This window comes from Balaenoptera acutorostrata, chromosome 2 (assembly GCF_949987535.1).
Source record: "Balaenoptera acutorostrata chromosome 2, mBalAcu1.1, whole genome shotgun sequence".
NCBI classification, from domain to species: domain Eukaryota; kingdom Metazoa; phylum Chordata; class Mammalia; order Artiodactyla; family Balaenopteridae; genus Balaenoptera; species Balaenoptera acutorostrata.
The window spans coordinates 175,481,416-175,723,104 of NC_080065.1; the positions used below are offsets into that span (position 1 = coordinate 175,481,416).

The following is a 241,689-nucleotide window of genomic DNA, read 5'->3' on the forward strand; positions in this document are numbered from 1 at the left end:
GTATTCTGTTGTTTTGGATGGAATGTCCTATAAATATCAATTAATTTCATCTTGTTTAATGTGTCATTTAAAGCTTGTGTTTCCTTATTTATTTTCATTTTGGATGATCTGTCCATTGGTGAAAGTGGGATGTTAAAGTCCCCTACTATGATTGTGTTACTGTCAATTTCCCTTTTTATGGCTGTTAGCAGTTGCCTTATGTATTTTTTAATAGGTTGTAATTTTAATTTAAAAAATTTTACTAATTATGAAAAAACACATATTAATCATAGAAAACAAAATACAGAAGTGAAAAAATTCATCTTATATGTAATAAGCACCATGAACATCTTGGATGTGTTCTCTAGCAAACTTCCTTCCATCTTTTTCTTTCTTTTTGATTACTGCATTTCTCTTATTTTATAGTGGTAATTGTTGCTGGTGTTCCATTTCAAACATAGCTATCTCTTCCACATGATACATACCTGCTACTGAAAAAAAAATCTTTGTTTAAACAATTATAAAAATAATACATTTTCATTGTAAAAAAAAGAAAATGAAAATTCAAAGTCAAGCAGCACAAAAGTAAATAGAGTCAAACGTATACATTTCCCCTCCTTTCCCTGGTCTCATTCCTGGAGGTACTTCAAGCAACCAGTTGCCTTATGTATTGAGGTGCTCCTATGTTGGGTACATAAATATTTACAATTGTTATATCTTCTTCTTGGATTGATCCCTTGATCGTTATGTAGTGTTCTTCCCTATCTCTTGTAACAGTCTTTATTTTAAACTCTATTTTATCAGATATGAGTATTGCTACTCCAGCTTTCTTTTGATTTCTATTTACATGGAATATCTTTTTCCATCCCCTCCCTTTCAGTCTATATGTGTCCCTAGGTCTGAAGTGGGTTTCTTGTACACAGCATATATAGGGGTCTTGTTTTTGTATCTATTCAGCCAGTCTATGTCTTTTGGTGGGAGCATTTAATCCATTTACATTTAAGGTAGTTATTGATATGTATGTTCCTATTACCATTTTCGTAACTGTTTTGGGTTTGTTATTGTTGGTCTTTTCCTTCTCTTGTGTTTCCTGCCTAGAGAAGTTCCTTTAGCATTTGTTGTAAAGCTGGTTTGGTGGTGCTGAATTCTATTAGTTTTTGCTTCTCTGTAAAGTTTTTAATTTCTCCATCAAATCTGAATGAGATCCTTGCTGGGTAGAGTAATCTTTTTTTTTTTTTTTTTTTTTTTTTTATGAAATTAGCCTAAGGGTCATGAACCAGAGATTTCCTGCCCTTATACTGATAGCCTCAAATTCCTAATGTTGTAGGCTTTAGGCTCTTTTTTTTTTTTTTAATTTTATAGCTACTTTATTTATTTATTTATTTATTTTTGGCTGTGTTGGGTCTTCGGTTCGTGCGAGGGCTTTCTCTAGTTGCGGCAAGTGGGGGCCACTCTTCATCGCGGTGCAGGGACCGCTCTTCATCGCGGTGCGCGGGCCTTTCACTATCGCGGCCCCTCCCGTTGCGGGGCACAGGCTCCAGACGCGCAGGCTCAGTAGTTGTGGCTCACGGGCCCAGCTGCTCCGTGGCATGTGGGATCTTCCCAGACCAGGGCTCGAACCCGTGTCCCCTGCATTAGCAGGCAGATTCTCAACCACTGCGCCACCAGGGAAGCCCAGGGTAGAGTAATCTTGGTTGTAGGTTTTTCCCTTTCATCACTTTAAATATGCCCTGCCACTCCCTTCTGGCTTGCAGAGTTTCTGCTGAAAGATCAGCTGTTAACCTTATAGGGATTCCCTTGTATGTTATTTGTTGCTTTTCCCTTACTTCTTTTAATATTTTTTCTTTTTATTTAATTTTTGATAGTTTGATTAATATGTGTCGTGGCGTGTTTATCCTTGGATTTATCCTGTATGGGACTCTCTGCGCTTCCTGGACTTGGTTGACTATTTCCTTTCCCATATTAGGGAAGTTTTCAACTATAATCTCTTCAAATATTTTCTTAGACACTTTCTTTTTCTCTTCTTCTTCTGGGACCCTTATAATTCGAATGTTGGTGCATTTAATGTTGTTCCAGAGGTCTCTGAGACTATCATCAGTTCTTTTCATCCTTTTTTCTTTATTCTGCTCTGTGCTAGTTATTTCCACTATTTTATCTTCCAGGTCACTTATCCGTTCTTCTGCCTCAGTTATTCTGCTATTGATTCCTTCTAGAGAATTTTTCATTTCATTTATTGTGTTGTTCATCATTGTTTGTTTGCTCTTTAGTTCTTTTATGTCCTTGGTAAACGTTTCTTGTATTTTCTCCTTTGTATTTCCAAGATTTTGGATATCTTTTCTATCATTACTCTGAATTCTTTTTCAGGTAGACTGCCTATTTCCTCTTCATATGTTTGGTCTGGTGGGTTTTTACCTTGCTCCTTCATCTGCTGCGTATTTCTCTGTCTTCTCATTTTGCTTAAGTTACTGTGTTTGGCGTCTCCTTTTCGCAAGCTGCAGGTTCATAGTTCCCATTGTTTTTGGTGTCTGCCCCCAGTGGATGAGGTTGGTTCAGTGGCTTGTGTAGGCTTCCTATTGGAGGGGACTGGTGCCTGTGTTCTGGGGAGTGGGGCTGGATCTTTTCTTTCTGGTGGGCAGGGCCACGTCCAGTGGTGTGTTTAGGGATGTCTGTGAATTTAGTATGATTTTAGGCAGCCTCTCTGCTAATGGGTGCAGTTGTGTTCCTGTCTTGCTAGTTGTTTGGCATGGGGCATCCAGCACTGGAGCTTGCTGGCCATTGGGTGGAGCTGGGTCTTAGTGTTGAGATGGAGATGTCTGGGAGAACTCTCTCCGGTTGATATTACATGGGACTGGGAGGTCTTTCGTGGTCCAATGTCCTTAACTTGGCTTTCCCACCTCAGAGGCTCAGGCCTGACACAAGGCTGGAGCACCAAGACCCTGTCTGCCACATGGCTCAGAAGAAAAGGGAGAAAAAAAGAAAGAAAAAAAATTTTAATAAAATGAAATTAATTATTAAAATAAAAATAATAATAATAAAGGGAGAAAAAGAAAAGAAAAAAAGAAAGAAGAGAGCAACCAAACCAATAAACAAATCCACCAATGATAACAAGCTCTAAAAACTACACTAAGATAAACATAAATATCAGAAACAAATCAGTCACAGACAGCAAACCCCAAATCTATAGTTGTTCCCAAAGTCCACCACCTCAATTTTGGGATGATTTGTTGTCTGTCCAGATATTCCACAGATGCAGGGTACATCACGTTGATTGTGGGGATTTAATTTGCTGCTCCTGAGGCTGCACGGAGAAATTTCCCTTTCTCTTCTTTGTTCACACAGCTCCTGGGGTTCAGTTTTTGTTTTGGCCCCACCTCTGCATGTAGGTTGCCCTCAGGCTTCTGTTCCCACTCAGACAGGATGGGATTAAAGCAGCGGCTGATTAGGGGGCTCTGGCTCATTCAGGCCAGGGGAGAAGGAGGGGTACAGTAGCTATAATTGGAATGCAGGGTGAGCCTGTGGCGGCAGAGGCTGGTGTGACTTTGCAACAGCTTGAGGCCCAACGTGTGTTCTCCCAGGGAACTTGTCCTTGGATCATGGGGCCCTGGCAGTAGCGTGCGGCACAGGCTCCCGAGGGGGTGGTGATAATAGTGACCTGTGCTTGCACACAGGATTTTTGGTGGCTGCAGCAGCATTAGCATTTCATGCCCGTCTCTGGGGTCCGAGATGATAGCTGCTGCTCGTGCCTGTCTCTGGAGCTCATTTAGGTGGTGCTCTGCCTTCTGTGGGCAGACAGGGAAGGAGTTCCCTCTCCTCACGCACCCCAAAACAATGGTCTCTTGCCTCTTAGGCAGTTCCAGACATTTTCCTGGACTCCCTCTCGTCTAGCTGTGGTGCACTAGCCCCCTTCAGGCTGTGTTCACACAGCCAACCCCAGTCCCCTCCCTGGGATCTGACCTCTGAAGCCCAAGCCTCAGCTCCCAGCCCCCATCCACCCCGGCGGGTGAGCAGACAAGCCTCTCGGGCTGGTGAGTGCTGCTCGGCACCGATCCTCTGTGTGGGAATCTCTCCGCTTTGCCCTCCGCACCCCTGTGGCTGCGCTCTCCTCCGTGGCTCTGAAGCTTCCCCCCACCACCCCTGTCTCCGCCAGTGAAGGGACTTCCTAGTGTGTGGAAACTTTTCCTCCTTCACAGCTCCCTCCCAGAGGTGCAGGTCTCATCCCTTTTCTTTTGCCTCTGTTTTTTCTTTTTTCTTTTGCCTTACCCAAGTACGTGGGGATTTTCTTGCCTTTTGGGAAGTCTGAGGTCTTCTGCCAGCATTCAGTAAGTGTTCTGTAGGAGCTGTTCCACATGTAGATGTATTTTTGATGTATTTGTGGGGAGGAAGGTGATCTCCACGTCTTACTCCTCCACCATCTTGAAGGTCCCCCCTTTTCAAATAGTTTTGATCTGCAGTTGGTTGAATCTGCAAATGCAGACTCTGTGGAGGGCCAACTGTAATTTCAAATGGTCTACCTTGGAGCTTACAAATTCTTTCCTCTGCTTGATCAAGTCTGTTGTTGATATTCTACTGCATTTTCCATTTTAGCTCCAGAATTTCTCTTTGGTTCTTTTTCATGATTTCTTATCTCTCTGTTAAACTTCTCATTTTGTGCATATATTGTTTTCCTGATTTCACTGCACTGTCTTTTGGTGTTTTCTTGTAGCTCATTGAGCTTCCTTAAAGCAACGTTTTGAATTCTCTACCAGGCAGATCACAGATCTTCATTTCTTTGGGGTCAGTTACAGGAAAATTATTGTGTTCCTTTGGTTATGTCATGTTTCCCTGATTTTTCATGTTCCCTGAAATCTTGCATTGATGTTTTCACATTTGAAGAAGGAATTACTTCCTCCAGTCTTTTCTGACTGATTTTGGGAGCAAAATATCTTCTGTCAGCCCTGTAGGGATTCTTAGACTTTCTCAGACTTTTTCTATAGATACATCTTCTCGACATTTCTTGTTCCTTCTTGGGGAAAGGGAGGATTCTTAAGATCACGTACCTTCTCTTGATCCTGAGGAGTCAAGCCAGGTCCTAGCAGTCTCCTGTTTGCTTTCCCTAGAGTGGTGCTTTGAAACAATCAAGAGTGTGTGTTTTCTCCCAGTCCCTCAGAGTCAGGCTGACTTTCTGTACATGTTCACTAGCCATCTGCAAATGCTTGCGTTTGCTGCCCATGGTGGCACACACAGGGAGCTAACCACAGGGCATGTATGTGTTTGGTGGGGGGGGGGGTGAGTTGTGTGGAGTGTTAGGTGTGCTCTTGAGCCAGTTGGTGGTCCAGAGGTGAGGAATCCCCAGCAGCATGTGGGTGGCCTTCCTGATGGAATCTGTGAAGCAGTTCATAAGATCTACATCCCTTTGATGCATTTTGAGCTTGCCTGCTGTGCTCCCAGCCTCTCTCTGCCCTCAGTCATACAGTTCACCTTAGTATTCTGGATGGGATAAGAAAGAAGTGAGCCTCTTTGACAGCATTCCACACAGCTGGGGGAGACAGACACTCATTCACGCACTCTCACTTTTCCCTAAGGGACAAATCAAGTGCTGAGGGTGTCTCTCTTGGCACTGAGCTGTGCTGCCTTGGGGGAGGGCTGATGTGAGCAAAGTGAAACTGTTCCTCTTACTCTCTTCAAAGTTTTCAATCTCAGATTTTTTTTGCTCCAGTTGTGTGCTGGAACCTCTCCACTGAACCCTAGACTCCCACAAAGGTGCTCTTGTCTATTGGTGATGGACAAACGTGTGGGGAGGATGGTAGAAAACTCTTATTCCACCATCTTGCTGACATCACCAGTAAATGTTCTTTAAAGGAAGAAAGTATTCTGAACTGAGCAATTATGAAAATATAATATGTCCATTTATTTAAGTTTTCTCAGACTTTCAATAGTTTTGTAGGTTTCAAACTTTCTTTCCTAAATTATGCATATAAGAATATGAATTTACCTCTGAATACTGATTTAGCTGCATCTCCTTTGCTAGTTAGGGTTTTTTTTTTAATTATAAATATTACCTGATTTCAATGATGATGTCTTCTTTGATGCATACATTAAGTGTGCTTTTAGTATTTCCAAACATATAGGAAGAGACTGATTATCTTTTTATTATTGATTTCTAATTTGATTACATTATGAGCAGAGAACATGCTCTGTTTGATATGTATTCTTTGGTGCTAAGATTTGCTTTGTGGCCTAATTTTTGCAGATATACATATGTATATACATACAGATATACATATATCCTTAAAAAGAAAGTGGATTTTCTAATAATTTAGTGTAGTGCTCAAATCAAGCTGATTGTGTTATCAAATTTTCTATACCCTGACCAAAATTTTGTCCCCTTGATCTACCAATTACTAAAAAAGATATCATAAGTTTCCTATTATGATATGGTTTATAATTTTTTACTTACAGTTCTGTTGGTTTTTTTCTTTATATATTGTAAGCCTATGTTGTTAAGTGCATATTAGTAGCTTTTTTTCTCTTTCTGGTGAATCATTCCCTTCATTATTGCATAATGACTTTCCTTATTCTTTTTAATGCCTTTGCCTTAAGTATGTTTTGTCTGATATTAATAAGCTATCCAACTTCCCTTTGGTTAGTATTTCTTGGTATATTTTTAGCATTACTTTTCTTCAACCCTTCTATGTCATTATAGTTTAGGTGTATCTCTTGCATACATGATGTAATAGGGTTTTGTTTCTTTGTCCAACCTGAATCTGTTTTTTAATGATCAGTTTAAGCCATTTAAAATTTTGTTGTAATTATGCATGTGTTTTGTAATTTTTATTTTCTTCTTTATATCTCCTTTCCTGACTTAAAGTGGTTTGATCAAAATCTCTATTTCTGTTGTACCCTTACTGTAATTTAGAAGTTATATATTCTATAATTAGTTTAGTGGTTACACCTAAAGTTTAATTACATATACTTTATGTAGGAAGTCCAAAATGTTCAATATATCTATTCTCCTGCAACTGAATACAAAAACATTACAACAATTTTATTTTAATTCCCCCTTTTGTCTCATATAATTTTTGCATTGTGTTTTAATCCACTTTACTTACATACACATTCTCATTATTATTATTATTTTAAAACAGTGTTTTGTTCACTCCTTCTACATTTATACCAATTTCTTGACTGATCATTGCTTCTTGGATAATGCTTTTTTCTGGATTCAACTTGTTTTATCCTGAAGTAAATCCTTTAGTAGTTTTATTAGCAAAGGTTCATACATGGTATACTCTCTCAATCTTTGTCTGAAACAGGAATATTCAGCCTTGAGCCAAGGCTTGACATATGCGTTGCTATAAACAGTTTATCAAAGGTTCAATATGCAATACGTATATAAGTTGATAACATAATTAGTCCAGATTGGAAATTGAGTGTAATCTCTTCTAATCTTCCAGAATCATCTCTATAGCATTCATGTAACTTCCCCCTTTCAGTGTTTCTAGAGGAATCATGCCGATGGAACCAAACAACCAAACAAGTGAATACAAGTTTATCCTCCTGGGACTTTCAGAAAATCCAGAACAGGAAACTCTCCTCTTTGCTCTGTTTCTCTGCATGTATGTGGTCACAGTAGTGGGGAACCTGTTGATCATACTGGCCATCAGCTCAGACTCCCACCTGCACACTCCCATGTACTTCTTCTTAGCCAATCTCTCCTTGGTTGATTTCTGCCTGGCCACCAACACTGTCCCCAAGATGCTAGTGAACATACAAATCAGGAGCAAATCCATCTCATATCCTTGCTGCCTGACCCAAATGTACTTTCTTCATTTCTTTGGCATCATGGACAGTATCTTAATAGCCGTGATGGCTTATGACAGGTTTGTAGCTATATGTCACCCCTTATACTATACCACCATCATGAGCCCACGTCTCTGTGGCCTGCTGGCTGGTGGCCCATGGGTGTTTTCCTGCTTCATCTCCCTCGCCCACATTCTCCTGATGGCCCGTCTGGTTTTCTGTGGCAACAATAGGTTGCCTCACTACTTCTGTGACCTCACTCCCCTCCTGAGACTTTCATGCACTGACACCTCTGTGAACAAGATCTTTGTGTTCATTGTGGCAGGAATGGTGATAGCCACACCTTTCATCTGCATCCTGGCCTCCTATGTTCACATAATTGTGGCCATCTTGAAGTTGCCCTCTGCAGGTGGCAGGAAGAAAGGCTTTTTCACCTGCAGCTCCCACCTCTCTGTGGTTGTACTCTTCTATGGGACCACAATTGGGGTTTACCTTTGTCCTTCATCTGTCCACACAGCCGTGAAGGAGAAAGCATCTGCTGTAATGTACACTGTGGTCACGCCCATGCTGAACCCCTTTATTTACAGCCTGAGGAACAGAGACCTGAAGGGGGCCCTGCTGAAACTCATCAACAGAAAAATCACCTCATCTTCCTGACCACCAGGGCGCCTGGAACCTTCCAGGGGGTTAAGATGTAAACATCTGAGTTCTTGGGCAAAAATCTGGAATTGCATGGGTTGGGAGAGTAACCACTTTAGATTTTGAATTGCTGAAGCTTGAAAGGTAACCTCAAGATAGCCCTGTAACTATTTTCTCAATTACTGAGACCACTAGGGGTCCACTGGGATATGACTCATGCTGTATTTCTACCAGGATCAGTCTAGTTCTAGCAGATTGGATTTATCCATTCAGATTCATTGAGCACTCAACAAATATATATTAAGTATGTATTCTGGGTTTGATGTTAGATGCTGGACATAGAGTCATGAACAGGAGTAGCAAAAATCCCTATAGTCTGAATTATAGTTGAGAATGAGAGAAGATATCGTACACTTCGTTATAGTAGAATGGAACATAAACATGAGAGGGAGGATAGGATATAGTAAGAACACCCAACAGAGTCTGGAAGGGAGAATCAGGGAAGGTCTCCTGGGAGAAGTGACCCCCAAACCCAAAGGATACGATGGTGTTGTTCAGGCAAAACGAGAAGAAAGAGTATCTCAGAAAAACAAAACAACATGTGAAAAGGTGAGAGAACTAGAGAAGCATGCATTTGTGAAGTGAAAAGTCCAGTTATGGAGAATGATGCCAGGTCCTAAGGGCTTTTAGGATCAACCTAAGAGTGCGGCCTTTTTCCAAGGAACCAGCCAGCTAACTTGACTTCCAGGGACCAAAGTCAGGGAGCATGTGGATGAGTTGTACAGCCCCTACCCCTTTCCTGTCACTTATATCTTCTGAGGGAGCAAGATGGCTTGTGCTAGACAAAAGTTGTGTGAGGCACAAGGGAGAAAGAGATTCAGACCATGCATTAAGAAAGTGAGGAACTGGGACTTCCCTGGTGGCGCAGTGCTTAAGAATCTGCCTGCCAATGCAGGGGTCATGGGTTCAAACCCTGGTCAGGGAAGATCTCACATGACGCAGAGCAACTAAGCCCGTGTGCCACAACTACTGAGTCTGCGCTCTAGAGACCATGAGCCACAACTACTGAGCCTGCATGCCACAACTACTGAAGCCCGTGTGCCACAACTACTGAAGCCCACACTCCTAGAGCCCATGCTCTGCAACAAGAGAAGCCACCGCAGTGAGAAGCCCACACACCGCAACGAAGAGTAGCCCCTGCTCTCTGCAACTAGAGAAAGCCCCCGCGCAGCAACAAAGACCCAATGCAGCAAAAACTAAATAAATAAAATTTATTTTAAAAGAGAAAAAAGAAAGTGAGGAACCAATCTTATAATACAATTGGAAATGAAAAATAAGTGAGGGACAATCATTTGATGGCATATATCTTCATAGACAAAGAGGAAGATATCAGTCAACTGAATCATGAACCTCTAAACCAGAGGAAAGCTGAGGCATGTCTCATTCTCAATATATACCTATGGAATGCATGTAAGTAGTAACACTGTTGATACCAGAAATGAGAGCTATTCATTGAGCATTTTCCTTGTGCCACCTTACCACGTTTCTTTGTGCTGTCTCATTTCATCATTCTAAAGTCCCTATGAAGGCCATTCATTATATCTATGTCTATAGTGGAGTAGTCCTAATACTCATATGGAGATTTACAACTAAAATGGAATGAGCAGTGACTTCAAATGGGGCCAGAAATTTTCAAATGGCGCTAAGGAGCTGACATCATCTTAAGCAGAATGGCTTCGAATAATCGTACATCTAATTTGCTTTTGTTGCTTTCCCTTCTTTCTTTCTTTTTTTTCTTTTTGACACTATTTCAATTATTTATTTAAACTTTTTTTTAACAGAAATTTTTAACACACAAAATATTGACATAATTGCTTAATAAACTCCTGTATACCTCTTTCCCCGGCCACATAACTACCAACCTCTGGTCAACCCTACCTCATCTACAACCTTATCTTCTTCTCCCACTCTTGTAGTCAATGTAATTTTTAAAAATAAATTACCATTTGAGGGTTTCCCTGGTGGCGCAGTGGTTAAGAATCTGCCTGACAATGCAGGGGACACGGTTCAAGCCCTGGTCTGGGAAGATCCCACATACTGCGGAGCAACTAAGCCCGTGCGCCACAACTACTGAGCCTACGCTCTAGAGCCCGCAAGCCACAACTACTGAAGCCCGCACGCCTAGAGCCTATGCTCCGCAACAAGAGAAACCACCACAATGAGAAGCCCACGCACTGCAATGAAGAGGAGCCCCCGCTCGCTACAACTAGAGAAAGCCCGCAAGTGGCAACAAAGACCCAAAGCAGCCAAAAATAAGTAAAAATAAAATAAATAAACTTATTTTTTTTAAGTGTAAAAAAATTAAATAAATAAATAAATTACCATTTGAGAAGGGCATATTAGCTTGAAACAACCTCATTCAAAGCAGGATTGCTTATATAGGTCACTTGATGGAACTGGTTTTTTAAAAAGGAGGCAAACTGAATGCACATGTATTGTTATTCCGGGGGATATGACCTCACTGTTATAAGCATTGAGTATCACCATAAACAATCTTTAAGGATCATCACTGTTGCTTTCTTTTCAAGAGTATTAGACTTTTTCAGTTGAAACCACAGACCTTCAGACCTGGCCCTGTTATATATTGGAAAGACGATGAAAATCCACTTTCTGGTGAATAAAACCCAGAAGCTAAGACTATTAGAGTTTGCCAGGGGGGAACCCATGAGTCTGGTCGGGTCCTTTTTAGAATAACCAAAAATCTGGTGAAAGTTGGTCCACAGCTCTCCTTGTAAGTTCCCTCTGTTCTCCTGTCATATGAATGCAAGTAGTTATGGTGCTGGTTGGGAGAGGATTGGAATGGCCAGAGATTTGGGAAATTATTAGAACTGGGGGGCTCATAGAATTTTGTGAAAACCTCTCTCTCTCTATCCAGTTTGAGTTGAAGCACGCTTTTACCTTTCTCCCTCTCCTGTGCAATGAGGGATGCCTCGCACCAAAAAAACTGTTAAGATTCTGTCAGCCAGACTATCTCTGTCTTGTTTTGTGTTAAGAAGTTAAGACCACAAATCTAAAAAAAAAAAAAAAAAAAGGATGCAGATGAACTTATTTGCAAAACAGAAATAGACCCACGGACATCGAAAAAAAACTTATGGTTACCAAAGAGGAAAGGGTGGGGGAGGGATAAATTAGGAGTTTGGGGTTAACATATACACACTACTGTATATAAAATAGATAACCAACAAACACCTACTGTATAGCACAGGGAACTATACTCAATATTTTGTAATAACCTATAAGAGAAAAGAATCTGAAAAAGTATACATGTATATGTATAATAACTGAATCACCCTGCTGTACACCTGCAACTAACACAACATTGTAAATCAACTATACTTCAATAAAATACATATAGATATAAAATTTTAAAAAGAGGGAGAAAAAAAGAAGACCACAACTGCAGGAGAGAGTTATCCTGATAGCCCTTACAATATCAACTTCCAACATTTGTTGGCATTGATATATGTTTTATTCATTCATTCAACACATGAGCAGTGACAATAGAGCAGTAAGCAAGAGAGAGAGAAAAAAAGCCCTTTCCTGTGACAACAAAAGTTTAGTACAAGGGAGTTTCTTCAGGGTGGGTGAGGGGGGGAGTGATGGAACTGTTCGGTATCTTGATATCAGAGCAGTGACTCTGAAGGTGCTAAAAAATTTAAATGGTACTCTACCTCCCCAAATCCCACAAATCTATACATAGGATAAAATGCCAAGAATGGTGCACCAGAAAAAATTTAATTTCACTGATATTTAAAAATAAAATCAAACAATAGAAACCAAAGCAACCATTCCCAGTTCAGCAGGGAAAACAATAACTAAAGAGATAATCATGGGCTTCCCTGGTGGCGCAGTGGTTGAGAATCTGCCTGCTAATGCAGGGGACACGGGTTCGAGCCCTGGTCTGGGAAGATCCCACATGCCACGGAGCAGCTGGGCCCGTGAGCCACAATTGCTGAGCCTGCGCGTCTGGAGCCTGTGCCCCGCGACGGGAGGGGCCGCGATAGAGAAAGGCCCGCGCACCGCGATGAAGAGCGGTCCCCGCACCGCGATGAAGAGTGGCCCCCGCTTGCCGCAACTGGAGAAAGCCCTCGCACGAACCGAAGACCCAACACAGCCAAAAATAAATAAATAAATAAATAAATAAATAAGAAAATCCTTTAAAAAAAAAAAAAAAGAGATAATCAATGTGCCAGATAATTATCAATGTTGAGAAGGACTTCAAAGGCATAACGAAGGGTATGTGACAGAGACAGATGGGGGTGGTATTTTAGTCTTGGGATTTCTGAGAGCAATCGGTCTCTATTAAGGTGGCTTCTGATCTGAGCTCTGAATCAGGCCAAGAGAGAACTATTGCTATGAAGGAGGTGGAAACAGTGTGCCAGAAGAAGGGAATTGTACATGCAAAGTCAGGCACAAGTCAGTATCTAAATAAGTTTTAAGGAGCTGTCCATGCTTTTTTATATATATTTAGATTTGTTCTCATCTTAATCCTTGAACAAAGTCCTGCCAGCATTATAAACCCAACATAGAACTCAGCTTAAAACAACTAACAGTTATTATCTTATAGTCTCTGTAGGTCAGGAAACTGGGCATGGCTTAGCTGGGTAACTTGCTCAGGGTCTCTGATAAGGCTGCAGTCAAAATGCTAGTAAGGGGATTTCTCTTTCTGATCTTTTGTTGTTAGTGTATAGAAATGCAACAGATTTCTGTGTATTACTTTTGTAGCCTGCAACTTTACCAAATTCACTGATGAGCTCTAGTAGTTTTCTGGTAGCATCTTTAGGATTTTCCATGTATAGTATCATGTCATCTGCAAACAGTGACAGTTTAACTCCTTCTTTTCCAATTTGGATTCCCTTTATTTCTTTTTCTTCTCTGATTGCCATAGCTAGGACTTCCAAAACTATGTTGAAAAAAAGTGGTTATAGTGAACATCCTTGCCTTGTTCCTGATCTTAGAGGAAATGCTTTCAGCTTTTCACCATTAAGTATGATGTTGGCTATAGGTTTGTCTCATGTGGCCTTTGTTATGTTGACGTATGTTCCCTCTATGCCCACTTTCTGGAGAGTTTTTATCATAAATGGTGTTGAATTTTGTTCAGAACCTTTTTCTGCATCTATTGAGATGGTCATATGGTTTTTATTATTCAATTTGTTGATGTGGTGTATCACACTGATAGATTTGCAGATATTGAAAATCCTTGAATCCCTGGGATAAATCCCACTTGATCATGGTATATGATCCTTTTAATGTATTGTTGGATTCTAATTGCTAGTATTTTGTTGAGGATTTTTGTGTCTATGTTTATCAGTGATATTGGCCTGTAATTTTCTTTTTTTGTCAAACGTGTATTGCACTGCTTAACATGCAAAATTAAAGTCATTTCCATGGGTAAACACACTAATATCCTCAGGATATATCTTAACATGGATAGAATTTAAGTATCTAGATAGCAGGACATCCCTTTCAAGATAAGGACTATAACGTGATAGCTTTGTAGAGATGTATAAAATGCCAAAAGAAGGGATAAAGATTGGTTATGTAACTGTTTTCATGCAGTTTGCTACTGTTTCAATTCTGCCTTCTATAGATTATGTCAACATAACTTTGGAAGCAATAATTTTACTATATTTTATTTTCAGATAGCTTTTAAAAATCAGCATTGTAAATGCAGCTATGCTCATTTAATGTTCAGAATTTTCATTAAACTCAAAAATTTGGCATTGACACTTCGGTTTTTTAAATGGTGTTTAAGGACTTATGGATGTGTATTTTTTATTTGTAATCATAGAGGCTGTCCCAGAACAAGTATATTATAATATGCCTGTTAAAATTCAGCAAAGACAGTAGGAAAATAAGTGTTATGGGGAAATTAAAGGAAAACTGAGCCAGAATCTTTATATTCCTGACTTTAATTTGATTAAAGTTTATCACTGTTCTTTCTAAAAATAAAAAATATATATGTATATATATATTTATACACACATATATAAAATATATACGTGTATATATATGTATGTATGTATGTATGTATATATATATATATATATATCTGGTTAAGATCAGAAAGAGAAATTCAAGAAACAATCCTATTTACCATCACATCAAAAAGAACAAAATACCTAGGAATAAACCTACCTAAGGAGACAAAAGACCTGTATGCGAAAACTATAAGACACTGATGAAAGAAATGGAAAGAAATTGAAGACAGATGGATTATATCATGTTCTTGGATTGGAAGAATCAATATTGTCAAAATGACTATACTACCCAAAGCCACCTACAGATTCAATGCAATCCCTATCAAACTACCAATGGCATTTTTCACAGAACAAGAACAAAAAATTTCACAATTTGTATGGAAACACAAAAGACCCCAAATAGCCAAAGCAATATTGAGAAAGAGAAATGGAGCTGGAAGAATCAGGCTCCCTGACTTCAGACTATACTACAAAGTTATAGTCATCAAAACACTATGGTAGGTCTTCCCTGGTGGCGCAGTGGTTAAGAATCCGCCTGCCAATGCAGGGGACACGGGTTCGTGCTCCGGTCCGGGAAGATCCCACATGCCGCGGAGCAGCTAGGCCCGTGAGCCACAACTACTGAGCCTGCGCGTCTGGAGCCTGTGCTCTGCAACAAGAGAGGCCGCTACAGTGAGAGGCCCGCACACTGCAATGAAGAGTGGCCCCCGCTCACTGCAACTGGACAAAGCTCTCGCATAGAAACGAAGACACAACACAGTCAAAAATAAATAAATAAATAGGAGATCGTGCATTAAAAAAAAAAAAAAAAAAACCACTATGGTATTTCTCTATTTCTATAGAAATATAGACCAATGGAACAGGATAGAAAGCTCAGAAATAAACCCACACACCTATTGTCAATTAATCTATGACAAAGGAGGCAAGACTATACAATGGTGGAAAGACAGTCTCGTCAACAAATGGTGCTGGGAAAACTGGACAGCTACATGTAAAAAAAAAAAATGAAATTAGATAATTCTTTAACACCATACACAAAAATAAGCTCAAAATGGATTAAAGAACTAAATGTGAGACCAGACACTATAAAACTCCTAGAGCAAAACATAGGCAGAACACACTCTGACATAAATCACAGCCATATCTTTTTTGATCCATCTCCCAGAGTAATGGAAATAAAAACAAAAATAGACAAATGGGATCTAATTAAACTCAAAAGCTTTTGCACAGCAAAGGAAGCCATAAACAAAATGAAAAGACAACCCACGGATTGGGAGAAAATATTTGCAAATGATGTGACTGACAAAGGATTAGTCTCCAAAATTTACAAACAGCCTATGCAGCTCAATGTAATCAAAACAAACAACCCAATCAAAAAATGGGCAGAAGACCTAAATAGTCATTTCTCCAAAGAAGACATATAGATGGCAAAGAGGCACATGAAAAGATGTTCAACATCACTAATTATTAGAGAAATGCAAGTCAAAACTACAATGAGATACCCCCGCACACCAGTCAGAATGGCCATCATCAAAAAATCCACAAACAACAAATGCTGGAGACAGTGTGGAGAGAAGGGAACCCTCCTACACTGTTGGTGGGAATGTAAACTGGTACAGCCACTGTGGAGAACAGTATGGAGGTTCCCTAAAAAACTAAAAATAGAGCTACCATATGACCCAGCAATCCCGTTCCTGGGCATATATCCAGAGAAAAACATGGTCCAAAAGGATACATGCACCCCAATGTTCATTGCAGCACTGTTTACAATAGCCAAGACATGGAAGCAACCTAAATGTCCATCAACAGAGAAATGGATAAAGATGTGGTGCGTATATACAATGGATTATTACTCAGCCATTAAAAAGAATGAAATAATTCCATCTGCAGCAACATGGATGGACCTAACGTTTGTCATACTGAGTGAAGTAAGTCAGACAGAGAAAGAGAAATATCCTATGATATCACTTATATGCGGAATCTAAAAAGAAATGATACAAAGGAACTTATTTACAAACAGAAACAGACTCACAGACTTAGAGAACAAACTTATGGCTACCAGGGAGAAAGGCCGGGGAGAAGGGATAGTTAGGGAGTTTGGGATTGACATGTACACACTGCTATATTTAAAATGGATAACCAACAAGGACCTACTGTATAGCACAGGGAACTCTGCTCAATGTTATGTGACAGCCTAGATGGGAAGGGAGTTTGGGGGAGAATGGATACATGTATATGTATGGCTGAGTTGCTTTGCTGTGCACCTGAAAAAATCACAACATTGTTAATCGGCTATACTCCAATATAAAATAAAAAGTTAAAAAAAAAAAAAGATGCTAGCAAGGGGGATTCCCTGGCGGTCCAGTGGTTAGGACTTCGGCTTTCACTGCCCAAGGGCGTGGGTTCAATCCCTGGTCAGGGAACTAAAATCCCAAAAGCCACTTGACAAGGCCAAAAAAAGATGCTAGCAGAGACTGTGGTCATCTAATGTCTTGACCAACGATAGGGGATCTGTTTCCAACCTCAGATCTCAGTTCTCTGCTGATTGGTGACAGTTCCTGGACATATGGACCTTCTTATAGGGCAGAAAGACAGAGACAGAAAGGGAGAGAGACCGAGACAGAGAGAGAGAGAGAGGCAGGGAGGGAGGGAAAAAGGGAGGAGGGGGAGGGAGGAAGGGATGAGTGAAGATGAGAAGGAGGAGGGTACAACAAGATGAAATCACAATCTTTATAATCCAATATCAGAATGAGTTTTTATCATTTTTGCTGTATTCCATTTGTTGGAAGCAAGTCACATGTCCCGCCCATATTCAAGGAGATGGCGTTACACACAGAGTAAATACCAGCGGGCAGGGATCTTTGGGATCTTAGCCACCTTAGAGGCTGCCTGATGCACCGACATCCTCCTAGAGCCATCTTTTCAGGCGGATTGACCCTCGGTGTCATGGGAGATTGAGGGCGGCATTCTCAAAGCTGGGCTTAGGTGCTGGTATTGACACTCTGAATTCATGCAGTTCCACGTTGAGACACACGGGGACAGCAGAAACACATAGCTAGGATGTCTCATGCCCCTCAAGTCCTTGGAACCGAAGTTTCCAGGAAGGGTCTCGGTGGTACCAGGCACAGACTTGCTGATCTCGATTCCTTACCCCACCCCCACCTCAGCCCGATCACCACAGGGGAGCAACAGACTCAGCTTCCCAAAGGCTTCCCAAACTGGGGCCCATTAGGAAAGTGGCCTTAGGTGTTCTGAGTTTCCCAAGCATCCCATCCTCAGGATTCGCCAAATCTCTGCCCCCTCTTCCCACCGCACCCAGGACCAGAGGGTTCTTGTTCTTTCCGAGGTAGGGAGAGAGAGAGAGAGAGAGAAGATACTGCGATCCTGATAAAAAATACAACAACAAACGTGTATGGAGCCCAGAGGCCAAGTTGGAACAAGATAGGTTGTTGTGTCCACTTCATCTGAGCGGTGGGGATCAAGGCAGGATTTGGAGAAGGAGGCCAAGGTGAAGGTGGAGAGACAAGACTGACAGAGTAATTAGACTTTTGGGACACTCAGCATTCCCATAGCAGATATTCATTGGGCGCCTACGATGTTCCTAAGTCTTACGCCTGGGAATACAGTGGACTAATTGGTGAATCAACCCCAAAAAATCTGTCCTCCAGGAGCTAACATTCTAGTGTCAGAGCCCATGAATATAATCAGTAAGCAAAAAATTTTTTTCTTTTTTGGCTGCGCTGCGGGGCATGTGGGATCTTAGTTCCCCGACAGTGCCCTCAGCAGTGAAAGCTCGGAGTACTAACCACGAGACCATCAGGAATTCCCTCAATAAGCAAATTAAGAAAGATATAAGATCCCACTTTTGAGGAACAAAGTAGGGATGAAGGTGGAGGGGTATATTCTAGTTTTCTTTTTAACAGCTTTATTGAGATATAATTCATATATCATACATTCACTCATTTAAAGTATACAATTCAGTGGTTTTTAATCTATTCACAGAGCTGTGCAACCATCACCACAATCAAATTTAAAGCATTTCCATTACCCCAAAAAGAAACCCCATACTCAATGACAGTCCTTAGACCCCATTTCACCCAAACTCCACAACCCCCTGCCCTGGGTAACCACTAATCTATTTTCTGTCTCTATAGATTTGCTGATTCTGGGCATTTTTCATAAGTGGAATACACAATACATGGTCTTTGTGACTGGCCTTTTTCACCTAGCATAATGTTTTCAAGGTTTATACTTCATTCCTTTATATAACCAAATAATACTCCATTATATTTTGGATATATGTGTCGAGATACCACATTTTGTTTATCCATTCATCAGTTGATGGAGATTTGGATTGTTTCCACTTTCTGGATGTCATGAATAATGCCGCTATGAACATTTACATGCAAGTTTTTGTACAAACAAGATTTTCGGGTTTTATTATTATTATCTTTATTGAGGTATAATTGACTATAACATTATATTAGTTTCAAGGATACAACATGATTCAATGTTTGTATGTACTGCAAAAGGATCATAGTAAGTCTAGTTCACATCTGTCACCATACATAGTTACAAAATTTTTTTTCTTGTGATAAGAACTAAGCAACTTTCAAATATGCAATACTGTATGATTAACTATAGTCACTGTACTGTATATAGGATGGCAGTTTTAAATTAAGTAGTTAGGGAAGATCTCTCTGAGAAGGGGGCATTTGGTTTAAGGACCTTAAAAAGTGAAGGAGGTGTATATGTTAATCCCAGTCTCCCAATTTATCCCTCCCCCTCCCTTTCCCCCCTGGTAACCATAAGTTTTTTTTTTACATCTGTGACTCTCTGTTTTGTAAATAAGTTCATTTGTACCATTTTTTTAGATTTCACATATAAGCAATATCATATTTGTCTTTCTGTGTCTCACTTACTTCACTCATTATGACAAGCTCTAGGTCCATCCATGTTGCTGCAAATGGCATTATTTTGTTCTTTTCTTTTTTATGGCTGAGTAATATTCCATTGTGTCTATGTACTACATCTTCTTTATCCATTCCTATATAAAATAGATAACTAATAAGGACCTATCGTATAGTACAGGGAACTCTAGTCAATACTCTGTAATGACCTATATGGGAAAAGAATCTAAAAAAGAGTGGATATATGTATATGTATAACTGACTCACTTTGCTGTACAGCAGAAACTAACACAGCATTGTAATTCAACTATACTCCAATAAAAAATTTTTTTAAATTAAATTAGGTTATGAAGAATCTAGGGACAGGACAGGAATAAAGATGTAGATGTAGAGAATGGACTTGAGGACACGGGGAGGTGGAAGAGTAAGCTGGGACAAAGTGAGAGAGTGGCATGGACTAATAATACTACCAGATGTAAAATAGGTAGCTAGTGGGAAGCAGCCGCTTAGCACAGGGAGATCAGCTCGGTGCTTTGTGACCGCCTAGAGGGGTGGGATAGGGAGGGTGGGAGGGAGACGCAAGAGGGAGGAGATGTGGGGATATGTGTATATGTATAGCTGATTCACTTTGTTATAAAGCAGAAACTAACATACCATTGTAAAGCAACTATACTCCAATAAAGATGTTTAAAAAAAATTTTAATTTAATTAAAAAAAAAAAGTGAAGGAGGATACAGAGGACACAGAGGACAACCAGTGCAAAGGCCCTGAGGTGAGAGTGAGCACACCGGCATGTACAAGGACTCACTCTGAGAATAAGATTGGGTCGTATTAATAGAGCTAAATAATGAGCAGGGGTCTTTTGTCTTTTTTTTTAATTAATTTTTATTGGAGTATAGTTGCTTTACAATGCTGTGTTAATTTTAGTTTCAAAGTGAATCAGCTATACGTATATATATATCCCCTCTTTTTTGTATTTCCTTCCCATTTAGGTCACCACAGAGCATTGAGTAGAGTTCCCTATGCTATACAGTAGGTTCTCATTAGTTATCTATTTTATACATAGTAGTGTATATATGTCAATCCCAATCTCCCAATTCGTCCCACCCCACCTCTTCCCCACCTGTCCCTGTATCCATACGGCCATTCCCTATGTCTGTGTCTCTATTTCACGAACACTTGTTTTTGTTTTTGTTTTTTTTACTGTAAGACAATTAGAGCAGTTCCCAGAGATGACGAAGAAAAAGTGCAGGGGAGGGTGTGGAGAGCAGAGGGATGGAGAAAAATGAAAGGGGGTGGAGGTGAAGTGTGAGTCTTCAGCAATCGGAGGGTAAATGGCCAGGTGGAGGTGTTACCCTGGGGTCAGAGCCCTTTAAAGGGGCAGACCTGGGCTTTAGAAACTGACACCAGTGCTGCAAAGGCCTGGAACTCCCCGTGGGGAGTTGGAATCCCACCCACCCTCCTCCTCAAAGTCTCTAGCAACTCAGACCTGAGCTGAAAAGTCCTGTATCCCTGACAATGCCCTCTCCCGCTCCGGGCAGAAGGCAGGTCTCAGGTGTCATTAACAAACCCCCTGAGGATGTCCTGAAAGATGTCAGATTTCCCTGCTAGACCCAACATCCTTGAGACATGAACCCCACAGTCTGTCCTGCTCATTTCTTTGTTCCCAGTGCCCACAAGAACTAGAGAACAGTCAGGGTTTACGATGGACAGGCTTTCTTTCTCAGCACCGTGGGGCAGGGAAGGAACTGGGAAAGTACAAAGAGTCCAGGAATAAGTCTGAACTATCAGGTTTGAGCAAATCTAAGGACTATCCTCCAGGGAGTACCCAAACCAAAGTGAGGGGAAAGCATTTCCCTTTAGGATAGAGAGGGTGTAACCGAGCAGGACCCCGTGGGGCCTTCCTGGGACAGGCCCTTCCCCTATATCCTCCGCTTTAGCTCCTCTCTGAACTACCTGGATAGCAGTATGTGATGTACATTTCCTGAGTTGCTTTACAGATGTAAAAATCCCCCACCAAGTGGAAGATGTTAACTACTTGATGACCAAGAGCACATGGTCCCCAAGGCCTCTCGGAGCCTAAGGACTGATCATGTTAACCCCTGTGACACCGCCCTGTTACCTCACCATCAGCCAATCAGAGAATTGTGCACGAGCTGATCACACACCCTGTGAACCCCCTCCCTCACCTGGCTTTTAAAAATGCTTTGCTGGGCTTCCCTGGTGGCGCAGTGGTTGAGAATCTGCCTGACAATGCAGGGGACACGGGTTCGAGCCCTGGTCTGGGAAGATCCCACATGCCGCGGAGCAACTAGACCCGTGAGCCACAACTACTGAGCCTGTGCGTCTGGAGCCTGTGCTCCCAACAAGAGAGCCCGCGATAGTGAGAGGCCCGCACACCGCGATGAAGAGTGGCCCCTGCTTGCCACAACTAGAGAAAGCCCTCGCACAGAAACGAAGACCCAACACAGCCAAAAATTAATTAATTAATTAATTAATTAATTAATTAATTAAAAAAAAAAAAGCTGCCCAGGTGAGGGAGTTCAAGTTCCAACTTGAACGACAGTTCTCAAGTTCTAACCGCTGAAAGTCAACTTACTTTTGAAAAAAAAAACAAAAAAATGCTTTGCTGGGGACTTCCCTAGTGGTGCAGTGCTTGAGACTCTGTGCTCCTAACGCAGGGGGCCCGGGTTCGATCCCTGGCCAGAGAACTAGATCCCACATGCATCCGTCAGCTAAAGAGCCCACCTGCCACAACTAAGACCCAGTGCAACCAAATAAATAAGTAAGCAGTTTTTTAAAAATGCTTTGCTGGGCTTCCCTGGTGGCGCAGTGGTTAAGAATCCGCCTGACAATGCAGGGGACACGGGTTCGAGCCCTGGTCCGGGAAGATCCCACAAGCTGCGGAGCAACTAAGCCAGTGCGCCACAACTACTGATCCTGCGCTCTAGAGCCTGCGAGCCACAACTACTGAACCACAATTACTGAAGCCCGCACACCTGGAGCCCGTGCTCCGCAACAAGAGAAGCCACTGCAATGAGAAGCCCGCGCACCGCAACAAAGAGTAGCCCCCGCTCGCCGCAACTAGAGAAAGCCTGCACGCAGCACCGAAGACCCAATGCAGCCAAAAATAAAATAAATAAATTTAAAAAAAAAAGCTTTGCTGAAACCCTTCAGGGAGCTTGGGGTTTTCTGGGGCATGAGCCACCTGGCTCCTGCAGTAAAACTTTCTCTGCTCCAAACTCTGACTTTTTGGCTTGTTTGACCTCGCTGTGCATCGGGTACACGAACTTGCATTAACAAGGGGGGTCCCTAGGACACAGTGCAGAGGTGCCAGCTGAGTTGACTAGCAGTAAGACGTGTAGCCCCCTCCCCAGTCTTTGAGAGAGAAGGACATGGAAGGTCCTCTTGAGAAATAAGACATCTTAAAGCAGCTGCCCATACCCTCTTGGGGGGTACCACACCCTACTGAGAATCAGGAGCTGGGAGCCTCCTCCCTGGAGAAATGCACATTCGTGGCCACTCCCATAATTGCAGTGGTTTTAGGGGTTCAGAGCACAGACTCTGGGGTTAGGCTGCCTGGTCTGAAGTCCTGGATCTACCACTAACCAGCTGGGTCAGCTTAGGCAGAGCCCTAATCTCCTCTATGCCTCAGTTTTCTCTCTGTAAAATGGGGGCAATTGTAATAATAAACCTCACCTTCCAATGCAGAGGGTGCGGGTTCGATCCCTGGTCGGGGAGCTAAGGCATCCCACATGCCTCGTGGCCAAAAAACCAAAATATAAAACAGAAGCAGTATTGTAACAAATTCAATGAAGACTTTAAAATAAAATGGTCCACATCAAAAACATCTTTAAATAATAATAATAATAATAATCATACCCACTTGGTTAGATTATTGGATGATTAAACATGATAAGGTGGTGGAGAGTTTTGGACCACATGCAGCAAATAATAACTATTTTTATTATTGATGAACCTCATTGTTGGTTTCCTAGGGGCACATGGAGCTGTTTATATCCTGTTTTAGGGTCAGGAGGAAGAGGCACAAGTTTGCAGTGTGGACCTAAAAAATTATTCACAACCTAAAAGTTGAGAGTTATGTTTTATTTGGTGGGAATTTTTAGGACTTCAAGCCCAGGAGGCAGCATCTCAAGTAACCCTGAGAGAATTGCTCCAAGGAGGCAAGCGGGGGAAGCCAGGTTATGTAGGCGTTTTGTAACAAACGGCAGGTGGTCGGGAACATCAAAAGATTATCGTTAATTAAAGAAAACCAGATATCTCAAGTTAAGGAATTTAGCACTTTTCTGTGTATGGGAAGGTGCAAGAGTCTGGGCTCATTGAAATCATTCCTTTGATATGCACCTCAGCTATCTGGGGCCAGTATACTGTATTTTCACATCCTGGGTTTCCTCAGGGCTCACCAGCTCACCATCTGTGGTAGCTGCATTCGTTGACAACTGTGACATCCTTTATTTCCTGATATGGCAGGAAATATTCCATTTCTCAGCAGCCAGGGCTGGATGGTAAGTAGAAGGGGAAGGCAATCCTGAGAATCTGTGTTTTTTCCCTCCTTCAGTCTCAAGGCTGATTCCCACAGAGACCAGAGGTAAATCCAAAAGGTGCTGCTTTAAATGTCTCAAAGCAGGAAGTTAAGGACACCAGATGTCTGAGCCTTGGTGGCGGCAGGAAAGGTGATCTGTGGGCTTTGGGAACCAAGGCAGGGGGTTATTGGGGAAGGAGGAGACCTCTGAACAACTCATTGGTGGGGGAAGCAGTTCTGGAGGCCCCTTGGTCAAAGGGCTTTGGAGGCCTGAAGTCCCCAGCAAATACCATGTGGTTAATGAACTTTCTCCTCCTGTGGGAATAAAATCAGCAAGATTGATTGGTGATGTCTGCCTGGGCCAGAGCAAACGGAGAGTATGGTGTATATGCTGGTAACTGCCTTCCCTGTCATAGGCCTCATTCATTCTTTTATGGAGCATCTTTGAGGTCCCAGAGAAAGTACCAAAGATGAATAAGGCCCTGATTGGAGTTGTGCTCAGGGCAGGTCCTGCACAGTAGGGCCTCTCAGCCCAGCCCAGATGTGGGGGTGGGGGAAACAGAGAAGGTTTTCTGGAAGATTATCCCCTGAGCTGAATTAGCCAGGTGAAGTGGGGAGGGGTGGGTAAGCAAAAAGAGCATTCCAGGTAGAAGTGCATATGGAGGCCAGAAATTACAATTGTATTGTCTGGGAAGTTGGTTAAAAGCACCAACAGGGTCTACAAGGCAGATGACTTAAAGTTTTCTTAGAAAAATTAAGTGTTTAGCTTAAAAAGTATAAAGAATATAATTATTGGTGTGTTTTAAGCTCTCCCCAAATTTCACAAGGGCAGGATCTTGTGTGTCTTGTTTTCTACTGTGACACCAACATCTACAGAAGGACAGAGGCCAGGTGTGTTGGTAAATGTTTAACAATCAGCTCTTGGGGTGGGAGTGGGGATCCTGATTTGTAGCATTTGCCAATTCCTGTGGTGTAAACATTTCCATCATTGGCTGATTTCAAGAACCAGTGGGACATCATTGAGCTTGAAGTTGGGAAGGGATTGGTAGTAGCCCAGAATTCTCATCATAAACATACAATAGACTTAACATCAAGACCCTGTAATGGTAAAACGCAGCACATAATTAGGAAGCGATGAGTTTTGCATATTTATTTATTCCCTTTGTTTGTAATATAATATATTTAATCCTAAGTTTATATAATTTAATTTTTAATGAGGCCTATGTTTAAAAACTTGCTCACAGAACTCCTGACAATTTGATAACTGGCTCTTGTGAGATGGGATGAGCCATCTGCAGCACAGCAGTGACCTTGCTCACAGCAGACATTCAATGAATATTTGTTGAATGGATGAATTAATTTATCAAATAGCACATGCTTGCTGAAAGCATCCAGACAATATTGAAGTATTTTTAGGAAGATGTGAAAGCCCTCCTTTTATTTCCTCACATACTGGGGTAACCACACTTTTCTGTGTATCTTTCTGAATATTTTCTGTACACACACATATAAATAAAGGTCAGAGGAAGATGTTTTTCTTTTGTTTCGAAGGAATCTTATCAAACGTGTTGGTCTCCTCTCCCTTTCTAATTCTATTTTTATTTTTTGTTCTATTTTTAATTTTTTATTTTAAATTTTTACTTATTTATTCAGCAATGCACTCTGGAAATTAGTTCTCTTGGCCCATCAAGAGCTACCCTGTCTTCTAATTGGCTCCTTCCAAAATCTTCCCTGAATGGATCAGAGTTCTGTTGTCCAGGACAGCAGCCAGTAGCTACATGTGGCCACTGGGCCCTTGAAATGTGGATACTAGGCCTGCATAACTAAATTTATAGTTTTGTTTCATTTAAACTTAAATTTGAAAACTGAGTCTCCATTCCGTGATTGGAAGACGCGTAAGCACATTTGGAAACAACGTGGGTATAGGAATCTACATTTTTAAACTGTAAATTTTATGAAATTTAAATACAAATCGAGTGACTCTTGTCAACTGAAAAAAAAAATGCACAACTTAAAAGTTGAGAATTATATTTTATTCAGCAGGCATTCTGAGGACTTCAAGCCCGGGACATAGCATCTCAGATAACTCTGAGGGACTGCTCCGAAGAGGCAAGGGAGTGCCAGGAAATATAGGATTTTTTGCAACAAAGACCAGGTATTTAGAGCATCAAAATATTACTGTTAATTAAAGAAAACTAGATATCTCAAGTTAAGGAATGTAGCATTTTTCTATGTATGGGAACATGCAAGAGTCTGGGCTCACTGAAATCATTCCTTTGAAATGCACCTCAGCTATCTGGGGCCAGTATCCTGCTTTTCTCCATCCTGAATCCCCTCAGGGTGCACAGTTACAGGGACTGCAATGGCTGAGGGCTTGGCAGTGGGCAGCCCGTTTGTCTCCATCCTGAGTCCCCTCAGGGCTCAGCATCTGGGCAGCTGTGTTGTGATGGCTTGATGGCTACAACATCCTTTGACTACTGACATGGCAGACAATATTTTTCACTCACACTCTGATGAAAATCTAGCATCTGAATTAAGATGTGTTGAACATGTAAAATACACACTGGAGTTTGAAGAACTTAGTACGAAAAAATGTAAAATATCTCATTAATAATTTGTTGATTATGTGTTGACACAACCATATTTTTCGATAGATTGAGTTCCATAAAATTCATGATCCAAATGAATTTTACCTGTTCCTTTTTACTTTTCAAAGTGTAGCCACTGGAGAATTTTAAATTGCATATATGGTTCACATTATATTTCTACTGGAAGGGAATTCCCTGGCAGTCCAGTGGTTAGGACTCCATGCTTCACTGCCAAGGGCGCAGGTTCAATCCCTGGTCAGGGAACTAAGATCCTGCAAGCTATGTGGTCAAAAAAATAATATTTCTATTGGACAGCACTGGGTCAGATGTTCCAGATCTGTTTGGTGAAGAAGGTTTGTTGTTCTGGAAATACAGGGGTCGATTTGTCATGAACATATAAAATGTACTACACATCAGGAAAAATACTTTTATTTATTAATAATAGTAATAAGAGTATGCACTGAGTCGTTAATTACTCTGCCTCAACACTCTTGACATTTGAGGCCAGATCATCCTTGGTTGTGGGGTCATCCTGTGCCCTATAGGATGTTGACCAGTGTCCCATGCCAGTGACACTCTCTCCTCCAGCTGTGACAACCAGAAATGTCTACAGACATTGCAAAATATCCCCTCTAGACATTGCCAAATGTCTCCTGACATTGCCAAGAATCACATACCCCCCATTGAGAACCATTACGCTAGGCTAAGCTGAGTGCCTTATCTCATTGAAGTCTTGACTTCTGGGGTAGGAATTATCTCCACCTTGCAGATAGGGAACAGGCTCAGAGGGGTTAAGTGACTTACCCAAGGTCACAAAGGAGGGTTGCCCTGGGTGCTGCACCCCACTGTGCTTTGGCTAGAGCAACTCACCAGGGTGAGTGTCATACACCAAGTTCTCCTCTGGGCTCCAAGCCTGGCCCCGTGAGGCACCAGCGTTCACTGGCCATGTGCCCATGACCTCCGAGCATTAGTTTCCTTATGTGCAAAATGAGGTTGCACTAGACCCTGAATTCCTTTGGGTGTGATGAGAATCAAACTGTATTCCCAGGAATAAGAACAGGAAGGGCAGGTTCAAGTTTCTCGTTTACTGATTTTATTTATTAAAACTCACTCACAGAGCAGGCCTACTGTGCATCAGGCAGTCCTAACCTCTTTACACAGCTCCCCTAGGAGGTGGTTTCTTTATATCCATGGACAAGTGAAGAGACTGGAGGCTCAGAGAGGTTGAGTAACTTGCACAAAGTCGCACAGCTAGCAGGGAGACAGGTCAAAATTTGAACTTTGGCATCAAGCTCCAGAACCCGTACACTTAACCACTATGCTTATTTGGGGTTGATGTGTGTGGCAAATAAACCATAATTTGGGGAGACAGACCCAAACCCAGGGAATCCATTCTTTCTTAGCCTGACCTTGGGGAGCTGGTTTTTCTTGGACCTAAACCCAGATCCTGCATTTATATCTTGAGGAGCTGAGCAGTGTCAGGCCCCATCCCCCATCCTCCTGGGCATTTTCCTTAGTCACCTGGGAGGAGACAATGGAGCTGCCTCTCAAGGAAAATGGGACAGCTCAGTTACTAATTCCACTTCTGGGCAGGGTTTCTGCATTTCCAAGGCGGGGAGAAGGATGTACAGCTTCCTGGTGGGCTCAGGGGAGTTGGAGGACCCAGGAGCCATAACCTCTGCTCAGACCCTCTGGGCTCTGGGTCTGCTTTAGCTAAAAAAAGTCATCCATGTTAAGGAACACCAGTCACCCCTGCCCCAAGTACTGTATTTGAAAAGAGGAGCCTCTGGGGCAATTTGTAACCAAAAGGAATCAAGTGCCTCCTCTGGGTGGCCCTCTCTGATTTCCCCCCACTCATGCCAACTCCATTTTTAGCAAATATTTTCATTCATTCATCCATTCATTCACCCATCTATCCATTAATTCATTCGTGTATTTATTCATTCAGCAAGCATATTCTAAACTACTAGGTGAGGTGCTGCAATAGCCAAGACATGGAAACAACCTAAATGTCCATCAACAGATAAATGGATAAAGAAGATGTGGTACAAATATACAATGGAATACTACTCAGCCATAAAAAAAAAGAATGAAATAATGCCATTTGCAGCAACATGGATGCAACTAGAGATTATCATACTAAGTGAAGTAAGTCAGAAAGAGAAAGACAAATACCATATGATATCACTTGTATGTGGAATCTAAAATATGACACAAATCAAGTTATCTATGAAACAGAAACAGACTCACAGATATAGAGAACAGACTGGTGGTTGTCAAGGGGGAGGGGGTTGGGGGAGGGACGGGTTGGGAGTTTGGGATTGGCAGATGCAAGCTATTATTTATAGAGTGGATAAACAACAAGGTCCTACTGTATAGCACAGGGGACTATATTCAACATCCTGGGATAAACCGTAATGGAAAAGAATATGAAAAAGAATGTATATATATGTATAGCTGAATCACTTTGCTGTACAGCAGTAATTAACACAATATTGTAATTCAAGTATACTTCAATAAAAACAAACAAACAAACAAATGGATAAATAAATAGGTGCTGGACATAAGCAATAGGACTGAGCCCTGTCTGTTAGATCTTACTCCCCCCCATCCATTTCTCTGTGTCTCTCCCCCTTACTCCCTGTTCTATACCCACACTTGCCTCAGGAACATTCCCACCTCAGGGCCTTTGCACTTGCTGTTGCAAACAGTGCTCTTCCCCAGGCATTCTGGATCTTTGTCATGTGTACATATCACATCCTCAGTATCCCCTCTGCAACCTCCTGCTTTGATTAATCACTGTCTTCTCCTCCTTTCCCCACCCCCCCCCCCCCGCCTTCCTAAGAGTTATTGATATCTGAAATGACCTTACTTAAATTTATTTGCCCACGAGGCAGGGATGTCTGTCTGTTTTGTCCATTGGTTGCTGTGTCTTTTGTACCTGGAACAATGCCCCCCACACAGTAGGCGCTCAATACTTACATGTTACATGGATGGATGGATGGATGGGTAGATGGAACTCATAGGCTTGAAACAGAGCAGTCTTAAGAACACATCAGTGGCAAAAATGAGCTCAGGTGGTCAGAGAGGGAAGTAGCAGCGAGGTGTTGACACAAGAGACAGTCTGAGCAACTTCCTCAGAGGGTCAAAGGAGTATCCTAGGATCTTGTAGGACAAGCAGCCAGTTACTTAGTGGGTGGAGGGAACAGCATGTGAGGCAGAAGGAAGAGAAAGGATCAGTATGTTGAGCTTTGGGGAAGACAAGAGGTTCAGAACTGTAGGAACATAAGCTGTGTGTGAAAAGAGAGAGAGAGAGAAATAGTCCTGGGAGGGGGACTTTGGGCTGCCAAGGTAGCAGAGACCACCTCTTGCAGACACCAGATACATAATACACAGGGCCCAGTGCAAAATGAAAACCTGGACCCCTTGTTCAAAAATGATGAAGAATTACAAGACAGTGACAGCAGAACATTAAACCATGCCTGCATGGTCTTTTTTGCCAATTAAAGAATCAGACTCTGTCCTGGGGTCATGAGAAATCACTGAAAGTTTTTAAGTTGGGCTAAGTGACCAGATCCAAGGTTGTGGGGGGATGGATCCAGGAGAAGCAGGGGGCTACCACCAGCCATCGGCCCAACAGAACTCCCATCCTGGAGCCCTGCTCCGCCCCTGTCTCCTCCTCATCCATCACTCTCCAAGCCCACTCTCTTCCACCCACCAAGTGGCTGTTCCCGTCCCTCTGCCCCACCACTATGACTCAAATTGCGCTTCCCTGACTCACTCTAGCAGCCCGCTGCCCCCATTGGCCCCTTTTGCCTCCAGGATCTCTCCTTCCAAACCTGGGGCCCTGAGATCACACAGGATGCCCACACTCTTCTGCTCTGCTCCAGCCAGAAGGTAGTGGCACAGGACAGTGATGAAGTACATGTTCTGCGGCACCCAACGGACCTATGTTCAAACTGGCTGTGTGACTTTGGCAACTTACTCAACCTCTCTGTTCTTAAAACCGGTCTTTGGTCAAACAGGTTTGGCAAGTGCTGGATTTAAGGAGTCCACTCCTTTGTGAGCTGTTAATGTATGTTCTGAGCCTCTAAGAAGAGGCCATGGGATTTCTCAAAGGTATCCAACCTCTTTCTTTCCTCTGAGGAAGCATTTCTCAGGACTGATGTTCTGGGCAGAGCTGACTCATCCTTTAGGGACAGAAAGTGCAGTGCCTGGGGCCCATGATCCTTTCAGGGGCTCACAAAAATGTTTCACTTCTTCTAAAATCAGAAGGGGAAAAAAATGAATAAACTCCACTGTGAATTATATTTACCTTTATACCAAAGCTATTGTAAAATATTTTTTTTTTTTTAAATTTTTAATGGATGAGGGGGCTCAATAAGGCAGCAAAAGTGCCTGGAGCTCATGAAAATTGTGAGGTGGCCCTGGGTTTGGGGAACAGTCAGAGGAAGTACCGCCTACATGCCAGGGAGTCTTTCCCAGACACCCATGGCCAAGCCTGGCAGGCAACCCCCAAGCCCATGAGTCCCTGTCTTCCTGAGAACACAGGTAGGCTGAACCAAGGGCCCAGGGAGACAATCGGGGCCTGGGAACAGGCGAGGGGCCCTTTCCCAGCCCTGCCTGGCCTCACAGGGATTAGGACGACTGGGTACATTTGATACCTGCCAGATCTCAGCCACCTGGCCTCCTGGCCCTGGAGAGGAGGTGCCGGATACGTCTGTGGGCTCAGCCGGGGGGCTGTACCAAGGGCCAAGAGTGGCCCCCCCATCTTCCTGATACGTTGAATGGCCGCCCCATGGCAGGCCACCCCTGGAAGCCGGCAGTGGCTCCTGGTGCTGCTGGCGCTGAGATACCTGCTGCCCATAGGTAAGGGCCTTTGGTGCTGGTCCTCTGGTGGGGGAGGTGATATAGGTGCCCAAAGGCCTAGGCTCATTCTTGGATGGCCTTGAGTGTCAACTGCACTGGATTTCCCTTTCCAGCTTGGTCTCCACCCAATTATCCCTTCTTCCATGTTTCCAAACATCTTACCAACAAAGACCACTCTCTCTCCCCTTCTCCCCTTTACTTTCCTTCTCTCCACCTGACTTTACATTCCACTGTTATTGATTCACTTGTTTGTCTATATCCCCCTCTAGCTCATGAGCCCCATGAGGACAGTGAACTGTTTTGAACTGTTCACTGATTTGTCCTCAGCGCCCGTCACAGTGCTTGGCACACCGTAGGCCTTCCGTAAATATTCATCTTGTAACCTAGGTCCAGTCTGCCTGGGGGTGGAAAACACAGCAACCAAAGGCTTGAGTTTGGAGGTTGAATCCCACCTTCACCAGTCACTCGCTGTGACTCCTGAAGCCACTTGACTTGGCCTTCTGAGGCTCAGTTTTCCCTATCTGCAAAATGGACATGATGATGACAGCAGCACTTGGCTTGCAGGGCAGGTTGGGAGGATTTGTTGGGGTCATGGAGATGATGACTGGCATGCTGAAAGGTCAGTGCGCAGTGACTGTTACTGTTATGAAGTGGGAAGGGCACACACAAGTGGGGTGAGGGTCGTGGATAGGACCATCTCTGCATGGCACCCAGAAGAAACCACATGTTCCATGCAGGCTTCAGGGGAGGCAGCAAGTAGGATATATGATCACACAGGGAGCTTAGAGATACCAGCTTATCTGATGGACCCTATTTTTTTTTTTTAATTTTATTTATTTATTTATTTATTTTTGGCTGTGTTGGGTCTTTGTTTCTGTGCGAGGGCTTTCTCTAGTTGTGGCAAGCGGGGGCCACTCATCATCGCGGTGCGCAGGCCTCTCACTATCACGGCCTCTCTCGTTGCGGAGCACAGGCTCCAGACGCTAGGGCTCAGTAGTTGTGGCTCACGGGCCTAGTTGCTCCGCGGCATGTGGGATCTTCCCAGACCAGGGCTCGAACCCGTGTCGCCTGCATTAGCAGGCAGATTCTCAACCACTGAGCCACCAGGGAAGCCCTTTTCTTTTTTAATTTTTATCGGCGTATAGTTGATGTACAATATTGTGTTAGTTTCAGGTATACAACAAAGTAAATCAGTTATACATATACATATATCCACTGTTTTTTTAGATTCTATTCCCGTATAGGTCATTACAGAGTATTGAGTAGAGTTCCCTGTGCTATACAGTAGGTCCTTATTAGCTATCTATTTTATGTATAGTAGTGTGTATATGTCAATCCCAATCTCCCAATTTATCCCTCCCCCGCTTATCCCCTGGTAACCATAACTTTGTTTTCTACATCCGTGACTCTACTTCTGTTTTGTAAATAAGTTCATTTGTACCCTTTTTTTTAGATTCCGCATATAAGTGATATCATATGATATTTGTCTTTCTGTGTCTGACTTACTTCACTCAGTATGACAATCTCTAGGTCCATCCATGTCGCTGCAAATGGCATTATTTTGTTCTTTTCTTTTTTATGGCTGAGTAATATTCCATTGTATATATGTACCACATCTTCTTCTTCCATTCCTCTGTCAGTGGACACTTAGGTTGTTTCCATGTCCTGGCTATTGTGAATAATGCTGCAATGAACATTGGGGTGCATGTATCTTTTCAAATTACGGTTTTCTCCTGGTATGCCCAGGAGTGGGATTGCTGGGTCATGTGGTAGTTCTACTTTTAGTTTTTTAAGGAACCTCCATACTGTTCTCCATAGTGGCTGTACCATCTTACATTCCCACCAACAGTGTAGGAGGGCCCCCTTTTCTCCACACCCCTTCCAGCATTTATTTTTGTAGATTTTTTGATGATGGCCATTCTGACCAGTGTGAGGTGATACCTCATTGTAGTTCTGATTTGCATTTCTCTAGTAATTAGTGATGTTGAGCACCTTTTCATGTGCTTTTTGGCCATCTGTATGTCTTCTTTGGAGAAATGTTTGTTTAGATCTTCAGCCCTTTTTTCGATTGGGTCATTATTTATTTTTTTGATATTGAGCTGCATGAGCTGTTTGTAGGCCCCATTTTATTGAGCAGAAAACTGAGGTTCAGAGGGGGTGAGGATTTTCCCAGAGCCACGCAGCAGGAGAGGTGGGTCCAGGTCCAAGATTCCTCTTCCTTAACACAGTCCTACCTTCTTTCTGCCTCCCCTGGGAGGGTCACTCAGTCACTCATTGGGCATTTATTTGTTGAATTCCTGCCATGTACCCCTGCAGGCTTTGAGGACACAGCAGGCCCATGGCACAGGGAAAGTAGAAGCACAGTATAGAGAGATGAGAGGTTTGTATTCTTTTCCTGGGGCTGCCATAACAAAGTACCGCTGACTGGAGGCTTAAATGACAGAAATGTAGTCTCACAGTTCCGGAGGCCAGAAGTCTGAGAGCAAGGTATCTGCAAGGTTGGTTTCTTCTGAGTGCTATGAAGAAGAATGTTCCATGCCTCTCTCTTAGCTTCTGGTGATTTGCTGGCAACCTTTGGCATTCCCTGGCTTCTGGTAGCCTCACTCCATCTCTGCCTTCATCTTCATTTGGTTTTCTGTATGTGCCTGTCTGTGTCCAAATTTCTCTTTTCTATAAGGACACCAGTCATACCGGATTAGAGACCCACGTTGCCAAAATTTGGCCTCTGTACACAGGTGCCGGATTAAATCTTGGAGACAGAGTTTTGGGTGAAGTAGAAAGAAATCGCTTTATTGCTCTGCCAAGCAAAGGGGGCCACATTCGGCTAATGCCCTCAAGACTGTGTGTCCCACCCTGGAGGGGGTAGTGAGGAGTCTTATAGTGTTCTGGGAGCAGGGCGTGGTCAGCTCGTGGACATTCTTCTGATTGGTTGGTGGTGAGGTAATTGGGATTCAACATCATCAACTTTCTGGTTCCAACCGGTCTATGTGCTGTGGGCAACATACAGTAAACCTCTTCCACCTGGTGGGAGTTTCAATATCTGCAAAAGAGCTCAAAGGATATGGACAGAATATTATCTATAGCCCTGGAGGAGGAAATAAAGGTCCTTGACTTTGATGGCTAAAATATTGTTATTTTGTCTTGCTTGACTGTTTTCCTTTCTTTTTGCGTTTTCTCTCTTCTCTGATTAAATTTACTTTTTTTTTTTAATTTACTCTTTGACTAAAGTTTTTCTACAGACAAAAGGAAGGCGGAGGACATGGGTGGGGGTCTATGCTGGGAAGGCTTCATAGGGTCCTACTCGGTTACACCCACCCTACCCCAGTATGACCTCATTGTGACTTAACTAATTACATCAGCACCAACCTTATTTCCAAACAAGGTCACGTTGTGAGAGGTCCTAAGGGTTAGGACTTCAATGTATGAAATTGACATATGTCAAAGGGGAGACAATTAAACTCATAACAGAGGCATTAGGAGAGTAAAGGTAGCTGAGCTAGGGGTGTGGGGTGGGAGGGAACCTTCTCCAAGAAGGTGGGGTTACATTTGAGCCCTGTTGTCAGAGAGGGTCTTGCACTAGCTTGGCTTGAGACAAAGGGTGGGAATCCCAGCCGCAGGTGGTGAGGTTTAAGTCAAAGGACAACTGAGGGAGGTTGGGGTCTGCCCACTCTTGGTCCCCATGACCCACATTGCAGAGGGATGTGAGGTGAGAGAAAGAAGGAACTTTCACTCCAGTGGTTCTCAGATGGAGGGCAGATCAGCATCAGCTACAGGGCTTATTAAAACACAGCCTCTGGGAGTAAGTCTGGAATGGGGTCCAGGAATTTGCATTTCTAGCACGTTATCAGGTGATGCTGATATGGCTGGTCAGACTCATCCAGGGAACCACACTTCAAGAATCACTGTTTTGCAGCCTGGGTCCATGTCTGCTTTATAAACAGAAGCAATCTTAACTCTGCAAACAAAACAGAAAATGAAAACCAATACCTGTATGAATCTGTGCCAGCCAGAAAGCTCATAGAGGCCTTCCTCTGAGACATGGGGCCCCCAGTCTTGCCCACATAAGAATCACCCCTGTGTACGAGGGGGTGGAGAATAGGAAAAGGTGTTGAAATCCAGATTCTTGGTTCCCACTTGTTGAACTCAAATTTCCAGGGAGAAGGGAGGGATAAATTAGGAGTTTGGGATTAACATATACACACAGCTACATATAAAACAGATAACCAACAAGGACCTACTGTATAACACAGGGAACTATACTCAATATTTTGTAATAACCTACAAGGGAAAAGAATCTGAAAAAGAATACATATATTATATATGTACATATAACTGAAACACTTTGCTGTATACCTAAAACTAACACAACATTGTGCATCAACTACACTTCAATAAAAAAATAAAAAAGTAAATCTATCAGTTAAAAAACATTTCCAGGGAAGGAGCCTTGGGCAAGTTCTTTTACCATCTATGCAAGCCTCAGTCTTCTCACCCTTAAAATGGGTTTGTCTGGGAGATTTGATGAACTAACAAAGAGTAGATTTCAAATGGTAGGGTGCGTCACCTGCGGGGCAGGGGTTTATAATACAGAGGGCTGAGCCCCACCACCAACATTTCTGATTCAGTAGGTCTGGGGTGGGGTTGGAGAACTGACATTTCTAACAGCATCTCTAGTGATGCTGATGGTCTGGAGACCACTTAGAAAAGCACTGAGCTAAGGCTCTGAAAGGCTGGCAGAACAATGCCTGGTATTCTGTGAGTTTCATAATGGAAGCATCCCCAGGGGATTCTAAAGGTCAAGCAGGCTTAAAGATGCAGCTCTGGGGAACTGTTGGACTAAATTGGCTAAGAGTAAAAAGCAGTCTGTGTTGGAAGGAAGATCAAGTTCAGGACTCAAACGGTAGAATCCAGGGCACCTTTATTCAAAATGACATGATATAAAAAGAATTAGCCCCCCCACTTCATACCCATTAAGATGCCTACTATAAAAATAAATACATAAATAAAATACAAAAAAAAAACCAAACAAGTATGCATGAGGATGTAGAGAAATTGGAATCTTTGTGCACTGTTGGTGGGGATGTAAAATATGGAAAATGGTATGGCAGTTCCTCAAAAATTTAAAAATAGAATTACCGTAAGATCCTGCAATTCTGCTTCTGGATATATACCCAGAAGAATTGAAAACAGGGTCATGAACAGATATTTGTACACCCATGTTCATAGCAGCATTATTCGTAAGAGGCAAAATGTGGAAGCAACCCAAATGTCTGTTAACAGATGAGATGAATGGATGTATATAAAATGTATATAAAATACAGAATGGAATATTAGTCAGTCCTGAAAAAGGAGGGAATTTCTGACACCTGTTTCAACATGAGGACATTATGCTGAGTGAAATAAGCCAGACACAAACGGACAAATATTGTACAATTCCATTTATAGGAGGTCCCTAGAGGAGTCAAATTCACAGAGACAAAAATAGGCTGGTGGGTTGCCAGGGGCTGGGGGAGGGGGATGGGGAATTAGTGTTTAATGGGGACAGAGTTTCAGTTCGGGAAGATGAAAAGCGTTTTGGAGATGGACGGTGGTGATGGGTGCATGACAGTGTGAACGTACTTAATGCCACTGAACTGTGTACTTAAAAATGATTAAGATAGCAAATTTTATGTTGTGTGTATTTTACCACAACTTTTAAAAAATAAATAAAAAGGAATGAACCCAATGCCTGCCATCCAATCAAAACTAAATATTAGCTTTTATTGAGAATGCAGATATCATTCCATTGTCATTAATATTGGGGTTTGACATGGTGCTGATCCGATGAGCGTGAGCGATCCTAAAAGCATGGTGGTTATTATTATTGACTATAATGGTTTGATTTGTGCTGGGATTTGTGCTAAGTCTTTTGCCCCTTAAGTCCTGGTAAAAACACTCTGAAATAAGCGGTGTTATACATAATTCCAATTTACCTAAAGGGAAACTCAGGCACAGAGAGGTTGAATGCTTTGTCCAGGCCACACAGGATTCGAACCCAGAATTAATGACAGAGTCCATTATGTCACTATAAAATTATAACAACAAACTGGGTCATCTCTGGCTTCCTGGGACTCATAGACTGGCTGTGTAGATTAGCAAAAAATAAGAAGTGACGTGCACTTGTTGGGGAAATATAATTGAAAACCATGAAACCACAAGCGTTAATGTGATGCACTTCACAGGCAATTTGCTAAGAGATTGCGAGACAGAAAGACATCTCACCTTTTTCCACAGCCATGCTGATACAACCTATGACATACACGTTTGCAAGATAAAAGATAATCCTCAAGTCAGAGAACTTGATAACACCATTTGTCACACCCAGGTCGTCCGAGATTCACCCTGGTAATTGGAGTGACCATTTGTGTTAGCTAATTGGCTTTATCCACAGCAAAACCAAATTTCTCATCTCTTGGTGACAGGAGGTAATTTTGCAACTTGGAGCAAGGCACCAGCTAAAGTTAGCCTCCTATGCTCCCACAGAAACGGGGAGACGGGGAAATTTAAGCTTCTTATTTTTAATGTTTATTTGTCCTTCCACAGACAAGTCCAGCATATAAAGTGAAAGGGAGCAGAGAGAGGAGGATTGGGGGTGGTTTGCCTTGTTTTTGTTATTCAGGGGGCTGCAAAGAATTCACAAGAATTGGGTCTTAGAGGAGCAAGAGTGAGAAGGGTCTGAGGTGAGGGCAACTGAAGCATGAATAGAGACCCAGCGAGATTGAAAAACCACCTCCCACTCCCCTGTTTATGCTCCCAGGCTCCTGTCCTCGGGATAAAACCTTTACTCCTCATGTAGCCTAAAACCCCTGCTTTCTTTTTCTTTTTTTTTAATGCATGCTTTTTTTTTTTTTTTTAATTTATTTTTGGCTGCGTTGGGTCTTCGTTGCTGTTGCTGCGCATGGACTTTTCTCTAGTTGCTGTTGTCTTCGTTGTGGTACACTGACTTCTCATTGCGGTGGCTTCTCTTGTAGTGGAGCATGGGCTCTAGGCACGTGGGCTTCAGTAGTTGTGGCACACGGGCTTAGTTGCTCCACGGCATGTGGGATCTTCCCGGACCAGGGCTCGAACCCATGTCCCCTGCACTGGCAGGCGGATTCTTTTTTTTTTTTTTTTTTAAACAATTGGTTTTTTGTTTTTGTTTTTTTTTTAATTTTATTTATTTATTTATGGCTGTGTTGGGTCTTCGTTTCTGTGCGAGGGCTTTCTCCAGTCGCGGCAAGCGGGGGCCACTCCTCATCGCGGCGCGCGGGCCTCTCACCATCGCGGCCTCTCTTGTTGCAGAGCACAGGCTCCAGACGCGCAGGCTCAGCAACTGTGGCTCACGGGCCTAGTTGCTCCGCGGCATGTGGGATCCTCCCAGACCAGGGCTCGAACCCGTGTCCCCTGCACCGGCAGGCAGACTCTCAACCACTGCGCCACCAGGGAAGCCCCTACAGGCGGATTCTTAACCACTGCGCCACCAGGGAAGCCCAACCCCTGCTTTCTGCTCTCCCGCCTCTTAGCCCTTTCCTCCAGCTACACTGGCCTTTGCTGTTTCTGGAGAGGTTTGGACCACAGGGCCTTTGCACTTGCTATTTTGCTCTGCCTGAGTGTTCTCTCTCTCTCCCCAGGGCTGGCTCCTTCTCATCATTCAAGGTGTGACTGGCTTCTTCTACAAAAATAAATCAGGAAATACTCTGTTTTAGAATCCTCAGAACACCAAAATACTTAAAATTACCTTGTTTGTTTAATGATTATGCTTCCCTCACTAGGCTATATGTTCCATGACAGTGGCACCCATCTGAGGCCCCACAGCCTAGACTGGAATCCCAGCTCAGATGTGTGACATGGGGAGTCTCTGAACCTCTGTTTCTTCCTCCATAAGAAGAGGAACATAGAGTTTCAATAAGGATTAAATAAACAACTTTTAGAACATGTAGGGGACACAGAATAGGGACTATACATTTAAGCGTTTGCTGTTTTTGCTGTTATGATAGTAATAATGATATAATCCTTAGGTTCTAGCGTAGAATTTAGCCTATGTGAGACACTCAGTACATATTTATTGGATGGATACACAGATGGGTAGCAGATTTTTGAGCAGAGAAGGGCAGTACTGAGCCCTTTCCGAGCTCTGGACATGGCTTATAACAAAACAGAAAGCCTGGCTGGGGGTGGCCAGGGGCTTCTCAGCTTATACCCCCAGCCTTCAAGCTCCCACTTCAGAGCTCAAATATCAGATAAAACCAATGGGAGAGAAATTATCTAAGCAAATGTGGTCATGTCTGCCTTTGAAGAGTTGGAATCTTTAAAACCAAGTTTCATTTTAAAGGAGTCCCAGCTGACTCAGCTCTAAGCAGACCAAGGGGAGCACAGCCCTTGGCTCAAAGCCAGAAAATTTCTATCTTCAAGTTTCTATTTGTTCCAACTCACAATTTTTTTTTTTTTTTTTTTTTTTTTGCTCCTCTGCAATCTTTGAAAGAAAAAATGAATGCTCCCAGCATGCAAAGGAGGGGGAACCTCCCCACACCCCAGTCCATACTGCTTTATTGTTTTGCCCCCAGGGCTCCTTTTGTGGTCTCACAGCAGGAAGTTATCTGGAGGCTTTCTTCAGTGTTGTAAGCCTCTTGACCAATCCTGTTTGATGAGGATTAAAGAATGCCAGAACTGCTCAAGTCTTCCCAAGGCGTGCCAGGAAGTCATTCATATACTCCAGGCCTCCGGCTGGTTTCAGGGCTCAAATGTCAGTGAAAATGAAGAGAGAAAAGGATGGGAGTAAACGAGAGCTTGTCCTCTTTGCCTTCCTCCTCCCACTTTCCACTCAGGGTGACAGACGTGAGGAGGGGAAGATTTAAAAGAAGAGAGAGATGGAGAAAGAAAGGGGGAGAGAGAGAGAGAGATGGAAGGGAGAGGGAGAGAGGCAGGAGGTGGGGAGAGAGAGAGAAAGTGAGGTGCCTATTTTTCTACATTTCTATCCCATCTATCAAGCGCCGACTTTGTCCCTGTCACAAAATACAGAACACGGACGTGCAACAAATGTTTATTGGATGAAGAGTCCGAGGCATTTAAATCAGGGGCTCTCAAGCATACCTGAATGCCTGGAAGCTTTGAAAACAGTTCTACGTCAGCACTCCACCCCAGACTGGTATTTTTCTTTTAAAAAAGCTTTCGCAGGAGATTTTAATGCACAGCCAGGATGCAGAACCATCGATTAATATCAAAAGCCGTTCCACATGGCTTGTGGAATTTTAGTTCCCCAACCAGGGATTGAACCCAGGCCCTTGGCAGTGAGAGCGCGGAGTCCTAACCACTAGACCGCCAAGGAATTAAAATCAAAAGTTTTGAAATGATGGCCTAGGCCTTGATTCAGGCCTAAACATGATGTGTTTGTTTCGCTGCACAGTGTCTTAAAAATATTTGCATCCCTCAATATTTCAAACTCTGGTAGTCCATAAACTCTCCAGGTTTCCAACTTTGTTTTAAAAAGTTTGAAGTTCCAGCCATCATAGGTGTACCTCCCAGCAGAAGCAGAGCAGCACCTGTTCCTTTAGATGGAGCAGGACGAGCTTTTCAATTTGCCACCGTTCCCACCACTCCCTGTTGCCCCCTGGATGCTGAGTTGGAGGACCCAATTTCCCTCCTCTTTACAGCTGCACTGCTGGTTCTTCTTTGGAATAAAGTTTAGGAGAAGGTGAAATATTTGTCTAAAGTTAGCATCTCCAAGTCAAGTGGGAAATGGGAGCCTCATATTCCCAGGAACACAAGAAGTATTTCTTTATAGAAGTCAAGTTTATTCCTCCACATTTGTTATACAAAGTTGCCTTTTCTTACAGCTTGTTCAATCACGGACACTATATGTCAGGAGGTGAAGTGTGGTGGTTCAGAGAAATGGTCCCAAAGTCTGCTTCTCAATACGACAGCCTCTAGTCACATGTGGTTGTTTTTATTTAAATTAATAAAAATTAGATAAAAATAAAAATTACATTCCTCAGCCATAGTAGACACTTTTCAAGAGCTCAGTAGCTGTGTGGGGGCCGGTGGTTACTATATCGATGGTACAAAACATGTCTATTGCTGCTGAAATGTCCAGTGGTCTATTGGCGAGCAATGCTCTGGAGTGAGACTTCCAGGGTTTAAAACCCTGCTTTGCTACTTCTTAGTTGTGTGACCTTGGGCTAGGTACTCTACCTCTCCTTGCCTTAGTTTCCTCATCTGTAAAATGGCTTGGTTTAACAATAGTACTGACATCAAAGGGTTGTTGTGAGAATTCCATGACAATACACATAGAGCTTTTGGAACAGTGCCTGGCACATGGTAAATGCTTATTAACATTGTAAAAGCATTTAATATCTATATGTTATTAATACAAATAATTATTAATATTATAATACTATTATATATTTATATAATAGTATATTATATAATTTAATAATTACATAATTATATTATATAATATTTATATTATATAATTAAATATATACAATAAATATCTAGTATATATAATAAATATAATATATTATATTATTATATATTATAAATGTTATGTAATTGTATAATTATTATGTATTATTATATATAATTATAATAACCTATTATAATTATATGGTAACATAATATAACATTAATTAACATCTATTATTAACATTAACATTTTATGTATTTTACTATAATAATTATTTACTATTATATATTACTTTTATATATTATATATAATTATATGCTATAATAATTATAATACTCTATTATATACTTATATGTAATAACACTAATTAGCATCTAATATTGTTATTTATTTTACACTAATAATAATAATTAGTAATAGACATCCCTGGTCCAGATGAGCTTCCCATCCCCTTTTAACCCTCATTCGTAATCTGTAAAGTTTACAAATTTAGATTCATATAGAGTGTAAATTATCCACTCTATACTACATATGAAGAAACTGAAGATCAGAGAGGTTTTGTCACTTGCTAAAGATCAACAGCATCTGCAAGGTGTAACTGGGATACAGTCCAAGATTGTTAAATTCTGATGCCCTTGCCTATTCATTCTACCATGAGGTCTCTTGAGGTGAAAGGATAAGCAAAGGTCCTGGGGTAGACATCACCAGATGTGTCTGGCCTGTGGTGCACTGGCCAATTTTGCTGGAATGTAGGGTATGTGAAAGGGGGGTGGCGCTGAATGGAGGGGTAAAAGTTTAGCTATAAGGAGGGATTGGAACCAGCCAGAAATTGAGCAACAGCCTGAGGATTTGAAGGCTTCATTTAGGGAGCAATATAGTTCTTTAAAAAGCATCTGATCTGAGATAGCCTGCCCTTTGGCTTATGCCAGTCAAAAGAGCAGCCCACAACTATTGAGCAAAAACCATTTGCTGGGACCAATGCCCATGGTCCTTCTCACAAAGCCCTTATGAGAACCTTTTGAGGAAGGTTTTATTATTGTCGTTCCCACTTTACAGATGAGAAAACTGAGGCTCAGAGAAGCCCACGCAGCTGGCCAAGGGTGGAATCAGGATTGCACCTCAGTGCCTTCTTTCTGACCTCGTTGCAGCACTGTTGGGCCAGGGACTTGCTTAAACTCTTACTTCAAGGAAGGTCTTACCATGGGTGCCAATTTCTGGTGCTGACAATGCATTTTCTCCAGAAGAATTTGCATAACAAGGATGTTGGGATGCCTTTGGCCTCTGAGAGCTTCCAAAGGTGTGTGACATCACCAAAGTCAGACCATGGCCCTATGTGAACTGGTCCCTCTCCCCTAAGTGGACTGGCTCCTCCTGTTCTCCCTCTGCCTCCCTCCTCCTCCTCTTCTTCTCCCTTCTCCTCCTGAACATTCACTTAGAGAAATCCTTAGGGCTTGTTCGAGGTGTGAATGCATTGCTATGATTAGAAGTGCTCAGAACAGGGACTATCACATCCAAGTGCTCAATAAAATCTGTTGTTGATGATAATAATACTGTTGGATTATTACCATTGCCCACACAGAGATAACAAGACCAACTCCAATTTCAGGAGACTAGATGAGGAGAGAGTGGCAAAAATTGCCTTAGGTTATGAAGAAGCTGTGACATGCAAGTTTTGAGGGAGGTATGGACCCTGGTGCCTAAGAAATCTTTGAGATGCTTGAGAAAATAGAAACAATTTCCCATGGTGAGAAAAACCTTTTGGCAAAGAGTTTTGGGTGGAATTATGAAAGGAAACTGAAATCTTTTGAATTGTGTGTAATGTTATGTGTGTACCTGTTAGTTCTCACTGGGGTCCACAATCTCCCCCCACAAAAGTTCAATAACCATTCATTCATTCATTCATTCAATAAATGTTTATTGATTATCTATAATATGTTAAGAACAGATTCAGAGGTCAATATAAGAGGTGGTACAACTATTATGATTAATGATTATGTAAATCTTTATAATTATTAGTCATATTTAGGTAAGAAATATTATTGCAACTGCTCACTTGTGTATGTTTGGTAGTCAAAGAAACTGAGGCTCAGAAGGATTAAACAACTTGCCAAGAAACATAACCAATAGGTGATAAAGGTGGGGTTTGAAGGTCTAGGTCTGCGGGGCGGGTCCAGGTCCACATCTGTCTTCAGCAGGGGAGGAAAGGTAAGGGAGGACATTTGGGGGTGGCTAAGAGGAGGAGAAAGATCTGGGGTGAAGGGGAGAAAGAGGACAGGAGAGAAGACTTTGAGTAGAAGCCCTTTTCCATCATTTATTCATTCCACAAACATTCATTGACCATACTGTGTGCTAGGCACTGCACTGGGGATACAGTGGTGAGCAAAATGGACATCACCTTTGCTGTCCTGGAGTTGAAGCTCCAGAGGAGAAGGGGTCGACAAACGAGCGAGGAAAAGTATCATGTCTGGTGGTACTAATGCTTTGGGAAAAAGAGAAGAGAGATAGTGGGTAACAGGGGTGTAGGGATGGTTCTTGAAGAGGTGACATCTAAGCTGAGGATTGACTGGGGTGAGAATGGACTCATGTAGATATTTGGCAAAAGGATGTTTCAGGCAGTGGGAACAGCAGGTGCAAGGGCCCTGAGGCAGGACTGAGTTTAAGAAACAGTAACGAGGGGCTTCCCTGGTGGCGCAGTGGTTGAGAATCCGCCTGCCAATGCAGGGGACACGGGTTCGAGCCCTGGTCTGGGAGGATCCCACATGCCGCGGAGCAACTAGGCCCGTGAGCCACAATTACTGAGCCTGCGCATCTGGAGCCTGTGCTCCGCAACGAGAGAGCCCGCGATAGTGAGAGGCCCGCGCACCGCGATGAAGAGTGGCCCCCGCTTGCCACAACTAGAGAAAGCCCTCGCACAGAAACGAAGACCCAACACAGCCATAAATAAATAAATAAATAAATATTTAAAAAAAAATCTATTAAAAAAAAAAAAAAAAAAGAAACAGTAACGAGATCAGAGTAAGGCACAGTGAATGAGTGGGAGAGAAGGAATTAGGGGAGGGACACAGGCTGGGGGTTGGGGATGGGGAGATAAATCAATAGGTCCTCATAGGTCATTGTAAGGAATTTGGCGTTTACGCTGACCTAAATGCAGGGCCATAAAGCTTGGCCCATTGTACTCTTATTCTTATTTTTTAACAATATTCTTCTGGCTGCTGCCTGGAGAATAGATTGGTGGGGGCAAGGGTAGAAGGCAGAGAGGCCGTTAGGAGGCTACTGTGATCATCCAGGAGAAAGAGGGTGATGACTGAGCTTGGGAGGTAGTGAGAAGCAGTCGACTTGTGAATAGATTTTAAAGACCTTGAAGGATTTGCTGAGGGACAGGTCACTGGAAATGGGATGCATGCATGCAGGGAATTCAGGTGGTTGAGAAGAGAAATTAAGCAGTGCCCCAAATTAGTATTTTCTGAAGGGTCTGTGGGGTGAAAACCCTCAGTAGATAAAACGAACAAGCATAGGCTTTTTATTACGTTCATGGAAGCAGGGAAAAGGTGGCTTTGCTCTTGAGTGATGGGAAATGTCCTCCATCCTTGTCAGATGGTCCAAGAGGCTTGTGAGAGGAAGCTCTGGGGCCAGGCAGGTATGGTAGGTGAAGAATTGGGAGATCCTAGATCCGTTGAGATATGTGAGGTTGGGGAAGGGGAAAGTAAGAAAGATAACTACAGATCCCTTTTACTGAGCACTCATTATGGTTGGGGCATGCACAGAGGAATTTTAAGAAGATATTAACTCATTTAATGACCTGTACAGCCCTCCAGGTGGCAGCCATGCTCATCCCCATTTTCCAGATGAGTAAAACTGAGTCAGAGCACATAGGAAATATACCCAAATTAATAGCCTCTTTCTGGTTCAACAAAACAGACACAGTCTTCCATGTTCCTGGAGCTGAAATTCTGGAAGCAGGGACGGACATTAAACAAAGACGCAAATACATAACAACAGATGGAACTAAAGGGATAGTGGGTGACAGAAGGAAAGTGGAATGACATCAGCCAGGAGTTTACCTGAGGCGGGTGTGTTGGAAGTAGAATCACAGAGTCATTGGATTTCTGACATCTGCTGCCTACAAGTCTTCTGTTGGTGGGTGCAAGCTCCTGGAGGGAGGTAATAACAGATCTGGTCCTCAGCGTGAGGGCTGTTCTCCACCTGGTACCTTCGTTGAGGTCTCTAGAGTTGAAATATCCTTTCTTTCCATCCCTGGCCCAGCGTTCTCAGCTTGGTGGGAGCAGCTCCCTCTCTTTCCAGCTTGCCTGGCACCCCTGGCTTGCCTCTGACAGCTCTTGTGTTCTTTCTAGGCTGCATCTGCAGTCTGAGTCCATTTGCCAGAGCTGTGCAGTCCACTAAGATAGCCACTAGCTTCCCGTGGCTACTGAGCACTTGAGATGTGGCTGGTCCAAACTGAGCATGAGACAAAGGCTTAGTTAAAAAAATTAAACAGAGTAAAGGAATGCAAAATTTCTCATTGACACTTTATTTGACATTGATATTAAGTCAAAATGGTACTACTTTGGAAATGTCAGGTTCAATAAAACACATCATTAGAACTAATATCATAATAGTGACAAAAACCCTCTTCTTTTTTTTTTTTTTTTAATTGATTGATTGATTGATTGATTGATTGCTATGTTGGGTCTTCGTTTCTGTGCACGGGCTTTCTCTAGTTGCGGCAAGCGGGGGCCACTCTTCATCGCGGTGCACGGGCCTCTCACTATTGCGGCCTTTCTTGTTGCCGAGCACAGGCTCCAGACGCGCAGGCTCAGTAGTTGTGGCTCACGGGCCTAGTTGCTCCGCGGCATGTGGGATCTTCACAGACCAGGGCTCGAACCCGTGTCCCCTGCATTAGCAGGCAGATTCTCAACCACTGCGCCACCAGGGAAGCCCAAAAACCCTCTTCTTAATCAAACTTTAGTCAGGCTCTTCTGAGTCCTCTTCTTGAGTAGACCTTGACCTTGGCTTTCTGTTTCCATTTTATCCTTGTCAAGGCTGCCTAGCCCAGTCTTAGCAAGAATCTGGCTAAGGCAGTTTATCAAGAATCCCCCCATCCTTGATATCTGATCATCCCTGACATCTGATCAGTTTCCTCATCCCTCACCTTTGCTGTACAAATCTTTGACCTACCTTTAGCAAGAATCCTGGTAGGTCAGTTAAGCAAGAATCCCCCTCCCCTTGAAGTCTCCTCAGTGATTTTTCCGTGCATGGACCCCCCGACCCTGTTCCTTGGCTATAAATCCCCTCTTGTCCTATTGTATTCTGAGTTAACCTTGATCTCTCTCTCTACTGTAATTCTTCTATTAAATAAAGTAGTCCTCACCATTTTAACAAGTGTTAGAATATTTTTTCTTTTAACAGTAGAAAATTTAAAATTATCTTTGTGGCTTGCATTTGTGGCTCGTATTTCTAAGGAACAGCACTGCATTGGAAGGTGGCATAGTATCCTCCCTTCCTACCCTGGGGCAGATTTTCCCAGACCTACTTTCATTGCTGACTATGAGCTTTAGTTTCTTCTTTCCATTCATCAATCTATCTCTCCAGTCTGCTTAGCATCCCTAGGTAAAGGTAATGGCTGGCACACCTTTTTTTTAAAAAATTTTTGGCTGTGTTGGGTCTTCGTTTCTGTGCGAGGGCTTTCTCTAGTTGCGGCAAGCAGGGGCCACTCTTCATCGCGGTGCACGGGCCTTTCACTATCGCGGCCTCTCCCGTTGCGGAGCACGGGCTCCAGACGCGCAGGCTCAGTAGTTGTGGCTCGTGGGCTCTATAGCGCAGGCTCAGTAGTTGTGGCGCACGGGCCCAGCCGCTCCGCGGCATGTGGGATCTTCCCAGACCAGAGCTCGAACCCGTGTCCCCTGCATTGGCAGGCAGACTCCCAACCACTGCGCCACCAGGGAAGCTCTGGCACACCTATTTTTGAAAGGTTGCTCATTCCTTCCTTCCTTCCTTCCTTCCTCCCTTCCTTCCTTCCTTCCTTCCTTCCTTCATATATTCTGCCAGTGTTAAAGAAAAATATACTCAATGACATTTTTAAAACATTGTAAAAAAGACTTTACACAAGGGGAAGACTATCAGGTATAGGGCCCACTGTGATGGAATTTTCCACTGGGGGAGTGAGATTGGGCTTAACTCCATAAACAACATGGGCCAGTGGAAAGTTGTAGCTAAAGAGCAGGATGGCAGGTTGGGGGTGGGGCAGGGTCAATGGATAAAAAATTACTAAGAGGAAACATCAGGGGTAAGGAGGATTTTGGTAAAACCAACTAGATAATAGATATTATTATATTATATTACTATATCAGGCATTAGATATTGAAAGTGATCAGGGTGGAGAGGTTCTTACTAAAATTTAATTTTACAAGGAAGTGCACACATGCGGCTATGAGAGGTTTCTGAAGTCTGATTAAAGTTTGGTCAAGCAAAGAATCTTTGTCACCAGCCAACCACCCAGCTAGCCTTCTGTGATATCGTAATTTATAATAAGAAGTATATATTTGGTCTTCATCCAGTTTCTGGCACAGAGCTCCTAAAACCCTTGGAAGTGTTGAAAGTGATCAAGTTGTCTTTTGTTACGTTAATGAGGTGACTTTTGGTCCTCACCTAAGGATGGGGGCTGGTTGCCAAGGACACCTAACTGTGTGATTAGAGGGGGAGAGGTAAGGGGCTGGAGGTTGAATCAGTCTCCAATGGCCAATGATTTAGTCAGTCAGGCCTGTGTAATGAAGTGTCCATAAACACCCAAAAGGACAGGGTTTGGAGAGTTTCTGGGTCAGAGGAGATTTGGGGAAAATGGCAAGCCTGGAGAGAGCGTAGAAGTTGCATCCTTTCGCAATACATTGGCCTGTGCCTCTCTTCCATCTGGCTGTTCCTAAGTTTTATCTTTTTATAATAAACTGGTGATCTAGTAAGTAAACTATTTCTTTGAGTTTTGTGTGCCATCATTTCTAGCAAATTAATCAAACCCCAAAAAGGGGTCATGGGAACCTCTGATTTATAGCCCGTTGGCTGGAAGCACAGGTAGCGATTGTGCTTCTGAAGGGGGTGGGGGCGTGGAGGCGGGCAGTCTTGTAGAACTGAACTCTTTTTTTTTTTTTTTTTTTTAAACATCTTTATTGAAGTATAATTGCCTTACAATAGTGTGTTAGCTTCTGCTTTATAACAAAGTGAATCAGTTATACATATACAATATGTTCCCATTTCTCTTCCCTCTTGCATCTCCCTCCCTCCCACCCTCCCCATCCCACCCCTCTAGGTGGTCACAAAGCACCGAGCTGATCTCCCTGTGCTGTGCGACTGCTTCCCACTAGTTATCTATTTTACATTTGGTAGTGTATATATGTCCATGACACTCTCTTACCCTGTCACATCTCACGGGAATAAAGACACAGACCTACTAGAGAATGGACTTGAGGAACTGAACTCTTAACCTGTGTAATCTGATGCTACCCCTGGGGAGATAGTGTCAGAATTGAGTTGAATTGAGTTGAAATCTGCTGGTGTCTGAGAACTGCTTGTTGGTGTGGGCGGAAACCGCCACATACCCTCACCACATTGGAATTTGAGTCTCAGAGCACCAAAAGACCTTCTATATGCCAGGCTTTATGCTGAGCCCTGGGATTACCACTCCTTGGAGGAAGGACTTCACGGTGTTGCAGGACAGCTTCAGATGCTAAGGACACAGTGATGAATTTGGCTGAGAGGGGAGACAATTTTCGGCAGCAATGGAGAACCTGAATGTCTTAGTCTTCTCAGACTGCCAGAACAAAATGGACTGGGTAGCTTAAACAATCAAAATTTATTTTCTAATAGTTCTGGAGGTTGGAAGTCCAAGATCAAGGTGCCAGCAGGGCTGGTGTCCGGTGTCTGGTCGCTCCTTGGGTTGCAGGTGGCTGTCTTCTTAGCTTCTCACTGTGTTGTCATATGGCCTTTCCTCTGTGCCTTCGTGGAGAAAAGAGAGAGAATCTTTTCCTATAAGACCATTAATCCCATCATGAGGACCCCACCCGCATGACCTAATCTAATCCTAATTGGATCCCAAAGGTCTCATCTCCAAATACCACCACAGTGGGGGTTAGAGCTTCAATATATGAATTTTAGGTGGAAGCAAACATTCAACTGAAGCTTTGTTCTACACATCCAGGGTTGGAGATGCTTCGTAGGTATCCACACAGAGACGTCAAGCAGTTTGGTACAGGAGAATAGAGCTCAGTGGAGAGAGAGAGAATGAGAGAGAGATTTTAATTTTAAGTAATTGACTCACACAGTTATTGAAGCTGACAAGTCCCAAAATCTGTAGGGTGAGTCAGCAAGCTGGAGACCCAGGAGAACAGATGGTGTAAGTTCCAGTCTGAGTCTGAAGGCCTGAGCACCAGGAGAGCCAATGATGTGGTTCCCGTAAGAAAGCCTTGAGACCCAGGAAGAGCCAATGTTTCAGTTTGAGTCCAAAGGCTGGAAAAAGCTCATGTCTCGCTCCAAAGCTAGTTAGGCAGGAGGAATTCTGTCTTAGTTGGGGGAAGGTCAGGCTTTTGATCTCTTTAGTCTTTCAACTGATTCGATGAGGCCCACCCGCTTTAGGGAGGGCAATCTGCTTCACTTGGTCTACCATTTCAAGTGTTAATCTCATCCAAAAACACCCTAACAGAAATATCCAGAATAACGTTGACCAAACATGTGGGCATTCGTGGCTAAGTCAAACTGACACATACGCTTAACCATCACAGAAGACATTGATGATTCTTGTCGAATCTGTTATTCTTATGATGGTTGCAAAATGTTGGTTTTCTAGCTCTCCCATTTCTTCTGCATTTATTGGCTGGCATTCTACTGTGAGGAAAGCTTTCTCTTTTCCTTCATTTAGGTAAATATTATTCATTATTAATTTATGTTACCATAAACTCTTGATTCTTAGTGCATTCAATGGAGTATCATTGGTTACTATCATTATTTATGCTGATGCTCAAATGATCTCAGCTTTAGCCAATAGGAGCTCTTCCAGGATGCCTCCTTTGTCCTATCAACATGTCCCCGTTAATATATGAGCACTTCCTTTCTTTCTGGTACAAGGTATCCCAGGACTTTCTACTTTTGACACCCTCCAAGACAGGAATCTTTGTTTTGCTTGTCGATGTTTCCTAAATGTCTAAAACAGTGCCTGGCACACAGTAGGCACTCAATATGTATTTGTTGAAAGGATAAATAAATGAATGAGTGAAGTGTCCCTGGCTAGAGTTTGAGAGGGATCAGAACACTCCCTGCTTGTCTGTCAATGCCCTTGGTCTCATGGACATTTGTCTCCTCACTAAGATCTTGGCGTACATATGTATGGGTAGTTAAGGGAGTGTGGGTATGTCCGTGAATTGGTATATGTCAATATACACACTTCTGTCCTCTTTGTGGTTAAATCTGTGTGCTGATCAGTTGGTGAGTGAAGCTACTGTTTGCCTGGGGGTCATTCAGTATCTGGGCGTCAGTTCCTGGTGTTGCTTACTTGTGGGTGTGCATTCAGGGAGCTGGGGGTTCCTGTGTAGAGTATCTGTTAGAAAAGTGTGTTTTGGTTGAGGAGACTGAATGTCTGTGAATATATTTGAGAGTAAGAATTTATTTTTTTTTAAGTTTTAATTGCAGCATAATTAACATGTTATATTAGTTTCAGGTGTACAACATAAAGGTTCAATATTTGTATATATTGCAAAGGATCACCACAGTAAGTCTAGTTAACACCCATAACCACACATAATTACAATTTTTTTTTCTTGTGAAGAGAACTTTTAGGATCTAGTCTCTTAGCAACTTTCAAATATACAATCCATTATTATAAACTATCGTCACCATGCTGTACATTACATTCCCAGGACTTGTTTATTTAAAAACTGGAAGTTTGTATCTTTTGATCCCCTTCACCCATTTTGCCCATCTCTTACCCCCTGCCTCTGGCAATTATCAATCTGTTCTCTGTATCTGAGTTATTGTTTTGCTTTTAGATTCCACATACAAGTGAGATCATATGATATTTGTCTTTCTCTGTCTGACTTATTTCACTTAGCATAATGCCCTCAAGATCCATCCATATTGTTGCAAATGGCAAGATTTCCTTCTTTTTACAGCTGAATAATATTCCATTTTATATATATGTGTATATATACGTATATATATATATGTACACACACACACACACACACACACATATATATATATATATATATATCACATTTTCTTTATCCATTCATCCATCGATGGACACTTAGGTTGCTTCCATATCTTGGTTATTGTAAATAATGCTACAGTGAACATGGGTGTGCAGATATCTTTTTTTTTAAACAAAATTTGCACTTTATTTATTTATTTTATTTTGTGTGTGTGTGTGGCTGTGTTGGGTCTTCATTGCTGTGTGGGCTTTCTCTAGTTGCAGTGAGTGGGGGCTACTCTTCATTGCAGTGCACGGGCATCTCATTGCGGTGGCTTCTCTTTGTTGCAGAGCAGGGCTGTAAGCACGTGAGCTTCAGTCGTTGTGGCACGTGGGCTCAGCAGTTGTGGCCTGCGGGCTCTAGAGCACAGGCTCAGTAGTTGTGGCGCATGGGCTTAGTTGCTCAGCGGCATGTGGGATTTTCCCAGACCAGGGCTCGAACCCATTCCCCTGCATTGGCAGGCAGATTCTTAACCACTGCACCACCAGGGAAGTCCCGCAGATATCTTTTTGATTTAGTGTTTTCATTTCCTTCAGATAAATACCCAGGAGTGGAATTGCTGGATCATATGGTAGTGCTATTTTTAATTTTTTGAGAAACTTCCATACTGTTTTCCATAGTGGCTGTACCAATTTACATTCCTACCAGCAGTGCACAAGGAGAACTTGTTTATTTTTGCTTGTTAACATTATTACTGCTGTCAACTGCTATGTAAAAAACAAGCAAGCAAACAAAAAACTCCAAAATGTGGCAGCTTGAAACAACAACCATCCGACATCTCATGGTTCCATGATTTGTCTGGGCTGAGGCGGGAAGTTCTTCTGGCCACAAAGTGTTAGCTGAGGTTACAGTCATGTGAAGCATTGACTGGACTGGACCTTCCAGATGGTTCCCTCCCGTGGGTAGGAGCTTGGTGCTGGTTGTCAGTGGGGCTATTGACGAGAGCATCTTGACTCTCCTCCACTTGGCTTGGGCTTCTCACAGTATGGTTGATGGATTCCTAGAGGGAGCATTCCAAGCCCGCAAAAATGGAAGCTACAGATGTCCTAAGGCTCAGCTTCAGAAGTCTCACAGTGCCACTTCTGCCATGTTCTAAGTTGGCTAAAACAAGTCACGCAGCTGAGCCCACCTCTTGATGGGAGGAAGGATTTGGGGCCATCTTGAGCCCACTGCAGCTCTTGCCATCATCACACATCACAAAATTAATGATGCTTCCTAAACATCATCAAACACCAAGTCCATGTTGGAAGGCTCCTGTTATCTTGATATGGCTTTTACAATTGGTTTCTTTGAATACAAGAACACAAGGTCCACATATTTGGTTGTTGTTTTCTTCTTGACTCTTTTTTAAAATTTATTTTATTGAAGAATAGTTGATTTACAGTGTTGTGTTCATTTCTACTGTACAGCAAAGTGATTCAGTTTTACATATATATATTCTTTTCATATTCTTTCCATTAGGGTTTAATCACAGGATATTGAATATAGTTCCCTGCACTATACAGTAGGGCCTTGTTGTTTATCCATCCTATATATAATACTTTGCATCTACTAATCCCAAACTCCCAATGCACCCCTCCCCCACCGCCCCTTCCCCCTGGGCAACCACAAGTCTGTTCTCTATGTCTGTGAGTCTGTTTCTGTTTTGTAGATAGGTTCATTTGCGTCATGTTTTAGATTCCACATATAAGTGATATCATAGGGTATTTGCATTTCTCTTTCCAACTTATTTCACTTGGTATGATAATCTCTAGGTCCATCCATGTTGCTGCCAATGGCATTATTTCATTCTTTTTTATGGCTGAGTAATATTCCATTGTATATATGTACCACATCTTCTTTATCCATTCATCTGTCAATGGACATTTAGGTTGTTTGCATGTCTTGGCTATTGCAGATAGTGCTGCAATGAACATTGGGGTGCATGTATCTTTTCGAATTAGAGTTTTCTGTAACAGACATGGGGTAACTTGTGATCTGGCAGGGTAGATTTAATAATTATAGAGGACTCCTACTGGTCTGTTTCTGGTTGTATACTTCTTTGAAATGTGCAGTTGTAGAGAGAAATAACAGTGTAGTATGTTTCTAAGGGGATGGGTTTGTGTGAAAATCCTTTGGAGCTATGTTTCTGAGTCTACATGTCCCTGAGGGAGCATACCTGTGGGGGGTGAGGACCTGTGAGCAGCTAGGTGTGTAGTGCAGGTTTGGGACGAGTGAGTCTGGGTGTGAATATCTCTGACCGCACATCAATTTGGCTTTAGTGATAGGTGAGTGTGGCTTTAAATAGGAGGACTCCACAGGCAAGGAAAAGAGGTGACATTCCTCTTTATCTTTTTCCTGAGAGGCTGGCCCCTGAAGTCCCAGGAAAGGTATTCACTCTGACCAGCTGATGACCTTTCTGCCGATAACAGGTGTCCCTGGAAGCTGGATGGTACCCTTAGCTCTGTCTCTAGGGCCAACCACATTCAGAGAGAGAGAGAGAGAGAGAGAGAGAGAGAGAGAGAATTTCGTTTACTTTAAACCCAATCATCCAGAAACACAATTGTGTTTTGTTCCACACGTCACTTTTTCTTCCACTTGATGTTGGCAAATATTTCCCTCTTGCTATGGGGCTGGGCTCCACCGGAGGAAGCTGAAGATTCGCCCTGGATGTGAATCTGTCGGGGAGAGACAGACAAGTCCAAACGTGTTGTTCAACTCTTGACTTTCCCTGTCCAGTGCAGACAATCTTGGTGCAAGGTCTCCCTCCTGGTGTGAGGGGGTGGGGTCTCTGATCCTCAGATATCCCTCCCTAGACTTCCCCCACTGATGTATGAGGAATTTGGGGGCCATGACAGTGGCTAAGTACACTGGCTTTGGAGCCACCTGTTCTTTTTTTTTTTTTTTCTTTAATTTTTTTTGGAGTATAGTTGATTTACAATGTTGTGTTAGTTCCTGCTGTACAGCAAAGTGAATCAGTTATACATATACATATATCCACCCACTCTTTTTTAGATTCTTTTCCCATATAGATCATTACAGAGTATTGACTAGAGTTCCCTGTACTATACAGTAGGTCCTTATTAGTTATCTATTGTATATACAGTAGTGTGTATATGTCAATCCCAATCTCCCAATTTATCCCTCCCCCCTACCCCAGCTGCTTCCCCCACTGGTAACCATAAGTTTGTTTTCTACATCTGTGACTCTATTTCTGTTTTGTAAATAAGTTCATTTGTACCATTTTTTTTTAGATTCCATATATAAGCTATATCATGATATTTGTCTTTCTCTGTCTGGCTTACCTTACTCAGTATGACAATCTCTAGGTCCATCTATGTGGCCGCAAATGGCATTATGTCGTTCTTTTTTATGGCTGAGTAGTATTCCATTGTACATATGTACCACATCTTCTTTATCCATTCCTCTGTTGATGGACATTTAGGTTGCTTCCATGTCTTGGCTATTGTAAATCGTGCTGCATTGGGGTGCATGTATCGTTTCGAATTACGGTTTTCTCTGGATATATGCCCAGGAGTGGGATTGCTGAATCATATGGTAGTGGAGACACCTGTGCTTGATTCAGATCTCAACTCTGCTACTCACCAGCTGGAGGACGCTGGGCATGTTACTTAACCTCTCTGTGTCTCAATTTGCTCCTCTGAGAAATGAGGGTAATTATTACACAGCACAGCCCAACAGAAATATAATGTGAGCCACGTGTGTAATTTAAATTTTTCGTATAGCTGTATTCTTTTAAAGTAAAAATAAAGAGGTTCTATGGCCTGAATGGCTGTGTTCCCCTCACCCCCACCCACCCAGGCTTAAATTCATACGTTGAAATCCTAAATCCTAACGTCCAATGTGATCATATTAGGAGGCAGGGGCCTTTGGCAGGTGATTAGATCATGAGGGCTGAGCCCTCATGAATGAGATTAACGGTCTTATAGAAGAGACCCCAGAGACCTTCCTGGCCCCTTGTGCCATTTGAGGATATAAGAAATCTGTGGACTAGAAACAGAAATAGACTCACAGACAGAGAAAACAAATTTATGGTTACAAAAGGGGAAAGTGGGAGGGAGGGATAAATTAGGAGTTTCGGATTAACATATACACACTACTAAGTATAAAATAGATAACCAACAAGGACCCACTGTATAGCACAGGGAACTATAGTCAATATCTTCTAATAATCTAATAGGGAAAATAATCTGAAATAAAACTGAATCACTTTGCAGTACATCTGAAACTAAAACTAACATTGTAAACCAACTATACTTCAATTTTTTTTAAAAAAAGGAAAATAACGAGACTTCCCTGGCAGTCCAGTGGGTAAGAGTCTGCGCTTCCAATGCAGGGGGCATGGGTTCGATCCCTGATTGGGAACTAAGATCCCACATGCTGCACGGCGCAGCCAAAAAAGTTTTTTTTAAATTATTTTTAAAAAAGAAAAAGAAGAAGAAGAAATCTATGAACTGGAAGAGGGCCCTCACCTGGCCATGCTGGCACTGTGATCTCAGACTTACAACCCCTAGAAATATGGGGAAAAAATTTCTGTTGTCTATAAGCCACCCATTCTTATAGCAACCAGAATAGACTAACACTCAAGTAGAATTAACTTTAATATATTTTATTCAACCAAATTTAGCCAAAATATTGTCATTTCAATCTGTAATAAAAAAATATTCCTGAGGGGGACTTCCCTGGTGGTCCAGTGGGTAAGCGTCTGCACTCCCAATGCAGGGGGCCAGGGTTCGATCCCTGGTCAGGGAACTAGATCCCGCATGCATGCCGCAACTAAAAGATCCCACATGCCTCAGCTAAAGACTAAAGACCTGGCGCAGCCTAAATAAATAAATAAATATTTTAAAAAAGCTTTTAAAAAATATTAATGAGGCAGTTTACTGTTTTCTTTTTTCGGCACCAAGTCTTGAAAATCAGGTGCATATTTTATACTTACAGCACATCTCAATTTGGACTAGCCACATTTTTGTTGGAAATACTTGATCTCATAGTTGAAAGTGTAGATTCCCATACCCAAGTTGTCCCAAACAAACTTAAAAGTTTTCTAATAACTGAATTAAGGATCAGTTTTTAAATCTAAATGAACTAAAATTAAACAAAATTAAAAGTTCAGTTTTTTTGTCACACTGGCCACATTTCAAGTGGTCACGTGGGGCTATGGGCTGCCATACTGATCTAGTATGGAATTTGTGGAATTGCTTTATGGAATTGTTTTCAGTATTAAATGAGTTAGTACCTTTAAAGCACTTAGTTAATCCCTGGTGAGTGCTACGTAAGTGTCTATTGCATAACAAATACATGCAATTAATATTTATTGAGCACCTACTTTGTGCCCAAGTACTGTGTGGGATGTTAGGCTTGGGTAAGTAAGTCAGATAAGTCAGACCCAGTTTGGCCGTCATGGAGCTTGTATTCTGGTGGCGAAGGTCATAATCAGACCATCACAAGCTTTGTGTGTGGTTATGCATTGCACTGAGACCTACAGAAAAGACAGAATCAGTACTAAGGAATCGCTTGCAACGGGTGGATAAGGAAGGGGCCGCCTGAGTCCCATCATCCACAGGCTGAATCTGAAAGATACACAGGCAGGAAGAATGCTCCAAACAGAGAGAGTAGATGGTGGGAGGCATGACACTGCAGGAGAATCTGATAAATGGTCGGTGTGTCTGAAGTAGAGACAGCCAGGCAGTAGAGATGGGATGTGAGACTGGAGTCAACATTTGCACAACCTTGGAAGATGGAGAACAGCATTTGGTCTAGACTGTGAGGGTCACAGGTTTGAATCCTGATTACAGCTCTGTGACCTTGGGCAAGTTATTGAACCTCTGTGAGCCTCAGAAGGAAGGACCTAGCATGTCAGAAGTGCTTGAAAGTGCTGGGTGCAGTCATTCTAGCAAAGATGGCCCAGCCCCTTCATGCACTTCTGCAGGGCCTCCTGGGGTCTTCTAATCAGTCCCAAGACTGTGTCATTTTTTTTTTTTTTTGAATGTCACTAGACAATGAATTAAGCAAACCTTTATTGAAGCTTAAATTGTGGTACAGAAATACATTTCAACTGATTTAAGTCCAACACCATGAAGAGAGAAATTATGGCAGCAAAATTTTCCCTCCTCTATCATATATTCTAGGGCTAATTTAGATTACTATTCAATCTGTATTTTTCATTTTTCTAGGCTTTGTTCCGTACAAATTTGTGCAGTTTTTCAACACTAAAGGAAACCTTAAATCTATTAGGGAAAGAAAAAACATCAAACCTCAAGCCAATAAATGTCGTCAAATCTACAGGGACACTGTTCAAGAACAAAATCCACTTTGAGCATTGGTCCTCATAATAGCACCGAAACGTTAGGTACTGTGTGCTAATTAAGACTGTCTCTTCTTAATGTGGCCCTCCATTTCTCCCTGTATCTCTTCCAAGGCTGAAGCCAAGGCTCAGAGAGGTAGATTTGACCAAGCCCCACACCCTTGGGTTGCAGAGCCCTGATGTGAGACAACTCAGGTCCATGGGTTCCAGTGCGGGCATATTTCACCTCTTTGCAGTATGAATTCCTGTATCTTTTAGTCTATTCACCTGTGTGACCACAGCCTGCCCCAGCACCTAGAAGGAAATTCTCTCCCCCCTGCCAGGCTGTCACTCTTTACTCATTCAGCCTCCATCCATCACCAGCAGACCAGATCTCTTCCATCTTCTCCAGGGTTATTCCATAGGCATTAAAAATTTTTTCTCCTTCTGTACAGTAAGTGTTCTATTCAAAGTCCTTTCCAGCCATATTCAAGACCTTACAATTCTGTGCAGTGCATAAATGAACTTATGACTATTATGCCTTCTGGAAGTTTCTACTTTGACATGAAGCTCCAAAGCCAGTGTTCTTAACCTTTTGTGTTTGTCATGGACCCTGTTGGCAATCTAGAGACAATCTGGTCAAGCTAGGGATCCCTTTCAGAATAATGTTTTTTAATGCAAAAAATAAAATACACATAATTACAAGAGAAACCAATTACACTGAAACATGGTTGTCAAAATAGTTCTGAAAAATAAATGTGTAATATAATACTACGTGTTTTTATTAAGGTATTAAAATTTAAAATACATTAAAATACAAACAAATTAAAAATAAATTTATCTTTAAAGACTTAAAAAATTAAAAATTAACTTATCTTAAGAAACATGGGTGACTTTTTTTTCCACACAATGATCCCACCTACCAAGAAAAGAACCAAGACATAAAATTTCAGGACTCAGGGCACAGCTCGGGAACCAAACTTCTCAGGTTTGAATCCCAGCTGTGCCACTCACCAGCTGTGTGACCCTGGGGGAAGTTGCTTGAATAGGGTTTAGATGTAGGAGGTGGGAGCACTGAACACTGTACATTGACCCTGACATCTGAGGGCTCACTGGACTGCAAACTTCTCCAGAAGAAAAGTTGTGTTTTCTGCCTTATCATTTCCTGGTGCATAGTGCCTGAAAAACAGCAGGTGTTCAATAAAGGCTTTTGGATGGATTGAATGCATAGTTAAACACATTTAAGTTTGGTACTTTGGTAGGCATTGGGATACAAAGATTAAAAAATAAACAACTCAGTCTCTTTTTTTTTACAAGTCTAAAGGTATAAGGGGGGACATGGGGCTCCAACAAGCGGTTGAAATAAACAGCAATGGATGTTATATTGGGGGAAGTACAGTGTAGGGAAGAAGATAAGGTGGTTTCTGGGTCTTTGGGATGAAGGAGTGGTTGTTAGAATCATTAAAGAAGAAGAAGGAAGAGCAGTATTGGGGCACAAGGGATAATCATCTCTGTTGGACCCCTATAGGATTTGAGGTCAGTGATGTATCTCAAAAGGTTCAACTGGGTAATTGGTTCTGGAAATACCCTCAGAAAAAGAAAGAGGTGGGCTGCCATTAGAGTGTAGAGATGCTGAGTGTGTGAGAGGCAATTGAAAGCATGCCATGGCCTTTAAGGGAAAAGAATCTAAAAAAGAGTGGATACATGTATATGTATAACTGATTCACTTTGCTGTACACCTGAAACTAACACAACATTGTAAATCAACTATACTCCAATACAAAATTTTTTTAAAAAAAACTAGATAATTGTGAAAAGGTAACCCACTGAATGGGTGAAAAATTCAAAAATCCCATATCTGATAAGGAACTTGTATCCAAAATATATGAAGAGTTCTTACAACTCAATAATAAAAATAGGGACTTCCCTGGTGGCGCAGTGGTTAAGAATCCACCTGCCAATGCAGGGGTTCAATCCCTGGTCTGAGAAGATCCCACATGCTGCGGAGCAAATGAGCCTGTGTGCCACAACTACTGAAGCCCGCGTGCTGCAACTACTGAAGCCCTTGTGCCTAGAGCCCATGCTCTGCAACAAGAGAAGCCACCGCAATGAGAAGCCCGCGCACCGTAACGAAGAGTAGCCCACGCGCGCCGCAACTAGAGAAAGCTCACGTGCAGCAACGAAGACCCAATGCAGCCAAAAATAAATAAAATTAAAAAATAAAAAATAAAAATAACCCAATATAAAAATGGTCAAGATATCTGAATGGATATTTCTCCCAAAAAGATATACAAATGGCCAATAAGCACTTGAAAAAATGCTCAACATCATTATTCATCAGAGAAATGCAAATCAAAACCACAGTGAGATACCACTTCATAACCACTAGGATAGCTAGAATCAAAAAGTCAGATAATAAGTGTTGGTGATAATGTGAAGGAATTGGAACCCTTATATGTTGCTGAGGAATATTATCTGGTGCAGCTGCTTTGGAAAACAAGTTGGCAGTTCCTCAAAAGTTAAACAGAGTTACCATATAACATAGCAATTTCACTCTAAGTATATATATCCAAGAGAAATAAAAGCATATGTCCACACAAAAACTTATTCTAAAATGTTTATACCAGCACCATTCATAACAACCAAAAAGTGGAAACAACCCAAACGTCCATCAACTGATGAATGGATAAATAAAGTGTGGTATATGCATACAGTGGGATATTATTTGACCATAAAAAAAAAGAAATACTGATACATGTGACAACATGTATGAACCTTGAAAACATTATTCTAAGTGAAAGAAGTTAGTCAAGAAAGACCACACATTGTATGATTCTGTTCATATGAAAATGTTCAGAACAGGGCCATGTATAGAGACAGAAAGTAGATTAGTAGTTTCTTAGGGGTGGGAGTTGATGGTGGGGTTGGAGGTGATAGTTAAAGTACAGGGTTTCTTTCTGAGCTGACAAAAATGTTCTAAAACTGGTGATGGTTTTGAACATTGTCAGACTGTGCACTTCAGATGGGTGAATTGTATCATATGTAAGTTGTATCTCAATAAAGCTGTTAAAGAAAAGAAACAGAAGGCTAGGGAAAAAATAAAATAATAAGAAGAAGGCATGCCATGACCTGGCAGAGTGTTTGGCGAGACACAATCAGGGTCTCGGAGAGACAGCAGTGAGCAGTCTTGAAGAGAGATATTAGTTCCCTGCCCAGGAATTGAGCCTGGGTAGCCTGGATGAAAACCAGGAATCCTAGCTGCTAGACCACCAGGGGCTAGAGGCTAGAAGCAAAGTTGCCCAGGCTCTTGCTCGATTTGAAAGCAAGAATGTTTCAAGGAGGCAAAAACTGTTAAAACAGGTACAAAGTTTATTATTATTAGCACAGCACAATATGTGGGAGAGCACACAGAGAAGTAGTTTATTTATTTAAGACAGAAGAAAGGCAAGGGTGTGGTGTCCTCCCTAATGAGGAGGAGTGCAGTAAAGAGGCAATTACATCAATTACACAGGGCAGTTCTCAGGGTCTTTGTTCTCCTCTGGCACTTATCTTGTTTCTTTTCCCACACCTGATGGGTCCAAGGCCTTCCCCAATATGCATGCACATCTTTTTACCAAGACGGATTCCAGCGCAGAGGCTAATGGGAGGTTTGACATCACCTATTATGGGGTGGCGCCCCCTCCTTTTATGACCCCCAAGGAGCCTTCCTGCACATGTGGTCGTCCTATCTCTTTACTCCAGCAGAGCTCAGTTCCTGCCACTAACTTTGTCCTTGGCGTGCCTAAGGAAGACAAAGCTCCAAATTACTCTGCTTGACAAATTCCAGCTGCTCAGCCCAGGGACCCATTTATCTCCTACCTCAATCAGAAGGGGTGAGATTAAAATTCTTGCATTGTTTGTACCAGCTAGCAAGAGACGGTTGTGAAATTCTCCATAACCTTGCAAGCAAGTTGATACACACAACCATTATTAAAAATGATATAAAGTTATAGTTGTTACATTAAAATAAAAGTAATCAATACTCAAAACTCATCACTTTCTAATTACTTTACAACAGTTTCACTCTTCTAAAGTCACACAGGTTAGGGGACCCAAGACTCTCAGATAAGGGGCTTTTTCATTCCACACAAATGGTCACCATCATAGTTCAGAGGAGGAAGAAAAGTTTTCTGGGTCAATTACACAGGCTCATTTTGACTATTTTTCTTCACCTGTTGAATAGAGGTCTACATTCAAATGCACAACACTAAAAGTATCTTCACTTATTCACTCAGCAAACGGGTACTGAATACCGAGTGGACTGATTCATTTATTCATTCAGCAAACAGGTATTGCACCAGGCACTCAGCTCCACCTGGGGTAAGCTCGCCTTCAAGGAGTTTATGGAATTGAAAATCTAACCACTAAGAGAGAGGGAAAAAATCATAACCACACCATACAAAAGCAAATGACTGCTATTACCTTTTGATATTGTTCTTTTGTGGGTATTTACATCTTTTGGGTATTTGAGAGTGTCTTATTTTTACAATTTTTAACCAAAACATTTACATATTTGTAATGACATTATAGAAATCATTCTGCATTTTTTCCTTTTACACTGATGACACAACTTTTCAAATTTCTCATTAGAGTTGTAAGGTACCTCTTTCCAATTAAAAATTAAACAGCTGTGGTTGCCAAGGGGGAGGAGAGGTGGGGGAGGGATGGTATATATATATATATATATATATATATATATATATATATATATATATATATGTATAACTGAATCACTTTGCTGTTCAGCAGAAATTAACACAACATTGTAAATCAACTATACTTCAATTTTAAAATTAATTAATTAAAAAAATTTAAAAAGCAACTTTGAGCTTTTCCCCTGCTCCTCCCAAATGCATGAGGGTGAGCCTTCAATTACTCTGATTGCCAATCATCCCCTTTCTTCTGAATGAAGGAAAATTCAGTCTCTCGTGATCTGAAAACGATACTGATAATTGATCAAAAGTGACTTTATTTCTTTTGGATGTATACCCGAAATGGGATTGCTAGGTCATATGGTAGTTCTATTTTTTAATTTTTTTGAGGAACCACCAGACCATTTACCATAGTAGCTGCATCAATTTACATTCCCACCAATAGTGCAACAGGGCTCCCTTTTCTCCACATCCTCACCAACACTTGTCATCTCTTGCCTTTTTGAGAATAGCCATCTAACAGGCTTGAGGCTCATATGTGGTTTTGATTTGCATTTCTCTGGTGATTAGTGATGTAGAGCACCTTTTCATATACCTGTTAGCCATTTGTATATCTTCTTTGAAAAAATGTCTATTCAGGTCCTCTGCCCATTTTTCAATTGGATTACTTGGTTTTCTTGCTACTGAGTTGTGGAATCTTTTTTTTTTTTTTTTCCGCACCATGCGGCTTGCAGGATCTTAGTTCCCTGACCAGGCACTGGAAGTTTGGAGTCCTAACCACTGGACTGCCAGGGAATTCCCTGAGTTGTGCAATCTTAAAAAACAAAACAACAACAACAAAAAGCTGAACTCATAGCAACAGAGAATAGACTGGTGGTTTACCAGAAGCTGGGGTATGGGGAAAAGAAGATTAAAAAAAAAAAAGTAGCATGGAGGTTACAAGGGGCTTAGGGGAGGGGGTCATGGGGAGTTAGCATTTAATGGGGACAGAGTTTCAGTTTTGCAAAATGAAAAGAGTTCTGGAGATGAATGGTGGTGATGGTTGCACGATAATATAAATGTGCTTAGTATCAATAAACTGTACACTTAAAAAAGGCTAAGATAGCAAATTTGTTACATACATTTTTAAATAAATACAATCAATAAAAACATTGAAAAATAATTAACAAAATATTTTTAATATTTTGTTGTATTGAGCAGTGACTACACACCATGTGAATGATCTCTCTCAATCCCCACAGACACCTCAGGTGATAAGCATTACGTGGAATCACAGGAAATTGTCGATATTGGTTTTCAGCCACAAAAATGACAATTTAATAAGGTTCCACCTATTACTATCTTCATTTTAAAGATAAGGAAAGTGAGTCGTAGAGGCATTAGGTGACCTGGTAAAAATTGCAGACTTTAGGCAAGGAGAGAGGCCAGGGTTTCAGCCCAGATTTGACTGATTTTAAAGCCCAAACTTGACCATCTCCATGGCCTTTCTGCCAACAGCTGCTAGGAGGAAAAAAGGCAGATTTTTTTCCACAGAAGGGACAACCCCAAGGGCCTCCTACGTAACTAAGGGGTTTCACTGTCACATGTGACCCCAGCCTGGGGCTTGCTAGCTGCCCGTGAAGAAAGGCTTGGGCTCTTCATTGCTCTGAGTGTCCTTCTCAGTTTGCTCTGGACAAAATACCCACCCAGGAGTTTCCCATTTCTCAGTTGCATGCTTGAGATCTTTTTTTTTCTCTAGGTTTCTTGAGCTACAATGGACATATAACATTGTGTAAGTTTAAGATGTGCAATGTAGGGCTTCCCTGGTGGTGCTGTGGTTAAGAATCTGCCTGCCAATGCAGGGGTCACGGGTTCGAGCCCTGGTCCGGGAAGATCCCACATGCCCCGGAGCAACTAAGCCCGTGTGCCACAACTACTGAGCCTGTGCTCTAGAGCCCGCGAGCCACAACTACTGAGCCTGTGTGCCACAATTACTGAAGCCCATGCGCCTACAGCTCGTGCTCTGCAACAAGAGAAGCCACTGCAATGAGAGGCCCGTGCACCACAATGAAGTGGCCCCTGCTCACAGCAACTAGAGAAAGCCCGTGCACAGCAACGAAGACCCAACACAGCCAAAAATAAATAAATAAATAAAATAAAAGGCTATTTGAAAAAAAAAAAAAAAGATGTGCAATGTAGTGATTTGATACATTGCAAAATTATCACCACCAGAGTTCAGCTAACTCCTCTATCACATCATATAATTACCATTTCTTTTTTTGTGTGTTGAAAGCATTTAAGATCTTCTATAAGCAAAAAAAAAAAAAAAAAAGGAGAGGAACTGAATATACGTTTTTCCAAAGACATACAAATGGCCGACAGGTGCTGGGCATCAGTAATCATGGGGGAAATGCCAATCAAAACCACAGTGAGATGTCCCTTCACACTTTATTTTATTTTTATTTATTTTTTAAACTTACTTTTGTCTTTATTTCATTTATTTATTTATTTATTTGGCCAGCAAAGCATGGCATGCAGGACCTTATTTCCCTGACCAGGGATCGAACCAGTGCCCCCAGGAGTGGAAGCCTGATTGTTAACCACTGGACCACCAGGAAAGTCTCCCTTCACACTTTAGAATGGCTGATATCAGAGACCACAAGTGTTGGCCAGGATATATGTTTGAGATCTTATCCTTTAGGGAACATTATCTGCCCCATTCCTGTGGCTTTCTCAAGGGCCTGCGCGGGCGTGGCATTGTATTCCTGGAACTGTTCATTCAATGTTTAATTTTTTAAAAGCTTTCCACTTCAAATCAGGCTTCTCAGTGTCTGCTGAGCCCATTAACCTCCCAGGTGTGTGTGCGTGACCCTGGTCACTCATCTGAAGAGGAAAGTGCTGAGTTAGCCCCAAGTCAGGAGGGGCCCAGCCCTCTGGGGATGATTTGTCCTAGAATAGGTTCTTTTCTCTGGGCGCTCACACCTGCTGTTTCCTCCCCCTCAGGTGTCATCCCAGCACTTGGCAAGGTGTGTGATGACCTGTCTGGGAAACACCTTTCCTCTGGTTGCAGGGAAATGAATCTTGCTGGCTTTGAGAGATGGGCACTGTATCTATTCCCCACATATTTCTATATCATCAGCTTGGAGTCTGTCCTATTTCCCAGAATATGCCAGGCTGATCTGCAACTGTGATGCTTTTCTTGGAATGTTACTATGTTACAAACAGCACCCTGACATTTGCTAGCTCTGTGACGTTGCCACACCTTCTCCCTGAGCCTCGGTTTCCCTACCTGTAAGGTGTCTCTGGGTAACACCCACCTTGCTGGGTGGTTATGACAATTATTATAATTAAATAACAAGAATGACCTTTACCCAGATCCTGCTAGGCAGCAGGCACCAGGCCAGAAGGCTTTTCAAAGTCATGCTGGCATTTAATAACTGGCATTTAGGGATTCCTGTATTAAAAATTTTTTTTTGAGTAGGCTGAAACTGAGACAGGCTGGGACCTGAAACCTGGGACCTGGAACCCTTTCCTGCAGTGCTTGCACCTGGACACACATCTCCTCTCCTCAGGCAACAAAATACAAAGAAACTATAAGGAACTAAAAATAACTGCGTGCATGTGCAGCTGGGGCAATTTCTGGACAAAAGATACAAAAAGACCAAAAAACCCAACTGCCACTTCTGAGGAGTTGGGAGCAAAAGCAGGGTACTGTGCATGCACACTGCACACAGCACCACCAAAGGGTGGGCAGACCACCCCTCTGGTCTGACCCCTGGACCCACCTCTACCCTCACCCCATAAAAGGGATCAGCTTGCCCCCCCCTCAGGGAGCAAGGGAACCTGTTACCTGTTTTCGCTCCAAGCCTTGCCTGAATTTCCTGTCTGGCCTCTTGTCAATTTCTATTGATTAAGAAGTGTAAGAACCCTGGTCGGTAACAAAACCATTTCAATAAATTCCCTATGGACTCAAATGTTTTGTCCTTGGTGAGCCTAAAATTGCACTATGAGGAAATTACTGAAGAAAAAATGGGGAAGGGGAGAGAGAAAGAAAAATAGAGGGAAAATATTGGCCTCATCTTGGGGTATTCCCTTAGGACAATGGAACATATAAACTGGTTACATTTCTCCCTTTACATTGGCTCAGAGTCAGTTATACCCAATGTTGACTTAATATAAGGCGCTTTGTTAACATGAAAAATAGGCATCAAAGTTTTTAGACATTGCTTCATTTTTTCCCTCTGATCTCCTCATTTAAGTTTTAGCTTGCTGTGTGTAACTCTATATTCCTTTTTCACTTTGAATGAGGAGGGGTCTACATGCATAAATACTATATTAATGAGAAAAATGCCTCAAAGATGCACAGACCATCCAATTTTTTTTAATTAGGGGTTTTTAGACTGAAGTCCATAAACTCCTGCGTAGGGTATAAATAGACTACAGATGGTCAGTAATCTTCCTGAATATTTAGGGAAGTGGCTTGGGTATCTGTGCATCCCCTCTCTGCACCCAGAGAATTAATAGATTTCATCAGATTCTCCAATGGATCCACGACTCCCTAGATATTATGCACCTCTGCATAATATCTGCTGTAGATAGTATAAATGTAATTCTTGGATCAAGCCAGACCACCAGAAAGTAACCTGTATCCCTCATTGGTATAGCCACCACCAGCAAGCTTTAATCCATTGGGTCCAAACTGGGCTGATTCTGCCCCCAGGGGACATTTGGCAATGGCTGGAGACATTTGTTTGTCACACCTGGAGAGAGGGGCAGACGCTATGGCATCTAGTAGGGAGAGGCCAGGGATGCTGCTGAACACCTTACAATATACAGAACAACCCTGACAACAAAGAATTATCCAGTAAGTTCCAAATATCCATAGGGCAAGGTTGAGAAACCCAGCTTGAACAAAATCTTCTGTTGAAACCTCAATCCTGGCTTGCGGCCAGGGGCGTTACAGAAACTAATGGTTTGAAAGGCAACATTGCATTTATAGTACCAATGTCTCGGTGCACACGATCTGTTGGGCATCACTCAGCACCCCATTTGGCCCAATTGCAATGATCCATCGGAGAAATTTCTTTCAGAATCGGCGTCAGCCAAAGCTTGGGCTCCCTTGAGCAAGAAGTGTTACTGAACGCAATTTCATGTGCCTGATGCATGGTGAGGCCAAACAAACCTAAACGTCAGAGTTTGGAGCAGAGAAAGGTTTATTGAAGGACCAAGCAAGGAGAAAGGCGGGGAGGAGGGGTGTTGGGCGGGGTGGGGGGGGGTGCTTATGTTCCAAAAACACTCCTGAACTCCCCGAAGGATTTCAGCAAAGCATTTTTAAACATGTTTATTGGTGTATAATTGCTTTACAATCGTGTGTTAGTTTCTGCTGTATAACAAAGTGAATCAGCTATACATATACATACATCCCCATATCTCCTCCCTCTTGCATCTCCCTCCCACCCTCCCTATCCCACCCCTCTAGGTGGACACAAAGCACCGAGCTGATCTCCCTGTGCTATGGGGCTGCTTCCCACTAACTATCTATTTTACATTTGGTAGTGTATATATAAGGCAAGGTGAGAGAGAAGTGTGGTTGATTGTTGCAAACTTCTTGGTTCAGGAATCCTTTGTTCTTGCAGCTGCCCATGTAGGTCAGGTCATGATGTTCCTGTAAACCTCCCACAAAACAAATGCTATTCTCTGTTCTGCAACTTTTTGTCTCTATGTGAGTGGGAAAGTGTTATACCCTTGATGGTCAGAGCCTTGAGAATGAGCTATCCTGTATATTTCAGGCTATAGGCACCATTCTTAACTCAGAGCAAAAGCCATGGAATACTAAGGTTAAAGTAAAAGAAACAGATCTAATATGGAGTCAGATTTGTTCTTCCCTATGACAGAAGTGTGACTGTAATTTCTAGATACAGGGCATTTGTTCATTCAATAAGTATTTACTGCCTTGCCTGTCCATTGCCAGCCACTGTTTGGGCTCTGGGGAAAAGCAGTGAGCAAAACGGATACAATCCCAGCCTTCCTGAAGCTTTCACTCCAGTGAGAAGACAGACGCTAAATGAGCTACACAATGTATGATATAATTACTGGCTACAAGGGAGAAGGAGTTACCTGGGTACAGAGAGACCAGTCTGTGCAAAGACCCTGGGGTATGAAGGAGCACTGCAGTTTTAAAGAATCACTGGCTGGCAAAGTTGTGGGAGCCCTGAGAGCAAGAAAGTAAATAGTACAAAAAGCTAAGAAAATAGACGGCAGCCAGACCATGCAGCCTGGACCTGGCTGGCTGAGGCAGGCTTTGATCTTTGTCCTGGAAATGGAAAATTAAGAAACACCTTAAGCTATAAGGAGGATGCACTGTAGAGGGAAAAGTAGATATAGAGAAAAAGGAGACTTTGCAGTTTTTTAGAGCTAATGATTGCTTTGGCATCCATCTGTCCATCCATCAAAATCACTGAATGTCAATTTTGCCTAAATACTCATGCTTTAAATCTCTGCAAGAACCGTGGAGAAGGAATAGCATACGGGGGCTTGTTAGACATGCAGAATCTCAGCAGGACCTACTGTATTCGAATTTGCATTTAAACAAGTGATTTCCATGTGGATTAAAGTTCAAACAGCCCCACCATTAATATTACCAATACTGACAAGAGTCGTCATGAGGCGTGGGATTTAGCATGGCCAGTACCTGGCATAAGCTGGCAGCTCAATAAATGGTAGTGCTACCGTTTTAAAATTTGTAATATTGCAGCTTCAAGAATTGGGCTGCAACTCTGGCTGCTTCTGGGTAGTTGTTTGCCAGCCTCACTTGTAATGATGGGTATTTGTTATTCAGGGAATGTTTACAGAGGAGTGCCTCAGTTTTAAAAATTTTTATTGAAGTTAGTTGATTTACAATGTTGTGCTCATTTCTGCTGTACAACAAAGTGACTCAGTTATACACATATATACATTCTTTTTTTATATTCTTTTCCGTTAAGTTTTATCACAGGAGACTGGATATAGTTCCCTGTGCTATACAATAGGACTTTGTTGTTTATCCATTCTATATATAACAGTTGGCATCCACTAACCCCAAACTCCTACTCCATCCCTCTCCCTCCCCTACCCCCTTGGCAACCACAAGACTGTTCTCTATGTCTGTGAGTCTGTTTCTGTTTTGTAGGTAGGTTCATTTGTGCCATATTTTAGATTCCACGTATAAGTGATATCATATGGTATTTGTCTTTCTCTTTCTGATTTACTTCACTTAGTATGATCATCTCTAGTTGCATCCATGTTGCTGCAAATGGCATTATTTCATTCTTTTTTATGGCTGAGTAGTATTCCATTGTAGATATACACCACATCTTCTTTATCCATTCATCTGCCAGTGGACATTTAGGTTGTTTCCATGTCTTGGCTATTGTGAATACTGCTGCTATGAGCATAGGGGGTGCATGTATCTTTTTGAATTAGAGTTTTGTCCGGGTGTATGCCCAGGAGTGGGATTGCTGGATCATAGGGTAATTCTATTTTGAGTTTTCTGAGGAACCTCCATACTATTCTCCATAGTGGCTGCACCAACTTACACTCCCACCAACAATGTAGGAGGGTTCCCTTTTCTCCACACCCTCGAGGAGTGTCTCTTTTAAAGTACATTTGTGGTTCAGGATTTTCTAAATTACCAGAGAGGTAACACTTGTCCTCTCTCCTCTCTCTCCTCTCTCCAGGAGGAATTACTCACCTGGACACCAGAGTTCTGCTTAGCCTGGATGCAACCACAGAGATTCTGGGTGATCGTCATGTGCCCACATCTCAGCCTTCTGTTGAGGGGGCTGTGCACAGATGTACCCATCTCCCCTGGGAGACCTCCAGGGACACACTCACTGTCCAGAGTCAGGAACATGAGTGATTCTTCTGTGGATACCAAGAGGCAGCCAAACAAGAGAAAGCTGATCAGAAGGGCAGCAGCCAGCCCAGTCTCCTCGGGCCCTCTGAGTTCCCAGAGTCCAGGCACCAGAAGCCAGGGATGGGACCCAGGAGGCACCAAGGTCCTGTTGCATCCAGTGCCCCCTGCCCAGCCACACCCTCCTCGCTCAGAGCTGAGGCACCCACCAACCTCCCATTCCCGGATCAGAGACAGTAAGTCCTTGCTGTTTTAATCTTCCAAGTTGACATTGCTCATTCAAGTGTTTTACCGTCTTTGGTTCTGACCTGATTGGTTTAACAGATGTTGAGGTTGTGCCTGATACCGCCGGTCAAGGTCACTGCGGCCAAATCCTTCCCGGCATCACACAGCTCAGAGGCAAACAGTGAAGGTAGACTTCAAACAAGTTGTCCCAATAGATTGCGATGATGTGGAGGCGAGGAGAAGGACCCGGGGTCCTGGCAGGGGGCCTAACCTGGGTTAGAGAATCTGGGTTTCTTCCATTAGGCACTGAAATTGAAGCTGGAGGAGAAGGAGTTCACCAGCAAAGGCGGGGAGGTGGGAAAGACACAGAGACCTAATTGATGTTTTTTTCTCCTTCCTCCCAGCTGCCTCTTTCTTTCTTCCCCTCTCCACTTTCTCCTTCTCTGCTAACCTTAATTGCCTTCTTCTCCTTCTCCCTCCTCTTCCTCCTTCAAGTGTTTCAAAACCGATTACCATTCATTTCTTGAGTCCTTTGGGTCATGGGCAAAGGCCCTGTGGCTCTTTTTTTGTGCAGACCTCAAGCTCAGAATGGTTTTCACATGTTTAAAGGGTTAGGGCAAAAACAAACAAACCAACCCTAAATAAACTAACCAAAAACAAAACAAACAAAAAAAGAGCAAAAAGGAATATGCAACAGAAACCACATAAGCACATAAGCACAGCTTATGGAACCTAAAATACTTTCTCTTACAGAGAGTGTTTGCTGGGCCTTGGAGTATATGATTCATTTTATTTTCACTGTTTCTTTTTACTTTTGTTGTGTGTGGCTGCTAGAAAATTTTAAATTATATTGTATTTTAAATTGCATTGTATTTCCACCGGAAGAACTGCTGCAGGGGGTTTCCAGCATCTGCTAGAGGGGCACACGTCCCCTCTCGGTTCTTGCTCATCTCTGCCCCCCAGTGCTGTCTGGTGAGTGTAGGTCAAGGTAGAGAGGGACAGGGGAAGCCAGTCATTATTCTTGTTGGTTTCTGGCCTCAGACTTCCTGGGTTTGAATTCCTGCTCTTCTGCTCTCTGATTGTGGACACATTTCTTTCTTTTTTAAAAAATTTTATTGAAGTACAGTTGACTTACAATGTTGTGTTAATTTCTGCTGTACAGCAAAGTGACTCAGTTATACATGTATATATTCTTTTTCATATTCTTTTCCATTATGGTTTATCACAGGATATTGAATACAGCTCCCTGTGCTATGCAGTAGGACTTTGTCGTTTATCCATCCTATACATAATAGTTTGCATCTGCTAATCCCAAACTCTTAATACTTCCCGCCCACATCCCCCTCCCCCTTGGCAACCACAAGTCTGTTCTCTATGTCTGTGAGTCTGTTTCTGTTTTGTAGATAGGTTCATTTGTGTTGTATTTTAGATTCCACATATAAGTGGTATCGTGGTATTTCTCGTCCTCTTTCTGACTTACTTCACTTAGTATGATAAGCCTCTAGGTCCATCCATGTTGCTGCCAATGGCATTATTTCATTTTTTTTATTGGCTGAGTAATATTCCATTCTATATATATACCACATCTTCTTTATTCATTCATCTGATGGACACATTTCTTAACCTGTTGACCCTCAGCATCTTCATCTATAAAATGTGGTCGTAAGAGCAATGCCTCTCCTCCGGGTTTCTGTGAACATGTAATGAGATAACATATGGCAAAAGCTTAGCACAGTGCCTGGCTCACAGAAATCACTAGCAGGAGGACGGCTCCCTAAAGCCATTGGCTGGGGACCCTCTAAGTCACCACCTCCCCGAGACTGAATGTGTTCTTCGTATATTTCAGGAGAGCCAGCGCACTTTTGCCTAGGCTCTCCTGGTCTGGCCCCACCTGAACACTTCCCTACAGCCCTGCCCAGCTGCTTCTGCGGCCACTTGGGATCAGCAGCCCGTCACGGTGTTACCTGAGCTGGCTGACACCCACAGGTGTGGCCGGGAGACCACGGAGGCCAGTGGGGCATGACAGTCACTAGACCAATTTTGCAGCAGGAGGGAGTCCTCCTTGCAGCTGAGAAATGCCACACAGCCTCTGCTAGGGGTGAAGGAAGGGCACGCTGACCCCTGCCTGGCCAGCCAGCAAGAGCTGGGCACAGGGCGGTGCTGGACATTTGGGGATGAATGGGGCACCAGCTCCTGCCTTTGCTTTGTTTTCCAGCTCAAAGCACCAAGCAGACGTGTCTCGTTGGCACCAGCTTCATTCACTCATTCACTCTTCTGGCAAATATTTATTGAGCGCCTGCTTTGTGGCCACACTGGTGCCGAGCACAAGCGATGCACAGCAAGCAAAACGATCAAGGCCTCTGCTCTCATAGAGGCAGAGAAAAGTGAACATAGAACTGGGTGAGCAAGGGGCTGGGTGAGACTTCAGACAAGGTAGTCAGGGAAAGCCTCTCTGAAGAGGTGGCATTTGAGCCAAGACTCAACGGTGAGAGAGATCCTGCAAAGGGAAAGGGATTTCAGGCAGATGGAACAGCCTTTGTGAAAGCTCTAAGCAGAAAATGTGTGTGGCATGGCTGTGGGGGCTTTAAGAAGGCTGGAGTGGCTGGGATGTTGTGAACAAGAAGGGAGTCCTGTGAGATGAGGTCAACAGGGTGGGCAGGCGCTAGCTTGTGTGGGGCATTTGTATCAGTCATCTATTGCTGCGTAACAAATTATCCCCCAAAATGTAAAGGTTTAAAACAACATTTGATATGTCACAGCTTCTGTGGGTGAAGCATCTGGGTGCAGCTTAGCTGGGTCCTCTGCCTCAAGGTCCCTCACAAGCTGCAGTCAAGGTATCATTTGTGGCTTCAGTCATCTCAAGGCTCAACTGGGGAAGGACTTGCCTCCAAGTTCACTGTTGGCAGGATTCGGTTCCCAGTGGCTGTTGGATTAAGGACCCTCAGTTTCTTGCTGGCTTTTGGCCAGAGACCACCCACACTTCCTTGTCACGTGATCCTCTCCCACGTGGCCATTTGCTTCATCAAAGCATGCAAGCCCAGAAGGCAATAGAGTCCGACAAGATGAAAGCATCAATCTTTTGTAACCTAATCATGAAAGTGACATATCATCACTCTTGCCATATTCTGTTCATTTGAACTGATTAATTAAGTCTAGCCCACACCCGAGGGGAGGGGGTTCCACAAGGGTGTGATTATCAGAAATTGGGGGTCACTGAGGACCATCTTTGAAAGCTACCTAACAAGAGCTGGCTGAGCCAGTGTGTGATGTTGGGTCTTAATATGAGTGCAGGGAACTAAGTAGGCGTTTACATACGTTATTTTGCCAGTCTGCCTCTGACAAGAAAAAGCCAAGGGATCTCGCAGTGGAAGAGAGAAGAAGACTTTGTAGCTCTAGAGGTCAGAATTTGGACCAATAGAGGGATGTTATCATGATTAATCATAAGAGTTTTGATATATCATGATTAATCATGAGTTGAATAAGGTAGTGAGCTCCCCATTGCTAGAGGCATGCAAGTAGAGGCTGAAAGACTCCACATGGGGAATGTTGTAGCAGGTCCTTATAGGCTGGGCAAGACCTGAGCATTTTCATGTAATTAAAATCTGTCACTGTGGCACCATTGTAAAGACCACTCTTGGGAAGTTCTTCCTTGAAAGAAAATGGGTGAATAGTCCTGAATACCTAGGTGATAGTCTGAGCGGCTTCAGCCTCTCAGATGTGGATTCTTTGTCCCCATCCCTGCATGCCCAGGCTCAAGGACTCCTCAAAGATTCCTTCCCAGAGATGTCAGTGCCACCCCCTCCTTGGAGGAGGGTCCCTGGGGAAGGACATCTCAGCTGCAGGGTTGTGGATGCCTTTGTGAGTACATTCATCTGTTTAACAAATGCACACTGGAGTACACGCATGCAGGCTCTGGACTCAGACCTGTCTGGGTTCAAATCCTGCCTTTGCCTGTCCTCCACTGAATGATTGATCAAGTCAGACGATTCCTCTGAGCCATGGTTTCCACGTCTGTACAAAGGGGGAAATATTGCGTAACTGTTAAGTTTGTTGTGAGGCTTAAAGAAATAAAACAAGTTCCTGCCAGTAAGTGCCTTTGTATACTGTAAGTGCTCAAAAAAAAAAAAAAGTGGTGACGATGGTGATGAGGGTTGCCGACTTGTTTGTTGACTCATCTATTCACATGGTCGTCTGGCAAACATTTCTTGGAGGCTGGGCGTTCACATCCCTCTGTAGTGCCTGTGGGGAGCTGGCATCAGTTCTCTGAACCTCCCCCGTGAAGTCCCTCCTGACTGGTCAGTCTCCTGGTGTATCAGTTTCCTATGGCTGCTGTCCCAAATCACCACAAACATAACGCCTTCAAACAAAACCAGTTTATTTTTTTCTTGGAGTATAATTGCTTTGCAATGTTGTGTTAGTTTCTGCTGCAGAACAAAGTGAATCAGCTATATGTATACATATATCCCCTCCCCCCTGAGCCTCCCTCTGACCCCCGCCCCATCCCACCCCTTTAGGACATCACAGAGCACCGAGCTGAGCTCCCTGTGCTATACTGCAGCTTCCCACTAGCTACGTATTTTAAATGTGGTAGTATATATATGTCAGTGCTACTCTCTCAATTCGTCCCACCCTCCCATTCCCACCCTGTGTCCACAAGTCCATTCTCTACATCTGTGTCTCTTTTCCTACCCTGCAAATAGGTTCATAAGTACCATTTTTCTAGATTCCATATATATGTGTTAATATACAATATTTGTTTTTCTCTTTCTGACTTACTTCACTCTGTATGACAGGCTCTAAGTTCATCCACATCACTACAAATGCCCCAGTTTTGTTCCTTTTTATGACTGACTAATATTCCATTGTATATATGTACCACATCTTCTTTATCTATTCATCATCTGTCGATGAACATTTAGGTTGCTTCCATGACCTGGCTATTGTAAATAGTGCTGCAAAGAACATTGTGGTACGTGTATCTTTTTGAATTATGGTTTTCTCCGGGTATATGCCCAGTAGTGGGATCGCTGTGTCATATGGTAGTTCTATTTTCAGTTTTTTAAGGAACCTCCATACTGTTCTCCAAAGTGGCTGTATGAATTTACATTCCCACCAACAGTGCAAGAGGGTTCCCTTTTCTCCACACCCTCTCCTTGTAGATTTTTTGATGATGGCCATTCTGACAGTTGTGAGGTGATACCTCATTGTCGTTTTGATTTGCATTTCTCTAATAATTAGTGATATTCAGCATCTTTTCATGTGTTTGTTGGCCATCTGTATGTCTTCTTTGGAGAAATGTCTATTTAGGTCTTCCACCCATTTTTTGATTGAAACAAAACCATTTTATTTTCTTACAGTTTGGGAAGTCAGATGTCTGAAAATGGGTCTCCCTGGGTTAACATCAAGGTGTCAGCAGGGCTGCATTCCTTCTGGAGACCCTCAGCGAGAACCTGTTCCTTGCTTTTTCCAGCTTCAAGAAAGTTGTTCACATTCCTTGGCTCATGGCTCCTACCTCTATCTTCAAAACCAGCAGTGTAGGGACTTTCCTGGTGGTCCAGTGGTTAACACTTCGTCTTCCAATGCAGGGGGTGTGGGTTTGATCCCTGGTTGGGGAACTGGGATCCTACATGCCTCAAGGCCAAAAAACCCAAAACATAAAAAAAAAAAACCCAGAAGCAATATTGTAACAAATTCAATAAAGACTTTAAAAATGGTCCACATTAAAAAAAAAAAATCTTAAAAAAAAAAAAGCAGTGTATCATCTTCAAATCTCTCTCTGACTCTCCGACCTCTGCTTCCCTCCTCACATCTCCTTCTCTGACTCTGACCCTCACGCTTCCCTCTTACAAGGACCCTCGTGATGACTTTGAGCCACCTGGGTAATCCAAGATAATCTCTCCATCTCGAGATCCTTAACTCAATCACATCTTCAAAGTCCCTTTTGCCATGTAGAGTCACATTTGCACGTTCTGCGGGTGTGGACGTGGACATGGACATCTCTGAGAGACCATGATTTTGCCAACCACATCCGGGTCCACTGCCTTGGCCCCCGCCACCTGGCTCTCTAGATTCTTTCTAGGTCTCTCTTCCCATGAAAGGAAACTTCTGCCCCAGGTCACTCAAGTCTTTGGGCTTTGGTATGTCATCCCATCTGTCTAAATGCTCCTCTGCTCTCCCTTTGTCTGGTATTACTCACCCTTCACGTCTCCACACCACCCCCTCCTTCCCCCCACCCCACCCCCAGTTTCACCAAGTCCCCAGATTAGATTAAATCCCCACCTTGTAAATCACCTGAAGTCACAATGGCATGCGTGCTATTCCTTACTGCCTGCCTCCTTCGGGTCACTCTAAAGCCCCCTAAGGGCAGGGGCTGTGACTCTTGCTCACTGCTACATCCTCATACCTAGCACAGCACCAGGCGTGTGGCAGCCCCTGGAAACAACTTGTTAGTTTGAATTGAGTCGTTGCCCTTTCTCGTCCTGCCCCATGGCTGGCTTCCTTGTTGCTATATACAGGGGTATTCATTTCCTAGGGATGCTGTCACAAAACATCACAAGCTGGGTAGCTTCAATGACAGAAATGGATTATCTCAGAGTTCTGGAAGATAGAAGTCCACGATCAATGTGTTGTCAGGGTTGGTTCTATTTGAAGGCTGTGGTGGAGACAGAGTCTGTTTCACTCCTCTCTCCCTGCTTATGGTGGTTTGCTGGCAATCTTTGGCAACCCTTGTGTTATAGATGTGTCACCCTGATCTCTGCCTTCATCTTCACATGGCCTTCTCCCTGTGCATGTCAGTCTCTGTGTCCAAATTTCCCCCTTTTATAAGGACACAGTCATATTGGATTAGGGCCCACCCTCATGACCTCATTTTAACTTGATCATCTGGAAAGAACCTATTTCCAAATAAAATCCAAAATCCCATGCACAGGTACTGGGGGTTAGGACTTTAGCATCTTTGGAGGGGGGGACACAATTTAACCCATAACACGAGGCTTCTGCCCTCAGAGTCACCCACACTCGAAACTTCAATCATCTTTGCCTCCACTTTCACATAATTCAGAAAATATGGGTAAAGGGACTTACTAAGTAAAATAGACCGTTAAGCTGAGGGCTGGAGACCCCATGGCAAGTCCTAGAAGGTGTCTTTTTTTTTTTTTTTTTTGGTCACGCTGCACAGCATGCGGGATCTTAGTTCCCCAACCAGGGATCGAACTCATGCCCCCTGCAATGGAAGCCTGGAGTCCTAACCACTGAACCACCAAGGAATTCCCTGGAAGACATCTTAATCCTGCTTTCAAGATCTGCAAGTGAGGAAGAGCAGATGTGCCTTTGGAATTCCTATTTCTCAGGCTGTATCACCTGGAGGAATGAAAATGAAGAGATTTTATTATTTATTTATTGCAAATAATTGCAAGAAAATATTTCCTTGGCTTGGCCCTGCCCTACCATCCTCTTCCATTTTTCTGAAGTCTCTCAAGTTCTCCCCCAGGTCGATTGCAGGAGGTGTCTCACAGAAACTCCCAGATAAGCATGCTTATTGCCACCTCTTGTCACCACTAGCTTTGCTACATGGGTACGAGGTTTTTCATTTCAGCCCCCATGGCAATGTTGCAAAACAGGTACTTCCAATGTCCAGTTTTTTTTTCCTCCCCCATGATTCTTCGTTTTTATTGAAGTATAGTTGATTTACAATGTCATGTTAGTCTCAGGTGTACAGCACAGTGATCCAGATATATATATCTTCTTTTCCAGATTCTTTTCCCTTACAGGTTATTACAAATATAATATAGGTTATTATATTGAGTATAGTTCCCTGTACTATACAGCAGGTCCTTGTTGATTATTTTATATATAGTAGTGTATATATGTTAATCCCAAACTCCTAATTTATCCCTCCCCCCTTTCCCCTTTGGTCACCATAAATTCATTTTCTATGTCTATGAGTCTCTTTCTGTTTTGTAAATAAGCTCATTTGTATCTTTTTCTTTTTTTAGATTCCATATAATCGATATCATGTGATATTTGTCTTTGTCTGGCTTCCTTCACTTAGTATGATAAATCTTTAGGTCCATCCATGTCGTTGCAAACGCCACTGTCCAGTTTGAGATGCACAGAACGTAAGGTCATTGTCCAAGGCTGCACGCTTGCAAAGTGGTGGAGCCATGATTGAGCCCTGTGTGTCTGACTCCAGGACTTGCGCCTATAACCCTGCCTTAATAAATCACAGCCCCAAGCTGATGGGAGGAAAAGCAGGTCCAGAGGAAGAAAGGGCACAGCCTGGTCAGAGGTGAATCTGACCCCAAATCCATATAGACTATTATCTTTTCCTTTTTTTAAGGAATTAGAACTTAGGCGCAAAAACATGCATGGCCCAAGGCATTGTTTTCCAATACCTTCTTATGAAAAATTTCAAACATACAGCAAAGTTGAAAGAATGTTGCTGTGGACTCTCATGTACCCACCACCTAGATTCTACTTTCATATTTTGCCGTACTTGCTTTATCACACATCTGTCTATCCATCCATCCATCCATCATCCACTCATCAATCGATCGATCCATCCATCCCTTCATCCCTCTATCTGTCGTATCTAAGCATCTTAATTTTGATGCTTCCAAAGAAGTTGCATTATCAGTACCATCCCCCTCTAAGTAGTTCATCACGCAGAGAGTTAACTAGAATTCAATATTTGTATATAGATTTTTATCTTTTGAGAACAAATTTAGGTTAAGTGAAATGCACAGATCTCAGGTGTAATTTGCTAACTTTGGACAAACGCCTACTTCGGTGTAACCCAAATTTCTCTTGAGCTGTAAAATATCACCAACCTCACCCCACAGAGATATAACATATTACCCTCCCTTTTATTCTTTTATATGGAAGTATAATGTATACCCAGTAAAGTCCACAAATCCTAAGTGGATAGCTCAATGAATTTTCATATGAATTCTAAGCTTTTAACCACTGGGCTGCACTTGGAGCCACTTTTCTTCTTGCTAACTGGATTTTGTCTTTGGGGTAGATTCTTTGATATTAATATAAATCAATTAGGTTTTTCAATTAAGAGTGATTTTGCTCCCAGATGACAGTTGGCAATATCTGGTGGCATTTAGGTTGTCACCACTTGGGAGGTGCTACTGGCATTTTGTAGGTAGAGGTCAGGGATTCTGCTAAACACCCTACAATGCACAGGATGGCCTCTTCCCCGCCCCCACCCCGGCCCCCAGCAAAGGATTATCTGGCTCCAAACATCAATAGTGTCAAAATGAAGAAACCCTGATATCAATAGACCTCAAATCTTCCAATCCATCCATCCTCCAGCATTACCCAGATGTGTCTGGATTTGAGACTGAATCAGCTTGGGCTCCATCAAGGGGTCCTGCACACCATATATAAATAACTACACACCAAGATCAGAAGGGGGATGAAGTATCAAAGAGGCACAGAAACCACAGAGGAGGTGCAGTGTGTCTGTTTCATTCACCTCTTTATGCACAGAGCTTGGTGCCTGGTGACTGGTAAGTAAGTAAATGAATCGGTCAGGAAACTCCTTTATTATTATTTTTTTGCACACCTCCTGCGTGTCAGGTACCCTCTGTGGTATTCACAAATCTAGGGACTGTAAGAGATCCAAACCCAGATGTGTGATCGTGTGGTCAAGCTCTTTCACGGAGGAAGTTACAGAGTACTCTGGAAACCGGGACGGGAGGTAAGCATGCTGTCTGTGGGAGGCGGAGGTGAGGGCGAGGGCCCTTCATGAGTCACAGGACCTGTAAACAAAGCCTTTGAAGGAATGTGTCAGGTGAAGAGAGGGAGAGCAGTCCTGACAGAGGGAACAGCCCGGGCAAAGGCTTGGAGGGGAGAGATCATGCCCAGTGTTGTGGGCGTGGCAAGATGCTCTGGCGGTGCTGAATCCCTGGTTTACGGGGAAACTGCGCTCAGGCGAATGCGCGGGGGCGGGGGCGGGGGCGGGGCTGGTCCCATATCAAGATGAGCCTTAAGAGCCAGGCTGGGGACTTTTGGACTTGATCGTGAGGGCAATGAGAAGGCACAGAAGAATTCAGACCAGGGGCGGGGCATGGACAGTTTTGCATTTTTGGAAGGTCATTCTGGGTGGGTGGAGGCAGAGGATGCGTAAAGAGGCCGTTTCAAAAAGTCAGAGATGACGAAGGCTTGAACTCAGGTGGGGTTGGGGGCAGAGGGTCAAGAATGACGTAGAAGTTTCCGAGGACGGAAAGGAAGGGTCCAGGACAGGGTTTCACATAGCGCACCCCCAGAAGGCTGATTTCCCAAGGCTGCTAAGCCCTCATAGAGCTAAAGTAAATAGAACAGGGTGCCCTTCTCAACTCCACTGAGGAAATCCTAGGACTTTATTTTTTTATTCAACAAGTATTTGAGGGCGCATTGTGTGTCATTCATGGGGGATAGAGCCATGACTAAGACCCAGACCTGCCCCCCAGGGGGAAATGGAGACAATAAGCAAGTGAACAAATAGATGATACAATTTAGAAAATTGGCTTGGGCAGGAGGGTCATATAAAAAGAGGATGATGAAGTGGCACATGATGGATAAGGCAGGACAGTTTGGGGGGGTGGTGAAGGCAGACTTCTCTGGCGAGGTGATATCTCAATGGAGGCTTGAGGGATGGGAAGGTGCCAGTTGTGTAGAGTCAGGCAGAGGTAAGAGCAGGTGCAAAGGCCCTGAGGTGGGCCTGAAGCGTGAAAAGAAATTGTCGTGAGGCGAGTCAGGCACAGAGGGAACAGCATGTGCAAAGGCCCTGAGGTTGCAAAGCCCTCACATGTGCAACTTCCAGCAAAGAGACCAGTGTGGTAGATCAGAGAGAGAGGGGAGAGGAGAAGGAATAAAAGACTGAGAGGTGGCTGGAGCCAGACCCGAGGGCTGTGGAGGTCTTGGTGAGGAATTTAGATTTTATTCCATGTGTGGTATGAGGAGGACATTGGAGAGTCTGAACAGATGCGCTGTGGAGAATGATTCAGAGCAGAGCAAGAAGGGAGGCAGGGAGCCAATGAGCAACGTGTCCTCATTGTTCAGGTGAAAAACTATAGGCTGGCCCAAAAGTTCGTTCAGGTTTTTCCATGCGATGTAATGGAAAAACCTGAACAAACTTTTTGGCTAGCCCAATATTATTCAGACAGGCCTCAGTTCAGCACGGCCCTCTGCCAATTACATTTAAAAATTTCTAAATATTATATGATATCACTTATATGGGAAATCTAAAAAAAAAAATGATACAAATGAACTTATTTACAAAACAGAGACAGACTCACAGACTTCGAAACACACTTATGGTTATCAAAGGGGAGAAAGGTCCGGGGGAGGGATAAATTAGGAATTTGGGATTAACGTATACACACTACTATATATAAAACAGATGATCAACAAGGACCTACTGTATAGCACAGGGAACTCTACTCAAGATTCTGTAATACCCTATAAGGGAAAAGAATCTGAAAAAGAATAGGTATAGGTATAACTGAATCATTTCGCTGTACACTTGAAACTAACACAGCATTGTAAATCAACTGTACTCCAATATAAAATAAAAATTAAATTAAAAAAAAATTTAATTAAAAAAAACTTTTTGTTGAGGTATAACATCTACCCACTAAAGTGTACAATGCCCTGGTCATAAGTGGATGACTCAATGAATTTTTACTTACATGTAACCTCCACACCGCCCAAGGTATAGAACATTCCTTTCCTCTAGAACATGGTTTCTCAAGCCATCACAGTACTGATGTTTGGCGTGGGATGATCCTTTGTTGGGAGGGGCTGTCTTGTGTATTGTAGGATGTTGACCTCGACCCCAGCCAACACCCACTAGATGCCAGTAGCACCCACACCACACCTCTTACTTGTTTTTTTGTTCCCTGGAAGTTTTTGCGTTTTGACTACCTTCACCCATTTCCTGCACCCCTCCCTCCCCCACTCCCCACCTCTGGCAACCACCAATCTGTTCTCTGTATTACTGAGTATGGTTTGTTTAGATTCCACATGTGAAATCATACAGTACTTGTATTTCTCTGCCTGGCTTATTTCACTTAGCATAATACCCTTCAGGTGCATCCTTGTTGTTGCAAATGACAAGATTTTCTCCTATTTATGGCTAAATGATATTCCAGTGTGTGTGTGTGTGTGTGTGTGTGTGAGATGCTTTCTTTATCCATTCATCCATTGATAGACACTTAGGTTGTTTCCATGTCTTGGCTATTATAAATAATGCTGCAATGACGTGGAGGTGCAGATATCTCTTTGAGATCAAGATTTTATTTCCTTTGGATAAATACCCAGAAGTGGGATTGCTGGATCATATGGTAGTTCTATTTAAAAATTTTTAACTGTAGGGGCTGCACCAATTTACATTTCACCAACAGTGCATGAGGATTCCCTTTTCTCCACATCCTCACTAGCATTTGTTATCTCGTCTTTTCTTTTTTTATAGCAATTTATATGTACATATATATGTGTGTGTATATGATTATTTTAAGGTGCTAAATAATCATATATATATGATTATTTTAAGGTGCTAAACACTGTTTTTCTTTACTTTTTTTATTGAAGTATAGTTGATTTACAATATCATGTTAGTTTCAGATATACAGAACAGTGATTCAGTTGTGCATATATATATATATATATATTCTTTTTCAGAGTCTTTTCCCTTATAGGTTATTACAAATATTGAGTATAGTTCCCTGTGCTATACAGTAGGTCCTTGTTGGTTATCTGTTTTACATATAGTAGTGTATATGTTAATCAACCTCCTAATTTATCCCTCCCCCCCTCCTTTCCCCCTTGGTAACTATAAGTTTGTTTTCTATGTCTGTGAGTCTCTTTCTGTTTTGTAAATAAGTTCATTTGTATCTTTTTTATTAGATTCCACACATAAGCGATGTCATATGATATTTGCCTTTGTCTGGTTTACTTCACTTAGTCTGATAATCTCTAGGTCCATCCATGTTGCTGCAAATGGCATTATTTCATTCTTTTTATGGCTGAGTAATATCCATTGTATATATGTACCACATCTTCTTTATGCATTCATCTGTCGATGGACATCTAGGTTGTTTCCATGTCTTGGCTATCGTGAATAGTGCTGCTATGAACTATCTCTTGTCTTTTCGGTGATACCCATCCTAAGAGGTTGAAGCAACATCTCCTTATGGTTTTGATTTGCATTTCCTGATGATTAGTGACGTTCAGCACCTTTTCATGTACCTGTTGGCTGTCTGTATGTCTTCTTTGAGGGCACTTCTCAGTTTGTACAGCTCAGAATGTCCCCAGACAGTGCCAAATGTCCCCGGGGAGCATAACTGTCCCTGATTGAGAACTGCTGCTCTAGAAGTTTCCCTCATGCTCCTTTTCCAATGTCCCCATCCCCAGCACATCATTGGCTTTCATTCCCATCTGTTAGTCTTGCCTGTTCTTGAACATATTATGAATGGAAACATAAGCTGCCTCACTGCAGTCTTGTGTGATTATAGAGCTTCTTTGCACCTCAGTTTCTTTCTCTGTGAAATGGGTTGATGAATGCACCACCTCATAGAACCAAATGAGCCATTAAAGCCTGTAAAGGAAGGAGCTCAGAGAAAACATTGAATAAATGCTGCTTGTTAATGCTGTGATTAAATGTCAGTGCCCTTAGCTCCTGGCACACTTCTTCCTGTTTCCGTAATGGCTGGCATACAGTAGGTGGTCAGTAAACATTATTATTATTGTAGTCATTATCACTGCTGTGGAGTGACAAGGATTTGAACCCAGGCTACCCCTAGCACCAGTCTCATACCCTCTGGACTTCTAAGCCTGACAACCTGGCCTTGCCCATTTTCCTGCATGGAAACAACTGTCTCAAGAATCTCTGATAGCTTCTCCTGAGCTTCTTCTACCTCTGCTTTTTTTTTTTTTTTTTTGGTTGCGCGCATGCAGGATCTTAGTTCCCCAACCAGGGATCGAACTCGTGCCACCTGTAGTGGAAGCGTGGAGTCTTCACCACTGAACCACCAGGGGAGTCCCTACCTCTGCCTTTTATATGACATGTGTATGGTAGTCTCTCCCTTGCCCTCAACACCCACTCCTCCTGCAGGTTCAGTGACGACCGACTGTGTGGGTTACTCCTCCTGTTTCTCTGATTGTGCCTCTACCGCTAGCTTCTCTCTCCCTTTCTGCCCAGGCAGTATCCTCAGCCTTCTGTCTTGCTCAGGCAACAGCCCTGCCCTGACCTTTCCCTTCTTCCCCCAGCAATGCCATCGGAAAGCAAGGCTGGCTCAGGCCACAGGGTCATTCTGGGTCCAGCAGAAGCCAGAGGTTGCTTTGCTCCTTCTCTGACCCTGCTGTTCGCTCCATGTCCCCACAGAAGGGCAGGCAGACCTCTGAGAGAAGAGCATCCAGAGACCTGCCCTCATCTTCCCCCGTTCCCAAGTGGTCCTGCTGACGTAGCTCAGCATCGTCAAGGGTAGAGAAGGGAATATGGATCCCACCCCATCCTTGTCATCGGTGCAGGAACTGCCAAGCTGGGGGAGACAGAACAAAGAGAGGCAAAGGTATTTATAGTTAAGATGACTAAGATTAAATAATTAAATAATAATAATAATATCTTAAATAATTAACATTATTTATAGTGGGGAGCACTCAGATCCCAGACCAGTGTTATCCAGTAGAAAGAGAACCCAAGAACCCAAGTCACATACGTAATTGGAGATTTTCCAGTAGCCACATTAAAAGAGTAAAAAGACACTGGTGCTGTTCATTTTCATCATCTATTTTATTTAACCAGTATATCCAAATAGTTATCATTTCAATAAGTAACTAGTATAAAATGACTAAGGAGATATTTTACATTATTTTCTCATACTACATCTTCTAAATCCGGTATGCATTTTAAACTTTATAGAGCATCTCATTTCAGACGCTAGATTTTTAATCTGAACTCTTGATCTGTATTTAGATTTCATAAAACTCCAGTAGAAAAAGTACATCTGCTAATTATTAGACAAATGCAAATCAAAACTACAATGAGGTACCACCTCACACTGGTTAGAATGGCCATCATTAAAATGTCTACAAATAACAAATGCTGGAGAGGGTGTGGAGAAAAGGGAACCCTCCTACACTGTTGGTGGGAATGTATATTGGTGCAGCCCCTATGGAGAACAGTACTGAGGTTCCTTTAAAAACTAAAAATAAAGCTAACACATGATCCAGCAACCCCACTCCTGGGCATATATCTGTAGAAAACCATACTTTGAAAAGATACATGCACCCCAATATTCATTGCAGCACTATTCACAATAGCCAAGACATGGAAACAACCTAAATGTCCATTGACAGATGAATGGATAAAGAAGATGTGGTACATATATACAATGGAATATTACTCAGCTGTAAAAAAGAATGAAATAATGTTATTTGCAGCAACATGGGTAGACCTAGAGATAGATTATCATACTAAGTGAAGTTAAGCCAGAAAAAGACAAGTATCATATGATATCGCTTATATGTGGAATCTAAAGTATGACACAAATGAACTTATCTACCAAAAAACAACAGACTCACAGATATAGAGAACAGACTTGTGGTTACCAAGTGGGAAGGGGAGTGGGGGAGGGAAGGATCGGGAGTTTGGGATTAGCAGATGCAAACTATTATTTATAGAGTGGATAAACAACAAGGTCCTACTGTTTAGCACAGGGGACTATATTCAACATCCTGGGATAAACCGTAATGGAAAAGAATATGAAAAAGAATGTATATATATGTATAGCTGAATCACTTTGCTGTACAGTAGATATTAACACAACATTGTAAATCAACTATACTTCAATAAAATAAATTTAAAAAAAGAAAAAGTACATTCACATGCTTAAGCTGTTCCAAGCCTACTCATAAATTTTCTAATAACTGAACTGAGGATTGTTTTTTTTTAAAATTCAGATTAAACAAAATAAAAAATTCAGTTCCTCAGTCACACCAGCCACATTTCAAGTGCTCAGTGGCCACGTGTGGCTCATGGTGGGTGGCCCTGTTGGATGGCACAGATATAGAACATGAACATTATCCAGAAAGTTCCACTGGACAACAGTGTGGCTTTAGACCAGTTTGGTTTTTTTGGGGGGGGGTTGTTTGTTTGTTTTTGTTTTTTATCAGTGTCAGTATTGACATTTGGGGCTGGATAATTCATTGTCAAGTGGGTTTGTCTTTTGCACTGTAGGATATTCACCAACATCCCTGTTCTCTATCCACTAGATGCCAGTAGCAGCACCCCTTCCCCTCATGACAACCAAAAATGACTCTAGACACTGCCAAATGTCCTCTGGGGGGTGGGGGAAATAACCCTTAGGTGAGAAACACTGTTCTCGATCAAAACAGAGTTCAAATCCTAGTTCTGCTATGTGCTAGATGAGTGACTTTGGGCAAATCCCTAAGCCTCGGCATTCTCATCTGTGCAATGGGGCAATGAGTAGCAACCACCTTATAGAACCACTGTGAGGGTAAAACCTAGCTTCAGGGTCATGGGGATGACTGGAAGCCATGCCCAGCGCATAGTAGGTGTTCAATAAACAGTAGTTGTTATTACCTATTGTGAACCTAAACCCATAAACCCCTGTGCACCTGTTGTAAGAGCAGGGCAGCTCCTGGACGCTGAGGCCTCTCTGATGGTGTTCGGGGGTGCTCGTTGTCCTGTCCTGGAGAGACAGAGGATTTAAATCGCTTAAACAGGCAGAGTTCGGAGAGTCCAAGGATCTGGGGTCTGGTCCCAGCTCTGTCACTGATCTTGCTGGTCCTGGTACTTTTTGGGTGCCCAATTTTCCCCTCTGTGAGGTGCGGGGAGCTGACCACCGTGATCTCCCACTGGACCCTCTAGCTTGGCCTCTGTTTCTGATTGTTTCCTTAAGGAAGGGAGGAGGTGCCCGGGTAGACAACCAAGGGAGGGGGTTTGGACAAAAGCCAGACTCTACTTCCTGCTTCCTGCTGCCTCCAGTCTTTGCTAACACTGTGTCTTTTCCCTGGAACACTCCTTTCTCCACTCCCCACCTCCCCTGGCCCAGCTGGCTTCAGCTTATCCTTCAGGACTTGGTGTACGTGGCACCTCCTCCAGGAAGCCTTTCCTGATCCCCTGCCCGTTCCCAGTCTGGGACTGGTGTCTCCCACCGACTTCTACGCTTCTGCCACCCCACCTTGATCATTTGTCCATCTTGGCCAGGCTGCATTCCTGAAGTGTAGCAGGGGCTCAGCAGAGTGTGTCTATGCTGAGAGCGAGTGAATGGCATCCGGGCAAGAAGGGTGGAGAGCAGGTTAGCAGGACATCACATTGAGCATGAAGGACCGGGGGGCAGGAGGGTGGGTGGGTGTTCTGATAAGCTCAGCTTGGCTACAGGTCCATGGAGTTTGGCTCTGGGTACCAGATGCAGGAGAGATGTGAGGTTTCGTGGGGTGGCCACTGCCTGCCACCTTCACACCTGCGTGTGCCGTCCCCTGGATGAAAAGATAAACCCACCTGTCTGGCTGTTAGAGGCTTGAGAGGTGGACCAGGAGGGAGGGTGAGGGTCTCCTGAGCGCCTGGATGAGGGAGGAGCATGGGGGACACTGGGGATCACGTACCTAAGGAGGATCGCCCTGGCAAAATCTGTTTGGCAGACGGTGGGGGAGAAGGGCAGCTGTTGTAACAGCCCAGGCCTGGGGTGACGAGAATCCCTGGAGGCTGCAGCCTTGTCAAGGAGGAGGCAGAATCCCATGCCAGCCCCTCCTGCTCTTCTCTGCCCCTGGGGCCGCCGAAGGGCTCGGCTGGGGAGTGAGCACTGCAGCCCCCATGCTGGCCACGTGGGGCCTGGAGGGGTACAGGGGGGGCACAGGGGGGCCCTGAGGGGCTCCCCAAGCGGACAACAACCCCGGCCCTCTGCTTCCCTGGCAGCCAGGGAGTTCCCACGTGGGAATGCAGTCTCCCACTCCCGCACATTCCAAAACCCTGGGAGCCAGCCGCGCCTCCCCCAGGGAGGGTCCACCCAGCTCGGCCTGGTGGTGCCAGGCCCTGAGCAGGAAGTTGTCAGGTAGAACCCAGGGGACTTGAAAGATTAGGACAGATCTATGGTCAGCCTCCTGTTCACCTGTAAGGCCAGCCGGACCCTTGGGTGGGGGGCAGGGGGTGGGGTGGGGTAGGGGGGCGTCTCTTGGTCTGGCAACAGGCTTTTCGGGAGCCAGGCTGAGTCTGGTGGGTGGGCATCCCCTGTGCCCCTCTTCACAAAGGGTATCAGTTGGCAGGCGTTAGTCGCCACGAGGGCACTGAATAATGCCAGCTGACCTTTGCCAGCCACCGAGCCACTGCTTCCCCCTAGGGCAGGCCCTGCCCCTCTCGGGAAGCTCAGCAAGGCGTGTCCTCAACGCCCTCCCAGGAGCCCGGCTGGCTCGACTGGGCTGGGTTCAGTCACTGGGACTCGTTCGGGGTGTGAGGAGCACTCCCCGGGTGGGTGGGCAGGAGCATGGGCAGGGAAAGCCCTGCACACCTGGGGCGCCCTCGGCGAGGGCAGCTGGTGGCTCTGACCGTGACCCTCCTCCTCACCTGCGGGCCAGGTAAGCCGGGCTGAGCTGGGGCCAGCGGAGGAGTCGGACAGATTCCTGGAAAAGAGGGGCAGATGTGACAGGCGCGTCAGCTTCCCAAGGCCCCCACAGGGGCAGCCACAAGGGCTTTTGCTTTTCAGCAAAGGCTTCCATCACAGCCAGCCAGGTGAGGCTACGTTTTCCAAACTGACTGGGGAGACTTCACACAGTGGCTGCATCGTGAATTAAATATTGCTGGATCAGAGATACCCAGGCACCTCTTCTTTCGCTGGCTCACTTACACCTTCATTCCCTAGGGTTTGGGTGGGTTGTTTTTTGTTTTTTATTGGAGTATAGTTGATTTACAATGTTGTGTTAGTTCAGGTGTACAGCAAAGTGATTCAGTTATACATATACATTCATTCGTTTTTAGATTCTTTTCTCATATAGTTTATCACAGAATATTGAGTAGAGTTCCCTGTGCTATACAGTAGGTCCTTATTGGTTATCTATCTGGGTTTGTTTGTTTTTTTTCTGTTTTTTATTGACACCTCTGATCCCAGTACCTGTGCTCAGCTCTCAGGTGGGAAATGAGCAAGTCACAGCCCCAGGCTTGCAGGAGCTCCAGGCTGGTGGGCGAGGCAGAGTGGTGCCCAGGCTCTCTTGGTACAAGGCTGAGCAGGAGCTTTGCCACCTTAGGGGTTCTGGAGGTGAGGGTTTGCCTAAACTGCAGGGTGGTGTTCGGTTGGCAGGGATTTCTACAGGTGCAATTAGCGGAAGAAGAAAAAGGGCACTCCTGGCAGGGAGAACTGGGTGGGCAGAGGCCAGGAGGCAGGAAGGTGCAAGGTGTGTTTGGGTCGTTCAATGTGATGTGAGCGCATTTGGGCTGCTTGAAGGGGGGGATGCTGAGGGGAGGGGTGGGAGCAGAAAGGCAGACTGTGAGGGTTCGGGGAGGTATGTTCTTGGCTCTCAAGGGGGACTTTGCAGGCCTGTTGGTCATCTGGGGGATCAGCTTGGGTCTGGCTAACCAGAGAAACCCACTGGCCTCAGGAAAAGCTGGGAGTCCAGCTTGGTGTTGGGCTCTCTCCCCTATGGAAAGAAGGTCCAAGATCCTCCACGTGGGGCTCCAGGGCTGCCTAGACTCCCGGACCGTTTTACTCCAGCTGCCTCCTTGGGCAGGAAGTCAGGGCTTTCCAGCCAAACCACTCTGGTGTCCAAGATAACCTGAGAACGGGCATCTACTCTGTGCCAGGTGCTTAAATATCTGTTCGTTTACTCCTCCCAGGAGAAAGGACTGTCCTCAATGCTTGTCTGGGAAACGGAAGCCACTAAGGCCTGAAGGAGAGTGATGGTGGGGTCATCCTGCTTCCCCATCCTGAGGACCTCAGGCCCTGGACACTGGCAGCCCAGGAGCCACCCGGAGTAGGGGGGCCGCCTCCTCACCCACTCAGGCCTCGCTGCAGCTCCTGAAGCAGGTGGAGAGGGCACCCCAGCCCCCCAGCCCTGAGTCACCCAGGCCAGCTCTTGCCCCTGGAAGAGCTTTGCGGTTGGACGCCGTTGTAAGGCACCCACACAATGGCCTGAATTGTGGGCGGGTGTGTATCAGACAATTCCACCACCTCTGATGGGGCGTGTCCCCCTGAGCTGTCCCCAAAGCACGTCACCATAAACAGAGGCTGTTTAACTGCTTTTGACCCCAAGGCTCCCTCAGAGTCTGATGCTGAGGGCTGTTTGAACTGAGCAGACTCTTGCTCCTGCCCCAGTGAGAGCTGGTTGCCTGGACTAAGGGTTGACACTCCTCCCCAATACCCCATCAATTCCACAGTAAACAGGACACCTGTCAGGGCAGGGATCCCCCTGGAATATCAATTCAGACACCCTGCAGGACTCTTGACTTTAACGCTGGGAAAGACTCCCTTAATCCCTGGGCAGAGATGAAAAGAAATCTAAATCCAGTGCTGACAGGCTGTGTGTCCTTGGGCTTGACACCTAACCTCTCTGAGCTGCTATCTCCCCAAAGAGTAATTTAAAAAATGCCAGAGCTGGGGGCGATCCATTCCCCACTCACCTTTCCCTCCACCGTGGACCCCATCTGGTGCATCTTCATCCACATCTGCATCCTGTGCTTTTTCCCTCTTTGCCCCTGCGGCTGAAACACCCCAAGATCCCAGAGGACTGCAATAATCATCATTTTGTATTGCGTGCCTACTATGTGCCAGGGCTTTTTTTTTTTTTAACATTGTTATTAGACTATAATTGCTTTACAATGTTCTGTTAGTTTCTGCTGTGTAACAAAGTGAATCAGCTATATATATATATATATATATATATATATATATATACACACTACCAAATGTAAAATAGATAGCTAGTGGGAAGCAGCTGCATAGCACAAGGAGATCAGCTTGGTGCTTTGTGACCACCTAGAGCGGTGGGATAGGGAAAGTGGGAGGGAGACGCAAGGGGGAGGGGATATGGAGATGTATGTGCCAGGGCTTTTACCTGCGTTATCTGGATTGAGCTTGTGTGGGTGAGAATACGGGCATATTGCCTCCCATTTTACAGAAGAGGAAACTGAGGCTCAGAGAGGTTGAGCCTTTTGTTTAAAGTCACACAGCAGGGATCTGAACACCCATTTTTAGATGATTCCTAAGTCCTGACCTTTACCCTCTGCCTGGGAAGAGACTGAGGGTTGAGGAGGATTTCTCCTCTCCTGGCTGTTTCCTGGCCCTTGAGTACCTCGCCCAGGGGAGATAGCTGTTCTCCATTGCCCCTCCCAGCAGGGCCCTGACAGCATGAAGATCTTGCTGTGCTGTTGAGCCCCTTCCTGGGTCCCTGGACAACAGTCATCGCCCCAGTCCAGGCTTGGCTGAGATATCCGAGGTCCAGGGAGGGAGATTATCAAGGGACAGGGCATTGCAGGGAGTAGGTGTGTGCGTGGAGGGTATCTGGAGCTGAGAGGTGGGTTCCAGAGTGTAACCTGCTCTGGCCAATATTCCAGAATCATTCACCACCTGTGACTCAGCTCCAGGAAAAGAGGAAAGATTTGCTCATGTTTTCTCCCGATCACAAGCAATAGAGTCGCCTTCCTTTCCAGTTACTGTGTAGCCTCCCCCAAAAGGGAGGTGCTGGACCCAGGCAGGCAGGGCAGCCCTGGGCTTCTTTATACCTAGGTTGTCCTTCTGGTCACTTGATGCTCCCAAGGTTGCCCCAGGTGAGCAGGTAAATGAGCCCCTCCCGCCTTCAGGGGGACCCAAAGTTCCAGAGTGATGTGAATGGCCATCCCCATTTCAGAGGTGAGGGGACAGAAGCTCAAAGAAGAAGGTTCCTCGTGTGACCAGGGTAGATCTGGGCTTCAAACCCAGTGTGTCTGACTCCAAACACCACATTCTGCATCCCACTATCCAGGTCTGGCTTCTGGGCACAGGTACCAGCCCGCTTCCTCATCTTCCTGCTCCTGCTCAGGGCTCAGAGCTGTGCCCAGGGGCCTTAATGCATCATAAGCCCAGAGCTGCGGGAGGCAAATGCCAGGCCAGCTGTGAGCAAGAGAAAGACCCTTGCTGAGCTGATATTCTAGCAGGGGGAGACAGACCATAACCCATAACAATAGTAAGTAAATTAGGTATTTAAGTATTAAGAAGGTGATAAGGAGAAAAATTTGGGACAGAGAATCTGGGGTGCTGGAGTGTGTTAGGGGACGGGTTGCTCTTTTCAGTGGGGCGGGGTTGGGGGAAGCCTCCCTGAGAAGCAAAGACTTGAAGGGGGAGGATGCTGTTGCTGTGGGTCCATGACTAACACATCCCAGTGAAACCCAGTGCAACACGGGGATAGATGTGCTCTGATGTTATTTCTGCTTTAAAGATGGGGAAACTGAGGATCCATGAAGTGAGCTGGGGCAGAACCAGGATGAAATCCAGGACTCCAGGACTTGAGTTCCAGCTGTGTGTGTGCGTGCATTTGTGTGTGTGTGTGTGTGTGTGTGTGTGTGTTACTGAATTTGTATGTGTGCACAAGTATGTGGGAGAGTGCATGCGTGTGTGTGTGTGTCTGTGTGTGTGTGTGAGAAAGAGAGAGAGAGAGAGCGAGCTCTATTTTTCTTGCAGGGGGTCCTCCTCTTTCTCTCCTGGCAGCATGCCCTCACTTTTCTCAGGTGGGAAGAAGAGCCCTTAAGTCTTTCCTTCCAGGGCAGATAGGACTTCTGCCCTGGGGAACGGTTGGTGCTGAAACCCCCAAAGGACCACCCCCACCAGCAGTCCCTTGTGGGTGCAGGATGGGCCAGCAGGGCAGGGTAGGAACAGTGGACTATGCCCATTATCGGAGGCCCCTCCTGCAGGTGGGGATGGGCTTGGCATTTCCCCTGCTGTCCTGGGCTGGGCGCCCCCTCCCTGCACCCCCCTGCTGGGTCCCTGCCTGGGAGGAGATGCCCAAGGAGCTGCCCCAGCTCGTCTGACCCCATACCTGCGTGGAGCCGGGCCTCACAACAGTCAAGGGAACAGACATTGCAGTGGGGCATCCTGCCTGGCTGTCCCCCACCCTCTCTGGACCTCTCATCCCACACTGCCCAGTCTCATCTGCCTCCATTGGACCACGCTGCCCCTTACAAGGGCTGTTCTGGGACAGCTGTCCTTTGGGCGTCCAGCTTTGTGACTCTCCAACATACAGTGAATCTGACCCCTGCTCCCCGTCATTGATTCTTATCCTGGTCCCCACTTTCTCTGATTCTGACCCACTCCCTAAGAGTAACTCTGATCCAAGTTACCTCCTCCCTCTAGTAGTAATAATAATAATAATAATAATAATAATAATAATAATAATAATAATAATATTGTGCTAAGTGCTATGCTAAAATGAGTTGTAATAATATTATTTTTATTTTATTTTATTTTATTTTGTATTTTTAAATTTTAATTCACATAAAGTTCAGTCTTTGGTGAATTTTGACAAATCATATTCATACAACAATCGAGAACACTGTCGTGTGCCGGACACTGTTTTAAGCCCTTTGCATAGATTAATTCATTTAATAGTCTTAGCGACCTGATGAAGTACATACCATTATCATTTCCACGTTGCAGATAAGGAAACCGAAACCGAGGCGCTGTTAGTTATGTGACTTGCCTAAGGTCAAGTCACTGGTCCGTGGTAGAGCTGGGCTTCTATTCCAGGCAGCCTGGCTCTGTAAATCCCCAGTGATACTGACACCAGCTCCCTTGTGAACTCAGACCCCGCCACCTTCCCAGTGACCCCAGTGATGAGAGAAGAGATGGGATTGGGAAGGAAGCCAGGCAGAGCTGGATAGCAGAGGAGGAGCTGAGGCAGGAGCATCTAGCAGACTTTTTAGACTGGGATCCATAATGAGAAATACATTGTACCCTATGACCAGTTATGTGTAAGGCAGCCTGTCCCAGTACCTGGAACATAGTAGGTATGCAGTAAATATTCATTGCGTGAATAAAGGAGGAGGAGACTACTGGTCTGCAGCCTCATTCCCCAGTCATGACAGATGCCCTGATAACCTGAGGGGATGCTAGTTCATCTGAACTGTCCAAAGTAAAACCCAAGCTCAGGTGGCCAGCACTGGCATGAAGACAAGCAAAACATCTTTTCTGACAGCTGCAACCTCCTCTGAGAGCCCCAGGACGAACTCAGTCCTCAACCCTCCTGAGGCTCTTAGAGAAGCATCCAGCTTTGCCCCCTCTCCCTCTGTACCCCACTCCATCCTCACAGGGCCCTCTGGAAGAGCCCTTGGGTTTGTGTCAAGTGGTACCCACATGCCCCCCCACTTCAGCCAGGGCTCTGTCCCCAATCCTGTCATGGGTCCAGCTTCTCCTTTTGGGGACATTCTTGGGGACAATGTCCAGCCTATTTTTTGAGTCCCTGTCTTCTTCACAGCCTGTCTCTGAGAATATGGCTCATCTGGGGCATGAACCTTGGAGGATGCTTCAGGGACAAAGAACTGTCTTTTTTAAAATTTTTATTGGAGTATAGTTGATTTAAAATGTTGTGTTAGTTTCAGGTGTACAGCAAAGTGAGTCAGTTATACATATACATATATCCACTCTATTGTAGATTCTTTTCCCATATAGGTCATTACAGAGTATTGAGTAGAGTTTCCTGTGCTATACAGTAGGTCTTTATTAGTTATCTATTTTATATATAGTAGTGTGTATATGTCAATCCCAATCTCCCAATTTATCCCTCCCCCCCTTTCCCCCTTGGTAACCATAAGTTTGTTTACTACACCTATGACTCTATTTCTGTTTTGTAAATAAGTTTATTTGTACCATTTTTTTTAGATTCCATGTACAAGCGATATCATATGATATTTGTCTTTCTCTGTCTCACTTATTCACTCAGTATGACAATCTCTAGGTCCATCCATGTTGCTGCAAATGGCATTATTTCATTCTTTTCATGGCTGAGTAATATTCCATAGTATATATGTACCACATCTTTTTTTTTTTAAATAAATAAATTTATTTATTTATTTATTTTTGGCTGTGTTGGGTCTTCGTTTCTATGCGAGGGCTTTCTCTAGTTGCGGCGAGCGGGGGCCACTCTTCATCGCGGTGCACGGGCCTCTCACTATCGCGGCCTCTCTTGTTGCAGAGCACAGGCTCCGGATGCGCAGGCTCAGTAGTTGTGGCTCACGGGCCTAGTTGCTCTGCGGCATGTGGGATCTTCCCAGACCAGGGCTCGAACCCGTGTCCCCTGCATTGGCAGGCGGATTCTCAACCACTGCACCACCAGGGAAGCCCCACATCTTTATCCATTCCTCTGTCGATGGACATTTAGGTTGTTTCCATGTCCTGGCTATTGTGTCAATAAATAGTGCTGCAGTCAACATTGGGGCGCAGGTATCTTTCTGAAGTATGGTTTTCTCTGGATATATGCCCAGGAGTGGGATTGCTGGATCACATAGTAGCTCTATTTTCAGTTGTTTAAGGAACCTCCATACTGTTCTCCATAGTGGCTGTACCCATTTATATTCCCACCGACAGTGTAGGAACTGTCTCTTAGAAACACAATTGCCAGCAGCAACCATGCCTGAGCCTACAACCCAGGCCGTTCACAGCCCCCCATGCTGGGGAGAAACCCAGCTGGATGAAGGAAAAGCCCTGGGCTTTGTCTCCTTCCAGCATCACTCAGTTTACAAGGAATGAGCCTCTGCCTTCCGTGGTGTGCTGGGCCGTGAGGGTGGGCAGCTTTCCCCTGGGTGGATGAGCAGGAATTCTGAATTCTGGCTGCATTCCTGTTTCAGGATCTGTTCTGAGTTGTCTGAGACTCCCTGCTTCCTAGATTTATTACCCTCATCGTCACAGTCAGTTTCATTTTTGCTTTTTATTTTTTTATTCCATCCTCCTCATCCTTTTTTTTGATAAAAGTATGTTAGAAATTTAATAGAAATATAAATGTATTAATCTTACAAAAATAAGAATTGACATTTAAAATGTGTAACAAAACTCCATGTTTTTTTCTGGTTAAATATTCAGAATCCTAAGAACATATTTCCATACATGTGTTTATTTAATGAATATTGTGATAGGGTAATCACAATAGATGTATTTACCTAATATTTTAGGTTTGCTGAATGAAACAAATGAAAGAAGAACAAGAAAAAGCCAGATTGACAGACTCTAGAAGAAAGAGATCAAACCTATCATTATTGTTAAGAAGCAGTGTAGCTCTAGGGTCGTTTCTTTTTTTTTAAACCTTGAGTCCCTAAGCTTTGTAGGCTAGTCATCATCCCCTGAGTTATCAAGAGCAAACTCCTGCAAGATCCCCCGGAGTCTGGAGGTCCTGCCCTCAACCACCACCTCAAAGGAAGCCATTTATGTCTGATTGCACCCCTGCTACTTATAAGCAAGGCTGGCTCCTCAGCTCTAGGGGTGAGAGAGCCTGCAATTTGCCTGCTGGGGAGGAAGGACCAGGCCTCTGGTATCTGGGACCTGGCAGGGTGGATGCAACCAAACGAAGAGGTACTCCCGGCAGCAACCGGCAGTGGGATGGGGAGTCCAAAAAACATAGACCCAGTCATCAGCGTTGCCCTTCATTAGCTACATTACCTTGGAAAGTGTTGCCACTCTGTGCCTCAGTTTGTCCATCTGTAAAATGGAAATAATTTCACTGACTAACAAAGAAGGCATATGGAAAGCACCCAGCACAGGCCTGTGACCCTCTGGAGCCATTCAGAACCAGTGACTAAAGATAATAACACCAAGAAGCCCCAGGAGACAATAAATTCTGGACCTGCAGGTCGCTGCATCCCTATTGCACTTTCCTTGTATTCATTTTCGAGTGCTAAGTTTGCATGTTTGAGCGCTTAGCTCAGTGGGACCTGATAGCAGATGAGTGCTACCTGCATCTGAGAGGTCCCCTCCCCTCTACTGAGCTCTAAGTGCAGAAAGCACCTTAACCTGGACCCTGAGAAAGAAGCAGCCTGCTTAGGATAGAACAGAAGGCCCCAGAGAAGTCGGGTCACAACAGAACTGGATGTGGACCCTCACTCAGAGCCCTTGCCGCTATGGAGCTGAATCCCTGCTCACCCTTGGGGCAAGAGGAGGAGGCAACTTCTTGCTTCTTCTAGTTGAAGTCCCCAAAGGATTCAGGCTGTGCGTAAGGCCACCTCTCTTTAGGATATGTGCCTTCTTATTAGGGGTTCAGCCAGTCAGTATGAGGGGGGCTGGGATGGCCCTATCTTATCACAGACTCTTCTCCTCCCCTGGGTTCTAGGAAGCTAGCTCCTTCCAACCCAGAAGCTTATAGGGTGGAAATAATGATAATGAATTATTATATTATGTGGATAACTTAGTGCCATTCAGCAGGGGTGTGTGTGTGTGTGCTGGGGTTCTTGGCATTGGCAGCTGTGTGTCCTTGGGAGTAATGGCCCCAATGTTCTCCTTCCATTTGCTTATCTCTGTCAGGGCTTCTGGGAGCATTTACACAGAAATCAATCCAACTCGATCATGGTGTATTATTCTGCCATTTGCAGCAACGTGGGTGGACCTAGAGAATATTATGCTTAGTGAAATAAGACAGAGAAAGACAAATACTGTATGATATCACTTATATGTGAAATCATATCACTTATATGTAAAATCTAAACAAATATATAAATGAATGTATATGCGAAAGAGAAACAGACTCAACGATATGGAAAACAAAAGAGTGGTTACCAAAGGTGAGAGGGAAGGGGGGAGGGGCAGGTTAGGAGTAGGGGGTTAAGAGATACAAACCACTGTGTATTGGGTTGGCCAAAAAGTTCGTTCGGTTAATGAATACGTTCTTCAATAAAGTTCTTGGTGAAAATGAAAAATGTGTCTTTTATTTTTGCTTAAAACCAAACGAACTTTTTGGCCAACCCAATATAAAATAGATAAACAACAAGGATAGCACAGGGAAGTATAGCTGTTATCTTGTAATAATTTTTAATGGAGTATATATAAGCTGTAGAAATGCTGAATCACTAGGCTATACATCTGAAACTAATATAATATTGTAAATCAACTATACATCAATTTTAAAAGTCACCTCATTAACATGACAAAAGGCACCTTTATTGCTCTCATCATGCAGGAAATTCCAAGGGTATTAGGAGCTCTTTGCCAGAAATGGGGACAAAGACCAAATACATATTTCTTATTGTAAATTACAATATCACAGCTTTAAAGAAGACTTTCCAGAGGAGGAGATGCTTGAACTGTGTGGGGTTTTTTTTTTCATTTATTGAGGTAACATTGGTTTATAACATTATATAAGTTTCATGTGTACAACATTATATTTCGACTTCTATATACACTACAGCATGCTCACCACCAAAAGCTTAGTTTCCTCCATCACCATAGGGTTGATCTTCTTAACTCATTTCGTCCTCCACCCATTCCATTTTTTCCCTTCTGATAACATGTACTATGTTCTCTGTACCTATGTGTTTGTTTTTGTTTGGTTTGGTTTGTTCACTTATTTCTTTTTTTTAATTCAGTTTTATTTATGCAGTATTTTATTTATATGTTTGTTTTTTATATTCCACAACTAAGTGAGATCATATGGTATTTGACTTTCTCTGTCTGACTTATTCCACTTAGCATAATACCCTCTAGATCCACCCATGTTGTCACAAATGGCAAGATTTCACATTTTTCATGACTGAGTAGTAGTCCAGTGTGTGTGTGTCACACACATTCTTTATCCTTTCATTCATTGATGGGCATTTAGGTTGTTTCAATATCTTGGCTATTGTAAATAATGCTGCAATGAACAGAGGGGTGCATATATTTTTTTCAGATTAGTGTTTTGATATTCTCTGGATAAATGCCCAGAAGTGAAATAGCTGAATCATACGGTAGTTCTATTATTAATTTTTTGAGGAATCTTTAGACTGTTTTCATAGTGACTGCACCAATTTACCTTAACACCAACAGTTTATGAGTGTTCAGTGCAATCCCTATCAAAATTTCAATGACATTTTTCACAGAAATAGAATTTTAAAATCCTAAAATTTATATGGAACCACAAAAGACCCCAAATAGCCACAGCAATCAGAGAGGAAAAAGAAATAAAAGGAATCCAAATTGGAAAATAAGAAGTAAAACTGCTAGAGCTAATCAATGAATTTGGTAGAGTTGCAGGATACAAAATTAATGCACAGATATCTCTTGCATTCCTATACACTAATGATGAAAAATCAGAAAGAGAAATTAAAGAAATAATCCCATTCACCATTGCAACAAAAAGAATAAAATACCTAGGAATAAACCTACCTAAGAAGGTAAAAGAAATGTATGCAGAAAACTATAAGACACTGATGAAAGAAATCAAAGATGACATAAACAGATGGAGAGGTATACCATGTTCTTGGATTGGAAGAAGCAATATTGTGAAAATGACTATACTACCCAAAGCAATTTACAGATTCAATGCAATCCCTATCAAACTACCAATGGCATTTTTTACAGAACTAGAACCAAAAATCTTAAAATTTGTATGGAGACACAAAGGACCCCAAATAGCCAAAGCAGTGTTGAGGGGAGAAAAATAGAGCGGGAGGAATTAGACTCCCTGACTTCAGACTATACTACAAAGCTACAGACATCAAGACTATATGGTACTGGCACAAAACCAGAAATATAGATCAATGGAACAGGATGAAAATCCCAGACATAAACCCATGCACCTATGGTCAACTAATCTATGACAATGGAGGCAAGGATACACAATAGAGAAAAGACAGTCTCTTCAATAAGTGGTGCTGGGAAAACTGGACAGCTACATGTAAAAGAATGAAATTAGAACACTCCCTAACACCATACATAAAAATAAACTCAAAATGGATTAGAGACCTAAATGTAAGACTGAACACTATAAAACTCTTAGAGGAAAACATAGGAAGAACACTCTTTGACATAAATCACAGCAAGATCTTTTTTGATCCACCTCCTAGAGTAATGGAAATAAAAACAAAAATAAACAAATGGGACCTAATGAAACTTAAAAGCTTTTGCAAAGCAAAGGAAACTACAAACAAGACAAAAAGACAACCCTCAGAATGGCAGAAAATATTTGCAAACGAATCAACGGACAAAGGATTAAACTCCAAAATATATAAACAGCTCATGCAGCTCAATATCAAAAAAACAAACAACCCAATCCAAAAATGAGAAGAAGACCTAAATAGACATTTCTCCAAAGAAGACATACAGATGGCCAAGACGCACATGAAAAGAAAGGCTGCTCAACATCACTAATTATTAGAGAAATGCAAATCAAAACTACAATGAGGTATCACCTCACACCAGTTAGGATGGGCATCATCAGAAAATCTACAAACAACAAATGCTGGAGAGGGTGTAGAGAAAAGGGAACCCTTTTACACTGTTGGTGGGAATGTAAATTGATACAGCCACTATGGAGAACAGTATGGAGGTTCCTTAAAAAAATTAAAAATAGAACTACCATATGACCCAGCAATCCCACTACAGGGCATATACCCTGAGAAAACCATAATTCAAAAAGACAATGCACCCCAATGTTCACTGCAGCACTATTTACAACAGCCAGGTCATGGAAGCAACCTAAATGTCCATTGACAGACGAATGGATAAAGAAGATGTGGTACATATATACAATGAAATATTACTCAGCCATAAAAAGGAATGAAATTGGGTCACTTGTAGAGACGTGGATGGACTAGAGACTGTCATACAGAGTGAAGTAAGTCAGAAAGAGAAGAACAAATATTGTATATTAATGCATATTTGTGGAACCTAGAAAAATGGTACAGATGAACTGGTTTGCAGAGCAGAAATAGAGACAGAGATGTAGAGAATAAACGTATGGACACCAAGGGGGGAAAGTGGTGGTGGTGGGGTGGTGGTGGTGTGATTAATTGGGAGATTGGGATTGACATATATACACTAATATGTATAAAAGAGATAACTAATAAGAACCTGCTGTATAAAATATAAATAAAACTAAATCAAAAAATTAAAAACAAAAAACAAAAAACCAAACAACCCAATCCAAAAATGGGCAGAAGACCTAAATAGACATTTCTCCAAAGAAGATATACAGATTGCTAACAAACTCATGAAAGGATGCTCAATATCACTAATCATTAGAGAAATGTAAATCAAAACTACAATGAGGTATCACCTCACACCCATCAGAATGGCCATCATAAAAAAATCAACAAACAATAAATGCTGGAGAGGGTGTGGTGAAAAGGGAACTCTCTTGCACTATTGGTGGGAATGTAAATTGATACAGCCACTATGGAGAAGAGTATGGAGGTCCCTTAAAAAACTAAAAATAAAACTGCCATACAACCCAGCAATCCCACTACTGGGCATATACCCTGAGAAAAGCATATTTCAAAAAGAGTCATGTACCACAATGTGCATTGCAGCTCTATTTACAATAGCCAGGACATGGAAGCAACCTAAGTGTCCATTGACAGATGAATGGATAAAGATGTGGCACATATATACAATGGAATATTACTCAGCCATTAAAAGAAAGGAAATTGAATTATTTGTAGTGAGGTGGATGGACCTAGAGACTGTCATACAGAGTGAAGTAAGTCAGAAGGAGAAAAACAAATGCCATATGCTAACAAATATATATGGAATCTAAGAAAAAAAGTGGTTGTGAAGAACCTAGGGGCAGGACAGGAATAAAGATGCAGACGTAGAGAATGGACTTGAGGACACGGGGAGGGGGAAGCATAAGCTGGGATGAAGTGAGAGACTGGCATGGACATATATACACTACTAAATGTAAAAGAGATAGCTAGTGGGAAGCAGCCACATGGCACAGGGAAATCAGCTCGGTGCTTTGTGACCACCTAGAGGGGAGGGATAGGGAGGGTGAAAGGGAGACGGAAGAGGGAGGGTATGTGGGGATATATGTGTACATATAGCTAATTCACTTTGTTATACAGCAGAAACTAACACACCATTGTAAAGCAATTATAGTCCAATAAAGATGTTTAAAGAAAAATACTAGCAAACAGAATCCAACAGCACATTAAAAGTATCATACACCATGATCAAGTGGGATTTATCCCAGGGATGCCAGGATTCTTCAATATATGCAAATCAATCAATGTGATACACCACATTAACAAACTAAGGAATAAAAACCATATGATCATCTCAATAGATGCAGAAGAAGCTTTTGAGAAAATTCAACACCTATTTATGATAAAAACTCTCCAGAAAATGGGCATAGGGGGAACCTACCTCAACATAATAAAGGCCATATATAACAAACCAACAGCAAGCATCACACTCATGGTGAAAAACTGAAAACATTTCCACTAAGATCAGGAACAAGACAAGGATGTCCACTCTTGCCACTCTTATTCAACATAGTTTTGGAAGTCCTAGCCACAGCAATCAGAGACGAAAAAGAAATAAAAGGAATACAAATCGGAAAAGAAGAAGTAAAACTGTCACTGTTTGCTGATGACATGATACTATACATAGAAAATCCTAAAGATGCCACCAGAAAACTACTAGAAGTAATCAATGAATTTGGTAAGGTTGCAGGATACAAAATTAATGCACAGAAATCCCTGGCATTCCTATACACCAACAATGAAAAATCAGAAAGAAAAATTAAGGAAACACTCTCATTTACCATTGCAACAAAAAGAATAAAATACCTAGGAATAAACCTGCCTAAGGAGGCGAAAGACTTGTACTCAGAAAACTATAAAACACTGATGAAAGAAATCAAAGATGGCATACACAGATGGAGAAATATACTATGTTCTTTGGATTGGAAGAATCAATATTGTGAAAATGATTAAACTACCCAAAGCAATCTACAGATTCAATGTAATCCCTATCAAATTACCAATGGCGTTCTCCACAGAATTAGAAAAAAATTTTTTACAATTCATATGGAAACACAAAAGACCCCGAGTAGCCATAGCAATCTTGAGAAAGAAAAACAGAGTTGGAGGACTCAGGCTCCCCAACTTCAAACTATACCACAAAGCTACAGTAATCAAGACAGCATGGTGGGGCTTCCCTGGTGGCGCAGTGGTTGAGAATCTGCCTGCCAATGCAGGGGACACGGGTTCGAGCCCTGGTCTGGGAAGATCCCACATGCCACGGAGCGACTAAGCCCGTGAGCCACAATTGCTGAGCCTGTGCGTCTGGAGCCTGTGCTCCTCAACAAGAGAGGCCGCGATAGTGAGAGGCCCGTGCACCGCGATGAAGAGTGGCCCCCACTTGCCGCAACTAGAGAAAGCCCTTGCACAGAAACGAAGACCCAACACAGCCATAAATAAATAAATAAATAACATTAAGAAAAAAAAAAAAGACAGCATGGTACTGGCACAGAAACAGAAATATTGATCAGTGTTACAGGATAGAATACCCAGAGATAAACCCATGCACATATGGGCACCTAATTTACGACAAAGGAGGCAAGATCACACAATGGAGAAAAAACAGCCTCTTCAGTATGTGGTGCTGGGAAAACTGGACAGCTACATGTAAAAGAATGAAATTAGAACACTACCTAACACCATACAAAAAAATAAACTCCAAATGGATTCAAGGTTTCAATCTAAGACCAGACACTATAAAACTCTTAGAGGAAAACATAGGAAAAACACTGTTTGACATAAACTACAGCAAGATCTCTTTTGACCCACCTCCTAGAGTAATGGATAAAAACAAAAATAAACAAATGGGACTTAATTAAACTAAAAAGCTTTTGCACAGCAAAGGAAACCATAAACAAGACAAAAAGACAACTCTCAGAATGGGAGAAAATATTTGCAAATGAAACAACAGACAAAGGATTAATCTCCAAAATATACAAACAGCTTATGGAGCTCAATATCAAAAAAACAAACAACCCAATCCAAAAATGGGCAGAAGACCTAAATAGACATTTCACCAAGGAAGACATACAGATGGCCAAGAGGCACATGAAAAGATGCTCAACATCACTAATTATTAGAGAAATGCAAATCAAAACTACAATGAGGTATCACCTCACGCCGGTCAGAATGGCCATTTTCAAAAAATCTAGAAACAATAAATGCTGGAGAGGGTGTGGTGGAAAGGGAACCCTCCTGCACTGTTGGTGGGAATGTAAACTGTTACAGCCACTGTGGAGAACAGTATGGAGGTTCCTTAAAAAACTAAAAATAGAACTACCATATGACCCAGCAATCCCACTACTGGGCATATACCCTGAGAAAACCATAATTCAAAAAGAGTCACGTACCACAACATTCATTGCAGCTCTATTTACAATAGCCAGGACATGGAAGCAACCTAAGTGTCCATCGACAGATGAATGGATAAAGAGGTGGCACATATATACAATGAAATATTACTCAGCCATTAAAAGAAAGGAAATTGAATTATTTGTAGTGAGGTGGATGGACCTAGAGACTGTCATACAGAGTGAAGTAAGTCAGAAAGAGAAAAACAAATACCGTATGCTAACGCATATATATGGAATCTAAAAAAAAATAAATGGTACTGATGAACCTAGTTGCAGGGCAGGAATGAAGAGGTAGACATAGAAAATGGACATGAAGCTGGGAAGGCAAAGCTAGGGCGAAGTGAGAGTAGCATTGACATATATACACTACCGAATGTAAAATAGTTGGCTGGTGGGAAGCAGCAGCATAGCACAGGGAGATCGGCTTGGTGCTTTTCAATGACCTAGAGGGGTGGGATAGGGAGGATGGGAGGGAGGATCAAGAGGGAGGGGATATGGGGACATGCATATGCATATGGCTGATTTGCTTCGTTGTACAACAGAAACTAACACAGTATTGTGAAGCAATTATATTCCAATAAAGATCTATTAAAAAATAATAATAAATAAAGAGACCTAGGAATGAAGGCTCCTGGTCTAGGAATGCATAAGAGCATGGCTGGTCAAGAGGGACCCAAGTCCTTGACTGCAACTGTCTTGAGCAACTTCAGTGTATTGGCTGTGCACAAAGTCTGGTGTGGGGAGGACAGATTTCCTATTTGAAGCTAATATCCTTGAGGTAATTGCCTATGGTTGGGCCTGAAAAATCACACACAGCTTTTTACCTAGGAGCCAGACTCCTCAATAACTACAACAATTTTGCTGGATTTAACTCATGTTATATATGAATATTTCAAAATGAATAAAGGTATAATGGAGAGATGAAGACCCTACTTGTTCTAAGGAGACAGATAGTTTTAAAAATTTATATGTTGAGACCAATCAGATCAGAAGTCCCCATAATTAACAAAAAGCTTTCTATCCCTTATGACCATCTTGAGGGCTTGATTTAATGTAAAAAAGACAGTTACTCTTTAAATGCCTTCCCAGAGACAAATGAGGGCATTGCTAAGCCAGTATCTAGTGAGTATGTTCCTCATAGGTCCGTATTCTTAGGGAATGCAAAGGTAACACCTCTGTCTTTTACTTCAGTCCCTGATGAGTCTGTGGCAATCACCACCAGGGAGCTGAGTCAAGGAGAACATGGAGGTACCACTTGGCCAACCAGTAACCCCGCATCTCTTACGACTATGATCAATGTGGGTAAGTACGAGCATCATCTCTATTTTCTTCAAGTCTAAGAGGACCCATTTGGGTCCTCTCTTGTCATCCCTGGGGTCAAAAATTGGATTGTTTAAGGAAGTAAAATGACTAGGTTTGAAATCGATTTCTTTGGCTTCTTGCCACTCTAAAGATGTTGGTTATTTTTTCCCTAGAGATTGTATTAATGGAACACTGCTATTGCTTCACCTTAGTAATTTATATGATTAGTAGCCAATCAATTCAGCAGGAGAAAATGCCACAGGGTCAGTTCCCTCCACACTTTCTCTTGCACCAGGGTGAAGGATCTTTCTAAATCGGAGATCCTCACTGTAATTTTGTGTTGACAGGGAGGGCACAGACAGACTTGAGGTGATACAGTTTTCTTTTGTTACAGTAGAGGAAGGGATCATGGTCCTTGGCTACGCCAAGTTGGTGAGGATAATTTGAAAAAGAGTGCTCTTAGAAGGTCGAGCTTTCCTTATCCCTGTGGCAGTTACATGCCCTTTACCTCAAGGATAGGAAAAGGGTTCAGAGAGCAGATGAATTTGAAAGAGGTTGAAGGCAAAGGAAAAGAATTTTATCACCCTTCTATTCTGTTGCTTCTCAAATATAAATCCTTAAGTGGCTTTTCAGTGAACTAAGATTTGGGACATCTAGAGGAGGCTCGAAGTTATAAGCTGAAACTGGTTCCGCAAGGGCAGGCTCCAAGGAGAAAAGTAAAATAGGGTAGGGAAAGCCTCGTGCATGGGTAGAATCCATGTTCATCACATCCTTCCTTGTACAAAGAGCCCTTCTTTGTAGGGTATGTAGTACACTGAGTTCCAGGTAACAATTTCTCCTGAGTAAACAAGAGGGGCAAGGCCCTCACCCCACTAACCCTAACACTTTGATCCATCTTCGGCGATGGTCAGTATGTTCCCTGGTGTCCAGAGTCTTGAAATGTGGTATGAGAGGGTTAACATTTTCTTTTCTGGAGAAATAGGAAATAGTTTGAGTTGAAATCACAGGAAGGAACAAATGATACTGTCAATCAGGACTCCTGTACCGTTTGCATATCTCCTACCAACTCACTTTCTAATCACAGGTATGTCCACAAGAAGCCCAGAAATGGCTACAGCCTTCAAAATCATAAGCTCCAAGGAGCCCAGCACCAGCCCAGAGATGAAGTACACTCTGGGAAATTCTTGGAATACTTCAATAGCAACTGTCCCTACGAAGACCACAGTGGAACCAGTCACACTTCAGACCACAGCCATAGAGAGCGGCAACATCAGCCTCCCTCACCTGCCCACAGGATTTATGACACCAGCCAAGTCACCAACAAAAGGGACAGCAACTACAGAATGGGTCTCACTCTCCCCATCTGAGGTTTGGACCAACCCCCATCTTGGGACTCCAGAAGGGACCAAAAAGTTATTGGGCACAGTGTCCTCTGTCTCCCGAGAGTCAAATCCTAAAGGCAACATAGGGACTGGTCCACAAAGAAGCCCAACTCTGATTCCAAGGACAACTGGAATGAATTTATCCATGTGGCTTGGCTCCACTGGAGGGACCACCGTGGACACACATGTCTCTCTGAACACATCTTCCACTGGTCCTGAAGACTCTGTGGCCATCCCGGACTCTGTGACAACCCAGATGGTAACCATGAGCTCAGTGACAGATAAATCTGAATTTATAACCAAGACAAGGGTCAACATCACAGTCATTCCTTCCACTGTTCTGAGTAAAGATACAATGACAGATGAACAACAGGCAAGTATATCTGTGAGTGAGGCTTATGCATCTGCTAGCCCATGGTCAGAGCAGACAACTGGGAATAACCTGATTCTTGGTAAATCCCCTGAGGCCAAAGACACATTGCCTAAAACCTCCGTAGAACAAACCACATTAGTATCTCTGACCTCTGAAAGCCAAGACATTACCAGCATCACCAATGCCTCAGGAGGAAAAATGAGCTCTTCACCATCTGTCACATTCCCCTCCATGGGGTCTAAGACACTGGCGACCATCACAAGTGTAGTAACTAGTGATGTTGCCTCTACTCTTGGGCAACTATCACAGACCTCACATCCTGCAGGAGTGAGCAACATGGAGGTAACCATAGCTCCCACTCCACTTGTCACCACCACCATCACCACTGTGGAAACCAATTCAGTCCTGACTACCATGCCCCACCCAAAAGGAAGTGTGAGCACCATGGACAGCACCCTGGCTACAGAGACCAGCACATCTGCCCTACAGCACCCGCCCACCTGGTCATCCACAGCTGTTCCTGCCCCAACATCAGGCCCCAGGACTATCACAGACATGGCTTCAATCTTGGAAGTCACAGGTTCTCCTAAAGCAATTTCTGCAATGAGCGCAACTTCATCCATAGCGTCAAGCACTGAATCAGGCTCTGTGTCTACCCCCCATGGCCTTGTGACTGTCATTGGAACCAGCCTAGCCGTCCCATCCTCCTTTGCATCAGTTGAAAAGACAGAGGCCAGCACAAGTGTAAGGACACTGAGTCCTTTAGACACAACTGCATCTATGCCCATCTCAACTTCTGGTGTTGAGAGGATGAGCACCTCAGTTCCTGACATTTTAAGCACAAGTTGGACTCCCAGTAGAAGAGAAACAGAAGCCTTGCATGTTTCAATGGCTTCTATGGACCATCCAAATACAAAGACTATCCCAAAGATCCTCCCATCTACTCCTCTGCCTGATTCTCTGTCCACTCTTGACTGGGCCACTGGGAGTTCTGTGTCATCAGCCATAACCTCTACCTCAGTTCTTCAGGAGGTTACAACTCCTTCAGAACTCCCTTTGGAGAACATGATCAGCCCAACTACCTCACAGCTGCCCTCCTCCATAGAGGACATTACAAGTGAGGTCACACCTGTTACAATGGTAAATAGCTCTAAAGTCACTTTATCAGGGAGGCCAGATCTTGCTAGCAAAGAAGTAGAGCAGAGTTCTACCCAGCTTCACGTCACAGCTTCTGCAGGTCCAGGGCATATGTCTAGACCAGAAGCAACAACTCTGGATTTAATCCCATACACAGTAAGAACTCCATATCCAATTCCCCAGGTGAATGGGATAAGGACTCCTACAACAGAGGCAAAAGCTACATCTCATTCCTGGATGGGGGAAGAAGAAACAAGCTCAAGCACGTCTCTGAACACTGAGGTGGTAAATGTCTCTTCTGTCTCAGGAGGGACCATCAAGGAGGTTACTGACTCCCCAGGCTTATTAAAGACCACAGATCTACTGGGCATAAGCTTGGAATCTGGGACAACTTCATCTCCAAATTGGAAAAATGGCACATATGAGAGAATAGCCACTTCTGAACCTACCACAGACAAAGGGGCAATTCACCCATCTACAAACACAGTAGATACAATAGTATGGCCCTCAAATTCTGAACATGATCTTCATTCCACTGTCCCAGCCCACTCAGAGTCATCGATGGGCACATATCCAATGAATACTACCTCCATCATGCTGAATACCATTGTTTCCACATCAACAACTACCTGGCCAGAATCCACAAGGGCTGGAAGAGAGCTTGATTACCCCCTGACCACTGAACTGAGGGAGTCCAGTACTTACATGGATACCAACTCAACCACAGAGATAAGCAATGTCCATTCCCTAAGTTCTTTTGCTATTACTAGGGTGTCCGGGGCAGAAGTCACTACCTCTGACAGAATTTCCAGCCCAGATCTAGCTCAGTCCACAAGGTCATCAGACACCACCAGGCCCTCTACCTTCCCTGACATAATAGACTCTGAAAGAATGACCACCACCATGCAAACAGGTCCTTCTGGGACTACATCACTGGGTGCACCTACCATGGACACATTAGCCACAGCCTCCTTGTCAGGGACTTACTTGGCTGTGACTCAGGGATTTCCACAGTCAAAGATAACCACTCAAATGAGCAAAGGTCCTGAAGGTGTGTCATGGACAAACCCTCCCTCTGTGGGAGAAACCACATCTTCCTCTTCCCTAGCACCTATCTCTGACACAACCTCATCTTCTCATGTTTTGTTGACATCACAAGGGCAAAGTACCTCTTCTACTCTACCTGTGACCTCAGGTCTCTTGCCTGAGAACTTCGGCTTGGGGAAGACCAGAGACATGTTGAGGACAAGTTTGGAAACTGATACCAGTTTACCCCCAAATTTGAGCAGTAGCTCAGATGAGATGCTTGTCACCACAGATATAGAAGCAATTCATCCTTCCACAAACACAGCAACGACACATGTAGAGACTACCAGTTGTGGACATGAATCACATTCTCCTGTCCTGGCCCACACACAGCCATCCAAAGCTACATCTTCAGTGGTTACCTCCTCTACCATGTGGGACATTACTGCTCCCACAGCAATGTCTGGCTCATCTGAGACTATAAAGATTGAGAGAGAGTCAGTGTCCTCTCTGAATACTGGACTTAGGGAGACAAGTACCTACCAGGAGACCAGCTCTGCTACAGAGACAAGCACTGTCATTTCCAATGTGTCCACAAATGATGCTACTACTGAGGTCACCAGGACACAAGTTACCTCCTCTAGCAGGATATCCATCCCAAGCCCTGCTCACTTCAAAACTTCTCCAAACACACCTACAGAAAGCAGAACCAGCCCCTCTATATCCATGTTCATGACAGAATCTTCAGGAATGACCATCACCACCCAAACAGGTCCCCCAGGGGCTACATCACAGGACACACTTACCTTGGACATACCGACCAAGGTCTCTGGGGCAGGGACTCACTCGACTGTGACTCAGAGTTTTACACATTCAGAGATGACCACTCTCAGGAGCAGAGGTCCTGAGGATGTGTCTTGGACAAGCCCTGCCTCTGTGGAAAAAACCAGGTCTCGCTCTTCCCTAGAACCCATCCTTGCCACATCCTCACCTTCTCCTGCACCTTTCACATTACAAGGGAACAGTACCTTCTCTCCCGTTTCCATGACCTCAGTTCTCACCTCTGGCTTGAGAAAGACCACAGAAATTTTGGACACAAGCTTGGAACCTGTGACCAGTACACCTGAAAGTGTGAACAACGTCTTGCATGAGATACTGACCACTTCAGAAGCCACCACAGATACAGAAACAATTCATTCTTCAACAGTAACCGATATGGGGATCATTAGTTCAGCACATAAATCACAGTTCACAGTCCCAGCCAACACAGAGCCATCCAAAGCCACATCTCCAATGGTTATCTCTTCTACCATAAGGGACACCACTGTCTCCACGTCAATTTCAGACTCTTCCGAAACTACAAAGATTGCAACAGAGTCAATATACTCCTTGACCCCTGGACTGAGGGATACCAGCACCTATCAGGGGAAAAGCTCAAGTAGAGATACTTCTCAAAACACAGCCATAACCAATGTGGGGACCACCACTTATGAACATGAATCACATTCCTTTGTCTCAACTGACTCAAAACCATCCAAAGCCGTATTTCCAATGAATACAGCCACCACCATTGGGAAAACCACGGTTTCCACCCCAAAGTCTAGCTACTCTGAGACTACAAGAATTGAGACTGAGACAAGTCCCTCCTTGATGTTTGGACTGAGGGAAACCAGCACCTCCAAGGAAACCAACTCATCCACAGAGCCAACCATTATCCTTCCTGGTGTGAACATTAGTTCTATTACTGAGGTGACAAGGACAGAAGACATCTCCTCTAGTAGTGTACTCAATCCAAGCCCTGCTATTTCCACCATGTCAGCAATAAACGCTACAGAAACCATCACAAAACTTTTTACTTTCCCCACAATGACAAAATCAACAGAAAAAACTGTGACCACTGAAACAGGTACTCCTGCAGCGACATCACAGGACATATTTCCCTGGACCACATCACCCAAAACATCCATGGTAGGGATCCATGCAGCTGTGACTCAGAGAATTCTACACACAAAGCTGATGACTGCCATTAGCACAGGTGATGAGGATGTCTCTTGGCGAAGCCGTGCCTCTGTGAAAGACACTGGTTCTACATCTTCCCCACTGATTGCACCTGCCATGACAACACCCTCCCCTGAGCCATTCACATTACCAGCGAGGAGCCCCTCCTCTCCTACCCCTGTGACCTCACTTCTCACCCATAGTCTGGGGAAGAGCAAATACGCATTGGGTACCAGTGGGGAACCTGTGTCCAGCTCACCTTCAAGTGAGATCAGCAACACCATTGACATACTGTCCATCTCTGAAGCCTCCACAGGAACAGATGCAATTCAGCCCTCCAGAAACGCAGCTGCGACCCATGGGGCCAACCCAAGTTCTGGACATGAAGCACATTCCTCTGCCCCAGCTGACTCAGAGGCATCCAATATCACGTCTCCAACGGTTACTCCTTCCACCTCTAGGGACACCCGTGTTTCCACATCAATGCCTCACTCTTTAGACACTACAGTGTCTGAGATAGACTCCACATCCTCTCTGACTCCTGAACTGAGGAAGACCAGCACCGTCCAGCAGAACAGCTCAGCCCCAGGGAAAATCACCGTCCTTTCCAGAGTTCCCACTGATACGACTACTGAGTTCTCTACGACAGAACCCATCTCCTCTAGCCACACGTCCATCCCTGGCCCCGTTCAGTCCACGATGTCGCCAGACATCCCTACAGGCATCGTCACCAGGCCCTCTGCCTCTCCTGGGACAACAGAATCTGCAGAAGTGACCATGACCACCCAAAGAGGTCCCACTGAGGATACATCACAGAACCCACTTACCATGGGCACTACAACCAACACCTCAGGGGCAGAGATTCACTCGACTGTGACTCAGAGTTTTACGCACTCAGAGATGACCACTCGCAGGAGCAGAGGTCTCGAGGATGTGTCTTGGACAAGCCCTGCCTCTGTGAAAGAAACTGGCTCTCCATCTTCCCCACTGATTGTATCTACCATGACAACACCCTCCCCTGAGCCATCCACGTTACCAGCGAGGAGCCCCTCCTCTCCTACCCCTGTGACCTCACTTCTCACCCGTGGTCTGGGGAAGACCAAAGACACGTTGGGTACAAGTGTGGAACCTGTGTCCAGCTCACCTTCAAGTGAGACTAGCACCACCATTGACATACTGTCCACCTCTGAAGCCTCCACAGGAACAGATGCAATTCAGCCCTCCAGAAACGCAGCTGCGACCCATGGGGCCAACCCAAGTTCTGGACATGAAGCACATTCCTCTGCCCCAGCTGACTCAGAGGCATCCAATATCACGTCTCCAACGGTTACTCCTTCCACCTCTAGGGACACCCGTGTTTCCACATCAATGCCTCACTCTTTAGACACTACAGTGTCTGAGATAGACTCCACATCCTCTCTGACTCCTGAACTGAGGAAGACCAGCACCGTCCAGCAGAACAGCTCAGCCCCAGGGAAAATCACCGTCCTTTCCAGAGTTCCCACTGATACGACTACTGAGTTCTCTACGACAGAACCCATCTCCTCTAGCCACACGTCCATCCCTGGCCCCGTTCAGTCCACGATGTCGCCAGACATCCCTACAGGCATCGTCACCAGGCCCTCTGCCTCTCCTGGGACAACAGAATCTGCAGAAGTGACCATGACCACCCAAAGAGGTCCCACTGAGGATACATCACAGAACCCACTTACCATGGGCACTACAACCAACACCTCAGGGGCAGAGATTCACTCGACTGTGACTCAGAGTTTTACGCACTCAGAGATGACCACTCGCAGGAGCAGAGGTCTCGAGGATGTGTCTTGGACAAGCCCTGCCTCTGTGAAAGAAACTGGCTCTCCATCTTCCCCACTGATTGTATCTACCATGACAACACCCTCCCCTGAGCCATCCACGTTACCAGCGAGGAGCCCCTCCTCTCCTACCCCTGTGACCTCACTTCTCACCCGTGGTCTGGGGAAGACCAAAGACACGTTGGGTACAAGTGTGGAACCTGTGTCCAGCTCACCTTCAAGTGAGACTAGCACCACCATTGACATACTGTCCACCTCTGAAGCCTCCACAGGAACAGATGCAATTCAGCCCTCCAGAAACGCAGCTGCGACCCATGGGGCCAACCCAAGTTCTGGACATGAAGCACATTCCTCTGCCCCAGCTGACTCAGAGGCATCCAATATCACGTCTCCAACGGTTACTCCTTCCACCTCTAGGGACACCCGTGTTTCCACATCAATGCCTCACTCTTTAGACACTACAGTGTCTGAGATAGACTCCACATCCTCTCTGACTCCTGAACTGAGGAAGACCAGCACCGTCCAGCAGAACAGCTCAGCCCCAGGGAAAATCACCGTCCTTTCCAGAGTTCCCACTGATACGACTACTGAGTTCTCTACGACAGAACCCATCTCCTCTAGCCACACGTCCATCCCTGGCCCCGTTCAGTCCACGATGTCGCCAGACATCCCTACAGGCATCGTCACCAGGCCCTCTGCCTCTCCTGGGACAACAGAATCTGCAGAAGTGACCATGACCACCCAAAGAGGTCCCACTGAGGATACATCACAGAACCCACTTACCATGGGCACTACAACCAACACCTCAGGGGCAGAGATTCACTCGACTGTGACTCAGAGTTTTACGCACTCAGAGATGACCACTCGCAGGAGCAGAGGTCTCGAGGATGTGTCTTGGACAAGCCCTGCCTCTGTGAAAGAAACTGGCTCTCCATCTTCCCCACTGATTGTATCTACCATGACAACACCCTCCCCTGAGCCATCCACGTTACCAGCGAGGAGCCCCTCCTCTCCTACCCCTGTGACCTCACTTCTCACCCGTGGTCTGGGGAAGACCAAAGACACGTTGGGTACAAGTGTGGAACCTGTGTCCAGCTCACCTTCAAGTGAGACTAGCACCACCATTGACATACTGTCCACCTCTGAAGCCTCCACAGGAACAGATGCAATTCAGCCCTCCAGAAACGCAGCTGCGACCCATGGGGCCAACCCAAGTTCTGGACATGAAGCACATTCCTCTGCCCCAGCTGACTCAGAGGCATCCAATATCACGTCTCCAACGGTTACTCCTTCCACCTCTAGGGACACCCGTGTTTCCACATCAATGCCTCACTCTTTAGACACTACAGTGTCTGAGATAGACTCCACATCCTCTCTGACTCCTGAACTGAGGAAGACCAGCACCGTCCAGCAGAACAGCTCAGCCCCAGGGAAAATCACCGTCCTTTCCAGAGTTCCCACTGATACGACTACTGAGTTCTCTACGACAGAACCCATCTCCTCTAGCCACACGTCCATCCCTGGCCCCGTTCAGTCCACGATGTCGCCAGACATCCCTACAGGCATCGTCACCAGGCCCTCTGCCTCTCCTGGGACAACAGAATCTGCAGAAGTGACCATGACCACCCAAAGAGGTCCCACTGAGGATACATCACAGAACCCACTTACCATGGGCACTACAACCAACACCTCAGGGGCAGAGATTCACTCGACTGTGACTCAGAGTTTTACGCACTCAGAGATGACCACTCGCAGGAGCAGAGGTCTCGAGGATGTGTCTTGGACAAGCCCTGCCTCTGTGAAAGAAACTGGCTCTCCATCTTCCCCACTGATTGTATCTACCATGACAACACCCTCCCCTGAGCCATCCACGTTACCAGCGAGGAGCCCCTCCTCTCCTACCCCTGTGACCTCACTTCTCACCCGTGGTCTGGGGAAGACCAAAGACACGTTGGGTACAAGTGTGGAACCTGTGTCCAGCTCACCTTCAAGTGAGACTAGCACCACCATTGACATACTGTCCACCTCTGAAGCCTCCACAGGAACAGATGCAATTCAGCCCTCCAGAAACGCAGCTGCGACCCATGGGGCCAACCCAAGTTCTGGACATGAAGCACATTCCTCTGCCCCAGCTGACTCAGAGGCATCCAATATCACGTCTCCAACGGTTACTCCTTCCACCTCTAGGGACACCCGTGTTTCCACATCAATGCCTCACTCTTTAGACACTACAGTGTCTGAGATAGACTCCACATCCTCTCTGACTCCTGAACTGAGGAAGACCAGCACCGTCCAGCAGAACAGCTCAGCCCCAGGGAAAATCACCGTCCTTTCCAGAGTTCCCACTGATACGACTACTGAGTTCTCTACGACAGAACCCATCTCCTCTAGCCACACGTCCATCCCTGGCCCCGTTCAGTCCACGATGTCGCCAGACATCCCTACAGGCATCGTCACCAGGCCCTCTGCCTCTCCTGGGACAACAGAATCTGCAGAAGTGACCATGACCACCCAAAGAGGTCCCACTGAGGATACATCACAGAACCCACTTACCATGGGCACTACAACCAACACCTCAGGGGCAGAGATTCACTCGACTGTGACTCAGAGTTTTACGCACTCAGAGATGACCACTCGCAGGAGCAGAGGTCTCGAGGATGTGTCTTGGACAAGCCCTGCCTCTGTGAAAGAAACTGGCTCTCCATCTTCCCCACTGATTGTATCTACCATGACAACACCCTCCCCTGAGCCATCCACGTTACCAGCGAGGAGCCCCTCCTCTCCTACCCCTGTGACCTCACTTCTCACCCGTGGTCTGGGGAAGACCAAAGACACGTTGGGTACAAGTGTGGAACCTGTGTCCAGCTCACCTTCAAGTGAGACTAGCACCACCATTGACATACTGTCCACCTCTGAAGCCTCCACAGGAACAGATGCAATTCAGCCCTCCAGAAACGCAGCTGCGACCCATGGGGCCAACCCAAGTTCTGGACATGAAGCACATTCCTCTGCCCCAGCTGACTCAGAGGCATCCAATATCACGTCTCCAACGGTTACTCCTTCCACCTCTAGGGACACCCGTGTTTCCACATCAATGCCTCACTCTTTAGACACTACAGTGTCTGAGATAGACTCCACATCCTCTCTGACTCCTGAACTGAGGAAGACCAGCACCGTCCAGCAGAACAGCTCAGCCCCAGGGAAAATCACCGTCCTTTCCAGAGTTCCCACTGATACGACTACTGAGTTCTCTACGACAGAACCCATCTCCTCTAGCCACACGTCCATCCCTGGCCCCGTTCAGTCCACGATGTCGCCAGACATCCCTACAGGCATCGTCACCAGGCCCTCTGCCTCTCCTGGGACAACAGAATCTGCAGAAGTGACCATGACCACCCAAAGAGGTCCCACTGAGGATACATCACAGAACCCACTTACCATGGGCACTACAACCAACACCTCAGGGGCAGAGATTCACTCGACTGTGACTCAGAGTTTTACGCACTCAGAGATGACCACTCGCAGGAGCAGAGGTCTCGAGGATGTGTCTTGGACAAGCCCTGCCTCTGTGAAAGAAACTGGCTCTCCATCTTCCCCACTGATTGTATCTACCATGACAACACCCTCCCCTGAGCCATCCACGTTACCAGCGAGGAGCCCCTCCTCTCCTACCCCTGTGACCTCACTTCTCACCCGTGGTCTGGGGAAGACCAAAGACACGTTGGGTACAAGTGTGGAACCTGTGTCCAGCTCACCTTCAAGTGAGACTAGCACCACCATTGACATACTGTCCACCTCTGAAGCCTCCACAGGAACAGATGCAATTCAGCCCTCCAGAAACGCAGCTGCGACCCATGGGGCCAACCCAAGTTCTGGACATGAAGCACATTCCTCTGCCCCAGCTGACTCAGAGGCATCCAATATCACGTCTCCAACGGTTACTCCTTCCACCTCTAGGGACACCCGTGTTTCCACATCAATGCCTCACTCTTTAGACACTACAGTGTCTGAGATAGACTCCACATCCTCTCTGACTCCTGAACTGAGGAAGACCAGCACCGTCCAGCAGAACAGCTCAGCCCCAGGGAAAATCACCGTCCTTTCCAGAGTTCCCACTGATACGACTACTGAGTTCTCTACGACAGAACCCATCTCCTCTAGCCACACGTCCATCCCTGGCCCCGTTCAGTCCACGATGTCGCCAGACATCCCTACAGGCATCGTCACCAGGCCCTCTGCCTCTCCTGGGACAACAGAATCTGCAGAAGTGACCATGACCACCCAAAGAGGTCCCACTGAGGATACATCACAGAACCCACTTACCATGGGCACTACAACCAACACCTCAGGGGCAGAGATTCACTCGACTGTGACTCAGAGTTTTACGCACTCAGAGATGACCACTCGCAGGAGCAGAGGTCTCGAGGATGTGTCTTGGACAAGCCCTGCCTCTGTGAAAGAAACTGGCTCTCCATCTTCCCCACTGATTGTATCTACCATGACAACACCCTCCCCTGAGCCATCCACGTTACCAGCGAGGAGCCCCTCCTCTCCTACCCCTGTGACCTCACTTCTCACCCGTGGTCTGGGGAAGACCAAAGACACGTTGGGTACAAGTGTGGAACCTGTGTCCAGCTCACCTTCAAGTGAGACTAGCACCACCATTGACATACTGTCCACCTCTGAAGCCTCCACAGGAACAGATGCAATTCAGCCCTCCAGAAACGCAGCTGCGACCCATGGGGCCAACCCAAGTTCTGGACATGAAGCACATTCCTCTGCCCCAGCTGACTCAGAGGCATCCAATATCACGTCTCCAACGGTTACTCCTTCCACCTCTAGGGACACCCGTGTTTCCACATCAATGCCTCACTCTTTAGACACTACAGTGTCTGAGATAGACTCCACATCCTCTCTGACTCCTGAACTGAGGAAGACCAGCACCGTCCAGCAGAACAGCTCAGCCCCAGGGAAAATCACCGTCCTTTCCAGAGTTCCCACTGATACGACTACTGAGTTCTCTACGACAGAACCCATCTCCTCTAGCCACACGTCCATCCCTGGCCCCGTTCAGTCCACGATGTCGCCAGACATCCCTACAGGCATCGTCACCAGGCCCTCTGCCTCTCCTGGGACAACAGAATCTGCAGAAGTGACCATGACCACCCAAAGAGGTCCCACTGAGGATACATCACAGAACCCACTTACCATGGGCACTACAACCAACACCTCAGGGGCAGAGATTCACTCGACTGTGACTCAGAGTTTTACGCACTCAGAGATGACCACTCGCAGGAGCAGAGGTCTCGAGGATGTGTCTTGGACAAGCCCTGCCTCTGTGAAAGAAACTGGCTCTCCATCTTCCCCACTGATTGTATCTACCATGACAACACCCTCCCCTGAGCCATCCACGTTACCAGCGAGGAGCCCCTCCTCTCCTACCCCTGTGACCTCACTTCTCACCCGTGGTCTGGGGAAGACCAAAGACACGTTGGGTACAAGTGTGGAACCTGTGTCCAGCTCACCTTCAAGTGAGACTAGCACCACCATTGACATACTGTCCACCTCTGAAGCCTCCACAGGAACAGATGCAATTCAGCCCTCCAGAAACGCAGCTGCGACCCATGGGGCCAACCCAAGTTCTGGACATGAAGCACATTCCTCTGCCCCAGCTGACTCAGAGGCATCCAATATCACGTCTCCAACGGTTACTCCTTCCACCTCTAGGGACACCCGTGTTTCCACATCAATGCCTCACTCTTTAGACACTACAGTGTCTGAGATAGACTCCACATCCTCTCTGACTCCTGAACTGAGGAAGACCAGCACCGTCCAGCAGAACAGCTCAGCCCCAGGGAAAATCACCGTCCTTTCCAGAGTTCCCACTGATACGACTACTGAGTTCTCTACGACAGAACCCATCTCCTCTAGCCACACGTCCATCCCTGGCCCCGTTCAGTCCACGATGTCGCCAGACATCCCTACAGGCATCGTCACCAGGCCCTCTGCCTCTCCTGGGACAACAGAATCTGCAGAAGTGACCATGACCACCCAAAGAGGTCCCACTGAGGATACATCACAGAACCCACTTACCATGGGCACTACAACCAACACCTCAGGGGCAGAGATTCACTCGACTGTGACTCAGAGTTTTACGCACTCAGAGATGACCACTCGCAGGAGCAGAGGTCTCGAGGATGTGTCTTGGACAAGCCCTGCCTCTGTGAAAGAAACTGGCTCTCCATCTTCCCCACTGATTGTATCTACCATGACAACACCCTCCCCTGAGCCATCCACGTTACCAGCGAGGAGCCCCTCCTCTCCTACCCCTGTGACCTCACTTCTCACCCGTGGTCTGGGGAAGACCAAAGACACGTTGGGTACAAGTGTGGAACCTGTGTCCAGCTCACCTTCAAGTGAGACTAGCACCACCATTGACATACTGTCCACCTCTGAAGCCTCCACAGGAACAGATGCAATTCAGCCCTCCAGAAACGCAGCTGCGACCCATGGGGCCAACCCAAGTTCTGGACATGAAGCACATTCCTCTGCCCCAGCTGACTCAGAGGCATCCAATATCACGTCTCCAACGGTTACTCCTTCCACCTCTAGGGACACCCGTGTTTCCACATCAATGCCTCACTCTTTAGACACTACAGTGTCTGAGATAGACTCCACATCCTCTCTGACTCCTGAACTGAGGAAGACCAGCACCGTCCAGCAGAACAGCTCAGCCCCAGGGAAAATCACCGTCCTTTCCAGAGTTCCCACTGATACGACTACTGAGTTCTCTACGACAGAACCCATCTCCTCTAGCCACACGTCCATCCCTGGCCCCGTTCAGTCCACGATGTCGCCAGACATCCCTACAGGCATCGTCACCAGGCCCTCTGCCTCTCCTGGGACAACAGAATCTGCAGAAGTGACCATGACCACCCAAAGAGGTCCCACTGAGGATACATCACAGAACCCACTTACCATGGGCACTACAACCAACACCTCAGGGGCAGAGATTCACTCGACTGTGACTCAGAGTTTTACGCACTCAGAGATGACCACTCGCAGGAGCAGAGGTCTCGAGGATGTGTCTTGGACAAGCCCTGCCTCTGTGAAAGAAACTGGCTCTCCATCTTCCCCACTGATTGTATCTACCATGACAACACCCTCCCCTGAGCCATCCACGTTACCAGCGAGGAGCCCCTCCTCTCCTACCCCTGTGACCTCACTTCTCACCCGTGGTCTGGGGAAGACCAAAGACACGTTGGGTACAAGTGTGGAACCTGTGTCCAGCTCACCTTCAAGTGAGACTAGCACCACCATTGACATACTGTCCACCTCTGAAGCCTCCACAGGAACAGATGCAATTCAGCCCTCCAGAAACGCAGCTGCGACCCATGGGGCCAACCCAAGTTCTGGACATGAAGCACATTCCTCTGCCCCAGCTGACTCAGAGGCATCCAATATCACGTCTCCAACGGTTACTCCTTCCACCTCTAGGGACACCCGTGTTTCCACATCAATGCCTCACTCTTTAGACACTACAGTGTCTGAGATAGACTCCACATCCTCTCTGACTCCTGAACTGAGGAAGACCAGCACCGTCCAGCAGAACAGCTCAGCCCCAGGGAAAATCACCGTCCTTTCCAGAGTTCCCACTGATACGACTACTGAGTTCTCTACGACAGAACCCATCTCCTCTAGCCACACGTCCATCCCTGGCCCCGTTCAGTCCACGATGTCGCCAGACATCCCTACAGGCATCGTCACCAGGCCCTCTGCCTCTCCTGGGACAACAGAATCTGCAGAAGTGACCATGACCACCCAAAGAGGTCCCACTGAGGATACATCACAGAACCCACTTACCATGGGCACTACAACCAACACCTCAGGGGCAGAGATTCACTCGACTGTGACTCAGAGTTTTACGCACTCAGAGATGACCACTCGCAGGAGCAGAGGTCTCGAGGATGTGTCTTGGACAAGCCCTGCCTCTGTGAAAGAAACTGGCTCTCCATCTTCCCCACTGATTGTATCTACCATGACAACACCCTCCCCTGAGCCATCCACGTTACCAGCGAGGAGCCCCTCCTCTCCTACCCCTGTGACCTCACTTCTCACCCGTGGTCTGGGGAAGACCAAAGACACGTTGGGTACAAGTGTGGAACCTGTGTCCAGCTCACCTTCAAGTGAGACTAGCACCACCATTGACATACTGTCCACCTCTGAAGCCTCCACAGGAACAGATGCAATTCAGCCCTCCAGAAACGCAGCTGCGACCCATGGGGCCAACCCAAGTTCTGGACATGAAGCACATTCCTCTGCCCCAGCTGACTCAGAGGCATCCAATATCACGTCTCCAACGGTTACTCCTTCCACCTCTAGGGACACCCGTGTTTCCACATCAATGCCTCACTCTTTAGACACTACAGTGTCTGAGATAGACTCCACATCCTCTCTGACTCCTGAACTGAGGAAGACCAGCACCGTCCAGCAGAACAGCTCAGCCCCAGGGAAAATCACCGTCCTTTCCAGAGTTCCCACTGATACGACTACTGAGTTCTCTACGACAGAACCCATCTCCTCTAGCCACACGTCCATCCCTGGCCCCGTTCAGTCCACGATGTCGCCAGACATCCCTACAGGCATCGTCACCAGGCCCTCTGCCTCTCCTGGGACAACAGAATCTGCAGAAGTGACCATGACCACCCAAAGAGGTCCCACTGAGGATACATCACAGAACCCACTTACCATGGGCACTACAACCAACACCTCAGGGGCAGAGATTCACTCGACTGTGACTCAGAGTTTTACGCACTCAGAGATGACCACTCGCAGGAGCAGAGGTCTCGAGGATGTGTCTTGGACAAGCCCTGCCTCTGTGAAAGAAACTGGCTCTCCATCTTCCCCACTGATTGTATCTACCATGACAACACCCTCCCCTGAGCCATCCACGTTACCAGCGAGGAGCCCCTCCTCTCCTACCCCTGTGACCTCACTTCTCACCCGTGGTCTGGGGAAGACCAAAGACACGTTGGGTACAAGTGTGGAACCTGTGTCCAGCTCACCTTCAAGTGAGACTAGCACCACCATTGACATACTGTCCACCTCTGAAGCCTCCACAGGAACAGATGCAATTCAGCCCTCCAGAAACGCAGCTGCGACCCATGGGGCCAACCCAAGTTCTGGACATGAAGCACATTCCTCTGCCCCAGCTGACTCAGAGGCATCCAATATCACGTCTCCAACGGTTACTCCTTCCACCTCTAGGGACACCCGTGTTTCCACATCAATGCCTCACTCTTTAGACACTACAGTGTCTGAGATAGACTCCACATCCTCTCTGACTCCTGAACTGAGGAAGACCAGCACCGTCCAGCAGAACAGCTCAGCCCCAGGGAAAATCACCGTCCTTTCCAGAGTTCCCACTGATACGACTACTGAGTTCTCTACGACAGAACCCATCTCCTCTAGCCACACGTCCATCCCTGGCCCCGTTCAGTCCACGATGTCGCCAGACATCCCTACAGGCATCGTCACCAGGCCCTCTGCCTCTCCTGGGACAACAGAATCTGCAGAAGTGACCATGACCACCCAAAGAGGTCCCACTGAGGATACATCACAGAACCCACTTACCATGGGCACTACAACCAACACCTCAGGGGCAGAGATTCACTCGACTGTGACTCAGAGTTTTACGCACTCAGAGATGACCACTCGCAGGAGCAGAGGTCTCGAGGATGTGTCTTGGACAAGCCCTGCCTCTGTGAAAGAAACTGGCTCTCCATCTTCCCCACTGATTGTATCTACCATGACAACACCCTCCCCTGAGCCATCCACGTTACCAGCGAGGAGCCCCTCCTCTCCTACCCCTGTGACCTCACTTCTCACCCGTGGTCTGGGGAAGACCAAAGACACGTTGGGTACAAGTGTGGAACCTGTGTCCAGCTCACCTTCAAGTGAGACTAGCACCACCATTGACATACTGTCCACCTCTGAAGCCTCCACAGGAACAGATGCAATTCAGCCCTCCAGAAACGCAGCTGCGACCCATGGGGCCAACCCAAGTTCTGGACATGAAGCACATTCCTCTGCCCCAGCTGACTCAGAGGCATCCAATATCACGTCTCCAACGGTTACTCCTTCCACCTCTAGGGACACCCGTGTTTCCACATCAATGCCTCACTCTTTAGACACTACAGTGTCTGAGATAGACTCCACATCCTCTCTGACTCCTGAACTGAGGAAGACCAGCACCGTCCAGCAGAACAGCTCAGCCCCAGGGAAAATCACCGTTCTTTCCAGAGTTCCCACTGATACGACTACTGAGTTCTCTACGACAGAACCCATCTCCTCTAGCCACACGTCCATCCCTGGCCCCGTTCAGTCCACGATGTCGCCAGACATCCCTACAGGCATCGTCACCAGGCCCTCTGCCTCTCCTGGGACAACAGAATCTGCAGAAGTGACCATGACCACCCAAAGAGGTCCCACTGAGGATACATCACAGAACCCACTTACCATGGGCACTACAACCAACACCTCAGGGGCAGAGATTCACTCGACTGTGACTCAGAGTTTTACGCACTCAGAGATGACCACTCGCAGGAGCAGAGGTCTCGAGGATGTGTCTTGGACAAGCCCTGCCTCTGTGAAAGAAACTGGCTCTCCATCTTCCCCACTGATTGTATCTACCATGACAACACCCTCCCCTGAGCCATCCACGTTACCAGCGAGGAGCCCCTCCTCTCCTACCCCTGTGACCTCACTTCTCACCCGTGGTCTGGGGAAGACCAAAGACACGTTGGGTACAAGTGTGGAACCTGTGTCCAGCTCACCTTCAAGTGAGACTAGCACCACCATTGACATACTGTCCACCTCTGAAGCCTCCACAGGAACAGATGCAATTCAGCCCTCCAGAAACGCAGCTGCGACCCATGGGGCCAACCCAAGTTCTGGACATGAAGCACATTCCTCTGCCCCAGCTGACTCAGAGGCATCCAATATCACGTCTCCAACGGTTACTCCTTCCACCTCTAGGGACACCCGTGTTTCCACATCAATGCCTCACTCTTTAGACACTACAGTGTCTGAGATAGACTCCACATCCTCTCTGACTCCTGAACTGAGGAAGACCAGCACCGTCCAGCAGAACAGCTCAGCCCCAGGGAAAATCACCGTCCTTTCCAGAGTTCCCACTGATACGACTACTGAGTTCTCTACGACAGAACCCATCTCCTCTAGCCACACGTCCATCCCTGGCCCCGTTCAGTCCACGATGTCGCCAGACATCCCTACAGGCATCGTCACCAGGCCCTCTGCCTCTCCTGGGACAACAGAATCTGCAGAAGTGACCATGACCACCCAAAGAGGTCCCACTGAGGATACATCACAGAACCCACTTACCATGGGCACTACAACCAACACCTCAGGGGCAGAGATTCACTCGACTGTGACTCAGAGTTTTACGCACTCAGAGATGACCACTCGCAGGAGCAGAGGTCTCGAGGATGTGTCTTGGACAAGCCCTGCCTCTGTGAAAGAAACTGGCTCTCCATCTTCCCCACTGATTGTATCTACCATGACAACACCCTCCCCTGAGCCATCCACGTTACCAGCGAGGAGCCCCTCCTCTCCTACCCCTGTGACCTCACTTCTCACCCGTGGTCTGGGGAAGACCAAAGACACGTTGGGTACAAGTGTGGAACCTGTGTCCAGCTCACCTTCAAGTGAGACTAGCACCACCATTGACATACTGTCCACCTCTGAAGCCTCCACAGGAACAGATGCAATTCAGCCCTCCAGAAACGCAGCTGCGACCCATGGGGCCAACCCAAGTTCTGGACATGAAGCACATTCCTCTGCCCCAGCTGACTCAGAGGCATCCAATATCACGTCTCCAACGGTTACTCCTTCCACCTCTAGGGACACCCGTGTTTCCACATCAATGCCTCACTCTTTAGACACTACAGTGTCTGAGATAGACTCCACATCCTCTCTGACTCCTGAACTGAGGAAGACCAGCACCGTCCAGCAGAACAGCTCAGCCCCAGGGAAAATCACCGTCCTTTCCAGAGTTCCCACTGATACGACTACTGAGTTCTCTACGACAGAACCCATCTCCTCTAGCCACACGTCCATCCCTGGCCCCGTTCAGTCCACGATGTCGCCAGACATCCCTACAGGCATCGTCACCAGGCCCTCTGCCTCTCCTGGGACAACAGAATCTGCAGAAGTGACCATGACCACCCAAAGAGGTCCCACTGAGGATACATCACAGAACCCACTTACCATGGGCACTACAACCAACACCTCAGGGGCAGAGATTCACTCGACTGTGACTCAGAGTTTTACGCACTCAGAGATGACCACTCGCAGGAGCAGAGGTCTCGAGGATGTGTCTTGGACAAGCCCTGCCTCTGTGAAAGAAACTGGCTCTCCATCTTCCCCACTGATTGTATCTACCATGACAACACCCTCCCCTGAGCCATCCACGTTACCAGCGAGGAGCCCCTCCTCTCCTACCCCTGTGACCTCACTTCTCACCCGTGGTCTGGGGAAGACCAAAGACACGTTGGGTACAAGTGTGGAACCTGTGTCCAGCTCACCTTCAAGTGAGACTAGCACCACCATTGACATACTGTCCACCTCTGAAGCCTCCACAGGAACAGATGCAATTCAGCCCTCCAGAAACGCAGCTGCGACCCATGGGGCCAACCCAAGTTCTGGACATGAAGCACATTCCTCTGCCCCAGCTGACTCAGAGGCATCCAATATCACGTCTCCAACGGTTACTCCTTCCACCTCTAGGGACACCCGTGTTTCCACATCAATGCCTCACTCTTTAGACACTACAGTGTCTGAGATAGACTCCACATCCTCTCTGACTCCTGAACTGAGGAAGACCAGCACCGTCCAGCAGAACAGCTCAGCCCCAGGGAAAATCACCGTCCTTTCCAGAGTTCCCACTGATACGACTACTGAGTTCTCTACGACAGAACCCATCTCCTCTAGCCACACGTCCATCCCTGGCCCCGTTCAGTCCACGATGTCGCCAGACATCCCTACAGGCATCGTCACCAGGCCCTCTGCCTCTCCTGGGACAACAGAATCTGCAGAAGTGACCATGACCACCCAAAGAGGTCCCACTGAGGATACATCACAGAACCCACTTACCATGGGCACTACAACCAACACCTCAGGGGCAGAGATTCACTCGACTGTGACTCAGAGTTTTACGCACTCAGAGATGACCACTCGCAGGAGCAGAGGTCTCGAGGATGTGTCTTGGACAAGCCCTGCCTCTGTGAAAGAAACTGGCTCTCCATCTTCCCCACTGATTGTATCTACCATGACAACACCCTCCCCTGAGCCATCCACGTTACCAGCGAGGAGCCCCTCCTCTCCTACCCCTGTGACCTCACTTCTCACCCGTGGTCTGGGGAAGACCAAAGACACGTTGGGTACAAGTGTGGAACCTGTGTCCAGCTCACCTTCAAGTGAGACTAGCACCACCATTGACATACTGTCCACCTCTGAAGCCTCCACAGGAACAGATGCAATTCAGCCCTCCAGAAACGCAGCTGCGACCCATGGGGCCAACCCAAGTTCTGGACATGAAGCACATTCCTCTGCCCCAGCTGACTCAGAGGCATCCAATATCACGTCTCCAACGGTTACTCCTTCCACCTCTAGGGACACCCGTGTTTCCACATCAATGCCTCACTCTTTAGACACTACAGTGTCTGAGATAGACTCCACATCCTCTCTGACTCCTGAACTGAGGAAGACCAGCACCGTCCAGCAGAACAGCTCAGCCCCAGGGAAAATCACCGTCCTTTCCAGAGTTCCCACTGATACGACTACTGAGTTCTCTACGACAGAACCCATCTCCTCTAGCCACACGTCCATCCCTGGCCCCGTTCAGTCCACGATGTCGCCAGACATCCCTACAGGCATCGTCACCAGGCCCTCTGCCTCTCCTGGGACAACAGAATCTGCAGAAGTGACCATGACCACCCAAAGAGGTCCCACTGAGGATACATCACAGAACCCACTTACCATGGGCACTACAACCAACACCTCAGGGGCAGAGATTCACTCGACTGTGACTCAGAGTTTTACGCACTCAGAGATGACCACTCGCAGGAGCAGAGGTCTCGAGGATGTGTCTTGGACAAGCCCTGCCTCTGTGAAAGAAACTGGCTCTCCATCTTCCCCACTGATTGTATCTACCATGACAACACCCTCCCCTGAGCCATCCACGTTACCAGCGAGGAGCCCCTCCTCTCCTACCCCTGTGACCTCACTTCTCACCCGTGGTCTGGGGAAGACCAAAGACACGTTGGGTACAAGTGTGGAACCTGTGTCCAGCTCACCTTCAAGTGAGACTAGCACCACCATTGACATACTGTCCACCTCTGAAGCCTCCACAGGAACAGATGCAATTCAGCCCTCCAGAAACGCAGCTGCGACCCATGGGGCCAACCCAAGTTCTGGACATGAAGCACATTCCTCTGCCCCAGCTGACTCAGAGGCATCCAATATCACGTCTCCAACGGTTACTCCTTCCACCTCTAGGGACACCCGTGTTTCCACATCAATGCCTCACTCTTTAGACACTACAGTGTCTGAGATAGACTCCACATCCTCTCTGACTCCTGAACTGAGGAAGACCAGCACCGTCCAGCAGAACAGCTCAGCCCCAGGGAAAATCACCGTCCTTTCCAGAGTTCCCACTGATACGACTACTGAGTTCTCTACGACAGAACCCATCTCCTCTAGCCACACGTCCATCCCTGGCCCCGTTCAGTCCACGATGTCGCCAGACATCCCTACAGGCATCGTCACCAGGCCCTCTGCCTCTCCTGGGACAACAGAATCTGCAGAAGTGACCATGACCACCCAAAGAGGTCCCACTGAGGATACATCACAGAACCCACTTACCATGGGCACTACAACCAACACCTCAGGGGCAGAGATTCACTCGACTGTGACTCAGAGTTTTACGCACTCAGAGATGACCACTCGCAGGAGCAGAGGTCTCGAGGATGTGTCTTGGACAAGCCCTGCCTCTGTGAAAGAAACTGGCTCTCCATCTTCCCCACTGATTGTATCTACCATGACAACACCCTCCCCTGAGCCATCCACGTTACCAGCGAGGAGCCCCTCCTCTCCTACCCCTGTGACCTCACTTCTCACCCGTGGTCTGGGGAAGACCAAAGACACGTTGGGTACAAGTGTGGAACCTGTGTCCAGCTCACCTTCAAGTGAGACTAGCACCACCATTGACATACTGTCCACCTCTGAAGCCTCCACAGGAACAGATGCAATTCAGCCCTCCAGAAACGCAGCTGCGACCCATGGGGCCAACCCAAGTTCTGGACATGAAGCACATTCCTCTGCCCCAGCTGACTCAGAGGCATCCAATATCACGTCTCCAACGGTTACTCCTTCCACCTCTAGGGACACCCGTGTTTCCACATCAATGCCTCACTCTTTAGACACTACAGTGTCTGAGATAGACTCCACATCCTCTCTGACTCCTGAACTGAGGAAGACCAGCACCGTCCAGCAGAACAGCTCAGCCCCAGGGAAAATCACCGTCCTTTCCAGAGTTCCCACTGATACGACTACTGAGTTCTCTACGACAGAACCCATCTCCTCTAGCCACACGTCCATCCCTGGCCCCGTTCAGTCCACGATGTCGCCAGACATCCCTACAGGCATCGTCACCAGGCCCTCTGCCTCTCCTGGGACAACAGAATCTGCAGAAGTGACCATGACCACCCAAAGAGGTCCCACTGAGGATACATCACAGAACCCACTTACCATGGGCACTACAACCAACACCTCAGGGGCAGAGATTCACTCGACTGTGACTCAGAGTTTTACGCACTCAGAGATGACCACTCGCAGGAGCAGAGGTCTCGAGGATGTGTCTTGGACAAGCCCTGCCTCTGTGAAAGAAACTGGCTCTCCATCTTCCCCACTGATTGTATCTACCATGACAACACCCTCCCCTGAGCCATCCACGTTACCAGCGAGGAGCCCCTCCTCTCCTACCCCTGTGACCTCACTTCTCACCCGTGGTCTGGGGAAGACCAAAGACACGTTGGGTACAAGTGTGGAACCTGTGTCCAGCTCACCTTCAAGTGAGACTAGCACCACCATTGACATACTGTCCACCTCTGAAGCCTCCACAGGAACAGATGCAATTCAGCCCTCCAGAAACGCAGCTGCGACCCATGGGGCCAACCCAAGTTCTGGACATGAAGCACATTCCTCTGCCCCAGCTGACTCAGAGGCATCCAATATCACGTCTCCAACGGTTACTCCTTCCACCTCTAGGGACACCCGTGTTTCCACATCAATGCCTCACTCTTTAGACACTACAGTGTCTGAGATAGACTCCACATCCTCTCTGACTCCTGAACTGAGGAAGACCAGCACCGTCCAGCAGAACAGCTCAGCCCCAGGGAAAATCACCGTCCTTTCCAGAGTTCCCACTGATACGACTACTGAGTTCTCTACGACAGAACCCATCTCCTCTAGCCACACGTCCATCCCTGGCCCCGTTCAGTCCACGATGTCGCCAGACATCCCTACAGGCATCGTCACCAGGCCCTCTGCCTCTCCTGGGACAACAGAATCTGCAGAAGTGACCATGACCACCCAAAGAGGTCCCACTGAGGATACATCACAGAACCCACTTACCATGGGCACTACAACCAACACCTCAGGGGCAGAGATTCACTCGACTGTGACTCAGAGTTTTACGCACTCAGAGATGACCACTCGCAGGAGCAGAGGTCTCGAGGATGTGTCTTGGACAAGCCCTGCCTCTGTGAAAGAAACTGGCTCTCCATCTTCCCCACTGATTGTATCTACCATGACAACACCCTCCCCTGAGCCATCCACGTTACCAGCGAGGAGCCCCTCCTCTCCTACCCCTGTGACCTCACTTCTCACCCGTGGTCTGGGGAAGACCAAAGACACGTTGGGTACAAGTGTGGAACCTGTGTCCAGCTCACCTTCAAGTGAGACTAGCACCACCATTGACATACTGTCCACCTCTGAAGCCTCCACAGGAACAGATGCAATTCAGCCCTCCAGAAACGCAGCTGCGACCCATGGGGCCAACCCAAGTTCTGGACATGAAGCACATTCCTCTGCCCCAGCTGACTCAGAGGCATCCAATATCACGTCTCCAACGGTTACTCCTTCCACCTCTAGGGACACCCGTGTTTCCACATCAATGCCTCACTCTTTAGACACTACAGTGTCTGAGATAGACTCCACATCCTCTCTGACTCCTGAACTGAGGAAGACCAGCACCGTCCAGCAGAACAGCTCAGCCCCAGGGAAAATCACCGTCCTTTCCAGAGTTCCCACTGATACGACTACTGAGTTCTCTACGACAGAACCCATCTCCTCTAGCCACACGTCCATCCCTGGCCCCGTTCAGTCCACGATGTCGCCAGACATCCCTACAGGCATCGTCACCAGGCCCTCTGCCTCTCCTGGGACAACAGAATCTGCAGAAGTGACCATGACCACCCAAAGAGGTCCCACTGAGGATACATCACAGAACCCACTTACCATGGGCACTACAACCAACACCTCAGGGGCAGAGATTCACTCGACTGTGACTCAGAGTTTTACGCACTCAGAGATGACCACTCGCAGGAGCAGAGGTCTCGAGGATGTGTCTTGGACAAGCCCTGCCTCTGTGAAAGAAACTGGCTCTCCATCTTCCCCACTGATTGTATCTACCATGACAACACCCTCCCCTGAGCCATCCACGTTACCAGCGAGGAGCCCCTCCTCTCCTACCCCTGTGACCTCACTTCTCACCCGTGGTCTGGGGAAGACCAAAGACACGTTGGGTACAAGTGTGGAACCTGTGTCCAGCTCACCTTCAAGTGAGACTAGCACCACCATTGACATACTGTCCACCTCTGAAGCCTCCACAGGAACAGATGCAATTCAGCCCTCCAGAAACGCAGCTGCGACCCATGGGGCCAACCCAAGTTCTGGACATGAAGCACATTCCTCTGCCCCAGCTGACTCAGAGGCATCCAATATCACGTCTCCAACGGTTACTCCTTCCACCTCTAGGGACACCCGTGTTTCCACATCAATGCCTCACTCTTTAGACACTACAGTGTCTGAGATAGACTCCACATCCTCTCTGACTCCTGAACTGAGGAAGACCAGCACCGTCCAGCAGAACAGCTCAGCCCCAGGGAAAATCACCGTCCTTTCCAGAGTTCCCACTGATACGACTACTGAGTTCTCTACGACAGAACCCATCTCCTCTAGCCACACGTCCATCCCTGGCCCCGTTCAGTCCACGATGTCGCCAGACATCCCTACAGGCATCGTCACCAGGCCCTCTGCCTCTCCTGGGACAACAGAATCTGCAGAAGTGACCATGACCACCCAAAGAGGTCCCACTGAGGATACATCACAGAACCCACTTACCATGGGCACTACAACCAACACCTCAGGGGCAGAGATTCACTCGACTGTGACTCAGAGTTTTACGCACTCAGAGATGACCACTCGCAGGAGCAGAGGTCTCGAGGATGTGTCTTGGACAAGCCCTGCCTCTGTGAAAGAAACTGGCTCTCCATCTTCCCCACTGATTGTATCTACCATGACAACACCCTCCCCTGAGCCATCCACGTTACCAGCGAGGAGCCCCTCCTCTCCTACCCCTGTGACCTCACTTCTCACCCGTGGTCTGGGGAAGACCAAAGACACGTTGGGTACAAGTGTGGAACCTGTGTCCAGCTCACCTTCAAGTGAGACTAGCACCACCATTGACATACTGTCCACCTCTGAAGCCTCCACAGGAACAGATGCAATTCAGCCCTCCAGAAACGCAGCTGCGACCCATGGGGCCAACCCAAGTTCTGGACATGAAGCACATTCCTCTGCCCCAGCTGACTCAGAGGCATCCAATATCACGTCTCCAACGGTTACTCCTTCCACCTCTAGGGACACCCGTGTTTCCACATCAATGCCTCACTCTTTAGACACTACAGTGTCTGAGATAGACTCCACATCCTCTCTGACTCCTGAACTGAGGAAGACCAGCACCGTCCAGCAGAACAGCTCAGCCCCAGGGAAAATCACCGTCCTTTCCAGAGTTCCCACTGATACGACTACTGAGTTCTCTACGACAGAACCCATCTCCTCTAGCCACACGTCCATCCCTGGCCCCGTTCAGTCCACGATGTCGCCAGACATCCCTACAGGCATCGTCACCAGGCCCTCTGCCTCTCCTGGGACAACAGAATCTGCAGAAGTGACCATGACCACCCAAAGAGGTCCCACTGAGGATACATCACAGAACCCACTTACCATGGGCACTACAACCAACACCTCAGGGGCAGAGATTCACTCGACTGTGACTCAGAGTTTTACGCACTCAGAGATGACCACTCGCAGGAGCAGAGGTCTCGAGGATGTGTCTTGGACAAGCCCTGCCTCTGTGAAAGAAACTGGCTCTCCATCTTCCCCACTGATTGTATCTACCATGACAACACCCTCCCCTGAGCCATCCACGTTACCAGCGAGGAGCCCCTCCTCTCCTACCCCTGTGACCTCACTTCTCACCCGTGGTCTGGGGAAGACCAAAGACACGTTGGGTACAAGTGTGGAACCTGTGTCCAGCTCACCTTCAAGTGAGACTAGCACCACCATTGACATACTGTCCACCTCTGAAGCCTCCACAGGAACAGATGCAATTCAGCCCTCCAGAAACGCAGCTGCGACCCATGGGGCCAACCCAAGTTCTGGACATGAAGCACATTCCTCTGCCCCAGCTGACTCAGAGGCATCCAATATCACGTCTCCAACGGTTACTCCTTCCACCTCTAGGGACACCCGTGTTTCCACATCAATGCCTCACTCTTTAGACACTACAGTGTCTGAGATAGACTCCACATCCTCTCTGACTCCTGAACTGAGGAAGACCAGCACCGTCCAGCAGAACAGCTCAGCCCCAGGGAAAATCACCGTCCTTTCCAGAGTTCCCACTGATACGACTACTGAGTTCTCTACGACAGAACCCATCTCCTCTAGCCACACGTCCATCCCTGGCCCCGTTCAGTCCACGATGTCGCCAGACATCCCTACAGGCATCGTCACCAGGCCCTCTGCCTCTCCTGGGACAACAGAATCTGCAGAAGTGACCATGACCACCCAAAGAGGTCCCACTGAGGATACATCACAGAACCCACTTACCATGGGCACTACAACCAACACCTCAGGGGCAGAGATTCACTCGACTGTGACTCAGAGTTTTACGCACTCAGAGATGACCACTCGCAGGAGCAGAGGTCTCGAGGATGTGTCTTGGACAAGCCCTGCCTCTGTGAAAGAAACTGGCTCTCCATCTTCCCCACTGATTGTATCTACCATGACAACACCCTCCCCTGAGCCATCCACGTTACCAGCGAGGAGCCCCTCCTCTCCTACCCCTGTGACCTCACTTCTCACCCGTGGTCTGGGGAAGACCAAAGACACGTTGGGTACAAGTGTGGAACCTGTGTCCAGCTCACCTTCAAGTGAGACTAGCACCACCATTGACATACTGTCCACCTCTGAAGCCTCCACAGGAACAGATGCAATTCAGCCCTCCAGAAACGCAGCTGCGACCCATGGGGCCAACCCAAGTTCTGGACATGAAGCACATTCCTCTGCCCCAGCTGACTCAGAGGCATCCAATATCACGTCTCCAACGGTTACTCCTTCCACCTCTAGGGACACCCGTGTTTCCACATCAATGCCTCACTCTTTAGACACTACAGTGTCTGAGATAGACTCCACATCCTCTCTGACTCCTGAACTGAGGAAGACCAGCACCGTCCAGCAGAACAGCTCAGCCCCAGGGAAAATCACCGTCCTTTCCAGAGTTCCCACTGATACGACTACTGAGTTCTCTACGACAGAACCCATCTCCTCTAGCCACACGTCCATCCCTGGCCCCGTTCAGTCCACGATGTCGCCAGACATCCCTACAGGCATCGTCACCAGGCCCTCTGCCTCTCCTGGGACAACAGAATCTGCAGAAGTGACCATGACCACCCAAAGAGGTCCCACTGAGGATACATCACAGAACCCACTTACCATGGGCACTACAACCAACACCTCAGGGGCAGAGATTCACTCGACTGTGACTCAGAGTTTTACGCACTCAGAGATGACCACTCGCAGGAGCAGAGGTCTCGAGGATGTGTCTTGGACAAGCCCTGCCTCTGTGAAAGAAACTGGCTCTCCATCTTCCCCACTGATTGTATCTACCATGACAACACCCTCCCCTGAGCCATCCACGTTACCAGCGAGGAGCCCCTCCTCTCCTACCCCTGTGACCTCACTTCTCACCCGTGGTCTGGGGAAGACCAAAGACACGTTGGGTACAAGTGTGGAACCTGTGTCCAGCTCACCTTCAAGTGAGACTAGCACCACCATTGACATACTGTCCACCTCTGAAGCCTCCACAGGAACAGATGCAATTCAGCCCTCCAGAAACGCAGCTGCGACCCATGGGGCCAACCCAAGTTCTGGACATGAAGCACATTCCTCTGCCCCAGCTGACTCAGAGGCATCCAATATCACGTCTCCAACGGTTACTCCTTCCACCTCTAGGGACACCCGTGTTTCCACATCAATGCCTCACTCTTTAGACACTACAGTGTCTGAGATAGACTCCACATCCTCTCTGACTCCTGAACTGAGGAAGACCAGCACCGTCCAGCAGAACAGCTCAGCCCCAGGGAAAATCACCGTCCTTTCCAGAGTTCCCACTGATACGACTACTGAGTTCTCTACGACAGAACCCATCTCCTCTAGCCACACGTCCATCCCTGGCCCCGTTCAGTCCACGATGTCGCCAGACATCCCTACAGGCATCGTCACCAGGCCCTCTGCCTCTCCTGGGACAACAGAATCTGCAGAAGTGACCATGACCACCCAAAGAGGTCCCACTGAGGATACATCACAGAACCCACTTACCATGGGCACTACAACCAACACCTCAGGGGCAGAGATTCACTCGACTGTGACTCAGAGTTTTACGCACTCAGAGATGACCACTCGCAGGAGCAGAGGTCTCGAGGATGTGTCTTGGACAAGCCCTGCCTCTGTGAAAGAAACTGGCTCTCCATCTTCCCCACTGATTGTATCTACCATGACAACACCCTCCCCTGAGCCATCCACGTTACCAGCGAGGAGCCCCTCCTCTCCTACCCCTGTGACCTCACTTCTCACCCGTGGTCTGGGGAAGACCAAAGACACGTTGGGTACAAGTGTGGAACCTGTGTCCAGCTCACCTTCAAGTGAGACTAGCACCACCATTGACATACTGTCCACCTCTGAAGCCTCCACAGGAACAGATGCAATTCAGCCCTCCAGAAACGCAGCTGCGACCCATGGGGCCAACCCAAGTTCTGGACATGAAGCACATTCCTCTGCCCCAGCTGACTCAGAGGCATCCAATATCACGTCTCCAACGGTTACTCCTTCCACCTCTAGGGACACCCGTGTTTCCACATCAATGCCTCACTCTTTAGACACTACAGTGTCTGAGATAGACTCCACATCCTCTCTGACTCCTGAACTGAGGAAGACCAGCACCGTCCAGCAGAACAGCTCAGCCCCAGGGAAAATCACCGTCCTTTCCAGAGTTCCCACTGATACGACTACTGAGTTCTCTACGACAGAACCCATCTCCTCTAGCCACACGTCCATCCCTGGCCCCGTTCAGTCCACGATGTCGCCAGACATCCCTACAGGCATCGTCACCAGGCCCTCTGCCTCTCCTGGGACAACAGAATCTGCAGAAGTGACCATGACCACCCAAAGAGGTCCCACTGAGGATACATCACAGAACCCACTTACCATGGGCACTACAACCAACACCTCAGGGGCAGAGATTCACTCGACTGTGACTCAGAGTTTTACGCACTCAGAGATGACCACTCGCAGGAGCAGAGGTCTCGAGGATGTGTCTTGGACAAGCCCTGCCTCTGTGAAAGAAACTGGCTCTCCATCTTCCCCACTGATTGTATCTACCATGACAACACCCTCCCCTGAGCCATCCACGTTACCAGCGAGGAGCCCCTCCTCTCCTACCCCTGTGACCTCACTTCTCACCCGTGGTCTGGGGAAGACCAAATACGCATTGGGTACATCCTTGGCAGCAGTGACCACGTTACCTCCAAGTTTGAGTAGTCCCACAATTGAGACAATTTCCACCTCTGAATTCTCCATAGATACAGCGAAAATTCTTCCTTCCATATACACAGTCATGAGTACTGTGGGTTCCAGCAGTTCTGGATATGAACGAAGTTCCTCTGTCCCAATTTTCCCTGAGTCCTCCAGCACCATATATCCTATGGGTACTGCTTCCTCCGTGGATGAGGCCACTCTTTCCACATCAATGCCTTCGTCCTTTGAGACCAAGACACTTTCCCATCTGACTCCTGGACTGAAGGAGAAAAGAATAGCCTTGGATTCCAGCTCAAGGACACTCACAAACACACCTTCATCGCCTCTGTCCACTCATGGTTTGAAGGGTCCCAAGACTGATATTACGTCCTCTGTGAAAGTATTATCCCCAGATCAGCCTCTGTCTTCACAGTATACTGACATTCCAGTGGAAACAGTCACACGCTTTTACACTTCTCCCTCCATTACAGGGTCTGCTGGCATAACTGTCCCAGGATCCAATCTTTCTTTGCCTGTATCAGAAAATACACGTCACCTAAGCACAGATATGCTGTCTTCAACTGAGACCATTTTTGCTAATAACACAGTAACGCCTTCTTTGTCAGAGGCCATGGCTTCCTTTGCTACATCTGGAGATCCAGATGCCATCTCAGTCAATCCATTTTCTAGGACAGAATCAGGCCCTGGGGATGCTACTATGCCCACCACTGCAGAGAGTCTACCTTCTTCATCTTCAATACCATTCCCCTCTTTGACCTTCCATACCACTGATTCTTCAAACAGCCCACTCCCCCATTGGATTACTTCCTCACTAGCTACCCCAAGAACAGTAGACACCAACCTTGAGGCAGAGAGCCGAAGCACTGCTGCATTACCCTTGGTTACAGCCAGTACTTTGCAGACTTGGACACAGCCAGTCAGGACATCTTTACCACCCATTATGGATACCAGAATGACAGAGAGTGTTGGTTTGGGAACAGTGACAAGTTCTTCTCAAGTTCTTCCACACTCAACCCAGTTGACAAGTAAGGACCCACTGCTCCTACACTCTCATTATTTGGGGCTCATAGAAAATGGCTTCTTTCCCAACAGGTAAAAAGGAGTTACTTAGGAGTTTATTACTGCACCAGAAATTCCTTTAGAAAACATATATGTTGATCTATTTTCATGTCCAGGCATTGAAATAAGCACTGGGGAAACAAAGCTAAATAAGCAAGTAGTTGAATAATTATAGTACCATGATGGATGTTGTAACATTACAGCTAATGTTGATGATGACAATAATGATAACAACAAATGTTTATAGAACACTTATTCCGTGTCAAATGCTGTTCTATTAAGTTCCTCATTGGAACACAGTTTGAGAAGGGACTATTATAAGCCCATTATACAAATGACTCAACTGATACAGAGAGAGGTTGAGTAATTTGTTCAAGATCATTAAAGCTGGGAAGTGATAAGAACTCAGACTATATGGCACTAGGAACCCATGTTCTTAGCCATTAGGCTAGGCAGGAGTGGTCCGAGAGATAGGAGAAAAAGCAAGAGATTCTGGCCTCACAGAAGCCAGAGGAAGAGAGAGTTTTAGGAAGGAGGGATGGTCAGTTCTGTCAAATGCTACAGAATAGCCAAATTGAAATGAGGTGAGAAGTTCTCTGACAACATGTGGGTCCTCAGGGATTCTAATGAAGGGAGCATCAGTGAGTTTTAGAGGACTGAAACAACAGATAAAATAATACATGGATAAAAGGAGAGATTCCTCCTTTAAACTGAGCATGTTTCTATACTGAGAAGAGAGTCAGCAAGGGAAAAGGGAAAGAAAAAGGTGAGTGAATGAAAATCGAGGGAACAAAGTACCTATGGATGTGGGAGGTACTTAGGACCTAGGAGGAGAAACACCACCTCCAAAAGAACAGTAGATGAGGTAGGGAACTTCTTGGGAGGATTCCATTCCTTGGATAAGTTGAATTTGACGCCAGATTTTGTTCTGGACACAAATCCAACAAGGCCCTCCAACTACTCCAGCACCTGTTCACTAGACAATATGTACAGAAGGGTGATTTGATTATTTCCCAAACTAGTTTTAACAATTCACAATCAGGTTAGACACATTGATGGCTATTGACCCATGTCTTAAAATGTGGCTCGATAGTTGAGTGATGGGTGTTCAGTAAGCAAGTGATGAGTGGAATGGAAAGAAGGTAGGACTGTGGTTGGATGGGAGGAGGGAAGAAAGGAAGAATGGAGTGATAGATAAATGAAAGAAGAAAAGATGGATGTATAGAAGGAAGGATGAATGTATAGAGGGAAGGATGAAAATAAGGAAGATGGATGGAAGAAAGGATTGAAGGAAATAAAGATTGAAGGAAATACTGTAGGGATGAAAAGTTGCAAAGAAAGGAGAGAGGAAATATGAAAGGAAAGATGCATGGTAGGAAGAAAGGATAAAAGGAAGGATGGTTGGAAGAATAAATGGGTAGATATAGGGATAGATGGACAGAAAGATGGATGAATCTCTGGGTGAATGGATGGACACAGTCCTGGTTCCAATCCATACAGATGGTTGAGAAGAAATGCGTTGTATAGTCAAATTAAGTGGATCTATTTAGACCATGTTCTGCTTCTGGATGAGATGAGTTACTCTACGTCTCTTCCCTACCCTCTCCTGCAGGGACTGATGGCATTGTGGAGCGTATCACAAAGATACCCAATGAAGCAGCACATGGAGACACCACCATCCATGTCCCCCTGGCATCCACGTCTGCTAGTCTTAGAGGTAGGTTCAACTTTGCTTACTTCCCAGTAATCCGACTTATGCCTTTATTTCCTGTTCCAGAGGGATGAAATGTTTGTTTCTTTAGAGAAAGAACTATGTGGAGTTGCCATGGGCTTCCCTGTCTCAACTGGATCTTTGTCAAGTGGTTATCAGGTAGATGTTACTTTTCATCCCCTCGTAACATGCTGAGTGAGTTTAGTTCAAGGTTGGATATGTCAACTTCACAAATCCGACCCAGTTTAACTTAATTCTGAAAGTGCTTATTAATAATTTACTGTCTGTTAGAAACTATGATATAAACTAAGGATGCACAGATGAAAATAGATCAGCATTGCATCCATGGAGCTCTCAGTCCAGTAAAGGAGACAGCAAAGGAACAAAATAATTGTGATGCAAGTTTTAAAAAAACTTTTATTGGAGTATAGTTGATTTACAATGTTGTGTTAGTTTCAGGTGTACAGAAAAGTGAATCAGTTACACATATACATATATCCACTCTTTTTAAGATTCTTTTCCCATATAGGCCATTACAGAGTATTGAGTAGAGTTCCCTGTGCTATACAGTAGGTCCTTATTAGTTATATGATGCAACTTTAAAGTATCTGAATGGTAGAAGGAAGGCTTCATGGAGGAGGTAACATTTGAGCTGGGTTTGAAAGGATGAAGAGGAATTTAGCAGGAAGACAAGGAGAATTGATGAAGACATTCTGGACAGAAGGGAGAGCTGCATGCAAAGGCACAGGGAAGGGTAAAACCTGGACATATTTGGGAGGTACAAATCACCTTTGCTAAACTATGAAATATACAGATGAGATGGTGGGAGATGAGACTGTAGACGGGCAGAAAACAACATTCAGAAAACCTTTTAAGCTCTTGTAATGCTTGGATGCCCTTTAACAAAAGGACAAAAAGTTTGTGGCCAAACAGTCTGACAAACACGTTGCTCCTGGAAATTCCCTGGCAGTCCAATGGTTAGGACTCTGTGCTTCCATTGCAGGGGGCAGGGGTTCAATCCCTGGTCAGGGAACTAAGATTCCACAAGCTGCGTGGTGTGGCAAAAAAAAAAAAATTTTGCTCCTTCCTAGAGGGTAATAACATGCATAAGCATATTAAAGGCTCTGAGATATCCTGCTGTAAAGAAACTTGTTTAGCCTTATTCAACACAGGGTTTTACATAATTATTTGGCTGTATAATTTTTTCCGCTGAAAGGCGCCTACTAACATGTTACAGTATTATTGGTCTGCATGAGTGCTTAAGAGGTGCACGTGTATATAGCAAGGGGTTCTCCTCACCACATGGCTAAAAGGTAAAGTTCCCCATACCCATTAAGTTTCTTCCAACATTTTTAAAATTTTTATTTATTTATTTATCTGTTTGTTTATTTATTTATTTATTTTTGGCTGCATTGGGTCTTCCTTGCTGCGCGTGGGGTTTTTCTAGTTGCATCCAGCAGGGGCTTCTCTTCATTGCGGTGCGCGGGCTTCTCATTGCAGTGACTTCTCCTGTTGCAGAGCATGGGCTCTAGGCATGCAGGTTTCAGTAGTTGTGGTACGTGGGCTCAGTAGTTGTGGCTCGGGGGCTCTAGAGTGCAGGCTCAGTAGTTGTGGTGCACAGGCTTATTTGCTCCGCGGCACGTGGGATCTTCATGGACCAGGGATCGAACCTGTGTCTCCTGCATTGGCAGGCGGATTCTTAACCACTGCGCCACCAGGGATGTCCCATTTTCCAACATTTTTAGAGACCAGACTATTTTACCAGTACATTTTGGAAGCTTTTTGCCAGATCCAGGCTTTGGACAGAGTCACCACCAGTCAGGTTATTAGTTTTATCCTGTGACCCAGGTATCTTTGGTTGGCTCCCCCCAGAAGCAGATATGAGTTAAGGACGTGGGCAAGTAGTTTATTTTAGGTTGGGGGTGGTCCCAGGAAGCGCTGGAGAAGAGAAGGAAAGGAAGTCAATGCAAGGTGCTTTCCTGAGCAGGTCACAGCTGTGGGCAAAAGAGTGTCAGTTCCACTAGGGACCTCTAGGAGACAGCATAGAACACCTCACCTAGCCAAGTGGCTGGAGTGTTTATCATCCAACTTCCTTCCATTGTTGGCCATGGGCTGCTTGGTCCTGGAGGTAACCCTCAGCACTTCCAGCCTGCCGGACACACAGGCTAAGTGAAAGCCCTTAGGTGCAGAGCTACAGGGGCTGCATTAGGATCCCATCGTGGTTACGTACTGCAGCAGTGAGTGCTTACAGGATATGAGTGAGGCATTGCCAGTTGGCTACATCAGATCACTTGGAAATGGATCACTGAGCTTCAGGTGATAACCAATATTTAGATAGCAAAGTTTATGAGGGATAGCTAACCATATTCATTGGCTTCTTTCAATATAGAGTGGGATTTCTCAACCTCAGTACTATCGATATTTTGGGCAGATAACTACTTGTTGTAGGGGGCTGTAGGATGTTCAACAGCATCCCTGGCCTCTGCTCACAGGATGCCAGTAGCACCCTCCATATACACACAGCTGTGACAACCAAAACTGTCTCCTGACATTGCCAAGTGTCTCCTGGGAGCAAAACTGTCCCAGGCTGAGACCACTAAATTAGAGAATCCTTGAGGACCCCACCCCCATGGTCATTTTCTCCTTACATCCTTCCTTTCCATCCTGGCCCCCACAAGATCCTGAAACTCAGTTAGGGAATTAATAACCTGCAGTGGTTGAGAGCATAGGTCTAGGATTCAGAGAGAACTATGTTGAAATTTCCACACTATCAGTCAGTAGCTGTGTGATCTTGGCAAATGATGATCTCTGAGTTTCTGTCTTTTCCCTGGTCTGTAAAATGACAAGAATAATAGGATATACACTCAGTGTTCTTGTGAGGCTCAAAAATACAAGGCATGTTAGGTAATTTGCTCATCATCATCAACATCATCATCTTCATCATCAAATACATATTAAACACATTAGGACGTCTACTCTTGGAGATATGTTTTTTAGGGTATACCCAGCAACACAAGGACATTGTTCCACCATCAGAGTCCAAATCCTCCTCATTTTGTCCCTCTCCCTGCAGCAACTTCCAGTAGGCTTTGTGGTCTTTATAGAGAAGCCTCCCTGTAGTTTTTCCTCCTTCCTGGGGACCTTTTTCTGAAGGCCTGGTCAGTAGCTGCTGTCTCAGCTAATGTCACTCTACTCTTCCTCAGAGACTGAATTCCAGTCACCTTGGCCAGCTAGCGTGGTTCCTGGCAAATTCAATTCAGTAAACATTTATTGTATATTAGAAGTCCAAAGAGTAGGAGTAGTAATAATGTGTGGTTGTAGCTACTAACAGTAGCAATAACTCTAGCAATAGTAGATAATAGCAGGCAGCAGCAGCAGTAGTAGCAATAACAGTAGTGATAGGTGGTAATAGTAGTAGTAACAGCAGTAATGGTTGGTAGCAGCAGTGGTAGCATTAACAGTATTAATAACAGCAGAAATGGTAGGTAGAGGCAGTGATAGTAGTAACAGTAGTAATAACTCTAGCAATAGTAGATAATAGTAGGCAGTAGTAGTAGTAGTAATAGTAGCAATAACAGTGGTAATAGTAGTAGTAACAGCAGTAATGGAAGGTAGCAGCAGTGGTAGTAGTAACAGTAGTAATAACTCTAGCAATGGTAGGTAATAGTAGATAGTAGTAGTAGCAGTGGTAGTAGTAACAGTAGCAATAACAGTAGTAATAGGTGGTAATAGTAGTAGTAACAGCAGTAATGTTAGGTAGTGGCAGTGGTAGTAGTAACAGTAATAATAACAGCAGAAATGGTAGGTAGAGGCAGTGATAGTAGTAAGAGTAGTAGTAGTAGGTAGTAGCAAGAGCAGTAATAACAGTGGTAATAGTAGATAAATAGTAGTGGTAGTAGTGGTAACATCTTATTACAAACCAGGAGGCATTGTGCTTGGTGCATTTTTATCAAGACTCTGAGATAACCACTGTACTTATTCCTACTTTATAGATAAGAAAATGGAGGTCTAGCAAGATCTGACAACTTAAAGAGCCACACATCTGTTTAGTGGAGGAGCCAGAACACTAATGTGGCTTAAGAGCCCAAGCTCTTAAGCACAAAGATACATGATCTCTCTCAAGTCAGAGGAGACCTGCCAATGTACATATTCATCCATGTATTTGTTCATTCATTCATTCAACAAATATTTGTTGAGCACCTACAATATGCCAAGCAGTCAGACATTAGTAGATATTACCAGGCAGACTGGGAGGGGTGGTACAGTGCAGGTTCAGACAGTATGATGAGGAAATATTGAGAAGGGAGAGATGGATTCCAACATGGATTTGTAAAGGTAGATTTGAGCTAGGGTTTGAAGACGGGCAGAACATAAGAAAACCGATGAGAGATGGGCATGGCAGGTAGAGAAAACAGCTTGAACAAAGGCTCAGAGGGAGAGTACAGAGAACATCTGGGAACAGGGGGTGGTCAAGAATTCATGGAGGAGTTCCCACATCTATTTCTCTGACTGATATTCATTGAGGAGATAATAAATATATCAGAGAAATTTATAGAAAGTGAGTAGCACTTTGAGGACTTTTTTTTATAAATACAAAAAAAAAAAAACCTGAAATCCATTTTTAAAAATCCATTTGTATGGGACTTCCCTGGTGGCGCAGTGGTTAAGAATCCGCCTGCTAATGCAGGGGACACGGGTTCAAGCCCTGGTTCAGGAAGAACCCACATGCCGCGGGGGCAACTAAGCTCGCGCACCACAACTACTGAGCCCACACGCCGCAACTACTGAAGGCTGCGCACCCTAGGGCCCATGCTCTGCAACGAGATGCCACCGCAATGAGAAGCCCACACACCGCAATGAAGAATAGCCCCCGCTCGCCGCAACTAGAGAAAGCCCGAGTGCAGCAACAAAGACCCAACACAGCCAAAAAAAATTTTTTTAATCCATTTGTAACCTCATTCCTTAGTGAATGGCAACGTTAACCACAGTCTTGTGGATTATCCGTGCTTGGCCAAACTTCCCAGGATCTCCTTCTCACTTCCTGAATAGTTTATCGAAAAAGGTAAAGTTCTTAGACTTACATGAACTACAGTTTAAATCCTGGTCTTGACACTCTAGATGTAATTAAATATCAAAAATCTCTGCGTACTGGTTCCAGTAGCTACTTACTCGATGATCTTAGATATATTGCTTAACCTCTTATCTGTAAAGTGTGGGGAGAAATATCTACATCAAAACAGGTATTGGGTGCATTAAATAAAGTCAAGTCTTTGGAGGTACTATCTAAATATTTTAACCTCCCTGAGCATCAGCTCTTTCATCCATAAAATAAAAGTGATTACTATGTAATCATAATTTTAAAGGTTTAAAATGATAATTAATATAGGATAGTTAACAAATGAGAGGTCTCCAGTTATGATATTATTATTTGTAACCGAAAGTGGGGCCCAGCTGCTTACCGCTCAAAAGCCAATAAAGAGGCAAGGTTGATGGAAAGGAAAGTTTGCTTTATTTTGGATGTCAGCCACTGCGGGGAGGGGAGAGGGTGGACTCCTGTCCAAAGGCCAACTCCCACCCCCACAACCAGTGGGCAAGAGCTTTTATAGATGGAGCAGGGGGCTACATGCAGAAACAGCACAGTCAGCTCTCACAGTCATCTCAAAATTGGTCATCGGTGGTCTGACCAGCGTCATCTTGATTGTTTTAAATACAGTTAATCTTCAGTTCTAGGGTCGGTTTGTTTCCATTTCTCTGAGGCAAATTCTTGGAATTGTGGCAGCTTATGTCATGGCTACGGTCTGGTCATCATGTAGTTAACTTCTTCCACCTGGTAGGGGTTTCAGTCTCTACAAGACAGCTCACAGGATACGGCTCAGAATATTATCTATAGCCCTTGAGAAGGATCTAAAGGTCCTTGACTTTGCTTAATGACTAAACTATCATCTAGTCTTGTTTGACTGCTTTTCTTTGCTTCTGCATTTTCTCACTTCTCTGATTAAACTTATTCTTTGGCTAAAGTGTTTCCACAGACAAAAGGCAGGCTGAGGACATGGGGGGCATAGACAATAGGGTCCTGCTCCATTTCAGTATCATATTCTCAACTGTAAGTTCCCAACCAGGGATGCGTATGAAGAAATTGCCTGTGGTGACAGAACACTTGCCCAGATGATAGTCTGATTGACAGACTCAGGATCTCTGTGAGGGTGTGTTCAGAATAGATAGATATTTTTTTTTAAAGCTAAACAAATAATTATCATCACAGCTCTGGTTAAAAAATAAGCAGTGGTCTAATTTTCTGGATCATACTTTTTCCCTCTTCCTTCTCCAACTTTCACTCATTTTAGATTAGAGATTATTCCAATATGGTCCTGAGGTATTTATACTCTTTTGAACTTGGGCAATATAGCTGCCACCTATGTCTATAGTTAATAAAAAGAGCAATTAGATTTATTCAGATTTCAGAGAGCTCTTTCATTTTATGTGCATGGATCTTATTTTTTTAAAGATTTATTTATTTATTTTATTTATTTTTGCCTGCGTTGGGTCTTAGTTGTGGCATGCAGGATCTTCCCTGAGGCATGCAGGGTCTTTCTTTGCAGCACATGGGCTTCTCTCCAGTTGTGGCAGGAGATTTTCTCTCTAGTTGTGGTGCGCAGGCTCCAGGGAGTGTGGGCTCTGTAGTTGTGGTGCGTGGGGTCCAGAGCACATGGGCTCTGTAGTTTGTGGCACGCAGGCTCTCTTGTTGAGGCCCGTGAGCTCAGTAGTTGCAGCACGCGGGCTTAGTTGCCCCACGGCATGTGGGATCTTAGTTCCCTGACCAGGGATCGAACCCACATCCCCTGCATTGGAAGGTGGATTCTTTATCACTGGAGCACCAGGGTAGTCCCATGCATGGATCTTTTTTAAGGAAAGTTTTACTCCATTATGTTTTTAAGTTTTGTTTCTGTTGTTATTATTCTGATTTCTACCTGAGAAAAAAATGATAAACCTTATGTCGGTTTCCATTTTCAGTTTTTTCACTGTTCTTTTTATTTTCATGCTCTTAATATTTATAATAAACTCATAAACTGATTTTTTAATATATTTTCTTGGCCACCGCATGGCATGTGGGATCTTAGCTCCCCAACCAGGGATCGAACCGGTGCCCCTTGCATTGGAAGTGTGGAGTCTTAACCACAGGACCACCAGGGAAGTCCTATAAACTGATGTTTTAAAATTCTGTTCCTGTTCTAAATAAATACTTTTAAACAAACAGACAAAAAAAGAATTCATGGAGGAGTTGCAGCCCAAGATGAGTCAGGTAAGGTGAGGGAATGCCAATCACAATTCCTTTTCCCATTCCAGAAGCATCACTGGCACACCCCAGGCAGACATTTCTCTCCCTTTCCTGATGTGGAGAAAAAATAAGCAATTGCCAACCCAGTAAGTAGTAATCATGTGTCCCTCCTACAATTCACAGGACTATCAACAGGAGGGACAGAAAGGGCAGAGACCACTGCCATGGTTCTGAAGACCACTTCCACAGTGACTTTGACTACCAGAGTCTCTACTCCCACTTCAGGTATGCTGTCTCTCCTTAGGACATCAGATAAAACAGCCAGCATAAGCACAACAGGAATGATAATCACAACCCCAGATATTCCAAAGATGACAGCCTCATTTGTCATCAGACCTGGAGACAAGACCAGCACAGTAGTTCCCATGACAACCCCATCTATTTTCAATAGAGGACCAGAGACTACACCCTCACTGGTCCCTAGTTCTGGGGCAGAGACCAGTGCAGCTGTTCCAACTCTGACTGTTTCCTTTGGTGAGCCACAGACCACAACCTCATGGGTCACCCATCCTGCAGAGACTGGCCCAACTGTTTCCAGGGCAATCCTGAATGTTTCTCATAGTGAATCAGACAGCACACCCCCAACAGCTACAAGTTCTGGGGAAGAAGTCAGTTCAGCTGTTCCAACTCTGACTGTCTCCCCTGATGTACTGGGGATGGTGACCTCACTGGTTACTAGTTCTGGGACAGAGACCAGCTCAGTTGATCAAACTCTGACTGTTTCCCCTGGTCAGCCAGATGCAACAGCCTCATGGCTCCATTCCACAGAGACCAGCACACCTGTTTCCAAAACAACTCTGAATTTTTCCCCTAGTGAATTAGACACCACATCTTCAGCAGCCACCATTCCTGGGGCAGAAGCCATTTCAGCCACTCCTATGATGACTGTCTCACCTAGCATACCAGTGATGGTGACCTCACTGGTCATTAGTTCTGGGACAGACACCAATACAATCTTTTCAACTCTGACTGAGTCCCTGCATGAATCAGAGTCAACAGTCTCCTTGGTCACCCAACCTGCAGAATCCAGCCCAAGTCTTCCCAGAACAACCCCCGATGTTTCCCATAGTACACCCTCAATGGCCACCAGCCTTGGGACAGAAGCCAGTTCAGCTGTTCCAACTACACCTATCTTCTCTGGTGTACCAGATATGGTGACCTCACAGGCCACTAGTTTTGAGATAGATGCTAGTATGGCTATTCCAAGTCTGAAACTTCCTCCTGTTGAGCCAGTGACCACAGCCTCACTGGTCACTCAACCTGGGGTGCAGACCAGTCCAGCTGCTCCAACTCCAACTGTCTCCTCTACTGTGCCAGGGCTGGTAACCTCACTGGTCACAAGTTCTGGGGCAGAGACCAGTACAATTTTTCCAATTCCAACTGATTCCCCACATAAACCAGAGACAACAGCCTCTCACGTCACCCACTCTGGAACAGAAACAAGTTCAGCTATTCAAACTATGGCTGTTTCCCATGGGAAGCCTGATACAACAGTCTCACTGGTCACCCATCCTGAAGAGACTAGCCAAACTATTCCCAGGACAACCCCCAATGTTTCCCATCGTGAATCAGACACCACATTCTCAATGGCCACAAGTCCTGGGGCAAAAGCCAGTTCAGCTGTCCCAGCTACAACTGTCTCACCTGGTATGCCAGGGATGGTGACCTCACTGGTTACCAGTTCTGGGACAGAGACCAGTACAACTTTTCCAACTCTGACTGATTCCATGCACAAACCAGAGACAACAGCCTCATGGGTCACCCATACAGAAACAATTTCAGCTATTCCAACTATGACTGCTTACCCTGGGAAGCCAAATACAACAGTTTCACTGGTCACCCATCCTGTAGAGACCAGCCCGACTGTTCCCAGGACAACCCCCAATGTTTTCCATAGTGAATCAGTCACCACATTCTCAGTGGCCACCAGTCTTGGGGCAGAAGTCAGTTCAGCTGATCCAACTCCAACTCTCTCCACTGTTGTACGAGATATAGTGATCTCACGGGTCACTAGCTCTGAGACAGATGCTAGTATGGCAGTTCCAACTCTGACAGTTTCTCCTGTTGAGCCAGTGACCAAAGCCTCATTGGTCACTCATCCTGGGGTGCAGACCAGTTCAGCAATTCCAACTCCAACTCTCTCCTCTACTGCATCACAGCTGGTGACCTCACTGGTCACAAATTTTGGGGCAGAGACCAGTACAACTTTTCCAATTCCAACTGATTCCCCACACAAACCAAAGACAACAGCCTCATGGGTCACCCATTCCATGGAGACCAGTACACCTGTTTCTAGAACAACTCCAAATTTTTCTCAGAGTAAATCAGACGTCACACCCTCAATGGCTACCACCCCTCGGGCAGAAGCCAGTTCAGCCATTCCAACTACAACTATCTCCCCTGGTGTACCAGATATGATGAACTCACTGGTCACTATTTCTGAAGCAGAAATCAGTACAACTTTTCTGACTCTGACTGATTCTGTGAACAAACCAGAGCCAACAGCCTCAGGGGTCACCCACTCTGGGACAGAAACAAGTTCAGCTATTCCAGCTAAGACTGTTTCCCCTGGGAGGCCAGATACAACAGTCTCACTGGTCACCCATCCTGAAGACACCAGCCTGACTATTCCCAGGACAACCCCCAATGTTTCCTATAGTGAATCAGACACCACATTCTCAGTGGTCACCAGTCTTGGGGCAGAAGTCAGTTCAGTTGTTCCAACTCCTGCTGTCTCAGCTGGTGTGCCAGACATCATGACTTCACAGGTCACTAGCTCTGAGACAGACAACACTATGGCTATTGTACCTCCGACTCTTTCTCCTGGTGAACCAGCAACCACAGTCTTATTGGTCACCCATTCCAGTGCAGAGACAAGCACAGGTTTTCCTGCTTCAACTATTTTCCCTCATTTACCAGAGATCACAGCCGCACCATCCATCCCACCTGGGTTGGAGACTAGTACAGCTCTTCCAAATCAGACTGTTTCTCTCAGTCCACCAGAAACATCCTCTCTCTTCACCACAACTGTGACCAAGACAGCCAGAGTTAATCTAACTCCAACGGCTTCATTTGGTGTTCCTGCAGAAACAGCCTCACTCTCCACCCATCCTGGGACAGACATCAGCGCAACTATCTCAACTTCAGCTCTTTCCCGTGGTTTACCAGAGACCACAGGCTTATGGGCCACCAGGCCTGCAACAGAGGCCAGTACAAGTACCCCAGCTCTGACTGTTTCCCCTGGCGTTCTTGGGCCTTCCAGGACCTCTGCAACAACTGTTGGGCTTTATACTGTACCTTCCTGGAGCACAGAAACCTCACCACCCACAACCTCAGTTGGACACCCAGAATTTCCCAAGACTGTGACAGGGGACACCGTGACCTTGATAGCATCAGAGACCCCAACACCATCTAAAACCAGTCATGGGGAAGGATTAAGGACAACCGCTATCCTGAAAACCACCACTGTTGAGACCACTCATTTAGCTGCCACAGGTTCAGGTCCCACTGTGGCTGAGACCACAATCACCTTCAATACACTGTCTGGAAGTCCTTTTGCCCCTGTGACCACACCTGGAACCTCTACCTTGGCCTCTGTGAGTGTGACTTCAGGAACAAGTAAGAATAACTTCTTTATTGTGGTCAAATATAATTTATTTATATATATATATATAAAATAATATTTGCCATTGTAACCATTTAAAATGTACAATTCAGCAGCATTAATTACACTGACACTATTGTGCAACTATCTCTACTGTTTTCAATCACCCTGAACAGGGTCTGTGAACCCATTAAGCAAGAATTCCCCCTTCCCCACTCCCTCTAGCCCCTGGTGACCTCTAATCTACTTACTGTCTCTATGAATTTGACTATTATAGATACTTCATATAAGTAGAATCATCCAAAGTATTTTTCCTTTTGTGTCTGGGTTATTTTGCTTAGCATAATGTCTTCAAGTTTCATCCATGTTGTAGTGAATATCAGAACTTCACTCCTGTTTAGGAGGAATAATATTCCATTGTATGGATGTAGCTCATTTTATCTGTCCACTCATCTCTTTTTCTTTTTTTTTTTTTTTTAATTTTTTTTTATAGCTACTTTATTTATTTATTTTTGGCTGTGTTGGGTCTTCAGTTCGTGCGAGGGCCTTCTCTAGTTGCGGCAAGCGGGGGCCACTCTTCATCGCGGTGCGGGGACCGCTCTTCATCGCAGTGCGCTGGCCTTTCACTATCGCGGCCCCTCCCACTGCGGGGCACAGGCTCCAGACGCGCAAGCTCAGCAGTTGTGGCTCACGGGCCCAGCTGCTCCGTGGCATGTGGGATCTTCCCAGACCAGGGCTCGAACCCGTGTTCCCTGCATTAGCAGGCAGATTCTCAACCACTGCGCCACCAGGGAAGCCCTGTCCACTCATCTCTTGATGGACACTCAGGCTGTCTCCACCTTTTGGCTATGGTGAATAATGCTGCTATGAACATGGGTGTACACCTGTCTGAGTCCCTGTTTCCATTCCTTTTGGGTATACACCTAGAATAGAAATTGTTAGGTCATTTGGTGTATTAGTTTGTTAGGGCTGCCTTAACAAAGTACAACATACTGGGTGGCTTAAACAACAGAAATCTATCATCTCACAGTTCTGGAGGCTGGAGAGGGACCCTGAGAGAATGTACAGAACATGCACTTTGGAGTTATCCCATCTTGGTGGTGAGGGAGCTGGGGTATTTATCCACCAACTCCCATCAGTCATTGCTAGACGGATGCTCCCTGGGCCTAAGTCCCCTAAGACAAAGAGATGCAAGTGCTGGTGTGTGGTGAAATGGTAAGAGCCAAGGGGAAGTGGGAGTAGGGTGACCAACTCTGCATCCCAGGAATCCACATAGTCCCAGCAAACTGGGATGGTTGGTCACCTTATGTGAGAGGGCCCTGGACAGGGATTGCTACATGAGGTGTCTCAGGTAGGACAGCCTAGGCCAGACCCACAACTGGGCAATGGAGTTAAGGTAGGTCCTCAGAGCCTTACCTCCTGCCCCCAGCCCAGGCTTGACTCAGGACTGGCCTCATTTTACTGTCCCCACCACTGCAGCTGCAATTCCTTTATTGATGCCTTTTACTGTCAACTTCACCATCACCAACCTGCACTACGCGGAGGACATGGGAAACTCAGACTCTGAGTTATTCAGTGCCACTGAGAGAGACCTGCAGCACCTGGTAAGAGACCCCCACCAATGCCCATCTTGCCCCAACCCTACCACACCCTGCTATCTTGGTCCCTGCTGCTAATCCCCCTCTCATTCTTTCCAGCTCAGTCCTCTGTTCAAAAAGAGCAGCGTTGGTTCCCTGTATACCAGCTGTAGACTGACCTTGCTCAGGTGAGACTTCCTCCAGATCACCTCCAGAAACGCCAATTCTCTCCTTTCTTGGTCCACCACACCCTGGTCAACCACAGCTACTTGTGTATCATAGAGGATCAAAAGTGCCTGGGTTTAAAGCCCTCCTCTCCCACCTGCTAGCTGTGTGATCTTGGGCAAGTCACAAAACCTCTCTGTTCTTCAATCACATTATCTATAAAATGGTGATAATAACAGTACCTTACTCTTGGGGTTGTTAATTGTTCAATACAATGCCTGACCCATTGTGAGCATTCTATTAATGGGATCTCCTAGTGCCAGCTGGTATAACATCTTTGCCAACTGTGTTGCCAGAATCCCTGGCACTCTCCCTGCCCCCAGCTCATCTCTATCCTGCTGGGGACAAACTCTAGATACTACAGCTCTGCAGTTTATTCCCTGAAAAGAGGTACTGAACCAAAGGGGGACACAAAACAAATATAGATTACCAGTAGGATATATTGCAATTTTAAAACTCTCAAATGGACCTGAACTCTGCAGAAATGGCCTCTCTTCTCCTCTCTGTCCTTTGAGGTCAGTGTGCTCAGTACCCATTTCTTACATTTCATGATGCTATGGCCTTTCCATGAGGTCCTTCATGCAGCCAATTCAAGTCATCCTGCTGAAGAGGTGGGTTCTCTGCCCCCATCTCTCCATAAGATGGGAGAATTAATAATAATAATAATAATAATAATAATAATAATAATATTGCCCATACTACATACGACACAATAATCCAAGTGGTTTGCATGTTTTCATTCATTTCATCCTCACAAGAACATGATTATTATCCTACCTTGCAGACGGAACACTAAGGCTCAGAGTAGTCAAGTCACTTGCTTGAGAGGAGTCAGGGTTTGAGTCCAGGTGTTCTGGTTCTTGAGTCGCTCCTTTTAACCACAATACCAGCAGTGCTCAAGCTTGCTGGGCTCAATAGCATTTTACATTCTTAAAAAGTACCCAGGGACTTCCCCGGTGGCACAGTGGTTAAGAATCCGCCTGCCAATGCAGGGGACACAGGTTCGAGTCCTGGTCCAGGAAGATCCCACATGCCATGGAGCAACTAAGCCCGTGCGCCACAACTACTGAGCCTGTGCTCTAGAGCCAGCAGGCCACAACTACTGAGCCCACGTGCCACAACTACTGAAGCCCGCACGCCTAGAGCCTGTGCTCTGCAACAAGAGAAGCCACTGCAATGAGAAGCCTGCACATCGCAACAAAGAGTAGCCCCTGCTCACTGCAACTAGAGAAAGCCCGCGCACAGCAACAAAGACCCAACGCAGCCAAAAAAAAAAAAAAAAAAAAAAGTACCCTGAACTCCAAAGAGCCTTTGGACTTAAGGGTTATATTGTCCATATTTACTGTATTAGAAATTAAAATGGAGAAATTTTCATTTACTTCAACCAAAAGAGAGAGAGAGAGAAAACCCAGTAAGTTGTAAGCAAAAATTTTGTCTTTTCTGAAAATTGTATATATACTTATTTGATACTATGCCAAACTGCATCAAACTCAGTAAATGGTAATTATTATAAGTTGGTTGCAATCTAGAATCTAAAACCATATTAAAGAACTTTATGTGCTTACCAAAAAATGGATAAATTTTATAAAGATTTATTCATTAATTCACTAAAAATGATAATACCATTACAGGTTAGCATAAATAACATATTTTTATGAATAATAGCCATATTTCTCCTACCACCCCCCCCAAAAGTGTAATGAGAAGAGGGTTATTGTTTATATTTTTCCAAATTTTTTAAATGTCTGGCTTAGTAGAAGACACAGAAGGATATCTGCTTCTGCATTCCATATTTTACAATATTTCACCTGTGGCCTCCGGAAAAAATCTCACTGTATACTCCTGAAAGAGCGAGAGTGAAAATAATGTCTTAGTATTACTAAGAAATATTTTTCACTTGGTGGATGCCCTGTGAGTTTTGGGAACTCCAGGGGTCTTTGGGCCACACTTTGAGAACCACTGCACTATGCTGTATAGACATATCATGGGAATGCTTTGAATAGCATGGATAATAGCAAGTAGAATTCCCAGACAGGAGAGGGATGGGATCTTTCTTCCTACCTGCAAAGCTGGGTGAATCACTGTAGGGTCAGCTTAAATTCAGGACAAAGATATTTTTGAACCATCTTTCCCTTTATTACTTCTTAACTCATTTTCTCTCTTTCTCTCCAAACTTGGTTGCCTACCCAACATGTGTTCCCAAAGAGTTGACCTCAGCCTTTGGACTTTCCAACTTGAAATAAAGTCCCCCCTTTCAGGCTCCACAATAGTTGTCACACAACGTCACAGCCAGCCATGGGGGTGATTCACTCACATTCTCCAAGGTCTCTGATCCTCTTGCTTTTCCCTTCCACGTGCTACCCATCCCCAGGATTCTCAGGAGTTTGCTCCCTGGGAGCTTTACATCCCCAACCCCAGAGCCCAAGCAGGACTCAACTGTTGCTGGAGTGGACACTATCTGTATTTACCTTCATGAGTGGACAGGGAAGGTACTAGGGGCTGGTAGTGAAACAATGAGCTTGAAGCAATTAGTAAAAAGAACAGGGAGAAAAAGAAGAAACTGAGCTAAGGAGTAGCCCTAGAGAGTACTGCACTTAAGGAGGTGGGGGGATCTGGATCCCCACATGAGACAGAAAAAGACGTGTTCAAGAAAGCAGATAAAACCTAGGGAAGAGTGCCGATCTAAAAAAAAAAGGGTACAAATGAACTTATCTACAAAACAGAAATAGAGTTACAAATGTAGAAAACAAACACCTCTCAAACCAGGGAGTAAGAGAGGGGGAGAGATAAATTGGGAGATTAGGATTGGCATATACACACTATTATGTATAAAATAGACAACTAATAGGGACCTACTGTATAGCACAGGGAACTCTGCTCAATACTCCATAATGGCCTACATGGGAAAAGAATCTAAAAAAGAGTGGATACATGCATACGTATAACTGATTCGTTTTGCTGTACACCTGAAACTAACACAACATTGTAAATCAACTATACTCCAATAAAAAAATTTTTTTTAATTTAAAAAAATAAAAACCAAGAAGTGCAATTGAAGGAAGGTGTTGTCAAGAGTATCTAACCCTCAGGTGTCTTTTATGTTCCTACTCCCATGTCCCTCCTTCCCCAGGGCTGACAAGGATGGAACAAGCACCAGAATGGATGCGGTCTGCACCTACCGCCCAGATCCCACAGGCTTCAGGCTGGACAGAGAACGGCTGTATTGGGAACTAAGCCAACAGACCCATGGTATCACTCGGTTGGGTCCCTACACCCTGGACAGGAACAGTCTCTACGTCAATGGTGAGCAGTTCTGCTGTAGCTGGGGTCTCCTTGCAGTGTAATTTCTCTGTACCCACCTTCATAGTTCTGGACCGACCTAGAATTTCCATGGAGGCTCAGTTCTCTCCCCTCAGAACACCTAAAAAGGAACTTTCCAGGTCTGGAAATAAAGGTTTCCTCCAAAGTTTACTTCATTTCAATGACCTTTCACAGAAGCCCAAATGGAATGTGCAGACATCAAAGAAGAAAAAGGGTAAAGCAAGCCCATGGTGGCCATTGGGGTTAACTCTTCCCCAAGAGGCAATGGGTTCCCAATGCAGTGACTGCACTTCTTTCTCTTCCTTATGGCAGCTTGTGGCCCCTTTACTCACTCTCCAAGGGCCAGCTGGAACTACCCCCACCTAAGAAACACACAACAAAGCTGTTAGTAATGCTTTTGGCAACAAATTCCTTTGCCACAATGCTCTTAGCAACAGCACCCGCAATACCACCTGTACTAAAGGCTAATATTTATTGAAGGATTCCTATGTTCTAAAGCATTATATGTATTATGTCTTAGTAATCCTGCCCAGCACTCTATGGGGTATTATGTATATTTTACAGAGGATCAAACAAAGTTCAGGGACAGAAATCCATTTTCCCAAGATCAGACAGCTAATACACGTGGTAGAATCGAGACTCAAACCTAAATTGACTCGAAAATCTAAGCCCACCTAATTACGAGGCTACAGCTCAGACTAACCTGGCTATAACAAGCCTCAAATCTCAGGATGGAAAAGAATATTAAGGGGCCCCTAATACAACAATTTAAACTAAGTAATTATGTCACTATATCACCTTGGAAAATTTCTTTCTACCTGGATTAAAATCTATTTTGTATTTCAGCAGTCCTTGGGAATTACCTGAAAGCAGTAGTTAACCACTATGGGTTTTGGTGAACTATAGGTCTTGCTTTAATTAAGCCCTGGTCCTGCCTTTTGCTTACTATGTGGCCCTGGGCTAGTCATGACCTCTCCAGACTTTTGTCCATTTTCAGAATGGAATTTTTTTTTAAGTATTTTTTATTTTTTTATTTTTTATTTTTGGCTGTGTTGGGTCTTCGTTTCTGTGCGAGGGCTTTCTCTAGTTGCGGCGAGCGGGGGCCACTCTTCATCGTGGTGCGCGGGCCTCTCACTATCGCGGCCTCTCTTGTTGCTAGAATGGAATTTTTTAAAAAGTCACCTACGAACTTGGACTGGAACTACACCATTGATTCTAATGGGTCGCCAGCTTACAGAGGGCAGATCTTGGGACTTTTCAGCCTCCATAATTACATAAGCCAATTCCTTATTTAAAAAAAAAAAGTCACCTAAGTGGGAGTCAAATGAGATGAAACCTGAATAACCCAAGTAAACCACAGGCTCCACTTGGTCAAGTCTCAGAGAAGAGTTTCATTTCAATAAACCCAATGAGACTATTAAATATAAAATAAGTCTAAGTTTTACTTGCATTTCTTACAGAGCATCAAAGAGGATCCAATCCATTATCCAGAACCATACTTATTCAAATCCGCTTTCCTCCATTTTCTCTTATTCTCCAACTTTATACTCTCTGGCTGACCCCCAAGTCTCTCTCTCTCTCTCCATCTCCCTCACTATTCTCAGTCCAACATTACAGAAGTCCAAGAACTATGCTGTCAGAGGTCAAACTTTGTCTTTGGAGAGCTCGGTATTAGGAGAAACTCAACGAGCAAGGACAAAATTATATGTCACGGATGAAGAGAACACAAATAAGGCTGGAAACACACATAAAATTGCTGTCCTTATTATTCATTTGATGAGGTTGATATTATTCCAGGCACCTAGTAAATCTCCACAATATTGAGGGTGATTTGATCATTATTTTCTTTGAGGTTAATGGTTATGAGGATGAAATTATCAGGAGCATCAGAGTATGAGGCAGTTAACTCATAAAGAATAACCATCATTATTTATTGATGAATCTCAAAGAAAGCACTCAGGAAGGTCTGTGAGCTTGTGTTTCCAGTTCTACACTTCACTCCTTTCTTTCTTTTTTTTTTTTTAAGTCTTTACTGAATTTGTTACAGTATTGCTTCTGTTTTATGTTTTGGTTTTTTTGGCCGCGAGGCATGTGGGATCTTAGCTCCCCGAACAGGGATTGAACCCGCACCCCCTGCATTGGAAGGTGAAGTCTTAACCACTGGACTGCCAGGGAAGTCCCCCTTCACTCCTTTCTTAACCTTCTCTTATCATCTTACTCTTTCTGCCTCTCTCTGCAGGTTATAACCATCAGTATTGGATCCCCACCACCAGCAGTGAGTAATGAGGGCTCAGATATTCCCATGACCCTGGGACCCTTCCTCCCTCAGCCTGCTCCCTGGGAGGAAAGTATGCCCCATCCCCCAGATCCTTAGCCCCACAATAGCCTCAGACCAGCAAAAGTCTCAGGTTAAGCCAAGGTAGAGATGCAAGTTTCCATTAATAACTCTAGCCTCTCGTTGCTTCATGATAGGATCCAACAATTTTATTCTTTCAGCTCCGGTGACCTCTACATTCTCTCCAGGACCTCCAACATCTCTGACCTCCACCCCCAGCTCTACAGGTAGGAATCTAATCTCTGGGTCTCATGAAATTTCAAATCCCATCTAGTGGCTGATGGATTCTTGCATGGTCTGGACCCTGATGCCCACGCAGCCCCAGCCTGCCCCACTGTCTACCTTGCTCCCTAATCCAGCCTCACTTCTGTTCCTGCAGGGCCCAGACATCCTTCCATCCTCATGTACTTACTGTTTTTGGAACTCAGCTGTGCTTGGTTCCTCCTTGTCTTCCAAATCTCATCACAGCATGTTCTTGCTCAGACCGTCTCCTAGAAAATAGCTTTTCCCCATAGCTAATCTCTATTCTATTCCTATTGATATGAACATTTTTTCCTGGAAATTACTGCTATTCTGTGTGCAAGGATGTGGATAAAAGGGAACCCTTGTACACTGTTGGTAGGAATGTAAATTGGTATAGTCATTGCAGAAAACAGTATGGAGGTTTCTCAAAAAACTAGAAATAGAACTACTATATGACCCAGCAATTCCACTCTTGAAAAAAACAAAAACTAATTTGAAAATATACCTGCACCCCAGCGTTCATAGCAGCATTATTTACAATTGCCAAGATATGGAAGCAACCTAAGCGTCCATCAACAGATGAATGGATAAAAAAAGATGTGTGTGTGTGTGTGTGTGTGTGTGTGTGTGTGTGTACAATGGAATACTACTCAGTCATAAAAAAGGACAAAATTTTGCCATTTGCAGCTACACAGATGGACTTGGAGGGTATGATGTTAAGTGAAATAAGTCAGACAGAGAAAGACAAATACTGTATGATCTCACTTATATGTGGAATCTAAAAAAATACAACAAACTAGTGAATATAACAAAAAAGAAGCAGACTCACAGATGTAAAGAACAAAGTAGTGGTTACCAGTGGGGATGAGGGGAGGGGCAACTCAGGGGTTGGGAAGTGGGAGGCATAAGCTACTGGGTGTAAGATAGGCTCAAGGATGTATTGTACAACATGGGGAAAATAGCCAATATTTTGTAATAACTGTAAATGGAAAGTAACCTTTAAAATTGTATAAAAGGGACTTCCCTGATGGTCCAGTGGTTAAGACTCCGAGCTCCCAATGCAGGGGGCACGGGTTCGATCCCTGGTCAGGGAATAAGATCCCACATGCCGTGCAGCGCAGCCAAAAAAATAAAATAAATAAAAATAAATAAAATTGTATAAAAAATTTAAGAATATTTTTAATAAATGTAAGCTTGTTAATAAAATACATGAGATGCACATTTTAAAAAAAATTTTCTTGGGGTATAGTTGATCTACAGTGTTGTGTCAGTTTCAGGTGTACAGCAAAGTGAATCAGTTATACGTATACATATAGCTACTCTTTTTTAGATTCTTTTCCCATATAGGCCATTACAGAGTATTGAGTGGAGTTCCCTGTGCTATACAGTAGGTTCTTAATAGTTAGCTATTTTATATATAGTAGTGTGTATATGTCAATCCCAATCTCCCAATTTATCCCTCCCCCCTATCCCCCCCGGTAACCATAAGTTAGGGTTAATAAAATATATAAGATGCACATCTTTAAAAATTACTGTTATTTTGATTTTCTTGACTGCTCAAGTATTTGTGGCTTAAGGCCTGAGCACAAAGGTCTTGGTCCCTCCTGTTCCTACAAAAATGTCCATGACATGTCAGCCTTTGGACACTCCAGGATAAGAGGGTTGAGGTTTCCTTTCAAGTTGATGTTGCACTTCTAGGACAAAGGTCCCTTCTCCTCCCCTGGCTGGCTGAGGAGGTGGGGAGGGGGGTATCCCAATGGGATATCTCAGTCTTCACCTACTAGACACTATGGGCAGAGAGATGGCACTAGTCCCTTCGCCCTTAAACAGCTCAGGCCTAAGACTGATGGGTCTCCTCTCTCTCTTTCTCCCTCCAGTTGCAAGCATGGGCCCAGCCCTGGTGCCATTCACCCTTAATTTCACCATCACCAACCTGTTCTATACCCCAGACATGGGGCACAGAGGCTCCGCAAAGTTCAACTTCACTGAGAAGCCTCTGAATCGCCTGGTAAGAGGCCTTCAATGCCTTCGCTGGCCTGCCTTGTCCTCACCCCACCCAGTCCCTCAGCCCCTCTTGCTCATGTCCCTCCCCCTTCTCCCCAGCTTGGTCTTCTGTTCAAGAACACCAGTATCGGCCCACTGTACTCTGGCTGCAGACTGACTCTGCTCAGGTAAGACTCCGCCCCTCCTTACAACCTGAGGGCTGCACTGTCACAGGCAAGCTCACCTGGAGGCGAAGACCTGAACGTGACAACTACAAGGTGAGAATCATAAATGACTGGGGCCTTCCAGGAATTCAGCAGAGAAGACATACACCCTGGCTGAGTGTATCAGAGAGGGCTTCCTGAAAGAGGTGGCTGTCAAAGGTCTTAAATTATTTGGATAAGCAGATGCATGGAGCATTCACACTCAGCAGTCAGAAAGGGCAACACTGACTCATTAAACAAACATGAAGTGAGGTACCTCAGGACACGCCCTGTGACAGGTGCTAAGGGCACTGAGAGAATCAGTCATGGGCCCTTCCCTCAAGGTGCCCCCAGTGTAGAGAGGACAACAGCCATATGGACTTAAAACTATAATATGAATGTGGTTAATACAATGATAAAGCACTTCACAGTGGCCATAGGAGCCCAGAGAATAGACTCTTAGCTCCATCTAGGGGGCTGAGTGGAGGCTGGCTGGAGAAGGTGATGCCTGAGCCAAGTGTTGACAGTCGAGTGTGCATTTGCCAGAAGAAACATTGGCATGGATATTTCAAGGGCTGGCATACCTTAAGTAATGGGATAGATGTGAGAAATCATGGTACATGAGAAAAGGTCTGTGAGAGTAGAGTGTGAGGCAAACTGAATGAATGAGGGAGGAGGGAAGAAGGGAGGAAGGGAAGCGGGGAGGGAGGGAAGAAGAGAGAGAGAGGAAGGAAGAAGGGAAGGAAGGAAGGGGAAAAGAAAGAGCTAGGGAAAGAGGTTGCTGAGTGGATAGATAAATTAAGTGTAGTTGCATGAATGGTGGATGAATTGTGGGATGAGTTTGGACTAGTAAATATCATCAAAAGTTCAGATTGGAGCTGGGGCCAAAGGTCATACTAAGGAATTTTCACAGTATTTTGCACAGCAAAAGCGCAGCTTGCAGGATTTGTGAGATCTTAGTTCCCCGACCAGGGGTTGAACCTGTGCCCCCTACAGTGGAAGTGCGGCGTCCTAACCACTGGACCACCAGGGAATTCCCAAGGTCAAGCATTAATGGTCTCAGTGTCCAAATACATGACATCACACCCTGTTTCTGTCACTAGCTGTGTGATGCTTGGGAAGTTCTTTAATATCTGCATGACTTTGTTTTCTCAATTATAAAGTGGGAATCATATCAGCATCTAGCTCATAGAGTTGCTGAAAAGATAAAAAGAGATAGCAAATGTAAAAATAGATCACCCAGTAGGTGTTCCATAAATATTATCAACTAGTAGGTGTTCCATAAATATTAGTTATACTTACTCAAAGCTGTAGGAAACCATGCAACCATCGTAAGCAGAGTCTGAAATGGTGTAGTTTATTTTAAGTAGAACACTGGTAGGTATGGGGGTGGAAAAATTTGCTGTGATGAGGGAACAGCAGGTGGGGAGACCAGTGATATGTCAGACTGGACCTGATATTGCTTGGATGGGGGGGGGACAAAGGATGGGGAATGTCCAGAAAGCCTCCTACATCTCTGGCTCTGGCACTGATATAGAAACGTGGGAGAAGGAGCAGGTTCTGCATTCTTAGGGGGGAAGATAATAAGCTTAATTATCTTCCCATTGGAATCTAATGGGTCTGGAAGACATCCTTGAGGCTGTTGGTTACGTGGCACAGAGCTCAAGAGGGAGGTCTTGGCTAGAGAGAGAGAAACTGGATTTCATGATAATAAAGCTGGTAGCTGAAAAAAGTGAGTATGAACCGAATAATCCAAGAAGAATGAGGGGAAAAAGAAGAGAAGTTGGCTGAGGGTGAAGACGTGAAGATCAATCACTTTATGGAGTAGGAAGGTACCTAGACGAAGAGGACCCAGAAAAGACCATGGCTGAGAAACCAGACAAGACCCAGTAAAGAGAAATGTCATAAACCAAAGCGGGGGTGGGGCGGGGGTGGGGATCAGTCTAAAGGAGGGAGATTGTTACCGACAAGGGTTCTTCGCCTCCTTAATCAACAGAAATTGATGAGAGGCCAGACAAGAAATTCAGGCAAGGCTTTATTGGGGCCCCTGCTGTGGCAGGGGGTAGCAAGAACAAGCAATAGGTCCCCTTGCTTGCTCACTCCCCAAGATGGGGGGCGAGTTGGATAAGCAGATGCACGAGGGTGGCTTATATGGGGTGAGGGGAGGGGTGTGTCCAGGGATGGGGCTGGAGGGGTGGCTTAGGTGTTTTGCCCACCCCTTTGGTGGTGGTGTGTGCAGGGGGCATGCGCAGTACCCTGCTTTTGCTCCCAACCCCCTGCTTTTGCTCCTGGCTCTTCAGAAGTGGCAGTTGGGTATTTTGGTCTCTTTGTATCTTGTTGTCCATAATTTGCCCCAACTGTGCATGCACGCAGTTATTTTTAGTCCCTTATACTTTCTTTGTATTTTGTTGCTTGAGGAGACATTTGTCCAGGTGCAAGCACGGCAGTAAATGGTCCCAGCTGGTCTCAAGATGAACAAATTATATAACTCTCCCACACCTCTGAATGTCCCTATTCCTCTGTCCCTGCCACCCTAGGACTGAAAAGGATGGGGCAGCAACTGGAGTGGATGCCATCTGCACCTACCATCCTGACCCCATGCATCCCGGGCTGGACAGAGAAAAGTTGTACCAGGAGCTGAGTCAGCTGACTCATGGAGTCACCCAGCTGGGCACCTACACCCTGGACCGTAATAAGCTCTATGTCAATGGTGAGTGTCCATGTGGGGCCGGGGTCTCCTACAGTCCATGTCTCTCTATACCAGTAATTCTCAACTGGGGAAGATTCTGCACCCCAGGGGATACTTGGCAACATCTGGAGACATTTTCAAGTCATGATTGGTGGGGTGCTAATGACATTTAGTGGGTAGAGGCAGGAAGTGCTAATAAACATCTCACAATGCGCAAGGCAGCTCCTCACCAAAATGAATTCTCTAGACAAAAATGTCAAAAATGCTGAGTTTGGACTTCCCTGGTGGCGCAGGGGTTAAGAATCTGCCTGCCAGTGCAGGTGACACGGGTTCGAGCTCTGGTCCGGGAAGATCCCATGTGCCGTGGAGCAACTAAGCCCGTGGGCCACAGCTGCTGAGCCTGCGCTCTAGAGCCCGCCAGCCACAACTACTGAGCCCCCGTGCCACAGTTACTGAAGCCCGTGCACCTAGAGCCCATGCTCCTCAACGAGAGAAGCCATCGCAATGAGAAGCCCGCACACTGCAACGAAGAGGAGCCCCCGCTCGCTGCAACTAGAGAAAGCCCGTGCACAGCAACGAAGACCCGACGCAGCCAAAAATAAATAAATAAAATTAATTTATTAAAAAAATAATAAGCCCCAAGGTAATGCTAGATTTGTACCAGAACTGTGAATCTGTGTACAGCAATTTCTCAAACTCGGCATTTTTTTTTTTTTTTTTTACTATTTTTATTTATTTATTTATTTTTGGCTGTGTTGGGTCTTCATTTCTGTGCGAGGGCTTTCTCTAGTTGTGGCAAGCGGGGGCCACTCTTCATCGCGGTGCACAGGCCTCTCACTATCGCAGCCTCTCTTGTTGCGGAGCACAGGCTCCAGACATGCAGGCTCTGTAGTTGTGGCTCACGGGCCTAGTTGCTCTGTGACATGTGGGATCTTCCCAGACCAGGGCTCGAACCCGCGTACCCTGCATTAGCAGGCAGATTCTCAACCACTGTGCCACCAGGGAAGCCCCCTTTTTTTTTTTGGGCTGCATTGGGTCTTCGTTGCTGCGCACGGGCTTTCTCTAGTGCGGCAAGTGGGGGCTACTCTTCGTTGTGGTGCGCGGGCTTCTCATTGCAGTGGCTTCTCCTGTTGCGGAACACGGGCTCTAGGCACGCGGGCTTCAGTAATTGTGGCTCGCGGGCTCCAGAGCGCAGGTTCAGTAGCTGTGGTGCACGGGCCCAGTTGCTCCGCGGCATGTGGGATCTTCCCAGACCAGGGCATTGGCAGGCAGATTCTTAACCACTGTGCCACCAGGGAAGCCCTCACTTTTTTTTTAATACATCATGCTTAAGTGGGATCCATTCCAGGAATACAAGGATAGTCCAACATCTACAAATCAATCAATGTAATACAACACACCAACAAAGGAAGGATAAAAATCACATGATCATCTCAATAGATGCAGAAAAAGCACCTGATAAAATTCAACACCCATTCATAACAAAAAACCCCATCAAAGATGGTACAGAGGGAACACATCAAGCCCATCTATGACTAACCCACAGGCAACATCACACTCAATAGTGAAAAGCTGAAAGCCCTTCCCCCAATACCAGAAACAAGACAAGGATGCCCACCCTCACTACCTATACCCAACATAGCATTGGAAGTCCCAGCCACAGCAAACAGACAAGAAAAAGAAACAAAAGACACACAAACCAGAAAAGAAGAAGAAAAACCATCACTACCCGCAAATGACATAACATCTAATTCTAAATTCTACATCCGTTTGGGGTAATTTTTTAAAAATCACTGACCTCTTTTATTTCTTCCTTCTATTTAATAATTTAAGACATTATCATTTTATTTAAATCTGCAACTGTAATGACTAATAATTTTGCTTTTTTTTTTTTACATACACATATTTCCACTCTTTTTTTTTTTTTTTTTTTAGATTCTTTTCCCATATAGGCCATTACAGAGTATTAAGTAGAGTTTCTTGTGCTCTACAGCCTCACTTTTCACTTTTGACCAGGATGGGTTTCTCTCTTGGTTGGGGCCCCGATGCCAGGAAGGCACTCTGAACACCTAGGAGATCCAAGCTTTGGACACACTGGGCATCAGCCTAGAATCCAGGAAGAAAGAGCATTTGGAAGGGTGACCCTTAACGGGGGCTCTAAGGGTCAACGCACGGCTGTGGTGAGGTTGACTGAAATTACTCAGCTTCCCTCCTCTCTGTCCCCAACCTAGGAATAGAGTTTGGCAACTCACACTTTCTTATCACCGTTGCCCCATCAGGCGGGCAGGAGACATCCTGGTCCCATCAGGTGGGCAGGAGACATCCTGTACTCCCATTTTAGCAAAGAGGAAAACAGAATTACAGAGAAGGGAAGGGAACTGTCCACACCCACAGTAGGTTTTTCACCAATCTAGGTCCTGAGGTTCTTCTGAGTTCACATTTTTTCCCTTCACCTTGGCCACTGCAGGGGCCAGTTTAAGACTCCCCCCAGGGCTTCCCTGGTGGCGCAGTGGTTGAGAATCCGCCTGCCAATGCAGGGGACACGGGTTCGAGCCCTGGTCCGGGAAGATCCCACATGCCACGGAGCAACTGGGCCCATGAGCCACAATTACTGAGCCTGCGCGTCTGGAGCCTGTGCTCCGCAACAAGAGAGGCCACGATAGTGAGAGACCCGCGCACCCCGATGAAGAGTGGCCCCCGCTTGCCACAACTAGAGAAAGCCCTCGCACAGAAACGAAGACCCAACACAGCCATAAATAAATTTAAAAAATTTAAAAAAAAACCAAAAACTGGGCCTCAGCAAGGAGGCTTCAACAATTTAAAAAAAAAAAAAAAAAGACTCGCCCCAGCCCCTTGTAAGCTGCACAACTTATATGCTTCATTGTGTTCACTCATTCAGCATTTACCAAGCATCTACTATAAGCCAGGCCTTGTGCCCGACACCAGAGACAGACAGGCTACATGTACAACCTATCCTAATGTAAGCTCCAGTGGGGCAAAGACTGTTTGATTCAGCAGTATATTCCCCAAATGTAAATGGAACCTGACACATTGTAAGCTTTCTGTAAATATTCACTGGATGTAGGGATAGATTGGACTGAGGTTGGAAGGGCAGATGGCAGGGTGGATGGATATTTGGGGGCAAAAATGTGTGAACATAAATATTATGAGAGTCTCTTGTTGGGGGCTTGCTGGTGAGGTGGGTAAGGAAGGGTCATCTCTAATCCAAAGGTCAGGAAAGCCTTTATAGTGGAGACGACATTTGAGTCTGATCCTAGAAGATGCATAGATGCTCACCTGGTACAGAGGGAATGACATCCAGAAAGAAGCCCCACATGGACAAAGGCAGGGATATCTGGGCTTGTTCCTCAGCCTCCCCTTAATGTGTGACTTTTTTGTTTCCAGGTTATAATGAACATGGTCCAGATGAGCCTCTTACAAGTATGTATCTTTTCATCCACTGTCCATTTCAGCCTCCAATGGTCTTGAGCCAAACTTTTCTTCTCACTGACAAAGGGAGCTTGCCCCAAACTCAGGCTAGGTCTCCTGAGTGGGGGCAGGGTATCAGTGGGAGGAAGGATGCTGAGTCCTTTGTCTCTTTTTAGACCTGCAGCCATGGTATTGGCTTTCCGAATTTTCCACACCCTTCTGGGTCGGAGGAAGAAATTTGAACTAGCGTTCGCTACAGAAATAAGGGTTCAGGTCAGATAATGACCTTGTAGTCCATGCCTCCTGATAACAAAACCTTTTAATAGGGGCTGCAGAATGGGCCTTGGTGTCAAGTTGCAAACTCTGGTGGCTACTCAGTGGTTTGGCCACATTTGTCTATTCACTCATCCAATGATCACTTCACCTATCTTTTCACCCATCCATTCTTCCATTCTCCTAGTTATCCCTTCTCTCAGACCTCTTCCTTCCTCCCTCCCTCCTTCCCTCCCTCCTGTCCATCCATCTATCCATCCATCCATCCAACCAACCATCCTTCTGCCTATTCACCTGTTTGTCTTTCTTTCCTTCTGCACTTCCATTCATCTCTCAACTTTTCTTCCTTGTGTTTATTCTTCTTTCCTTCTCTTTGACCCTCCTTCTGTCCATTCTTCCTCTGTCCGTCTAAGTATCCCATCTGTCTGCCTGTATTTCTGCCCCTCCATCTGTCTGTCCTCTTTGTTCAGTCTCTTTCTTGTTTACCCACTCACACTCTCTTGGGTTCATTTCATTCACAGGTTTGCTCGTCCCTCTACTCACACAATCACTCCTTCGCTCACTCTCATTAATGGTAAACCTATGAATGGTTTCTAGAGCCCAGGTGAGCCTGGGGGTTTCTGGAGCCCAGGTAAGCCTGGAGGCTTCTCCCACTCTGTGGGGGGATCTGTTCCTCCCTAATGACTGCCCTTTCCATAGCTCCCGAACCAGCTACCACGTTCCTGCCTACTTCATCATCACCTGTGCAACCAGAATCCACCACAGGTATTGAGGGCCCCTTTTCCTTCCCAGGAGAAGCTCTCCAGCCCCACACATCCACCGGCCAACTGTAACACACGAGCTGGGAGGCCAGGGGGTGCAATTCTGATTTTAGGGCAATCGTGCTGATCACAAATATTATACCAATAATTCAATCTGATGCTGGCCCTCATGGAGCCCCCAGTCTTGTGAGACTAACAGACTATTATAACATAATGTGGTATGGTCTTGGGATGAGGCACCTAGCACAATTTGGAAGGGAAAGGCTTTCTGGAGAAAGTTTCACATGACCTGAGTCTTTAAGAAAAAGTAGGACTCATCCAGGCAAATAGGGGATGAAAAGTTTTCCTAGCAGATGGGATTCCATGAGCAAAATGTCAGTGGTCAAAAGCAGCACAGTGTACGGGGAAAATTGAGAAGAATTTGGTTTGCATGAAGCTTAAAGCTTAACCTGGAGTAGATGGATAAATTAAGCTGAAAGGTTGGCAAGAACCAGATTAAGAAGGACTTCAAGTGCCAGATCGAAAAAAGTTGAACTTAGGGACTTCCCTGGCGGTCCAGTGGTTAAGACTCCACACTTCCACTGCAAGGGGCATGGGTTAGATCCCTGGCTGGGGAAGTAAGATCTCACATGCCGTGTGGTGAAAACATTAATTAATTAAAAAGTTGAACTTAGTGCTGAAGGCCATAGGTAGCCATGGGTGATACTAGAGCAGTGGTGACAGTAGTGAGATTTTTATTTAAGAAAATTTCTTCTAGTATTCAGTGTAGAGAACATCCTTTAGACAGGGCATCCAGTGAGTCTGCTGGGGTGTTGGTCCAGGTCAGAGAAGATAAGACCTAAGCTGGGACAGGAATGGAGAGAGGGGATGTATGTAGGAACCATTCTGCAAGTAGAATTGTGGTTAATTGGAGGTGAGAGAAGAGAAGCCGAGCAAATATGCTGGTTTTGACTTGGGTGACACCATTGGTGGGAGGTAGTGCTACTGGAAGAGAAGAAAACAGATTATAATGAATGCAGGACTCTGATGTAGTCCCAGGTCAGGTCTCAGTGATAACCATCTATCCCCCTACCTTATTGCAGCTATGGGACACAACCTGGAGACCCTCACACTCAACTTCACCATCTCCAACCTTCCATATTCATCAGACATGAGCAATGGCTCAGCCATGTTCAACTCCACCGAGACGGTCCTGCAGCGCCTGGTGAGATGCTGGTCCTAGCAACCCCTGGTGGGATGATTCCCACCCAGCCCCTCTCCCAATCCCTGTCCTTTCTGTTCCTCATCCTTCTCCTACCTCCCCAGCTCGGATCGTTGTTCCAGAAGAGCAGCCTGGGCCCCTTCTACTCGGGTTGCAGACCAATCTCCCTCAAGTAAGACCTTTTCCTGAGCACTTGCCAGGAAGGACCACTTTGGGTGACCACCCCTTTCTCAGTCTTCCCACTGACCTCCCATTTGCTTCTCCCTCTTTCTGGCCCCACACCCAGAGGTTTCAAGACCTCTCCTTGAGTCCCCACCTCTCTCTCTCCCCAGACCTGTGAAGGATGGTGCAGCCACCAGCATGGATGCCGTCTGCACCTACCACCCTGACCCCACGGGCCACAGGCTGGACACAGAGCAGCTTTATTGGGAGCTGAACCAGCTGACCAGTGGTGCCACCCAGATGGGCTTCTACACCCTGGCCAAGGACAGCCTCTTCGTCAATGGTGAGTGTTCATGCTGAACTTGGACCTATAGTGATCATTACTTGTCGCTGTTCTATTTTATTTCCTCTTGAACAAGTCAGTCAAAGTTTTATTTGAGGAGCACCCTCCCCAAACCTCCATGGGGAGGGCCTCTCCTGTCAGTTCAGGAAGACAGCACAAAATTCTTTGACCAAATGAATGTAATGAATTTTCATTCAATACCAAAATGTCTGACCCATGGGATCTCTTGGGATAGAGGTTCTTCTATGCGAGGTTCATCCATGCCAGTGGTTCTTACCTGGGGGTGATTCTGCCCCACCCCAGGAGATACTCAGCAATGTCTGGAGACATTTTTGATTGTCATAATGGGGGAGAGTGCTACTGGCATCTAGTGGATAAAGGCCAGATATGTAGCTAATATCCTCCAGTGCACAGGAGAACCTCACCACCGAGAATTATACAGCCTGAAATTTCAGTAGTTCTGAGGATGAGAAACCCTGCTGAACACGGTCTCATAGTTCCTAGCTGAGCACCAGACCAACACTTATCACTTCACAGCAATTATTTGTTTAATTATCCAATTCTATAAAATCAGTGTTTGTTTAATGTGGCACTGTATCCTCAGTTCTTAGTATGTCGGCACATCATAGTACCCAATGAAAGAGTGAACAAACGAAAGATGAGTATCTCAGCCCTAATATCTGGGGATCCACTGCAGTTCACATTTATTCATTCAACAGACTCATATGTGTGACCATTCTGTCCCAAGCCATGTTCTGGCCATGGAGATAGAATACACAGGTTCTGTCTCTGAAAAAGTCATAATCAAGTGAACTCAAGATTACTTAGGAAAAAAAAAAAAAGATTACTTAGGGACACAAGTGAAGTAAGTCAGAAGGAGAAAGACAAACACCATATGATATCACTTATATGTGGAATCTAAAATATAACACTAATGAAACTATCTATGAAACAAACAGACTCACAGAGAAGAGACTTATGGTTGCCATGGGGGAGGGGTGAGTTGGGAATTTGGGGTTAGCAGATGCAAACTATCATATATAGAATGGATAAACAAGGTCCTACTGTATAGCACAGGGAACTGTATTTAATATTCTGTGATAAACCATAATGTAAAAGAATATGAAAAATATATATATATGTATAACTGAATCACTTTGCTATACAGTAGAAATTAACACAACATTGTAAATTAACTATACTTCAATAAAATAAATTTTTTTTTTTAATATTATGGGGACTTCCCTGGCGGTCCAGTGTTTAAGACTCTGCGCTTCCACTGCAGGGGGCATAGGTTCGATCCCCGGTTGGGGAACTAAGATCCCACATGCGGCATGGCATGGCCAAAAAATATATATATTACTTAAGGACACAAAAAAGGCAGAGACACTATTATTAACAGGGTGCCATGGGAGTGCAGAGATGGGGCAAGTCAAGGAGTGCCTCCTGAAACTGTGCTAGGCACTGGACATGACAAGAACAAGATAGATGAATGCCTGCTCTCATGGAGCTCCACCTCAATGGGCTCCTGAAGCAGAAATAGGAGTTTTCCTGGAAAAGAAAAGGGTGGAAAAGCATTCCAGGAAGCGGGAACTGCATAAGCACAAGCAGAAAAGCTCAGCTTAGGAGTTTCCTTATAAAATTCCAGTTTTCCCCCTCTACGGGGTGACTTTCCATTTGGGAGCCCTATAGTCCCCAACAGGTGGACCTGGTTTTGGTTGATTATGACAGTAGGTAGGGGCCCCCAGGCCACCATGCCTCTGTCCTAAAAGCTGAGAGTCTCCATCTGTCTTTTCTTCCTCTTGGTGGCTCCAGGCTATGCACCCCAGAGTTTATCTATCCAGAGCGAGTACCAGCTAAATTTCCACATCATCAACTGGAACCTCAGCAACCCAGACCCCACGTCCTTAGAGTACATTGCCCTGCTGAAGGACATCCAGGACAAGGTAGGGTCTCTCTCCCCTCTCCCATCTCTCCTTGCTCTGGGTGCCCCTCTCATTCCTCAGTCTGACTTACATCTGTTAAGTGATGGCTTCAACTCTTCACTTTACCCACATGTTCTGGGTTCTTTCAGATTCCAGGGGTCGTACCCTAGCTGCCTCCCCACTTCTCAGATGGGTAAACTGAGGCTCAGAAAGGGGAGCACTGTGCCTAAGGTCACACAGTGAGTTAAGGGCAGAGCCAGGATTGGAACTCAGGTCTCCCTTCCTTCAAGACCTATGTTTGTTCCTCCACTGGCTCCAGCGGCCCCCTCCAGCCCCAAGCGACCTCCATCTCACTCACTCTCCCTGCCCTTTATTCCAGGTCACAAAACTGTACAGAGGCAGCCAGCTACAAGACATATTCCACTCCTGCCTGGTCACCAACTTGATGTAAGTTGAGATTGGAAGCATTGGCTGAGCTGGCGGCTTGAGGCTCTGACCCCCTGTTGGCACACCCTTGAACTGGAAGGTTCATTGACATGGTGTCCACTCTTCCCCATGTCCCTGACAGCTAATCTTACCATCTCCTTCTGTACGTCTTCGGGGTGCAGGAAAAGGATTAACCTCACGGAGCCACCAACCCCTTGCACCCACCTCCTTCTTGGGAAATACAACTTTCAGCTAATAAAAGTCCAATAATAACATTTACCGTGGCCAGGCTCCCTGTTGAGCACTTTCATGCAAGATCATCTCATTTAATTCTCATAACATCCCCCAGGAAGTGAATGCAATGCTCATCCCCAGTGTTCACATGGGAAGACTGAGGCTCAGAGAAGTGAACAGCCCAAGAGCTGTCAAAGTTGGGTTTGAACCCAGTTCTCTGAGGGATGGGTAGAGGAACTAGGACATCTATACTAGAGAGAGAGAGGATCATGGGACACGATGCTGACTTTGAATGTTACCAAACTTCAGTTCCTTTGTCTTTAAAATAGGGATAATTATAATAATAGCTTCCACCAGAGTGATGGGGAAGGAATGTGGAATTCACTTCTTAGAGGTGCACAGTAGACATTCATTATTGTTACTGTTATTGCTTCTATTCCCAACCCCTAGAAGTCTTTCCCTTTTTGGTCAGGGTCTCTTCTCTTGCCGGGGGGAAGAGGCAGTCAGACACCCACAGTGCTTGTCCTTAGGTCTTTGGCTCTATAAAACAGTAACTCAGGAGACACTGCTGGTGTTGGGTGCTGGCTGAGTTCCCATGGTCTCTGTTCCTAGGTTGGATCCCATGTCGGTCAGCATCAAGGCATTGTTCTCCTCCAATCTGGACTCCAGCGTGGTGAAGCAAGTGTTTCTAGACAAGACCCTTAATGCCTCATCCTACTGGCTGGGTGCCACCTACCAGTTGACAGATGTGCATGTGACAGGTATGAGATAAGGTGGGGGAATAGGTTCATGGCTGGAAAAGATGGTTTTATGAAGAAGGATAGGCTTCTGGGTAGCAGTGAAATGGAAAGAGGCTGCAGAGGAAAAAGGGGGGCTTTCTGGAAGCCCATGTTGATGATTCATGGCAATGTGTCATCCAACAGGATGCAGGAAGAGAAAATGCAGCGATTGCAACCAAGGAAATGGTTACTTTACATGTCAGTTTTTCTAACCCAGAATGTAAAGGATCCTGTGTTTCCTTCTTAGGCTGCAGTTATGAGTCATGCATTGGTTGATTCATTCATTCATTCAATGTATACGCCATGAAGACAAATAGGCACTGATGATACATTGTGATAACCGCTATAACAGGGGAATTTCAAAAGTCTGTGGGAACCCCCAAAAGGGATACACAATTCTCTCTTGGAAAGTTTTCTAGAGGAAGTGATGAAGAAACTGAGATCTGAAGGAGAACAGGACCTAGTTGGGGGAAAGAGATGGGCAGCTGTGTTACATGTGTCTATAACCGAGAATATAGAAAGAACATGTCATTGGAGGAGGCTTTAAGAAGTTTGGTGTGGCTGAAGCATACACCTTGACATGAGACATGGGAAAGCTGTAGCTGAAGATGTGGGCAGGGACTTTCCTGGGCACTGGAATGGTTTGTGGAGGAACAGGACACACTCAGAATTCTACTTTAGAAAGCGCATCCTCTCGGTGTTAAAAGGACAATGATTGGGGATGGGGAGAAAGAACAGAGGCAGGAAGACACATTAGGAACCTAGGTCAGCAAAGGTGTGTGATAGATGCCCACTGAGATGGTCAGCACCTGCACCTGCCAACTGTGCCCCAGAGAAGCCCAAGCTCCTCTTCCCCACATCCTAGTGAACTCTCATAATGCTTGGTGGAGAGTTGGACAGGCAGACAGATGAGTGGATTCAAGGTGAACAGGCAGATGAATGGTCCTCTGTAGGCCACTTTTTAAAAAAAATTTTATTGAAGTACAGTTGATTTACAATGGTGTGTTAACCTCTTTTGTACAGCAAAATGACTCAGTTATACATATATATATTCTTTTTCATATTCTTTTCCATTACGGTTTGTCACAGGATATTGAATATAGTTCCCTGTGCTATACAGTAGGACCTTGTTTATCCATCCTATATATAATAGCTTGCCTTTGCTAATCCCAAACTCCCATTCCCTCCCTCCCACATCCCCCTCCCCCTTGGCAACCACAAATCTGTTCTCTATGTCTGTGAGTCTGGTTTTGCTTCATAGATATGTTGATTTGTATCGAATTTTAGATTCCACATATAAGTGATATCATACGGTATTTGTCTTTCTCTTTCTGACTTGCTTTGCTTAGTGTGATCATCTCTAGGTCCATCCATGTTGCTGCAAATGGCATTATTTCATTCTTTTTGAGTGTAGCCCACTTCTAAAAACCCAGCTCAGTCCACATTGCCAGGAATAAGTAGACTGGCTGTAATGACTTCTTTGTTAAAAACTTCATACTTTCTTTTTATTCTAGAAGTGGAGCCATCAATTCATCTACCAACAGACCAACCAACAATCAGTCCCAGCTTCCAGAACTTCCAGCTGAATTTCACTGTCACCAACTTAATCTATTCCCAGGACATAGCCCCAGGCACCCCCAAACACCAGCGGAACAAGAGAAATATTGAGGATGCGGTGAGAATGGGGTTGTTTGTCCACTCTGTTCCCATGTAGAGACTGACCTATGGACACTGGGTAGTCAGAGGGTGACTTTTTTTTTGGTGTGCACATTTATTTTTTTTTCAGTTTGGCAATCTGGACATTTTTTTTTAACATCTTTATTGGAGTATAATTGCTTTACAATGGTGTGTTAGTTTCTGCTTTATAACAAAGTGAATCAGCTATACATATATCCCCATATCTCCTCCCTCTTGCGTCTCCCTCCTACCCTCCCTATCCCACCCCTCTAGGTGGACACAAAGCATTGAGCTGATCTCCCTGTGCTATGCGGCTGCTTCCCACTAGCTATCTATTTTACATTTGGTAGTGTATATATGCTGGACATTTTTAAAAATTGAAGTATAGTTGATTTACAATATCATGTTAGCTTTGGATGTACAGCACAGCGATTCAGATATATATATATATCCTTCTTCAGATTCTCTTCCCTTAAAGGTTAATACAAAATATTGAGTATAGTTCCCTGTGCTATACAGTAGATCCTTGTTGGTTATCTGGAGGGTGACTTTTTTTTTTAACAATTCATGAAGACAGGTTCTTATTCCCATTTTACAAACTAAGAGACAGCCATAGAGGGGTTCACTTGCTAGCCCAAGTCATACCCTGGAACAGGACCTGGACTAGTGTTTTCTTTTTCATTTTTGTGTTTTTTTTTTTTTTTTTGGCCGCACCACTCAGCATGCGGGATCTTACTTCCCCGACCAGGGATCAAACCCGTGCCCCCTACAGTGGAAGCACAGATTCTTAACCACTGGACCGACACACACACAAAAAAATAGATGGGGAAGTGTGCTCTTTGATTAATTGGCATTCTCCGATGCCAATGGGCCATGGATGCTGACCAAGGAAATGTTGCCCTGTCTTTCAGCTCAACCAGCTCTTCCGAAACAGCAGCATCAAGAGTTATTTTTCTGACTGTCAAGTTTCAGCATTCAGGTGAGTTCCAACTCAAGACACAATCACTATGGAGGTTTGTTCTGTCCTTTGAGAGTGTCCCACTGCCATAGTCTCTCAGTTCCTAGCTGTTATGGAGGAGAGCCCTAGGAATATAGAGCTGTTACCCAAACATCAGCTTGTTCCTGAACCAGTGAGTACAGCTGGCTAGAAACTCAGGACAGCTTGTGTCAACCTAGGCAGACATGAAGGTGTCTGGTGCTGGGGGCCATGGAATATAGAGTGTAGCATTCATGTCTTAAGAAATCGGCCACTGAAGGCAGAATCCATGGGAGCTGGGGGGTTAGAACCAGATGACTTAGAATCCAGCAGTCTAACCGTGCTGTCCAACACTGTAGCCACTAGCCATAAGAGGCAATTAAAAACTTTTATACACCTCTTGGGATATGTTTAACATACCATAAAATTTACCTTTTTGATGTACATAATTTAGTGGTATATTTATATAGTGGTACAACTATCCCACTACCTAATGGAGGGAGGAACATTTTCATCACACCAAAAAGAAATCTTGTACCCACCCATTAGCAGTCACTCATTCTTCCCTCAACCCCACCCCCTAGCAAACAATTTACTTTCTCCCTCTGTAGATTTGCCTATTCTGGACAATAGGCATTCCATTTATATGAAATGTATATAAATGGAATCATACACTATGTGGTCTTTTGTGACTGATTTCTTTCACTTAGCATAATGTTCTCAGGATCATCCACGCTATAACATATATCAGTCCTTCATTCCTTTTTAGGACTGAATAATACTCTGTTGGATGGCTGTACCACTTTTGTTTATCTGTACATCCACTGATAGACATTGGATTGTTTCCACTTTTTGGCTATTATGAATAATGCTGTTATGATCATTAATAGCCAAGTTTTTACGTGAACTTATGTTTTCAATGCTTTTGGGCATATAAATAGGAATGGGTATTGTAGGGTCATAGGGTAACTATGTTTAATTTTTGAGGAACTACTGAATTATATTCTACAGAGGTTCCACCATTTTATATTCCCTTCAGCAATGTATGAAGGTTCCAAATTCTTCACATCCTCACCAACGATTAGTATTGTCCTTTTTTCCCCCACTATAGTCATCCTAGTGGGTGTGAAGTGGTAGCTCATTGTAGTTTTGATTTGCATTTCCCTAATGATTAGCGATGTTGAGCATTTCTTCATATATTTATTGGCCATTTTTATATCTTCTTTGGAGAATTGTTTATTCAAGCCCTTTACCCATTTTTAAAATTGATTTTTCTTTTTGATGTTGGGGTATAATAGTTCTTAATATAGTCTGGATACTAGACCCTTACAAGATACATGATTTGCAAATATTTTCTCCCATTTGAAAGGTTGGATTTTCATGTTCATAATAGTATCTTTTAAAGCACAACAGTTTTTCATTTTGGTGAAATCCAATTTATCTACTTTTTCCTTTGGATTCTTGTGCTTTTAGTACCATATCTAAGGAAGCAATGACTAATCCAAGGTTATGAAGATTTACTCTTATGTTTTCTGCCAAAGGTTATATAATTTTATCTCTTACATTTAGATCTTTAATTTATTTTCAGTTAATTTTTGTATATGCTGAGATAGGGGTCCAACTTCCTTCTTTTGCATGTGAATATCTAGTTGTCCCAGCTCTATTTGTTAAGTAGCCTATCCTTTCCCTGTTGTTTTGGAAACTTTGTTGAAAATCAGTTGTCCATAATTGCATGACTTTGTTTATAGACAGTAAATTTTATTTCATTGATCTGTATGTCTCTCTTTTTGCCAGTGGCAGTGTTTTGATTACTGTAGTTTAGTACTAAGTTTTGCAATTGGGAAGTGGCGCTGTCCAGCATTGTTCTTTTTCCATATTGGTTTGGTTATTTGAGTCCCTTGAAATTCCATATTAATTTTAGTATCAGCTATCAATTTCTGCAAAAGAGCCAGCTGGGATTTTGATAGGGATTGAATTTAATCTTTAGGTCAATTTGGGGAGTGCTAGCATCTTAATAACATTAAATCCCCAATTCATGAATATAGGATGCCTTTTCATTTATTTAGGTCTTTTTAAAAGTCTTTGAACAAAGTTTTATAGTTTTGAATATACAAATCTTACATTTCTTTTTTTAAATTTATTCCAAAGTGTTTTGTACATTGCTTGATGCTATTATAAATGGAACTGCTTTCTTAACTTTATTTTCAGAATGTTAATAACTAGTGTATAGAAATACAATATAGATTTTTGCATATTGCTCTTATATCCTACAATCATGCTGAGCTAATAGGATTTAGTAGTGTGTGTGTGTGTGTGTGTCTTTCTTGGGATTTTTCTATATACAATATCATGTCATCTGCAAATAGAGAGTTTAACATCTTCTTTTCCAACCTAAATGCCTTTTATTTCTTTTTCTTTCCTAATTGGCCCCATAAGAACCTTCAGTATGATGTGAATAACATATAAGATGAGGGCAGACATACTTGTCTTGCCCTTGGTCTTAAGGGAAAAGTTTTCACTCTTCCACCATTAAGTATGATGTTAGGGGTAGTCTTTGCATGAATGTTCTTTATCAGGTTTGTAAAGTTTCTTTCTATTCCTAGTTTGTTGAGGTTTTTTTAATCATGAAATTATATTTTGTCAAATTCTTTTTTGTGTCTATTGGAAACGTGGGAAAAAAAAAGAAAACATGTGGTATTTGTCCTTTATTCTATTAATATGGTATGTTACACATTGATCAATTGTTTTAGATATTAAGCCAACCTTTCAGCTAGAGGTAAGAGTTTAAGACCTTCTCAAGTCTTTCACAGCACTCTTGTGGTCTTCTAGATCCCCAGGAATACACTGGAGCTTTTCAAAGCCCCCTGTAGACATCTCATTCCCCAATTTTTTCTTTTAAGTTATTAGCTCACCTCTTGCTTGCCTCAACTGGTATTGATCCCTTGGGCAGATATAGTGGAAAACAATTACCACCGACTGTGGCAAGTGCCATGGGGTTAGGCTTTCCTCACTAAACAAGCTCTGAACTACCATATGACCCAGCAATTCCACTACTGGGCATATACCCTGAGAAAACCATAATTCAAAAAGAGTCATGTACCACAATGTTCATTGTAGCTCTATTTACAATAGCCTGGACATGGAAGCAGCCTAAGTGCCCACTGACAGATGAATGGATAAAGAAGATATGGCACATATATACAATGGAATATTATTCAGCCATAAAAAGAAACAAAACTGAGTTATTTGTAGTGAGGTAGATGGACCTAGAGTCTGTCATACAGAGTGAAGTAAGTCAGAAAGAGAAAAACAAATACCGTATGCTAACACATATATATGGAATCTTAAAAAAAAAAAAAAAAGGCTCTAAAGAACCTAGGGGCAGAACAGGAATAAAGACGCAGATGTAGAGAATGGACTTGAGGATACAGGGAGGGGGAAGGGTAAGCTGGGACGAAGTGAGAGAGTTGCACTGACATATATACACTACCAAATGTAAAATAGATAGCTAGTGGGAAGCAGCTGCATTGCATGGGGAGATCAGCTCGGTGCTTTGTGACCACCTAGAGGGGTGTGATAGGGAGGGTGGGAAGGAGATGCAAGAGGGAGGGGATATGGGGATATACGTATACATATAGCTGATTCACTTTGTTATACAGCAGAAACTAACACAACATTGTAAAGCAATTATACTCCAATAAACAAACTCTGAGTCAAATAAAGACAAGCTCTGAAAATGAGGCTTTTTCAAGGAGCTGCCAGATAGGTCAAATAGTGACAATTCAAAGGTGATGGGTCTTTTGGGGAGCTCTAAACCCATTATGGTTTTCAAAGTTACTGAGCCCCTTGTGAGAGCAGGATGAGAACTGTGCAAGTTATAACACCGTAACGTTTACTCCATTTACCAAGATTCAAACATTTTTTCTTAACTAAATGCTGCTTGAATTGTTGCAAGCCTTTGGTTAATTTCTAGACTTCTGAAAAAGTTGATTTTGACCATGTTTGCCAGTGTTCTCATTCTTTTCACGGATTTTCAGAAGTCCTTACTCCAACATTTCAAAATGTTCTCCCTGCAGCTACTTATTTATAAATTAATTCAATTAAATAAAATGAGACATTCAGTTTCTCACTCACACTAGCCATATTTTAAGTGTTCGATAACAACATGGGGCAAATAATGACTGTATTGGATAGTACAGACACAAATGTTTACATCATTGCAGAAAGTTCTCCTAGACAGGACTAGAACCAGGGAACCAGGAATCGGGGTAGAATTCCAGATACCCTTGTTCATCCCTTGTGTCCTTCCAGGTCTGAGCCCCCCAGCAACCACACTGGGGTAGATGCTCAGTGTAACTTCTCACCATTGGCTCAGAGACTGGACAGAGTTGCCATCTATGAGGAATTCCTGCAGCTGACCAAGACTGGTACCCAGCTACAGAATTTTATCCTGGACAGGAATAGTGTCCTTGTGGATGGTAAGGCTCCCTGATCATTGGGGCAGAAGTGGGGGCTTCTAATTTCCTCACATGGGGACTTTCCTGGGAATCTGGAGACTTGGGGATGAGTCAGCACTAAACTTTCCCAGGCTGGCAGGAGGTGCATACTCCCACAGATTTTACCCACCACTGAGGGAGAGGAAAGGACATTCAGTGGGATATAGGAGACACTCGCCTTCTCCTAGACTGCACCATGCAATAGAACTTTCTTAGTGAAGGAAATGTTATATAACTGTGCTATCCAGTGCATAAGCCACATGAAGCTCTTATTTAAGCATGGCTATTGTGACTGGCTTTTATGGTTAATGATTTTTAATAGTACTGACTACCAGATTTTTAAAATTTCACTTAATTAAAATTAATTTTAATTTTAAAAGGCACTTGTTGAAGTAAGTCAGAAAGAGAAAAACAAATACCATATGCTAACACATATATATGGAATCTAAAAGAAAAATGGTTCTAATGAACCCAGGGGTAGGACCGGAATAAAGACGCAGACGTAGAGAATGGACTTGAGGACACGGGGAGGGGGAAGGGTAAGCTGGGACAAAGTGAGAGAGTAGCATTGACATATATACACTACCAAATGTGAAATAGATAGCTGGTGGGAAGCAGCTGCATAGCACAGGGAGATCAGCTCGATGCTTTGTGACCACCTAGAGGGGTGGGATAGGGAGGGTGGGAGGGAGACACAAGAGGGAGGGGATATGGAGATATATGTATACATATAGCTAATTCACTTTGTTATACAGCAGAAACTAACACAACATTTTAAAGCAATTTTACTCCAATGAAGATGTTAAAAACTTTTTTTTAATTCAAAAAAAAAATTTTTAAGTAAAAAATTAATTAATTAATTAATCACAGCATATATTTTGTAAACCTGGTTTGAATGGAAGTAAGAATAAACCTCCAAGTGGATGTAGAAAAAAAATGAAAAATAAAATAAAATAAAATAAATAAATAAAAAAGGCACTTGTTCCTGCTCGTATCAGGCAGCACATCTTAAGAATTTGCCTGGGGTTGTACAAGCAGGGGGACCTGAAACCCTCTCCCGTTGCCCAGTGGGTGCTATGTGTCCCTACCCTCATAGAGTTTGTGTTGCAGTTGGAAATAACAAGAATAGGCAATTAAAAATTATAAATTATTTTATGTGAACCAATCCATACTTGGGAGTGGTAATAAGAAGGCTTCCTGGAGGAAGTTACAGTATGGGTGAATCTTGGAAAATAAGCATTAAAAACTCAGTAAAGAAGGGAGTTAATGTATTCATAGCCAGAGAAGAGAGTTTTGAGTGGGAATTTATAAATTTAAAGAGATCCCATGGTCTTGTCAACTGTGATGATCCATTCTCCCTTCCACTAGCATAAGATGGTCCAGCCCATCATCAGTCATCCATTCCCAGAGGTATGATTTGAAATATCACTCTTGTAGTGTGATAATGGCTGTGTTATTATGTAGCAAAATATCCTCATTTTCCAGTGATACAAACTAAAATGGAGTGAAACATCATTATGGCTACATGACTTTAATATTTAAATGGAATTATGGGATGATGCAAGGGTAGCAAGTGTTAATAATTTATACATTGGGTATGATACTGTTTTAACTGGATAAATTATATATTGTTATTTCTAGGTGATGGACGTTTATAATGTGGTTCTATTTTTCTGGGTATTTGAAAAGTTTTATTTAAAGAAGTAAAACACACTCACATGCATTCTCCATTTCATTCACTTTCAGGGTATTCTCCCAACAGAAACGATGTCTTGACTAAGAATTCGGGTAAGCCTCAAAGACGCTCCAGGCCAGGATGGGGAGGGAATATTTTGATTCTCTGCCTCACTAAAGGGAACCATGTACCCAGGGTATTGGATGATGATGAATGTTGGCCAACCCATGCTAAGGACTTTGAGGCACAGTAGGGGGAATCAGGAGCCCTAGGGGAACGATAGGAGGTGGCTCACACAAGCACTTGTCTCCCCAGACCTCCCCTTCTGGGCCATCATCCTCATCTGTCTGGCAGGACTCCTGGGGCTCATCATGTGCCTGATCTGCTGTTTCCTGGTAAGCAAGGAAGTGTTGTTGTCTTCTTACTATCAGGTTGTAAGAGCCCTTTATATATTACAAATACCTGTCTCCTGCTGGGGATATGTTTTGCAAATATTTTCTCCTAGTCTGCGTGTAGTTTGCCTTTTCCTTTTCTAAACAACATTAGTCATTAGGGAAATGTAAATGAAAGTCATAATGAGATACCACTACACATGAGAATGGCTAAAATTAAAAAGATGATAACAAGCGTTGGTGAAGATATGAAGCAACTGGAACTCGCATATAGTGCTGGTAAAAAATAACATGGACACATCTTTAAAAGTTACATTGGGGTCAGTAGATGCAAACTATTACATATAGAATGGCTAAACAAGGTCCTACTGTATAGCACAGGGAACTATATCTAATATCCTGAGATTAAACCATAATAGAAAAGAATATAAAAGAAAGTATATATGTGTATAACTGAGTCACTTTGTGGTACAGCAGAAATTAACACAACATTGTAAAACAACTATAGTTCAATTAAAAAATAAATTTTAAAAGAAGTTACTTACATCTATGCAACCATCCAGTCCTAGAAATTTATCCAAGAGAAACGAAAATATATGTCTATACAAAGACTTGTACACAGATGTTCATAATAATATTTGTACTAGCCAAAGACTAAAAACAACCCAGAAGTCCATCAACAGGGGAAGGGATAAACAAACTGTGGTATATCCACACAACTCAATACTATTTAGCAATAATAGTATTATTGACACATGCAATGTGTTAATAATAGGATTATTAACACATGCAATGATTAATCTCAAAATAATTATGCTGAATGAAAGAAGTCAGATGAAAAAGAGTACTTACTGTATGATTCCATTTATAAACAAACTCTTGAAAATACTAGCTAACTCTGAGGCCAGAAATCAGATCAGTGGTTGTCTGGGAATAAGAATGTGTTTGTAAATAGCAGGGGAGGAGGAATTGCAAAAGAACATGAGGACAATTGGGGGGATAATGAGCATTCCTTATTTCGATTGTGGGGATGGTTCAATAAGTTTATAATCCAAACTTATCAAATCATTCACTTTAAATGTATGCAGTTCACTGTATGTCAGTTATACATCAGTTAAGCTGGGGTGGGGGGGAGGAAAACAGAAGATATGAAGGGGATATCAGAGAGAAAATGGTAGAAAAAAAAAGTTAAAAGGAAGAGAGAAGAAGAGAAAGAGGTGAAAGCGGGAGAAAAGAGAGGAAAAGGGCTGGGAGAGAAAATTAAGAGAAAAAGAGAAAAAAGGAAGAGAGACACACAGGAACATCAGGTCTCTGTGGCTGTGGCCATGTCCCTCCCCTGTAGCCCCCGATACTTGGCAATGACTGGTCCATTCTGATGCCCTCTGCTCACCCTCACAGGTCACTGTTTCCAGGCGGAAGGAGGAGGAAGACTGCGAGGCTCAGCAACAACGCCTGGGCTATTACCTGCCACGCGTGGACCTGAGGAAGCTGCAGTGACATCTGCTTGAGTCCCCTTTACCCAGTCAGGTTCCAAAGGAGCTTGGCCGGAACAGAAATAAACCACATTGGTCAGACACAACCTCTGGGTCTTTCTTGACTTGGCCCCTACCTGGTTCACACTGTACTGAGATAAAAGTTTTCCCCTTCATTATGTCCTAAAGACAACTGCAACTTCTGTCTTATGGTTTCACACCATATCATCCCTCAGGGACACCAGGATTGGTGAAACAGGCACAGACATTGTCAATGAACAAAATCAACATCCCACTTAAGTGTGAGGTCAGCCTACCTAGTCACCCACTACACACGTCTCTCCTCGACTCCTGCAAGGCCATCACCCCATCTCTATTCCTCCATATTCTGCACCCCCTTCCCTGAAGCCCTGACAGTCTCAAGTTCCCCTTGAACTACTTCGTTCTCTGATGTTCAGATTCACCAGGATGTCCAGAAAATCTGCCTTGGCGACTCCTTTCCCTCATCACAGGTCCTCCAAGGTGGGAAACAGACCAAGAAGGAATGAGTGGGTCTGACATGACTCTGCAATCAGCCTTGGGACTTGGGAGCTGAAATGACTAGGTATCTGGGAAGACTGAATCCCTGAGTAATACCAAACTCTAGAGAGAGAGGGTCTGCTTTGGATTTAAAGATTAATAAAACTCAGGGGAAAGGTCTGAGAGAAAAAAAAGATAGTCTTTTTTTCATTTTTTTTTTGCACTGAATCTAACCAAACAGTTAAAGCAGAAACTCCCTAACAGGCAGTGCGAAGCATCCCAGGCATGAAACAAATACTACAGATGCTCTATTATTGTTTAACACCTCGCTCTCAGAAACTATAAATCCCTCAGACAAAAGTAAGTCATGATAAAGAGGATTTGAATAATACAACAAGCTTGATGAGGCAAACAGTCAAATAAATCCCAACAAGCAGTGACTTATTGTTAGATTAATGATGCTGAAAACAGTCTCTTTTGATATCATGATACCCCAAATGGCAGGTCAATTTTCATGAATCAAATTTTCAACACATAAAAATCTTTAAAAATGAGGAAAAGTTTGGTATCTCATTATATGCAACTCTGAATTAGCATGCAACAACACAAAAATAGAGATCTAGTAGTAGATATCTTACTTGAGAACATAATTATAACAGCTCTTTAATGAAATATTATTTTGGAATCTACTGGGTATTATACAAAAAAGGATAATCTATTGTGAAAAGGTAGGCTTTATTCTGTGATTGTAATAAGGGCAAAAAAACTAAATAATCCCATAACTTTGATAACTCTCTATTGACTTTAAAATACAAATAAATAACATACATAGAGAGGAAAATGAGATAACAACATGAAGAGGAAAGATCTCCTCTTCTCACCAGAAACCAAATCACTCCCCTCAAAAAGATCACTGTCTAGGGAATTCCCTGGCAGTCCAGTGGTTAGGACTCGGCGCTTTCACTGCCTGGGTTTGATACCTCGTCGGGGAACTAAGATCCCGCAAGCTGAGGGGCCAGCAAAAAACAAACAAATATAAATAGATCACTGTCTATATTTTCTATGCCACGCAAAAGAATTTAATGAAAGAAAAGTGTTGGTTTATTTTAAAGTTTCAAGAGCTCAAAGCAAGAAAAACTTACAGACACTGCAGAGAGTCATTAATAAAGTGCTGTGGTGTACCATTTCATCTGCACCATTTTCTCTTTTTTTTAACAGTGTTTGTCAGGACATCCTTCTTAGCCCCTCACTTTTTCTGCCTTGATAGCTAGCCTGTCTGCAATCAATGCTATCCTCAGTCTCTCTCTTGCCATCTTCACTTTTCTGTTTCCTGATATCTTCCTCAGTCACCGGAAATTGTTTGCAGAGGAGCTGTGAGATACCCAGACCAGCTCCTGGAATCATCTCTGCCAAATCTGAAGACTGGGCAGGGGTGGGCCTGGGGCTGGAGTTCAGACCACCTGTGAGAACTCCTGGCAGAGATTCACCTGTGCAACTAGTTGCACGTTTTTGCAAGGCTTTGGCAAGATCCAAAGTACTTAAGGGTTCTCTGGTTCCACTGAAGGCCTGGAATCCATGCAGTCTCTTCTGCCAGAGCACTTGCTGGGGCTTGTCCAAGGTTTCCTCCCATTGATGGCATCTGATCTCATTGCCAGGATAGGATGTGATTCTAGTAACCAGCCTCTTGAATATGTACAGACATTCTCAAAGGGATGGAGGTGCTTAAGCCACACTTTGGATTGGTTTCTACAATCACGTTGCCTCCTCTGTGAAGTCTTGACCATCATGCTTCTTTTCTTCTTATCCTATAAAATTAATCATGAACTTGTACAGGACAAAATAGTTCTAACGTCTTATTCTTAAGGAGAAACAAATATTATTAAATATATATATATATATTTTTAACATCTTTATTGGAGTATAATTGCTTTACAATGTTGTGTTAGTTTCTGCTTTATAACAAAGTGAATCAGCTATACATATACATATATCCCCACATCTCCTCCCTCTTGGGTCTCCCTCCCACCCTCCCTATCCCACCCCTCTAGTTGGTCACAAAGCACTGAGCTGATCTCCCTGTGCTATGCGGCTGCTTCCCACTAGCTAGCTATTTTACATTTGGTAGTGTATATAAGTCAATGCTAGTCTCTCACTTCGTCTCAGCTTACCCTTCGCCCTCCCCATGTCCTTATGTATATATTTTTTAAGTGCCAATGGAGCCATTGCCCAGGCATTAAAAACTCTTATCCACAACACTGCCATTTTCAGGCAAGATCCAACAGTTGATGTGATTCCCTTTTTTGGAACCTTCACTGATGGGTTGTTGCTTTACTTTAAGCATGATAACCCTAAGAAAACTTCCAACGGAATCACCATTCTGAAGCATATTTCACACTTCTGGTACCCTGTAAAAACGTTTGCATTGCACTGGAAAGCAGCATCTGGAGTAGATCTATTTCCTCTTCTAGTTCATTTTCAAGCCCTATTATCAAAAATCTCTTCTCTAGATGGAGAATGCTACTCTTGGTATGGATTTTACAGGCGTTCTTCCCTCAAATTCAGATTTCTCACAAAGACGTTTGTAACAACAGCTGGTCACTGCTATGCCTCAGTGTGATCAATGACATTCACTTTCCATTTGAGGGCAAAGGAGGGAGACAGAGATGAGGGAGTGAAAAAGACAGCTGGCTTCCCCACCCCCCAGAGCTGCTAGACAGTGCTGCTCTGTTCTTCCCTACTGCTGCCTGCACATTGGTCGTTTCTTTCAACTTTCGCTACTGTGTTAAACATAAAAGAAAATCCAAATCTGTTAGGTATTGCAGGCTCTCTGTTACATGTCTTTACCCACATTTATCTTGCTCCGTTTTTCCACAACCAGGAGAATATAAACACAGAGCTTATTACTAAACTTTAAAGATTATTAAACACAGGAACTAGATCTACATTTCCAAAAGGAGACTGATATTTCTTTAAAGTCCCAGACCAGGGCTGAGTGTGGTACATCATTAACAGTCAATGATGATAGTCAAATATATATATTTGACCCTGTTTGGCTGCTTCTGTAGTGGATACTTTATGGGGTGACACCAGCTAACGTGTGACCAGCGGATGAATGCAGCCAAACAGGTTTAATTAGATCAGAGACACAAAGGGCTATTCCCTCCTTTGATAACAAATAAAGCAGCTGTAAGCGCCTACAATAGCAGGGAGAAACAAAGGCAGCAAAACAGAACCATAATTGATCCTTCTCCTAGCTGGCCTGTGATTTACTTGTAACCTGGGAGGTGGCAGCTAGAGCAGGAGGGAGCAGGAGACTCAGCTAGAAACCAGCTCCAGAAGATGAATTGCTTGGGGATGGGGAGGAGGGAGGTAGCAAAGTCTCTGTTTTGTAGCCCAAATTTACTCAACTATTTGTTACACATCATAGGAGGCTGCTAGGTTTTAGCCTGCTGCTCCCAGACCTGGTCCTGATTTCACCAGCTTTGCACCCTAGGAATCCCATAAAATAAATCACCCCCTACTCCCAGATCCCACAGACAGCTCGGCGGGGGTAACGCCACCACAAACCGGCTCTAGCCTTAGTACAGGGCATCCTCCAAGCCCAGGGTGGGAGCGGAAGCGGGTAGGAGGCAATGGCAGGCGACGGTACTCCGACTTTTCTCCATTTTCTCCACCCCCGCGCGCGGTAGAAGCGTCGATTTTTGGATCCAGGTCTAGCAGGGATTAATTGTCAGGCAAGTCAACAGTTGACCCCACTTCAGAAAGGACGAAAGATTGAGCGGGTGGACAGGAATCTCCCCCTGCCAAAGGGCTCCTACCTGCTCCCTCTTCCTCCTCCGTCCAAGATAACAAGCTCAAGCCAAAGTCTGCGCATTTCGCCAACTCTCCGTTTTCCAAATGGCCCAGGAGCCCAGACAGGGACCACAAGGTTGTGGAGGAGGGAGTGAGGGAAGGGACGGGGCAGCAGGTGCTGCAAACAGCTTCGCCTCACAGCTCCGCACTCAGCGCGCGCATCAGTGCACCACCGCCTCTCGGTCCTTCTCCTCCCGGCCTGGCGCAGGGGGGCGCCAGCGAGGCGGCGAAGTCTGCGTGGCGTTGCGTTCGCCCTCCTCCAGCTCCGCAGGGTGCAGGTGCTTGGCGAGCTCCCGCAGCGCCGGTGCAAGCCCGAAGTAGTCGTTGTGCCGCTTCTCCATAATCAGGTCCTCCAGGCTCTGGAACTCGAGCTCGTGGTTGCGCTGGGCAAAGAGCTGGATCTGCACCCCGTAGGGCTGCTGGCCGAAGCGCGGCTCGTCGCCGATCTTGAACCCGCGCTGGCCTAGGCGGCATCAATCGGGTGAAGCTCTCGGAGTGGCGTCTGCTCAGCTCGCGCTCCGCACCGTGGCGCTGGGGCTCCGCGGCTCGTAGCTGTAGATGGTTCACCACGCGGCTCGCGTCGGGTGGGAGGCTGTTGCTCACCTCCAGCCGATGCAAATGCACCACCTGGAAATTGCCCACGTATACAGTCCTGTGCGGGTACTGCGCCTGCCACACTAACTCCCCCAGGTCGCCATTGTTGAGCAGGTTCTCGGGCGTGTAGGTGCTCAGCGCCACAGAGCCCGCGCAAAGCTTTTCTGGTAGATGCACTCGTGGTGGTAGAACTCGTAGCGCCCCACCTCGCGCAGCCGCGGGTCCGAGGTCCACGGCGGGGGCAGCGGCTGCGCGTCCCTGCAGTTGGGCAAACGGCCGCCGCCATCCGGCTTCTGGGGCGGCGGCTGCGGCTCCACGGCCTCATCATCATTGGAGAAGATGTAGATTCCGATGTGGGGCCCGTCGGGTCGGCTGTGGGAACTTCCTAATAACTTAGGCGGGTCATTTTCTCCGCATGGTTTCCCATCACACTGCGGACGCAAGTTCACACCGCCGAGAGAGGAGAAAGCGGAACCGCCACTAGGGTCATTGGCACAGGTCTCCGGACAGGGACTGAGACCACCCGCGACAGGTGGAGGCCGTGGGGAATTTTGGGGAGGGGGGCGCTGCACCCTGAGACTTCTAGGGGAGTTTGCAAGTGTGGGCTCCGCAGTTCCTCTCCTGGCGCGGTGGCAGCGAGGCTGGGCAGGGGGAAGGGACACACGTCTTGCCCTTACAGCTGCATCGCGCCTCAAGGCTTGAAGGTAGGAGGGCAATGCCTGTTCACACCCATCCCCTCCCTCCTGCTGGGGCTGCTGCGCCCCCTCAACCTGCTCTCGGGGAGGTGGGGCTCCAGAAGGAGAAGGAAGCAGCCTTGCTGCCTGCCATCGGCAGCTCCCACTCAGCCCTGTGAGCAACAAGCACCAGATCAGGAGAGCTGGGATTGTACTAGATCCTGCTCCCGGCTTCCCCAGGGGAAGTAATACAGACTGTTAATACAGGGAAGTCTGTTGTTCCTCAGCTAACAAACTGCCTAGAAGGTAACAATTGTATAACTTTCCCCCTCAACCAGACTCAAAATGTACTTTCAAAGGCCAAAGCCTTTTTCACTGCGGGCACTCCTGGCCCTCCTCTTGCACATGTGCCTGAGGGGCTGGGAGTTCTTGGGTGAGCTCCAGACCTCCATCCTCCTGGTAGTTCATGGTGATGCCACTGACTGTCCCCTGTTGTTGCAGGCAAAGATGAATCAACTCTTCAACTAAACGAGGCCTGCAGGATGGGTACCCTCCAGGAAGAGACAGTGTAGAAGCCTGTGAAATCCATGGTACCTACCAGGGAGAAATGTCTCCTACGTGGCCACATTGCTGTCCACCTACCCCACTTGCGACACCGCCCAACAGGTACTGGACCAGTGGTTCACTAGGTGAGCGTGGCCCCCTCCTCAGCACAGTGGTGACTCTGCCCACTGCCAGCTGTGTGTGTTTGAGAATGTGACCAAACCTCTCTGAGCCTCAGTTTGCTCCAAGAAGTAGGGTGGTAGAGGATAAACCTCATAGAGTCCTCCTTGTAGGGACTACTGGATCAGCTATGGCAGGTGCCTGTCTGGTGCCTGGCTCTGCAGAAAGGGCTGCTGGACGTGCCGGGGTTGTTCCTGGTTATTATTTCCCCCTCCCCCATGAAAGGCCATCTGCCACACCCCACTGGTCTGTGGCCTTCCTGAGTTTAGAAAAGCACATGGAAAGCAACCTGCTATTCCAGTGCAAAGAAGGTTTGAGATTCCATCTTGCTGATCCTGGTCCTTGTCCTTGGTGTGGCCAGAGTAGGGATCTCTGTGGGCAGGATGAGAGGCCCCAGGCCCACTCAGATAACTGGGATGGTTCTGGTTGAAGTTCATTCATTCCACAGTATATATTAAGCATCTTCTACACGCAGGCACTTTCTGAGACACTTAACATAACTCAGTGAATGAAGCAGACACAATACCTGGGCCTCAATATAGCAGAAGAGTCACAGTCATACTAGACATCATTTGCAGGTCCTGCTCACTGTACATCACATGTGATGCCCTCATCTAGATCTGCAAGCACCCTCCCGTATTCTAACTGGGATGATGAACCACAGGACCAACTAAAAACCTGAGTGGTGTTTGGGCCCAGAAGAAGGGCCTCCTGTCCCCACAAAACAGATGGGGAGAGTATAGGGGCTGCGTGTAGGGAGTGACTGGCAGAACCTTGGATCTCACACAATCTTTTGATTTCCCTGGGAGGGCTGAGGTCTGGAAGCTTCTGCTTTGGAACAGGAGGAAAGACAACTGTATCTGGGGTCCCAGGTCCCTTGAGAATCAAAGGGGAGGATGGGTTGAGCATCCCCTGAAATAACCATCCCCACCACAGTCCCATCTTGATCTACCTGGCCCCCTCCACATCCACCACTCCTGACACCCACCATCAGGCCCAGGACAGGAGACGTGGGAGAAATGTGCTCACGGGTCTGCCTCAATCCTCAGTCCTGACTCCCAGATGCATGGAGGACTGAGGTGGGAATGCATATTTGGTCAACAAGCACAACAAGAAAGGCCTCAAAAGATTCAGGCCAATGTTTCCAAGACAATGAAAATTAATCTGTACAGAGGCCAACAAGGTGCTCATTAAGCCCAAAGTAGTCAAATACAAGATGTCAAAAAGTGCCAGCCCTAAATTAGACAGTCTCACCCATATCATCCACCCCAGTCTCTGGAAGTATGTTGTTTTTCTTTTCCCATATAGTCAAGAGTACTACACTTTGGCAATCACAGACCATGAGTGAGGTCAAAGTCAAAGCCAAGGCCAAGGTCCCAAAAAGTTCCCCCACAGACTCCAGGAAAAAAGCTTTTGTCTATCAACTTTGAGGATCAAAAATGGTACAAAACTTGGACTACTGCCCGCCTGGGCAGGTATCTCCCTATGCAATTTATAGAAATACAATATAAATTCCATCCCCCACCCCCCACTTACCACAAAAGAGAGAGAATCATATAGTTTTTACCCTGAAATATGTTAATACAATAAATTATGTTAATATTTAACTGTCCTTGCCGTTATGGAATAAACTCTACCGGATCATGATGTATGTCTTTTAAATACACAGCTGGATTTATTTTGCTAATATTTTATTCAGAATGTTTGCTTCTCTAATCGTGTGTTAGAGTGGGCTAATGATTACAATAGCAAAAAAAAAAAGAAAACAAACAACATCCATCAGATGGAGAACAAAAGAATAAATTATGGTGTAGTATACTATGGAATGTTACTCAGCTTTTTCTTAATTTTGAGAGGTCCATTGACTAACCCAAAGAGATAGCCATGATATACTCTTAAATGAATATAGCAAGTTACAAAAAGTCTATATATGTGTGTATGTATGCTTATATATTTTTGAGCAAAGAGAAAGATGTCGAAAAATACCCAAAGTGTTGGTTAATGTTGGGTACCCCAAGGAATACAGTGGAGAAGGGAGAGACCTGAGAGGGGAGGAATATATTAACTTTTTCTTTATTCACCCCTGGTTTGTTTAGTGATTGCAAGCAGAGTATTTCTTTTGTAATTTTTTTTTTTTAACAAAGGTAGGATGGTGGTGGGGGTAGGAAACCCCAGTTATCTATTAAAAGTGATGTCAATTAACACCTGTTGAGAACGAATAAATAGCTACAATTAATACATCCAAAAACGAAAATAGAATAAAATTATCAAAAGCAAGAAGAAGAATCATTATGAAGTTCCTTTACCTGAAAATACAAAGCAATCAATCTGGAACCAAAGTTACATAGACGTGGTCTTTCCCAAGTGCATTAAGCAAGACATCTTCAGGAAGAACTAGTTTTTCATTTACAACTAGCACAAAATTATCAGTTCATGGATATGAGGACAACCAAGGATAAAACAAAGAGAAAATGAGTGAAGTCCATTTAAAGGAAAATATTTAAGGAATAATTGTACCCATCATACATACACAGATTAGCTGAAAAAGGCAAAATATTACAGAAATCATTTAAGCTTGGGGGAAAAAATGACATTCTGAATAGTCAGCTTGTCATCTACACTAAAGAAAGAGGGGCAAATTTTTTCCTAGTGTGTTATTTTATATTTTACACCGTAAATAGACAAGTCCTTTTTACTAAATAGATCACAAAGGAAAACCAACCACCTTGACCGATCGCCACATATGAAAAAATTTTAAATGAAAACTTACAAAAAGCTATCAACATGGAGCATGGAGCCGGGTGGGGGGGGGCGATAAAGTTCTCACATTCAGAAAGTTGCAGTTACTCACAAAAGTGAGAAATGTTTGTAAAACTTGAAAATATTTACATAATCGAATTTTTAAAATTTGCCAAAGGGCTCATTGTCTCTAGAAAAGCTGTGGTTTGCTATTTCACCGAGGAGATTAAAATTTAATTTTTGTCAACTCTGTGGTGGCTAAAGGAGAATAGTACAGAAAGAAATGCGTACTAGGAGTCTGCCCAACAGAATTTTTCTCCTAAAAGTTTTTGAGTAAGTTTACGGTTATTCAAGTACTCTTTCTCTCAGCTCTTATCAAATCCTTCATAAAAGAAAACTTCAGGACACAAAATAAATCAGTAGCCGAATCGCCATGGGCTCCGTTGGCTGCCCACTTCGCCGCCACCCGCTCTCCCCGTCCCTCTCCCTGGAGCTCAGGCGCTGGAGACGAACGCCCGCCCTTCACGAAGCCACCTTTCCCGCCCGGCTCGCCAGTCTCTTACCTGCCGCTCCGAGGTGCTCTTGGCACGTGGGGGCCAAGCCCCAGGCCCCGGGGTCTCCTATCAGGCCGGCGCCGCCCGCCATTCCCCGAGCATCTCGCCGCGCTTCGCTGCCTGCGGTGAAACTGCGCCCGGCAAAGCGCGGCGGCCCTCTCCTGTCAGCGGCCGCCTCACAGACGCCGGCTCGCCGCCTCAGCTCTTCGTCAGCTCTCAGCCCTGAAGTGAGCGCTCAGCTGGGATGCGAACGCGGCTGGGGGCGGGGCCGCGCGGAGCATGCGCGGAGGGCGAGGCCGGAGGCCTTAAGGGCGGCCCCTGCCCTGCGCTCAGAGAGTTCCCAGCTTCCCCTGCGGGGGGGTTGGGGTTGGGTATCACTGGCCCGCGTTGCCAGCGCCCAATTGAGCGGCACCCGGGAACCCGCAGCTCCCGGCCTCCCGGTGGCGCCGCCTTTGCGACGGTGCCGTCACATCCTCCAAAGAACAGGCAGCCCTGCCCTCTCCACAGTTTGTGGGTGATGAGCAGCTTCGAGAGAGAACGGAGACCAAACCCTTCTCTGCGCGGAGAAGGTGAACCCTGGCTCTGCCGCCCTGTGAGGTTTGGGCATTCCTCTTTTCCTCAGGGGCCTCTGACTTGCGGGGTCCTTAGTAGTTTGTGAGGAAGAGGAAGGGGAATTAAATAGATCTCCAGGCCCTAGATAGTTCAGCTCTGCCGCCAGGGGTGAGGTCGCGCTGGGTGATGCTGTTGTCACGTGCGCCCATTTCTGGGCCAGTCCTCCTGCTTTGAGGGCCGGGACGTTCCTTTAGATGCCCCCCTCCCCCACTTCAGTCACCTCACACGCACAGGTGAGCCATTGGTCCTTATAAATGTCAGTTATTCTTTTCTTGATGCTGAGCTGTAATCTGTAGACTGCTTGAAACGCCACAGTTGGCTGAGGTGGGAATCGGGGATGAGGTGCAAAAGGCAGCCCTGGGGGTTGGGGGTGGGGAGGGAAGGGAGAGAAGGCCGACTGTGTTGTCTAGAATCACCGCTGAAATTCACCAACGCCAGCCTGAGAGCCTGAGGTGAAGCTGTGACACTCCTTCTGTCACTGCCAGGTTGGGCAAGAAGTAATGCGGTTTTGAGAGCTAGTGGGCAAGGCACAGAAAGCCCCCATATTAAAGCCTCCTTGAAGGTCCTATTTCCCCCATTTGCCTCCACCTAGATCCTCTTACCTTTGACTGTTCTTTCCCTTGCATCATAGAAGAGCAAGCCAACTGTGGAAGATACCTGGACATACGTTTTCCTCATGGGCTGTAAGATGACGCAAAGCAATCACTGTCACATACTCTTCCTGGTTAGTCTTTCCTTCCATCAACTGAGACGACCTTTTGGGGTCATCCAGTCCCTAATGAGAAGCCGTGATTGGAAATAGGTAAGCCAAATTACTTCAGTCAAGCAACCTGTGTCCCTGGTGTTTCTAAGAGAGGTTGGTTTGGTAAGTCCTTTGAATCTGCTTCAGGACTTTTTTTTTTCCCCCCCCAAAGTTAGCATGAATTTCAGAATAATACAGGAGGTTGAATATGAAACCATTTCCAAAAGCTAGTCTCTACAGTGAGTGCTTGAAAAGTTAGAACTAGAGCAGCTTTGAATACTACGGCTAAAATGGCAGGGTGAAGGATTGGTAGATGGAATTTTTTGGTGATAACTCCAAAAAGTTACATTACTCTAAAACGGATCTGTCTATGGTGATGGAGGCAGAGTAGTGATTACTTTGGGGGAATTGACTTGAGAGGGGGCAGGAGGGAGCTTTCTGGGTTACTGGAAATGGTCAATATCTTGATTTGGTTAATGATTACAAAGGTTAACATATATGCAAAAAGATTTATGTGCTTTACTGCATATCCATTCTAAAACTTTTTTTTTTAATTTTATACACACAAAGAGGCATTACAACATGATCATGATTGGAATCTGGAAACTTGGGTTTAAATCTCAGTGTCACTCACCGATTACCAGCTATATGAATTTGAGCAAGTCTCTGAGCCTTCTTTTTTCAATCTATCTAATATGGGTGATGTTACCTCACAGGATGGTTGTAAGGATCAAATCAAATTATGTTTGCAAAATACTTAGCACTAAGCCTGCTAAATAATAAGTGCTTGGGAAACAGTAGCCATTGTTAAATTATTTTTCTTACACTCACATTTACTCTACTCCTCTGGTCTTTTAAATTTATTTTAAATATTACTTTGTACCACTGAACTAATAACGTTCCTTTCCCCCAAAATAACAAAAGGCAGTCAGAGGTGTCAAGTGTTGGTTTTCAAACTAGTTCAGGTGGCAGGACTTAGAAATTAGGGTAGTCATTGTGGAACCCTATGAAATGTTGATGGATTTAATTCTTCCACATGGACTTGACACAAATTTACTAACACTAAATTTGGCTATATTTTGTTTATGCAGATCTCCCACATATTAAAAAATGTATTTTAAGAAATAATATGTCTGCCTTTTCCCTTTTTTAAAAATTTTATTGAAGTATAGTTGATTTTGCTTTTTTCCTTTAAAATTTGTTGGCAACTCTTCACAAGATAGAAAGTATCAAACATTTAAGAACAATTCACAAAATGCAAACCTTTAAATCCATTCTTCCTGAAAATTAAGAAACCACTGTAATTGTTCAGTTTTAGCAGCAGAGCTCGTTAGTGGGCAAAAGCAACAGGCAAAAAGCACATCTGTTTGTCTGGCACAGACACTTTTAGGCACAGACCTCTTCCTCAGTTCCCTACAGAGTTTGAAGGTACTTTGTATTGACAATGTAAATTCTGTAAAAGACATTTCAACTGGGAAAGGGGGGAAAATTAAGTTCCATTTGGAACTTTCTACAGGTGGAACCCTAGTTTATTTCCAACCCATTCCCTCCTAGTTTATTCATACACTCCTGAACACATATACAAAAGTTGATTATGAAAAAAATTAAATACACAGTATATTACAAGAGCATTTTTCCCCGAGAGAGCTGAAAATCACTATTCAATTCCTAATTGCAACTCACCTTTAAGATCTGATCTTTGAAAAAGTACTTCCAGCTTATATTATATTTTCTGATTTTGTCCTAATTAGAGTCACTGCTTTGTATATAGTTAATGACTCCATCTTTGCTCAGTTGTATTAAGTTTAAGAAAACTATGTTTCTTATTACTAGTATCAGCATTTCCATTTTCTATTCATATTTATAAATGGTGATAAAAGTGTAATGAAATGTTCAAACAGTCACATAAACAAATACCGTAAATGAAGATGCTGCCAAAAATAAACTCTTGACTGGTAGGCTGTGCCATTGTGTAAGAGCTTAAAACGTTCATTCACCAGCAAATGCAAGTATGTCACAATTCCATGTATTAAACGATCACTAAGGAATGGCATTGTAAAAGAAACTCTAAGTTGATATAAAGTTGAAACCACAAACATTGATGACCACCTATTTTGCACTCATTGTTGACACATTTTTTTCAAAGACAGTACACTAAAGAAATTACAATTCTGTCATCATCAAGGGTATTTACTGTACCCAAATACAAACATGACACCACTGACCCACCACTAATAAGACAAGAAGTTTGAGTCAATTCTCCAGTATTGTATGGGTTTTATTGAACTTGCAGATCCCCTTACTCAAAGCACCTAAGTACTTACAAGGGAGTTAAATATTAGGAGGAGCCATTGGCAGCAAAGGGAGCATGATTGGCCTTTACAGAGAATGACCACACAGTCATGGTTTGGTACCATAGCCCTTATCAAGTAGCAATGAGTAAAGGGAAGAAAACAGTAGAGTTGTGTAAACTGTCTTTATTTTCTTTCATATAATGGAATACCCTTAATTTCTTTGAATCCAAAATGGCTTCAGACAAGAGATGAATTTTTAAAAAATATAATGGAATTATAGCTTTGTTGATGTGAAATGTAAAGAGTTTTCAATTATTCAAAAAAAAAAAAAGAGGTGAGAGGAAGAAAAGTGAGGAGAAATAAAGGTTTCAATTGGACTTTATCCCGTACATCTGAAGCCCATGTCACAGTTTCTCTAGGTTGAGTGAACCAAGCCTGATGCACAGTGTGAAAGGAACAAAAAAGGAAGTCGAGAGTCAGAATTCAGCAGAAGAAAGGGAGCGGGGCATTTTCATGTTACGTTGCCAACCTAATAATTGTAATGAAACTTCATTCAGGTGTAACTTGGCTATCTGAGAATCTCATCTATCTAAAGTACAGCAAAGAACCAAGGAAATAAAAGAGATGGAAAAAGACCTCTTCAGAAATAAAACAGAGATCACCAAAGTCCATGCCCTAAAGATCAAGCCCATTACTCCTAGAGATTCATCAAAGCCCTTTCTCATAGGTTATTAATGTTTACTTGGATTCGATTTTAAAGGACCTGGCAGTCCGGTTTCCAAACTCATAAAAAATTAAAATCAGTAAACTAGAAGTGGGAGGAGAAACTATCCCATGTGGGCATGCAGATAGCAGTAAGAAGGCTGGAAGTCTATAAGCGGGACATAGATTTTAAAAAGGCATAAAAATTGACTTAATGATCAAAAAGCACCGCAACTTAGTGTCTCTTTAGCCTAGGGGGAAAGAGTCCTACACCTCTCTAGGCCTTGTGGAAGAAATATTAAAAGCTGATTCTATATTAACCTTGAGTAATAAAATTAAATTATATTCAGTATACAGACATTCTCTGAATTATGCAGCACTCAACTTTATGTAAATAGCTCTATGAGGCACACAATAAATTTTTGAAATTTTGAAGATGATTTTATATGACACTGAGAAATACAAAGAAGTCAAGTGTATGTTAATGGTTAAATAAATTATGACATGAAAATTTGATGGGCAATTATGAAATCATAAAAACTATTAGTGAAGAAATTTGTATGACACATGAAGTTAAAAAAACAGGATACAGAATTGTATATGCAGCATAATCTTAATAATGTGTAAAATACGTAGAAAGAAGATCTTTTGATCTCATTAATAACAGCCACAGAAAAAATTTTTTAAACCTCGGAACAAACTCTATGTGCAATACACACACACAAAAACTATAAATATTCACTGAAGGAAACTTGGAAAACTGCATAAACGAAAAGGCATACCACTTTCCCTAATGGGAAGACTTGATCTGGTAAAGGTGCCATTTTACCCAAATAATTTACAAATTCAATGTAATTCCAATCAAAATTACAATAGGATTTTTAACAGAATTGATATGCTAATGCTAAAACTCATCTGGAAGAATACATACTTAAGAAGAGCTAGACATTTTTTAAGCATACTGAGGGGCCTCTAACTACCACGTATCAAAATATACAATCACAGTCATTAAAGGATGATATTGGGTCACAAACAGAAAAAAAAAGATTAACAGAAGAGAAAAGATCATCAGCTACTGACACAAAATTGTGGATAGCATTTCAAATAATTGAGAATAGGTGTTGGGACAATTGGTTATCCATTAAAAAAAAAAAAGCTATATCTCTACATCACACCATTCAAAAATAAATTAATTAACTTTCCCTTCCCAGCAACTGGCATGGTCAGGGCCAAGGCCTGAAGAGGCAACAGCCAGCACCGCGGAGGCTAACGGGGAGGGGGATTGGCACAGCTGGACCAAGCAGCAGCCAGCCACAGGGGTGGGGCAGAGGGGACAGCCAGCATGGCGGGGAGATCTGTTAGCCACAGAGGTACTGGGAAAAATAAGGAAATACACGGAGGATGGTGAGAGCAGGTTTCTCTCTGTCATAGGAGGGAGTTACAAATATGGAAAGTGAGAAGCTTAAAAAGAACTCTGTGCGGTTGGACTGGAGAAATTGGTGTGAACTCAAAGTTTTACATATCTATGTTCTGATTTGGATGCTTGTGCTGAGGTTATGTAGCGGGGGGCAGAAAGAGGTACGGATACTCCGGGGGAGAGGAAGAGACTTTGCTGAAAGGAGTCTGGAGACATTACAGTTGCTTGTCCCATCCATAGAATAACACACACACACCAATAGATATATAGATAAACGTATAAATGTGTGTGTGCGTGTGTTTATATATACACATACAGTTACATGTATATGAATATGTATGTATGTATATGTACAGATACATGTATATATATGCCTGCTTGAGGCTGCAGGTTCCACCTCTGCTCCATCCACACCTCACACAGACTTAGGGCTTTGCAGATACTTCTAAGATATTCCCTTTGATTTTCATCTTCCTGTTCCTGCATTTTCCTGTCTTTGTCTGCACTTTGGCTGATCCCAGCAGCTTTCTGAGAATAAACCCAGTGTATACAAAGATGGAGGTTGGTTATTGGTGTTTTCTTCCCCTTTTTAATTTTTTTATTTTTATTTTATTTATTTATTTATTTTTTAAATTTTATTTATTTATTTATTTTTGGCTGTGTTGGGTCTTCGTTTCTGTGCGAGGGCTTTCTCTAGTTGCGGCAAGCGGGGGCCACTCTTCATCGCGGTGTGCGGGCCTCTCACTATCGTGAAGTCTCTTGTTGCGGAGCACAGGCTCCAGACGCGCAGGCTCAGTAATTGTGGCTCACGGGCCCAGTTGCTCCGCGGCATGTGGGATCTTCCCAGACCAGGGCTTGAACCTGTGTCCCCTGCATTGGCAGGCAGATTCTCAACCACTGTGCCACCAGGGAAGCCCGCTTCCCCTTTTTTATATTTCTCCCATAGAGTGGGATCAGTGAGCCTAGCAAGGATGTCATTTTCCAGCAGGAAGTGCCTTTCTATTTATTCATTTTCTGCTTGATTACTATGATGAATGATGCTTAGGGGATCTGTGGATGGATGAACCAAGGCTCTCTGCATCACCTGTCCTGTCCTTTCCCCTGCACCCCGACTTCCCCACAACTGTCCATAATTATTTTGTCTCTTTCCACCCACTTCACTGTTTCCTTCAGAGTGGGAGATGAGAATTTTTATGTTTTCTGATTTCCTTCCTTTTCGCATCCCCTTTTCAGGGCTTAATAAGACAGCACAATGTACTCAATGTTAGAGGCCTAATATTCTAGAATATTCCCTGCCCGGCTGGTGGCTGAACAGTTGACTTTGATGGGTGCGGTGAGCAGCTGGCTCTCAGGGAAGGCTGGGTGGACCCAGCTTTCTCATCAGCTGCCCCACACCTGCCATTCCCTGATCAAGAACCTGATGATCTGGGTGCGAAGCCCTATTCCCCCCCACTTCCCACTGCGTGACCTGAGCAACTTTCTTAATCCCCAGATCTTCGTTGTCCAATGTGGACAGTAGAGGTGGACACTGAGAGGGCCTGCTGCACAGGGTGACTTTGCAGATTAATGAGGAAGAACAGATAGCACGTTGGGTGGGGCTGGTCCTTTGAGGGAGGGAGGTGAGCTCACTGAAGTGCTTCCAGGTCCTGGGATCAATCATCCATTTGCCCAGCATTTGCTCAACAGCCTCCGCATTTATTAGGCACCTGGTGTGTACTTGTCTAATGGGGGACAAAGACCCTAGTTGTAGCAGCCATGGGAGAATGTGCATCTGAATGGGGAGTCAGACCCGAGGGGTGATCAGAATGAGTGGAAGGTGCCCCTTGAGATGGGCAGGTGTGAGTCAGGTTTCTGGTGCTTGGAAGAAGTGAAGCTGGGCTGGATGCAAATGCCACTCCCCCCTCCCCAGTACTGAGTCCTGTGTCATCCTGTGTTGGGCATCTTCATTGGACATAAACAGACCCAGGGACTCCAAGAAGCTTCAGGCCACATCCTCAGCTTCCTGAGCGCCAGCTCTGACCAGAGACCCCGGTGTAGAACCGTGGGGAACTGCAGATGCTAGCCGTGGTGTGGAGGCTGCGTGACACTCTGCATCCTCCCCAGGAGCTGTTCAAGAAGGTGGGGCCCCATCACTGCCTGGGCTCCATCTGGTCCCAGGGGACCAAAAGGGGCCACGAGCACCTGGTGCCCACTGTCCACAACACCGTCACCCACTTCCAAAAGGTGGTCAACTTTATCACCACCACCTACCTCGGGAACCCAGTCATGACAGCCCAGAACAGGGCCGAGGTGGTGGAATTCTGGATCCAGGTGGCCAAGATATGCTGTGGGAGGGCCCAGGGAGCGCTCTCCGGAGCCATGGGCACTGCCCCTTCTCCTTTCTCAGCTCTCAGGATTGAAGTCTGGGGTCTGAGTTCCTGCACAGTCCCTAGGCCCCTCCTGCCAGGGGCACACTGACCTTGACATTCAGATCCCAGTGATGGGCTGCTCACTTCCTCCTTGGGTTGAGCTAAAACCCTCCTGCCCAGGAGTATTGGTCATGGGGTCCCAGGTGCACCCTCCCCAGGGCCGATGGGCATCTTTCTCATCCAGGAGAGACGTTAATGAGGGGACAGAAGCCAGAGGAGCGGGGTTCCAGCTCTCTCCTCACTGACCATTCCCTTCCTTCCCTAAGTGTGCAGAGGCCTAAGGAATTACTCCTCTCTACAAGCCATCATTTTGGCTCTACAGAGCCCTCCATTAAAGCACCTCAGAAACACATGGGGACAAGTTTCCAGGTGAGTAAGCTGCTTTCCATCTGAGCACCAGAGTAGACAAGACACCACCCGCCATGTTGCTGGCTGTGTCCCCTCCGTCAGCTGGGAGGTCCTGGGAGACAGTGGACCCTGGGGACGGGAAGCCACCTGGTTGGCAGGTCTCTTGAGTCTCTCTAGGACCTGAGGCCTGTGGTTCTGCTTAAAAAATCAGGATCTTTAAATGTCAGATCCTGCATTGAACCAAATGGGAGATTTCCAAGTGTTTACTTTCCAGCTACAGAACTCTTTATCCAACTGAAACCAACACCGGTCAAAACAGATCTGCTCAGGAGCGAAGGGAACAAAGGCCCCAGGAGACAACATGAGAGCCTCCTCCCCAGTCCCACAGAGACCTCTGGGCCCAGACGACGCAGGGGATACCCTCATGAGGCCCGTTAATTTTCCAGGTACTCAAATAAAAAGGATTTGCTCTCAAATCCCTGCACATTATTCCACTGTTTTCTTCCTTCTTTCCCCTCCCCTCAGGAAGAGCTCCCAATAATTTGAAAAGTTAGGCCGGAAAAACGAACTGCTGAGCAGGAGGACGATCACCAAGGTGACGTGGAGGCTGTAGATCTGGAAGGAGGGGGGACCAGGCAGGATGCGGTGCGAACGAAAAGTTCTCCGAGAAATTCAGTGTGTCTTGTCCAGGTTGACAGGAAGAGGGATGTGTGAGCTCTACAGGCAGGTGGGGGCAGTCTGGGGCAGGAGGCCTTGGTCGTGGGATGTAGCAGTGTTGGCAGGTGGGGGCAGTCTGGGGCAGGAGGCCTTGGTCGTGGGATGTAGCGGTGTTGGCAGGTGCGGGCAGTCTGGGGCAGGAGGCCTTGGTCGTGGGATGTAGCGGTGTTGGCAGGTGGGGGCAGTCTGGGGCAGGAGGCCTTGGTCGTGGGATGTAGCGGTGTTGGCAGGTGGGCGCAGTCTGGGGCAGGAGGCCTTGGTCGTGGGATGTAGCGGTGTTGGCTGGACTGTTTCAGGAGGGTGAGAAGCTGGTAGAATTAGTAGTCCTCTGGCTTCCTTGCTGGCCCATCAGCTGCCACTCATCTTCTACAGGCTGTTGGGCGGATGGTGCAGGTGGGGGTCCTTTCTTCCTAAACCAGCCCAGACTGTCCTCACTCAGCCAGGCCCCTGCTGCTCCTTCTGTCTTCACTGTACCTCGCAGGAGAAGGGGACCCTGGCTGCAACAGGGATGGACACAGCGAGAATCCCAGGGACCCGGGGGATGGTGGGGCACTGCCCAGCCTGAGACAGATTATGTGTGCTTTCTGAAACTCCCCACTCGGTCCTACAGAGTCACTGCTCATCGATCCCGGAGGGATTCTCGCCTGATGCCTTTTTAGCAATGATAGTTGCCCCAGATGGTGATGAGAAGTATCTGAGGAACTGATGGATTCCTAATGGGTCCTTCCTGACTGGACTTCAAAAGTTGCCACAAAAAAGGTGGAAGTGGGGCTTCCCTGGTGGCGCAGTGGTTGAGAGTCTGCCTGCCGGTGCAGGGGACACTGGTTCGAGCCCTGGTCTGGGAGGATCCCGCATGCCGCGGAGCGGCTGGGCCCGTGAGCCACAGTTACTGAGCCTGCGCGTCTGGAGCCTGTGCTCCGCAACAAGAGAGGCTGCGATAGTGAGAGGCCCGCGCACCGCAATGAAGAGTGGCCCCCGCTTGCCGCAACTAGAGAAAGCCCTCGCACAGAAACGAAGACCCAACACAGCCATAAATAAATAAATTAATTAAATTAAATAAAAAATTAAAAGTTTAAAAAAAAAAAAGAAGGTGGAAGTTAGTGCTCTGATCGCCCGCTGCCCTGTCAGTCAGAGCACCTCAGGGGTCCCCTTTCTGAGTACATGGAAAAGGATTTCTGTGCAAGGGAATGTCATGAGGGGTTCTTAGGGAAGTGAGGCTTTAGCATGGCCTTGGGTCAGCCTAGGGTCAGAGGACAGGAGGCTAGGGCAGTCAGGAGCCTCTCAACCAGGCCCCCCAGTATACCCTGTTAATTTCCCTCCATGGCTCAGCTCCTTGCTGGGAGCTTGGACACTCATTAGGCCAGAGGTTAGGACTGTGGTCAGTGGCGGAGCTGGGGGTGGGGTGAAGGCACCCAGGACAGGGCCTACGGCTGGGAGGGGTAGTGGCCTCTTCTCTGTGGACCCCTCTGTAAGTCACTCACCTCTGAGGGCCTCAGTCCCCTAACCGGGAAGATCTGGAGAGAGATGATTCTGTACTTAGGCTGCACAAGGAGGTTCAATGCGTAGGTTCAAGGGAGGAGAAGAATGTGTGGAGCTTTGTGATGGCTCCACCTGGAGGGGTGAGGGCAGTGATGACAGTCACAGGACACTGAGCGCTCAGGAGACCCAGGGACGCAGGCGGAGTTCTCCTCACACGGTCCAGATGAGGCTAGACGCTCAGGGAGGCCAGGTCACAGAGCCAAGGTCACACACAAGTGAGCGTTGGAACTGGGGTTGTTCTAGACTCAGAGCTCACTGGAGGTTGGGGCAGCAGAGGTACCAGGTCACTCAGGCCACATGTCCAGGGGTTGAGATCAGGCGCCTTGGGGGAAATGTGGGAGGGTAGTATGGCCACCATGACACTGTCCTCCACCCTGCAGGGGGCAACCTCCTTGTTGGCCGCCGTGGAGGTGGAGCTCCGGGGAGCTCAGGAGACAGCAGCAGCAGGTGAGAGTGCCTGCGGGGGAGAGGCCCAGGGGTCAGAGCAGACGTGCTCCTCCCTCCCAGCTGGAGGCACCCCCCAGGAGGGGGGCGCCTTCCCTCTGCACACCTGCCCCTGGTACCACGGGACCTGAGCTGACTGCATTGGAAGTGACCAGGAGGAGGGGTGGGCCAGGGACCGCATAACCTGGGATCTGCCAAATACCAGCCTCAGGAGGTGACTGGAGGAAGTTTGGTGCTCCTGAGGGGAAGGGAGGGGGTTCGGAGGAGGCTGCTGAGAGTCCTGGGTTACTCCGTGTGGGGTCTGGGGGCGGGAGAGGAAGCTGAGAGTGAGGGGTGTCAGGGGACCTTCAGATGGCCCCTGAGAGAGGGGGCTCATCACCATTCCTATCCCGATGGCACAGAGTGGCGTCCCCGTCCTCAGTCACCTGCTGCTGCTGGACTACATAATGGACGATCATGAGAAAGGGAGCCTGGAGTGGGGGCGTGGGCAGGATCCCGAGGTTGGGAAGGAGGCAGCCCCACCCTGAGCCCTTAGCTTTCAGCACGAGGCAAACCTCCTCTCATGGGAGCCTAACAGCCGCCCTTGGGAGCAGGGACTTAGGCCCATCCTGGTCATGAGTGAAAGGAGCCTCCCAATAAGCCGCCCTCCCAGTTCCCTGGGCAGATGAAGCTCAGAGCCGCCTGACTGCAACGCTACAGGAGGTTGAGTCTAAGCTGGACTCATCCACTCCCTCAGACCCTGCCCGTGATGGGGAGTGAAGTCTATCCTTCCAAGTCAAAAAACACATCCTACCAGAGGCTCAGTCTCCCCATCAGTTATCAGAGTGTGTTGGGCTAGAAGGTCTCTGGCCTGAGCTCCCCTGTCCCCACTTCTCAGGACCCCAGAGCCTGGCTCAGGTCCAAGTCCTCCTCTGAGCATGCCTGCCCTCTGGTGGGCCCTGACAGTAAAGCAACATGAGATGGGGTGTGGAAGGGGGCTAGTTACAGGCTAAGGGGGCTGTTTCTAATGGACTTTGGCCATCTGCCTTCCAGAGCAATGCAATCTAATTTGGGAAAAGTATAGAGGTGAGCAGCTGTGGCCTCACTGGGGGACGGTGTGGGTGTGGAAAGCAGAGACCCTCCAGGCAGGACCCTCTCTGGCCCCATCTTTCTTACATTTATTGGGCAACTGATACAGAGTTGAGGAGAGCCATCCCACTGGTGGGTGGGCATAGGAGGATGGCATCAAGGACAACTTCCTGGAGGAGGAGCTATTTAACACCAACTGTGAGAAGAGGCAGGGCCCGGATGGAAGTGGAGGGAAGGAAGGTCCGCATGTGAGCTAGGACTTATTACCTGCCCCACGCCCCACTCCTCACCCCCACAAGGCCCCTGAAGGGCCCTGTCTGCATCCTGTCCTTCCCTCTGTCCCAGGAACTGCAAGCAATTAGGGAGATCCAGCTGCTCCAGGTGGCTGCAAACCATTACGAGCTGGAGCCCAGGAGCAATTTGGGGCCTGGTTCCAGGCTATGGAGCCCTTTGTCAAGGAAGTGAGGTGAGGCGGGACAGAAGATGGTTGAGGATAGGGTAAACTCTCTCTGATGGCTGCTCCAGAGAGTCTGCAGCCATGGCTCCCTGGTCAGCCCCAGACCTTGTTGCTTGGTGACCCCTGGGATAGCCGGACTCCAGCTGCTGGGAGGTGGCCCTCTTGGTAGCCTCACAGGTGCTCCTCTGTCCGGTAGCTACAGCCTGTCCTGCCACCTAGAACCCCAGCACCAAAAGGCCAACATGATGAGAGTGGCCTTCAACTCCAATTAGGTCTGGCCAACGGCATCTTCTGCTGCCGCTGTGTATGTCCAGGAAAGAACAAATTATTCTTGAAGGCCAACAAGGTCTGTCTGTCAACAAGTTCAGGTCTGAGTGAGTGTCTGGGCAGGCAGAGGCTGAATCCTGGGGTTCAGTGAAGCTTTGGGTTAAGCATGGGCCTGGGGAGAAGAACAGTTGATACTGGATCCCGATTCCACCACTGACCATTCCTGTCATGGAGAGACTTTGGCTACTTTTATGGGACTCATATTCATCCTCTATAAAATGGGTGATGCTAAAGTCCCATGACAATGACAGATGGGGTGCTGTTGAATGACTAAGCATTCAGCTCAGGACTTGGAGCAGACTGTAGTGGGGGCAGGGAGGTGGGTTGTGATTCTGGGGGAGGCCTCACAGATGATGTCTCCTATTCAGTCACGAAGTCCCTGACATATTGACCAGGACCAGTGGCTGATCTGACTCCTGAAGCCAGCTCAAGTACAGCCACTACCTCTATGGTGGGGACACAACTGGGACATTCATGGTGCACAGGGCCAGCTCTTAAGGGAAAGAGAATTTTGTAAGCCTTTTCCTGGGGTCGCATGAGGCCCAAAAATAGGGAGTGACCCCCCCCCCCCATCTACCTGACATCTGTACACCAGGGCCTATTTACCTAGGCAAAGTGCAATATTTAATTCTTGTAAATAGTTAGGATTTTAATATAACATTCTATTCTGTTTTCACTAGAGCCTGGGAGTCATGTTGTGGTTCTTTCACTTCCTGTGCTCATAGAAATGACATACAGAATTTCACATTTCTCCTTGAAATAAGTAATTCGGCTGGGTCATCAGCTTCTTGTATGTGGGAGGAGGGAGAAGGGCCAGCCCCCATCCCCGTCCCTGGCTACTGAAGGACACCCCATGCCCCTTTCCTCAGATGACAGAATCATTTATCTCAGTGTTGTTCACCAGGGCCAGGAGCAGGGACAGGCTCTCAGAACTCCTGGGATTTACAGGTTGGAGGTTCTTTCATAGGCAGAGCAATAACCCCTGAAATAAGGGTGTCTTACAAATAGTCTGTGGTAGGACCATATCCTTCCCAAGGACCATGGATGTTTTTCTACAGCTCTTGAGGTGGAGGGAACATTTCTCTCTTGTTCAAGTTTCTTTTCACCAAATACTAGAACTTGTTATTATCTAGTCAACTTGTGAATGATCCACACTCCCCTTTGCTGTCCAGGGTAACTTCTGGGCCTGTGTGGTTCTGAGGTCCACGGTCTCAGACAATCTCCAGTTTACACACTCAGTTGTGTCCTTACCAACTTGTAGTAAAGGTTCAGCAGGGCCTAAACCCGTAGACCTTGTTGCCTCTGGGACAGCTATATTCTTTTCCACTGTTGTGCTGTGATGATTTTAAGGGGCGTGGAATTTTCCTGTTGGAAGATTTGAAAGATGAGGCATAAAAGGGTGGGAGCTGGGGTTCCAGCAGGGGAATGCCGTCAAAATGATGATGTGTGGACATGCATGGATACAGCCTTACCAATTAAAATGCTGAGGACTTTGCTGGTGGCGCAGTGGTTAAGAATCTGCCTGCCAATGCAGGGACATGGGTTCGAGCCCTGGTCCGGAAAGATCCCACATGCCACGGAGCAACTAAGCCCGTGCGCCACAACTACTGAGTCTGTGTTCTAGAGCCAGGGAGCCACAACTACTGAAGCCCGTGTGCCTAGAGCCCGTGCTCCACAACAAGAGAAGCCACCGCAATGAGAAGCCCGCACACAATGAAGAGTAGCCCCAACTCGCTGCAACTGGAGAAAGCCCGTGTGCCCAACGCAGCCAATAAATAAATAAATAAATAAAATCTATTTAAAAAAAAAACAAACAGCTAGAGGGCTGTAGGAAACAGAGAGTCCACTCTTAAAGGGCAAACACAAAATCTCACATGCTCCTAGTCCCAGCAAAGAGGTTTAATTATGATATGTCTAGGCCCAGGATGAGCTGTATCCATGCCTTTTTTGTTTACCAACATCCTCCCCTCCCACATTCTACATCTTGAAACAATGTTGATGGGCAAAAAACACTTGTCCTCTGATTGACAAAGTGAAGAAAAGTCATCATCCTTACCTATTAATGGAAGGTTCCTGAAGGTTTCCCAAATCACATCTCTGTAGTTTCTTCTGTGAAGGATCCAGTAAAACCCACTCCTCCAGGGTGAAGTTCACAGCCACATCCTCAAAAACCACTGAGTTTTAAAACATCCCAATTATGTGTATAGTGGGATGTATGAGACTGACAGGATTGGACATCTATACTCCATTTACAGGAAGGTGTCGTATGATTCTGTCATCTCCGAACATTTATTCTATGACTCAATCATCAGAAACTTACTCTCATACTTCCTCATAAATTTAACAGCATCATGAACACATGAAAAATATTTATACATTTTACTATGATCATGATATATCTTGTTTCTCTCCAATAGCAGAGTGCAGAGCCTGTTGGGAAATGACAGAAATGCCATACAAATGAAATAAATATTATCATTTTAAGACAATTAATTCCTTGTGAGAAAAACTCTTTCCTTCCTTGTTACCCACCATTTACAGCACTCCATGAGGCAGAGGGTCCAACCTGCATGAAGTTTCCATTAATAAAAACAGTGAAGAAGGAGAAGTTTCTCTTCTATTTCCATCACCAAACATGACAGTCCAGGAGGCCTGTATTAAACAAACTTTTATTTTAAAAATATATTTATTTATTTATTTATTTTTGGCTGCATTGGGTCTTCGTTGCTGCATGCGGGCTTTCTCTAGTTGTGGTGAGCGGGGGCTACTCTTCCTTGCGGTGCGCGGGATTCTCATTGCGGTGGCTTCTCTCGTTGCGGAGCACGGGCTCTGGGCGCTCGGACTTCAGTAGGTGTGGCACGTGGGCTCTAGAGCGCGGACTCAGTAGTTGTGTCTCACGGGCTTAGTTGCTCCACAGCATGTGGGATCTTCCCAGAGCAGGGCTCGAATCCGTGTCCCCTGCATTGGCAGGTGGATTCTTAACCACTGCGCCACTACGGAAGTCCTAAGCAGACTTTTAACAAAGCCCAGCTGGCTGTATTGTCCTACAGTATAGTTGATCATTGAAACAACACGGGTTTGAACTGCATGGATCCACATATACATGGAGGTTTTTCAATGGTAAGTACTACAGTGCCACAGGATCCAGGGTTGGTTGAACCCAGGATGAGAAACTGCAGATGCAGAGGGCCTATTCAAGTTATATGGATGTTCCACTGGGCAGAGAGTCAGAATACCTAACCCCTGCATTATACAAGGGTCAATTGTATTGCAGCCCATTAGAAGGAATGCAGCTGCCCAAATGTAAATATTCTTAAAAATAAGCATTGCTTTTAATCTGTGTAATATTCATCACAGAGCAGTTCTTCCTTTCTCTCTCCGACCGATTTGATGGTATTGAAGGACAGAGGAAACAAAAAGTGCCCAGAGACGAGAAGATATTTTGAGACTAAAAAACGAGGCAGGCAGCTCCATATAGATCAATGGATCTGTTTACTATAGAGTAATTTACTCACAGGGTAGGTGGGCAGACAATGATCCAGAAGCATTTGAAGCTGCACTCCACTCTGCCAAGGGGCAACTGGGACAAATTTATCATTCACCTAGGGTATGGGAGTACATGGTTGAAGAGAGGAACTGCACTCCCAAGTCAAGATTTATGAATGGGCATCTAGTCTCGTGGGTACCAGGAATACATCAGCGAAGGTCTTCATCATTGTTTGGAGGCTAACAGAGCATAGACCTAATGATCATTAAACTGCATCTATTAACTACACAGCCCTTGATGACAGAGAAGTGATTTTCCATACAGTACAGTCCTGAGTAGGGTCAGTGGAAGGGCAGGAGGAACTGTACAGGTCCAAGATGGTGTCAGTTATGCTAACAGCCATACAGATGCGTTAGGAGTTATGTGGAACTTAGAACACAGAAACAAAGAAGACATGACAACTTAGACCTCAAAATCCCTATACCCATGGGCCTCAGGGCTGTTTACAGCCAATCTTGGCACACACAGGCACACACACCAAATTAATAATATGCCAGAAGAGCTCTTTCTGGCAGAACCATTGCAGTCTATCCTGGGCCTTGCTGCCCTTGAGGAACAGGTTAAGAGCTGTAGATTGCTAAAACCTGAAAGCATTTCCTCTAAGATCAGGAACACAACAAGAATGTCCACTCTTGCCACTTTTATTCAACAAAGTTTTGGAAGTCCTAGCCATGGCAATCAGAGAAGAAAGAGAAATAAAAGGAATCCAACTTGGAAAAGAAGTAAAACTGTCACTGTTTGCAGATGACATGATACTATAGATGCTACAGATGCTACTGGAAAACTACTAGAGCTCATCAATGAATTCAATAAAGTTGCAGGATACAAAATTAACACACAGAAATCTGTTACATTTCTACACATTAACAATGAAAGATCAGAAAGAAAAATTATTAATTAATTTATTTTTATTTTTGGCTGTGTTGGGTCTTCGTTTCTGTGCGAGGGCTTTCTCCAACTGTGGCAAGCAGGGGCCACTCTTCATCGCGGTGCGCGGGCCTCTCACTATCGCAGCCTCTCCTGTTGTGGAGCACAGGCTCCAGACGCACAGGCTCAGTAATTGTGGCCCACGGGCCCAGCTGCTCCGCGGCATGCGGGATCCTCCCAGACCAGGGCCCGAACCCGTGTCCCCTGCACTGGCAGGCAGACTCCCAACCACTGCGCCACCAGGGAAGCCTCCAGAAAGAAAAATTAAAGAAACAATCCCATTTATCATTGCATCAAAAAGAATAAAATATCTAGGAATAAACCTACCTAAGGAGACAAAAGACCTGTACTCTGAAAACGGTAAGATGCTGATGAAAGAAATTGAAGACAACACGAACAGATGGAAAGGTACACCGTGTTCTTGGATTGGAAGAATCAATACTGTCAAAATGACTATACTACCCAAGGCAATCTACAGATTCAGTGCAATCCCCATCAAATTACCAATAGCACTTTTCACAGAATTAGAACAAAAAATCTTAAAATTTGTATGGAGACACGAAAGACCCCAAATAGCCAAAGCAATCTTGAGAAAGAAAAATGGAGCTGGAGGAATCAGGCTGCCTGGCTTCAGACTATACTACAAAGCTATAGTCATCAAAACAGTATGATACTGGTACATAACAGAAATATAGGTCAGTGGAACAGGATAGAAAGCCCAGAAGTAAACCCACACACCTATGGTCAATTAATCTACAACAAAAGAGGCAAAACTATACAATGGAGGAAAGACAGTCTCCTCAATAAATGGTGCTGGGAAAACTGAACAGCTACATATGAAATAATGAAATTAGAACACTCTTTAACACCACACACAAAAATAAACTCTAAATGGATTAAAGACCTAAACATAATACCAGATACTATAAAACTCTTAGGCAGAACACAGGCAGAATACTCTCAGACATAAATCACAGCCATATCTTTTTCAATCTGTCTCCCAGAGTAATGGACATAAAAACAAAAACAAACAAATGGGACCTAATTAAACTCAAAATCTTTTGCACAACAAAGGAAACATAAACAAAACGAAAAGACAACCCACAGAATGGGAGAAAATATTTGCAAACAATGTGACTGACAAAGAATTAGTCTCCAAAATTTACAAACAGCTCATGCAGCTCAATATCATAAAAACAAACAACCCAATCAAAAAAAATGCACAGAAGACCTAAAGAGACATTTCTCCGAGGAAGACATACAGATGGCCAAGAGGCACATGAAAATATGCTCAACATCACTAATTACTAGAGAAATGCAAATCAAAACTATAATGAGATATCACCTCACACCAGTCAGAATGGTCATCATCAAAAAATCTACAAACAACAAATGCTGGAGAGGGTGTGGAGAAAAGGAAACCCTCCTACACTGTTGGTGGGAATGTAAATTGGTACAGCCACTGTGAAGAACAGTATGGAGGTTCCTTAGAAAACTAAAAATAGAGCTACCCTATGACACGGCAATCCCACTCCTGGGCATATATCTGGAGAAAAACATGGTTTGAAAGGATACATGCACCACAGTGTTCATTGTAGCACTGTTTACAATAGCCAAGACATGGAAGCAACCTAAATGTCCAGCAACAGATGAATGGATAAAGAAGATGCGGTATATATATACAATGGAATATTACTCAGCCACTAAAAAGAATGAAATAATGCCATTTGCAGCAACATGGATGGACCTGGAGATTATCATACTAAGTGAATTAAGTCAGACAGAGAAGGACAAATATATGATGTTGCTTATATGCAGAATCTAAAAAAAAAAATGATACAAATGAACTTATTTACAAAACAGAAACAGACTCACAGACTTAGAGAACAAACATCATTACTGGGGGAGAAGGGTAGAGGGAGGGATAGATTGGGAGTTTGGGATTGACAAGTACACATTGCTATATTTAAAATAGGTAACAAGGACCTACTGTATAGCACAGGGAACTCTGCTCAATATCCTGTAATAACCTAAATGGGAAAAGAATTTGAAAAGGAATAGATAGATGTATATGTATAACTGAATCACTTTGCTGTACACCCGAAACTAACACAACATTGTTAATCAACTATACTCCAATATAAAATAAAAAATTTTTTTAAAGGAGCTGTAGATTGCAGAGCATTCAGTGAAATCCACAATGGGTTGATGGTGAATTTTTCCCATGATTATGAAATACATAACAGTGTCAGCAGCACTTTCTTCCAAAAGAACATAAAATCTCCATTCTCCAATCAGGTAGAAATGTTTTCTGACCATGTACTCTAGAAGCTGCCCAGACCATTTCTGTAATTTCCAAGCTCCCCTGTGAAGTAAAGGCATGACAGCTCAACCTCTGAGCATAAGAATGAACGCCTCAGCTGATGACACCACACACTCCAAATAGCCTATGAAAAGGTTTATTCCTTCATAATTGAGGTCTCTGAGGAGAGTAAGTCAGGCCTCTCGAGCCAGCTTGAAATAGCTTAAGAGAGCAAGGAAAGGTGCATGGACTTGGTTTTATACTGAGGTTAGGGGGAGTTCACATACAAGGACCTGAGCATGAGTGGATTCAATCTCTTGCTGCCCCCAAAGGAGGGAGCACTAAGACTTTCTTCCTGCCTTGGACACATGTGGGTCAGAAGGGGAAGGAGGGATGGGGCTCTAAAGCTATCCAAGGTCAACTGTCAAAAATCTGAGTCAGAGACTTCCACTTCCTGGTCTGGCATTTAATAGCTTAGAAGCCATCATCCTCGAATTCACAAGAAAAAAGCAAAAAACCTTGAAATTAACTGCTCTTCATTGACCCATCAGAGCATTTGGGTCAGGGCGACCCAGTGTCTCCAAAACTGGGAAAGAGAAAATAAACATAGCATTTTGAAATATGCCCCAAATATTCTGTTCTTAACATGGCCTGTTCTTAAGAAACTCTGTTTTGGCAGAACTCTAGGACCACCTTCTTTAAATAGAAGGTTTAAATACACATCATGGGAATACCTGAAGGAATAGAAAGACAGAAAGGAACAAAAGAAACCAGAGAAATAACAATTACTGGGCTTCCCTGGTGGTGCAGTGGTTAAGAATCTGCCTGCCAATGCAGGGGACAAGGGTTCGAGCCCTGGCCCAGGAAGATCTCACATGCTGTGGAGCAACTAAGCCCGTGCACCGCAACTACTGAGCCTGCACTCTAGAGCCCGCATGCCACAGCTACTGAGCCCACGTGCCACAACTACTGAAGCCTGTGCGCCTACAGCCCATGCTCCGCAATAAGAGAAGCCACTGCAATGAGAAGCCCGCGCACCTCAATGAAGAGTAGCCCCCGCTCACTGCAACCAGAGAAAGCCCATGTGCAGCAATGAAGACCCAACGCAGCCAAAAATAAAAATAAATAAAATAAATTTAAAAAAAAACAATTACTGAGATATTCATAAATTAATTTTAAAAACTATACATCCAGGAAGCTCAGAGAACACTAAACATGATAAACAACAAAAATGCACACCCAAGTATCTCATATTCGAACTAGAGCAAAACCAAAGACAAAGAGAAAATACTGAAAGAAGCCAGGGGGGAAAAGCTTTCCTTATAGAGAAACAAAGATTATAATTAAATGTGACTTCTCAAAACTATTCAAGCAACAAGAGAATGAAGTGAATTAAAGTTTTTAAAGTACTTCCAATGATTCAAAGAAATGGAAAGATATCCCATGCACTTGGACTGGAAGAATTAATATTATTAAAATGACCATACTACCCAAAGCAATCTACAGATTTAATGTGATCCCTATCAAATTACCCATGACATTTTTCACAGAACTAGAACAAATAATCCTAAAATTTATATGGAACCATAAAAGACCCAGAATTACCAAAGCAATCCTGAGGAAAAAGAACAAAGCAGGAGGCATAACCCTCCCAGACTTCAGTCAATACTACAAAGCTACAGTGATCAAAACAGCATGGTACTGGAACAAAAACAGATATATGGATCAATGGAACAGAATAGAGAGCCCAGAAATAAACTCACACACCTATGGACAATTAATCTTCGACAAAGAAGGCAAGAATATACAATGGAAAAAAGACAGTCTCTTCAGCAAATGGTGTTGGGAAAGTTGGACAGCCGCATGTAAATCAATGAAGTTAGAACACACCCTCATACCATACACAAAGATAAACTCAAAATGACTTAAAGATTTAAATATAAGACATGACACCATAAAACTCCTAGGAGAGAACACAGGCAAAACATTCTCTGACATAAATCGTACCAACATTTTCTTAGGTCAGTCTCCCAAAGCAATAGAAATAAAAGCAAAAATAAACAAATGGGACCTAATCAAACTTACAAGCTTTTGTACAGCAAAGGAAACCATAAACAAAGTGAAAAGACAACCTACAGACTGGGAAAAAATATCTGCAAATGATGCGACCAATAAGGGCTTCATTTCCAAAATATACAAACAGCTCATACAACTCAATATCAAAAAACAAACAACCCAATTGAAAAATGGGCAGAAGATCTAAATAGACATTTCTCCAAAGAAGACAAACAGATGGCCAAGAGGCACATGAAATGATGTTCAACATCCCTATTTATTAGAGAAATGCAAATCAAAACTACAGTGAGGTACCCCTCACACCAGTCAGAATGGCCATCATTAAAAAGTCTACAAATAACAAATGCTGGAGGGTGTGGAGAAAAGGGAACCCTCCTACACTGTTGGGGGGAATGTAAACTGGTGCAGCCACTATGGAAAACAGTATGGAGGTTCCTCAAAAAAACTAAAAATAGAGTTGCCATATGATCCAGCAATCCCACTCCTGAGCATATATCCAGAAAAAACTATAATTCGAAAAGTTACATGCACCCCTATGTTCACAGCAGCACTATTCACAATAGCCAAGACATGGAAACAACCTAAATGTCCATCCACAGATGAATGGATCAAGAAGATGTGGTGTATATATACATACAATGGAATACTACTCAGCCATAAAAAACGAAATAAGGCCATTTGCAGCAACATGGGTGGACCTAGAGATTATCATACTAAGTGAAGTTAAGTCAGAAAGAGAAAGACAAATACCACACGATATCACTTATATATGGAATCTAATATATGACACAAATGAACCTATCTACAAAACAGAAACAGACTCACAGACATAGAGAACAGACTTGTGGTTGTGGGGGGAAGGGATGGATTGGAAGTTTGGGATTAGCAGATGCAAACTACTATATCAATATAGAGAATGGATAAACAACAAGGTCGTACTCTACAGCACAGGGGACTATATTCAGTATCCTGTGATAAACCATAATGGAAAAGAATATGAAAAAGAATGTGTGTATATATATATATATATATATATATATATATATATATATATATATATAAACTGAGTCACTTCGCTGTACAGCAGAAATAAACACAACATTGTAAATCAACTATACTTCAATAAAAATTTTTTTAATTTAAAATTTATTTAATTTTTACTTTTCTACAGAGAAAAGCATTCTAAGATTTACTCCTTTAAACACTAACTTATAAAAGTTTAAACCATAAAAAATGAAAAGTTTCAAATCTAAGTAAAATAACAAGAGGCAGAGTTTCTCTTTATATCTCACTCTAGGAGGTTATCTCAGGAATAAGTAACATTTTATAATGCATAAGGGATCTGGTCCTAATTCATTAAATGTATTAGGATTTTCAATGATTTGTATAGTAGTTTACCTCTTATCAATTAAAATAGGGATTCATTTGCCTCACCAATATTATAGAACTTAAATTTTCAAAGCCCTCTTGGGATATGCACATACCCAAATGACTTAAAAATGTAAAATCCACCTGAGACTCAAATCTCTTATCTTGAGGACCTTTTGCCTAAAATGAACAAATATTCTATTTGGTTCCAGAATTTCTTGCCTTCCTCCCCTTGTACCTCTCAATCAATTTACATTTTCAAAACCCAGAATGAAAGATTTTATATACTCACACAGGAAACTATCACAACTGCTAAGATAAACTAGAATTAAGAACTGCAAAGTTCAATATATAAATGTATACAAAGAAAGAAATGCAAATACATGAATCAGGTGAGACAGACAGCCTGCTTCCCCACAGTTCAGAAGAAAACCCACATTCCCAAGCTTGAGGGTCAGACTCCCCTGTGGGGATACAACCCCTGGAGTTGGTCAGTTTCTGGTTGGTGATGGAGGATAGGGACACCTGAGCAGCCAAAGGAATGATATCTGGTGGCTTCACATACCATCCTATCCCGTGAGCATATAAGCCTTCCTCCCCCAGGCTTCCATTCTCACAAGTGGGGAAACTCCTGGACAGACTGAATTTAAGGTTGTGACCCAAACAAGCTCCCAAATTCATAAGCCCTTTGTTTAGAAGACAGAACTCCTGACCTTCACAGACTTTCTCAACGTACTCAAATTACTCTGCGTGCACCTACGCTGCGGATGCAAAGCTCAAGCCCATGTCTAGAAACAGGCCCAAGTAAACCAGTTACAACCTCAGAAAGGTGATTACCCCCATCCCCCCACCCACTATCACATGTGCATCCCCGTTTCCAGGGCTCCGTAGCTTCTCTCAGTATAAAGCCTCCTTCCACGGTGGATGTGAGCAGGTAGGACACCTGCACGAGGAGACTCCCCAAGGAGAACCAGCTGGCCCTTCAAGAACTTCCCTTTGCATCCTCAAAGACTGGAGACGCTGACAGGCTCTGCTTCCCCCTGGAGGTGCTGGACCACCATTTATACTCTAAATATACAAACCCAGTGTTGGAACAATCCAGCAAAAGCACTCAAACCCAGTGTTTATGTGTAAAGGATAGAAGAAAATTGTAAGGCATTTCTCTAGTTCAAGAAGAAAGTGCACAAATATCCACTATTTTCAGAAAATAAATGTCAGTTAATTATTATTTCCATGGCAAGAAATTGCTTAGAAAACAATCATAATTGAATGCACTTCTAAATGTCGGAAGCATAAGCCCTGATACTGCATTTGAAATCACCCAAAAGAACAGATCTCAGAATGCTACTACATCCATTCGTGGAAAGAAAAAAGGAAACAAAAATTTTAACAAATGGAATGTAATAATAGAATCTTTTTTTCCTGAAATTCACCTGTTTCTTGACTCCTTGGAAATACTAGATACTCTCTTTCAAGATCTATTGATTAAACATATTTACACTTACTGAAAAACAGATAATTAAAATAGCGAATGAACTTGCAAACTCAGGGAGGAGTAATGCCATGAAAAGGACAGATCACCTAGGAATGTCTCCAAAGTAGATCCTTCACCCAAACGACTTAAACGAGATGTCTGTTGCCCAGGAAATATTCTGGGAGAACAGGCACAGGATTTCATGCAACCTAGTTCCAGGTAATTATTCTTCACTTTCTTCTCATGTAAAAATCCACAGACAAATATGAATTTTAAAAAATATCCTATCCAAGGCCCTGGGAAAAATTAATAAAGTTAAAATATTGAGTCTGAAATGCACCATGGTGGACAAAGAGTTGATAATGATGCTGTGACCAGAGAGGGAAAGTTGGCTTTGGGAATTCAGGAGGGATCTGGAAATTTAGGGACATATTGTCAGCCCTAGGAAGAGTAGGCTGGGGGGTTAGGGTCGTGGATTTGAGCTCCTGCTCCCCAAACATTTGGAAAACTCCCAAACATTTGGAAAACTCAGGAGAAAACTGATCCCCTCTAGAAAGAAAGGAGGGACTGAGGACTCCACAGACCACAGCTCCTCCCACATATGAACCCAAAAGACAGAGTCAGGATTATCCACTGCTGACACACCCCGTCTCATCATACAATTAAGGGCAGATGAGAGACTGTAGGTACAGAGCTGCTGAGAGAAGCCCCGGGCCGAAGTTGCCAGGCGCAGTAACTGGACAGAACGTCCAGGGTCCCAGCTGCCAGCCCAGCCCCCACACTGTGCATGGAGGCAACTGAGGTCCAAGCGGTCCCCGCAATGGACTCAGGTCCGCAGATTCCAGAGTTGACCATGGGGAGGCCACAGGCAGTCGCTCCTCCCCATCCCGGACACAAGGCCCCGCACACTCACCCTACCTTCCTATATCGCATGTCATTTTTTACATTTCATCATAGCCCTTATTTCCATCTTATAAACCAAAGCTTTACCATTTGTTAACCATCTCTCTTGTTCCCACAAAATTATAAGCACCATGACTGCAAGAACTTGTTTGTCTCACTCCGTTATAACCAAATCCTACAGTGCCTTGTTTATTTGTGCTAAATGGGGTACACTGACTCTTAAGTGCATGGCAATGAGGGATGTTGAATCATTAGCTTCAAGAGTATAGTGTCTGCGCAAGAAAGGCTTGACTGCAACAGTGGTCTTGTCTTTCTCCCTTGCTACATTTGTGTTTATCTAAACTTATTCAACTCAGTGGAATCATAAGGGAGTTACTGAAAATATTAATATAGCATACTAAGGAGTTAATTTATATATTTTAACTGACACACTTTATGGTAAAAAGTGTCTAATACAACAGTTTTTAGTAATACGTAGGAAAGGCAAAAGCTGTTCCAAAGGACCAGGAGCTGGCCTACATTCAGGGCAAGGCCTACTCTTATCCTTTAAAGAGAAAATGTCACATACGTCCTTCATTAAAGGTAATCAGTGACTACGATGGGCCAAGACATTTATAAGGGGATTTTATAAACATATATCTAACAATGATAAAAGATAAAGTTTCAAATCGTAACAGTGACCAATATTTCCCTCTTCTTACTAATATGACTAACTGGGGCTTCTCATGAATTAAATTTAATTCCATCAAATTGTTTTGGCCTTTCAGAAAACAAAGTTTACAATTACCAATGATAGGAGAAAGATTAGCCCTCACAGCATTCAATACACAAAAAATTCTTGATGCCTTCAATAGCAATCAAATCGTATAACATAAGCCAAAATCCTGAACACAACGTCTTAGACTGCTCTGCCATCCTGACTTCCTCAAAATCCTATAAAAGTCCAAAGTACCTTTTATGATACACTTCATAATCACGTGTACCTTGCGGTCATTCTTATTATCAGAATTCATTACCCTCCTCTCTTTGACTACAGGTGTAATCATGCAGGTCACTGGCAAGTGGGCACTGAAAAAACATAATTTAAGTTTGGGGTATTAATTATGAGTGAGAAATTAGTTTCATGTCAAATACTGTAGATATTAAAAAATAAAATATGCCTGAGAAAAAATTACCTGAACTTTTATGGAAATGATAACACTGACTCATAATTTATAAAGACGAAATGAAGAAAACCACAAAGTTTATTTGAAAATCCACAATTATAATGGGACTTTTTAATATATCCTCTTAGGAAATAAAAAACACAGTATTTCTTATCATGTGACAGCTTAGAAAAGAGTTAATAATATATTTCAATGAAAGAAATACAGAAGGTTTCCTTTGACAAAAAAATGCACACACATATTTGAAAACATTTAGACATACATTCAGCTACAAGGAATAGGAGACACCCATGGTCCTGCTGACATGAGGAAGGTGCTTATTCTCACATGGAAGGACCAGGTGAAGGCAGCCAGTGTACAATGCAGCAGAGAAACAAACTCCCATGTCGTTCTTTACCGACTGCACCTTAGTAAATGCAAACATTCTCACTAGCACTGCTAAAAGCATAATGTGTTTCCTGTGCAAATTAGACCTTATATGAATATAAGTAGAGAAGAGGGGAATCAGATAATACTTCCAAGCATGAAAGTCTGAATTAGTTTCCTGATAGACACAAAAGAACTTACCAAAAAATCCAAACTTTAATGGATCTCTGATGTGGATCTTGGAAAGACATCAGTGGAAACCCACAGCTCTACAAAAATGGAAATCAAACAGTTGGTGGTGGTTTTGAGGATACTCTTGATTAGAAGGTCAACAATCCAGAAAATAGGCTGGAAGATGGTATCCTTGAAGTTCCTATATGTATCAGTCTCTCTCCCTGTATGGTGGCTCCAAACTCTGACTAATGCCATGTTCGTTTCTGCCTTCCAAATCCTATGCAAGTGAGGCTATTGGTGAATTCTAACATGGAGCCATAAGGGGGATGGATTCTGTAAACTCTAGTTTCTAACATTATCCACAGGGAGGATATCTCCAATTTTATATTTTTTTGGGCCTATCATATCTCTCTGCTTAAATCAAACTCTATTCACCAAATACCAGTCAGAATAAAGGACAAAAAGCAAAGGCCCAAATATGAAAATAATAATTCACATGAAACTATATTCTTTCATAAACTTGACACACACAAAAAATGTTTTCCAACTGTTTATTCGTATGGAAAGTGGAAAAAGGCTCAGATACCCATCACCCCTAAAGAGGAGCTTTGTCAGTAACAAAGGTGGGATATATATACTGGACTAGGGATATCTAGAAACCACCACAAAGCCAGTAGGAAAATCCAAACTATCATTTTTCAGTGGTCCTTTAACACAGAACAAATAAAACATTATTTAAAAACTAACCTAATTGCTTATTAGAAACACACTTTAATTCATGCATGGATCCAACAGGCTCAAAACTGAGAGAAAATATTAACTAATTTAAGAAAAAATGACTACCTATTACTCATATGTACTACTGTTGAAAACAACTTGCAGAATTATCTCACTTCAATATTCATTTCTAAAAATTAACCGGTAGAAATCCACAGTCCAGTGATGCATTTCAAGGAAGAGGTTTGATAAACATAATATATTTACAACATTAATAACAAGTCTTTCATGCTGAAAGTTTTCTGGAACATTATACATAAATCAATTTCCATCAAACTTTGTCATGTTACTTACATTTTTTCTTCTTTTCTGTAGGAGCTTTCATATGTAATGTGGGCCCATGAAGACTTACCATGCTGTTTAACTTCTTTTGTTTTTTGGCCACGCCATGCAGCATGTGGGATCTTAGTTCCCCAACCAGGGATCGAACCTGCAGCGCCTGCATTGGAAGCATGGAGTCTTAACCAATGGACTGCCAGGAAGTCCCTTACCATGCTGGTAACATTCAGGAAGATTATCCAGTGAGTCTTTTTGTGCCTTCTGAAGGAATTAAGATGACTGTAGGCTTTCCCACATTCTTCACATTTATATGGTTCTCTACACTGTGCAGTCTCACATGTCTTAGACAGTTTGAGTGACAAATGAAGGCTTTTCCACATTCACTACATTTATAGGGTTTCTCTCCAGTGTGAGTTTTTTCATGTGTGTGAAAGGAATGGTAATAACTAAAGGCTTTACCACAATGTTTACATTCATAGGGTTTCTCTCCAGTATGAGTTTTTTCATGTGTTTGTAAGGAATAGTAATAACTGAAGGCTTTACCACATTGTTGACATTCATAGGGTTTCTCTCCAGTATGAGTTTTTTCATGTTTGCGAAGATAACTGGGACACACGAATGCTTTACTACATTGCTTACATTCATAGGGTTTCTCTCCAGTGTGCATTTTCACATGCCTTCGATAGTTTGTGTGACAAATGAAGGCTTTCCCACATTCCTTACATTCATAAGGTTTCTCTCCACTGTGAGTTCTTTCATGTTTTCGAAGAGAACTGGGACAACTGAATGCTTTACTACATTTTTTACATTCATACGGTTTTTCTCCAGTGTGATTTCTTACATGTACTTGGAAACCTCTTTGAGAACTGAAAGCTTTACCACATTGTTTACATTCATAGGGTTTTTCTCCTGTGTGAGTCCTTTCATGTGTTTGAAAGGAATTGTAATATCTGTAAGTTTTCCCACATTCCTTACATTCATAGGGTCTCTCTCCAGTATGAGTCCTTCTGTGTATTTTCAAGGAACTATAATAACTGAAGGCTTTACCACATTGTTTACATTCATAGGGTTTCTCTCCAGTATGAGTTCTTTCATGTATTTGTAAGAATCTGTAATCTCTGTAAGCTTTACCACAATGTTTACAATCATAGTGTTTCTCTTCAGTGTGAGTTCTTTCATGTTTTCGAAGGTAACTGAGAAAACTGAATGCTTTACTACATTTTTTACATTCATAGGGTTTTTCTCCAGTATGATTTCTTTCATGTAACTGGAAGTCTATGTGAGAACGGAAAGCTTTACCACATTGCTTACATTCATAGGGTTTCACCTCAGTATGAGTTCTTTCATGTTTCCGAAGAGAACCAGGACAAATGAAAACGTTACTACATTTTTTACATTCAAACGGTTTCTCTTCTGTGTGAGTCCTTAAATGTGTTTGAAAATTTTGATGATATCTATAGGCTTTTCCACATTGTATACATTGATAGGACTTTTCTCCAGTGTGGGTTCTTTCATGTATTTGAAGAGAATTTGAAGAAATAAAGGTTTTACCACATTCCTTACATTTATGAGGAGAATTTCCAGTGTGCGTTACCTTGTGTCTTTGAAAATTTCTGAGCCACATGAAGGTATTCCCACATTCCACACATTTATAGGTTTTCTTTCCATTGTGATTTCCTTCATGTTTTTCAAAATACTGGAGATAATGGACGACTTCCCCATGTTCCTTACATTTATATGGCTTCTTTCCATATTTCTGATATTCATATGGTTTATGTCCAGTGTGACATCTCATGTGTCTATTAAGGGATGAATGACGCATGAAGACTTTTCCACATGCACTGCATTCATGTGGTTTCACTCCAGCAGTTTTCTTGTTCAGACTGAGATTTGAAATAAAGCTGAAGTTTTCTCCACATTGACTACCCTCTTTATTTTCACAGAGTCTTCCTACCACATGATTTCTGTAAAATAGGAGAAGCATGTTATCAATTTCTTTATTAATGATTTTATATTTATTAGAATACTTGAACTACATTTTTATGATTTATCTCCAAAGTGTAGATTTCCTGCCTTGCCTAAATTATCTGGAATTGAATATACTGAATACCCTGCAAGGGGACTTCACCCTTGCTATCATCAAAACAGTGATATCCATACATAGGGTTTATTAATATTGTTTCCAAGTGAACTATTTTGCAAACACTGAAAATCTATGTCATGTATAAGAGGGTATTTTGGTGAAAATCTTCTAAGAATAAATACATCTGAAGTCAGGCTTATTTCTTTTGTTTGCTTGTTTTTTGTTTTTTGTTTTTTAATTTATTTGTTATTTATTTATTATTAATTTTTGGCTGTGTCGGGTCTTCGTTTCTGTGCGAGGGTTTTCTCTAGTTGCGGCAAGCGGGGGCCACTCTTCATCGCGATGCGCGGGCCTCTCACTATCACGGCCTCTCTTGTTGCGGAGCACAGGCTCCAGACGCGCAGGCTCAGTAATTGTGGCTCATGGGTCTAGCCGTTCCGCGGCATGTGGGATCCTCCCAGACCAGGGCTCGAACCGGTGTGCCCTGCATTGGCAGGCAGATTCTCAGCCACTGCGCCACCAGGGAAGCCCCCTGTTTGCTTGTTTTTAAAATTTCATATTATACCAGGACTCTGACATGAGAGAGTACTTTCTATTGTGAAAGAGACTCACCTTGGTTTTCTCCTCTGATTTTTGTACTGATCTTCAATGTCATAATCTTCCCATTTCTTCCCTAAAATGCAAACCCAGAAAAATGACTCCAAAATATTAGGAATTATATAAAAATTATTAGATTCTAGTTGTATAATGAGCTGTGACCATGCCTAGCTTATTTACCAATGTGCTCCCTTTCCACATTCTACATGAACAATGTTCATGGGCAAGAAAACTTGTTCTCTGACAAAGTAAAGGAAAGTTGTCATCCTTACCTACTGAGGCCAGGTTCCTCAAGGTTTCCCGCATCACATCTCTATAGAGTTTCTTCTGTGAAAAATTCAGTAAAGCCCATTCCTCGAGGGTGAAGTTCACAGCCACATCCTCAAAAATCACTGAGTCCTAAAACATACCAAATATGTGTATGGTAGGATGAGTAAGACTGACAGCATTGGACACCTATACTCCATTTATAGGCAGGTTATGTATGATTCTGCTATTTCCAAACCTTTATTCTATGACTTGATCATCAGAAACTCTCTGTCCACACTTACTTCCTCATAAATTTAACAGCATCATGAACACATGGATATTACACACTTTTATAGTGATCATATTACATCTTACTGCTCTCTAATGGAAGGGTCCAGAGTATGTTGGGAAATGACACAATGCTATATAAATGAAACAAATGTTATCATTTTAAGACCATTCATTCCTTGTGAGAAAACCTTTCATCTCCTTCTTTATTACCTACTGTTCACAGCACTCCATGAAGCAGAAGGTCAGAGCTACATGAGGTTTCAATGAATAAAAACATGGTAAAGAAGTAGAGGGTTTCTCTTCTATTTTCATCACCAAACATGAGATTCCAGGAGGCCTGTGGAAAGCAAACGTTTAACAAAGCCTAGCTGGCCATATAGTTCTAGGTACTCCAGGCCATTAGAAGTAATCAGATGCAGGTGGTTGAATGCAAATATTCTGTGGAGAATATTACTTTTAACTTGTATAATATTCACCACAGATGCAATTCTTCCTCTCTCTCTGTTCTATTTGATGGGCTAGAAAGTAATTTGGATCTTAGAGCTCAGACATGAGGAAGAAGACATGACAACTTAGATTACAAAATCCGTACACTCATGTGCCTCAGGGCAGCTTCTAGCCAACTCTTGGCAAACATAGACATAGACACTCAATCAAGAATATGCAAGAGGGGCACTTCCCTGGTGGCGCAGTGATTAAGAATCGCCTACCAATGCAGGGGACACAGGTTTGAGCCCTCGTCCGGGAAGATCCCACATGCCACGGAGCAACTAAGCCCGTGCGCCACAACTACTGAGCCTGCACTCTACAGCCCGCGAGCCACAACTATTGAGCCCGCGCGCCTAGAGACCCTGCTCTGCAACAAAAGAAGCCACCACAATGAGAAGCCCACACACCACAATGAAGAGTAGCTCCTGCTCGCCGCAACTAGAGAAAGCCTATGTGCAGCAATGAAGACCCAACGCAGCCAAAAATAAATAAATAATAAATAAATAAATTTATTTTTTAAAAAAAGAATATGCAAGAGGGCCTTCCCTGGTGGCAGAGTGGTTAAGAATCCGCCTGCCAATGCAGGGGACATGGGTTCAAGCCCTGGTCCAGGAAGATCCCACATGCCACAGAGCAACTAAGCCCATGCGCCACATCTACTGAGCCTGAGCTCTAGAGCCCACGTGCTACACTTACTGAAGCTTGCACGCCTAGAGCCCGTGCTCCACAACAAGAGACGCCACCACAATGAGAAGCCCACGCACCATAGCGAAGAGTGGCCCCCGCTCACCACAACTAGAGAAAGCCCACACACAGCAACAAAGACCCAATGCAGCCAAAAATAAATAAATAAAAATAATTTTTTAAAATAATAAATAAATAACCTATTTAAAAAATATAAAGTACAAAAAGAGAAGTAATAAAAATTAGAAATCAACAATATGAGAAATCAATAGAGAAAAATCAGTAAAACCAAAAGCTGCTTCCTTTAAAAGATTAATAAAATTGACATACATCTATACAAGCTGAGAAAAAAGATACTAATATCAAGAATGAAAGGAGAGGAAATCTGACTAAATTCAAAATCCATTTATGACAGCAAACTAGAAATAGCGGGAAATTTCCTCATCCTGAGAAAGATCATCTACAAGAAACCTGCAGTTAACATGATACCTCCTGGTGAGAAATAAGATGCTTTCCTGGTAAGATCAGGAAGAAGGCAATGATGTTCATTCTCACCAGTACTGATCAAAACTATACTGAAACTGTATTGATCAAAACAAAGAAGGAGAAAGGTATACAGAATGGGAAGTAAAAAATACTTGTGTCTTTGTTGCACACGACATGATCATCTAAGGAGAAAATCTCAAAAAATCAACAATAATAAAGAAGCCCCATGAACTAACACATGAGTAGATTAAGGTTTAAGGATAAATGGTTAATACACTAAAGTCAATATTTTCTTATAGATCCAAACAAATATAATCAACTGATCTTTGACAAACGATCAAATGCAATTCAATGGAGAAAACATAGTATATTCAACAAATAGTGCCAGGAAAACTCAACATGCATATACAAAAAACCCCCACAACTCTACATACGGATCTTATACCTTTCACAAAAAGTAACTCAAAATGGATCACAGATCTAATGTAAAATGCAAAATTACTAGAAGATAACATAGGGGAAAATGTAGGCAACCTTGGATTTGGTGATGAATTTTTAGATAAAACACCAAAAGCAAGATCAATGAGAGAAAAAAAAAAATAGTAAGTTTGACCTCATTAAATGAAAACCTGATCTGTGAAAGACAGCATTAAGAGACTGAATACACAAGCCACAGTCTGGGAGAAAAATCTTTGCAAAACATTTATCTGGGGACTTCCCTGGTGATCTAGTGGTTAAGAAAACGCCCGCCAATGCAGGGGACACAGGTTTGATCCCTGGTCCTGGAAGACCCCACATGCCGCGGGGCAACTAAGCCCGTGGGCCACAACTACTGAGCCTGCGTGCTCTGGGGCCCGCGTGCTGCAACTACTGAAGCCCATGAGCCTAGAGCCAGTGCTCCACAAGAGAAGCCACTGCAATGAGAAGGCCGCGCAGCAGAGGGAAGAATAGCCCCCCTCTCGCCGCAACTAGAGAAAGCCCGTGCGCAGCAACTAAGATCCAGCACAGCCAAAAGAAAAAGAAAAAGAGAGTTAGCAAGGAAAAAAAAAAAAAAACCATTTATCTGATAAAAGACTAGTATCCAAAATGTCCAAAAAGCTCTTAAAACTCAACAATTAGAAGACAGGCAAATGATGTGAACACACACCTCACCAAAGAAGGTATACGGATTGTAAATAAGCATAAGAAAAGATGCTCAACATCATATGTCATTAGGAATTCCAAATAAAAGGAGGAGATATTACTAGACACCGCAATGGTTGAAATTCAAAACACTGAGAACCATGACCAAATGATGGAGAAGATGTGGGACAACAGGAACCCGCATTCATTGCCGGTGGGAATGGAAAACGATATGCCTACTCTGGAACATGGGAGGTTTCTTAAAAAACTAATCCTATTCTTGCCAGACAAGCTAGCAATCGGGCTTCTTCGTATTTCCCCAAAAAGAGTTGAAAAATTATGCTCATAAAAAAAACTTGGGGGACTTCCCTGGCAGTCCAGTGGTTAAGACTCAGTGCTTCCATTGCAGGGGGCATGGGGTTCAATCCCTGGTGGGGGAACTAAGATCCTGCATGCCAGATGGGAAGCCAAAAAACAAAACAAAACAAAACAAACAAAAAACCCAAAAGAACTCTCTCAAAAAAAAAAATACCACAGAAACAAAAAAAAACTTGCACGTGAATTTTTATAAGAGCTTTATTCATGATTGTCAGGACTTACAGGTAAAAAGATATCCCCCAATTGCAAATGGAAAATTAATCATGGGAACATCCATACGATAAAATATATCAACAAGTAATAAAAGGAAATGAGGTATCAAGCCAAAAAGATGTGGATAAATGTTAAAAATCATATTGCTAAGTGAAAGCAACCAATATGACGAGTCCACACACTGTATGATTCCAGGCACAGTTGTGGAAAAGACAAAACTGAGAAAGTGAAAGATTTTTGGTTGCCAGAGATTTGGGAGTGAGAAGGAATGAATGAGTAGGTGGAACATGAGAGAATTTTAGGGCAGTGAAAGTATTCTACAGGACACAGGAATCATGGACACATGTAACTGTCCGTGGATACATTGCCAAAGCCTGAAGACAGTATAACAAAATATAAAAAATAAGGCAAACTATGTGGAGGTAGAAGGATTATGTGGAAACTCTCCCTAAAATTGTTTGCTGTAAAAAAAAGTAAAGTCTTATAGGAAAAAAAAAAAAAGATAAAGACAGCTGCATTAATATTCATCCCTGATGACTGATGACTGAAAAAGGCCATCTTCAGTCAATTGATTTGAAGTTATTTCAATGAGCCATTTTGGCGCTCTTAATGAGGCCTGGAGCCTGAGACCTGGAAAAGAGAGGGTAAAACTACACTGAATGCCGTGTTCCACAGCCCAGCACTGTATGTTCTGAAAAGTGAAATGAGTGCCTTGGTTACTATCAGTAGTGCCTGGGACTCTGACGCGGTAAGAGTGTTCTGGCGAGGCCCTGTGTTGTGGCCTCAGTATACATACAGACAAGTGTTATCTTGATTTCTATCGTGGGTATCTGTTAGGCAAGAGATTTCCAGAATTCTTTGACCACAAAGGGGCAACTCTTAGACAATCATTCAGGGGTCTGCAAACACATGCTGACGAAGGCAACTGCTGATCAGGGCTAAGACGACAGCCTGATGTTTGGTCAGTTGTGGACCCTTGAGACCCATCCTTCATCAGGCTGTCCTAAATGAGGGATGAAAAGCAGCAACTGCCTGAGATGGATCATGTATGATTGCGGTGATGTTGTCTCTAATGTCTAAAACTCTCATTGCTTTTCACTCGGGGAATCCTAAGGAGCTCACAGGGAGCCTAGGGGCCTGGGAAAGGGGTGACCTCCTTGAGCACCTGGCACCTGGCAAGGAACTGAGGAGAAGGGAGGCCACCCCTCCTGCAGGTAGGTTATGGCAGGGGGGCCCAGGTTTAGCTCTATCTTGTCTCAAGGGTGTCTCTGTAGCTGAGCTCTTGGGGTGCTGTTTACAGGTCCCAAATCATAATGGGAATCTGGATGAGGGGTCACATGCTCAGGGCTATCTATTTTTAGCACAGCTCTGTCAGAAGGGATAATTGCAGGAACTTCCCTGGTGGCACAGTGGTTAAGAATCTGCCTGCCAATGCAGGGGACACAGGTTCGAGCGCTGGTCCGGGAAGATCCCATATGCCATGGACCAACAAAGCCCGTGCGCCACAACTACTGAGCCTGCGCTCTAGAGCCCGCGAGCCACAACTACCGAAGCCCGCGTGTCTAGAGCCTGTGCTCTGCAACAAAGAGAAGCCACCGCAATGAGAAGCCTGTACACTGCAACAAAGAGTAGCCCCGGTCACCGCAACTAGAAAAAGCCCGTGCAGCAAGGAAGACCCAATGCAGCCAATAAATAAATTAATTAATTAATTAATTTTTTTTTAAAAAAAGGAAGAGACAACTGCAGCTCGAATGCCATACACTTTGGGGCCTAGGGCAGGCTCTTGCATTAGAAGCCTATGAACAACTTATTTCTACCATGTCAGGCAGGGAGCAGGTCCCTGATTACCAAATAATTTTTAGGAATTTGAACAAGGTGCCAGTGTCTCACGTGCTATACATGGCAATAGACTCTGCGCTTTTTATGAGCTCTAGTCTCAATCTTTGAATATCCTGAATATCCTCAGAAGAGGATGCCATTGATGTAATGTCACACCTGTGCTTCTGGAGGAAGGTGGCTACAGTTCAGACCCTGCCTTCAGGGGCTGTGTGTGCTCACAGTGGTGTTGAGGTTCCCTGAGGGTAACCAGGTAAAAGAATATCATGTCCTTTTAGAAGTGAAGGCAACTGCAGTAGAGAGGCTGTTAAAACAGACACTGAACAGAACAGACTTAGCCCAATCTGTGAGAGCAGAATGTTTACCAGATACTGAATGAATGGAGTCAAAACTTTCCACAATGCTGGGGACTGGGAATAGGGGTTTTTTGGTGTGAGCATGGCCTCAAGGTTCCCATAATCCACCCTGAGGTGCCATTTGTTCTTTTCAGCTTGAAGAACATGCCAAATAAAGCTGCTAAAAGGAGAAGAGAGGGGATAATGACTTCTTCAGGGAACAGGTGTTGTACATTGGTTTGCAATCCTTCAAGACCCTGTTTAATTTACCTTGGGCCACAGTAAGTAATTTAACTGGGGTAAGGTCTTAGGGTCCCACTTTCATAATGTAATCTGAAAGTGTCAAAGACTAAATTAAAATTTAATTTATAACTTATTGGTTCAGACCTTCCCCGCTGGGTGTGGGATATTTTAAAACAATCATGGGGAATTCAGGTAAGACCACAGTTCTCATAGTTAAGGTGAAACATACCTATTTGTATTCTACATGATAGTTATTAACTCCCCTAAGATTATCACAGGTATCTGACTTAAATTTAAGGCATCCCACGTATAACTATAATTTGAGCCATGGTATTGATTATTTGCATGAAGGTTTGAGAATTACTGTAGTATAGCAGATGGCAAAATTACTTCACCAACTATGTTGACCCCAAAGCCAAGTAGTGCCCTTTCATCTTTTTTGTTGTGTAAATTCTTTCAGTATATTTTGGATTTCCAATTGAGCCAAATTGTGGACCTCTGTTTCAGAATTTTTTCTTTTGTCCTCTCCCTCTTGTCCTTCTCTGTTTTGTTTTTTTAGTCCCTGGACATGCTTCAGGAGAGGGGTGTCCTCTGTACCCTGGTATTTATAAATTTTTTCCTCCATAGAGCCTCAAATCAGTGCCATCAGGGTGACAGGCCGCCTCCAAGACAAGTGGTTGTTTTACAAAGTATAAGGAACCTGGGCTCAAGTCAGGTTTGAACTAATCCCTTGGCTGTTCCACAGGGTTCCCACGCTGTTGTCCTCTATAACCTGGAAGGACAGGACGTTTGTTTCAACAGAGGCAGCAGCAGCAGCAGTAGAGGCACTTAAGTGTCCTAAGGAGCTCTCTTGAATTAAGAGTGTGGACTCAAGCCTGCCATCTAATACAGCCTTTCCCCCCTCTTCTCTATTTTTATATAACTGCTCTTTTGGGACTGACCACCCACTGGACCTACCTCTTGCACAGGATATAATCCCCCTCTTCAACCCGTGCCCATACGTTGTGTCCAACACAGCCTCTGTCACAGCTTCACTATAATACAGATAAATCCCAACAAAGAAATCCTGGAGGGGATCAGGATGTTCCGGAGTGAATCTACTTTAGACCTTCTCCTCTTACGGATTTTTGCTAACCTTCGCATGAATTATTATTTAAAATAAACTGAGTAATTTATATAAACCATAGTTTTCTACTTAATAGCCTTTATTTTTAATTAACTTACTTTTCCTTTAAAATTTTTATTTTAAAATTTATTTAACTTTTACTTTTCTACAGAGGAAACCATTCTCAGATTTACTCCTTTGAACACTAATGCTTATAAAATTTAAACTGTAAAAAACGAGAAGTTTCAAATCTCTTTCTAACTAAAATAAGAAGAAGCACCATACTTCCTCCTTGTATCTCACTCTAGGAGGTTACCTCAAGAATAAGCAACATTTTATAATACACTCAGGATTTGGTCCTAATCCATTCAATGTTTTAGGATTTTCAACGGTTTTATGGGACTTCCCTGGTGGTCCACTGGTTAAGACCCCACACTTCCAATGCAGGAGACACAGGTTCGATCCCTGGTCAGGCAACTAAGATCCCACATGCCGCGCAGCAAGGCCAAAAAAAAAGGGTGGTGGGGGTTAAGTAAGTTTTGAGTAGTTTTTCTCATATCAATTAAAATAGGAACTCATTGCCTTACTAATATCACAGTATTTAAATTTTCAAAGCTCTCTAGCGTCACACATACTCAAATGACCTACAAAATGTAAAATCCACCTGAAAACTCAAATACACCCATCCCTTATCTTGAGGGTCTCTTGCCTAAAAGGAACAAATATTCTGCTTGGTTCCAGAATTCCTTGCCTTCCTCGCATTGTTTCTTTCAATAAATTTACATCTTCAAAGTCCAAGAATGAGAAATCTTACACACTCACACAGGAAATAATATCGCAAACTACCAAGGGAAACAGAATTAAGAGTTGCAATATCCAAGATGTAAACACATACAAGGAAAGAAACGCAAATATTCGAATCAGGTGAGAGAAGCAGCCTGCTTCCCCATATTTCAGAAGCAGCCTTGCTTCCCAAGTTTGAGGTCCAGACTCCCCTTGTTGGGACACAACCCCTAGAGTGGATCAGTCCCTGGTGATGGAGGGTAGGGACACCTGAGCAGTGTCAGGAACAAACTCTGGGAGCTCTGCACACTCTCTTCTCAAGACATAATGGAAATACTCCCTCTCTCAGGCTTCTGTTCTCACAAGTGAGGAACTCTTGGCCAGAAAGTATTTCAGATTGTGACCCAAATGAACTCTCCAATTCATAAACACTCTGTCCAGAAGACAGATCTCCTGACTTCACAGACTTCCTCTATGTACACAAATTACTCCCAGTGCATTTACTCTGCGGATGCAAAGCTCAAGCCTACGTCTAGAAACAGGCCCTAGGAGAAGACAATTACAATCTCAGAAACAGCATCACTCCCTAGACCCCAACAAACGCCTCCTGCCCTGTGCATGTACATCCCCAGCTTTTCAGGTCTCTGTAGCTTCTCTCAGCATAAAGGCTTCTTCCACAGTAGGTGTGAGCAGATAGGACCCCCACAGGTGAGGCTCCCTAGAAGAACCAACTAGGTTTTCAAGTACTTCCCTTTGCATGGGGTGGGGAGGGGGTTAGCTTAGCTAAGAAACACTGATTTCAGGTCTCTGCTTCCCAGCTAGTTGCTCTGGACCAGCATCGATACTTTAAACACAGAAACCCAGTATTTGAACAATCCGGTAAAATCACTTAAACCCAGTGTTTACGTATAAAGGATGAAAGAAAACTGTAAGGCATTTTTCTAATTCAACAACAAAAACCCCCCACAAACATCCATTCATTTCAGAAAATAAATGTCAGTTGATTATTATTTCCATGGGAAGAAATTGCGTGGAAAACAATCATAATTGAACACACTACTAGATGTTGGAAGCGTAAGCCCTGATATTACATTTGAAATCACCCAAAAGAAAAAACCAGATCTCAGGGACTTCCCAGGTGGCGAAGTGGATAAGACTCCGAGCTCCCAATGCAGGGGGCCCAGGTTGGATCCCTGGTCGGGGAACTAGATCCCACATGCATGCCACAACTAAGAGTTCACAGGCCACAACTAAGGAGCCCACCTGCCACAACTAAGACCCGGTGCAACCAAATAAATAAATAAATAAATATTTTTAAAAGAAAGAAAACACCAGATCTCAGAATGTTACTACACTCTGTCATGGGAAGAAAAAAATGAAAGTGAATAATGGAATACTTTATTTTTTCTGAAATCTACCTCTTTCTTGCCTCTTTGGAAATATTTTATACACTTCCAATCTATTGATTAAGTACATTTTATATTTATTTGGAAAATGGAAACTTAAAAAAAAAGTGAATAAAGTCACAAACTCAGGGAGGTGCAGTGCTGAAGTGGAACTGTGATAAAAGGACAGATCACCCAGGAGTCTCCAAAGAGGACTCTCTACCCAAAGGACTCAAACAGGATGTCTGTGCCCAGGATAGGTCCTGGGGAGGAAAGGCATAAGGCTTTTATAAAACGTAGTTCCAGGTGGTTAATCTCTGATTTCCTCTCATGGAAAATATCCACAGGCAATAAAACCAAATCTTTAAATAGAGCCATCCATGGCTCAGTGGAGAAATGACAAACAATTAAAATCCTGCGTAGTTTAAAACGCACCACGGAGGATAAGAGATAATAATGATGCTATGAACTGGAGGAGGAAGATCTGGATATTTAGGCATTTATTGCCAGCCCTAGGAAAACCAATCTGGGGAGACAGGGTCGTGCTCCTCAAACTTAGAAAAGTGAGGGGGGAAACGGTCTCCTGGGGAGACAGGAGAGACCCCACAGACCACAGTTCCTCCCACGCACGAACCCCGGAGACCGAGTCACGACCGTCCCAATGACCTTCGCCGTGATCAGCGCACAATCTAGAGGAGAAACGGCCGCCTGCCGAGCCCCCACGCTGCGCCGCGCCACCTGCGTACTCAGGTCCCCGAGCCCCGCAACTCACCATGTTTCGGTTTCTCGGGTTCCGGGTCGTCCACCTCAAGATTCCCGAGCAGCAAGTGCAGGTCACAGCAACAGAAGATGCGGCAGAGCCATCTGTACTTACGGGTACCGAGAGGCAATCTAACCGCGGGAACACCTTGGCTCCAGCTCGCTGTCCACGCCACCCACGCCGTCAGCGGAGCTTCGCCCACACGTACGTAACCGGCGACTCCCCTGATTGGACAGTTCACAAGGCCCCGCCCACCCGTGCCTGAGTGACAGCAGGCCGGCAGTCGGGTCTTTGAGCAGAGCTTGTATTGACAGTAGGCGGGAGCTTTCCCCTCTAGAGACGCTGCAGCACTGACCCAAAAGGCCGTGAACCCTCACGGAACTGTGACACTGCTTCATAAACACGGTCACTTAAAAGTGGCCTCACCATACGTAATAATGAGTGTGACTCCACTTTGATCTTTGACCATTTCCTGTGGGCGACTTCCGTCCATCCCTCCCCACCCGGACTCGTTCGGTGCTTTATAAAGCCCGCCGGCCTCAGGGGCCCTTGGCTCTGGTGGGAGGATGAACCCCGTAGTCCTAGACCAGTCCTGAAGCCTCAGACACTAGCGTGTGTGAAACACTGAGAAAGAGAAACCACCGGAAAACCTTTTCAATGAAATTCCTTTAATACTCATTTTTTGAAAGATCAAAGGAGGCAAAACTGAAAGAACACTGCTGGGTAAAAACTAACAGATGGTGAAGGTATGAAGGATAAAGAATATCAATAGACTTTCACCACTGCCCACAGGCCATTTATGAATCTTCATGATGATTCCAAGCATGTTTATATTATTACTAAATCTTACCACAAAACGTCTTGTACGTTTTTCCTCGAATATATCTGATGATAAAAATTTTAAGAAGTAATTAAGGTTGGAAAAGAACATACCTTGTGTATATTTGTTTGTCCTATAATGTAGCAATTCATGGTTTGGGCAGCAAAAACTGGTAACAGGCCAGTGTGTATTTAGAAAGGATGTTTTACATAAATTCATTATATGTACTTTCAAAAGACAAAGGGTATTGATATGAAAAGATCTGTAGGATTTACCAATAGAACAAATAAGCAAAGTATATTACAATATATATACCATGTTACCTTTTCTATAACCTGCTGAGACAGGTAGACCTCTGACCACCACCCAAGGTTTGGTTGAGTAGTGGAGACTACCACACACCTACCAGAAATACATGAAAGGGTTAATTACTTGATAACTGAGGGCTCTGGGGAGAGCGGGCAGGCCTCTCAAGCAGGTGGGAAATGCCTTCAGAGAGCAAGGAAAGGAGCCTGGCCTGGGTTTTTTTATTGAAGTTAAGAGGTGAGCTAGGATGGGAATTCACACACACAGTGGGGGCTTTCTGGTGAATCTCTTGCTAGCACCGACACAGCAAGTTGTCACTTTTTTTTATCACTTTGTACTGATGTGGGGCACAAGGGGAAGAAGGAGGGATAGACCATAAAGTTGTCAGCTGTCGGATAATAAAAATATATGTACTGGGCTTCCCTGGTGGCGCAGTGGTTGAGATTCTGCCTGCCAATGCAGGGGACACGGGTTCGAGCCCTGGTCTGGGAAGATCCCACGTGCCGCGGAGCAACTAGGCCCGTGAGCCACAATTACTGAGACTGCGCGTCTGGAGCCTATGCTCCGCAACAAGAGAGGCCGCGATAGTGAGAGGCCCGCGCACTGCGATGAAGAGAGGCCCCCGCTTGCCGCAACTAGAGAAAGCCCTCGCACAGAAACGAAGACCCAACAAAGCCATAAATAAATAAATAATTTTAAAAAAATACTTCCTCCTCTAAAAAAAAAAAAAAAAAAAATATATATATATATATATATATATATATATGTACTGGTTTCTGCCCCCCAGTTCCTGGCACAGAGCTCCTAAAGCCTTTGTAAATTCCTAAGCGATAAGAACACTAGGAACACCTCTAGTTCTAATATTTGGTGTTTGACCCTGTCCCTGACACAGGGCTCCTGAAACGCTTGTAAATTTTGTAAATTCATAATTGATAAGAGCACTAGGACCATCTTTTGTTCTATTGAAGCAACTCTGCTTGGGCTCCCAGATGGGGGCTGGACACCAGAAAGAGCAAGCCATGATTAGGAGCTTGGAATTTTCAGCCCAACACCCCATCCTCTGGAGAGGGGAGAGGGGCTGGAAATGGAGTTAATAATTGATCATGCCTATGTGAAGGAGCCTCTGTAAAATCCCAGTGGTATGGGGTTTAGAGAGCTTCTAGGTTGGTGAGCACATCTACATACGGGGAGGGTGATACACCCTAACTCCACAGAGACCCTCTCAGACATCACCCTATGTATCACTTCATCTGGCTGTTCTTCTGTATCCGTCATCATGTCCTTTAATAAACTGGTAAATTAAGTGAATGCTTCTGTGAGTACTGTGAGCTGCTCTAGCAACTTAATCAGACCCAAGGAGGGGGTTGTGTGGGAACCTCGGATTTATAGGCAAGTCAGACAGAAGTTGTGAGTAACCTAAGAACCTACACTTGCAACTGGCATCAGAAGTGGGGAGGAAGCAGTCTTGTGGGACTGAGCCCTTAACCAGTGGGACAGGATGCTATCTCTGCCTTGATACTGCTAGGATTAAGTTGCAGGATACCTGGCGGGTGTCACAGAGAATTGTTTATTGTGGAGAAAAACCCTCACACATTTGGTATCAGAAATGTCAGAAGTGATTGTTCTGGATGAGTATAAAGGAGACACACAGGAGGAAAGAACTGGGATTTTGCCCACTGAGGAAGACTACTTGGTTTTTCTAACACACCAGCAGTCAAATATTTAAAAAATGGAGTCAGAGACCTTGGGTTTTTGTTTTTCCAGATAAGAAGCTTAGAAGGTGACATTCCCATCTTCACTATTTAAAAAAGCAAACAAACTTAAAAGCAACCACTCTTCTTGGGTCTATCAAAGAATTGAGGTTGCAGGGCAAACCGCTGCCTCCAAAATTTGAAAGAGAGAAAAATAGCTATTCTGAAATATGCCCAAAATATTCTATTTTGCTTAACAAGGCCTGTCCTCAAAATATTCTATTTCACCAAAATCTAACTCCTGGGATTTTACTAGCCAAATTGACACGGTGGGAGGGAAATTGTCAGTTTGAGCTTCCTCTACCCTCTCTGCCTCACCTAAGTTGAGGGTAGCAGTGGGGACTCGGAAACACTTGGGAGGTTGGTGAATTCCCTGGCAGTCCAGTGGTTAGGACTCTGCACTTTCACTGCCGAGGGCTTGGGTTCAATCCCTGGTCTGGAAACTAAGATATTCCACGAGCCATGTGGCGCGGCCAAAAACAAAACAAAACAAAACAAAACAAACAAAAACTTGTGAGGTTGATAGGTTATTTTTCCCTCCTGACTTCAAACATGCAGTGTGTTTTCTGAAAGCATTTATCCAACTCTCCAAAACCAACTGGATGGCCTACAATTCAATTCAATTCTGCTAATAACTAATCAGAGTTAAGCTCAGACTCCACAGTATAAGGACTCCTCAGTCCCATGAGACTGCCCCCATGTTACATGCTAGCCACAAATGGGGCGGGGGAGGGCAGCCTACACACATTTCTGCATAGCCCACTACAAATTCAGAGGCTCCTTGAACACCTCACACTTGTTGATTGTCTAGAACGATCATCAGAGTGAAGAAAAGCACTTTACTTATTATTACCAGTTTATTGTAAAAGATACAAGTCAGGAACAGCCAAATGGAAAGGGTGCACCGGGCAAAGTGGTGGTCGGGGGCTAGGGAGCTTCCATGCCCTCTCCTGGCATGACAGCCTCCCAGCATGGTGATGTGTTCACCAACTCAGATCTCTCTGAATCCCAAGGTTTAGACGTTTCCATGGAGTTTCCTTATGTCGACCATTGGTGAATAACTCTATCTCCAGCCCTTCTCTCCTCCCCAGAGGCTGGGAACTGGGCTGAACGTTCTAAGCCTCTAATCAAAGCTTGGTCTTCCTAGCAACCAAGCCCCATCCTGAAGCCATCTAGGGGCCTGGAAACAGTTGCCTCATTAGGACATAAGATGCTCTTATCACACTTATCACTCAGAAAGTCCAAGGGCTTTAGGAGGTCTTTGCTAAGAACCATGGGCAAAGACCAAACATTTTTCTTATCATACCACAGAAGGTCACACAGCCCAGGGATACAGGCTCATTAAAATACTGAGACCAAATCATAGGACAATAGAACATTTCCTCTCCACCCACAACATGCCACTACATCAAGAAAAGTCCTGTTTAATAACAGTTGGAAATACTGAAAGAACTGTATGTTTCCAAACTTATTTAAGAAGTCTCTATAGTATCCTCAAAGATGTCATGGGAAACAAAAGCAAGGAACCTGAGGATACTTTAGCCACTGACAGTTACAAGAAATAGTGAACATAGCCTAAATCCTTGGATAAACATAAAACCTTACACTAAAGACCTAGTTACCTCAGTTCCTTTTTACAGTACATCATGTCCAGTATTCAAGAAAAAATTAAAAGGCACAAGAGAAAGCTTAAAATTTTTTTTCCAGTGGATAAAGACGATGTGGTACATATATACAGTGGAATACTACTCAGCCATAAAAAAGAACAAAATAATGCCATTTGCAGCAGCATGGATGAAATTAGAGATTATTATACTAAGTGAAGTAAGTCAGAAAGAGAAAGACAAATACCATATGATATCACTTATATGTGGAATCTAAAATATGACACAAATCAACCTATCTATGAAACAGAATCAGGGACATAGAGAATAGACTGGTGGTTGGCAAGGAGGAGGGGGGTGGGAGAGGGTTGGATTGGGAGTTTGGGATTAGCAGATGCAAACTGATATATATAGAATGGATAAACAACAAGGTTCTACTCTATAACACAGGGAACTATATTTAATATCCTGTGATAAACCATAATGGAAAAGAATATAAAAAAGAATGTATATATATATATATATATGTATAACTGAGTCACTTTGTTGTACAGCAGTAATTAACACAACATTGTGATTCAACTATACTTCAATTAAAAATAAATTTTAAAAAAAGAATTAAGAAAATTTTTTTCAGGAAATAGGACAAACAAAAGAACCTGATTCAGATGTAGCAGATACCTTGCAATTACCAGATATTTGAATCAAGCAACCATGATTATGCTGAAGGCTCTAATAGAAATAGTGGATGCATGCAAGAATAGATAGGTAATGTTTGCAGAGATGGAAACACTAAGAAAAACACAAAAGAGAAATGCAAGAAATGTAAAACAAACAAAAAAAAAAACAGAACAGAAATGGAGTATTCCTGGGTAAAGGGGGGATGCTCATCACAGTGGAAATGTGTAAGGAAAGAACCAGTAAGCTTGAGAAAATGTCAATAGAACCTTTTATTTTGTGCAGGTCTCAGCCTATGACCAGTGTTGTGGTTGGACCAGCCTTTGTGGTTCTTATTATGATTGCTGGTTGCCCTTCAGCAATAACCATCAGGAAACTTTGAAAAAAATAAAGGTTTATTATTGATAGGACCTGCAAATCACACAGCACACCAGAGGCCACGCAGCGAGATTGTGGGGTATGGTGGGGAGTGACGGCGGGGGGGGAGGGGGGCCTGGGGTTCTATTTTTATTGGGGTAGAGGGTGCAGGCCTAGGGTTCAGAAGCTCACTCTTTATTGGTGAATTTAAAATATAAGAGCAGGAATTTAAAGTGCAGTAAGAGGAAAACAAGTGGCTCAAATGGTCAGTTATTGAAATCAACCAAGATCTCTAAAACAAAGGAGTCTAAGTGGGGGGAGGTGGCCTGGCTCTTTGTGGCTGGCAAGAGCTGTCTTTGAAGTGGATGCCTCTTTGAAGTGGACGCCTTGGCAATCAAAGCTTAAGTCAAGCACTTGCATTACAAAAAGAGAAAACTCAACTGTCAGTAATTACACTGCATTTTTCCAAAGAGGTGAGAAGGACAACAAAGGCAGAACAGAAGTCCAAGAACTTTGGGAAAATCACAAAAGGTATAACAAACACATAGCAAGAATATATGAAAGAGAAGAAAGATACAAAGAAACAGAAGAAATAAGTGAAGCAAACCACCGACCCAGGAACCTTATTTAAACAAACACTCCCAGGAAGCTCAAAAAATGAGCTAAACTGGAAATTCCCTGGTGGTCCAGTGGTTAGGACTCTGCGCTTCTAGTGCAGGGAGCCTGGGTTAGACCCCTAGTCAGAGAATTAACATCCCGCAAGCCACGCAGCCATAGAAAAAAAAGAGCAAAACTGTATACTGGGGGTGGCTGACGAGTAACAGTGCTAGACGGGACCAGGATATGTGGGCAGCGAATTTTCTTAAATTAGACTTTCCTGTTTTACAGATTTATTTA

At 44.6% G+C, this 241,689-nt stretch overlaps 3 protein-coding genes, 1 long non-coding RNA gene and 2 pseudogenes across 4 annotated transcripts; 2 read left to right on the forward strand and 4 right to left on the reverse strand.

Annotated features, from left to right (window-relative positions):
* The first annotated feature begins 7,473 nt into the window (after nt 1–7,473).
* Nucleotides 7,474–8,415, forward strand: LOC103004973 (olfactory receptor 24). Its single transcript, XM_007178431.1, has one exon. The coding sequence runs from the start codon at nt 7,474–7,476 to the stop codon at nt 8,413–8,415; it is 942 nt and encodes a 313-aa protein (XP_007178493.1).
* Nucleotides 8,416–77,332: 68,917 nt separating this feature from the next.
* LOC103005260 (uncharacterized) lies at nt 77,333–88,575 on the reverse strand. Its single transcript, XR_450656.2, has 3 exons — nt 88,265–88,575; nt 87,699–87,772; nt 77,333–78,428 (listed from the first exon to the last, which is right to left on the reverse strand). It is a non-coding gene; the product is annotated as an uncharacterized LOC103005260 (long non-coding RNA).
* A 24,713-nt stretch (nt 88,576–113,288) lies between these two features.
* MUC16 (mucin 16, cell surface associated) lies at nt 113,289–184,173 on the forward strand. The gene is made up of 24 exons (XM_057540456.1): nt 113,289–137,218; nt 138,529–138,666; nt 152,781–152,955; nt 153,049–153,116; nt 156,284–156,456; nt 158,714–158,749; nt 158,971–159,036; nt 160,930–161,060; nt 161,156–161,223; nt 163,776–163,948; nt 167,333–167,368; nt 168,329–168,394; nt 169,473–169,594; nt 169,696–169,763; nt 169,924–170,096; nt 171,912–172,042; nt 172,401–172,468; nt 173,294–173,442; nt 174,975–175,135; nt 176,049–176,116; nt 180,425–180,591; nt 182,356–182,397; nt 182,600–182,679; nt 184,075–184,173. Exons 1-24 carry the CDS (start codon nt 113,289–113,291, stop codon nt 184,171–184,173), a joined length of 26,388 nt encoding a protein of 8,795 aa, XP_057396439.1.
* Nucleotides 184,174–185,878: 1,705 nt separating this feature from the next.
* Nucleotides 185,879–225,213, reverse strand: LOC103017830 (methyl-CpG-binding domain protein 3-like 1). Its single transcript, XM_057540457.1, is given in 9 exon segments — nt 185,879–185,990; nt 185,992–186,363; nt 186,365–186,397; nt 186,399–186,472; nt 220,428–220,543; nt 221,209–221,276; nt 222,311–222,397; nt 224,933–224,993; nt 225,190–225,213. Coding segments are annotated over 4 exon segments (573 nt in total). The 5' UTR covers nt 186,455–186,472; nt 220,428–220,543; nt 221,209–221,276; nt 222,311–222,397; nt 224,933–224,993; nt 225,190–225,213.
* LOC103018112 (protein LRATD2-like) lies at nt 186,752–189,540 on the reverse strand (annotated as a pseudogene).
* Nucleotides 220,697–235,448, reverse strand: LOC103005725 (zinc finger protein 14-like; annotated as a pseudogene).
* Between the last annotated feature and the right edge of the window lie 6,241 nt (nt 235,449–241,689).

Coding starts and splice junctions, on each gene's coding strand:
- LOC103004973 (XM_007178431.1), top strand. CDS start 7,474: ATGGAACCAAACAACCAAACAAGTGAATACAAGTTTATCCTCCTGGGA.
- MUC16 (XM_057540456.1), top strand. CDS start 113,289: ATGTCGCCAGACATCCCTACAGGCATCGTCACCAGGCCCTCTGCCTCT. Junction 167,369..168,328: donor TCCAGATGAGCCTCTTACAA/GTATGTATCTTT, acceptor CCCTTTCCATAG/CTCCCGAACCAGCTACCACG. Junction 169,764..169,923: donor TGCAGACCAATCTCCCTCAA/GTAAGACCTTTT, acceptor CTCTCTCCCCAG/ACCTGTGAAGGATGGTGCAG.